This window comes from Pan paniscus, chromosome 6 (assembly GCF_029289425.2).
Source record: "Pan paniscus chromosome 6, NHGRI_mPanPan1-v2.0_pri, whole genome shotgun sequence".
NCBI lineage: Eukaryota > Metazoa > Chordata > Mammalia > Primates > Hominidae > Pan > Pan paniscus.
This window is the reverse complement of record NC_073255.2, coordinates 11,575,701-11,861,613: the sequence shown is the minus strand read 5'-3', so window position 1 is coordinate 11,861,613 and position 285,913 is coordinate 11,575,701. Positions and strand designations below refer to the sequence as shown.

The 285,913-nt window shown below is 46.8% G+C and overlaps 6 protein-coding genes, 2 non-coding genes and 3 pseudogenes across 41 annotated transcripts; 8 read left to right on the top strand and 3 right to left on the bottom strand.

Moving 5' to 3' along the window:
* Positions 1-38,801: 38,801 nt before the first annotated feature.
* LOC117981188 (olfactory receptor 7E24-like) lies at positions 38,802-39,819 on the top strand (annotated as a pseudogene).
* Positions 39,820-47,559: 7,740 nt separating this feature from the next.
* Positions 47,560-62,013, top strand: LOC117981176 (uncharacterized; annotated as a pseudogene).
* Positions 62,014-81,242: 19,229 nt separating this feature from the next.
* On the top strand, positions 81,243-90,723 carry LOC134730753 (olfactory receptor 7E24-like; annotated as a pseudogene).
* On the top strand, positions 89,601-117,734 carry LOC117980870 (vacuolar fusion protein CCZ1 homolog B). Of its 2 annotated transcripts, XM_055114972.2 has the most exons (15): positions 89,601-90,906; positions 92,243-92,340; positions 92,432-92,525; positions 92,814-92,891; positions 93,615-93,662; positions 94,614-94,697; positions 97,038-97,213; positions 101,858-101,939; positions 103,658-103,719; positions 104,628-104,739; positions 110,637-110,670; positions 111,619-111,736; positions 115,125-115,283; positions 115,574-115,701; positions 117,392-117,734. In XM_055114972.2, exons 1-15 carry the CDS (start codon positions 90,787-90,789, stop codon positions 117,445-117,447), a joined length of 1,449 nt encoding a protein of 482 aa, XP_054970947.1. In that variant the 5' UTR covers positions 89,601-90,786; the 3' UTR covers positions 117,448-117,734. The 2 variants fall into 2 exon arrangements, with proteins under 2 accessions (XP_054970947.1, XP_054970948.1); XM_055114973.2 differs by lacking the exons at positions 103,658-103,719; positions 104,628-104,739.
* Positions 117,735-117,907: 173 nt separating this feature from the next.
* On the bottom strand, positions 117,908-160,966 carry LOC129393039 (radial spoke head 10 homolog B). Of its 19 annotated transcripts, XM_055114952.2 has the most exons (23): positions 160,774-160,951; positions 160,439-160,491; positions 157,492-157,611; positions 157,037-157,375; positions 155,815-155,890; positions 154,684-154,752; positions 150,875-151,048; positions 149,317-149,402; positions 148,225-148,345; positions 146,654-146,705; positions 146,443-146,492; positions 143,404-143,563; positions 141,628-141,749; positions 138,566-138,755; positions 135,357-135,471; positions 134,196-134,275; positions 133,607-133,755; positions 130,582-130,689; positions 129,603-129,746; positions 126,869-126,997; positions 124,621-124,714; positions 119,929-120,127; positions 117,908-118,306 (listed from the first exon to the last, which is right to left on the bottom strand). In XM_055114952.2, the coding sequence occupies exons 4-23, from the start codon at positions 157,288-157,290 to the stop codon at positions 118,126-118,128; spliced, it is 2,553 nt and encodes an 850-aa protein (XP_054970927.1). In that variant the 5' UTR covers positions 157,291-157,375; positions 157,492-157,611; positions 160,439-160,491; positions 160,774-160,951; the 3' UTR covers positions 117,908-118,125. The 19 variants fall into 19 exon arrangements, with proteins under 19 accessions (XP_054970927.1, XP_054970919.1, XP_054970923.1 ...); XM_055114944.2 differs by lacking the exon at positions 146,654-146,705 and having other exon boundaries at positions 143,404-143,548; positions 146,316-146,492; positions 160,671-160,951; XM_055114948.2 differs by lacking the exon at positions 146,654-146,705 and having other exon boundaries at positions 143,404-143,548; positions 146,316-146,492.
* Positions 160,967-161,089: 123 nt separating this feature from the next.
* Positions 161,090-199,553, bottom strand: PMS2 (PMS1 homolog 2, mismatch repair system component). 8 transcript variants are annotated; one of them, XM_055114965.2, is made up of 15 exons: positions 199,337-199,553; positions 196,240-196,379; positions 194,324-194,410; positions 194,042-194,144; positions 192,806-192,989; positions 189,458-189,625; positions 187,674-187,771; positions 185,895-185,994; positions 182,290-182,374; positions 180,116-180,271; positions 177,069-177,930; positions 173,142-173,309; positions 168,759-168,859; positions 167,739-167,908; positions 161,090-163,682 (listed from the first exon to the last, which is right to left on the bottom strand). In XM_055114965.2, exons 1-15 carry the CDS (start codon positions 199,357-199,359, stop codon positions 163,539-163,541), a joined length of 2,589 nt encoding a protein of 862 aa, XP_054970940.1. In that variant the 5' UTR covers positions 199,360-199,553; the 3' UTR covers positions 161,090-163,538. The 8 variants fall into 8 exon arrangements, 7 of the variants coding, with proteins under 7 accessions (XP_054970940.1, XP_054970945.1, XP_063461693.1 ...); XM_055114970.2 differs by having other exon boundaries at positions 196,240-196,374; positions 199,337-199,459; XR_010112566.1 differs by having other exon boundaries at positions 163,543-163,682; positions 167,739-167,865; positions 199,337-199,506.
* Positions 199,554-199,590: 37 nt separating this feature from the next.
* Positions 199,591-214,242, top strand: AIMP2 (aminoacyl tRNA synthetase complex interacting multifunctional protein 2). Of its 4 annotated transcripts, XM_055114975.1 has the most exons (5): positions 199,704-199,838; positions 205,481-205,687; positions 208,145-208,376; positions 213,612-213,971; positions 214,005-214,242. In XM_055114975.1, exons 1-5 carry the CDS (start codon positions 199,704-199,706, stop codon positions 214,097-214,099), a joined length of 1,029 nt encoding a protein of 342 aa, XP_054970950.1. In that variant the 3' UTR covers positions 214,100-214,242. The 4 variants fall into 4 exon arrangements, with proteins under 4 accessions (XP_008956651.2, XP_008956652.2, XP_054970950.1 ...); XM_008958403.5 differs by having other exon boundaries at positions 199,591-199,838; positions 213,612-214,242; XM_008958404.4 differs by having other exon boundaries at positions 199,598-199,718; positions 213,612-214,242.
* On the top strand, positions 207,209-207,343 carry LOC112440580 (small nucleolar RNA SNORA42/SNORA80 family). The gene has a single exon (XR_003028610.1). It is a non-coding gene; the product is annotated as a small nucleolar RNA SNORA42/SNORA80 family (small nucleolar RNA).
* On the bottom strand, positions 214,236-250,011 carry EIF2AK1 (eukaryotic translation initiation factor 2 alpha kinase 1). Of its 4 annotated transcripts, none has more exons than XM_034963677.3 (15): positions 249,735-250,011; positions 245,267-245,425; positions 240,634-240,767; positions 239,527-239,564; positions 237,424-237,523; positions 236,503-236,583; positions 234,993-235,092; positions 233,361-233,418; positions 231,322-231,649; positions 228,964-229,075; positions 227,828-227,928; positions 219,331-219,445; positions 219,028-219,110; positions 217,142-217,375; positions 214,236-215,212 (listed from the first exon to the last, which is right to left on the bottom strand). In XM_034963677.3, the coding sequence occupies exons 1-15, from the start codon at positions 249,850-249,852 to the stop codon at positions 215,084-215,086; spliced, it is 1,890 nt and encodes a 629-aa protein (XP_034819568.1). In that variant the 5' UTR covers positions 249,853-250,011; the 3' UTR covers positions 214,236-215,083. The 4 variants fall into 4 exon arrangements, with proteins under 4 accessions (XP_034819568.1, XP_008956654.1, XP_034819570.1 ...); XM_008958406.5 differs by having other exon boundaries at positions 233,361-233,421; positions 249,735-250,007; XM_034963679.3 differs by lacking the exon at positions 249,735-250,011 and adding an exon at positions 249,557-249,691 and having other exon boundaries at positions 233,361-233,421.
* On the top strand, positions 221,363-226,961 carry ANKRD61 (ankyrin repeat domain 61). 2 transcript variants are annotated; one of them, XM_055114974.2, is made up of 3 exons: positions 221,363-221,924; positions 223,249-223,346; positions 225,853-226,961. In XM_055114974.2, exons 1-3 carry the CDS (start codon positions 221,790-221,792, stop codon positions 226,793-226,795), a joined length of 1,176 nt encoding a protein of 391 aa, XP_054970949.1. In that variant the 5' UTR covers positions 221,363-221,789; the 3' UTR covers positions 226,796-226,961. The 2 variants fall into 2 exon arrangements, with proteins under 2 accessions (XP_054970949.1, XP_008956653.1); XM_008958405.4 differs by having other exon boundaries at positions 221,363-222,005.
* Positions 248,263-248,367, top strand: LOC112440547 (U6 spliceosomal RNA). Its single transcript, XR_003028582.1, has one exon. It is a non-coding gene; the product is annotated as a U6 spliceosomal RNA (small nuclear RNA).
* Positions 250,012-285,913: the final 35,902 nt, after the last annotated feature.

Genomic DNA, 285,913 nt, shown 5'->3' with positions numbered 1-285,913 from the left:
AAGTGCCCAGTAGCCACGTGTGGCCTGAGGCCATGACTCTGGGCAGTACAGCTTTAGGTGAGTCTAGGGCAGGGCAGAGGAGGGCACATGGGATCAGGTGTGGAGCCTGGGGCCTTGTTTAGCACCCTTTGGTGAGGGCACTTTCTTTCCATAAAACCCAGGTCAAGCGTGCCTCACAAAGGGGCCAATGGAGGTGCCTCAGTTTACTTGGGAGCTTGGCCTCTCCAGCTTGCCTTCCTACTGCCTGGAAGAAGATTGGTGTCCTCTTGCTTTCTCTAGCCCCTTTCCCAAGAACCCTCCCAGATTTCAGTCCTATGAAGGGGCAGGGGTGCAAGGAGTCACCCACACAATGACAGGACCCACCAGCAATACCAGAAGTTGGCCAGCCCTACTCATCCAAATTCCTTTCTGCCAGCTGGACATCACAAGGATTTCAGACTGCCATCCTGTGGCAACTCCATTTTGGGGCCTGGGGGTGTAAGGATTATTGTATTAGTCCATTCTCACTCTGCTAATAAAGACATACCTGAGACTGGGTAATTTATAGAGAAAGAGAGGTTTAATGGACTCACAGATCCACATGACTGGGGAGGCCTCATGATTATGGCAGAAGGTGGAGGAGGAGCAAAGTCACATCTTACATGGCAGCAGACAAGAGAGTTGTGCAGGCGAGCTCCCCTTTATAAAACCATTAGATCAGGCAGGGCACAGTGACTCACATCTCTGATCACAGCACTTTGGGAAGCCAAGGTGGGTGGATCACCCGAGATCAGGAGTTTCAGACCAGCCTGGCCAACATGTTGAAACACCATCTCTCATAAAAATACAAAAATTAGCCAGGCGTGATGGCTCATGCCTGTTGTCCCAGATTCTCGGGAGGCTGAGGCAAGAAAATTGCTTAAATCCAGGAGGCGGAGGTTGCAGTGAGCTGAGATGACGCCACTGCACTCCAGCCTGGGCAACAGAGTGAGACTCAGTCTCAAAAAAAGAAAAAAAGAATTAGATCTTGTGAGACTTATTCAATGTCATGAGAACAGCAGGGGAAAGACCCACCCCATGATTTAGTTACCTCCAACTAGGTCCCTCGCACAACATGTGGTGATTATGGGAACTATAATTAGAGATTTGGGTGGGGACACAGCCACACCATATCAGTTACTGAGCTGGGCATCTTCTTCCTTGAATGCACATTGGCCTCTGAGGCACTTCCTGGTTAACCTCATTCCACAGCTGAGAAAACCCAGGCTTGGCACAGGCAAGGGATCTGACCCAACGTCTCCCATCTTATTAGTGGAAGGACCAAGACTGGACCCACAACTGTGCTCCTGTTTTGAGTCACCATGCTGCCCCCAAGATCAGATCTCAAAACAAGCAGACATGGGGGGCTCAGAAAGTCCCCAGCCTAGAACTTTCCTGTCACCCAATGACACTAAAGGCTAAGCTGGCTGCTTATTATTCTGGATTCACACTAGAATGACCTTGGGGTGTGTTTCACACATGCCGATGTCTGGAGTTTCACCCCCAGCTAACTGACTATGAATCTCTGGGTTGGAGCCTGGGCACTGATATTCATGCAGAGCTTCTGAGATGATCCTATTGCATTGCCAAGGTTGACATCTGCGAAAACATTGCACACTTTTTCATTCATTTAGTTATTAAATATGTAATATTTATTATTATTTTTCCAGACACAGAAGCGCTGCAAGAATAGTACAAAGACATCCTTTATACCCTTCGCTGAGATTCCCCAGTGCTACCATTTTACCCCATTTGTTTATTGTTTTCTAAGTGGCCGAGGTGGGTGGATCACCTGAGGTTGGGAGTTTGAGACCAGCCTGACCAACATGGAGAAACCCCATCTCTACTAAAAATACAAAATTACCGGGGCGTGGTGGTGCTTGCCTATAATCCCAGCTGAAGCAGAAGACTTGCTTGTACCCAGGAGGCGGATGTTGCGGTGAGCCGAGATGATGCCACTGGACTCTGGCCTGGGCAACAAGAGTGGAACAACCTCTCAAAAAAAGAAGAACTGTTGTGTCTGCCAGCAAGAGAAACAGAGACTGCCCACAACTGCCAGGCACATTCCCTGGTGGGAAAGCTCTTAACATCACTGGCAAGTGAGATGGATGCTGGCAGCCCTGGGGGGCTGCATCTAGGTCTTTACAGGAATAGACGCTGTCTCTGGACTGGGACTTGTTTGTGTGGTAGAAGATGCAAACTCTCGGAGTGCCATTAAAAACAAGAAAAAAGGCCAGACACGGTGGCTCATGCCTGTAATCCCAGCACTTTGGGAGGCTGAGGTGGGCAGATCACTTGAGGTCAGGAGTTCAAGACTAGCCTGGCCAATATGGTGAAACCCACTCTCTACTAAAAATACAAAAATTAGCCAGGCGTGGTGGCAGGTGGCTGTAGTCCCAGCTACTTGGGAGGCTGAGGCAGGACAATCAATTGAGCCTGGGAGGTGGAGGTCGCAGTGAGCTGAGATGACGCCAGTGCACTCCAGCCTGGATGTCAGAGCGAGACTCTTTCTCAAAACAAAACAAAACATAGATTCAAACATAAAATGAGGAGGAATTTTAAGACAGTAAGAGCAGAGCATTAAGCCACGCTCGGGGTCCCTCTCAGCATGGGGCACTGTGTGACTGCACAGGCCAAACACCCATGAATTCATCTCAATTTCCATCCCTCTCACACTCTTCCCCACTGCTGTGGTCTCAGCTGGCACCTTCCTCATTTCTACTCCGGAGGACTGCCTGTACCCTGATTTCTTCAAGGGTCTCTCCAGTCCATCAGACGCAGGCCAACCCAGGGTTTCTCTGCATTGCAATCCAACCAGCATCACCCCCCTGCTTACCAGCCTGCAGTAGCTCCCATGTCCCTTCAGGTTAAAATTCAGACTTCTTAGCAAGGCACTGCTTATTTCTCCAGCCTCTGTGACAGCCTCACACCCTACAATCGAGCTCTGCTGTTCCTGGAGAAGCTCCCTCTGAGCTTTTGCACACCTGTCCCTGCTACTTGATGGTGATTTCCACCTGGTTACCTCCTGGCGTCACCTCCCACCTGGAAGCCTTCCTCATCTCCGGGGTGGGTCAGATGTAGCCGTTTTTGCTCTCTTCCTACACACCCTGCGTTTCCTCTCTCCCAGCGTTCATCTCGTGATATACAATAAGCAATTGACTAACTTGTCCTTAACACCAGGGCCATACCATGTCTTCTTGGTGACAAACGAGGGAGCAGCGAGCGCTTTTGCCCTCTAATGCCATCTCTGGATCACTAGCTGGAGGCCTTGGGACTCTAAGAGCCAAGCTATTCAAGTGCTACAAATAACACTGCATGGCCCCTGGTCTTTCCTGTTTCCTCTCTGCATCTATCAAGAAGGAGGAGCTGTTTTTTGAAGCCCTTCTTTCCTTCTCATGGCTTTGCTCACCCCCACCCTGCTTGGCCTCCAAACTCAGAGCCTTAACTTTCCTATAAATACAGTTTCTCTCCAACTCAACTTGATTCATTCATGCAGGGTCCTAGTTCTCTCTCTGCCATTCCAATTCTCCTCTTTCCATTACATTTAAGAGAACCCTGGCTGGGCATGGTGGCTCACACCTGCAATCCCAACACTTTGGGAGGCCAAGGCAGGTGGATCATCTGAGGTCAGGAGTTTAAGACCAACCTGGCCAATATGGCGAAACCCCATCTCTACTAAAAAACAAAAATTGGCTGGGTGTGGTGGCACATGCCTGTAGTCCCAGCTACTCGGGATGCTGAGGCAGGAGAATCGCTTGAACCTAAGAGGCAGAGGTTGCAATCACACCACTGCACTCCAGCTTGGGTGGCAGAGTGAGACTCTGTCTCAAAAAAACCCCCCAAAACAACCAAGAAAAGGGCATTCATTTATGGTATAAGAGCGGAAACCAAAAGGCAGAGGTTCCTTGATGGAGCTCTGCTGGGACCGTGCATATCAGCCATTCAACCTCTTCAGCACTTGGCGCACATCTAGGAAAGCCCTGCTGGGATTGATTTAGGGGCTATAAATAAACATTATCAAGTACGTGAATTTACAGCTGCAGAATCTGCAGGTAATGAGGATTGATTGTAGATGCACCGATGAACTGGAGGTCAGATTTTAAACTGAACTGTCCAGGACATGGCCAGCAACCAAGAGCTAGAAAAAAGGATTCCTGGAAGGTGGTGAAGAAAATAGAAATCTTAGAGGCTCAGAGACAGACAAAGGAAATCCCTCAGCTGTCACCTGAGCTGTGGCTATAAAATGAGGCAACAGATTAAGAATTGTAAGCATAAGATTGAGGCCAGGCTCAGTAGCTCGTGCCTATAATCCCAGCACTTTGGGAGGCCAAGGCAGATGGATCATTTGAGGTTGGGAGTTAGAGAGCAGCCTGGCCAACATGGTGAAACTCCATCTGTAGTAAAAATACAAAAAAAATTAGCCAGGTGTGGTGGCGCACGCCTGTAATCCCAGCTACTTGGGAGGCCAAGGCAGGAGAATCACTTGAACTGGGGAGGCGGAGGTTGCAGTGAGCTGAGATCTCGACACAGCACTCCAGCCTGGGCAACAGAGCAAGACTACATCTCAAAAAGAAAAAAAAAAGAAAAAGAAAAAGAAAAAAAAGATTGGGGCAATCAGAAGCAAACACCGTCAGCAAAGGAAGGATGAGGGGGAGTGAATAAAGGGTCCACAGGAGAATTAAGAAAGTGTGGGCCCTTGGGGCCATTCAGTGAAGCAGAGCCAGGTCACTAGTGAGTGTGCCTGGGAATCAATTAAGGATGAATATGAAGCTTGAGACCAGGCCAGCATAACCACCATTTAGGCGCCCGTACTTCTTTACATTTGCTGACTGTGTTTCTGTGAAATACAAAGGAAGAAATGCTGTGACTTCCCCTCATTCTAAGGTGAAACCAAAGAAGGGGATACTGACAGACCTGTCCGAAGTCCTCCACCGAGCCAACAGGGAGGCTGGAATAGACACAGCCGGTCACCCAACCTGTTCTCTAGGCATGGCTTTTTGGATTTGCCACTTACATCTGCTTCAAGTTTTAGAAACTTCCAGGCTCTGGCTTTTTTGCTGCTTTGGGGAACAAAGCATGTTCAGTCAAGTGTACAGCAAACCTGTCTTGCTCCTAAATCCAGTCATCTTCAAAATAGATGTCTGAGGTTTATAGTGCTACTCTCCAAATGTCTTTATCATCCCTAAAGTTAAAAAAAAAGGTTTAATTATTATGAGCAGTGAAATTACCATATAATCTTCCAAATCACTGAATAAGGCACCAAATAAGTGCCCTCAAGCCTTAATTTCTACCTTGAAGTTAAGGTAGGTGTCATGATTACCTGGATCATCCTACACATCCTCAAAGTGGGCAGAGTTGAAAGGCTGTCTAAGCGGGTAGGTTGGAAGGCGGTGCCCTTCTCCCTCTTGTCTGTTTGTCGAGCTCTGTTGGTCCTTCTGATTGGTTAGCGACCCTGAGTGTTTCTGAGAGCCTTTTGTTGTATGTGGGGGCAGAACCACTAATCTGGCCAATTCCAAGCAGAAAAGATCAAGTACAGATTTCATATCTGAGTTTTAAGTGCTAGTAAAAAGTTGCATGAAGTTATCAAATGCACTGCAATTCTGGCTTCATCGCCAAGTGGCTCTGTAGTTTGAGGATTATGCTGCATCCCGAAGAAAAGAAAATTGTTCCGTTTAGATGTTTGGGGTAAAGGGGGATTGATCCAGTTACTTTTCAACTAATCTAAGTCAGATGGAGTTCGCTGCATAACTTTCTAAGGTTGGTACTTGGTCAAAGAACAAGGTGACCATTTTTATAGGACTGAAGGCCTTTGGTTGAAAAGGCACGAAGAAGTTTCTACCATTCCTGTTTGAAATAAAACAGTAGTATAATCTAAAGATTGTAATATAAGACCAACACAGCACATTTAGAGTAACTTTTGAAAATTGCTTGACTGATGTGCTTCTCTCTCTCTCTCTTTCCGTAGATGTGTGTGTAACATGTTACACAGAGAAATCTATAAGCCCTGGGTTATGTTGGTTGCTGATGAGGGATTAATCAGAAGCTACTACTCACTTATTCACCTTTGATCTGCTATTCTTCTGGTAGTCTTCTTCACTGTCTCATTTATTCAAGAACTGTTCATTGGGCTGGGTGCAGTGGTTCACACCTGTAATCCCAGCACTTCGGGAGGCTGAGGCGGGTAGATCATGAGGTCAGGAGTTTGAGACCAACCTGGCCAACATGGTGAAACCCCATCTCTACTAAAAATACAAAAATTAGCTGGGCCTGGTGGCATGCGCCTGTAATTCCAGCTACTCGGGAGGCTGAGACAGGAGAATTGCTTGAACCTGGGAGGCAGAGTTTGCAGTGAGCCGAGATTGCACCACTGCACTCCAGCCTGGGTGACAGAGCAAGACTCTGTCTCAGAAAAAAAAAAAAAATTGCATGGTCATGTCAGCATCCTCCCCATCCCCCCTTCCCCAGATCAACCAAAAAAATGGAGAAAAATCTGGAAGGCCACTCCTTTAGACCACTCATGCTAAGTATGAGTGCACACTCACAAAGCGTGCAAGCCAGCTATATTAGTTCATTCTTGCCTTGCTATAAAGAAATACCTGAGACTGGGTAATTTATACTTGATCTTAGCCAAAAGGCTGAGAAGCAATGGGATTGGGTAATTTACAAGGAAAGGGGTTGAATTGGCTCACTGTTCTGAAGACTGTACGGGAAGCATAGCAGCTTCTGCTTCTGGTGAGGCCTCAGGAAGCTTCCAATCATGGCAGAAGATGAAGGAGGAGCAGTTCTCTTACATGGCAGAAGCAGGAGCCAAAGAGAATGACTGGGGGAGGTGCCGCGCACTTTTTTTGGTTTTTTTTTTGAGATAGAGTCTTGCTCTGTCATCCAAGCTGGAGTGCAATGGTGTGACCTTGGCTCACTGCAACCTCTGCCTCCTGAACTCAAGTGATTCTCCAGCCTCAGCCTCCCAAGTAGCTGGGATTACAGGCGCCCACAACCACGCTGGCTACTTTTTGTATTTTTACTAGAGACGGGGTTTTGCCATGTTGGCCAGGCTGGTCTTGAACTCCTGACCTCAGGTGATCCATCCACCTCAGCCTTTCAAAATGCTGGGATTACAGGGGTGAGCCACCACGCCCGGCCCCACACACTTTTAAATGACCAGATCTCACGAGAACTCACTCACTATCGTGAGTACAATACCAAAGAGAATAGTGCTAAACCATCCAAGGGAAACCTGCCCCCATGATCCAGTTGCCTCCCACCAGGCCCCAGCTCCAACAATGGGGATTACAATTCAACATACAATTTGGTGGAGATACAGATCCACATTCTATCACCAGCCCTTCTGCTTTCACCTCCCCCGTTTTAGACAACCAGCGTTTGATTTGCCTTTTCCATTTCTGTGCCAAATTATGACTCTGAAGAGGATGCCTCTCTGCCTATTGTTGGACATTATGGGCTGTACAGAGTGCTCCTTTTTCTGAAGCAATGACATTGGCTATCAAGATTCATGCAGTATCTCCTTTTCTGTTTTTTTCTTTTCTTTTTTTTTTTTTTTTTTTTTTTTGAGACAGAGTCTCCCTCTGTCTCCCAGGCTGGAGTGCAATGGCACGATCTCAGCTCACTGCAACCTACACCTCCTGGGTTCAGGTGATTCTTCCACCTCAGCCTCCTGAGTAGCTGGGATTGCTTAATTTTTTTTATATTTTTCTAGTGACAGGGTGTCACCATGTTTGCCAGGCTGGTCTTGAACTCCTGACCTCAGGTGATCTGCCCACCTCAGCCTCCCAAAGTGCTTGGATTACAGGCATGAGCCACCGTGTCTGGCCTTTTTTCTTGTTTTTAATGGCACTCCGAGAGTTTGCATCTTCTACCACACAAACAAGTCCCAGTCCAGAGACAGCGTCTATTCCTGTAAAGACCTAGATGCAGCCCCCCAGGGCTGCCAGCATCCATCTCACTTGCCAGTGATGTTAAGAGCTTTCCCACCAGGGAATGTGCCTGGCAGTTGTGGGCAGTCTCTGTTTCTCTTGCTGGCAGACACAACAGTTCTTCTTTTTTTGAGAGGTTGTTCCACTCTTGTTGCCCAGGCCGGAGTCCAGTGGCATCATCTCGGCTCACCGCAACATCCGCCTCCTGGGTACAAGCAAGTCTTCTGCTTCAGCTGGGATTATAGGCAAGCACCACCACGCCCCGGTAATTTTGTATTTTTAGTAGAGATGGGGTTTCTCCATGTTGGTCAGGCTGGTCTCAAACTCCCAACCTCAGGTGATCCACCCGCCTCGGCCTCCCAAAGTGCTGGAACTACAGGCTTGAGCCACCGCACCCAGTGACAGAACAGTTCTTATTGGCATTTTGAGCCCAAGGGGCATGGCTAGATTCAGCCCATCTCTGCACTGCTGCAGAACGGCCTTGTTCACTCATTTCATGGGCCCAGGTGACCACCTCACAGGAGCACACAAAAAAAATCCACTTGGTGACTCCAGCCACCTCCTGAGCCTGGAAGGGAGTTTTTCTGATGGGCGTGAACCTGTTCTACTTCAAGGCATCTTTCACCTCTCCACAGGGCTGTGCCCCATATGGACATCCGTTAATAAGCCAGGTGGCGATTGCCCTCTTGCCTGAGTGTACAGCCAAGACACTGGTCACTGCCCAGGATTCAGTAAAAACCCAAACAGGGGGCTTCTACCACTGTTCAACTGATCAAATATATATTTCACAATATCACACTCCTGTGGAACACTTTGGGACACATACCATGATTCTTTGAAAATCAGTTACTGGCATCATTCTAGTATAAATCAGTGGCTAGGAAAACAGCATGCAATTCAGCTCACTGAGCTGACTGATTTTTACCGTCTTTAGCCAGAGTAGCAACCCTCCAAACAGGATGTTGTTTGTTCACCTCGAAATTGTCATCCATAGACCAAACAGCTGGGGGTGAGTGAGTTGAGAGCTGGTTATATAGGGCACTCTTGAACTGTTGATAGAATCCAGCAGCTTCTCACTGTTAGGATAGACGACGTTTCACCATGTTGGCCAGGCTGGTCTCGAACTCCTGACCTCAGGTGATCCACCCACCTCCGCCTCCCAAAGTGTTGGGATGACAGATGTGAGCCACCACACCTGGCCGGGCCTAGGTTTTTGAAGAAGGAATTGAACTGAGTGTAGGCCAGGTTGTACTGCTGAAGTGTCTTCTTTGTACTTGGAATGTGCTAGGACAGATAGACTTCAAAGTGCAAAGCGCCTGAAGGATCTGGCATTAGTCAATTGTATGCACTGAGCGTCTGCCCCCAGAATACCACTCTCAGAGTAAGAATATGGCAAGGCCGGTTGGATAGGTGGGGCATGGATTGGAGGCTCAGGCCACTGCACTACACATACAGGTCTTGATGTAAACGGTCTGCTGGAGGTCAAGTTCTGTTTAGCAGAGATAGACTATGTGACAGAGTGAAGAAAGGTAATCGTCTAAACGCAGCAACAGTTTCATTCCCACTCATGTGACAGTCTGTGGAGCAAGAAGCTCCTCTCCTCATGAACCTGGGACCCAGGTATCTTCCATCTTGTGGCTCTGCTTCTCCAGAGCCTTGTCATTTTTTTCATCTAGCTATGGTGATAAGATCTTTTGGATAAGCCATGACTATTAAACCAAAGGCAAACTCTGAAAATTGATTTGACGTGTGGTCAGCTGCTCATTTAGCACAGTCCGGGGAATGCTGGGGTGATGGACAAGAAGGTTTTCATGAAGAGGCTGAAGAGATCTAAGTATGGGGTGCCAGCCTGGGGCACTGCAGAAGGGGCACTGGCCTAGGGGTAGCATCAGGTTGACCCTGATTTCCCTGGGGCAGGGTGTGGCTCACAATGGGGTGCAGAAAACCCACCAAGAAGGCTGGAATTTTCAGTACTCATTGATTTATGAGGGCCTGCCTGTGTGCCAGGCGGGAAGACACTGACCAGAGGCCCAGAGCCACTGAAGGATCTCAGCCTGGTCTCTTGGTGCCTGGGGGGTACACCGTACAAGCGATGATGTAGTTCCAAGGGGCAGGACTCTGAACCACACTCTTGGTGCCAATGTCCGTTTTGCCACTCATGTTAGATTTTGCTTCTTTAAGTGAACTTACTCAGGATAGCTGGGTTCTTGGCCATTCTTCCAGTGGTTTTCAAGGGTGAAAAAAGGAGTTTCAGCAAGACAGCTAACGTCTGGATGAGCGAGCCAGGAAGTATCTGTAGCCTTCCTCTAGAGAGTACTCTGGGCTGGTGGGCGTGAGGACCCCAGTTTCATGCGCATCCATGTGAAGAGACCACCGAACAGGTTTTGTGTGAGCAACATGGCTGTTTATTTCACCTGGGTGCAGGCGGGCTGAGTCTGAAAAGAGAGTCAGGAAAGGGAGATAGGGGTGGGGCCATTTTATAGGATTTGGGTAGGTAAAGGAAAATTACAGTCAAAGGGGGGTTGTTCTCTGGCGGGCAGAGTGGGGGCCACAAGGTACTCAGTGGGGAAGTTTTGAGCCAGGATGAGCCAGGAGAAGGAATTTCACAAGATAATGTCATCAGTTAAGGCAGGAACATGTCATTCTCACTTCTTTTGTGGTGGAATGTCATCAGTTAAGGCAGGAACAGGCCATCTGGATGTGTACATGCAGGTCACAGGGGATATGATGGCTTAGCTTGGGCTCAGAGGCCTGACATTCCTGTCTTCTTATATTAATCAGAAAAATAAAATGAAATAGTGGTAAAGTATTGGGATGGTGAAAATTTTTGGGGGGTGGTATGGAGAGATAATGGGCGATGTTTCTCAGGGCTGCTTCGAGCGGGATTAGGGGCGGCGTGGGAACCTAGAGTGGGAGAGATTAAGCTGAAGGAAGATTTTGTGGTAAGGGGTGATATTGTGGGGTTGTTAGAAGGAACATTTGTCATTTAGAATTATTGGTGATGGCCTGGATACAGTTTTATGTGAATTGAAAAACTAAATGGAATAAGAGAAGGAGAAAAACAGGTATTAAAGGTCTAAGAATTGGGAGGACCCAGGACATCTAATTAGAGAGTGCCTAAGGAGGTTCAGCATAGCCTTGTCAGCAAAGATTATTTATTTACCTCAAGAGTTAATAGTGGAGGCTTGGGGATAGCACCAGGAGATATCAGCTGTGATGGCTTGGAGAAACAGTGTAAACTGGCAGTGTAAACAAGAGCAGGGCATGTATGAGTAGTTGAGAACGGTGAATAGGAGTATGACTAGACAGAAGACAGTAGGGATGACAAGTTTTTTGGGGGCATAGTCTAACTTGGTCTGGTGTCTGGAATGAGACTGGGGCCTAATAAAAAGGAGCGTCTGTACAGGAGCTCAAATGGGCTGTATTTTGTAGCATTCTGAGGACAGGTCTGACTTCTGAGAAGGGAAAGTGGTAAAAGTATTGTCCAGTCCTTTTTAAGTTGGCTGAGCTGGGTGAGGTGTGTTTAACATAGCCTGCATTTGCTGGTGTGTGGTGATTAGACCTGGTGGAACTGCCATCAATAAATCAAGCGTGATCAGGGTGAGGAACAGGAAAGAAGGAAATGTGGGGAAATGGGGTGAACATCAGGTGGATCAGAGAGATGCAGTTGTGGGGGTCAGGTGTGGTATCAGGAATAATGTGGGAGGCTGGACTGAAGTCCGGGCCAGGAACAATGGTAATTGTGGGACTTAACAAAGAGTGAGTAGAGCTGAAGGAGCCGGGGCGCCAGAAAGTATATGCATCAGGTATGAGGAAGAAAATAGATTTTGGAAGTTATGAGAAATGTGGAGAGTGAGTTGAGCATAGTTTGTGATTTTTAGGGCCTCTAAAAGTATTAGAGCGGCAGCAGCTGCTGCACAGAGACATGATGGCCAGCCTAAAACAGTAAGGTCAAGTTGTTTGGACAGAAAGGCTACAGGGTGCGGTCCTGGCTCCTGTGTAAGAATTCTGACCTCACTGACCATGCCTAGGAAGGAAAGGAGTTGTTGTTTTGTAAGGGATTGAGGTTTGGGTGATTAATCAGACACGATCAGCAGGGAGAGCACGTGTGTTTTTATGAGAATTATGCCGAGATAGGTAACAGATGAGGATGAAATTTGGGCTTGATTGAAGTAATGGGGGCTGTCTGTGAAGCCTTGAGGCAGTACAGCCCAGGTAATTTGCTGAGCCTGATGGGTGTCAGGGTCAGTCCAAGTGAAAGTGAAGAGAGGCTGGGATGACGGGTGCAAAGGAATAGTAAAGAAAGCATGTTTGAGATCCAGAACAGAATAATGGATTGTGGAGGGAGGTATTGAGGATAGGAGAGTATATGGGTTTGGCACCACAGGGTGGATAGGGAAAACAATTTGGTTGATAAGGCGCAGATCCTGAACTAACTTGTAAGGCTTGTCTGGTTTTAGGACAGGTAAAATGGGGGAATTGTAAGGAGAGTTTATAGGCTTTAAAAGGCTATGCTGTAGCAGGCAAGTGATAATAGGCTTTAAACATTTTAAAGCGTGCTGTGGGATGGGATATTGGCGTTGAGTGGGGTAAGGGTGATTAGGTTTTAATGAGATGGTAAGAGGTGCATGATCGGTCACCAAGGAGGGAGTAGAGGTATCATATACTTGTGGGTTAAGGTGGGGTAATACAAGAGGAGGATGTGAAGGAGGCTTTGACCTGGGGTAAAATGTGGCAATGAGGTGTGGCTGTACCCAGGAATAGTCAGGGAAGCAGATAATTTAGTTAAAGTGTCTCAGCCAAATAAGGGAGCTGGGCAGGTGGGGATAACTAAAAAGGAGTGTTTAAAAGAGTATTGTCTAAGTTGGCACCAGAGTTGGGGAGTTTTAAGAGGTTTAGAAGCCTGGCCGTCAATACCCACAACAGTTATGGAGGCAAGGGAAACAGGCCCTTGAAAAGAAGGTAATGTGGAGTGGGTAGCCTCCGTATTGATTAAGAAGGGGATGGACTTATCCTCCACTGTCAGAGTTACCTAAAGCTCGGCATCCATGATGGTCTACGGGGCTTCCGAGGCAATCAGGCAGCGTCAGTCTTCAGCCGCTAAGCTGAGAAGGGGTCAGTCAGAGAAGCTTGGGCCAGAGTTCCAGGGGCTCTGGGAGCGGCTGCCAGTGAGTTGAACAGTCCGATTTCCAGTGGGGTCCCGCACAGATGGGACGTGGCTTAGGAGGAACCCCGGGCTGCGGGCATTCCTTGGCCTGGTGGCCAGATTTCTGACACTTGTAGCAAGCTCCTGGGGGAGGAGGTTCTGGAGGAACGCCTGGCCGCTGCGGTTCAGGCATTTGGAAGTTCTTGTGTGCTGGAGATGTGGCTGGGATTTGTCTCACAATGGAGGTAAGGAATTACAACTTTTTTCTATTATTGTACACCTTGAAGGTGAGGTTAATTAAATCCTGCTGTGGGGTTTGAGGGCCAGAATTTAATTTTTGGAGTTTTATTTAATGTCGGGAGCAGATTGGGTAATAAAATGTATATTTAGAATAAGACGGCGTTTTGACTTTTTAGGGTCTAGGGCTGCAAAGCGTCTCAGGGTTGCTGCCGAACAAGCCGTGAACTGGGCTGGATTTTTATATTTGATGAAAAAGAGGCTAAATGCTATCTGATTTGGGATAAAGAAAAAGGAGCATTAACCTTGACTATGTCTTTAGCTCCAGGCACCTGTTTAAGAGTAAATTGCTGGGCAGGTTGGGGAGGGCTAGTCATGGAATGAAACTGTAAGCCGGACCCGGTGTGAGGAGGGGAGGTGAAAAAAGGATTATAGGGTGGAGGAGTGGAGGCTGAGGAAGAATTGGGACCTAGCTCGGCCTGGCGAGGAGCAGCCTGGGGAGGAGGGGAGAGGTCAGATGGGTCTGTAGAAAAGGAAGATTAGAAAGACTCAGCAATGCTTGGGTTTGGGACTGAGGGGACAGGCGGGAGGGAAAGGAGGAAGATTTGGGACGAGTTGCTTTGGGCACAGAGACTAGGAAGGGACTGATGTGTGAAAGAATGCCTGGAAGTCAGGCACCTCAGACCGTTTGCCTATTTTATGGCAAGAATTATTTAGATGTTGCAGGATGGAAAAATTGAAAGTGCCATTTTCTGGCTATTTGGAACTACTGTTGAGTTTGTATTGGGGTCAAGCAGCATTGCAGAAGAAATAAGATGCTTAGATTTTAGGTCAGGTGAGAGTTGAAGAGGTTTTAGGTTCTTAAAAATACAGGCTAAGGGAGAAGAAGGAGGAATGGAGGGTGGAAAGTTGCCCATAGTGAAGGAAGCAAGCCCAGAGAAGAGAGTAGAGACACGGAGGGAAGGGGTTCGGGGGTTCTTACTCTCCAGAAAAGTGGGAAAGGGGTGGGGGCGCAGAGATACGAGGTCCAGGCATGGAAATAAGGGATTGGGGTGCAGAGATATAAGAGGTCAGGGTGTGGAAATAAGGGATTGGGGCACAGAGAAAAGGGGTCGGGATGCAGAAATAAGGGATTGGAGTGCAGAGATAAGAGGTTGGGGTACTTGTACCTCCCCCAGAAAAGTGGGACTTGCCACTAAGGGTGAAGGAGAAGGGGTTGAGCGGTACTTGCCCCTCCCCCAGAAAAGCAGAGAAGGGGTAGAGACATGGAGAGAAGAGGTTGGGGTACTTGCCCTTTCCCCAGAAAAGCAGAGAAGGGGAAGAGACATGGAGAGAAGGGGTTGGGGTACTTGTCCCTCCCCCAGAAAAGCGGGACTTGCCGCTAAGGGTGAAGGACCAAGGCAGGTGTCCCTGGGTGGTCTGACACCTTTGAAACATGGTTGAATAATCAGGCATCCCTGCAATGATTAAACACCAAGGGAAATGTGCCTTCTCAGTCCATGACCGGTGCCAGAGTTTTGGGTCCGTGGATAAAACGTGTCTTCTTTGTCTCTACTAGAAAATGAAAGGAACTGAAATTAAGAGAAGGGAGAGATTGAAGACTGGAAAGGAGAAAGTGGTTGATGGACAGAGAGAGGTTGGAGAAGAGAGTAAGAAGAGGCCACTTACTCGATTTAAAATTGGTGAGATGTTCCTTGGGCTGGTGGGTCTGAGGACCTGAGGTTGTAGGTGGATCTTTTTCATGGAGCAAAGAACAGGAGGACATGGGATTGATCTCCCAAGGCAAGTCCCCCGATCCGAGTTACGGCACCAAATTTCATGTGCGTCCATGTGAAGAGACCACCAAAGAGGCTTCGTGTGAGCAACATGGCTGTTTATTTCACCTGGGTGCAGGTGGGCTGAGTCTCAAAGAGAGTCAGCAAAGGGAGATAGGGGTGGGGCCGTTTTATAGGATTTGGGTAGGCAAAGGAAAATTACAGTCAAAGGGGGGTTGTTCTCTGGCAGGCAGAGTGGGGGTCACAAGGTACTCATTGGGGGAGGTTTTGAGCCAGGATGAGCCAGGAGAAGGAATTTCACAAGACAACGTCATCAGTTAAGGCAGGAACAGGCCATTTTCATTTCTTTTGTGGTGGAATGTCATCAGTTAAGGCAGGAACCGGCCATCTGGATGTGTACATGCAGGTCACAGGGGATATGATGGCTTAGCTTGGGCTCAGAGGCCTGACACCCAGGGCAGGCTGGCTCAGCCCCTTTGACTTCGGATTTCAGGGAAGGCCAGGGAGCTGGATTGGGTGCCTGGATTTTCTGAGAATTATGTTTCTGAGAGGATTTTGAAACCTAAACAGGAATACTTTACACACAGGTGGTCAAGCAGGAACTGGGAAGTTCTGAAGCTGCCCTCCTTCACACCACCTCCTCCCTTCAGAGGCCAAGGGCTGCCAAGCTGTCTCCCACACACCTCAGTGAAAAGTCCCTGGCTCTCCTCCCAGCCACCTCGCTGTGACCTCGTGAGGTGTGAGAAGGAGGAAGGGGATCTATGTTCTGGATGAACCTTCCTTCCTCCTTGCCGAGAAATAGTTTAGGCCACTGTGCCTGCTAGGCCTCAGACCTTCTCAGAGCCCAGGGCCCACTGTGGCTCCTGCAAGCTGCCTGGGAATTCCACGGAGGCTGAGTGGCTGCCTGTCTTATTCCCAGTCTGCTGCAACCCATTTCCTAAGCTTGGGTGGCTGAAAACAACAGAAATTCATCCTCTCACAGTTCTGGAGGCCAGAGTCTGAATCCAGGTGTTGGCAGGGCTGTGCTGCCTTTGAAGGTTCTAGGGAAGAATCCTTCCTGACTTTTTCCAGTTTTGGGTGGTGGCCGGCAATGCGTGGCATTCCTTGGCTTCAGATGCATCATTCCAGCTGCACACGGCTGTCTTCCCTCTGAGTCTCTTCTTTTCTTCTTATAAGGATACCAGTCATATGGTGTGAAGGGCCCACCTTACTCCAGTATGTCACCAGGTTAATTCATTACATCTGCAACCACCCAGTTTCCAAATGTCACATTCTGAGGTTCCTGATTGAAGGGGTGGGTTGCCCCTCCACACCTGTGGGTGTTTCTCGTTAGGTGGAATGAGAGACCTGGAAAAGAAAGAGACACAGAGACAAAATATAGAGAAAGAAAATAGGGCCCAGGGGACCGGCGTTCAGCATACGGAGGACCCATGCCGGCACCGGCCTCTGAGTTCCCTTAGTATTTATTGATAATTATCAGGCGTTTCCCAGAGAGGGGGATTTGGCAGGACAATAGGGTAATAGCGGAGAGAAGGTCAGTAGGAAAACACGTGAACAAAGCTCTCTGCATCTTAAACCAGATAAAGAATTAAGTGCTGTGCTTTTGATGTGCATACACATAAACATCTTAATCCATTAAAGAGCAGTATTGCTGCCAGCATGTCCGACCTCCAGCCCTAAGGTGGTTTTCCCTTATCTCAGTAGAAGGAATATACAATAGGGCTTGACTCCAAGACGTTCCATTGCCCAGGGACAAGCAGGAGACAGATGCCTTCCTCTTATCTCAACTGCAAAGAGGCCTTCCTCTTTCACTAATCCTCCTCAGCACAGACGCTTTACGGGTGTTGGGCTGGGGGATGGTCAGGTCTTTCCCTTCCCAGGAGGACATATCTCAGGCTATCACATGGGGAGAAACCTTGGACAATACCTGGCTTTCCCAGGCAGAGGTCCCTGTGGGCTTCAGCAGTGTTTTGTGTCTCTGGGTACTTGAGATTAGGGAGTGGTGATGACTCTTAACAAGCATGCTTCCTTCAAGCATTTGTTTAACAAAGCACACCCTGCGGAGCCCTTAATCCATTTAACCCTGAGTTGACACAGCACATGTCTCAGGGAGCACAGGGTTGGGGGTAGGGTTACAGATTAACTGCATCTCAAGGCAGAAGAATTTTTCTTAGTACAGAACAAAATGGAGTCTCTTATTTCTACTTTCTACACAGACACAGTAACAATCTGATCTCTCTTTCTTTTCCCCACATTGATGAACGTGAATTTGAGAGGACACCATTCAACCCACAGCAGAGCCCCACCGTCACCTCTCTGCACAGGGCACCCTGCCTGTCTTTCCTCTCCAGCACCAAGACAGAGCCAAGAGTGATTTCTTGAAATCAAACTGCATCCTCTCATCCCAATAAGGCATGGCCTCACTAGTGGGAGATGAGAAAATGAAAGCCTCCCTCAGGATGGGCATCCACACGTCCAGGGGATACTCATCCCAATTGTTTTTTCCTGGTTTATAGAGGTGCTTCAGGACTTCTTGGCTCCTGGCCAATACCTTAGTGCTTCCTGAAGGGGAAAGAGCCCTCCAAACCATTCAGTGGGCCATCCTAGACCAAGGTTTCTGACCCAGACATTGAAACAGGAGGAGTACCCTTATCCCCCTTGCAGGGCATGCTACAGGGGCATGGCTCGCTTCTCAGTACCCTGCTGCTCAAACCCCTAGAGGGAGCGTGTAGACGGGCAGGTCGTGGGGAGCGTTTCTGGGATCTGGCCCCACAGCAGCGTGTGGAATTGGGTGTTTACAGCTCCCGAAGCCCCAGTGGGCATGTGTTACAGTGGTCTCCTTCAGTTTTGCCATCTGCAGGTGGCTTGTGTTAATCAGCTCAGTTAGGCCCTCTGCCTTATCACAAAGACAGAGGGCTTTCTGTATCCCGGGTTCTTGCCCTAGTGTACTTGAAAAATCAGATTGCACGTGGACTTGGAGAATGAATGCAAGATTTTATTGAGTGGAGGAGGTGGCTCTCAGATGGATGGGAGCCAGAAGGGGGATGGAGTGGGAAGGTGATCTTCCCCTAGAGTCGGGCTGCCTAGCAGCCACACTCTCCTCCGACCACCCCCTACTGAATTCCACATCTCCCCACTGTCAGCATCTGCTGATGTCTGTCGGTGTGCTCTTCTGCTTCTCTGCTCCTCTCGATGTCCAGCCACTTGTGTCTGTGCCCACTAGGATCTTGGGTTTTTTATGGGCATAGGATGGGGGTCATAGCAGGCCAGAGTAGTCTTGGAAAATGCAACATTTGGACATGAAAACAGGAGTGCCTGTTCTCACTAAGGTCCAAGGGCACAAGCCCGAGGGCAGAGCCCTCGACAGGGACCCCACCCTTCTCTACCCAGCACTCCCCTGCCCCCCTTCCATATCAACATGGAAGCTGACATTGGCTCCTGTGCCCCACTTCTGGGTCTGGTTTGGTGACCTCTGCACCAGAGCTGCTAGGGAGGCCCCACCCCACATGTTGTTAACTCAACAGCCCTTCCCCAGGGGAACCAATGTCCTCCTGTCCCCAAACCCAAGGAGGAGTGGTGGGTTTCTGGAACTCTTGTAACCTGACTGAATATTTTCCAGGTTACCTAACCAAACTCCTGCAAAACCACACCACCTATGCCTGTGATGGGGACTATTTCAATCTACAGTGCCCTCGGCATTCTACGATAAGTGTCCAATCGGCATTTTATGGGCAAGATTACCAAATGTGTAGTTCCCAGAAGCCTGCCTCCCAGAGGGAAGACAGCTTAAACTGTGTGGCACCCACCACCTTCCAGGTATTGCCTTTTATAGACACGTTAAGATGATACGGTTTCAACAGACACTCCTTCTCTCTCTCTGGGTATAAATATATTTGTGATTATGTAGTTCAATCCAAGCAAAACTGATCCATGAAAAATCCCAACTTATACAGATCACCAGTTTTGTAGGTGAGCTATTATTTGCTTCTCAAAGAAATTGTTACCCAACAAAACTAAATAGAATTCCTATCTATTGTAGAGCCCCCTTTGTACACTTCAGTATGAATTTAGTTGTAGGTTTACTCCTTGCTTCAGTATAGCAAAGTACAACCAGGATAGATTCCAACCTCCAGGCCCATATCTCCCATAAATACTCCTATAGAAAGGGAAGGTGGGTTCTTTAATGGAAACCACAAGTATCTCTGAGGCAGACATCTGAACTCATGACCAACTTCTTAGAAAATGTACTCAAAGGGCCAGGCACGGTGGCTCATGACTGTAATCCCAGCACTTTGGGAGGCCAAGGCAGGTGGATCACAAGGTCAGGAGATTGAGACCATCCTGGCTAACACGGTGAAACCCTGTCTCTACTAAAAATACAAAAAATTAGCCAGGTGTGTGGTGGGTGCCTGTAGTCCCAGCTACTCCAGAGGCTGAGGCAGGAGAATGGCATGAACCCGGGAGGCGGAGCTTGCAGTGAGCAGAGATCGCGCCACTGCACTCCAGCCTGGGCGACAGAGTGAGACTCCGTCTCAAAAAAAAAAAAAAAAAGAAAAAAAATCAAATCATTATTAAACATTTTTACTAATTAAATGGTTTTGGAGTACAGTCTTTTAAAAAAACAATTAACTATGTTTTATTCAACAGTGCACACACAATGCCAATTTTGTATGACATTGCAAAGAAAGATTTTACCATGATAAGCAGATTAAACAAACTAACTTTTCCCTGAATTCTTTGGGAACAAAATACAACCTGGTCCAAATCATCCTAACCTAGAATGCACCATCAGTTTGACCGTCAGTTGTTCCTGGATTTACCAGATTTGGGGCAGACTTTTCATGCTTCTCTAAAGAGGGATTCTTAACTGACACCATGCCTTGTTTTTGCCCTTTTCCTAGGAAAGGAAATGGTTTGATTTGGTATCATGTCATCTTTCTTGCTTTTTTTTTTTTTAACTTAGAGATGAGGCCTTGCTATGTTTCCCAGGCTGGTCTCCAACTTCTGGGCTCAAGTGATCCTCCTGCCTCAGCCTCCCTCCCAAAATGCTGGGATTACACGTGTGAGCCACTGTGCCTGGCCTCTTTCTTGTCTTTTAAACAAATAAATGTAAGCTGGGCATGGTGTGCATTCATATATTACCAGGTACTTGAGAAGCTGAGGCGAGAGGATCCCTTGAGCCTAGGTTTGAGCCCAAGAGTTCAAGGCTGCAGTGAGCTGTGATTGGACCACTGTACTCTAGCCTGGGTAACAGAGTGAAACCCTGTCTCTAAAAAACTAAACTAATGCAGGGCGTGGTGGCTCACACCTGTAATCCCAGCACTTTGGGAGGCCGAGACGGGCGGATCACGAGATCAGGAGATCAAGACCATCCTGGCTAACATGGTGAAACCCCGTCTCTACTAAAAATACAAAATTATCTGGGCATGGTGGCGCATGCCTGTAATCCCAGCTACTTGGGAGGCTGTGACAAGGAGAATCACTTGAACCTGGTAGGTGGAGTTGGCAGTGAGCTGAGATCTCACCACTGCACTCAGCTTGGGTGAGAAGGGTGAAACTCTGTCTCAAAAAAAAAAAAAAAACAAAAAACAGACACGGTCCTGTTTTCATGGGGTGAACAGTTGAGGGAGAAAGGCAAGCATTAACCAAATAGACAGACACATCATCATGCCCTATTGTGACAAATGCTATTTTAGAAAAGGGAAGAAGACTATAGCAGTGGAGGGGGCCTAATTTAGCTTGGGGGTGGTGGTTTAAGTGTTCCAAAGAGAACCATCCTGTAGGGTGAACACTAGGGTATGCGCACTAGCTGCACACTAGGGGCTGAGACGCTGAGGCTGCTGAGTGGGAGAGGAAAGGTGTTGATAAGGAGGAAGATGGCCCTCGTTTAAACTGTTGAGAACAGGGTCCTGCACACAGTAGGAGCTCCATGAAGAGTGGTCCCTAGTGTTTTCACCAACATATCTGAAGTGGAGCAGGACGGTGATCAATCACACCCCAGTCCTCGACCTCATTCTGAACCAGTTTGAAACAAGGAGATGCAAAAATCTGACAAGTGTGTTGACAACGGTGATTTTAAAGGTCCTAAGAGATTCTCTGGATTTCAGAACCAATTTCACATGGTAGAGGGGCACATTCCCTGCAGTGGCCTGTGTCATCCACAGCCAATTTCACCTTTTCACTGCCTGGTGATTCTGCAAAGTGCATCCTAGAATGATCTTCCTCTCTGAGCTCCTCTTCAAAATTCTGATTCTTTCTCAAACTGTAACGCCTCTGGCATTTGCCAAGAGCCAAGGCCCTCCTGAAGCCACAGTTTGAGAACAAGCCAAGAGGCAGACATGAGAAAGAAGTCCCACCCCTGGCAGGGAGAGCTGACACTTCCCAGGCCACTGCATCCTTCTCAGGGCCCAGAAATGAATGAGAGGTAATTAAAGCAGAAAGTATTTTGCAGCAGCTCCGCTCAGCTCTCCAAAGCTGCCATGGTCCCAGGATCAGTGGTGGGCCCTGAGGACAGCCAAGGGACATTCCTCGAGGCCCTGGAAATCATCAGCCACCTCCAGCAACTTCACCAGGCCTCCCTGGGAAGTCTCCCTTGCTGCTGATGGGCACCAAGGTACCAGGGCCTCTTGTACATGGAAAACTCACAATCTAGGAATGTCCTGTGGTTGTTGATCCTGGGACATCCCCAGAAGAATTTAGTTAAGCCCTCCAAGAAAGGAAACAAGGTTTTCTTGCTGCTGAAGATGTCTCACTTGTTCTTTTTTTAAAAAGCAGTGCAATTGAATTTGCAGTTTGTTTTCGCTTTCTTTCCATTTCCTGTTGCTACTTCTCCAAGATCTCAGCTGGGCTGAGGAACAAATAAAAATAAGCAATTTTATGAGGAGGAATATTCGGTTTCCACTCCCTTCTCCCAGCCTGCGGCAGTGTGCTTGGCCTGCAGAATTCTTGCTCTGCCCTCTGTTTCAGCGGGTGCTGTCATCTGCCAACAGCTTTGCCTGGGGATTCTGACATCCCAGGGCTTATTCTTAGGTTCAGTTCAGCAGAGTCTTCAACTACCTTCAAAGGAGTCGGTCACGCTGCCATCCTCTCTGCATCTTTCTGTAGTCCTTTCTGATAATATTTAGCAAATCACTTTAGCACAGAGTCTTCAAATTCTTTCCAGATTTACGATGGAAACACAGAGGCAAAGAGCTTGGGGTAGAAAGCAGAAGAGCAGGTGCTGGGAGAGTTTGATGGTGGATTTTGAGTTGGTCACAGTCATTTTGCTTTACTGAGTCCAGGGAAGCTCATCTTCTGAGTTAACCTCTCTCTCTCTCTCTCTCTCTCTCTCTCTCTCTCTCTCTCTCTCTCTCTCTCTCTCTATATATATATATATATATATATATATATATTTGTTTTTTTTTTTAGATGGAGTCTTGCTCTGTCACCCAGGCTGAAGTGCAGTGGCACACTCTCAGCTCACTGCAACCTCCACTTCCTGCGTTCAAGTGAGCACGTCTGGCTAATTTTTGTATTTTTTAGTAGAGACGGGGTTTCACCAAGTTGGCCAGGCTGGTCTTGAACTCCTGACTCAAGTGATCCACCTGCCTCAGCCTCCCAAAGTGCTAGGATTACAGGCATGAGCCACCTTGCCCGGCACAGAGTTAACCACTCTATTGAGGTGTTGTTTATTTTTCTTAAAATTCTATTACAGGTGAATAAAATTCAATGATTTGTAGTAAATTTAGAGTTGTGCAACCATCACTACCCTCCAGTTTTAAAACATTTTCACAATGCCCCGAAGCTCCCTTGTGCCCATTTGCCGTCACTGCCCCATTCCCAACCCCCCGGTCCCAGGTCACCACGCATCTACTTTCTCTCTAGATTTGCTTTTTCTGAAGATTTCATACAAATGGAATTATGCAATGGATGGTTTTGTGTGTGTGTGCACGGCTGACGTCTTTAACTGAATGTAATGTTTCAGAGGTTCATCCATGTTGTAGCATGTATCGTATCAGTACTCCACTTTTTTTTTTGGAGTTGAAGTCTCACGCTGTCACCCACGCTGGGATGCAGTGGTGCGATCTTCGCTCACTGCAACCTCTGCCTCCCGGGTTCAAGCAATTCTCCCTGCCTCAGCCTCCCAAGTAGCTGGGATTACAGCCTTGTGCCACCAAGCCCAGCTAACTTTGTATTTTTAGTACAGACGGGGTTTCAAATATGTTGGCCAGGCTGGTCTCGAACTCCTGACCTCAAGTAATCTGTCCACCTCGACCTCCCAAAGTGCTGGGATTACAGGTGTAAGCCACCATGCCGAGCTTTTCATTCCTTTTTATTACTGAGGTGTATTCTGCTGGATGGATATATCATATCCTGCTTTTATTCTCCATTTTTTAAATATTGCACAATGGGCCTAAAATCCCCTCTCTGGAGCATTTGATGATCACGTGGATACCATTGGGTTGTGTGTATGTGTGTGTATGTAACAGGGAGAGGGAGTGACTCTTGCACCGACTTGGAAAGTGATTTTAAAATCTTATCTACATTGCATTTAAAAATATATTAAGAGTCCACATTTTAAAAATGTACCACGTATTTAAAATATTTCTTTTTGGCTTTTAGTTCCCAAGAACATACTCACAGTGATTGATCCAGCCATTGCTAATCTAAAACCTTCTTTGAAGCAGAAAGATGGTGAATATGGTAATTTTTATGGCTTACTACCAGCATTTCTCTTTAAGTAAAGGTAAACAGCCCCTGGGTGACCACTGTTGGGCACACCTTGATTAGAATGGAAGGGGCTGTCAGGAGGTGTGTTTGAGGTACCGGTCCTGGTGATGATAGTGCTTTGGCCAATAGTTGCAGTGAACACCAATTTATTTTGTTTTGACTTTTTTAACATCAGAAGTAGATAAACCTCCCCTTCATTCTCCTCTCACTTCCTAAAAGGAAAATCACTTTGAAAAGACATCTGCTCAGAAATAAATCTGGGCTTCCTGGGTTACACAATGAGCTTTTTGCAAAGCTCAGCCCATTGGAACCTGCGTAGGCGCCAGTGCCGGCTAGGACCTGAGGGCCTCTGTACCTCTGTACACGCCACCTTCCTCCTTAGCTTGCTTCCTCCCTTCCTCCCTCCCTCCCTCCCTCTCTCTCTCCCTCTCTTTCCTTCCTTCCTTCCTTCTTTTCCTTCTTCCTCTTCTTTCTTTCTTTCTTTCTTTCTTTCTCTCTCTCTCTCTTTCTTTCTTTTTCTCTTTCTCTCTTTCTTTCCCTCCCTCCCTCCCTCTCTCCCTCTCTCTCTCTCTTTCTTTCTTTCTTTCTTCCTTCCTTCCTTCCTTTCTTTCTTCTTTTTCTTTGGAGTTTCGCTTTTTCTCACTCAGGCTGGAGTGCAGTGGTGCAATCTCCACTCACTGCAACCTCTGCCTCCGGGTTCAAGTGATTCTTCTGCCTCAGCCTCCCAAGTAGCTGGGATTATAGGTGTCCACCACCACACCTTGCTAATTTTTGTGTTTTTAGTAGAGATGGGGTTTTACCAGGTTAGTCAGGCTGGTCTCGAACTCCTGATCTCAGGTGTTCCCCTCACCTAAGCCTCCCAAAGTGCTAGGATAACAGGTGTGAACCACTGCACCCGGTCCCTCCTTAGTTTTCACTTGGCTTTTGTAAATGGGGTGGACGGGTGGGGGGTGGTTGACGGGGTTGAGCATTTGGATTTTCTTATCAAATCTAGAATGGAATTCAAACCCATGTGGTCCCTAATAGAAATTGCGGAGACCCAGTAGAGCATCTAAGATGTTAGGCTTAGGTGAGAGTTTTGTCTCGTGTTACCTTTATTGTATGTATTAGGTCTTTCCCCGCTAACTATAAAAGTAAAGTATGTTTGATATGAAAACCACATGAAAGCATCCCTAGTCCAAAAGCTCAGAGAGAACTATGGTAATGTTCTTCTGTGTCCTTCTAGCTGGTCACCTTGGCTTTCTGGCAGGCTCTGTGCTCCTTAGCTCCACTTCTCTTTCTTAAAAAAAAAAATCAACTAATTAATTAACTAATATTATTATTTTTCTAAAGACAGGGCTTTACCAAGTTGCCCTGGCTGGTCTCAAACTCCCAGGCTCAAGCAATCCACCCACTTCATCCTCCAAAGGTGCTGGGATTACAGGTGTAGGCCACCACACCCAGCCTCCTCTTATTTTCCTAACAGGGTTCCCACCTGATCCATAAACAGCCTGGTCCCCCTGCAATGGGGGCCTGAGAGCCAGCGCTATGCCATCTCTCCTCAAAGGCATCTGTCCTGTCTCACATGGCTAGGAGTCCCCCAAGCCACCACCAGGCTACCCTATCACAGGCTTGCTAAGCTCCATCCAGCAGTGTAACCAGGATCTAAAAGCGGATTTGCCTCACATTTTGCTGTTGTTTCCAAAAAAAAGTAGCCCAATACCACCTCCCTCTGTAATGGCGGCTTGTTTTCTCTCTGGCCACACAGCGGACAGCAACTCCTTGCTTAACGTGAGATATTATTGGCCGGGGGCGGTGGCTCATGCCTGTTATCCCAGCACTTTGGGAGGCCGAGGCAGGCAGATCGCCTGAGGTCAGGAGTTCGAGACCAACCTGGCCAACGTGGGGAAGCCCCATCTCTAATAAAAATAAAAAATTTGCTGGTCATGGTGGCATGTGCCTGTAATCCCAGCTACTCAGGAGGCTGAGGCAGGAGAATCGCTTGAACCCAGGAGATAGAGGTTGAAGTGAGCCGAGATCGCGCCGTTGCACTCCAGCCTGGGCAACAAGAGTGAAACTCCATCTCAAAAATAAATAAATAAATAAACAATTAAAATAAAGCGAGATGTTATTAAGCCTCCAAGGGGCATGATGAATGTCACTGTCTTTAGGACGGGAAAATCCATTTGTTCCCTTCCGCAGTGGAGTGGAAGAACAGCACCTGAAGTTGGAATCAACACTTAAAACAATTTCTAATCCTTTTTGTACTTTAATATTTTCGGGGACTGCTTACTATTTAATAAGTGCTCTTCCTGGGTTAATCTTCTATAATTTAGCCAGAGGCCCATTTGTTTGATTTCTGTGACTTTTAATTATTCTGGCAGTCCCTGGGGTAGGAACAGCAGAGGTCTCTTAGAATAGGCATACTATGAACAGCTGTGATTAATTGGTTTTGCATTTTTTATGAAACAGGTATGAACTCCGACCCCAGGGAATCAAAGGTTCTGAGGAAAGATGGAATTCTTGTTAGCGACTCTCTGGCAGCCTTTGCTTACATTAGAGATAGGTCAATGAATCAAAGCTCCCTAGAATGCTGATGGATTTACTAAAGTCTTGTTAATAAATGTGCTGTTCAATTATAACACTCAGATAACTAAAGGACAATGACTTCAAGTTTGACATGCCAACCACCGCTTCTAAGATTCAGAAACACAGAGGCCTGAGTTCAGGCACAGTCACAACCAGGCAGTCAGCAAGAGAACCACATAAACAGACAAAGTCACACTATTTACGAGTTGAGCTCCACAGATATTGTTCGCTTTTGAAAAGTAGAAACCCGAGGAATGCATTTCCCAGCTCTAAAATTTGGGAAGGAACTAGAATTATTGAATTCCAACCCTGGTTGGAAGAAAAATGAGCCAGAAGGTCACTCAGTAAACAAGACAGATGATGCCCCATGAAGACAGAACCACTTTCTGGGTCATGAGTGTTATTCCTAATGGTTGCCAAGGATTCCGTTGTTAGTCTTCCCCATGAGGATCAATCAGACTCAGCCCTCATGAATTAACAGAGCCAAAAGGCTTATACCAAGGCCAGCCACACCACGGGGACCTCTTCATTGAGGGGAAGGTATGTACAATTTTTCCTCACCACCCTCTCTTCTCATGTTAAGATAGAATGCATTTTGGAATGTCATCTGCAAGTTTCAGCAATGCCTGCCTATGTTCAGAGAGACAAAAACCAGAGACTTTCAGTAAAATACATGCTAATATAACACATAACAGTATTACTATTCAAGGCCTGCAAAGATGGGGCTATTCGGTTTAAGCCTGTCTCAGAGGAAAATAGAGGCTTAGGGAATGTATTTGTCTGTTCTCATGCTACTAATAAAGACATGCCTGAGGCTGGGTAATTTATAAAGGAAAGAGGTTGAATGGACTCACAGTTCCACATGGTTAAGGAGGCCTCACAATCTCGGTGGAAGGTGAATGAGGAGCAAAGTCACATCTTACTTGGTAGCAGGCAAGAGAGCTTGTGCAGGGGAACTCCCCTTTATAAAACCATCAGATTTCATGAGACGTATTCACTATCATGAGAACAGCATGGGAAAGACCCACCCAATGATTCAATTACCTCCCACCACGTCCCTCCCATGACACATGCGGATTAGGGGAGCTACAATTCAAGATGAGATTTGGGTGGGGACACAGCCAAACCATATCAGGGAATGATCTCAATACATGAGATGCAGAGTTCAGTCTCGGGCTCCCCTGATGTTCTATTCTCCTCCTGCATTAGGATTCCTCCTGTGTGTGTGTGTTATGTGGTTGTTGGTTTCTTCTGTGGGTCCTCTCTTTTCTAGCCACCTTCTCATTTTCATGTCTTTCTGTTCCTGATCATTGTCAATGTTAAGAACCGTAAGGATTTTTCTTGTCAGAAATATCCCCATATTTACAAAGACCCCAGGGAGCTTCTTGGAGAAAAGCCATCATGAAAATCCTCCAGACAGAGAATAACAATGGAAGGGGAATGAGACTGACATTGTGCTCAGTGAGCTGTGGCCGTGCTGTGTGCTTTACCCCAACCACCTTGTCGGTTCCTCTCAACAACTGCCTCAGCCAGCCCAGCTGCCATAACAAAGTACCCGAGACCGGATGGCCTAAATAACCGACATTGATTTTCTCACTGTTCTGGAGGCCAGAAGTTCATGATCAAAGTATCCACCAATCCCTTTCTGGTAAGGGCTGTCTTCCTGGCTGGCAGACAGCAGCCTTCTTGCTTGTCCTCACATGGCAGAGAGGGGGAGAGACAGAGACAGAGACATCTCTTCTTGTTATAAATCCACCAATCCTATCAGATTAGGATTCCACTCTTATGACCCCCTTTAACGTTAATTAGCTCCTCATGAGTGAATTGGAGGGAACACAATTCAGTCCACAGCAACAACCCTGAGAGATGGGACTCTGGTCCCCTGTTCTGCACTTGAAGCCGGTGGCCAGAGGAGTTCAGCCATTTGCCTGAGGACACCATGGACAACGGCAGGGCCCGGATTCAGGCTCAGCTAATACAAGGCTTGCACTCCAGCTACTCTGAATTTTGAGGGATGCAACCACCTCCCCATTCTGATCCTGAGTTGTCTAAATTAGCTTTCCTCCATCCCTTTCTATACTTTTATGTGACTGTCATTCCCAGAAACCACAGGATAGAGATATTCGTTTAGTGACTGTCTCTCCTGCTAGTGGCTCAGCTCAACAGGGGTAGGTGCTTTGTCATCTTATTTCGTGTGGTGTCCCTGCATCTAGGTTGCGGTGCTGGTACAGAACAGGTGCACAGTCAGTAGTTAAGGAACAATTGAATGATGACTGCTGATCTGGGCTTATAAGCTTTTTCCTGTGCCTTATTGTCATCCAATATTTGCTATTTATAAGATGTCAATTTTTTTTAAAATGTAAGGAGTTGATGAGCTGTTATTTAGTTTTATTGAGGGGTGTTTTGGGACATTTCTCTCAGCAAACCATGGCCACTCCTCCATATAATGTACAAGAGAAAGAGTCTCTAAATGCACTGTGTTGGATGTTAGCCAAATGAAATCACCACAAGAAGCTCGTGACTTAAATCACAGAGGCTCACAAGGCCCTAGTAGAACGGGCTCCTCTGGGCTTGCCTGTGGATTTTCTTGGTGTGTCTGTATCGCTGTCTGGGTGGCCACTCTAGAGGTGAGAAGCATGCAGCGCATGCTCGGGGGTCTGCAGGCCAGTGTGCCGCAGAGGTGCTTGTGGACATCAGGCTGGGCCATTTCGACCTAAACAGGCAGTGGCCACCAGCCAACATCACACAGTGCTAAGCTCCATCCTCAGTGCTGCTGGAGAGAGGTGCCCAGACAACTCTCAGTCGCACCCCCGGCCCCACTGTGGGGATATGACCCACGGGATGAGCTGGGGTCTCTAGGCGCCCCCAAAGCAGGAGCAGCTGGGAGCCAAGAGTGTGAGCAGGGCAGATTCCAGCCCAAACCACCCAAATAGGTGGCAAATCGAGTGAATCCAAAAGTGCATTTCCCAGGTCAGGCTACAAGTAGCTTTGACACAGTAGTGCAGTCCAGTGTACATGGGGACAAAGAGATGAGAAACCAAAATCGAGAGGTTTGTCCCCTGATATTACAGCACAGAGGTTGGCAGAAGGGACAGGGACATGTCCAAGGGTCCCTGGTGAAGTGTCTCCTCGGGTCATTTGAATGATCTGTGAGATGGTTTCCCCAACATTCAAAAAGCTTCTTAGGCATGTTTGAATTTTCTGTTATTTCAATAATACACACTTACTCCCTGAATTCATTCTAGAATCAAGATCATGAGTCTGAGGAAGCTCATAGAAAAAAATTGGAAATTAGAGAAATGGAAAAGGAGTGGTTTGTGTGTATGTGTGCATGTGTGTGCGTGTGTGTGTGTGTGCATGTGTGCAAGTGTGCATGTGCATGTGTGTGCACGTGTGTGCATGTGGATGTGTGCATGTGTGTGCGTCTGTGTGTGCATGTGTGTCTATCTGTGTGCATGTGTCTGTGTGTGCATCTGTATGTGTGTATGTGTGTGCATGTGTGTGCACGTGTTTTTGTGTGCATGTGTGTGTACGTGTGTGTACAGGGGTGTACATGCATTTCTGCGTGTGCATGTGTTTGCATGTGTGTGCATGCATGTGTATTTCTGTGTGTGCATGTGTGTGCATATGTGTGTCTGTGTGCATGTGTGTGCATGCGTCTCCGTGTGCACATGTACATCTGTGTGTGCCTGTGTGTGCATGTGTCTGTATGCATGTGCATGTGTGTGTGCCTTCGTGTGTTTGTGTGCATGTGTGTGTATCTGTGTGTGTGCATGTGTGTGCCTATATGTATGTGTATCTGTATGTGTTTGTGCGTGTGTGTGTATCTGTATGTGTGCTTGCATGTGTGTGTGTGGGTGCATGTGTGTATGCATGCGTGTGTGTGCATGCATATGTGCGTGTGTATGTGTGTGTGTAAGTGTGTGTTGGAAGTTCTTAGCAAGACAGTGTAATAGCTGTCTCGGCATGAACCATTGTCCCCTGGCATATTGTGCCCAAGGAGTCTTATGTATTTAGACAGTCTTGCATGAGAATATGACCTCTCCTATTCCACCGAATTACTGTTTCATTGACATCTGGCTTTGGGTGTTTCCCTCATATGTGCCTGCAGGCATGCCTTTTGTGGCCTAATATTTCCGTCGCTGCCCCTGCCCCCTTGGGACAGTGACAGATATGTCATCAGCCTCTGGCAGGCCCTGCTGTGGGCTTTTGGGGCACAGGGGTAAGGAAGCTGGGCAGAAGGGACAGGCTTGCAGCCTGGGTTGTCCTGTGTTGGGAGGCATCATTATTTCATAAGGGAGGAACCCTAGGGCCACATACAAGCTCATACTGAAAGAGAAACACAACAACACGCTCCACCGTCAGAGCTACGTGATTCCCCCACCAGGGAGGACCACTGGAAATCAGCACCACCTTGTCACGGAGATGTGGATTCGGATGTGTTCCCACAGTCTCCAATCTCTGGTTTCATGACAGAAGGTTTCTGTCACACCCCTAAGTGCTGTCAGACCAGCGCTCGGTACGCTTTGTGCTTTCTTCTGGACAACACTCAGGCCCTGACTGCTGCCTTGATCCTCTCAACAGCAATAGTGCCCTGACAGGGGGAACCCTCGCCATGGCCTCTGGGTGTCTTATCTGGACATGAACGAGCTGGAGTGTGTGTTTGCCCCAGGTCAGGATCTAAGTATGGAAAGGAGCCTTAAAGGCCATAGGACCCCTTCGGAGGCTCCCAAGCGCAGACAGCAGCTGATCGAATTAAAATCATTCACTCCAGCTGGAGATGAACCAAGGCTAAATTTAGAACAATGCCAGCAATAACACAGTGTGAAGATTCTGTTCAATCACAAGGAAAACTTTGTTTTTCCAGAATACAGAATAGGAAAAGGAGACACAAAAGTATAAAGTAGTCCAAGTGATTCTAGAGAACAGTTGACATTCCCTTAGTGTAAAGCGTGGGACCATGGAGAGAGCACGGGCCTGAGCTTGGGGTCCCAGCCAAGTGGTGGCTTTGCACAAGTGACTTGACTACAACAAGGGGGGTTGGACCAGCTCATCACTAAGATTCCAGCTGACCAACATCTGGTGAGTTTGTAACTTCAAACTAGTTGATCCAGATGACTCGGAAGCCTCGTTCCCAGGGACCTGCCAAGGGTTGCCCACGTTACCCATCTCTGGTGGCTGCATCTCAGCAGAGTCGATGCAGACTAGCCCTAAAGAGTCTCACTTAGCAGGAGGCAGGCCTAGGCCAAGAGGCACCTGGAGTCTTATGAGAGAGAAGCTCTCCTGGCAGGAGAACCCAGACACCCACCTCCCAGGAGAAGAGGAGAGAGAAAAAATGGGAACTGATTTTATGGAGTCACATCCCCAGGGCACCAAGCCGAGGGCTCAAATCCATGATTCCCTCCTTTTATGCACTCAGCAAATATTTTCATAATGCCCACTGTGTGCCAGAGATGGCACTGGGGATTTGGCAAAGAACAAGACGGTTCCAGCCCCTGCCCTCAGGGAGCTTGCATTCTAGGTGGAGAGAAAGGATGGCACCCACTCAGCGAGTGAGTGAGGATTGTAAGTTGGGCTGTGAAGAAGACATTCAAGATACTCTGAGACTAAATGACAGGGGACCTGGCTAGGCTAAGGCAGGGGGAGGTATCTAGTAGTGCTGGATGAAGAGGGAGTAAAGAACTTTCCAGGCTAACAGAAGAGCACATGCGGAAACACCAGGGTGCGCAGGCATCTGATGCAACACGAGTGAGGAATGGGAGGCCGGAGCGGGGAGCAGAGAGGAAACGGAAAGTCTCGGGAGTTGAACTTGGAGAGGGTGACAAGGGCCACGTCATAGCCGGCTTCCTAGGCTGTGGTCAGGACTTGACTTGTATTAGGTTGGTGCAAAAGTAATTGTGATTTCCGCCATTACTTTTTTTTTTTTTTTAATCAGAGTCTGTCTCGGTCACCCGGGTTGGAGTGCAGTGGTGTGATCTTGCATCACTGCAACCTCCAAGTCCCAGTTTCAAGCCAATTTCCTGCCTCATCCTCCCAAGTAGCTGGGACTACAGGCACACGCCACCACCCCCAGCTAATTTTAATTTTTGTATTTTTACTAGAGATGGGGTTTCACCATGTTGCCCAGGCTGATCTCAAACTGCTGACCTCAAGTGATCCATGTGCCTCGGTCTCCCAAACTGCTGGAATTACAGGTGTGAGCCACCATGCCCAGCCAATTTCTGCCATTACTTTGAATGGAAACAGCAATTACTTTTGCACCAACCTAATAGCTTAGGAGACGGAAGAGGTCATCTATATGTTTTAAGTCAGGCAGTGGTGTGACCCAACGGGTATTTTTAAAAGATTACAGAGGCCATGCAGGAAAGATGGTTTCCATATGGTCTGTGGTTGCTTTTGCACTACAACAGCAGAGCTGTTATATTTGCAACAGAGACCACATGGCCCATAAACCTGCAATAGTTCCTGTCTGGCCATTCACTAGAAGAGGGGGGCAGGAGAGCAGGATGGGGCCCAAGTGCCTGTGGGGAAGATGGAGCAGAACAGTGTTTCATCCGTTTTTCAGATAATTTCATGAGGACAAAAGACATCTTAATGAAAGTGAAAGTACAAGGTATTTACCAGGAGATATTCACACCAGATGCCATGTCTCACACCTGCAATCCCAGCTTCACACCAGATGCAATGGCTCACACCTGTAATTCCAGCACTTGGGGAGGCCAAGGCAGGAGGATCACTTTCAGCCAGGAGTTTAAGACCAGCCCGGGCAAAAAAGTCAGACCTCATCTCTACAAAAAAAATAATAAAAAGTTAGCAGGGCATGGTAGTACATGCCTGTAGTCCCAGCTACTCAGGAGGCTGAGGTGACAGGATTGTTTGAGCCCAGAAATTTAAGGCCGCAGCACGCTATGATTGTGCCACTGCACTCCAGTCTGGGTGAAAAAGGGAGACTCTCTCTCTTTCTCGCTCTCTCGCTCTCTCTCTCTCTCTATATATATATGTATATATAGATAGACACAACATATTTGCTGTCAAATTATTATCATCAAAACTCTGTAGAAAATATACACATCCTTGGGCTGGGCACAGTGGCTCACGTCTGTAATCCTAACACTTTGGGAAGTTGAGGCGGGTGGATCACCTGAGCTCAGGAGTTCAAGACCAGCTTGGCCAACATGGCAAACCCCATCTCTACTAAAAATACAGAAATTAGCTGGTGTGGTGGCACGCCCCTGTAATCTCAGCTACTAAGGAGGCTGAGGCGCAAGAATCGCTCGAACCCGGGAGGCGGAGGTTGCAGTGAGCCCAGATTGTGCCACTGCACTCCAGCCCATGCGACAGAGTGAGACTCCATGAAAACACAAAACAAAACAAAATAAAACCAAATCAAAAAAAACAACAACAAAAACAAACAGGCACTTCTGACGCAGGCCGCAACATGGATGAACCTTGAAGACATTATCGTCAGTGAAATAAATAAATCCCAAAAGGATAAACATGCCCAGGCTCAGTGGCTCGCACCTGTAACCCCAGCATTTGGGGAGGCTGAGGCAGGCGGATCCCTTAAGCTCAGGAGTTTGAGACCAGCCTGGCCAATATGGTGAAAGCTCATCTCTATTAAAAATACAAAAATTAGCTGGGCATGATAGCGCACGCCTGTAATCCCAGCTACTCAGGAGACTGAGACATAAGAATTACTTGAACCCCCGATGTGGAGGTTGCAGTGAGCCGAAATCATGCCACTGCACTCCAGCCTGGGCAACAGAGAAAGACTCTGTATCTAAAAAAAAAATTAAACACGGTATGATTCCACTTATCTATCAAGTGTCTAGAGTAGTTAGACTCCTAGAGTTGCAAACTAGAAAGGTGGCCCCCAGGGATGGGCGAGAGAGAGGAGTGGAGAGCTTGGTGAATGGGTGCAATTTCCATTTTGAAAAATAAAACTGTTCCGGAGATGATGGCGGTGATGGTTGCTAAACAATGTGAACGTACTTAATGTCATGAAACTGTAAACTGAAAAAGCGTGGAAACTGTAAATGTTTATACTGCCCATTCTATATGAACTAATATATATTTATAATTTTTCATATTTATACGTGGTATGTTTTCCCATAATAAAAGATGAAAATTAAATCAGTTGGATTTTTAAAAAGAAAAGAAAGAAGCGAAGAATACACACCAGCTTTCTCCTGATTAGAGGAAGAGCCCCAAAGCTTCTATGGACACTCACTTTTCTCTTCTTCTTCTTGCATTATTATGAGGAATCCTTAGAGCTTGGGGAACTTGGATGACTTTGGCTAATAAGGAGCTCTGTGCCTTGAGCCCCCCAGGCCACAGAATAGTAAATAGTCTGTGCCTCCAGCCCTGCAGTGTGAGGTTCCAGTCCTGTGGGCTCCACTCCCGTCACCTGTATCAGGAGGCTCATGTCTCACCCTGTCTTCTTGCCAGCCTTGAGGATGGAGTCTGAGCCTCCATGGTGCACCACACAGGGAGGACAGTGGACCTGTTCTCCGTGGTCATGGCCCAGCAGAGGGGAAGGGCAGTTCAGTGAGTGCAGGGAAAAGAAAGAGAGATCAGACTCTTACTGTGTCTATGTAGAAAGGAAAGACATAAGAGACTCCATTTTGAGAAAGACCTGTACTTTCAACAATTGCTTTGCTGAAATGTTGTTAATGTGTAGCTTTGCCCCAGCCACTTTGACCCAACCTGAAGCTCACAAAAACATGTGTTGTATGAAATCAAGGTTTAAGGGATCTAGGGCTGTGCAGGACGTGCCTTGTTAACAAGATGTTTCCAAGCAGTATACTTGGTAAAAGTCGTCGCCATTCTCTAGTCTCAATAAACCAGGGGCACAATACACTGTGGAAAGCCGCAGGGAGCTCTGCCCTTGAAAGCGGCGTATTGTCCAAGGTTTTTCCCCATGGAATAGTCTGAATTGTGGCCTCGTGGGAGGAGAAAGACCTGACTGTCCATGAGCCCGACACCCGTAAAGGTTCTGTGCTGAGGTGGATTAGTCAAAGAGGAAAGCCTCTTGCAGTTGAGGGAGAGGAAGGCCGCTGTCTCCTGCCTGACCCTGGGAAATGAGTGTCTCGGTATAAAACCCGATTGTACATTTGTTCAATTCTGAGATGGGGGAAAACCGCCCTATGGTGGGAGGTGAGACATGTTTGCAGCAATGCTGCCTTGTTATTCTTTACTCCACTGAGATGTTTGGGTGGAGAGAAACATCAATCTGGCTTATGTACACGTCCAGTCTTAGTACCTTCCCATGAACTTCATTATGACATACATTCTATTGCTCACGTCTTCGTTGCTGACCTTCTCCTTATTATCACCCTGCCCTCCTACTACATTCCTTTTTGCTAAAATAATAAAAATAATAATCAATAAAAACTGAGGGAACTCAGAGGCCGGTGCCGGTGCAAATCCTTGGTATGCTGAGTGCCGGTCCCCTGGGCTCACTGTCATTTCTCTATACTTTGTCTCTGGGTCTTATTTCTTTCCTCAGTCTCTCATCCCACCCGACTAGAAATACCCACAGGTGTGGAAGGACGGGCCACCCCTTCAAGTGAGTGCTGAGGGACGGTCGGGAGCCTTGTTTTGTTTCCTCCTCCTCAGGACAAAGAGGAGAGTGCGCTGGGCAGATGGGAGGAGACCAATGTGCAAACTGTCCGCTCAGCAGAGTGTGCAGTTTCTGTTCTTGGATGTGCTGGGGGTCTCAGAAATCTTATTCAAAATTTTGCTACCCTCCCCCACTGGTTGTCCTTTTCATAGACATCTCACCCATGATAGCAGGGAATCAGTCCCTCTAAACTATTCCCTGAGAACAACAAAAAGATGATGAAGGTGATGATAAGGATAAAGAGGATGACGACAGACACCATGGCATCATGAACCCTTACTGAGGGTTTCCTAAAGGCCAGGCTCTGAGCTCTGTGCTCTATGCAGCTTGTTTCATTTCATCTGCGTAGTCTCCACGTTATTAGTGCACAATTTCAGAATGATTTTACAGACTAGAAAAGGAGCAACGCCTTTTCAAATAACTCGTACTCGATCATGAAGCCAAAAAGGGTGAAGTCCAATTTCATCCAGGCAGTCTAAGTCCAGACACATGGCATTTGGCCAGTCCTCTCCCTGCAACCAACCTGCCCTCTCAAATTCTCATCACTCAGGCGGATGCCCCTGCTCACTGTGCCCTTCCCTTTGGGGGTTCCTTGTAGACCACAGCTAGACCAGTGAGTGCCACAATCACTGTGTCAAGTATGGAAACAGCAGCTGAGATCACATCGAGGATTCCAGAAAGAATTGGCACAGGATCATTTGGGACACATCTCTCCCTTGCCCCTGTTCCTGGCTTTCCTTACAGCTCTCGACTTCCTCCGAGGAGTCATCAATTCGGAGTTTGGCTTCCATTCCTATTGAGGAAGCTGGAAAGTGTTTCAAAAATGCTCCTCCGATGTGCCTGTGGTTAAGACCTCTGAGCTCTGCTTAAAACTTTTGGAAGCTGGGAGCGGTGGCTCACGCCTGTAATCCCAGCCCTTTGGGAGGCTGAGGCAGGTGAATCACAAGGTCAGGAATTCGAGACCAGCCTGGCCAACATGGTAAAACCACATCTCTACTCAAAATAGAAAAAAATGAGCCAGGCGTAGTGGCGGGCACCTGTCATCTCAGCTAATTGGCAGGCTGAGGCAGGAGAATAGCTTGAACCTGGGATGCAGAGGTTGCGGTGAGCCGAGATCACTCCATTGCACTCCAGCCTGGGCAACGGAACGAGACTCCGTCTCAAAACAACAAAAACAAAAACCAAAAAACCCCACAACTTTTTGAGAGTTGGAAGACCAAGAAGTATAGTACCCGGGACTTCGAGTCTGGCCATGAATTTTGAATACCACCCTTTCTACTTCTCTGTATGGCAAAGGGTGAGATGTCCATCCTCTGAGACTCAGCACTCTCATCTGACTTGATTTCCAGTTGATCCGATGGAAGTGAGTGACGATTAAGCTGATCGTGGGCGCCCGCTGTGTGATCTCTAGGTGACGGATACATAAAGTAAAGGCAAAGTGAATTTTAGATACATTCCTTAAGATTTTCAGCTTCAACTCCACACAATTCAACGGAAATATCCCCTGACCTGAAGTTCTGCTTTCCCTGCATTCCACACAGGATGTTTTGTTTTGTCCTTCTCTCAGTAAGTACTGAGTATTGTGAGAGGAACAAGGGAGTCTCTTTTGTTTCTGATTCCCCAGATCCTATATCTTTCTTGGCACATAGGAGACAGCAAAAGTCAAAATCTATGTTAATGGTTGAATTGACCCTTCCTTGCTTCACCAAAATTGGCTGTCATCAGGGTGACTTTCACTTACTTGATTCTTTTTGTTTTTTGTTTTTTGAGACGGAGTTTTGCTCTCGTTGCCCAGGCTGGCGTGCAGTGGTGTGACCTCAGCTCACTGTAGTCTCTGCCTCCCAGGTTCAAGCCATTCTCCTGCCTCAGCCTCCCGAGTAGCTGGGACTACAGGCACGCGCCCCCATACCGGGTGAAGTTGTTGTATTTTTAGTAGAGGCGGGGTTTCACCATGTTGGCCAGGATGGTCTTGATCTCCTGACCCCGTGATCCGCCCTCCTCGGCCTCCCAAAATGCTGGGATCACAGGCGTGAGCCACCGCGTCCAGCCAAACTTTCTGATGAAAACTCTAAGTCCACCTAAGCTAAGGACAGGAGTTAGAGCTTACGTGAATTTTAAAACAAGACCCACTGATTTGAGTAAGCAATTACTCTCTCGAAGGAGAAAAGTCCAAAAACAGAATGATGAAATCACTAGGACCTAACTGGCATGTGGAACTATTTTCTGCTTATGAACTATCAACTTTCATTTCATTTCCAGATGGCATGGTCTCAGCTGTTATACAGTGTTTATGAATGTTCTAAATCAAGGGAATTTGTATCAATTTAGTAGAATAAATAAAATATTTGAGTTCTTAATTTCCTTCAATTAGGATAACCTTTTTCTTAAAGTGAAGACAATGGTTTTATTACATCTTGTTCTTCGGAAAAGATAGGCTGTATTTTCTAGCAATTACGAATTTGTTATATATGATGATCTGGTTCTTGGAACGTTCTTGAAGCTAGTGTCTCTAAGGCAGGTGTGTACAGCAAGACGTGAATAACACAGCAATCGATGTTGAAAGCATTATAAGGCAATTGAGCTTGTCAGAACTACAAAATATTGCTGAGTGTGGATTGCTCTGATATCTGAAAACATTACTTGTGAATTGCTTATATCCAAAATGCAGACACAAGGCTGGGTATTGGTTTACTTGTTTCTGATTTTTCAACCATCTTTTCCAGGCAAAAGGTGTCCAAACTATACAGACCCACAGAGTCTAACAGATGTCTCTCTATTCCTCCTCCTCCAACTCTCAGAGGATCCAGAACTGCAGCCGGTCGTCGCTGGGCTGTTCCTGTCCGTGTGCCTGGTCACGGTGCTGGGGAACCTGCTCATCATCCTGGCCATCAGCCCTGACTCCCACCTCCACAACCCCATGTACTTCTTCCTCTCCAACCTGTCCTTGCCTGACATCGGTTTCACCTCCACCACGGTCCCCAAGATGATTGTGGACGTCCAGTCTCACAGCAGAGTCCTCTCCTATGCAAGCTGCCTGACTCAGATGTCTCTCTTTGCCATTTTTGGAGGCATGGAAGAGAGACATGCTCCTGAGTGTGATGGCCTATGACCGGTTTGTAGCCATCTGTCACCCTCTATATCGTTCAGCCATCTTGAACCCGTGATTCTGTGGCTTCCTAGATTTGTTGTCTTTGTTTTGTTTTGTTTTGTTTGTTTTTTTCTCAGTCTTTTAGACTCCCAGCTGCACAACTTGATTGCCTTACAAATGACCTGCTTCAAGGATGTGGAAATTCCTAATTTCTTCTGGGAACCTTCTCAACTCCCTCATCTTGCATGTTGTGACACCTTCACCAGGAACATCAACATGTATTTCCCTGCTGCCGTATTTGGTTTTCTTCCCATCTCTAGGACCTTTTCTCTTACTGTAAAATTGTTTCCTCCATTCTGAGGGTTTCATCATCAGGTGGGAAGTATAAACCTTCTCCACCTGTGGGTCTCACCTGTCAGTTGTTTGCTGATTTTATGGAACAGGCATTGGAGGGTACCTCGGTTCAGATGTGTCATCTTCCCCGAGAAAGAGTGTAGTGGCCTCAGTGATGTACACGGTGGTCACCCCCATGCTGAACCCCTTCATGTACAGCCTGAGAAACGGGGATATGAAAAGTGTCCTGCGGCGGCCGCACGGCAGCACAGTCTAATCTCAATATCTTCTTATCTGTTCCATTCCTTTTGTAGGGTGGGTTAAAAAAGGCAGCAAGATCAAATAAGAATGATATCACAGGGTGAACACCCACTGTGACATTACGAGTAATACCTCCCTAGGATATAGAATATACTGTCACAGAGTACACACACATGGGGTACACCCACTGTGATATTAGAAGCAATATCTCCCTAAAGTATGATGAAAAATATCACAGAGTGTGCAGTCTGTGTGATATGAGGAGGCATATTTACCCTGGATATCACGACTCATATCAAGGGTGTACACACACCGGGTATACGCACTGTGATATCAGGAGTTGCATCTCCCTAGGATATTACGAATAATATCACAGGATATACACTATGTGTGAACATCCACTGTGATATTTGAAGTCATACCTCTCTATGTGATTACAAATAATATCAAAGTGTGTACACCCCTGTGACATATTAGGAGTAACATCCTTCTAGGGTATTACAGATAACGTCACAAGGTGTACACCTTCTGTGACCTTTTGCGCACACTTTGTGCCATTCAAGGAAACATCCCCCTAGGATATTACGACAGGCGTAATATCCTGTCGAATAATGACACAGGCGGTTGACACACATGGTGTACATCTCCTGTGCCATCAGCAGTAACATTCCTCTAGGATATTACGAATAATATCACAGCAGGTGTACACATATGGTGTTCACCCCATGTGAACATTAGGAGGAACATGCCCCTAGGGTATTAGGAATAGTATCACAGGCGTTGAATACGCATGATATATGCCCCCGGTGACATTGAAAGTAACATCACCCTAGGATATTATGAATAACATCACAGGGAGTACACCCCGTGTGACATTAGGAGTAACATCCCCCGAGGATATAATGAATAATATCAGGGGGCGCACATACATTGTGACCTTAGTGGTAACATCTCTTTAGGATATTACCAATAATATCACAGGGTGTCCACTGACCGTGATATTAGGAGTCCCATTTTCCTAGGATATTATGGATAATATCACAGGAGGTGTTCACACACAATATGTACACCATGTGTGTACACCCAATGTGATATTTGAAGTCATAAGTCCATAGGATCTTACGAATATTATCAAAGGGTGTACACCCCATGTGACATTAAAAGTAACATCCCTTTTGGATATTCCGAATGCTATCACAGGCTGTGATATTAGGAGTAAGCTCTTCCTAGGATAACCCATGTGATATTAGGAGTAACCCCTTCCTAGGATATTACGAATAACATCACAGGGTGTACACCCCTTTAACTTTAAAAGTAACACCACCCTAGAATATTACAATAATATAACAGGGTGTACAACCCCTGTGACATTACGAGTAACATCTCCCTAGGATATTTCGAATGATGTCACTGGGGGCACACCCTCTGTGATATTAGCAGCAACATCTTTCTAGGAGATTACGAATGATATCACAAGGTGTACACTCACTCTGATATTGGAAGGAATATCTCCCTAGCATATAAGCTATCACATCACAGAGTGTACACACATGGTGTACACCCACTGTGTTATTAGAAGCAATATCTCCCAATGATATTATGAAAAATATCACAGGGTGTACCCTCTGTGGGATACTAGAAGTAATGTTTACCATGGATATTACAAATAATATCACAGGATGTACACACATGGGGTACACCCACTGTGATATTAGGAGTTATATCTCCCTAAGATATTACAAATAATATCCCAGTGGGTGTAGCCCATGTGTGTACACCCACTGTGATCATTAAAGTAATATCTCTCTATAAGATTACAAATAATATCGAAGGCTGTACAGCCCCTGTGACATTAGGAGTAACATCCCCCTACAATATTGGGAGCAATATCACACGGTGTACACCCCTGTAACGTTAGGGGTAACATCCCCCCAGAATATTACTAATAATATCACAAGGCGTACACGCATTCTGACATTAGTGGTAATATCCAGCTAGCATATTTTCAATAATATCACAGAAGGAAGACACCTGTGATATTACGAGTGACATCCCCCTGGAATAGTAGGAATACTATCACAGGGTATACACCTCCTGTGATATTAGGAGAATCATCTCACCAGAATATTACAAATAATGTCACAGTGTGTTATCTTCTGTGACATTAGGAGTATAGACCCCTGGGAAATTTTGAATACTATCACAGGGTGTACACCACTGTGATGTTAGGAGTAACATCCTTCTACGATATCATGAATAATATCACAATGTGTACACCCGCTGTGTCATTAACAGTACAATTGCCCTAGGATATTATGTAATAGAACACAGGGACTACACGCCATGTGACATTAGAAGTCACATCCCCCGAGGATATAAGGAATAATATCAGGGAATGTACTTGCATTGGAACATCAGTAGTCACATCTCTTTAGGATAATACGAACAATATCAAAGGGTGTACACGCATTGTGAAATTAGTAGTGAACTCCTGCTGGGATATTACGAATTTTATGACAGGGTCTACACGCCCTGGGACATTAGTAATCACGTTTTCCTAGAATAAGATGAAGAATATTAAAAGGCGTACAGGACCTGTGATTTACGAGTTACATTTCTATAGAAGATTACACGTAATATCACTGGGTGTACACCCCGTGTGATGTTAGCAGTCATATCAAACAAAACTATAACGAATAATTTCACAAGGTGTGCAACATCTGTGACATTAAAAGTAACATTTCCCTAGAATATGACGATAATATCACAGAGTGTACACCCTCGTTGATATGAGGAGTGACATCTTATAAGGGTAATACGAGTAATTCGAAAAGGTATTCAAACCCTGTGACATAAAGAGTGACATGCTTCCAGGATATTCCGAATCATACCAAAGGGAAAATACTCTGTGTGACAATAAAATCAACCTCCCCTTAGGAGATTAAGAATAATAGCATAAGCTGTACACACATTGTGGCATTATTATTAACGTACCGCTAGGGTATTGCGAATAATATCAGAGTGTATAGAGACTTGTGAAATAAGGATTCACGTTTCGCGACAATACCACGAATAATATCACAGGGTGTATAACCCCTGGGACTTAAACACTGACACCATCCTAGAATATGGAAAATAATGTCCCAGGGTGTTCACTAAGTGTGGCAGTAGAGAAAACATAATAGGAGAAAGGGAGTAATATCAACCGCTCTCCCCGCTGGATATTACGAGCCACATCGCAGGGGGGTGAGGGCGCCCCCCGAGATGCGGGGAGTAATAGCACCCGCCTCTCCTCCCCGGATGTTACGATCCAAATCGAAGCGGGGCAAGGCACCCCCCGCGATGCGGGGAGTAAGAGCCAGCCTCTCTTGCCCCCCTGGCTCTTAGGATCCGCGGTGGACTCACAGACTGTTTACCGTATTGTGAGTAATATCATCTCCCCCTCTGGAGATTATAAACTGTTTCACAGACGGGTGTACACCCGTCTGTATTGAATGTAGTATCATCCTCTTCCTCCCTGAGTATTAAGAACTGTATCACAGGGGTGTTTCTACTCCCTGGGATATCGCGTGTCATATCCTCCTCTCCCAGGCTGCAATTGGAAGCAATATCAGTCGGGGCTGTCCACCTTCGGTCATTTTGAAAGTAATATCCTCTTCCCTCCAGGATCATGGGAACAATATCCCTGGGGGGTGTCCGCTTTCTGCCATATATGTAGTCATATGATGCCCTCTGCCTTGGAATATTAGGAAGGACCATCTCACACGGGGATGTACACTTCCTGCGATATTAGGAGTAATATCAGACGCTTCTTCCGTGAATATTAGGAGCAATTTCACCGAGTAGATGCACATCCAGCGCTATATTGGGTGTAATGTCATACTCCACCCCCTGGAGATTATGTTTGGATCAATATCACTGGCTGGGTGTACACCTGCTGCAATGTTGAACGTAATATCATGCTCTCTCCCTCCCTGGACATTAGGAGCAATAGCACAGGTGGGTGTAGCCCCACTGAGGTATTAGGTGTAATATTAGTATGAATTATTCCTCATTTATTATTATCATGAATATGAATGACCGTTATTAATATTAATATTAGGAAATAATTGCTAATAAAATGTTTTCAGATTATTAATATTAATATTTATTATTTGGAGCTAATATGACTGTTTTCTAATGAATAAGATCAATATCAGTTATTAATATCAAGCATCATTAACCATTAATATTAATCATTTACTGTTATCGTTAGTATAACTAATATTAATTATCCTTATTATCGGTATTGATTTTAAAAATTATATTATCAGTTATTAATATTGATAATTAGTGTCAATTAATAATTGAGATTATTAATTGTGGTAAGTCGCATTGCGCCATTTCACCCCTCCCTCGGCAGGTCGTTTACGACCCAAAACGGGGACACAAATGCCCCTAAGAGAGCAGCGGTATACTGGGATGGATGAAGATGGTCACGTGGTGGAGAGGCGTGCTTTTGGCTACCAGCCCTTCACCTGCGTCGACCTTCACTGGAAAAACAATACACCGCCCTATAGCGAAAAGCCACAAGCCCTAATTGATTTGCTCCAAGCTGTTATCCAGACCCACAACCCCACCTGGGCTGATTGGCACCAGTTGCTCATGTTCCTCTTTAACAGCGAAGAAAGGCAGAGAGTCCTCCAAGCAGCAACTAAGTGGCTAGAGGAACATGCACCAGCTGATAATCAAAACCCCCAAGAGTATGGAAGGACCCAGTTGCCAGGAACTCACCCCCAGTTGGACCCACATGAAAGAGAGGAGATGCAAAGGCTAAACCGAGACAGGGAAGCTCTATTGGAAGGATTAATGAGGGGAGCTCAGAAGGCCACAAACGTTAACAAGGTCTCTGAGGTCATTCAGGGAAAAGAAGAAAGTCCAGCGCAATTCTACCAGAGACTGTGTGAGGCCTATGGTATGTATACTCCCCTTGATCCCGATAGCCCTGAAAATCAGCGCATGATTCACATGGCTTTACTCCGTCAAAGCGCAGAAGACATGAGAAGAAAACTGCAGAAACAGCCTGGGCTTGCAGGGATGAATCCATCACAATTACTAGAAATAGCTAGCCAGGTGTTTGTAAACAGGGATGCAGTAAGCCGTAAGGAAAACGGCAAAGAGAATGGAAGTCAGGCCCAGTGACACGAAGGCCTGTTGTTAGCTGCAGCAATCAGAGGGGCCCTCCCAAAGAGGCAAGGGAAGGGGGGCCCTGGGAAAGAAACTCAGCTTGTCTGTCACAGTTTGCAGCGTAACCAGTGTGCTTATTGTAAAGAAATAGGACAGTGGAAGAACAAATGTCCTCAGCTCAAAAGAAAACAAGGTGACTCAGAGCAGGAGGCCCCGGACAAGGAGGAAGGGGCCCAGCTCAACCTGGCAGAAGGGTTCTTGGACTGAGGGAGACCGGGCTTAAGCGTCCCCAAAGAGCTTCTAGTCAGAACGACAGTCGGGAATACAGACATTGACTTTCTTGTAGATAGCCGTGTTGAACATTCGCTAGTAACCGCTCCGGTCGCCCCCTTATCCAAAAAGACTATTGACGTCATCGGAGCCATGGGGGTTTCAGCAAAGCAAGCTTTCTGCTTGCCTCGGACTTGTACTGTAGGAGGACATAAAGTCATTCATCAGTTTTAGTACATGCCTGACTGTCCCTTGACCTTTTTGGGAAGGGACCTGCTCAGCAAGCTGAGAGCCACTATCTCTTTGACAGAGCACAGCTCTTTGCTGCTCAAGTTACCCAGAACGGGAGTCATTATGACCCTTATGGTCCCCCGAGAGGAGGAATGGAGACTTTTCTGAACTGAGCCGGGCCAAGAGAGAAGACCAGCTCTGGCTGAGCGGTGGCCAAGAGTAGGGGCAGAAGACAACCCTCCGGGATTGGCCAGTTAGGGTCCCAGCCGGTTAGGCAAAAACAGGACCCAGTCCCCAGAGGAGCTCTTCAAGGTATCGAGGTCCGTCTCAAGCACCTAAGAACTTTTGGAATTATTGTTCCTTGTCAGTCTCCATGCAACACTCCCCTCTTGCCTGTTCCCAAGCCATGGACCAAGGACTACCGGCCGGTACAGGATTTGTGCTTGTTTCATCCAGCTACACTGACTTTACATCCAACAGTACCTAACCTGTCCACATTGTTGGGGTTGCTGCCAGCTGAGGACAGCTGGTTCACCTGCTTGGACCTGAAAGACTCTTTCTTTCCTATGAAATTAGCCCCTGAGAGGCAGAAGCTGTTTGCCTTTCAGTGGGAAGATCCGGAGTCAGGTGTCACTACTCAGTACACTTGGACCGGGCTTCCCCAAGGGTTCGAGAACTCCCCCACCATCTTCGGGGTGGCGTTGGCTAGAGACCTCCAGAAGTTTCCCACCAGAGACCTAGGCTGCGTGTTGCTCCAGTAGGTTGATGACCTTCTGCTGGGACATCCCACGGCAGTCGGGTGTGCCAAGGGAACAGATGCCCTACACCGGCACCTGGAGGACTGTGGGTATCAGGTGTCCAAGAAGAAAGCTCAGATCTGCCGACAGCAGGTACGTTCCTTGGGATTGACTATCTGACAGGGGTCGGAACACAGCCCGGGATCAGAAAGAAAGCAGGTCATTTGCAATCTAGCGGAGCCTAAGAGCAGAAGGCAGGTGAGAGAATTCTTAGGAGCTGTGGGGTTTTGTAGACTGTGGATCCCAAACTTTGCAGTATTAGCCAAGCCTTTGTATGAGGTCACCAAGGGGGCAGGGACCGGGAACCTTTGGAATGCAGATTCCAACAACAGCAAGGCTTTCATGAGTTAAAGGAAAAACTTCTGGCAGCTCCAGCCCTGGGGCTACCCGATCTGACAAAGCCTTCTCCATTGTATGCATCAGAGAGAGAAAAGATGGCAGCTGGACTTTGAACCCAAACTGTGGGGCCCAGGCTGAGGCCGGTGGCCTACGTCTCTCAAAAACTAGACGGGGATTCTAAAGGATGGCCCCCCTGTTTGAGGGTTTTGGCAGCAACTGCCCTGCTAGTACAAGAAGCAAATAAGCTGACTCTTGGGCAAAACCTGAACATAAAGGCCTCCCATGCTGTGGTGACTTTAATGAATACTAAAGGACATCATTGGCTAACAAATGCCACACTCACCAAGTACCAGACTTTGCTCTGTGAAAATCCCCGTATAACCATTGAAGTTTGTAACACCCTGCACCCTGCCACCTTGCTCCTGGTATCAGAGAGCCCTGTCGAGCCTGATTGTGTAGAAGTGTTGGACTCAATTGACTCTAGCAGACCTGATCTCCGGGGTCAGCCTTGGGCATCAGTAGACTGGGAACTATACAAGGATGGGAGCAGCTTCTTCAACCCCCAAGGAGAGAGACATGCAGGGTATGCAGTGATAACCCTGGACACTGTTGTTGAAGCCAGATCGTTGCCCCAGGCCACTTCAGCCCAGAAAGCTGAACTCATTGCTTTCATTCGGGCCTTAGAACTCAGTGACGATGAGACTGTCAACATTTACACTGATTCTCGGTATATCTTTTGAACCCTTCAAATGCATGGAGCGTGATAGAAAGACAAGGGCCTATTGAACTCTGGGGGAAAAGACAGAAAATATCAACAGGAAATCTTGCAATGATTAGAAGCAGTATGGAAACCTCACAAGGTGGAAGTTATGCATTGCAGGGGGCACCAGCGAGCTTCCACCTTGCTGGGTTTGGGGAATTCCCGCGCTGACTCAGAGGCTCAAAAAGCAGCATCTGCCCCCTTCTGGGCATCAGTCACAGCTCCTCTGCTCCCTCAAGCACCTGATCTTGGACCTACTTCTTCTAAAGAAGAAAAGGACTTTGTCCAGGTAGAGGGAAGGACAAGCGATGGAGAAAGGATGGATTCGGTTACCAGATGGGAGAGTAGCTGCGCCACAGCTGCCAGGAGCTGCAGTTGTACTGGCTGTGCAAGAAACCACCCATCGAGGTCAGGAGTCACTGGAAAAGTTGTTAGGCCGGTATTTCTACATCTCGCCTTTGTCAGCCCTTGCCAAAACGGTGAGGCAGCGGTGTGTTACCTGCCGACAGCATGATGCGAGGCAACGTCCAGCCGTTCTGCCCAGCATACAAGCTTATGGAGCAGCCCCCTTTGAAGGTCTCCAGGTGGACTTCACAGAGATGCCTAAGTGTGGAGGTAACAAGTATGTACTAGTTCTTGGGCGTACCTACTCTGGGTGGGTGGAGGTCTGGGTCGTCCTCCCCAAACCTGGATGTTAGCAGTGAGATCACAGAGGGGCTGTACACACCCTGCGACATGGGAAGTAATATGATCCTCTCCCCACCTGGATACTGGGAAAGATACCACAGCGCGGGTACACGTTTCCTAAGCTGTTGGGAGTAATATCATTCTTTTCCTTTCTGGATGTTAGGGAGAATATCACAGGGGTGCTGTACAATTACTTCGACATTGGGAGAAACATCATCCTCTATTTTCCTGGATATTGGGCACAAAAACACAAAAGGGTGTACAACCCCTGCGATATTGGGAGTAATAGCATACTCTCCTTCCCTGGATGTTAGAAAACAATATCATAAGGGCTGAACACCCCCCGCGATAATGGGAGTCATGTTTACTCTTTCACAGGCCATTTGGAACAATATCACAGGGGGTGTTTACAAACAGGGGTGGTGTACACCCCCTGTGATATTGGGAGTAACATCATTCTCTCCACCTCCGGATATTAAGAACAATATCCCGGCGGGAGGTGGTACACCCCCAGTGATATTGTGAATAATGTCATCCTCTCCTTCCCTGGATATTAGGAACAATATCACATGGGGGTGTACACCTTCTGTGATATTGGAAGCAATATCATCCTCTCCCCCGCTGGATATTAGAAAAAAATATCACTCACGGTGTACACCCACTGTGATATGAGGAGTAATATCTTCCTAGGGTATTACGAATAATTTCACAGTCTGTACACACATGATGTACACTCACTGTGATATTAGGAGTAATATCTACCTAGTGGATAACAAATAACATCGCAGGGTGTACACCCACTTTGATATTAGCTGTAATATTTTTCTAAGTTGTTACAAATAAGATCACAGAGTGTACAAACATGGTGTACACTCACTGTGATATCAGGAGTCGTATCTCTGTAGTATATTATGAATAATATCACAAGGTGTACACCCACTGTATTATTAGGAGTAATATCTCTGTAGGATATTACAATTAAGATCACAGGGTGTAGACCCACCATGATATTAGGAGCAATATCTTTCTAGGATATTACAAATAATATCACAGGTTGTACGCCCACTCTGCTGTCAGGAGCAATATCTCCCTAAGATATCAAAAATCCTATCACAGGGTGTCCAATCTCTGCCTTCCAGGTTCTAAGGGATTCTCCTGCTTCAGCCTGCCGAGTAACTAGGGTTACCTGCCACCACGCCCGGCTAATTTTTTTTATTTTCACTGGAGACGGGGTTTCACCACGTTGGCCAGGCTGGTCTGGAACTCCTGACCTCAGGTGATCCATCAGCCTCGCCCGCCCAAAGTGCTGGGATTACAGGTGTGAGCCATGGTGCTGGGCCAAGAGTTATAGATTCAATTCATTTGGAAACACAGCTCCCATCTTTGAGTGTGTATGTACTTTTATGAAGAAATGATGTCAGAAAACCGAAGGATGATAATAAATACGAAAAGTAACAGGCATGTGAAAAGGTCTTCCGATTGAGAACTATAAGGTTTGATTTCGTTTTCAGATAATGGGGTCCTAGCTCTTGTGTCATCCTTTTACATATTCTACATCAATGGAAGTTGTAGCACGGTGTCAGAATAAAATAGAGTGTATTTCGCAGCTTCTTAATTCCTTTCAATTAGACTGAGATCTTTTTCTTAAAGAGAGAAGGACATTGTCATTGCAATGTATTTTTTCTGAAAAGAGTAGGCCGTATTTTACTGAGATCACAGATTTGTTATATATGACGTTTTGGTCTTCTAATATTCTTCAGTGGATTTTCTCTAAAGTAGTATGTACAGAAAGCCTTGTATAGCAAAAAAGTAAATCATGTAATAATTCTGAGATTTTTTGGAATTGTCATAACTGAGAAACATTGCTGGTGGTGTATGGTCCGCAAGTGTGAAAATGTTCCTTGTGAATTGCTTGCATCCAGCATTAAGGGCTGGATTTTATATTTTATTTTTCCAATCCTCTTTCCTTCTCAAGGTGTCCAAGACACACAGAGCCACAGAATCTCACAGATGTCTGAGAATTCCTCCTCCTGGGACTCTCAGAAGATCTAGAACTGCAGCTGGTCCTCGCTTTGCTCTCCCTGTCCCTGTCCTTGTATCTGGTCACGGTGCTGAGGAACCTGCTCAGCATCCTGGCTGTCAGCTCTCTCTCTCCCCTCCACACCCCCATGTACTTCTTCCTCTCCAACCTGTGCTGGGCTGACATCAGTTTCGCCTTGGCCACGGTTCCCAAGATGATTGTGGACATGCAGTCGCATAGCAGAGTCATCTCTCATGCGGGCTGTCTGACGCAGATGTCTTTCTTCATCCTTTTTGCATGTATAGAAGGCATGCTCCTGACCGTGATGGCCTATGACTGCTTTGTAGCCATCTGTTGCCCTCTGCACTACTCAGTCATCGTGAATCCTCACCTCTGTGTCTTCTTCATTTTGGTGTCCTTTTTCCTTAGCCTGTTGGATTCCCAGCTGCACAGTTGAATTGTGTTACAATTCACCATCATCAAGAATGTGGAAATCTCTAATTTTGTCTGTGACCCCTCTCAACTTCTCAAACTTGCCTGTTCTGACAGCGTCATCAATAGCATATTCATATATTTCCATAGTACTATGTTTGGTTTTCTTCCCATTGCAGGGATCCTATGGTCTTACTATAAAATCGTCCCCTCCATTCCAAGGATGTCATCATCAGATGGGAAGTATAAAGCCTTCGCCACCTGTGGCTCTCACCTAGCAGTTGTTTGCTGATTTGATGGAACAGGCATTGGCATATACCTGACTTCAGCTGTGCCACCCCGCCCCCCCCCCCCCAGGAATGGTGTGGTGGCGTCAGTGATGTACGCTGTGGTCACCCCATGCTGAACCTTTTCATCTACAGCTTGAGAAACAGGGACATACAAAGTGCCCTGCGGAGGCTGCGCAGCAGAACAGTCGAATCTCATGATCTGTTCCATCCTTTTTCTTGTGTGGGTGAGAAAGGGCAACCACATTAAATCTCTACATCTGCAAATCCTGCCCCTTAGTCACATTCTTTTTGTGGCTTGATGGCTTTTATTCCTTTCCGCATTTCCTTTGTGAATATTGCTTTCTTCATTATGCCTTTCACTGGAATGGATGAGGATTCTGGGATCCTTTGTTTAGCAGAAACCTCATGACTGAATCCTCTATACCTAGGTGGCCTCTTTTAGTTTCTGAGCAATAACCCTGTCATCCAGCTGGAATCACAACCATCTTTTTATATACACGAAGTCCTCACTTCGTTTTGGAATTCCCTGAAAACTGACTTTATGGAAACAATGTACAGGAGGTCCTCCAACACCATTGGTTGTTCAAAGTTGTGTAGTTATACTGTTGATGAAAAATAAGTGGTTTCACTATACATAATTTTGCTTCAAAGTGAAGTTTCCAAGAGACTTTCAAAGATGTTAAGTGAGGACATACCATACATCAAATTCATATCCTCTTCCACAGTTCATGTAGAATTTCTTTATAAACTGCTTCTAGAGAATCTCTTTAGGCAGATTCTGTGTAGAGATCCGTGTCACCGTTCCTCAATCTTGGTTTTGAGTCAACTCACCTGGGGAGCTTACAAATGATGAGGCCTGGGTATCAATACCTGAGATTCTGATTTCCTTGCACCTGTGTGAGTATGTGGATTTTTTTTTTCTTTTAAAGCACCAGAGGTGGTTCCAATAACGAAGTTTTTAGAGGCATCAAGCTCCAATGAGTAAGAACAGAAATTAATTGTAATATGATTTCTCAAATATTATCTTCAAATGCATTGTCGATCAACACCATACAAATGTTTATTATGCTGTTTTTTCTGACTATTTCGCATTTTCTATTTCTTTCTTTTCCTTTTTTTTTGAATCAGAGTTTCGCTCTTGTTGCTCAGGCTGGAGTTCAATGGCACGGTCTCGGCTCACTGCAACCTCTGCCTCCCGTATTCAGCAATTCTCCTGTCTCAGCCTTCCAAGTAGCTGGGATTACAGGCATGCGCTACCATGCCTGGCTAATTTTTTATTATTATTATTGTTAATAGAGACAGTGTTTCTCCATTTTGGTCAGGCTGGTCTTGAACTCCCGACCTCAGGTGATCCGCCCACTTCCGCCTCCCAAAGTGCTGGGATTACAGGCATGAGTGACCGCGCCCAGCCACCACTTAGCATTTGCATTTTACATTTGTTGAAGTTATAGATTTATACACACATTGATTGCTGCTTTGTTATACACTTGCATATACATAAGATGGGAAATAGAAAAGAATAAAATGGACACAGTATCCCTGAAGTTTCACATTCCGAGACATTTTAAAAATATTTGCTCTTCAGAAATTTGTTTCAATGAAGAAACTGTGGTATACACACCCAGTGAAGTATTATTCAGCCTAAAAAGGAAGAAACTCCTCTCCGCTGCAGACAAAATGGATGAGATTGCAGGTCTGTATATTAAATGAAATAAGCCAGGCACAGAATGACAAATATTTCATGTCCTCACTTCTATGTAGGAAGAAAAAAGGACACCTTGGCCAGGTGTGGTGGCTCAGGCCTGTAATCCCAGCACTTTGGGAGGCCGAGTCGCATGGATCACTTGAGTCCAGGAGTTCGAGACCTGCCTGGCCAACATGGTGAAACTCCATCTCTACGGAAAACACAAACAATGAGTCGGGCGTGGTGACGCGTGCCTGTAGTCTCAGCTACTCCGAGGGCTGAGGCCCAAGAAGCGCTTGAACTCGGGAGTCGGAGCTTGCACTGAGCCCGGATTGTGCCTGCGTACTCCAACCTGGGCAACAGAAAGAGACTCCATCACACACCTACACACAAAAGGAATCTCAGGAAGGTGGAAAGTATAAAGGTGGTTAGCAGACACTAGGAAGAAAAGGGGTGGCATAGGGAATGAAGACAAGTGGATAATTGGGTCCCAAAATACAGAAAGATGGAATAAGTGAGTTCTAGTGTTTGATAGTACAGTATGAAAATTTTAGCTCAGAAGAATTGCTTGCATATTTCCAGATGCTTTGATAAGAAGCTTCCTAACTTTCTCATTATGCTGGTTTTCAAGCTCTTCTCTTTCTGCTCTTGAAATCATGCTGGTTTTTTGTTTGTTTGTTTGTTTTGAGATGGAGTTTCGCTCTTGTTGCCCAGGCTGGAGTGTCATGGTGCAATCTTGGCTCACCGGAACCTCTGCCTCCTGGGTTCAAGCGATTCTCCTGCCTCCACCTCCCGAGCAGCTGGGATTACAGGCATGCGCCAGCACGCCCAGCTAATGTTGTATTTCTAGTAGAGACGGGGGTTTCTCCCTGTTGGTCAGGCTGGTCTTCAACTCCTGACCTCAGGTGATCTGCCCGCCTCGGCCTCCCAAAGTGCTGGGATTACAAGCGTGAGCAACCACACCCGGCCCATGCTGTATCCTTATCTGTTGTCTGTTGTTGTTTGTTTGTTTTAGAGCCCAGAAATAATTTCTCACCTATATGTTCAAATGATTTTTCACATGAGTGCTAAGAAAGCTCATTGGTGGAAAAGCAGCCTTTTCAAGAAATGGTGTTGGAGAAACTTGATTTCCACATGCAGAAGAATGAAGGTGGACCCTATGTCACACCAGGTGCAAAAATGAACACAACCTGGATCAAAGACCTCACCCCAAGCGCTAAAAGTATCATACGCCTAAAAGAAAACATTGGCCACGCTTTCATGACATCAGATTGGGCAGTGTTCTCTGGGATATGACACCAAAAGCATAGGCAACAAAAGAAAATTAGATTCCTTGGATTACATCTAAATGACAGACACTTTTGTGCAGAAAAAACACTGCGAACTGAGTGAAAAGATAACCCATGAGTTAGGAAAAATATTTGCAAAGCATATATCTGAAAAGAGGCTGATATCCATCATATATAAAGAACAGCTAGAACTAAACAACAAGAAACCCAAAGCATCCCATCAACAGTGGTCAGAAGACTCGAGTAGACGTGTTCCTAAAGAAGATATAGCAATGGCCAATAAGCATCTAAAATGATGTTCAAAATCACTCATCATAGGGAAGCACAAATCAAACCAAGAATGTGATACCACACATTAGGATGGATATGATAAACAAACAGGCATTGGTGAGACTAGAGGGAAGTAGGAATGCTCGAATATGATCGGAGGGAATGTAAAACCGTGAAGGAACGGGGAAAATAGTATGGCGTCTACTGGAAAAATTAGAAACAGAATGATCAGATGTTCCCGCAGTTGCATTTGTGGGTACCTACCAGAAAGAATTAGAAGCCAGGAGTGGAAGAGATATTTGTACACCCATATTCATAGCAGCATTATTCACAAGAGCCAAAATGTGGAAGCAACCCAAGGGTTCATGAACAGATGAATGAAAAAGCACACTGCAGTTCCTTCATACAATGGAAGACTATTCAGCCTTAAAAAGGCAGGCACTTCTGGCCGGTGCGGTGGCTCACGCCTGTAATCGCAGTGTCTTGGAAGACCGAGGTGGGCGGATCACCTGAGGTCAGGAATTCAAGACCAGCCTGGCCATCTTGGTGAAATCCTGTCTCCACTGAAAATGCAAAAAATGAGACGAGCGTGGTGGCGTGTGCCTATAGTCCCAACTACTCGGGAGGCTGAGGCACAAGAATGGCTGGAACCCGGGAGGCAGAGGTTGCAGTGAGCCCAGATTGTGCCACTGCACTCCAGCCTGTGTGACAGAGTGAGACTCCATGGAAACACAAAACAAAACAAAGTCAAACGAACAAACAAAAAAAAAACCAGAGAGGCTCTTCTGACGCAGGCAGCAACATGGATGAACCTTGAAAACATTATCGTCAGTGAAATAAATAAATCCCAAAAGGATAAACACGCCCAGGCTCAGTGGCTCACACCTGTAACCCCAGCACTTTGGGAGGCTGAGCCAGGCGGATCACTTCAGGTCAGGAGTTCGAGACCAGCCTGGCCAATATGGTCTTTATTAAAAATACAAAAATTAGCTGGGTGTGGTGGCGCATGCCTGTAATCCCAGCTACTCGGGAGACTGAGACACAAGAATTGCTTGAACCCACGATGTGGAGGTTGCAGTGAGGTGACATCATGCCACTGCACTCCAGCCGGGGTGCCAGAGAAAGACGCTGTTTCCAAAACAAAAAAATTAAACACAGTATGATTCCACTTATCTATCAAGTGTCTAGAGTAGTTAAACTCATAGAGTTGCAAACTAGAAAGGTGGCCCCCTGGGGCGGGCGAGAGAGAGGAGTGGAGAGCTTGATGAATGGGTGCAATTTCCATTTTGAAAGATAAAACTGTTCCGGAGATGATGGCGGTGATGGTTGCTAAACAATGTGAACATACTTAATGTCATAAAACTGTAAACTGAAAAAGCGTGGAAACTGTAAATGTTTATACTGGCCATTCTATATGAACTAATATATATTTATAATTTTTCATATTTATACGTGGTATATTTTCCCATAACAAAAGATGAAAATTAAAGCAGTTGGATGTTTAAAAAGAAAAGAAAGAAGCGAAGAATACACACCAGCTTTCTCCTGATTAGAGGAAGAGCCCCAAAGCTTCTACGGACACTCACTTTTCTCTTCTTCTTCTTGCATTATTATGAGGAATCCTTAGAGCTTGGGGAACTTGGATGACTTTGGCTAATAAGGAGCTCTGTGCCTTGAGCCCCCCAGGCCACAGAATAGTAAATAGTCTGTGCCTCCAGCCCTGCAGTGTGAGGTTCCAGTCCTGTGGGCTCCACTCCCGTCACCTGTATCAGGAGGCTCATGTCTCACCCTGTCTTCTTGCCAGCCTTGAGGATGGAGTCTGAGCCTCCATGGTGCACCACACAGGGAGGACAGTGGACCTGTTCTCCGTGGTCATGGCCCAGCAGAGGGGAAGGGCAGTTCAGTGAGTGCAGGGAAAAGAAAGAGAGATCAGACTCTTACTGTGTCTATGTAGAAAGGAAAGACATAAGAGACTCCATTTTGAGAAAGACCTGTACTTTCAACAATTGCTTTGCTGAAATGTTGTTAATGTGTAGCTTTGCCCCAGCCACTTTGACCCAACCTGAAGCTCACAAAAACATGTGTTGTATGAAATCAAGGTTTAAGGGATCTAGGGCTGTGCAGGACGTGTCTTGTTAACAAGATGTTTCCAAGCAGTATACTTGGTAAAAGTCGTCGCCATTTTCTAGTCTCAATAAACCAGGGGCACAATACGCTGTGGAAAGCCGCAGGGAGCTCTGCCCTTGAAAGCGGCGTATTGTCCAAGGTTTCTTCCCATGTGATAGTCTGAAAAGTGGCCTCGTGGGAGGAGAAAGACCTGACCGTCCCCGAGCCCGACCCCCGTAAAGGGTCTGTGCTGAGGTGGATTAGTCAAAGAGGAAAGCCTCTTGCAGTTGAGAGACAGGAAGGCCACTGTCTCCTGCCTGCCCCTGGGAACTAAATGTCTCGGTTTAAAACCCGATTGTACATTTGTTCAATTCTGAGATGGGGGAAAAACCACCCTATGGTGGGAGGCAAGACATGTTTGCAGCAATGCTGCCTTGTTATTCTTTACTCCACTGAGATGTTTGGGTGGAGAGAAACATCAATCTGGCTTATGTACACGTCCAGTCTTAGTACCTTCCCGTGAACTTCATTATGACATACATTCTATTGCTCACATCTTCGTTGCTGACCTTCTCCTTATTATCACCCTGCCCTCCTACTACATTCCTTTTTGCTAAAATAATAAAAATAATAATCAATAAAAACATAGGGAACTCAGAGGCCTGTGCCAGTGCAGGTCCTTGGTATGCTGAGCGCCGGTCCGCTAGGCCCACTGTTGTTTCTCCATACTTAGTCTCTGTGTCTTATTTCTTTTCTCAGTCTCTCATCCCACCCGACTAGAAATACCCACAGGTGTGGAGGGATGGGCCACCCTTTCAAGTGAGTGCTGAGGGACGGTCGGGAGCCTTGTTTTGTTTCCTCCTCCTCAGGACAAAGAGGAGAGTGCGCTGGGCAGATGGGAGGAGACCAATGTGCAAACTGTCCGCTCAGCAGAGTGTGGAGTTTCTGTTCTGGTTGTGCTGTGGGTCTCAGAAATCTTATTCAAAATTTTGCTACCCTCCCCCACTGGTTGTCCTTTTCATAGACATCTCACCCATGATAGCAGGGAATGAGTCCCTCTAAACTATTCCCTCAGGAATAGTAAGAGCCAGCCCCTCTTCCCCCCTGACTCTTAGGACCCCCATCGCAGTGGGGTGAGGCACACCCTGCGATGCGGGGAGGGCTGAGACTGGGGTCTGGGCTGTTCCAGACTTCAACACTCACCCCTTGTCCCCCCGCAGGGTTATGGTGTGTGCTCGGTGGGGCTGGAGCGGCTGGCTTACCTCCTCGTGGCTTACAGCCTGGGTGCCTCAGCCGCCTCACTCCTGGTCCTGCTGGGCCTGTGGCTGCCACACCCGGTGCCCCTCGTGGCTGGAGCAGGGGTGCACCTGCTGCTCACCTTCATCCTCTTTTTCTGGGCCCCTGTGCCTCGGGTCCTGCAACACAGCTGGATCCTCTGTGTGGCAGCCGCCCTTTGGGGTGTGGGCAGTGCCCTGAACAAGACTGGACTCAGCAGTGAGTATAGCTGTGGGCACTGGGGGGGGGGGGGGGCGGGGCAGGTGGCTTTATGGCTATCTGTGGGTGGTTGGCTAGACATAGACATCGCAGGGACAGATATGGGGTCCCATGGTCACATAGGGTCCTGTGGACATGGCAGAGGCAGGTGGGGCTTCCTGTGGACACTCCGGGGGTGGAAGGGAAGTCTCATGGACACACTGGGGACAGATGGGTAGGGTGTGGACACTCTGGAGAGAGGTGTGGGGGTTCCACGCCATGGACATTCCGTTAATACCCCAGGGTGGGCACAGGGCCCCATCAACACTGGAGGGTCAGTGTGAAATCTCGTGGCTACACGGGGCAGGTGTGGGGCTCTGTGAACACCCCTTAGGGACAGTGTGAAAAACACATCAGGGATTCTCCCTTTTCATACCAGGGGACAGGGTTTTCGTGACACTTGGAGCAGATGTTTTGGTCTCTGCCTCACGGAGCATGTGGTAGGAGCAAGTGGCCTGTTGTACATCCACGGCATAGATACAGACATGGGCCTTTGTATAGAGAGGAGCAGGTCTGCAGCCGCAACCCAGTCTGCTCAGTACCAGTGTCCAGGCCCCAGGTCTGGGCTGCTGGGGAACAGGGCTCTGTTTGCAGAAGGCAGCGGGTTGGCCCATGTTCAGCTCCAGGATGCTCCCTGCCCACAGATGGGCACACGCAGTGACACACAGCTAGCACACATGGGCACAGTCCTGCGGGGCATCCATGTCAGTGTCTGTTCTGATGGGCCGAAGCTGTGAACAGTTTTGAACGTCATCCTTGGGGGTGTGGAGTGGCAGAGGTCATGCCTGCTGCTGGCAGGGCAGAGGCTGGCTCGGTGTCTCTGTCTGTAGCAGGGGCTGGAGCCTCATACTGCACCACAGTCTCTTGGCCGTTTTGCCCAAGGATAGCCAATTCTGGGCCGAGTCCAACCTGGGTATCTTGGACCCATGTTGTGCCCTGTCTGATCATGGCATCCCCTCTGCCCAGCTCCATATCCCATCTCCATAGGTGAACCCTGGGGAATCCTTGTCTCTTCATAGCAGCACTGTGGGGGTAAAGTCACCCTGCAGGGCCCCAAGACAGGAGTGTTCATGTCCTGAGTGCCTGGTGAAGGTGTTAATAGTGGCCCCTATGATTTGGCAGGTGCCATGCCCACTTTCTCACTTTAGAACTTCAGAACACAGCACACAATAGGCATAAGCTCATCTCACCATTGGGAAAAGCAGCTCTGGGGAGTTAAGTACCCAAATCACCCACGGAGCCAACGTTACAGTCCTGAGAACAAGTGTGCATCTTCTGACTCCCAATCCATTACTCTTGTTGCCCACCCTGGGAGGACTCACTGGAAAGGAAGCCCCCCTCTCCATGCTTAGCTTCAGGTTTGATTTGCAGAGTTGGCAGCTGCAAACAGTTCGATCTCTCTAGTCCCGGCTGAGGAGGAGAAACAGCGCCTGCAAGCTTGGCACTGCACACCTGGGGTTGGGGACAGAACATGACTAAGCACAGAGCTTTCTTCTTTTGAGGACACGCATGTGGTGCGGAGTGGGACCACCTGCATCCACACAGCCTGGCGAACCTGCTTCTACTTCTGCTTAGCGTGTGAGCAGTGTGGTGACCAGGGTCTCCACCAGGGGGCAGGCCAGGACCGGCTCACAGCACTTTCTAGGCGCTCTCTGGTCCCGGGCTGGGACACATACAGCGCTTAGTAAAGTTCATAGATGGTAGCTCGGCAGCCCCAGGCCCCAGGTGACACCTCTCCCCTGCCTGCCCTGTACTGCCTGCTTGCAGCACTCCTGGGAATCTTGTACGAAGACAAGGAGAGACAGGACTTCATCTTCACCATCTACCACTGGTGGCAGGCTGTGGCCATCTTCACCGTGTACCTGGGCTCCAGCCTGCACATGAAGGTGAGACTGGGCAGGGTTGGGGGCCCCATGCCCAATGACAGGTACTTCCTTAGCCCCTGCCCTGGCTTCACAGCTTCCTAAATGCCACCCCTTCCCTAGCCAGTCTCTGGGCCAAGGCCCCATTCCTGCAGCCCACTGGGTGGCCCCCAACTCAGCACCCCACTTACTGGCCCACCTCCAGCCAGTCTCAGTTTGCCCATCTCTGAGGGGATTTGTGGATGCATCACAGCCATCCTGTGGGCTGTTTGGTACCCTGTTCTCCAGATGTTGGGTCTGTCTCCCTTCATGGCCTGAAGGGGAGCAGGCTCCTCATGCTCTGCTCCCAAAAGATGGTGGCTCGGTCTAGGAAGTCCCAGTTGCTAAACATTTTTTAAAAATAGAACTAAAGGCCGGGTGCGGTGGCTCACGCCTGTAATCCCAGCACTTTGGGAGGCCGAGGCAAGTGGATTGCCTGAGGTAGGGAGTTTGAGACCAGCCTGACCGACATGGTGAAACCTCGTCTCTACTAAAAATACAAAAATTAGCCGGGCATGATGGCAGGTGCCTCTAACCACAGCTACTCGGGGGGCTGAGGCAGGAGAATCGCTTGAACTGGGAGGCGGATGTTGCAGTTAGCCGAGACGGGGCCTTGGCACTCCATCCAGCCTAAGCAACAAGAGCGAAACTCCGTCTCAAAAAAAAATAATAATAAAAATAGAACTAAAAATACTAGGGAGTGGGCTGGGAGCAGTGGCTCATGCCTGTAATCCCAGCATTTTGAGACGCTGAGGTGGGGGTATCACCTGAGGTCTGGAGTTCGAGACCAGCCTGGGTAACAGGCTGTAAAACCTTGTCTCTACTAAAAACACAAAAATTAGCTGGGCATGGTGGCGCATCCCTGTGATCCCAGCTACTCTGGAGGCTGAGGCACAAGAATGGCTTGAACCTGGAAGATGGAGATTGCAGTGAGCCAAGATCGCGCCACCGCACTTCAGCCTGGAGGACAGAGCGAGACTCTGTCTCCCAAAAAAGAAAGAAAAAAGAAAAGCAGTGAGTGGGCTGGGCATGGTGGCTCACGCCTGTAATCCCAACACTTTGGGAGGCTGAGGCAGGAGGATTGCTTGAGGCCAGGAGTTCAAGACCAGCCTGGGCAACATAGGAGACCCTGTCTCTACAAGAAATTTAAAAATTAGCTGGGCGTGGTGGCGCGTGCCTGTAGTTCCAGCTGCTTGGGAGACTGAGGTGGGGGGATGGCTTGAGCCTGGAAGATTGAGGCTGAAGTGAGCGTGCCACTGCGCTCCAGCAGTGGGTGGGGGAAGGGAGGGAGGGGGCGCGGTGGGGAAACGGAGCGACCGTGTCTGGAAAAAAGGAAAGAGCAGGGAGTATGCATACAGATATGTGTGTGTGTACTGAGCTATGGTGTGAAATCATTCCTGACTGCGGGTTATAGTCAAAACCCCATGAAAAGCATCACTACAGCCCACGGGTGTGTCAGGGACACAGTGTTGTGAGCCCTGGGAAGGCAGGGCCTGTGGCCAGCACTTTATCAACACTGGCGCATGCACCCTACGAGGCAAAGGGATTTGCATTGTCCCCTTACAGCGTGGGACACTGAGGTCGCCACGGGCATGGCGACTGTAAGGGACAGTGCTGCATGTGAGCCTCGCCTGCAGGAGGCGGTCCAGGAGGCGTGGGTGGAGGGGCTGGAGAAGTTGAGGGCCGCGTGGCCCGGGAGGCTCCCGGAGGAGGGAAGGGCCTATCTCAGCGAGGGGCATAGGCGGGGAAGGTGCGGGGCGAGGCGGCCGCGGGTCCCTGGCATCCCTCTCCTTACGCCCAGGCTAAGCTGGCGGTGCTGCTGGTGACGCTGGTGGCGGCCGCGGTCTCCTACCTGCGGGTGGAGCAGAAGCTGCGGCGGGGCGTGGCCCCGCGCCAGCCCCGCATCCCGCGGCCCCAGCACAAGGTGCGCGGTGACCGCTACTTGGAGGAGGACAACTCCGACGAGAGCGACGCGGAGGGCGAGTATGGGGACGGCGCGAAGGAGGAGGCGCCGCCCTCGGGGCCCAGGCGTGGCCCCGAGCCCGCTGGACTCGGCCGCCGGCCCTGCCCGTACGAACAGGCGCGGGGGGGCGACGGGCCGGAGGAGCAGTGAGGGGCCGCCTGGTCCCCGGACTCAGCCTCCCTCCTCGCCGGCCTCAGTTTACCACCTCTTAGGTCGGAGGGACCCCCTCCGAGTCCCGCGCTGTCTTCAAAGGCTCCTGTCTCCCCTCCCCCACGTTGGGGACGCCCCTCCCAAAGCCCGGGTCACCTCCGGGCTTCCGCAGCCCCCTGCAAGGCGGAATGGAGCCTTGGGAACCCCTCGCCCAAGCACAGGGGTTCGAAAATACAGGTGAAACCCCGCGGGCCCTTAGCACGCGCCCCAGCGCCGGAGCAGGGTCAGGGTCTTCTTGCGACCCGGCCCCGCTCCAGATCCCCCCAGCTCTCCGCCGCGGACCCGGGCGGCGTGTGAGCGCTCTTTGCACCTCCTATCTCCAGGGTCCGCCGAGAGCCACGATTTTTTACAGAAAATGAGCAATAAAGAGATTTTGTACTGTCCTGACTGGAGAGTCCCAGGCCGCAAGGGACGGAGCGCCCCTGGGGTGCACGCCCGGCTGGCCCGGCCTCTGGGCGCGGTGGTGGGACGCCCTGACCTAGGGGGACCGCGGGGTGTGGGGAGTGCGGAGCCCTACTGGGGCGGGGCGAGGTGTCCGTAGGCCCCGCCCACCAGCCCTTCCTCCCTCCTGAGGCCCCGCCCCCCATACCTCCCTGCCTTTGCCAGCCCCAGCCAGGAGAAGGGAGCGGGGGAGCGGCTGACAGATACAGAGGAGGGTGTGACGGCGTTGCTGGTCCCCCATGGGTCCAGAGGGCGAGACAGACACCGGAGGCACACCCTCCAGGGGCCTGTGTAGGCATCCTCGGCCCTCCAGCGACCACCCCCGCGTCGGACAGGGTCCACTTCCGAGCCACGGTGGGGTCACCCTGTGCCCAGCAGGGGCCTTGGAAGTGGTGGTTGGAGGCCAGGTACGCTCGTTTACTACCCTTTCCCAGCTACAGCCTCAGCTGCGATGCCCACGAGAAACAGGCTGGTGGAGGGGCAGACCCCCTACAAGGCCTGAAGGTGCCGTTCCTCCACCCCCTCCTCTTGTGGCCAGAGGAGAGGGACACCCCCGCCATGAAAAGCTCTGAACGGTTGGGTGAGGACAAGTGGGGGCCGTGGGAGGGCCATGGAGCCCCCAGCTGCACCCCAGCAGGCCCGGGGCTGGCCCACACCATTCCTCACTCCCCACAGCCTCTCTACCGCTGACTTTGGCGAGACCCTCGTCCGTACCTCCAGGCTCCATGCCTGCCTCAGCATCGATCTATGGATTCTCCCAGCCCAAACTGGCCCCATCTCTCCTCTCTGCCCTCGTGTGAGTTTGGTTCTTGAAGCCTCTACTGGTCCCTGGGGCCAGACTCTGTGGCCTTGGGCAGGGAGTCTCCCATCTGAGCCACAGGTTCCTTCTCTGTTGAGTGTGTGAGGGAACATGTTGGAGCCCTTAGTGTGGCGGCTGCAAGCGCCCCAGGCCCTGTAAGAAACACAAAAGGGTGAGGCGGGAGACTTGACATTTTCTAAATCTGGGAGGGAACGCTGCCTTCCTCACGCCGACCTTCAGCGACAAGCAGACTCAGAAGCGGTCCCGAGGTGCCACCGTAAGCTGGGTGAAGGCCAGCACTGTGTGCTTCCAGTTCCCCCTCGGCATCTGTGGACTGAGTGTTCTCTGGAGGTGGCTGGCGACATCCTACAGGCAGCCTCCAGCAAACCAGTCGGAGTTGGGCAACCTGACGCTCGGATGATTCACCTCTGAATGGAGGGCAAGGTGATATTTGGAAGGTTGTGGGCCCCTGGGATGCTGGGCAAACGGGGAGCGGGTGCCTGGATAGTGGGCCTACAGCTCTTCCCAGTTCCAAGTCAATTCCAATGTCCATGGTGCCAAGGAACAGAGGCTCTGATGTTGAGCAGACTTGAAGGTGATCCAGGCACATGGAGTGGCCACTCAGGGTCTTGGCTCCTGGCTGTGCTCTTTCTATCTGGGCATTTCCCATGAGAAGGCTTCACAGGCCACCTGGCTGCTCCTGGCACACGGAGAATGCCCAGATGCTGACATGTGCCAGACAACACATATGTACACCTGATAGGCCACGCACATGCAACATGCAAACACACGTGACGGTTAACACCTGTGACAGACACTACATGACAACGCACGTGCACACATGATAGGAAACACATATCACAGGCCGTGCGACGGGAAACACACATCACAGGCTGTGCGACGGGAAACACAGCACAGGCAGTGCGATGGGCCCTGGCAGCAAGCTCAGCAGGCTGGCTCTTTTCGAGCAGGAGAAGAGCTCATTGTAAGAGATGACACTGGCGTAGGTGGCACCTCCCCTGTCTCCATCACCCCCGGATAAGGTGACTGGGTGGAGGTTCTGGACCCCTGAGTGGACAAGCAGGTTGTGTCATGGCCTCCGTGTCTGATTGCCACCCTTGCTCCCAAAGCAACTCTGTGATTTTGTCGATCTGCACTATGGGGATTTTTCTTTTTCTTTTCTTTCTTTTTTTTTTGCAACGGAGTTTCACTCTTGTTGCCCAAGCTGGAGTGCAATGGCGTGATCTCAGCTCACTGCAGCCTCCGTCTCCTGGGTTCAAGCAATTCTCCTACCTCAGCCTCCCGAGTAGCGGGGATTACAGGCGCCCACCACCAAGCCAGGCTAATTTTTTTGTATTTTTAGTAGAGATGAAGTTTCACCATGTTGGCCAAGCTGGTCTCAAACTCCTGACCTCAGGTGATCCACCTGCCTCGGCATCCCAAAATGCTGGGATTACAGACATGAGCCATCACGCCCGGCTGGGATTTTTCAATTATGTGATTCCAAGAATCTCCAGTCCAAGATTTTCCTATCTTTAAGTTCTCAGTAGCAGGTTAGATAACCTGAGAAGTCTCCCTCTTCAAAACACCTAGAAATGCTGGGTAAGAAACAAATGTCCTTTTAACTATAGAGCTGAGGCCGGGCATGGTGGCTCACGCCTGTAATTCCAGCACATTGGGAGGCTGAGGTGGGTGGATCACCTGAGGCCAGGAGTTCGAGACCAGCCTGGCCAATGGTGAAACCCCATCTCTACTAAAAATACAAAACTCAGCCAGGAGTGGTGGCAGGCGCTTGTAATCTCAGCTACTTAGGAGGCTGAAGCAGGAGAATCACTTGAACCCAGAAGGCAGAAGTTGCAGTGAGCCAAGATCACACCATTACACTCCAGCCTGGGCAAAAGAGTGAAACTCCATCTCAAAAAATATATAAATAAAATAAAATAAATATATAGCTGAGTTCTTCAGAAAATAAGTTAAGTCCCCTAAGGCCAGAAGTGAAGAGGGGAGTGAGAACCAAGGTGGGGACAGAGGAGCTGGTGCTGCAACTGCCTGAGGGCAGGGCTGGGTTGAGCGTTGGAAGCCCTTACAAGGCAGGGGGTCAGGGTTACAGTCAAGCATGATGAAGTTGGGGCCACAGAAATGCAACACCTTTAGAGAAAGGGACAGAAACATTTCCACCCAGGGGAACAGAGACAGGTGAGAAAATTTGAGCTTTAGGTGGTGAACAAGTTTCCCATGAGATCGTTGCGTTTTCAGGCCTCTCTTATATAAATGTGGAACTCCTACAATGAAGTCATGCTACCTGTGTGGCCTAGGAATGCCAGAGTTGAGAAATTAACACTAAAAAGTTGCTTTGGGCCTGGCGTGGTGGCTCACGCCTGTAATCCCAGCACTTCGGGAGGCTGAGGCAGGTGAATCACCTGAGGTCAGGAGTTCGAGACCAGCCTGGCCAACATGGTGAAACCCCATCTCCACTAAAAATACAAAAAATTAGCCACGCCTTGTGTGCCTGTAATCCCAGCTACTCGGGAGGCTGAGGCAGGAGAATAGCTTGAACCTGGGAGGCAGAAGTTGCAGTGAGCTGAGATTGCGCCACTGCATTCCAGCCTGGGCAACAAGAGTGAAACTCTGTCTCAAAAAAAAAAAAGGTGCCTTGGCTTACTGGTACCCTGGGACCCCTAGAAAAGCCAAATAGAAAACCTCTCTAGGTGGCTCCCTCAAACCTGGCCACCCAGGATTCCCCACATAAAGCCCCTCTGAAGCTCAGCTCACGATCCAAAATTACAGAACACAAAGGAAACACATCACCACGAGAAAAGGCAACAGACATACAAAAGAGCAGGATTCGACACCCGCTCCAAATACCCCCAGCTAGGAGAGAGAAGCTGTCCAACAGATATGTGAGATAGGCAGCTTCTATAAGGGCTGCCAGCGATCTGCCACCCTTGACTCTTCACAACTTTGTGTAATTTCCATCCCTTGATTGTGGGCTGGACCTAGTGAGTTTCTTTTAACCACCTGAATTCTTATTTTACTTATTTTATTTTATTTTATTTTATTTTATTTTATTTTATTTTATTTTATTTTATTTTATTTTATTTTACTTAGAGATAGAGTTGCACTGTGTTGTCCATGCTAGGCTGAAACTCCTGGCCTTAAGCAGTCTTCCTGCCTCGGCCTCCCAAAGTGCCAGGACTATAAGCATGAGCCACTGCGCTCAGCAGCCTTCGCATTTATTTATTTTTGAGACTCGCTGTATCGCCCAGGCTGGAGTGCAATGGCACGATCTCGGCTCACTGCAACCTCCACCTCCCAGGTTCAAGCAATTCTCCTGCCTCAGGCTTCCAAGTAGCTGAGATTACAGGCGCCCACCACCAAGCCTGGCTAATTTTTGTATTTTTAGTAGAGACTGGGTTTCACCATGTTGGCCAGGCTGGTCTCGAACTCCTGGCCTCAGGTGATCTGCCCGCCTCGGCCTCCCAAAGTGCTGGGATTACAGGCGTGAGCCACTGAACCTGGCTAACCAACTGAATGCTAAACTGGCCTGAGAGATTCTCACTCCCTGGTGTCCACACCCCACTAATGCCCTCCTGTGAGTGAATGTGATGGGCTACAGTACTTTTGAGCTAATCAAATGGGATGCTACCTAATGGACCTGAACCAGTCAGGCAAGTCTTTTAAAAGAAAGGGACATGGCAGAGAGGCGCTCTTCTGCAGGCTTGGAGTAGGGCAAGTGGCCATGGTGCCACCTACAAGGAGGCCCCTGGAAGCCGAGAGTGGTCCCCGATGGCAGCTTGCAAAAAAACAGGGACCTCAGTGCCCCAATGTAGGGAACAGCCCCTCTCCCCCTCGGCTCTTAGGACCCCCATCGCAGGGGGGTGAGGCACCCACCGCGATGCGGGGAGTAAGGGCCAGCCCCTCTTCCCCCCCTGGTTTTTAGGATCCGCGGTGGACTCACAGCCTGTTTATCACATTGTGAGCAATATCATCTCCCCCTCTGGAGATTATGAACTGTTTCAGAGACGGGTGTACACCCTCGGTGTACAGAGGGTGTACACCCGTCTGTATTGGGAGTAATATCATCCTCTTCCTCCCTGAATATTAAGAAGAGTATCACAGGGGTGTTTCCACTCCCTCGGATATCGTGTGTCATATCCTCCCCTCCCACGTTGCAATTAGAAACAATATCAGTGGGGGCGTGTCCACCTTCTGTGATATTGAAAGTAATATCATCCTCTTCCCTCCAGGATCATGGGAACAATATCCCTGGGTGGTGTCCACTTTCTGCCATATATGTAGTCATATCACCCCCTCCGCCTTAGAATATTATGAAGGACCATCTCACATGGGGGTGTATACTTCCTGCGATATTGGGAGTAATATCAACCTCTCGGCCTCTGAATATTAGGAAGAATATCACAGGGTGGGTGTACACCTCCTGCTCTATTATGGGGAGTCATATCTATCTATTATAGGGAGTAATATCATCCTCTCCCTTTCAGGATATTAATAACAATTTCACAGGCTGGGTGAACACAGCCTGTGATGCTGGAATTATTATCACCCTCTCCCCCTCGGGATAGTAGGAAGAACATCACAGAAGAGGTGTACACTCCCTGCGATATTGGGAGTAATATCATACGCTTCTTCCGTGAATATTAGAAGAGATATCACCGGGTGGCTGTACATTGATTGCTATGTTGGCAGTCATGTCATACTCTACCCTCTGGGTATTAGGATCGGTGTCACAGGGTGAGTATACACCTACTGCGATATGAAAACTAATATCATGCTCTCCATCCCTGGATATTAGGAACAATATCACAGGTAGGTGTACACCCCCTGTGGTATTAGCAGTAATAATATTCTGAATTATTAAACATCAGTCTTATTAATAATTATCAATGGTAATATTAATTAACAGTATAACGTTATTAATCATTAATGATTATTTTCAAGATATGATTATGCATGATTAAAATTAATTATTAAGATTAATGACACTTTTAATATTAGTTATTAATCTTAATATTAATTATTGTTTTATTACCATCACTTATGATTGAAGTAACATTAATTAGTGATATCATTTTATTATTAATAGTGATATTGCTATTAATTATTAATAGTAACCGTTAATATTTTTCATCTGTACTGTTTTACTGTCTCTACTGTAATTATTAATATTGATGATTACTATTAATTGTTATTATATTTATTAATATTAATAATTAATGGAACTGTTCCCGATATCCGTGGGGGAGAGGATATGACTCCCTATATCGCAGAAAGTGTACACCCCTCTATGATGTTACTCCTAATAGCCGGGGGGTAGAGGATGACATTATTGAAAATAGCGCAGTGGGTGTACATCCCTTCGGTCATCTTGTTCCTAATATCCTGGGTGGGAGCAGATGATATGACTCCCAATATCGCAGGGGGCGGAGACCTCCCCCGAGATACTGTCCCTAACATCCAAAGGTGGAGATGATGATATTTCTTCCAATTTCGCCGGGGGTGCACACCACCCTTGTGATATTGATCCTAATATCCAGGCGGCGAGAGGATGATATTAGTCTGAATATAGCAGGATGTGTACACTCCCTAGGGATATTGTTCCTAATATAAAGGGACGGAGAGGATGATATCACTCCCAATATAGCCGGGGGTGTACACCCCTTGTGTGACATTGCTCCTAAAGGGCAGCGGGGGAGAGGAAGATATTACAGCCAATATCGCAGGGGGTGTACACCCCCTTGTGACATTGTTCCTTCTATCCTGGGAGGGAGAGGAAGATACTAGCGGCAATGCCGCAGGGGCTGTACACACCCACTGTGATATTGTTCCGAATATCCGGAGGGGGAGAAAATGATGTTACTTCCAATATTGCAGGGGGTGTACATCCTCCTGTGATATTGTTTCTTATATTCAGGCGGAGAGGATGATATTACTCCCAATATTGCAGGGGTTGTACCCACCTCCTGCGATGCGGGGAGTAAGAGCCAGCCCCTCTCTCCCCCTGGCTCTTAGGAGCCCCATCGCAAGGGGGTGAGGCCCCCGCGATGCGGGCAGTCATATCACCCCCCTCTAGATATGATGATTCACGTCGCAGGGGGGCGGGCACCCCCCGCGATGCGGGGAGTCATATCAGCACCCCCTCTCCCCCCCTGGATATGACGATCCACGGTGGTCACACAGCGTGTTCACGTTATTGTCAGTAATATCTTCTCCGCCTCTGGAAATTACCAACTATGTCACAGACGGGTGCACATCCTCTGCGCTCTTTGGAGTAATAGCATCCTCTTTCCCCTTGATATTAAGAACAATATCACAGGAGTGTTTTTACCCCTGGGGGCATTCCGTGTAGTATCATCCTCTCCCACGTTGAAATTAGGAACAATATCACTGGGGGCGTGTCCACCCCGTGCGATATTGCAAGTAACATCATCCTCTTCTCTCCTGGATCATGGGAACCATATCACTGGGGTTGTGTACACTTTCTGCGGTACTGGGAGTAAGATCATCCTCTCTGCCTTGGAATATTAAGGACCATGTCACGGTGGGGCTGTACACACCCTGTGCTATGAAGAAGAGTATTATCCTCCCCTGCCCTGCACATTGGAAAAAATATCACAGAGTGGGTGTACACCTCCTGCGATGGGGGGGTGATATCATCTTCTCTTCTTCTGTATAATAGCAACAATAGTACACGGGCTTGTACACTTTCTGTGATATTGGGAGTAATATCAACCTCTCCACCTTTGAATATTAAGAACAATATCACAGACTGGATGTACACCCCCTGCAATATTGGGAGTCATATCAGCCTCTCCTTTCCGTGGATATTAGGAATAATATCCCAGGATGGGTGTACACCTCCTGCTGTATGGGGAGTCATATCGTCCTCTCACTTCCTGGCTGCTGGGAACAATATCAGAGGGTGGGTGTACACAGCCTGCGATATTGTGAGTAATATCACCCTCTCCCCCTCCGGATATTAGGAACAATGTCACAGAAGGCGTGTACGCTTCTGGAGATACTGGGAGTAATAGCATTCTCTTCTTCCGGGAATATTAGGAGGAATATCACCGGGTGGATGCACGCCCACTGCTATCTTGGGAGTAACGTCATACGCCACCCCCTGGAGATGATATTCGGATCAATATCCCTGGGTGGGTGTACACCTACTGCGATATTGAACGTCATATCATGCTCTCTCCCTCCCTGGACATTAGGAACAATATCACAGGTGGGTGTACACCCACTGAGGTATTAGGGATAATATTCATATTAATTCTTCCTCATTTATTAACATGAATATGTATTACCAATATTAATATTAATATTAAGAATTCATTGCTAAAAATAGTGTTCAGATTATTGATATTAATGTTAATTATTAGGAGCTAATATGACAGTTTTCTAATGAATAAGATCAATATCACTCTTTAAGACCAGGCATCATTAATCATTAATATTCATCATTTATTGTTATCGTGAGTATAAATCTTTAATACGAATTATCATTATTATCGGTATTGATTTTAAGAATTATATGATCAGTTATTAATATTGATAATTATCAGTATCAATTAATAATTGAGATTATTAATTGCGGTAAGTAACATTGCGCCATTCCACCCCTCCCTCGGCAGCTCTTTTACAACCCAAAACGGGGATCCAAATGCCCCTGAGAGAGCAGCGGCATACTGGGAGAGAGGAGGATGGTCACGTGGTGGAGAGGCGTGTTTTTGTGTACCAGCCCTTCACCTCTGCAGACCTTCTCAACTGGGGAAACAATACCCCGTCCTAGAGCGAAAAGCCGCAAGCCCTAATTGATTTCCTCCAAACTGTTATCCAGACCCACAACCCCACCTGGGCTGAACGCCACCGGTTGCTCATGTTCCTCTTTAACAGAGATGAAAGGTGAAAGGCAGAGAGGGCTCCACGCAGCAACTAAGTGGCTAGAGGAACATGCACCAGCTGATTATCAAAACCCTCAAGAGTATGGAAGGACCCAGTTACCAGGAACCCACCCCCAGTTGGACCCACATGAAAGAGAGGAGATGCAAAGGCTAAACCGAGACAGGGAAGCTCTCTTGGAAGGATTCAAGAGGGGAGTTCAGAAGGCCACAAACGTTAACAAGGTCTCTGAGGTCATTCAGGGAAAAGAAGAAAGTCCAGCGCAATTCTACCAGAGACTGTGTGAGGCCTATGGTATGTATACTCCCCTTGATCCCGATAGCCCTGAAAATCAGCGCATGATTCACATGGCTTTAGTCCATCAAAGCGCAGAAGACGTTAGAAGAAAACTGCAGAAGCAGGCTGGGCGTGCAGGGATGAATACATCACATTGATGAGAAATAGCTAAGCAGGTGTTTGTAAACAGGGATGCAGTAAGCCGCGAGGGAAAGCGCAAAGAGAAAGAAGGTCAGGCCCAGCGAAATGCCGATCTGTTTGTTAGCTTCAGCAATCAGAGCTGTCCCCCCAAAGAAGCAAGGGAAGGGGGGCCTTGGGAAAGAAACTCAGCTTGGCTGTCAGAGTTTGCAGCGTAACCAGTGTGCTTATTGTAAAGAAATAGGATAATCGAAGAACAAATGCCCTCAGCTCAAAAGAAAAGAAGGTGATTCAGAGCAGGAGGCCCTGGACAAGGAGGAAGGGGCCCAGCTCAACCTGGCAGAAGGGTTATTGGACTGAGGGAGACCGGGCTCAAGTGTCCCCAAAGAGCCTCTGGTCAGAATGACAGTCGAGGGTAGAGACATTGATTTTCTTGTAGATAGTGGTGCTGAACATTCGCTAGTAACCACCCCGGTCGCCCCCTTATCCAGAAAGACTCTTGACGTCACCGAAGCCACGGGGGTTTCAGCAAAGCAAGCTTTCTGCTTGCCTGGGACGTGCACTGTAGGAGGACATCAAGTGATTCATCAGTTTTTGTACATGCCTGACTGTCCCTTGCCCTTGTTGGGAAGGGACTAGCTTAGCAAGCTGAGAGCTGCTCTCTCTTTGACAGAACACAGCTCTTTGCTGCTAAAGTGACCCGCCACGGGAGTCATTATGACCCTTATGGTCCCCCGAGAGGAGGAATGGAGACTTTTCTGAACTGAGCCGGGCCAAGAGAGAAGACCAGCTCTGGCTAAGCGGTGGCCAAGAGTACGGGCAGAAGACAACCCTCCAGGGTTGGCCAGTTAAGACTGGGGCCCAGCCGCTTAGGCAAAAACAGGACCCGGTCCCCAGAGAAGCTCTTCAAGGTATCCAGGTCCATCTTAAGCACCTAAGAACTTTTGGAATGATAGTTCCCTGTCAGTCTCCACGGAATACTCCCCTCCTGCCTGTTCCCAAGCCATGGACCAAGGACTACAGGCCGGGATAGGATTTGCGCTTGCTTAGTCAAGCTACCCTGACTTTCCATTCAACAGTACCTAGCCCGTCCACATTGTTGGGGTTGCTGCCAGCTGAGGACAGCTGGTTCACCTGCTTGGACCTGAGAGACGCTTTCTTTCCTATCAGATTAGCCCCTGAGAGCCAGAAGCTGTTTGCCTTTCAGTGGGAAGATCCGGAGTCAGGTGTCACTACTCAGTACACTTGGACCGGGCTTCCCCAAGGGTTCAAGAACTCCCCCACCATATTCGGGGAGGTGTGGGCTCGAGACCTCCAGAAGTTTCCCACCAGAGACCTAGGCTGCGTGTTGCTCCGCTAGGTTGATGAGCTTTTGCTGGGACACCCCACGGCAGTCGGGTGCGCCAAGGGAATGGATTGCCCTATGCCGACACCTGGAGGACTGTGGGTGTAAGGTGTCCAAGAAGAAAGCTCAGATCTGCCGACAGCAGGTACGTTCCTTGGGATTTACTATCCGACAGGGGGAATGCAGCCCGGGATCAGAAAGAAAGCAGGTCATTTGCAATCTAGCCCAGCCTAAGAGCAGAAGGCAGGTGAGAGAATTCTTAGGAGCTGTGGGGTTTTGTAGACTGCGGATCCCAAACTTTGCAGTATTAGCCAAGCCTTTGTATGAGGTCACCAAGGGGGGGGAACTGGGAACATTTTGAATGGGGATCCCAACAACAGCAAGTCTTTCATGAGTTAAAGGAGAAACTTATGTCAGCCCCGGCCCTGGGGCTACCCGATCTGACAAAGCCTTTTACATCCTATGTGTCAGAGAGAGAGAAAAGATGGCAGCTGGACTTTGAACCCAAACTGTGGGGCCCTGGCTGAGGCCGGTGGCCTACCTCTCCAAACAACTAGACGTGGATTCTAAAGGATGGCCCCTGTGTTTGAGGGCCTTGGCAGCAACTGCCCTGCTAGTACAAGAAGCAAAGAAGCTGACTCTTGGGCAGAACCTGAACAGAAAGGCCCCCCATGCTGTGGTGACTTTAATGAATACTAAAGGACATCATTGGCTAATGAATGCCAGACTCACCAAGTACCAAAGTTTGCTCTGTGAAAATCCCCATATAACCATTGAAGTTTGTAACACCCTGCACCCCGCCACCTCGCTCCCGCTATCAGAGAGCCCTGTCGAGCATGATTGTGTAGAAGTGTTGGACTCAGTTGACTCTAGCAGACCTGACATCCGGGACCAGCCTTGGGCATCAGTAGACTGGGAACTATACGTGCATGGGAGCAGCTTGGTCAACACCCAAGGAAAGAGAGGTGCAGGGTATGCAGTGGTAACCCTGGACACTGTTGTTGAAGCCAGATCATTGCCCCAGGCCACTTCAGCCCAGAAAGCTGAACTCATTGTTTTCATTCGGGCCTTAGAGCTCAGTGAGGGTGAGACTGTCAACATTTACACTGATTCTCGGTATGCCTTTTTAACCCTTCAAGTGCATGGAGCATGCTAGAAAGAAAAGGGCCTATTGAACTCTGGGGGAAAAGGCAGAAAATATCAACCAGAAATCTTCCATGTATTAGAAGCAGTATGGAAACCCCACAAGGTGGCAGTTATGCATTGCAGGGGGCACCAGCGAGCTTCCACCTTGGTGGGCTTGGGGAATTCCCGTGCTGACTCAGAGGCTTGAAAAGCAGCATCTGCCCCTTTCCAGGCATCAGTCACAGCTCCTCTGCTCCCTCAAGCACCTGATCTTGGACCTGCTTATTCTAAAGGAGAAAAGGACTTTGTCCAGGTAGAGGGAAGGACAAGTGATGGAGGAAGGATGGATTCGGTTACCGGATGGGAGAGTAGCTGTGCCACAGCTGCCAGGAGCTGCAGTTGTACTGGCTGTGCAAGAAACCACCCATCTAGGTCAGGAGTCACTGCAAAAAGTTGTTAGGCCGGTATTTCTACATCTCGCCTTTGTCAGCCCTTGCCAAAACGGTGAGGCAGCGATGTGTCAGCTGCTGACAGCATGATGCGAGGCCAGGTCCAGCCGTTCCACCCAGCATACAAGCTTATGGAGCAGCCCCCTTTGAAGATCTCCAGGTGGACTTCACAGAGATGCCAAAGTGTGGAGGTAACAAGTATTCACTAGTTCTTGGGTGCACCTACTCTGGGTGGGTGGAGGCTTATCTAACATGAACTGAGAAAGCTCGTGAAGTAACCCGTGTGCTTCTTCGAGATCTGATTCGTAGATTGGGACAGCCCTTCCGGATCGGCTCAGATAACGGGCCTGCCGTTGTGGCTGACTTGCTACAGAAGATGGCAAAGGTATTGGGGATCACACGGAAACTGCATGCCGCCTCCCGGCCTCAGAGTTCCGGAAAGGTGGAGAGGATGAATCGGACTATCAAAAATAATATTATTGTCTTCCCCACTGGATATGTAAAACAACACCACGAGGGGCATCAAACCACCTGCTACATTTGAGGGAATGTTATCCTCTCCCCCCATCCCCCGGTCCCGGATATTAGAGGCAATAACACAGGGGTAATGTACACCCACTGCTTTATTGGGAGTAATGTCATCCTCTGCCTTCTTGGGTATTAGGAACAATATCACACTGTGCGTGTATGCCTGTCACGAAATTCAATGGAATGTCATCCTGTGCCTCCCTGGATATGATGAACAATATCACGGGGGATGTACAACTTCTGAGATATTGGGAGTGACCTCATCCTCTCCCCTCTGGAAGTTAGGGACAATATCACAGGGGTAGTGTACTCCTTCTGTGACGTTGGGACTAATATCATCCTCCCGCCCCCTGGATATTAAAAACCATGTCACAAGGGGCATGTACACACACTTCGATATTGGTATGAATACCATCCTCTCCCTCTTTGGATATTTAATGCAATATTTCAGTTGGGGTATGCACCACCTGCAATATTGGAAGTCATGTTATTTTCTCCCCCGCTGGATATTAGAAAGGATATCACGGGGGGGGTGTGAACAACCTTTGCGATATTTGGAGTCATATCATCGTCTCCCCTCAAGAATATTAAGAATGATATCTTAGGGGTGGGGGTTGTATACACCCTTTCATATTTGATATCATCCTCTTCCCCCCTGGATATTAGGAACAATATCAGGAAGGGATGTACAGACCCTGCGACATTTGCTGTCATGTAATTGTCTCTCCCCTAGATATTAGGAAAAATGTCACTGAGGATGTGAACACCCCTGCGATATTGGGAGTAGTATCATCCTCTCCCCCCTTATATATTGGGAACAATATCACAGGTGGGGTGTACTGCCTCTGCGATATTGGGAGTACAATTATCCTCTCTTCCCCTGGATACTAGGAAGGGTATCAGAGGGGGAGGGTGTACATTCCCTGCGATATTCAATGTCACCTTATCCTCTCCCTCCCAGGGTATTCAGAACAATAGCACGGGAGGGGTGTACACACCCTGCGAAATTGAGAGTCATATTATCCTCTTTCACTCTGGATATGAGGAACAATATCACAGGGTTGTGTACACCCCCTGCGATATTGGGAGTCATGTCATCCTCTCTCCCTGTGGATATTAGGAAGAGGATCACAGGGCTGTGGAAACCCCCTGCAGTACTGGGAGTAATATCATCCTCTCTCCCTCTGGATATGAGGAAGATATTCACAGGGGTGTGTACACCCCCTGCGATATTGGGAGTAATATCATCCTCTTCACCCAGGAAATGACTAACAAGGTCATGGGGGAGGTGGACTCCCCCTGCGATATTGGGAGTCATGTCATCCTCCCCAAACCTGGATGTTAGCAACGAGATCACAGAGGGGGTGTACACACCCTGCGATATTGGAAGTAATATGATCCTCTCCGCACCTGGATTTGGGGAAAGATATCACAGCGCGTGTGTACATTTCCTACACTGTTGGTAATAATATCATTCTTTTCCTTTCTGGATATTAGGAAGAATATCACAGGGGTGCTGTACAATTATTTCCATATTGGGAGTACTATCATCCTCTATTTTCCAGGATATTGGGCCCAATAACACAAAAAGGTGTATAAGCCCTGCGATATTGGGAGTAATATCATACTCTCCTTCCCTGGATGTTAGAAAACAATATCATCAGGGCTGAACACCCCCTGCGATAATGGGAGTAATATTGACTCTTTCACAGGCCATTTGGAACAATATCAAAGGGGGTGTCTACAAACAGGTGTGGTGTACACCCCCTGGGATATTGGGAGTAACATCATTCTCTCCACCTCCGGATATTAAGAACAATATCCCGGCAGGAGGTGGTACACCCCCAGTGCTATTGGGAATAATGTCATCCTCTCCTTCCCTGGATACTAGGAACAATATCACAAGGGGGTGTATACCTTCCATGATATTAGAAGCAATATCATCCTCTCCCCCACCGGATATTAGAAAAAAAATCACTCACGGTGTACACCCACTGTGATATCAGGAAGAATATTACAGGGTGTACACCCACTCTGACTTTAGGAGAAATAGCTCCCTCAAATGTCACAAAGAATACCACAGGGTATACAGTGATATGTCGCTAGGATATTACAAATACTATCACAGGGTGTACACCCACTGTGATAACAGGAGTAATACATCCCAAGGATACTACCAGGAATATCACAAGGCTGTACACCCACTATGACATAAGAAGTGATATCTCCCTAGGATATTACGAATAACATCACAGAATGTACACCTATGGTGTGTGCCCATGGTGATATTAGGTGTCATATCAACCCAGGACATAACCAATAAGACCACAGGGAGTACATACATGATGTACACCCACAGTGATGTTATGAGAACTATCTCCCTAGGATAATACGATTAACATCACAGAGTGGACACACATGGTATACACCCACTGTGGCACTAGGACTAATAACTTTCTCAGATATTACCAATAGCATCACAGAATAGAAACACATGGTGTACACCCACTGTAACACTAGGTGTAATTTCTCCCTAGGATGTTACGAGTAACATCTCAGTGCGTACACACATGCTGTACACCCACTGTGACATTAAGGGTAATATCCCCCTTGGATATTACCAATAACATCACAGGGTGTCCACCCATGCTGTACACGCACTGTGATGTTAGGGATAATATCTCCCTGGGATATGATGAATAATACCACAGGGTGTACAGAAACTGTGATATTAGAGGTAATATCTCTCTAGGATATTATGAATCATATCACAGGGTGTACACCCACTGTGATACTGGGAGCAATATCTCTCTAGGATAGTACAAATAATATCACAGAGTGTACACCCACTGTGATATCAGGAGAAATCTCTCTCTGGGATAATATGAATTAGATCACAGAGTGTACACACATGGTGTACATCCACTTTGATATTAGGAGTCATATCTTCCTAGGACATTACAAATAACCTCACAGAGTGTACACCCACTGTAATATTAGGAATCGTATCACCCTAGGGGATCACCAATAATATCACAGCATGTACACCCATTGTGATATTAGGAGTAATATCTTCCTAGGGTATTACGAATAATTTCACTCTATACACACATGGTGTACACACACTGTGATATTAGGAGTAATATCTTCCTAGGGTATTACGAATAATTTCACTGTCTGTACACACATGGTGTACACACACTGTGATATTAGGAGTAATATCTACCTAGTAGATAACAAATAACATCACAGGGTGTTCACCCACTTCGATATTAGCGGTAACATTTTTCTAAGTTGTTACAAATAAGATCACAGGGTGTACAAACATGGTGTACACTCACTGTGATATCAGGAGTCGTATCTCCATAATATATTATGAATAATATCACAGGGTGTACACCCACTGTATTATTAGGAGTAATATCTCTGTAGGATATTACAATTAATATCACAGGGTGTACAGCCACTGTGATATTAGGGGAAATATCTTTCTAGGATATTACAAATAATATCACAGGGTGTACGCCCACTCTGCTGTCAGGAGAAATATCTCCCTAGGATATCAAAAATCCTATCACAGGGTGTCCAATGTCTGCCTTCCAGGTTCTAAGGGATTCTCCTGCTTCAGCCTCCCGAGTAGCTAGGGTTACCCGCCACCACGCCCGGCTAATATTTTTATATTTTCATTGGAGACGGGGTTTCACCATGTTGGCCAGGCTGGTCTGGAACTCCTGACCTCAGGTGATCCATCAGCCTCGGCCGCCCAAAGTGCTGGGATTACAGGGGTGCGCCATGGCGCTGGGCCAAGAGTTATATATTCAATTCATTTGGAAACACAGCTCCCATATTTGAGTGTGCATGTACTTTTATGAAGAAATGATGTCAGAAAACCTAAGGATGATAATAAATACGAAAAGTAAGTGGCATGTGAAAAGGTCTTCCGATGAAGAACTCTAAGTTTCGATTTCATTTTTAGATAATGCGGTCCTAGCTCTTGTATCGTCCTTTTACATATTCTACATCAAAGGAATTTGTAGCACGGTGTCAGAATAAAATAGAGTGTATTTCACGGCTTCTTAATTTCTTTCAATTAGACTGAGATCTTTCTCTTCAAGAGAGAAGAACATTTTCATTGCATTCTATTTTTTCTGAAAAGAGCAGGCCGTATTTTACTGAGATCACGGATTTGTTATATATGACGTTTTGGTCTTCTAATATTCTTCAGTGGATTTTCTCTAAAGTAGTATGTACAGAAAGCCTTGTATAGCAAAAAAGTAAATCACGTAATAATTCTGAGATTTTTGGAATTGACATAACTGAGAAACATTGCTGGCGGTGTATGGTCCGCAAGTGTGAAGATGTTCCCTGTGAATTGCTTGTGAATGCTCCTCAGATGTGCCTGTGGTTAAGACCTCTGAGCTCTGTTGAAAACTTTTGGAAGCTGGGCGCTGTGGCTCACGCCTGTAATCCCAGCACTCTGGGAGGCTGAGGCAGGCGAATCACAAGGTCAGGTGTTGGAGACCAGCCTGGACAACATGGTGAAACCCTGTCTCTACTAAAAATAGAAAACAATGAGCCTAGTGTAGTGGTGGGCACCTGTCATCTCAGCTACTCGGCAGGCTGAGGCAGGAGAATAGCTTGAACCTGGGATGCGGAGGTTGCAGTGAGCCCAGATCACTCCACTGCACTCCAGCCTGGGCAACGGAATGAGACTCCGTCTCAAAAAAGCAAAAACAAAACCAAAACCAAAACCACAACTTTTTGAAAGTTGGAAGACCATGAAGTATAGTACCCGGGACTTAGAGTGTGGCCATGAATTTGGAATACCACCCTTTCTACTCCTCTGTATGGCAAGGGGTGAGAGGTCCATCCTCTGAGACTCAGCACTCTTATCTGAGCTGATTTCTAGTTGATCCAATGGAAGTGAGCGATGATGAAACCGATCGTGGGTGCCCGCTGCGTGATCTCTATGTGATGGATGCGTAAAGTCAAGGCAAAGTGAATTTTAGGTACATCCGTGAATATTTTCAGCTTCAACTCCATACAATTCAACGGAAATATCCCCTGACCTGAAGTTCTGGTTTCTCTGCATTCCAGACAGGACATTTACTTTTGTCCTTATCTCAGTAAGTACTGAGTATTGTGAGAGGAACAAGTGAGTCTCTTTTGTTTCTGATGCCCCAGAGCCGATATCTTGGTTGGCACATAGGAGACAGCAAAAGTCAACATCTATGTGAATTATTGAATTGATACTTCCTTGGTTCACAAAAATTGGCTGTCATCAGTGTGACTTCGACTTACTTGATTCTTTTGGTTTTTTGTTTTTTGAGACGGAGTTTTGCTCCTGTTGCCCAGGCTGGAGGCAGTGGTGTGACCTCGGCTCACCGTAGCCTCTGCCTCCCAGGTTCAAGCCATTCTCCCGCCTCAGCCTCCCGAGTAGCTGGGACTACAGGCGCGCACCGCCATACCGGGCGAAGTTTTTGTATTTTTAGTAGAGGCGGGGTTTCACCATGTTGGCCAAGATGGTCTTGATCTCCTTACCCCGTGATCCGCCCTCCTCAGCCTCCCGAAGTGCTGGGATTACAGGAGTGAGCCACAGCGTCCGGCCAAACTTTCTGATGAAAATTCTAAGTCCACCTAAGCTAAGGACAGGAGTTAGAGCTTCCGTGAATTTTCAAAGAAGACCCACTGATTTGAGGAAGCAATTACTCTCTTGAAGGAGAAAAGTCAGAACACATAATGATGAAATCACTAGGACCTAACCGGCATGTGGAACTATTTTCTGCTTATGAACTATCAACTTTCATTTCATTTCCAGATGACGTGGTCTCAGCTGTTTTTTTTATTTTTTATTTTTATTTTTTGAGACGGAGTTTCGCTCTTGTAGCCCAGGCTGGAGTGCAATGGCTCGATCTCGGCTCACCGCAACCTCTGCCTCCCAGGTTCAAGCAATTCTCCTGCCTCAGCCTCCCGAGTAGCTGAGATTATAGGCATGCACCACTACGCCTGGCTAATTTTGTATTTTTAGTAGAGACGGGGTTTCCCCATGTTGAGGCTGGTCTCGAACTCCTGACCTCAGGTGAGCCACCCGCCTCAGCCTCCCAGAGTGCTGGGATTACAGGCATGAGCCACTGCGCCCGGCCCGGTCTCAGCTGTTCTACAGTGTTTATAAATGTTCTAAATCAAGGGAATTTGTATCCATCTAGTAGAATGAAATAAAATATTTGAGTTCTTAGTTTCCTTTAATTAGGATAACCTTTTTCTTAAAGTGAAGAGAATGGTTTTATTACATATTTTCCTTCAGACAAGATAGGCTGTATTTTCTAGCAATTATGAATTTGTTATATATGATGATCTGGTTCTTGGAACATTCTTGAATCTATTGTCTCTAAGGCAGGTGTGTACAGCAAGAAGTGAATAACACAGAAATCAATGATGAAAGCACTAGAAGACAATTGAGTTTATCAGAACTGCAAAATATTGCTGAGTGTGGATTGCTCTGAAATCTGAAAACATGACTTGTGAATTGCTTCTATTCAAAATGCAGACACAATCAATGCCGGGTGTTGGTTTACTTGTTTCCCATTTTTCAACCCTCTTTTCTAGGCAAAAGGTGTCCAAACTATGCAGAGCCACAGAATCTAACAGATGTCTCTCTATTCCTTCTCCTAGAACTCTCAGGGGATCCAGAACTGCAGCCGGTCCTCGCTGGGCTGTTCCTGTCCATGTGCCTGGTCATGGTGCTGGGGAACCTGCTCATCATCCTGGCCATCAGCCCTGACTCCCAACTCCACACCCCCATGTACTTCTTCTTCTCCAACCTGTCCTTGGCTGACATCGGTTTCACCTCCACCACGGTCACCAAGATGATTGTGGACATCCAGTCTCACAGCAGAGTCACCTCCTATGCAGGCTGCCTGATTCAGATGTCTCTCTTTGCCATTTTTGGAGGCATGGAAGAGAGACATGCTCCTGAGTGTGATGGCCTATGACCGGTTTGTAGCCATCTGTCACCCTCTATATCATTCAGCCATCATGAACCCGTGTTTCTGTGGCTTCCTAGTTTTGTTGTCTTTTTTTTTTCTGTCTTTTAGACGCCCAGCTGCACAACTTGATTGCCTTACAAGTGACCTGCTTCAAGGATGTGGAAATTCCTAATTTCTTCTGTGACCCTTCTCAACTCCCCCATCTTGCATGTTGTGACACCTTCACCATTAACATAATCATGTATTTCCCTGCCGCCATATTTGGTTTTCTTCCCATCTCGGGGACCCTTTTCTCTTACTCTAAAATTGTTTCCTCCTTTCTGAGGGTTTCATCATCAGGTGGGAGGTATAAAGCCCTCTCCACCTGTGGGTCTCACCTGTCAGTTATTTGCTGAGTTTATGGAATAGGCGTTGGAGGGTACCTCAGTTCGGATGTGTCATCTTCCCCCAGAAAGGGTGCAGTGGCCTCAGTGATGTACACGGTTGTCACCCCCATGCTGAACCCCTTCTTCTACAGCCTGAGAAACAGGGATGTTAAAGGTGTCCTGAGGCGGCCGCACGGCAGCACAGTCTACTCTCAATATCTTTTTATCTGTTCCATTCCTTTTGTAGTGTGGGTTCAAAAAGGCAGCAAGGTCAAATAAGAATGATAACAGTGGATGAACACCCACTGTGATATTAGGAGTAATACCTCCCTAGGATATAAAAAATACCGTCACAGAGTATACACACAAGGGGTACACCCGCTGTGATACTAGAAGCAATATCTCCCTACAATATGATGAAAAATATCACAGGGTGTGCACACTGTGTGATCTTAGGAGTAATCTTTACCCTGGATATTACGACTAATATCAAGGGTGTACACACACGGGGTACATGCATTGTGATATCAGGAGTCGTATCTCCCTAGGATATTGCGAGTCATATCACAGGGTATGCACTATGTGTGTACATCCATGGTGATAGTTGAAGTAATATCTCTCTATGTGATTACAAGTAATATCAAAGGGTGTACACCCCTGTGACATATTGGGAGTAACATCCTTCTAGGGTATTACAGATAACGTCACAAGGTGAACGCTTTCTGTGACATTTTGTGCACCCTTTGTGACATTAAAAGAAACATCCCCCTAGGATATTACGAATAATGAGACAGGCGGTATACACACATGGTGTATACCACCTGTGCCATCAGGAATAAAAATCCCCTAAGATATTATGAATAGTATCACAGCAGGTGTACACACATGTTGTACACCCCATGTGACATTAGGAGGAACATGCCCCTAGGATATTAGGAATAGTATCACAGGTATTGAATAGGCACGACACACACCCCCGGTGACATTAAAAGTAACATCCCCCTAGGATATGATGAATAATACCACAGGGAGTACACCCCGTGTGACATTAGGAGTGACATTCCCCGAGGATATAGCGAATAATATCAGAGGGTGTAGAAGCATTGTGACCTTAGTAGTAACATCTCTTTAGGATATTACAAATCATATCACAGGGTGTACACGCATTGTGACATTGGTAGTAACATCCCGCTAGCATATGACGAGTAATATCACAGGCTGTACACCCCCTGTGACAATAGTAGTAACATTCCCCTAGAATATGACAAATAATATCGCAGGAGGTACAGCCCCTGTGATTTATGAGTAACATTTCTATAGAATATTACAGGTCATAGCACTGTGTGACTCTGTGTACACCCCATGTGACATTAGGAGTAACATCCCACAAAACTATTACAAGTAATATCACAGGGCGAACACCCCCTGTGAAGTGAGGAATAACGTAGTTTTAGGATATTATGAGTGATACGACAAGGTGTACACACCCTGTGATGTTAGGAGCAATATCCGTCTAGGATATTAGGAATAATATCACAGGGAACACACCCCCTGTGACATTAGGATATTATGAATAATATCACAAGGTGTACATTCATTGTGACATTAGTACTAATATCCCTCTGGCATACTATGAATAATATCACAGGGGGTACATCCCTGTGACATTAGGAGTAATGTCCCCCTAGAATAGGACGAATAATATCATGGGGTACACACCCTGTGACTTTAGGAGTATCACTGCCCTGGAATATGAGGAATACTGTCCCAGGGTATTAACCCCCTGTGACCTGAGGAGTAACATCCCGCTGGACTACTACGAATAATGTCACAGTGTGTACACCAACTGTGAGAAATAAAGTGCAGCATGGTAACTACAGAAAATGAAGGAAAAAAATTAAAATTTTCAAAAGACCAGTCTGGACAACCTAGGGAGACCGTGTCTCTACCAAAAAAACTTAAAAATTAGCTGGGTGTGGTAGGATGCACCTGTGGTCCCAGCTACTCAGGCGGCTGAGGTGGGAGGATCCCTTGAGCCTGGAAGTTGAGGCCACAGTGAGCCATGACCATGCCACTACACTCCAATCTGAAAATACTTTTTTGTAAATGCTACTAATTAGTAAATACTTTAGTAATTTGTAAATACTTTAGTATTTTAAAAATACTAAGTATTTTAATATTTAGCACTACTACATAATTGCACAAAATCTGTAATTCATTAGTATTTTGTAATAGTTATTTGCTAAGTACTGCTACACAGTAAATACTTTCATTTTATGTAAGTAGCTGTTTGCTAAGTATGGCTATTAAGTAAATGTTTTAGTATTCTGTAGGTAGTCATTTGCTAAGTACTGATACTCAGTAAATGCTTTAGTATTTTGTAAGTAGTTATCTACTAAGTAGTAGTACTTAGTAAAGACTTAGTAGCAGTATTTACAAAGTAGTTCTTTCTAGCTCATAAGCAAAGCATAGCAAAACAGTGATGATAGGAAATACTTGCCTATTTGTACAGGTTTACAAGCTACGTAGTTAATTCTCTGTCATGACTGCAGTTTAAGTTTATGGAATGGGTACTCAGGAATCCAATTGCAAGCAAAAACCTATCTTCTATCTCTTCTGCTCATGTTAAGGTATGAGGTTACTTTGCAAACACTTAAGAAGAGAGATGAAATTGGAATCACCAGGATGGTTTCCACATGGCCTGTTAATTTATTCACTGGAAAGACTTCATTTGCATACGTTTTCACGGGTTTGAAAAAGTCAACTTTTTTTGGCGGGGGGGATAGATTTTGACATTGCTTTCCTAGGGGCTCTACAATGAATGTAAATCTATTCACTTTAAATTGTTATGTTTTTGAGACAGGGTTTCGGTGTGTTGCACAGGCTGGCATACAGGGGAGCAATCATGGCTCACTGCAGCATTGACCTCCCCAGGCTCAGGTGATCCTCCCACCTCAGCCTCCTGAGTAGCTTGGACTACAGGTGCGTGCCACCATGCCCAGCTAAGTTTTTTTCATTTCTTTCTTCTTTTTTCTTTTTTTTGTAGAGATGGGGTCTCACTATGTCGCCCAGGCTGGTTTCCAACTCCCGGGCTCAAGCGATTTCCTGCCTTAGCCTCCCAAAGTGCTAAGATTATGGGTGTAAGTCACTGCACCTGTCCCTTAAATTATTTTTAAATCATAAAGTGTTTCAAACATTTGGAGAATACTGAGCAAAATAATACCTGTGCACCTGCCACCTCACTTTATCAAATCATGGTATTACTTGCATGGTGGCTTTTTCATACGAGTTTGAGACCAGCCTGGCCAACATGGAGAAACCCTATCTCTACCAAAAATGCAAAGAATGAGCTGGGCATGGTGATGCACACCTGTGATCTTAGCCACTCAGGAGGCTGAGGCAGGAGGATCACTTGAGCTTGGGAGGCAGAGGTTGCAGTGAGCCAAGATTGCACCACTCACTGCACCCCAGCCTGGGCGATAGAGTAAGAACCTGTCTCAAAAAAACAAACAAACAAACAAACCAAAAAACCAGATTTTTTGAAGCTCCTTCACAAGTGATCTCAGGAGGAGATGGAAGTCAAGGACAATTTTAACTGCAGGAGAAAGATGTACCCTCACAGTAAAGGTGACCTCTGACTGACACAGTGTCTCTGGGCTCTAAATCCACAGAGAAAAGATTGGTTACTCCATTCACTGGTCTGATATTTCTGCCAACAGAATAGGATGAAGAGGCCCTTTGTCTTAGAGGTGTACATTGCACCCAAACCTTTACCCTGCAGCTGCTTCTTAGAGCTCAGTGCTGAGCGGAGCAGAGAACTCACCTGAATGTCAGATCAGCCTGTGGACTGAGCTCCATTCATAGGATAAGCAGTAGCTGAGCTCTGAAGGATGAAAGCCCATCTCTGATGTCTGTTGCCCACTCCTCCCCATCCCCTGCCTCCTCCATTCATTCATTCAACACAGATTTACTGTGTCCTGTGACACAGGCACTGTGTTAGACAACAGGAACCAGAAGATGACCCCAACAGAGTCCTGGCCTCAAGAAGGTCACTTTCCTTGATAGGAAGGAGGGCATGGTGGCCCGTGCCTGTAGGCCCAGCTATATAGGAGGCAGAGGCAGGAGGATGGCTTGAGCCCAGGAGTTAGAGGCTGCAGTGAGCTATGACCATACCACTGCACTATAAACTGGGCAACAGAGCAAGACTGTCTCAAACCTATATATATATATATGTGTGTGTGTGTGTATATATATATGTGTATATATATATGTGTGTGTGTGTATGTGTGTGTATATATGTACACATATATATATATATAACCTTGATAGGGAGGAGACAGACATATGTGACAACCTATGTCCAGAACCACCTAGCCTGGAACTGGGACTTTTTTTTCTTTTTTTTTTTTTGGAGACAGAGTCTCACTTTGTAGCCCAGGCTGGAGTGCAGTGGCACAATCTCAGCTCACTGCAAATTCCATCTCCCAGGTTCAAGTGATTCTCATGCCTCTGCCTCCCAAGAAGCTGCGATTACAGGTGCTTGCCACCACACTAGGCTAATTTTTGTATTTTTTTTTTAGTAGAGACGCAGTTTCACCATGTTGGCCAGGCTGATCTCAATCTCCTGACCTTAAGTGATCTGCCCACCTTGGCCTCCTAAATTGCTGGGATTACCGACGTGAGTCACTGCGCCCGGTTGGAACTGTCACTTTCTACTTGGAACTGAGCTCCCTTTCCAACACCAAAATGTGTCTTTCCCACAGCTCATTCCTTTGGAATCTGAGTTCGCAAATTCTTTGTGCAAAACATCTAACTTCTATTTCTGTAACTGAACTTGATTTGAATTCCCATTGTGCTGGGTGTCAGAATCTTAATCATGTCAGGTAATTAAGCAACCTCTTCTCCCTTCTTACCATAGGCTGGGGGAGAGAGTCGAGGCCCCAGATGGGACTGGAGTATTCTCAGTCCGAATAGTGAACACAGAGTCATCCTCAATCCTCTCTACTCTCGTGGTCTTGAGGGGCCACTGCTACCTCCTCCTGGTCCTGACCTTGAGGCTTCTCAGCACTGGCTTTCTCTGAATTCCTTCTGTGCACAAGTAAGTCATTCAGCTTCTTCCTGAACCATAAGGATTTCTCATCCAGATACCCCTGTTCCATGGTTACTCTACTGTTACCAAACCATGCTTGACCCAGAGGGGAACTCTGCAAAGCTCACCACCTCCCCCAGCTTCCCCAGGGAGAAAGACACACACACCCTCTCCTCTGAGACTTCCAAACCTATGTGGGTATCTGTCATCACTACCACTCCTGCCTGGTACCCGTGCACACCCAAGGACTGTGTTTGGAGAGGCAGATGCATTGAGGTCTAAGCGTTCTTGCATCCTTAACTTTGAAACCATAAAAGCATGTTCTTTTCTTTGATCTCTGGATGTTTCATTTTGTTTTTTGTCATCTCCCTCTTTCGATGCCTCCTGCAATGAATTGCATGTGGGAGGAAGGGAGAGGCAAACATGTACAAGGACACAGAGGTATCCTGGGAGAAACTGTGACTCATACTCTAAAATATTAATCTCACTCTCTTATATAGCACCTTGTACTTTATTTTTATTTATTTATTTATTTATTTATTTATTTACTGAGGCAGAGTCTCACTCTGTCACCCAGGCTGGAGTGCAGTGGCACAATCTCAGCTCACTGCAACCTCCGCCTCCCGGGTTCAAGCAATTCTCCTGCCTCGGTCTCCCGAGTAGCTGGGACTACAGGCACCTGCCACCACGCATGGCTATTTATTTTTATTTTTTAGTAGAGACAGTGTTTCACCATGTTGGGCCTCAAACTCCTGACCTCAAGTGATCTGCCAGCCTCGGCCTCCCAAAGTGCTGGGATTACAGGCATGAGCCACCACACCCAGCCAAAACATGTATTTCTCATGGAATAACTTCATGCACTAGAGCAAGCTAATTGGGAAAGTCAACAGTTTATGAAATAATGATGAGGTGCTGGCACCTGATGCACATTCATAGTCCCATTTAATTCTTCAAGTGAAACTCTCACCTGGCAGGAATTTACTATTAGCCATTTTCCAAATAAGAGATACAGACGAGAGAGTCTCTATCTCTTCTTTGGTGCAAGGAGATTGGTGCAGTCGGTGAATGGCAAAAGTGGATATGTACCCAGATCTGTCTCCAGTCCAAATTCCAACTCATCACTTCCCTTATCTGCCAGGCTGGATAAGGGAAGTTGTTCTACTTCCAAACTTAATATGTGACAGATAAGGCAATCTAAACCAAAGTCTTCTTGAGTTTGGTCAAACCATATGCTGCCAAGGCTTGAATCCACATAACTGTAACAAGCCATCCCAACTATGCCACAACCCACACAACTCAAAGGCAAGGGAATCCCAGGCGACAAGGTCCAGGAACAGCCACTCTGGGGAGTCTGCCACCTCTGATATTGCTCCCGTGGCACACACGGTGCCCCATCTGCGTCCAGACCTGCACTGAAGGAATGGGGGGAAGGGGCAAGCTTTGTAGGTGTGGGTGATCCAGTGGTCACTTGAGGTCTCTCAAACAAGGACTCTGTAGATGATGTTAATGGGCCAAATGGAATGCACATCTCTCCCTAAGTGTGTTTCTTTTCTTTCTTTTCTTCTTTCTTTTTTTTTTCTTTTTTTTTTGTTGAGGCAGGGTCTTGCTCTGTTGCCCAGGCTGGAGTGTAGTGGTGCAATCTTGGCTCACTGCAACCTCCACCTACTGGGTTCAAGTAATTCTTCTGCCTCAAGCCTCCCAAGTAGCTGGAACCACAGGCATGTGCCACCACTCCTGGCTAGTTTTTTTATTTTAGTAGAGACGGGGCTGGTCTGGAACTCTGGGCCTCAAGTGATCCACCCACCTTGGCCTCCCAAAGTGCTGGGATTACAGCTATGAGCCACCGTGGCCAGCCTTGTTTATTTCTAAATGAGGCTTCCTTTGTGTCTCTACATTTCCTTCTACAAAAAAAAACTGCCATGGCACAGGGGCTTATGCCTACAATCCCAGCACTTGGAGAGCCCAAGGCCAGTGGATCACTTGAGTCCAGGAGTTCGAGACCATCCTGGGTTAACATAGTGAGACCCCAGCTCTACGAAAAATTTAAAAATTAGCCAGCCATGGTGGCATGCACCTGTGGTCCCAGCTATTCGGGAGGCTGAGGTGGGAGGATCACTTGAGCCCAGGAGTTCCAGGCTGCAGTGAGATCTGATCTGGCCACTGCACTCCAGCCTGGGCAACAGAGCAAAGTGCTGTCTTAGAATAAAATACTTTTTAAATAAACTAAAAACAAAACAATGGGCCTGGTGTGGGTGGCTCACATCTGTAATCCCAGCACTTTCGGAGGGCAGGTGAGGCAGAATAGGGAATGAGGGTAACCAAGGGTTAAGGCATAAACAAAAGAACAGCAGGTGCAGCCAGTTCTAGGCAAGATTAGGCAGCATAGAGGCCACGTGTTCATTCCCTCAATCAGAGGCTGATTGACGGACGACGGGGGGTTGGCCGGGGGGGGGGGGGGGGGGGAGGGTGACAGCCTCTGATTGACGGGGGGCGGGTGCGCGTCTCCACTTCAGCCTCTGATTGATCACAGGCCAATCCTTCAGAGGGTGTAACCAATCGGAGACCTCTAACGGGCACCTAGGGGCGTTACCTAATTCTTCCAGCTTAATGAAAATCCTAATGGGAGCTCTTGAGCTGTTTGCTCTATCTTGCTCCTGCTCTGTGAGTTGTACTTTCGCTTCAATAAATCTGTCTCTTCCTTACTCCGGTTTTTTCTTTTGTTTCTTTTCGTTGCTTTGTTCTTTTGTTACTTTGTGCATTGCATTTTGTTCAGTTCTGTGTTCAACAAGCCAAGAACCTGGGCAATCCACGGTCAAGACCTTCCATCCAGTAGCAGAGGCAGGAGGATCCCTTGATGCCAAGAGTTAGAGAGCAGCCGGGGCAACAAAGTGAGACCCTGTCTCTACTATCTATCTATCTATTTTTTAATTATCTGGGCATGGTAGTGCATGCCTGTGGTCTCAGCTACTCCTCAGGCTGAGGTGGGAAGATCCCTTGAGCCCAGGAGTTGAGGCTGCAGTGAGCTATGATGGCACCACTGCACTCCAACCTGGGTGACAAAGCGAGATCTTGTCTCTAAATTAAATTTAAAACAATACCACCAAAACAACAACAGGCTGGGCGGTGGTGTCTCACGCCTGTAATCGGAGCACTTTGGGAGGCCGAAGTGGGAGACCATTTGAGGCCAGGAGTTGGAGAGCAGCCTGGGCAACACAGACCTCACCTCTACAAAAAAATAAAACTGGCCTTGGTGGCGCGCGCCTGTAATCCTAGCTACTTGGGAGGCTGAGGCAGGGGGATTGCTTGAGTCTCGGACGTTGAGGCTGCAGTGAGCTGAGATCGCGCCACTACACTCCAGCCTGGATGACAAACTGAGACCCTATCAGAAACAACAACAACAACAAAAAAAACAGTGCCCGCTCGGTTTTTCCTGAAACGCGCAGCCCTCGCCTGTAGCCAGGAGAAAACTCCGCGAGCCAGGAAAACACAAACTCGGCCAGGAAACAGACAACACGGCCACCCGGGGGTGCCTGAAGAGGACGCTGCGAGGCGGATTCTTTTTCCGGGCCCGCGGCGAGCGCTTCCGGGGCGGTGGCGACGGAGGCGGAAGTGCGGTGTTTTAGCCGGTGGCTGCTGTTTCTGGGCGGGCCGTGGGAGGCTACTCCCGAGGTGGGGGCCGGGGCGGGATGGCTGCAGCGGCGGCCGGGGCCGGGAGCGGGCCCTGGGCGGCCCAGGAGAAGCAGTTCCCGCCGGCGCTGCTGAGTTTCTTCATCTACAACCCGCGCTTCGGGCCGCGCGAAGGAGAGGTATGCGGAGGGGGCGGCGCGCGGGCGGGCGGCGCCGGTGTTCCCCGGGAAGGTGGCCCTGTGGTTCTGCCCACCTCGAGGGGCACTGACCTAGCCTGCATTGTGCCAGGTGCGAGTCCGGGCAGGGGGCTGCGGCGGGGACCTGACAGCAGGCAGGGACCGCTTCAGGTCCTAGGTCGATGGAATAAAGCCCCGTCGGGTCTGTATCACTCCACACCCCAGGTTGAGGCTCTTTGCGCTTTGCTTTGCGTCAGTTCTGGGAAATTAAAATCGAACTTGGCTTTGTTAAGTGGGTAGTCCCCAACTAGAAGCGTGGAACCAGGGTGGCAGACGCTAGCCTTCAAATGATGCAAGCCTGGAGGACCCTGTAATAGTTTTCGCCCAAATGAGGAAATAAATTAATTTCGGGAGGGGTGTGTGTGTGTGTGTGTGTGGTTTTTCTGAGGTGGGGACGGCGACTTTCTCAAAGGATGTCCGGAGCTGTGTTTCGTTTCCAGCAAGTCAGACTTCTGTTAAAGACTGTCCAGGCTGGGCGCTGTGACTCACGCCTGTAATCCCAGCACTTTAGGAGGCCGAGATGGGAGGATTGCTTGAGGCCAGGGGTTCCAGACCAGCCTGGGCAACATAGCAAGACCCCCAACTCTACAAAAAAAAAAAAATCGAAAAGTGAGCCGGGCGTGGTGGCACGCACCTGTATTTCCAGCTACTCAGGAGGCTGAGGCCAGAGGATCGCTTGAGCCCAAGTGATTGAGGCTGCAGGTGAGCTGTAATAGCGCCACTGCACTACAGCCTGGGCAACACAGACCCCATCTCCAGAAAAAGAAAAAAAAAAACAGCTTGTCAGTTCAAATGTCTGGGAACTGACTGGATTTAATTTTCAGGGAGCTATGTGTCTGCAGATGGGCACACCTTTATTTCTTACAAGCATTGGTGTATTACAAATTAGCACTAGGAAAGAAACCTGGAGACTTGAGTTTTCATAAAAATTACCTGGTGCTACTTCAGATGTGACTTCTTGACTATCGAAATTGCCTTTCTGACTGGTGGGCAGTATTTGCACAATGATGAGATAATTCCTGTTCTTCTTATTATTTTAAATAATAGAGACGTCTCACTGTGTTGCCCATGCTGGTCTTGAACTCCTGAGCTCAAGTGATCCTCCCGCCTCAGCCTCTGAAAATACTAGGATTACAATTCCTGTTTTTCTAAAACCGGTTTTTGTTTTGTTTTGTCATTAGCATGTGTGACACAAGAGGTCGACATTGAACTTAGCGTTTTCAATAGCTAAGATGAAATGTTTCTATTCATGTTGTGCTTCTGTTTCCTCATGTTTCAGGAGGAAAATAAGATTTTATTTTATCATCCAAATGAGGTAGAAAAGAATGAGAAGATTAGAAATGTCGGATTGTGTGAAGCTATTGTACAGTTTACAAGGTAATACCTCTAAGTGTGCCTTTAGCGTTCAGTGAATTCTTAAAACTGCTGCTGGAGAATTGTCCCAAACATATTTTTTTAACCTTTGTAGGACATTTAGCCCATCAAAACCTGCAAAATCTTTACATACACAGAAGAACAGACAGTTCTTCAATGAACCAGAAGAAGATTTCTGGATGGTCATGGTATTTACATACACAGTGTATCTTTCTGAAATTGTATGGTGAAGTTATGGGTGATCTTCACTGTTCAGAATTTAGGAAAGTTCTCTGGCTGTTGCATCCAAGTAAAATTAAAATAAAATTGGTTGCAATTTTAAAATCAAGTTCTTCCTATTTGCTTTATTCATTCTTGGGGCTGTTTTAAGAAGTTGTGTTTCTGGTGCTGTAGCATGTTCAAAGTTTTTAAATTAAGGCAAAATAAACATGGTCTAATGAATTCATTGTATAATTTCAGTTTATCAAACTTTGTAGGTTGTTCGGAATCCTATAATTGAAAAACAGAGTAAAGATGGAAAACCAGTTCTTGAATATCAAGAGGAGGAGTTGTTGGTAATGTGTCATTGTTTATTTATTTATTTTTTAAAATGTATTGCTGAGTATGTTGAATGCCTTCCTTGGTCGGATTTAAACTAGGAGGCTTTTGCTGAAGTTTCTCGGGGTATATAGCAAAGGTTTATGTTTATCATTTACATGAGCACAATCTTTTTAAAATGTATATGCACCCTATCTCACTAATACCTTCTACTCTTCATCTATATTGAAAGCCCTCCTAAAGTAAGGCTTACTGATTCACAAATTAGAGTTTAAACACTTCTGGCTGGGAACAGTGGCTCACACCTGTAATCCTAGTACTTTGGGAGGTCGAGGCAGGCAGATCACTTGAGGTCAGGGGTTCGAGACCAGCCTGGCCAATATGGCGGAACCCTGTCTCTACTAAAACTACAAAAACTGGCCAGGGATGGTGGTGCACACCTGTCATCTCGGCTTCTCAGGAGGCTGAGGCAGGAGAATCGCTTGAACCGGGGACGCAAATGTTGCAGTGAGCCAAGATTGTACCACTGCGCTCCAGCCTGGACAACAGAGTGAGACTCCATCTCAAAAAAAAAAAAAAAAAAAAAAACGCAAACAGTTTTTTTCAGCACACGACTATGGTGGGACCAAGTTTGTAAACATTATCCTGTTTGGCCAAGAGTCAGTGTACCTTTGCCATCTATCCAGTAGACATTGTTTTTCCCTTGAACTGAGCTGTGTGCTGTGTTTTCGTGTCTGCAGGACAAGGTTTATAGCTCGGTGCTGCGGCAGTGCTACAGCATGTACAAGGTAAGCGTGGCGTTCTTTCTCAGAGTCCAGCCACTTACCCCTATCTCTAGGCTCCAGGGTTGTTTAAAGAGAAATCTGTAAATGATTGCAAAGTGACTCTGTATTTGTCTTAGAGAAGAAAATAATGAGGCCTTTGAAACAGGTAGTGAGGTTTATTCCTACATTTATTCAGTAAGTATTGAACTCCCTTCTCTTTTCTCAGCCTTATAGTAGGAATGTGTCCCCATTGATGAAAAAGTGTGTCTATGTGCTCAAGGAATGTACAGAATGCAGATAATTTTATGATTTAAAAGTTTCAGTGAGGCAGGGCACAGTGGATCACACCTGTAATTTCAGCATTCTGGGAGGCTAAGGTGGGAGGATTGGTTGAGCCCAGGAGTTCAGGACCAGTCTGGGCAATATAGCAAGACCCCATCTCTACAAAAAATTTTTATAAAAGTTAGCCAGGTATCATGGTGCATGCCTGTAGTCCCAGCTACCTGGGAGGCTGAGGTGGGAGGATTGCTCGTGCCTTGGAGGTCGAGGCTGCTGTGAACTGTGATTGCACCACTGCACTCTACCCTGGGCAACAGAGCGAGATTCCATCTCAAAAAAAAAAAAAAAAAGGATAAAAAGTTTGGTGATTCCATTTATTAACAGAACACTGAAAAATAAAAAAACAGAAATGTGGGTGATATTATGTATGTAAATTGAAACTTCAGGGTAAGTTGAAATTTTTGAAAGATGCCTAGAGCAATTAGGTGGTTTCATAAATAAGACAGCATCACTTAACAGTATTTTTTGTAACTTACATTTTTAACTCAAGTTTTCTCATGTAAATATTCTCTGTTGGAAAGAACTGGGAGATTTAATGAGCTGAATTAATAATCTAAAGGAAAAAAAGAACTTGTTATACTGAAAAAGTGAGCATAGGAAACTGATTTTTTTTCCTGCAATCTTTTACCTCACTAGCTTTTTAATGGTACATTTCTGAAAGCCATGGAAGACGGAGGCATCAAGCTTCTGAAAGAAAGATTAGAGAAATTCTTCCATCGGGTAAGTATTTTGAATTTCATTTATAACTTTAGTAAGCATTCAGCAGGTTTTTAGAGAAATATAGACAGACAAGTTTGTTTCTTATATACAAAAAACCCAGAACTTGAAAGTGGCAGAGAGCCTGAGACAGACCGTCGCAAAACTGGAGCAGCGAGGAGACGCATGAGGTGTGTGCTCTGGAACCTTCCCTCCAGCTGTGGTGTAAGGCAGAGCTTCCTGCGTTTGCCCGGGGCTCTTAAAGGGTCCTGGAGACATCGTTTGGCCTCCCTGTGTTTTACCTGCATCTGTCCTTCTGGGCTTACTCAGCAGCCATCTTTTGTGTGATAGATTAGTTGATAAGGAAAACTTAATTATTGGAGTTGCACATTCTCAGGGATTGGTTCTGTTCACTAAACGGGCGTAAACTGTCTTGATGTAGGTGAGAGTTATTGGCCTTGACAGACTTTGTCACATTAGCGATTGGGGAGATTTGTTCCAAGTGCTGTCCTCTTTCATTGTAATTGAATTTTGGATGTTTCACCCTACCTTGTCAAGCTCAGTTTATCTTTTTTTTAAAAGGAAACAAAGAGACAGGGTCTTGTCTTGGCTGTTTTGCCCAGGCTGGTTTCAAGCGATCTTCCCTCCTTGGCCTCCCAAAGTGCTGGGGTTAAAGGCGTGAGCCAACTCGCCCAGCCTAGTTTATCTCGAAGCAACAATTCTCAATTTATTTTCTTCTGAAAATACCTTCTGTATCTATTTTTGAATTCGACTTGCTAAAACAGCTTTCATAGCTATTTTTGAATTTTTTTGTTTCTCTGAATTACTTTTCTTTGTTGTTTTGTCATTTTAATGACCACAATTATCCACTCGCATATTATCTCCTGGTTTCTGTTCTTGTCCTCATTTCTCTCTTACCCATCATCATATGGATAGAACTGTTGTCCTGAGTACATATCATTTAGACATGATTTTAGTATAAGATGGCACTCTTGGCTGGGTGTGATGGCTTACGCCTGTAATCCCAGCACTTTGGGAGGCCGAGGCGGGCAGATCTTGAGGTCATGAGTTCGAGGCCAGCCTGGCCAACATGGTGAAACCTCGTCTCTACTAAAAAATACCAAAAAACTAGCTGGGCGTGGTGGCGCACGCCTGTAATCCCAGCTATTCTGGAGGCTGAGGCAGGAGAATCGCTTGAACCCCAGAGGCAGAGCTTGCAGTGAGCCGAGATCGCACCGCTGCACTCCAGCCTGGGTGACAGACCAAGACTCCATCTCGGGGGGGAAATAAAGATGGCACTCTCTGTAGTATTAATGGATAGATCCCTCATTAGGTTAGTCTAATTTGAAGAGCATTAAGGCAGGGAGTTAATTTTTTTTTTTTTTTTTTTGAGACAGAGTCTTACTCTTGTCACCCAGGCTAGAGTGCAGTGGTGTGATCTTGGCTCACTGCAACCTTAGTCTCCCAAGTTCAAGTGATTCTCCTGTCTCAGCCTCCTGAATAGTTGGGATTACAGGCTACCATGCCCGGCTAATGTTGTAATTTTATTAGAGATGGGGTTTTGCCATGTTGGCGAGGCTGGTCTCAAACTCCTGACCTCAAGTGATGTGCCCGCGTTGGCCTCCCAAAGGGCTGGAATTACAGGCGCGAGCCGCTGTGCCTGGCCAGGAATTAAATACTTGAAAGTGCTAGCTGGGCACAGTGGCTCATGCCTGTATTCCCAGCACTTTGGGACACCTAGACCGAGAATCACGGAGGCCAGAAGTTCAAGACCAGCCTAGGCAACATAGCAAGACTCTGTTTATACCAAAAAAAAAAAAAAAATTTTGGCCAGGCGTGGTGGCTCACACCTCTAATCCCAGCACTTTGGGAGGCCGAGGCAGGCAGATCACGAGTCAGGAGATTGAGACCATCCTGGCTAACATGGTGAAACCCCATCTCTACTAAAAATGGAAAAAAACAGCTGGGCATGGTGGCAGGCACCTGTAGTCCCAGCTGCTCAGGAGGCTGAGGCAGGAGAATGGTGTGAACCTGGAAGGCGGAGCTTGCAGTGAGCTGAGATCACACCACTGCACTCCAGCCTGGATGACAGAGCAAGACTCTGTCACAAAAAAATAAATTTAAAGCAGTAAAACACAATACTGAATAAACATTAAGTAGATATGTTTGAACTTTGTATCTTGGAATTGGTACTGAGTTGGCACTCAGTCACCCATGTCTTCACCACAGCCTCATTGTTGCGCTGTTTGCTAGTATGTAATTGTACCATAAATGTGAGTCTGACATAAGATTATTTTCAGTTATCAAGGAGCATTATATTCAGTGTACTATTAGTAAATTTTATGCCTTGTTTTTTTTCCACAGTATTTGCAAACGCTACATTTGCAGTCATGTGACCTACTTGACATTTTTGGTGGAATCAGCTTCTTCCCGTTGGATAAAATGACTTATTTGAAAATCCAGTCCTTTATTAACAGAATGGAGGAAAGCCTGAATATAGTCAAATACACTGCTTTTCTCTATAACGATCAGCTCATCTGGTAGGTACACCCCGAGGCATGGTATTAAAAGAAGAAATTAAGATAATAAAAACAGCAGTGACTGGATTGATGACAGGTTGTCAAACAGGAACTTGCAGCGGGGAGGATGGGTAGGAAGCATCTTCATAGATATTGTCAAAATAAAGCAGTGATTATTTAAAGCAGAACTAGGGTGATTTGGGTTCAAATTTCCAAGCAGAGGAGTTTAAAACTGGCTGCATGAAAGATGAAAGGCTGGGCGCGGTGGCTCACACCTGTAATCTTAGCACTTTGGGAGGCCGAGGCTGGTGAATCACGAGGTCAGGAGTTGGAGACCAGCCTGGTCAACATAGTGAAACCCTGTCTCTACTAAAAATACAAAAAGTAGCTGGGCGTGGTGGCGCATGCCTGTAATCCCAGCTACTCAGGAGGCTGAGGCAGGAGAATCACTTGAACCCGGGAGGCGGAGGTTGCAGTGAGCCGAGATGGCACCACTGTACCCCAGCCTGGCAACAGAGAGAATTTTTATACCTTTTTTTTTTCTTTCTTTCTTATAGAGATGGGGTTTACTGTGTTGCCCAGGCTGGTCTCAAACTCCTGGCCTCAAGCGATCCACCCGCCTCAGCCTCCCAAAGTGCTGGGATTACGGGCGTGAGCCGCTGCACCTACTTTCTTTTAAAGAAACTCGATTTCTTTTTTTTAAATCCAAGAAATCCAAAGTGTTATATAAACCAGGAAATGACCTGCCATCGTGAAACTAGGTTTGTGTCCTGCAGTAGGAACAACGTGGGCACAAGACTGCCCAGCCTATGTGACCCCTGAGAGCTGGGTGGCAACCGAGGTTGTGCACATTTGGCCTAGAGTAGGTGGACAGAAGTCATCAAGGCTTGCAGCTGTTCCGGGACCCTCAAGTTTTATGTTCCCATTGACTAGAGCCCACTTTCTTTCTTTCTTTCTTTTTTTTTTTGAGATGGAGTCTCACTCTGTTGCCAGGCTGGAGTACAGTGGCGCGATCTTGGCTCACTGCAACTTCCCCTTTCTGGGTTCAAGCGATTCTCCTGCCTCAGCCTCCCAAGTAGCTGGGATTACAAGCATATGCCACCATGCCCAGCTAATTTTTGTATTTTCAGTACAGACAGGGTTTTACCATGTTGGCCAGGCTGGTCCTAAACCCCTGACCTCAGGTGATTCGCCTGCATAGGCCTCCCAAGGTGCTGTGATTACAGGTGTGAGCCACCGCACCTGGCCTAGCCCAGTTTCTTAATTAGGGGTGTGGCCATATGGTACTACTATAAGGTAAATTCAGCTAATAGAAAAGGCAAAACTAGTTCCCCTAAAATTTACCTTCCCTGCCAAAATCTTGTAGCTCCATTTTAAGAAGAGAAACAAGTTACTGTAAAGAAATTTGAATCCAGTTAATAGACAACTTGGTGGGTTTCCACATGAACTTTATCTCCTAGGAAGACAACACAAATTTCAGGTGAAACCCATCTACTTTTTTGTTTGTTTTTGAGATGGAGTCGCTTTCTGTTGCCCAGGCTGGAGTGCAGTGGCATGATCTTGGCTTGCTGCAACCCCTGCCTCCTGGGTTCAAGCAATTCTCCTGCCTCAGCCTCCCGAGTAGCTGGGATTACAGGTGCGTACCACAACACCCAGCTAATTTTTTTGTAGAGATGGGGTTTTACCATGTTGGCCAGGCTGGTCTCGAACTCCTGACCTCAAAGGATCCGCCCACCTCGGCCTCCCAGTGCTGGGATTACAGGTGTGAGCCACTGTGCCCCGCCTCCACCTACTTTCTAATTTGACAAATAGTTTATCAGGAAACCTTACACTGTACTGACTCAGCTATAGTTGCTTTCTGTGATATGTACACAGTGTTACTAAAGTGAAATTCTGCTGTGAAATGTAGGAGATGGGAGGCTAGTTGTGCTTCTGTAGCATCAGGTCTGCAGAGGGATGGCTCCTCCACAGATGGAAATGACAGGAAGTGCTTGCAAGTCACACGCAGCCACGGCGATAGGGAGATGTAGTGTGACAAGCCAGAATCCAGCAGTAGTGGCCCATGGCCTTGTTTCCACCAAAAAGAGAAGGGTAGCTGAGATTCTGATCTCTGGGACAGAACACAAGCCCCGCCATGGGTGCAGACTCCTGAGAGTGAGGAAGAGGGAAGGCTTAGAGCAGAGGGTCTTCCAGGAGCTCATTCTGGGAGACCCTGGAGCCAGAGTGACCAGCAGGGTTGGCCCTTTGAAGCCTGGAGTCACAGGACAATCTGGCGCCCAGCTCTGGGGATCCTGTTGGCATCGTCATCTTGGAATAGCATCTGAGGGGTTGAGCAGGGCACAGCTCTGGTGGCTGCACAGAACTGCTCGGTTGTCACCTCCAGTGTGCTCGTGGGGAAAGGTCAGTCCGAGGAAGTAGCAACAAAAATAACCTTCAAGAAAAACAGCCTCTTACTCCAGGCGCCAACGCTTATACCTGTCATCCCAGCACTTTGGGAGGCTGAGGCAGGAGGATCACTTGAGACCAGGAGTTCAAGACCAGCCTGGGCAGCATAGTGAGACTGTATCTCTACAAAAAATGCAAAAAAAAATTAGCTGGGCATTGTGATGTGCACTTAAGAGTCCCAACTACAGAGACTACAGAGGTTGAGGCTGGAGAATCACTTGAGCCTGGAAGTTTGAGGTTGCAGTGAGCTATGATAGCACCACTGTACTCCAGCCTGGGTGACAGAGCAAGACCCTGTCTAAGAAAAAGAAAAACAGCACGTTTTGACGGAATTGCTTATTCCAAAGCTGTTATATTAAATATCAAAAAGACTTTTCAGCCAGGCGTGGTGCACATACCTATAGTCCCGGCTGCTGGGGAGGAGGAGGCAGAAGGATCACTTGAGCCAGGAGTTACTTGGAGACCAGCCTGGACAATATAATGAGGCTCTGTCTCTACCAAAAAGTGGAAAAAAAAAATTTGTCACAAGCAGAGTATATATTACCCTTATGTATTTACTTAGTATATTGCTTTGATTTTTTTTTTGAGACTGAGTCTCCTTGGCTTGGTTGCCCAGGCTAGAGTGCAGTGGTGTGATCTCAGCTCACTTCAACCTGCGCCTCCCAGGTTCAAGCGATTCTCATGCCTCAGTCTCCCAAGTAGCTGGGATTAGAGGTGTGTGCTATCAGGCCTAGCAAATTTTTATATTTTTTAGTAGAGATGGTGTTTCGCCATGTTGGCCAGGCTGGTGTTGAACCCCTGACCTTAGGTGATCTGCTCACCTTGGCTTCCCCAAGTGCTGGGATTACAAGTGTGAGCTGCCACGCCCGACCACCTTCATGGTATTTCAGTGATCTTGAATAGAAAACCCCCCGATCCAGCCTCATTGTCTGTCTCCTTTTAAAAAACTGGTTCCAGAGTCTGATACCTGCTAGTTTCTCTGTGCTTTTTCCATGTGCTGCTCCTTCCTGCCTCATTTCAGATCAGATGGTTTGCCTGAAAGCTTGTTTTTCTCCTCCTCCTCTTTCTTCACCGAAGATCCGGAGAATTAAAATCCATGTACATTTCTGAGACCTAGGATCACGTTCCCTGTCTACAGCACACCCATATTTTCCCAGGGGACTAGGGGAGAGAATGTGGCATTACCATATAACCCAGGAAGCTAAGAGACATCTGCTCCTAAAATGAAACAGTGTGGCTTTGGAGGTTTCCTGCATAATCCTACACGGAATTCAACCAGAGAGTCCAATCCCTTGTGACTTTTTTTTTCATCTCAAATGGCATGTAAAATACAGGACTGTAGGAGTAGCCTTTTGCAGGTCAGGATAAAGTTGCAGTGCCTGGACTCAAGTTTAACTCTTTACCTTCCTTAACTTCGCGGTCAGGTGGTGAGCCTCTTGATATAATGTTAAAGAAAAAAGCACCAGTAGTCCCAGCTACTCAGGAGGCTGAGGTGGGAGGTTCGCTTGAGCCTGGGAATTGGTGGCTGCAGCAAGCTGTGGTCACACCACTGTAATACAGCCTGGGCGACAGACGAGACTCATCTCTTGAAAAATGAAAAAAGATGAGGCCAGGCACAGTGGCTCACATATGTAATCCCAGCACTTTAGGAGGCTGAGGCGGGAGCACTGCTTGAGTCCAGGAGTTCGAAACCAGCCTGGCAACATAGCAAGACCCCCATCTCTACATAAAATACAAAAATTAGCTGATGGTGGCGCACGCCTGTAGTCCCAGCTAGTCCGGAGGCTGAGATGGGAGGACCGCTTGAGCCCTGGAGGCCAAGGCTGCAGTGAGCCATGATTGCACCACTGCTTCCAGCCTGGGTGACAGAGCAAGACCTTGTCTCAAAAAAAAAGAAAAAAAATTTTTTTAATAAAAAATGAGCTTTATCCAGGGCTTCAAATTCTTTGGAAAAGTTTGACAAAGTATACCACGTAAATTCAGATTTACCTCAATGCTAAGAATTTTATGTTTAGGAAAAAGGAAACTCATTTTGATCTCAGGTAGAAAAATAGATTGCTTTGAGTTTTAAGTAGCTTTAGACTTTAAAAAGTTAGAATTTATTCTGTGTTACTAAAAATGACTTGAAAAAAAAATTTTTGTTTAATGAGCTTTATCAAAGCAGTGGAAAGACAGAAGACAGTTCCAAACGTTTAACCCAGTGCTTTTCTGTTGTTGCAGGAGTGGATTAGAACAAGATGACATGAGAATTTTATACAAATACCTTACCACCTCCCTTTTTCCAAGGCACATCGAACCTGAGGTATGATGGGTACCATAGCTGCGCACAATTACATCCAGGGGCACAGAGAGGGCAGGTGGAGTGAGATGGTGGTGCATGGGGGCGTTTCTGATCGTTTCTGATGTATGTTTTGTCTTAGTGTGATATTTATGTCACTGTATATCAATTAGCACAGAAAACCACATGCAGCTCTCCTCCAGTATGTGACATTCAGATGTGATACAGAAAGCATCGTTTTGTGTGTCTGTGTGTTGGTTTTTTTGTGTGTGTTTTTGTTTGTTTGGTTTTTGAGACAGAGTCTCGAACTTTCACCTGGGATGGAGAGGTTCAAGCAATTCTCCTTGCCTCGGCCTCCCAAGTACCTGGGATTACAGGCGCCCGCCACCACGCCCAGCTAATTTTTTTGTATTTTTAGTAGAGACAGGTTTCACTATGTTGGCCAGGCTGGTCTCGACCTCCTGACCTTGTGATCTGCCCACCTTGGCCTCCCAAAGTGCTGGGATTACAGGCGTGAGCCACCGCCCCCAGTCCACAAAGCATGTTTTTAAGAGGAGTGAGTCACTGAGTAGAGGAAAATTGGATTTTATTTTACTTTTAATTTATGTATTTTATTTTATTTATTTATTTATTGGGACAGAGTTTTGTTCTTTTCGCCCAGGCTGGAGTGCAATGGTGCAATCTCAGCTCACCGCAACTTCCGCTTCCTGAATTCAAACAATTCTCCGGCCTCAGGCTCCCGAGTAGCTGAGATTATAGGCACCTGCCACCATGCCCGGCTAATTTTTATGTTTTTAGTAGAGACGGAGTTTCACCATGTTGGCCAGGCTGGTCTCGAACTCCTGACCTCAGGTGATTGACCCGCCGCAGCCTCCCAAAGTGCTGGGATTACAGGCATGAGCTACTGCTCCTGGCCAAAAAATTGGATTTTAGATCGGGTTCTAGGAACCTTTAAAATGCCAGTGATCTTTAAAACAATCGACCTGTGTAGTCTTTTCCTCTATCGACAGGAGACCTAATTTTCAGTAGATGTTCTAGTGCCTACCTGGCTTTCCACTCTAGTACTTAATTTCCCGGTTTCCTGCAGAGAACTTTTAAATGATATCACTGTGTTCTCCCCAAAGTATTTTCAGAGCTTAACACACAAAAATCATTTTGGCTCAGTTGAACTCACTCTCTTCGCTTGTTCATTCCCTCCCTCTTGTCCTCCCGCTTTCCAAGTTTTTTTTTTAAGAGATGAGGTCTCACTTTGTTGACTCAGATGGTCTCAAACTCCTGGGCTCAAGCGGTCCTGTCACCTCAGCCTCCCAAGTAGCTGAGACTACAGGTGTGTGCCACCACACCTGGTTAATTTTTTGTAGAGATGGGATCTCGTCATGTTGCCCAGGCTGTTCTCAAACTCCTGGGCTCAAGTAATCTGCCTGCCTTGGCCTCCCAAAGTGCTGGGATTATAGGCGTGAGCCACCTCACCTGGCCAAAAATTTAAAAACTAGCCAGGTTTGGTCACACATGCCTCTATCAGGAGGCTGAGGTGGGAGGATTGCTTGAGCCTAGGAGTTCAAGGCTATAGTGAGCCATGATCATGCTGCATGCATTCCAGCCTGGGCAACAGAACAAGATCCTGTCTCTAAAAGAAAAAGACAAATGGCATGGAACCAAGTAGTAGATAATGCTGTTTTTCAAAGCTTGGAAAATAAATAAAAAGTCTGATAAGTCATTCTCAACATTAAATGTATTTGCAGTTAGCAGGAAGGGATTCTCCAATAAGAGCAGAAATGCCAGGAAATCTTCAACACTATGGAAGGTAGGACTTCTGTTCTTTGATTTATGATACTGGGTTTTCTTTCTCTTTTTTACTCACAGTCTGGCTCTGTTACCCAGGCTGGAGAGCAGTGGCAAGATCTCCGCTCACTGCAACCTCTGCCTCCCCAGGCTCAAGTGATTCTCATGCCTCAGCCTCCCAAGTAGCTGGAACTACAGGCATGAGCCACTATGCCTGGCTAATTCATTTTGTATTTTTAGTAGAAACAGGGTTTCATCATGTTGGCCAGGCTGGTCTTGAACTCCTGACTTCAAGTGATCCACCTGCCTTGGCCTCCCAAAGTGCTGGGATTACAGGTGTGATCCACCATGCCTGGCCTATTATCTTTTTGGTAAAGATAATATGGACATTGAAATATCTTTGTGCCATCTGATTGACAGTAATCAACAAAGGAAAGTTTGTTGTTTCCAATGAGTTAAAACTTACTTTAGCATACCCTTTTTTTTTTTTTTTTTCCTGAGATGGAGTGTCTCTCTGTCGCTTAGGCTGGAGTGTGGAGTACAGTGGCACGATCTCAGCTCACTGCAGCCTCCATCTCCTGGGTTCAAGCAATTCCCCTGCCTCAGCCTCTCTAGTAGCTGGGATTGCAGGTGCCCACCACCAGAACCAGCTAATTTTTGTAGTTTTAGTAGAGATGAGGTTTTGCCATGTTGGCCAGGCTGCCCTTGAACTCCTGACTTCAGGTGATCCACCCAGCTCAGCCTCCCAAAATGCTGGGATTACAGGCATGAGCCACCACGCCCAGCTGGCATATTCTGATATGGTCTTTGCCAAATAGCAGCTGGCATCAAAAGCAACCGGTGTGTATGAAGTGGGAGTGTGTTCTGTTTCTAGATTCCTGATTCTCATTCACCTCGTTGAATCAAGTCATGTCTGTTCTTGCTTTTAAGATTTCTTACCGGACCCTTGAACCTCAATGATCCAGATGCAAAATGCAGATTCCCCAAAATTTTTGTAAATACAGATGACACTTATGAAGAGCTCCATTTAATTGTTTATAAGGTAACAACTTTTTTCCTTCCAGCGTTAATGATTATGCTGAAGTGGATCTTTCTTGCATGTGTACACGAGTGCATGTGCAAACCTCTTAAATGTTTCTTGGAAAAGATATTGGAAGTTCTGATTATGGTAAAACTCAAAATGGGTGTTCTTCCAGCGTAATAAGTTTATTTTCAGTTCCTTTTAAACAGTTTTGTTATTGGTGAAAGAGGAACTGTTTAAGATTGTGATTTATAAACGTGTGAAGTCTCACGTGCTCTCAAACCAAAGGCTGTCAGAGGTTGGTGCTGCCTGTTCTCGAAATGGCTCTGGATGGGGGCCGTAGCCATGTGTCTGTGCATATGCTGCTTTTGCTCTGATTTTAAAGCTGTGGGCTTGCTAATTCCGTAAGGATCGTATTTTGTTTCTGTCAGGACATGGTCTTGTAAGGATATGTACTCAGGTTGTGTTTCTAATTAAAGGCAGTTTTTGATTCAAGAAAGAAGACGGAGCATGTGCACGTGTTTCTCCTCTTCCTGCCTGAGGCTGTGGAGAAGTTTTCATTTACAAAGGCTCAGAAATGATGCTGTGGGGGAACAGGAAGGAGCGGGATGTGTCAGGATGAGGGAGTCCCGTCCCTCTCTGGAAGGTAGACGGGACTTGTAAACCATGCCTGATAGAGGGCGGTGCCGGAGCAGACCTGGAATACGAGTGGCAACCCTGTGCTAAGGCAAGGACCCACAGCCCTGTGGAAGCCCAGAGAGGCTCCTGACTTGGAGGAGGTCACCTGAGGAGTCAGCGTGGGGCCTGGGCCTGGAAAGGTGGGGAAGGGAAGTGAAGTGTGGCAGAGAGGCCAGTCAGCCTCCCCTTCCCCCATCCTTGCACAGACAGGCCCACGGCTGAGCATCCATCCCTGGGTGACAATTGAGGGTCTGTTTAAAGAAAGGAAACAGTCTGAAGAGACCCAGAGTGGCTAACGTGGATGTCTGCCCCTGAGAATGAGGCCCTGCTCATTCTGGCATTTCTTTCTCCCAGACAGAACTGAGACCTTCATCCTACACTCAGAGTGAAGCCTCCATCTCTGGTCAGCCTTCTGGTTCCCTCATTGTTAAATATGGCTGCAAAAACAAAACTAGAGGTCTCGAAAGAAACATGATTCCGAGGACAGACAAGAACTTTAAAAATTAGTATCCACTAATTAGAAGAGTTGTATCTATTAATATAAAATTGAAATGGGCCAGGTGCAGTCCCAGCACTTTGGGAGGCCAAGGTGGGAGGATCACTTGAGGCCAGGAGTTGGAGGCCAGCCTGGGCAACATAGTAAGACCCTGTGTCGACAGGAAAATGTTTAAAAATTAGCCAGGCATGGCAGTGCTCATGTGTAGTCCCAGCTACTCAGGAGGCTGAGGCAGGAGAACTGCTTGAGCCCAAGAGTTGAAGGCTGCAATGAGCTATGATCACACCACTGCATTCTAGCCTGGGTGACAGAGTGAAACCCTCTCAAAAATAATGAAACTGGTATCAACAGTTTCATATCCAGCACCAGACATTATGTGACAGTGGAAGAGAGACTTTGAAAGTTCTGAGAGAAAATGAATTTGAGCATAGAGTTCTTTGCCATGCCAAGCTGTCAACCACAGATAAGACAAAAGAAAGACATTAGCCGGGGCATGGTGGCTCATGCCTATAATCCCAACACTTTGGGAGGCCAAGGTGGGCGGATCACCTGAGGTCTGGAGTTCGAGACCAGCCTGGCCAACATGGGGAAACCCTGTCTACTAAAAATACAAAAAATCAGCCAGGTGACGTGGCGCACGCCTCTAATCCCAGCTACTCCAGAGGCTGAGGCAGGAGAATCACTTGTACCCGTGAGGCGGAGGTTGCAGTGAGCTGAGCTTACGCCACTGTGCTCCAGTCTGGGCAACAGAGCAAGACTCTGTCTCAAAAAGAAAAAAAAAAAAACACGTTAAACATGAAAAGCCTCAAAAAGTTTACCGTCATGCACCCTTCCTGAGGGTGTTACACAGGGTCATCCGTCAGCAGAATAAGTGAGCACACCAAGAAGGAACACTTGGGAATCCAGAACAGTAGTTCTCATGTGTGAGACGGTACAAGGAAATCTTGGGGTGATAAGGCTCTTCAGGTCTGCTGGCGGCACCCCACCTCCAGCACCTCCGTGACAGCAGGAGGAGGGAGGGCTCTAGGGTTCAAGCCGCCAAGATAAAAAGATGTTTCATTCATCACATGGTGTGCTTGAGAGTCACTTAAAGTTGGGCTGTGACAGACTGGCAGGGAAGGGGAGATTGCAGGAAGAGCATACAGAAAGATGTGGTCTGAAAAAGCAAACCAAAATGTTGGAGGTGTAATTCAGAGCAGGAATTGGAGTAGGAAGAATGTCCGTTTGTGTATCGAGTGAAAGTTTGAGACCCCATCTCAAGAAAAAAATCATTCTCCTTTGAATGACCCAGGTAATGACTGAAATCTCCATAACCCTGGTGTGTAATATGCTGTCGGCTGCATTTCTATTTTTAGAGTCAATCTACAGACATATTGTGGGGTGTGATAATGGGATTGTGGCTATGTTAAAGGGTCCTTACCTTTTTCTTAATGACTTTGAGATACAATGCATGTACCATACAACTCACCCTCGTACACTTAAAATGTACAGTTCAGTGATTTCTAGTTGCAAAGTTCATGAGTCTCCAAGACCATCCTCACTTCTGACACCCACTGTGAGTTTGGGAGTCCCGGTGACCACCTTTAGGGTAAGAGTTCGCTAGAAGTACTACAGGACTCAGAAAAGGCTTTCTACAGCAGAACCCCCGAGCCAAAGGCCATGTGTTCCAAAACCCCCGGGAGGTGCCTGAAACCGGGGACAGTACCAAACCCTTCACTTGCTGTGTTTTTTCCTGTACATACATGCCTGTGATAATGTTTATAAATTCAGGACAGTAAGCAATTAATAAGGCTGGGCACAGTGGCTCACACCTGTAATCCCAGCACTTTGGGAGGCCAAGGCAGGCAGATCACTTGAGGCCAGGAACTTGAGACCAGTCTGGCCAGTGTGGTGAAACCCTGCCTCTACTACAGATACAAAAATTAGCCAGGCATGGTGGCATGCACATGTAATCCAAGTTACTCAGGAGGCTGAGTCAGGAGAATCTCTTGAACCTGGGAGGCGGAGGTTGCAGTGAGCCAAGATCGTGCCACTGCACTCCAGCCTGGACAAGAGTGAGACCCCATCTCAAAAAAAGTAATAGTAATCATAATTGGACGATGACACTCTACTGCAATAAAAGTCATGTGAATGCGGTTTGCTTCCCCCTTACCTCAATATTTTATTATACTGTCCCTCTCACGTAACAGAAACCATGGGAAGCAAAACCAGGGAGAAGGAAGAATGGCTGCACTCACAGCTGCGATTTATTAAAGTGGAAGAATACAGGTTAAACTCAGCCCGGGGAAGAGGTGTGTGGGGCAGGGCCCAGGAGCCACCAATGGAAGGACCAGGAGTCCTTCTCTTTGCTTTAGGTTGGTTTGGGTTGGTTTGGTTTTTTGGGTTTTTGTTTTGTTTTGTTTTGTTTTTTTGGTTTTTTGGTTTTTGAGATGGAGTCCCACTCTGGTGTGAGCTTCCGGCTGTCCTCTCCCGTTGGGGTCATGTGGACAGCCCAGTGAGTGTTTCCCCATCGAGGATGTGTGGCTGTCTCTATGGAGTGTTGACATCCAGGGAAGCTCACCTGAGCCTCGAGATCCAGAGATTTGATTGGGGATTGGCCACAGAGACACAGCTGGCCCCACATGGCCAGCCTTAGTCTCCAGCCCTCCAGAGGTGGAGCGAGTGCTGTACGGGCTTGGGCTGTAAGGGATATTGGCCTGTAATTTTGTTTTCTTGTGATATCTTTGGGCAATGCTGGCTTGATAAAATGTGTTGGGAAATGTTCCCTCCTATTTTTTTTGGAAGACAGTGAAGAATTGGTGTTAATTCCTCTTTACATGTTTCATAGAATTCACAGTCAAGCTCTCTGCACCTGGGCTTTTCTTTGTGGCAAATTTTAAAGTTAACCATTTATGCCCAGTGTTCCATTATTGGAACACTAAGCTTGTGGGAGTTATTTATATCCTGCTGAAGGTCATTGCCAAGGTCTCATTTTTCACAAAAAAGATTTACAACCTCCAGCATAAATGGGTTAATCTCTATACTTGTTACAGGTTTATTTTGATTTTGTTTCTTCTTGAGTCAGCTTTGGTAGTTTGTGTCTTTCTAGGAATTTGTCAGCTTCAATTAATTTATTTGATTTGTCGGCACGCGGTTTTTCATGGTATTGTAGGTAAAGCCGGATACTCCTTCGTTTTTCCTGTAAAGTCAGTAGTGATGTCTCCTCTTTCATTCCTGGTTTTAGTAATTTGAGTCTTCTCTGTTTCTTGTTGTACAGTCTAGCTAAAGGTTCTTCATACTTCTGGAATCTTCACAAGAAAAAGGAAAAGTTTTTCAATGTTGGTCTTTTCAGAGAACAACTTTTGGTTTCATTTATTTTCTCTATGATTTTTCTCTGTTGAGTTTGTTTCTGCTCTCATGCTTTATTATTTCCTTCCATTTGCTTTAGGTTTGTTTGGGTTTTTTTGTTTTTGTTTTTTTTGAGACGGAGTCCTGCTCTGTCACCCAGGCTGGAGTGCAGTGGCACAGTCTCAGCTCACTGCAACCTCTGCCTCCCAGGTTCACATGATTCTCTTGCCGCAGCCTCCTGAGTAGCTGGGATTATAGGCACACCACCACGCCTGGCTAATTTTTTTGTACTTTTAGTAGAGATGGGGTTTTGCCATGTTAGCCAGGCTGGTCTCAAACTCCTGACCTCAGGTGATCCGCCCACCTCGGCCTCCCAAAGTGCTGGGCTTACAGGTGTGAGCCACCACACCCGGCCCCACTTGCTTTAGGTTTAGTTGATTCCTGTTGTCCAGGATCTTAAGACGAAAGGTCAGGTCACTGATTTGAGATCTTTCTTCTCTTGAGACAGGATCTCGCTCTCGGAAGTGGGAAGAGGTACTGGGGCAGGTGGGAATGTGAGTTCAGGAGCGTAGGCTGTGGCTGGTGGAAGGCGGCCAGCAGAGGAAATAGAATGCTATAAACCATAGAGGAGGAGGGGGGAAGGCAGACGAGGGGTCACACCTGTCATGACATGAGCAGGAAGTCAGTACGATGCCCAAAGAGGATACGTTAAAGAGTTAGGATAACGCTGTTGTCTAATGACAGTGTGAAGGGGTTGCCAGGGAGGAGGGTCAGAGAAGGAAGTCTGTGGCTTTCATCATCAGGCCTGGTGTTCTGCTCAGCCTTTTTTAACCATGCATTGCTTTGATAACTTTTATTTGGTTATCTGTGGTCCTGGTTGTTGTAGGTTGCTAGGTCTAATGTCATAACTGTAATTATTTGCTATAATAAAGTGAGACAGGATGATATCCATTTGCTGTCTTTGTAAACTTGTGTCAATGGAAATCGTCACAGAATAATGGACAGTTTCTGCCAATTGTCTATTCTCTCTGGACTATACACAGAGAGACTAGAACAGTGAACCCCTAAGTCCCCATCACACAAGTGAATAAGATTCTGGTCTTCGTTGCTTCTCCATGTTGTGTTGTTGGGTTTGCAAGAGCATTTTAAGTCATCACGTCAGTCACGACCACTTCCCTGTGCCTCTCTGATGAGGACATCAGTGGTAACCTCCCCACTGGCGCTGTCACACCTGACAAGATCAACAGCACTCCCCTCGCATCATGGAATGGGCAGTCTGTGTCCAGATGGCTCTAGTTGACCAAAAAGTAGCTTCTTAAAGTTGACTTCCCCCCATTGACTTTGAACAGATTGTTATTATACGAAAGTCTCCTTTTTTCCACCATTTCATAACCTCTGGTATGTTCTGTCTTCCCAGGCCATGAGTGCGGCTGTGTGCTTTATGATCGACGGTGGGTACGCGCCTTTGTCTGATTTCAGCCTAAGCTTTTTGTACTTTGCTGCATCCTATTCTTAAGTGATAAATATGTTTTGGGGGTTTCCGTTGTTTGGGGTGTTTTTGTTGGAGACAGGGTTTCACTCCTGGAGTGCAGTGGCATGATCATAGCTCACTGTAGCCTCGACCTCCTGGGTTCAAGTGATCTTCCCACCTTGGCCTCCTAAGTCGCTGGGACTGCCAGCACACACCGCCGGACCCAGCTAATGTTTTTGTTGTTGTTTGTTTAGACAGGGTCTCACTATGTTGCCCGGGCTGGTGTCAAACTCCTGGGCTCAAGCGATCCCCCCATCTTAGCCTCCCAAAGTGCTGGGATTTTGGGCGTGAGCCCCCACACCCAGCCCATTAAATGATAAATGTGTTGTCATAAGCAATATAGAGGCATAGAGAGGAGCCCTGTTCCCCATCTGGGACCCCCCTGTCTCCTTAACTAGCCATTGCTCATATTTTTTAAGTCCTAGGTTTCCCGCTAGTCAGCAGTAGAGTGTGGGCATCTTTCTGTGCCCCGCCGACTGCAAGCTGGAGACAGCAGTGGTACCTCTCTCGGGGGGGTTCTGAGGATCGAATGAGGTCGTGTCTGTGAAGCACCTGGCCCGTGAGTGCTACGTAATGTTTGTTAAATAAACATACGACCTTCTGAGGTCTTTCTGGGGTAGGCAACCGTTTACCACCCCACAGGGTGTGCCTCAGTCAACTTTTCACGGTGAGATAGGTCTTCGCCTTTTTTTCATCTGAAATGTAACCGGTTTTGTATCTTCTGTTTCTCTTCTATTTGAGGAGCAGAAGGGGGCCTGAGCATTCATTATTTGTTTTCCCAGACCAGTGAAGTTTTCGTTGGAATACTGTTGTTCAGCGTCGCACAGTAAAATGAATCTTACTGGTATTTTTTGTCATGACTTGCCAGCCTCTATCCACCCAACGTTGGATTTTTGCCGAAGACTGGACAGCATCGTTGGGCCCCAGCTCACAGTGCTGGCCTCTGACATCTGCGAGCAGTTTAACATCAACAAGAGGATGTCTGGGTTTGTACTTTGCTTTCGGTTCACTTTCAGGCATCGAACGGCTTTGGAAATACACGTAGTTTTTACTTACAAATACGGGTGGTATTAACAGTCCTGTGTTCTCGTGGACTGTAGAGGATGGTGCCACGTGCCATTCAGGCCTCTGTGTGAGAGGGTCCCGGGACAGTCACCCTGAGCGTTTCTGCCCCACGATGGCAGCTGGGGCGGGACCTTCTGTTAAACCCCCTCCCTCAGCTCCCCCCGGATGGAACGTCCCATTTCCCCAGCCCAGAGTGTTACGTTCACCTGGACAGTGGTCATCGGCGTGGGCTTGGTGTGCACAGACTCAAAGCAGTTTGCCTCTCGTTGTGTGAAAATGTGTGGGGGAAACTGGCTGGGATGTGGGGCACTGGGCCTGGGTACTCAGTCTGGCAGCCTGAAGTGTCTACACTGAGTGCGAGAGGCGGGATTCACTCCTCCGGCTCTCTACACACTGAAATGTCCTTGAATTCTTTCTCCCTGGCTTTTTTTTTTTTTTTTTTTTTTGAGACAAAGTCTCACTCTGTCGCCCAGGCTGGAGTGTGCAGTGGCCTGATCTTGGCTCACTGCACCCTCCACCTCCCAGGCTCAAGCGATTCTCATGCCTCATCCTCTTGAGTAGCTGGGATTACAGGCGTGCACCACCATGCCCGGCTCCTTTTTGTATTTTTAGTAGAGACAGGGTTTCACCATGTTGGCCAGATTGGTCTTGAACTCCTGACCTCAAGTGATCCACCTGCCTCAGCCTCCCAAAGTGCTGGGATTACAGGTGTGAGCCACCGCACCCGGCCATGCCTATCTTTTCTCAATATAAAATAGTTATTATAAAGAGAAAGTGAGGCGATGGAAAGCACTTTGCGAAGTTGAAGTCCTGCTTTTAAATGGGCTCTCTACACATTTGAGAAGTTACTAAAAGGCTGTGAATTTCTGCATACGCTCATGGTCTTAATGTTCATACGTTGTTTTTTGGGGTTTTTTTTTTTTTTTTAAGACAGAGTCTCAGTTGCCCAGGCTGGAGTGTGCAATGGTCTGTTCTCAGCTCACTGCAACCTCCGCCTCCCAGGTTCAAGCAATTCTCCTGCCTCAGCCTCCTGAGTAGCTGGGTGCCATCATGCCTGGCTAATTTTTGTATTTTTGTAGAGACTGGGTTTTACCATGTTGGTCAGGCTGGTCTCGAACTCCTGACCTCGTGATCCACCTGCTTCGGCCTCCCAAAGTGCTGGGATTACAGGCGTGAGCCACCGCGCCCGGCCCATATGTTATTTCTGCATGGTCTTGTGTAACCGTGGGCCTCTAAGAGCGCAGAAGCGAGCAAAGGTGAAAGCACCTCTAGGTTTTGTACAACAGTGTGTGGATTACTGCTGTCAACAGCTTACATCTTTGTTGGTTTTTTGTTTTTATTTTTTGAGACAGAGTTTCACTCTTTCACCCAGGCTGGAGTGCAGTGGCATGGTCTCAGCTCACTGCAACCTCCATCCCCTGAGTTCAAGCAATTCTCCTGCCTCAGCCTCCTGCGTAGCTGGGACTACAGGCGCGTGCCACCACACCCAGCTAATTTTTGTATTTTTAGTAGAGACGGGGTTTTGCCATGTTGGCCAGGCTGGTCTTGAACTCCTGACCTCAGGTGATCCACCCACCTCGGCCTTCCAAAGTGCTAGGATTACAGGCATGAGCCACCAGGCCCAGCCAACAGCTTACATCTTGACAGTGCTGCTGAATCATTGAATCCTTTGGCCGTGAAAATATCAGGTTTTCCTTTGTGAAGGAGGCAAAAGTGAGTTAAATCGGTTTGGATCATGCAGGTTATCAACTAACAGATGGAAAGTGACAAAGTGTAGTGACCATAGAGAACGTGTCACCTGTTTTTTTGTGGGTTTGTTTTTGGAGACAGGGTCTCCTGCTGTTGCCCAGGCCGGAGTGCAGTGGCGCAATCATGGCTCACTGCAGCCTTGACCTCCCAGGCTGTAAGTGATCCTCCTACCTCAGCCTCCCCAGGAGCTAGGACTACAGGTGTGTGCCACCACGCCTGGCTAATTTTTGAATTTTTGGTAGAGGCGGGGTTTCTCCATGTTGCCTGGGCTGATCTCAAACTCCTGACCTCAAGTGATTTGCCTGCCTCAGCCTCCCAAAGTGCTGGCTCCACAGAGTGTTGTGAGGATAAAAGCTTACACCCGATTTAAGTTCCTTGTCTACCCAGACCACTAAATTTACAACTCTTTCCAAACAGTTTTTCTTGTCATTATACTTTCCTTAACCTTAGGACACTATGAAAACAAATTCTGGTTTTATAAGAAGTTTCTTTACATGTTCCTGGAAACTGAATCCTCCACGTTCTTTCTTTGCCTGGATGTAGAGTATTTCATGAGTACCCCATTTGTCCGGAGGTCGGATTTCTGGTACCCCCAGCCCTCCAGAACGTGGCTGCTAACCCTGAAGCAAGCAGAGGAGGCCTCTGAGCCCAGGGGCGGGGCTGTGTTCAGGCTCCATCCAGGCCCCAGGGTGGACACTGAGGGTGCAGGGAGGGGAGGGGAGGGGCCCCAGGAGCCGTGAGGCCCAGCTTTTCCCACTCGGTCCCCGAGGAGGTCACAGACTCTGACCTGGGAGTCAGTGTCGTAGCATTGCCTAGTCAGTTTAAGAAATAAAAAGGTATATCCCATTTAAAATGTTCATCAGACTGCAGTGGAAAAGGCGACTGCGTTTTACAGTGATGTCCACTGGGGATGATATGAGGGAAAGCTTCGTTACATAGTGTCATAGGCTTCCCTCATGAGGCAGGTTAATTTCCACAGGACACTCATTCCCCGCACTGCGGGAGGAACGAGATGTTACTCTCCTCAAGCAGGGGTCAGCAGACTTACGGTAAAGGACCCAATAATAAGTATTTCAGATGTCACGGGCTGTGTGTAGATACGTGTTAAAACTACTCAACTATCATTTTGGTGGGAAAGCAGACAGACAACACATGAACATGTGGCAATGGCGAGGTTCCCGTGAAACTTTGTTTAGAAAAAGAGGGCCAGGGCCGGGCGCGGGGGCTCACGCCTGTAATCCCTGCACTTTGGGAGGCCAAGGCGGGCGGATCACAAGGTCAGGAGATCGAGACCATCCTGGCCAACATGGTGAAACCCCGTCTCTACTAAAAATACAAAAATTAGCTGGGCTTGGTGGCAGGCGCCTGTAATCCCAGCTACTCAGGAGGCTGAGGCAGGAGAATCGCTTGAACCAGGGAGGCGGAGGTTGCAGTGAGCCGAGATCGTGTCACTGCACTCCAGCCTGGGTGACAGTAAGACTCCATCTCAAAAAAATTTTAAAAGAAGAATCCAGTTGTATCCGGCCGGAGTGCTACTGTCTTGGTGACATGTTTTCACAGGTCTGAGAAAGAACCCCAGTTTAAGTTTATCTACTTCAACCACATGAATCTCGCCGAGAAGAGCACAGTTCACATGAGGAAAACGCCCAGCGTGTCGCTCACTTCCGTGCACCCGGATTTAATGAAGATTCTCGGGGACATCAACAGTGACTTTACCAGGTGATTCCAGCCACTTCTCCAATCAGGCGTCCCCTTTCTAAGAAGAGAAAAGACACAGAAAGTCCCTTCAAAGCCCTTTCCATGGGGTTCAAGCGTGAACCACCTTCATGGGCGCCGCTTCCAAACAGACCCGGGAGCCCTGAAGTCACCGGTTCCCTCGCGCGGCACTCCCTGAGCCTTTTAAATGCCACGTGCGCCCGTTCCATTTCCTGTTCTTGGTTTGGAACGCTTATTCTCACAGTCTGGCCGTATGAGTAACGAACGATTGCATTTTGACACTCGTCTTGCAGAGTGGATGAAGATGAGGAGATCATTGTGAAGGCCATGAGTGATTACTGGGTTGTTGGAAAGAAGTCTGATCGGCGGGAGCTCTATGTTATTTTGAATCAAAAAAATGCAAACCTGATTGAAGTAAATGGTAAGTAGGATTTGGTATTTCAGGAGAATTTGAAAAGTTGTCTTTTCATTGCATTAAGAAACATGGTTAAAAAATAGATAAATAGAACAAATCATGACTGTTGAGATTCTAAGCAGGTGCCTCTGATCCACATTTGATCCATTTTCTGTTCCTTGGAAAACTATGACAAGACCTTCCTGTAGCACAGGAAACTTGGCAATGGCCAAAAGAAAATTATTTTCTACAACTCTTAAAAAAAAAAAAAAGTGACTATATATTAAGAAATGTCCCCCTTTTTTTGGAGACAGGGTCTCACTTTGTCACACAGGCTGGAGTGCAGTGGTGCAATCGTAGCTCACCACAGCCCCCAACTCCTAGGCTCAAGCAGTCCTCCCACCTCAGCCTCTAGAGTAGCTGAGACCACAGGCATGTATCACCAAGGCATGTGTCACCAGACCCAGCTAATTTTTTTTGTTTTTTTTTTTTTGTTTTTTTTTTTTTTGAAACAGAGTCTTGCTCTGTCGCACAGGCTGGGCTCAAACTCCAGGCCTCAAGTGATCCTCTGGCCTCCCAAAGAGCTGGGATTACAGGCGTGAGCCACCTTGCCCAGCCCCAAATGTCCTTTTTTAATATCCTGTGATAAAAACATATCTTTTGTAGGGAGAAGCTGCCAGGTTCACGTAGCCGTTTACAAGTATCCCTCTGTACACAGGCAGGAGGAGGCAGACATTTTTTCCTGCCTTCCCACCAAAGCGGCCAGCCTTGCCCACTGCACGGGGCGACCCGGCAGCTGCTGTGCTGATAGCTCGGCTGCCCTGGAGACAGGGGACCTCACCTCGGCAGAGCTGCCCCCTTGGGAGATGCCCCACGTGTACACTGTGTGGAAATTAAGTGTAAGCGTTTTTTTCCCCTTGTATCTTCTCGGGCATACTAAATTTTTCTCTTTATTAGTAATACTTGTGTTAGTCATTGTGTGCATTAGAAACATCAGTTAATGCAAGCCTGATCTAAACTGTGAATGTGGTAAGATCAAAATCCTGACCCCTCTGCGGAGCACTTGGTCTGCAGCTCAAGGTTGCTGTCCGTTTCTTTGTTGTTCCATTAGTTGTCCCAGGATGACAACCTTGTGCTTGGTGTGTGTCACCAGCCTTGTGCTTCTAACCCCCTCCCCTGGGTGTCCCGGGCACTTTGCAGTTTCTCAGGCCCCGGGCAGCAGTGTTGATAGGCTCAAAACTCCTGAGGCCTGGTAGGTTTTGTAGGTGGTTTTTTCCCCTCTTCTACTTGTTAACATTTCTTGGCTGGGCACAGTGGTTCATGCCTGTAATCCCAGCACTTTGGGAGACCAAGGTGGGCGGATCACTTGAGGTTAGGAGTTCGAGACCAGCCTGGCCAACATGGCAAAACCCTGTCTCTACCAAAAAATGCAAACATTAGCAGGGCGTGGTGGTGTGCACCTGTAGTCCCAGCTACTTGGGAGGCAGAGGCTGCAGTGAGCTAAGATCACACCACTACACTCCAGCCTGGGTGACAGAGTGAGACCCTGTCTCAAAAAAAAAAAAAAAAAAAAATTCTTGCCTAGTCTTCTGGGATTTAAGGTCAAAATCAATGCAAATCTCTCTTCCTAATTTTACCCAAGAAGAATTTAATTATATATCATGTAACCTTTTAAGTGACTGCCTCCTCCTTCCTCACTGTTGTGTCCTTGTTGCAGAAGAGGTCAAGAAACTTTGTGCAACGCAGTTCAACAACATCTTCTTCTTGGATTGACGGATGACGGCTCACCGAGAGCTTATCTAAAAACCACTCTGCAAACATGTGGTCACATGCAAGTTAGTGGTCATATGACGGACTGCATTCAGGACAAGGGTAAAGCAATACTTGCTTTGAAGAATCACATTTCGACTCGGTCTGCTGATCTGAGGTTTTTAGATTTTAAATATTTATGTGGAATTAATTAAAGGTAGTTGGCTATATCGCTATCATTTCATTCTTTTGACATTATGTGAATATTTTACTGGAAAATAAGACTAATAAATTGTTAAAAGTTTTTAAAATTCTGGTTTTATGTTGAGTCTCTCTCCTGCTGCCTATTTATAGATTACACCGGCCACCAGGTCCGTGACCCAGGCTGGAATGCAATGGCTCACTGCAGCCTCAACCTCCTGAGCTCAAGCAATCCTCCCACCTCAGCCTCCCAAGAAGCTAGAACCACATGTACACACCACCACGGCCGGCTGATGTTTTAATTTTGCAGAGATGGGGGTCTCACTATGTTGCCCAGGCTGGTCTCGAACTCCCGTAATCCAGCCACGTAGGAAACCTGAGATGCAGTGGGCCAGGGGGTATGTTAAAACACTGCAACGAGTTCAGTGCTAAGAACTGTAATGCTCAGGAAATCTTACAGCACGTGCCGTCCTAAGCCTGTGTGTGTGTCCTCGTGTCTCTCTACTTTTTCTTCTTCTTGCTGGTGATGGTCTTGCTGGATGGGGACACGGTCACATCCTCCTTGGGAGGGTCCAGTATGAGGTGAGAGGATGACACGTCTGCTGGCTCCTTGATCACTGTGATGTCCACCTCATAGTCATGTCTCTTGGCCTCTTCCTCTCTCAAGATAAAGATATTCAGCCTAAAAGCAAACATGAGAAGGTGGTAGCTTTTTTTTATCCCCCTCCAAACTGCAAAACCAGTTTTATGCTATTTATAGTATACAGCCCTTCATACCTGCATTTCAACAGCATGTGTAAACAAAACTGTAAGTTGCTACACTTTGCCTGAAATAACTGATGCCATGTCGACACAGTCCAAAATAAACTTTTTATCTATCTATGAAAAGAAAATTTTTTCTCGAGACAGAGTTTCGCTCTTGTTGCCCAGGCTGGAGTGCAATGGTGCAATCTCGGCTCACTGTAACTTCCGCCTCCCGCGAGTTCAAGCGATTCTCCTGCCTCAGCCTCCTGAGTAGCTGGGATTATAGGCTTCCGCTACCACGCCCGGCTAATATTTTGTATTTTTAGTAGAGATGGGTTTCACCAGGTTGGCCAGGCTGGTCTCAAACTCCTGACCTCAGGTGATCCACCCACCTCGGCCTCCCAAAGTTACGTGTATATATATATGTATGTGTGTGTATGTGTGTGTGTGTGTGTGTGTGTGTGTGTGTTTGAGATAGGGTCTTACTGTGTTGCCCAGGCTGGAGTGCAGTGGCACAAACAGATCACTGCAGCCTCAACCTCCCAGGCTCAAGCAATCCTCCTGCCTCAGTCTCCAAAGTAGCTGGGACTACAGGCGCCTGCCACCACATCTGGCTAATTTTTGTATTTTTTGTAGAGATGAGGTCTTGCTGTATTACCTAGGCTGGTCTCAAACTCAAGTGATTCTCCTGCCTTGGCCCCCCAAAGTGCTGGGGTTACCGGCATGTGCCATGATGCCCAGCCCATTTGGGGATTTTATGGAGGGTCCAATATGTAGACCTGATTAAGTCACTGGCTATTAGTTATTGAACTCAATCTCCAGCCCCTCTCCCTTCCTGGGAGGTTGGGCTGGAGCTGAAAGTCCCAACCCTCTAATCTCGTGGTTGGTTTCCTGGCAACCAGCTCCAACGAGAAGCTATCGAGGGCCCCTCCCCTGGCTACCAGTCATCTCAACATAGACAGTCATTACCCCCAAAGAGTCCACAGGTTTTGAACTCTTGGGTCAAGAACTAGAAAACAGCTGCATGCAGTAACTCACCCCTGTGACCTCAGCACTTTGGGAGGCCGAGGCTGGCAGATCACTTGAGGTCAGGAGTTCGAGACCAGCCTGGACAATCTGGTGAAACCCTGTCTCTACTAAAAATACAAAAATTAGCCAGGCGTGGTGGTGCATGCTTGTAATCCCAGCTACTCGGGAGGCTGAGGCAAGAGAATCGCTTGAACCCGGGAGGCGGAGGTTGCAGTGAGCTGAGATCATACCACTCCACTCTAGCCTGGGTGACAGTGAGACCCTGTCTAAAAAATAAAAATAAAACTAGAAACTAAGACCAAATATTAGAACAAAAGATGCTCCCATTATCCCATTACTCAGGAAGTTACAAAGGCTTCAGGTGCTCTGCCAGGAACAGAGACCAAATATTCATTCCTTTTTATGTCAATGATGCCCATAGGAAATTACGGCTTGTCCAGAAAGCACTTGGTCCTGATGCGTTCTGGCAGCTGCGGAAGACAGGAAGAGAGAGAGCAGCTGGGGAAGGAGAGGAGGGACCTCATAAGTTACCTTGCTTCCAGTTCGTCATCTTCCATCTTCCGCTGCTGGGCCTGTGCTGTGCTACGTAACCTGTCTGCCCTTATTTTCTCCTTGATAGCTTCTTCACGTTTATACGCGTGAAAGAGCGTGTTCACAAAGAAGACGTACATATTATTGACCCACGTGTTGAACTCTTCCTTTCGATCATCCTTGGGTCTCTCATATTTCTCTGGAATAGAGTTTCATGAAGCTGAACATGAATACAATCCTGCTGTCAATTGGGGGTCTGTGTGCTTTTTCTCGTTCTAGCCTTCCTGGGGTGGGCCCCCTTCTCCTCGGCCAGGAGACGGGAGAGGAGTAAGGACGCTGCTTCCATGACCACCTGGAACAAGGCAGGGGCTCAGCAGACCCTGGCTGGGATTGTCAGCCTTCCCTTTGAGTTTCCTGCTACCTCGTTTTTTCTTTTTTGTTTTTTGTTTTTTTTTTTTTGGAGACAGAATCTCACTCTGTCACCCAGGCTGGAGTGCAGTGGCGTGATCTCTGCTCACTGCAACCTCCACCTCCTGGGTTCAAGCGATTCTCATGCCTCAGCCTCCTGAGTAGCTACAGGCACGTGCCATCACACTCGGCTAATTTTTGTATTTTTAGTAGAGATGGGGTTTCACCATGTTGGCCAGGCTGGTCTCGAACTCTTAACCTCACGTGATCCACCCACCTCGGCCTCCCAAAGTGCTGGGATTACAGGCATGAGCCACTGCGCCTGGCCACCTCTTTTTTTTTTCTATCTTAAGAATTTGGGTTTTCTGATATTTTAATTTTCCATGTTTCAAGAATAGAAAAACTCGTTTCTCTTGCTTTTTTCTTTATTTTTTAAAGACAAGCTCTCACTCTATGGCCCAGGCTGGAGTGCAGTGGCATGACCATGGCTCACTGAAGCCTGGAGGAACTCCTGGGCTCAAGTGATCCTCCCATCTCAGCCTCCCTAATAGCTGAGAATACAGGCATGCACCACCACACGAGGCTAATTGTTTTAAGTATTACTGTGAGACAAGATCTTGCTCTGTCATCCAGGCTGGAGTGCAGTGGTACCATCATGGCTCACTGCAGCCTCCAACTCCTGGGCTCAAATGATCCTCCCACCTCAGCCTCCCAAGTAGCTGGGACCACAGGCGGGTGCCACCACACCCAGCTAATTATTATAGAGACAAGGTTTCGCTCTGTTGCCCATGGTCTCAAACTCCTGAGCTCTAGTAATCCTCCCATCTCGGCCTCCCAAAGTGCTGGGATTACAGGCATGAGCCTCTGCACCCGGCCTAGGTCTTGGGGACAAAATATTCGAAACCTTTTATTTATTCAGAGTTTGAAACCCCTTTAGAGACAAAGATAGCTGTGTACCCAAGTGAATCCTCTCTCCTAGAGAACTAGACAACTGGTTACTCTCACAAAAGTAATTTCCTAGTAGTTATAGTTATCCCTCTCTATCTTTCTTGTCCAGGCTAAAGAATCTCTAAATCTTAAACTACCACAATTTTTTCCATATTTTCAAGCAATTCTGGTTATCTATTCACTTGGAAGATTTTAAAATTCAGAGAATCAAATTATACGCAATCCAGGACTCTAAGGTCGGAACAAGACTGAATGTGAAGGAAGATTCCTTTTTGTTGGTTGGAGACAGGGTCTCGCTCTGGCACCCAGGCTGGAGTGCAGTGGTGCAATCACAGCTCACTGCAGCCTCGAGCTCCTGGGCTTAAGCAGTCATCCTGCCTCAGCCTCCCAAGCTGCTGGGACTACAGGAGTGTGCCACCATACCCGGTGAATTTTGATATATTTTTTGTAGAGACGGGCTCGCTATGTTGCCGAGACTGGTCTCAGACTCCTGGGCACAAGTGATCCTCCTGCCTTGGCCTCCCACAGTTCTGGGGTTACAGCTGTGAGCCACTGCACCTGGCTGCAAGATTGTCTTATGTTCATTCATGAACTCTCAACTAGACACCCACAAGCTGGAGGACAGTAAGTCACGGCTGCCACATGCAATAATCAGACGAAATGGTACTGGAAGGGATGCCACGTGGGTCAAGGGGGTCCTTGACAAGAGACAGGGCAGGAGCCACAGGACTGGTGACTAGCACACGGGACTTAAAGGAACAACCAGAGAAATCCAGGACAAAATCCAGTTGGAGCTGGGACTAGAGATCACGTCCCTGCTCATCAGATCAGCAGGAAAACACATTAGCTGGGGTTCCATTTTCAGTTCTATTTCTGTTACAGGAACTGTGCGTCTTGATTACGGCACCGCAGGAATGCCCTGTCTCTGCTGGGATGCTGAGCTCTGCGGGAGAAAATGACACAACCCACAGATTTGCACCAGAGGGAGAAGAAACCTAGGGTGACGAGGGGTCACAGAGGCCGAATCTCTGTGAAGAGTATTTCAAGAAGCTGACGCTTTTCCTGACTGTGGAGAGATCGGTTCAAGTGACAGCAGGATTCCTGGCGGTGGCAACACGGAGTCACTGCTGATGAAAAGGGGCCTTCAGTGGCCTGGGGAGGGCAGTGCCACGTGGAGCAAAAGCTAAGGGACACACAGGAGAGGTCCTGGAGAAGGTGAGCACGTACACAGCCCCCCAAGAAGCCTAGCAGCAAAGGTGAGCATGTACACAGCCCCCCAAGATACCTAGCAGCAAAGGTGAGCATGTACACAGCCCCCCAAGATGCCTAGCAGCAAAGGTGAGCATGTACACAGCCCCCCAAGATGCCTAGCAGCAAAGGTGAGCATGTACACAGCCCCCCAAGATGCCTAGCAGCAAAGGAGCAGGGAAAGAAAGTGGGATCTAGAGGGGAAAGTGGGAGAAGAGATTTTCCTTTTTTCCTTTTTTTTTTTTTTTTCATATGGAGTCTCACTGTCACCCAGGCTGGAATGCAATGGCATGGTCTCAGCTCACTGCAACCTCTGCCTCCTGGGTTCAAGCGGTTCTCCCACCTCAGCCTCCCAAGTAGCTGGGACTACAGGCGTGTGCCACCACACCTGGCTAATTTTTGTATTTTTAGTAGAGACGGGGTTTCACTATATTGGTCGCGCTGGTCTCGAACTCCTGACCTTGTGATCTGCCTGCCTCGGCTTCGCAAAGTGCTGGGATTACAAGTGTGAGCCACCATGCCCGGCCAGGAGAAGAGATTTTCCTAACTGGGCATATGCAGCACATGTGTGCCGATGGGAATGATCCATTGGAGGAGGAGTAACGGGAAACGACAGGCACTGTAGAGGGGGATACACAGGGGAGGCCTTTGAGAGGACAAGGGCCCAGGATGGAGCCTGTAAAAGTCCACCATTGAGTGGGTGGCCGGCCATAGAGAGACGCCGTCAGAAAAGGGGGAGGGCCAGGCGCGGTGGCTCACACCTGTAATCCCAGTGCTTTGGGACGCCAAGGCGGGAAGATCACTTGGGCCCAGGAGTTCAAGACCAGCCTGGGCGACATAGCAAGACCCCATCTCTTTAACAAACAAACAAAAAAAGACCAGGCGCGTTTGGGCTCATACCTGTAACCTCAGCACTTTGGGAGTCAAGGCGTTCAGATCCAGGAGTTCTTGGATCCAGGAGTTCAAGACCAGCCTGGGCAACAGAGCAAGAACCCACCTCTTTAAAAAAAAAAAAAAAAAAAAAAAGCCCAGGGGCGGGTGGGCTCACACCTGTAATCTCAGTACTTCAGGAGGCTGAGGCAGGCAGATCACCTGAGGTCAGGAGTTTGAGACCACCCTGGCCAACATCATGAAACCCCGTCTACTAAAAATACAAGGTGCAGTGATGGGTGCCTGTAATCCCAGCTACTAGGGAGGCTGAGGCAGGAGAATCACTTGAACCCAGGAGGTAGAGGTTGCAGTGAGCTATGATGGCACCACTGCACTCCAGCCTGGGCAAGAAAGTAAAACCCTGTCTCAAAAAAAGAAAAAGAAAAGAAAAAAGGGGAAACACCAGGGCTTGTTTAATCATGAAAACAAGGCCACGTGCAACTGGCAAGGCCAGCAGAGTAACAGCAGAAAATTCCCATGACATTGATCATCATTGGATGACCCTGAGAAAACGAGAGGCGTGAGGTTGAAAGTTCACACAGACACAGCTGAGGAATCAGACCAGAGGGACAAAGTGCAGTCAGCAGACAGAGAGGCCTCAAGAGCGATCTTCCCAGGATAAAGGAAAACGTAATAAAACAGGAGGATGAGGAAGTGAATAAGGGTTGTATGTTGTTTTTAATTTGAGCACCTTTAAAAATCCGAGAGAATGAGACCCTTGAGAGAGAAAAGTTGCCTGTAAGAAAACAATATAGTCAACAGCATCAGACTCTGAGATGGGCGTGCAGGGCCCAGGGGAGGCCCAGCTGTCCCATACTGGCATCTGCCCTAACAGACTGAGTCAGCACAGCAAGGTCACGCCTTGAACTTGAACTCCAAACCAGGGAGGAGAAACAGAAGCAGCTGTACCAGCCTCATTATTTAAAAAGATGGTTGTGCTGGATGTGGTGACGCCTACTTGTAATCCCAGTTACTCGGGAGGCCGAGGTGGGAGGATCACTTGAGCCCAGGAGTTCAAGACCAGCCTGGACAACATAGCGAGACTCTGCCTCTAAGAAACTAAAAATTAAAAAAAGATGGTTGTAAAACAGTATAGACATTATATAATTCATAAGCAACAGTTTGTAAATATTAAGGTTCTACAATTAAAATACTCACCGCTCTCAGATGAGAAAAAGGTGATCCCTTTTCCAGTCGATTTAAAATTCATTTTGGAGACTCTTTCATCACTTACAGACTTCTTGATCTTGGGCTTTTGCATTTAAAAAAAATCATAAAGCAAAATATTACGTTTACATCATTATGGGGTTAAAACCACTTTTTTATACTTTAATTAATTAGAATATTATTAATGAGGCTGTTCTCCTTGAGCTAATTTGACTTTAATTTGACTTTTTTTTTTTTTTTTTGAGACAGAGTCTTGCTCTGTTGCCCAGGCTGGAGTGCAGTGGCGCGATCTCGGCTCACCGCAGCCTCCGCCTCTCGGGTTCCAGCAATTCTCCTGCCTCAGCTTCCCTGGGTAGCTGGACTACAGGCATGTGCCACTACACCAGGCTAATTTTTGTATTTTTAGTAGAGACGGGGTTTCACCATATTGGCCAGGCTGGTCTCGAACTCCTGACCTCAGGTGACCTGCCTGCCTCGGCCTCCCAAAGTGCTGCGATTACAGGTGTGAGCCACCACACCCAGCCAATTTGACTATTTTAACCTGAATAAAATATTAATATTTATATTATTGATGAAATGAATAACAGAATTATGGCATTTACTGAAAGTCTCTCAAAGAAAACCCCAAAAACTTGAAAATGTCACCTGGGTCTGTTGGTACAGTATTTATTGTATAAAATTAACGATACCGGCTAGGCGTGGTGGCTCATGCCTGTAATCCCAGCACTTTGGGAGGCCAAGACAGGTGGATCACGAGGTCAGGAGATCGAGACCATCCTGGCTAACATGGGTGAAACCCCATCTCTACTAACAACACATTAGCCGGGCGTGGTGGTGGGTGCCTGTAGTCCTAGCTACTCAGGAGGCTGAGGCAGGAGAATGGCGTGAACCCGGGAGGCAGAGCTTGCAATGAGCCGAGATCCAAGATCGCACCACTGCCCTCCAGCCTGGGCGACAGAGCGAGACTCTGTCTCAAAAAAAAAAAACAACAAAACAAAATTTAACCATACTTAGACTCATATATTAATGGCTTTAATTATTATTACATTTTTTGAGACGGAATCTCACTCTGTTGCCCAGGCTGGAGTGCAGTGGTGTGATCTTGGATCCCGGCTCACTGCCACCTCTGCCTCCCAGGTTCAAGCAATTCTCCTGCCTCAGCCTCCTGAATAGCTGGGATTACAAGCACCTGCCACCAGGCCTGGCTAATTTTTATATTTTTTTTAGCAGAGATGGGGTTTCACCATGTTGGCCAGGCTGGTCTCGAACTCCTGACCTCAAGTGACCCACCCACCTCGGTCTCCCAAGGTGCTGGGATGACAGGCGTGAGCCACCGCGCCCGACCTAACGGCTTTAATCACCACGTGTATGCCCTAACCCCCATATTTCTACCTCCAGCTGGAGTTTGCCCTTGAACTCCAGTCTTGCCTCCAGCCATGCTACTTGGGCATCAGTTCAGGCACCTTAAGCTTAACTTCTCCAAAATCAACCACTTAATTTTGCTCCCAAAACTCAGCCCCCTGCCTCCATCTTCCACATCATCATAAATGGCAACTCCATTCTGCCAATGCTCAGCCAAAAAATCTTGGACTCATCTTTGCCTTCTCTTTCCCTGTCAACCCCTGCACCCTTCAAAACACCTCAGACCTCAGCCCACCTTAGTCCCAGTCACCATCACCTCCCAGCGGGATGGTTCCAAGAGCTTCCTCACTGGTTTGTCAACAGTGAAGCCACAGAGCCTCCTGACACCTCTGCTCAGATGGTGTCCCATCCCATCCCACTCACCCAGAATAAACGCCAGGACCCCACCCCGGCCACATGCCCTTCCTGTCACTTAGACCTCGTAAGTGGGAAGAAGCATAGCTTGCAGTAACCGGTGCTAATTCTGGAGTTAAAGTGCCTGGGCACAAACCCCCAGCTCCATGCCTTACTGGTTATGCAGCTGTGGCCAAGCTATTTAACCTTCCTGGGCCTGGGTTCCCTCCTAGAGAGAATCACAGTACCTGAAGGTCATGGGGATGCTGAGCTGGTCCCTGGGGACAGCTCGGCGCCTGGTAAACACCCATAAACGCTATTACTGCTGTTCACTTGCTGCCGTGTCCCCTCCTCACTGGAAAGTAAAGCCCATGAGGGCGTGGGTTTCTGTTCACTGCTAGGTCCCCAACGCATGGAAAAGAGCTCTTCGCAGAGCAGGCACTCGGTAGCGGGTGTCTCTACACGGTTAGTTGCCAAGACAAACCTCTGATTTCCTTATTTTGTTAACATCACGCGAGAGTTCTAACTTGCTGGAAGATGACCTGGCACTGTCAGAGTGAGCAGCATCCGATTCGTGGCTCATGACCGCGCTGAGACTCTTGTTCGGGGCATCCTAAGCAAGAACAAACACACGCATCAGAGGGCTTCTGGTTTCCATAGAGATCCACACAGGCATACATACACGCACACACGCAATTTTAATGGGCTGTAACTGATTTACAATGAACTACACATAAACTGTACCCTTTGATGTGTTTTCACACATCTATACCTGTGAAACCATCGCCTCAGTCAAGACAGTGAACCGAATCAGGCACAGTGGCTCCCGCCTGTAATCTCAGCACTTTGGGAGGCCAAGGTGGGCGGATCACCTGAGCCCAGGGGTTTGAGACCAGCCTGGGCAAGACAGCAAGACCCTATCTCTAAAAAAAAAAAATAACAGGGCAGGCGCTTCGCTCATGCCTGTAATCCCAGAAGTTTCAGAGAATGAGGCGGGCGGATCACTTGAGGCCGGGAGTGCAAGACCAGGCTGGCCAACACGGTGAAACCCTGTCTTTACTAAAAATACAAAAATTGGCCAGGTGTGGTGGTGCGCACCTGTAATCCCAGCTGCTCGGGAGGCCAAGGCAGGAGAGTCACCCTGAACCTGGGAGGCAGAGGCTGCAGTGAGCCAAGATTGTGCCACTGCACTCGAGCCTGGGCAACAGAGCAAGATTTTGTCAAAAAAAAGAAACACACACACAGTGAACTTTTAAGTACCCAGCCTGATGCCCCTCATGGATGCGAAGGCTTCTCTACGCTGGCGACTGGAAATGCAAACTACTCCCAGCCCTGCGTGAGTCCTTGAGGCCCCTCCCCTTCTTCCTGGCTGCTCTTAGGTTCCAGCTGTTCCCTCACATGCGTGCACACTCAGCTGACGGCTCAAGGGGAGCCTTCTGCACATCTCTGGAGCTTGCTGTCCCTCTTCATAGCACGCTTACCTCTGTGGAACAGAATTCTACCTTTGCCTCCGCAAATTACTAGAGCGTGTGAAACCACCGTGAGCTGAGCAAGAAGGACCGGCTTTGATAAGTTTGAAGCTGAGCCTCTCTCTGATCTCTAAATCACATTCCCAAATCGTTGGTCAAAAGGGAGCAGTGATTCCCTTGGAGCATGACATGAACGTTCAGTTTCCAGTGTCTTTTTAGTAGAGACGGGGTTTTACCATGGTGGGCCAGGCTGGTCTCGAATTCCTGACCTCAAGTGATCCGCCCACCTTGGCCTCCCAAAGTGCTGAGATTACAGGCGTGAGCCGCCGTGCCTGGCCTGGGTGTCCATGCTTGTGAGCAAGCCCTGGGGACCTGGTTAGCATCCCACACACACTCAGGAACTATTCGACACATCTGCTCCTGAGCAGGCTTTCCACTCTTAGAAACACTGGATCCGTATAACGAAACATCTCCTAGTAAAACACCTCTGATTTTCTAAAGTGTGGTCTAGCGGCCCACCCAGCATGTCGGTATGCACTCTCCCCTTCATCAGCAACTCTCTGCTGTGGCTAGGAGTCCACTTCCTGGATCATGGCCAGGAAACACATTTTCCCTAACTTAAAAAAATCTATATACACTTCCAAAATGTGAAAAAGACATCTTGGCCGGGCATGGTGGCTCACACGTGTAATCGCAGCACTTTGGGAGGCTGAGGCAGGAGGATCACTTGAGCTCAGGAGTTTGAGACCAGCCTGGACAACATGGCAAAACCCCATCTCTACAAAAAAATACAAAAAGGCCAGGCACAGTGGCTCAGGCCTGTAATCCCAGCACTTTGGGAGGCCGAGGCAGGCGGATCAACTGAGGTCAGGAGTTCGAGACCAGCCTGGTCAACATGGTGAAACCCCATCTCTACTAAAAATATAAAAAATTAGCTAGGTATGGTGGCACATGCCTGTAATCCCAGCTACTCGGGAGGCTGAGGCATGAATCACTTGAATCCAGGAGGTGGAGGTTGCAGTGAGCCGAGATCGTGCCACCGCACTCCAGCCTGGGCAACACAGTGAAGCTCTGTCTCAAAAAAAAAAAAAAAAAAAAAAAATTAGCTGGGTGTGGTGGCACATGCCTGTAGTCCTAGCTACTCAGGAGACTAAGGTGGGAGGAGCGTGTGAGCTCAGGAGCTCAAGGCTACAGTGAGCCATGATTGCACCACTGCACTCAAGCCTGGATAACAGTGAATCCCTGTCCCAAAACACATAAAATAAAATTTTAAAAGGAAAAAGGAAAGACTTCTTAAATTACTTTCTAGAAGGGTTAGTAAAGCCAAGATAGTTTTGATGATGGTTTAACCATTCCAGAATAAAGCCATTCCTTGCTTTGCAATTCTTTTTGTTTGGTTGGTTTTTTTGTTTTGTTTTGAGAAGTCTTGCTCTGACGCCCAGGATGGAGTGCATTGGCACAATCTCAGCTCACTGCAACCTCCACCTCCTGGGTTCACACCATTCTCCTGCCTCAGCCTCCCCAGTAGCTGGGACTACAGGTGCCTGCCACCACGCCCGGCTAATTTTTTTGTAGTTTTAATAGAGACGGGGTTTCACCATGTTAGCCAGGATGGTCTCGATCTTCTGACCTTGTGATCCGCCCGCCTCAGCTTCCCAAAGTGCTGGGATTACAAGCGTGAGCCACCGTGCCCAGCCCTCCTTACTCTATAATTCTAAGATTACCTAATTCTAAGATATTACGTGTTACCTGATTTAGTATTGTATAAATAGTTTCATGTTTATTTCCAGACACATCATCAGCTGGAACATTTGTACAGGATTTAGTCATTTGGTCAGTAACACAGATGAATGCAAAGCTTAAGAGAGCTTCAAAGAATTCCAGGAAAACCAGCTGAAATAAAATAAAACACAGAGAGTTTCCATCATTCTGACACACCTGGAGACAGAGCATTGATTGACTGGTGTTCATTATTTCCTGACATCTGAATATGCATGTTTGCGCACACACACACACAGACATGCAGACACATGCACAAAAACACACACACATGCACACACACGCACAGACACGCACACAGACACACACACACATATATTAGGTACTTGTGTTCAGACTGCTTTCAATCAAATCTTGGTTCTTAGGCTGGTCACAGTGGCTCACATCTGCAATCTCAGCACTTCAGGAAGCTGAGGCAGGAGGATCATTTGAGCCCAGGAGTTTGAGACCAGCCTGGGCAACACAGTGAGACCCGTTCTGTACAAAAAATTGTTTTTAAAAAATCAGCTGAAGGCCAGGCGCGGTGGCTCATGCCTGTAATCCCAGCACTTTGCGAGGCCGAGGCAGGTGGATCACGAGGTCAGGAGATCAAGACCATCCTGGCTAACACGGTGAAACTCCGTCTCTACTAAAAAAAATACAAAAAAAAAAAAAAAATTAGCCGGGCATGGTGGCGGGCGCCTGTAGTCCCAGCTACTCGGGAGGCTGAGGCAGGAGAATGGCGTGAACCCGGGAGGCAGAGCTTGCAGTGAGCAGAGATCGTGTCACTGCACACTCCAGCCTGGGCAACAGACTGAGACTCCGTCTCCAAAAAAAAAAAAAAAAGAAGCATCAGTGAAAAGGCTAATGAAAAAAAGAAAAAAAAATCTTGGTTCTTTGTCCTTGGTATCCATGGCAAAACCAACAGCCTGAATTGGATCTGTACCATTTGTGATGGCTCTTTACAAACCTCAGGTTCAAAGTTGCTGTCAATTCCATCATATATGAACGGATTATCCTCTGCTATGACCTCCATAAATGTAGCTGCTGTTAATTCTTTATTTATCATTTTAAAGTCCTGTAAAAAAGAAAAACCATAACTGCCTATAATTGTAAACAGCTATATGTTTTAATGTCAATTTATATCAATACAATAACTAAGAAAGTGTACCAGAAATTAATATCTTTTTTCTTTTTTTCTGAGAGACGGAGTCTCACTCTGTCACCCAGGCTGCTAGGCAGTGGCGCAATCTCAGCTCACTGCAACCTCCACCTCCTGGGTTCAAGTGATTCTCCTGCCTCAGCCTCCCAAGTAGCTGGGACTACAGGAACACACCACCACGTCCAGCTAATTTTTGTATTTTTAGTAGAGATGGGGTTTCACTATATGTTGGCCAGGCTGGTCTCAAACTCCTGACCTCAAGTGAGCCGCCTGCCTCGGCCTCCCAAAGTGCTGGGATTACAGTCGTGAGACATTGCGCCCAGCCGTAAATTAATATCTTAAAGACTGATAATTCTGAAAAGCATTCTGGATTAACATGGGCATTTGCGGCCAGACATGGTGGCTCACACCTGTAATCCCAGAACCTTGTGAGGCCGAGGTGGGAGGATCACTTGAGCCCAGGTGTTGGGGATCAGCCTGGGCAACATAGCAAGACCCTGTCTTTACACAAAATTAAAAATGTAGGCTGAGCATGGTGGTGCATGCCTGCAGTCCCAGCTACTCAGGAGGCTGAGGTGGGAGGATCACTTAAGTCCAGGAGTTTGAGGCTACTGTGAGCTGTGATCGTAACACTGCACTCCAGCCTAGGTAACAAAGCAAGAACCTGTCTCAAACACACACACACACACACACACACACACGTATTTACCTCTCTATCCCTTCTCTAGTGCCTCCAAAATAACAGCAGAGTATTTTTTGCCATCAGAACAGGACATAGAACGTGGGAGAACAGAACACGGTCCAGGTGTGAAATATTAACACGATGCTGTAGGCCGAAAAGCACGTCGGGAAACAACGTGCTGCACAACAAAACCGATTTGACCGCAGAATAATTGACATGAAGAAGAGTTAAGCTCCTGACCACAAAGCACTGGTTGAAGTCACGGTTTCCAAGAACCTATCAATAATGTTACGTGGGGCCGGGCGCGGTGGCTCACACCTGTAATCCCAGCACTTTGGGAGGCCGAGGCAGGCGGCTCACGAGGTCAAGAGATCCAGACCATCCTGGCCAACATGGAGAAACCCTAACTCTACTAAAAATACAAAAAAATTAGCTGGGCATGGTGGCGTGTGCCTGTAGTCCCAGCTACTCGGGAGGCTGAGGCAGGAGAATTGCTTGAACCCGGGAGGCGGAGGTTGCAGTGAGCCAAGACCGCGCTACTGCACTCCACCCTGGCAAAAGAGCGAGACTTTGTCTAAAAAAAAAAAAGTATCATGGAACAAAAACAACCAATAGTTAGTATGAGAACATTGTATAAATGTTGTCACTATTTTCCCAAGTAATAACTTTTAAAAATTCCTTTTTCGATAAACTGTAATTGTTTTAAATGATATTCATCCTCCCCACTTCCTTAGTTTTTTTTTTTGAGACAGAGTTCTGCTCTTGTTGCCTAGACTGGAGTGCAGTGGCACAATTTCAGCTCATTGCAACCTCGGCCTCCCAGGTTCAAGCAATTCTCCTGCCTCAGCCTCCGAAGTGGCTGGGATTACAGGCTCCCGCCACCATGCCTGGCTAATTTTTTTGTATTTTCAGTCGAAAGGAGGTTTCACAGCATTGGCCAGGCTGGTCTCAAACTCCTGACCTCAGGTAATCCACCCCTCCGCCTTCCAAAGTCCTTCCTTTTTAAAAAGATTTCAGTTGACTTTATTGCTATTCTAGGATCAGGCAACACTTCAGTCCATCAAAAAGACTAAGGTGTTCCTCCATTTTCCTTTTTTGTTTTTTGGGGGATTTTTTTGGGACAGGGCCTCACTCTGTCAACCAGCCTGGAATGCAGTGGCACGATCACAGCTTACTACAGCCTCCCGAGTAGCTGGGACTACAGGCGTGCACTACCACGCCCGGCTATGATTTTTTTATTTTTTGTAGAGAGGGGGATCTCACTATGTTGCCCAGGCTGGTCTTGAATTCCTAAGCTCAAGTGATCCTCCTGCCTCGGCCTCCCAAAGTGCTGGAATTACAGGGGTGCCCCGCTGTACTCGGCCCTATCTTCCTTTAAATGGCTGGATCTGCATGAATAAAGATATTGTAGGCCAGTCAGGCACAGTGTCTCACGCCTGTAATTCCGGCACTTAGGGAGGCTGAGGCGGATGGATCACCTGGGGTCGGGAGGTCAAGACCAGCCTGGGCAACATGGTGAACACCTGTCTCTACTAAAAATACAAAAATTAGCCAGGTGTGGTGGCGGGCACCTGTAATCCCAGCTACTTAGGAGGCTGAGGCAGGAGAATTGCTTGAACCCAGGAGGTGGAGGTTGCAGTGAGCCAAGATCACTTCGTTGCACTCCAGCCTGAGTGACAAGAGCAAAACTCCGTCTCAAAAAAATAAAATTAAAAAATATATATATTTATTATATATGTATTTATTTATATATATATATTTTTAAGACAATGGCCCATGGCATATATAAATATATATGTCCATGCTGGTCTTGAACTCCTTGACCTCAGGTGATCCGCCCGCCTCGGCCTCTCAACGTCCTGGGATTGCAATATATATATATACGCATGCCATGGGCCATTGTTATAGGCCATGGACCATTGTCTTGCCCTAATCTGTTAGCATATTGGGCAGGTGACGGCTGTTTCTGTTCCTTCCACGACCACAGACCACTGTTCTGCCAAGAGACTTAGTAAAGATTTAATGGTCCTGAAAATCCAGCCCAGATCTTCACCTGATTATCTGCATATCACAGCTGGAATATCCTGCCTTTCTTTAATTAAGATCAAAGTGCCTGTAAATAGAAAGCCAATATCGAACTTAGGTGGTTACTTTCAGCATCCAGAGGAAGTGTCTCATCTTCATCGTAGGCTCGTGGGGAGGCGCTGCGCTGCGTCTGCAGTAGGCGAGATAAATCTCCCAGCACTTATTCATGTAACTCATAGAGTAGAGCGTCCGCTGTTGCTCACAGAATAAATTGCCTAAAAATACAACGTTCAAAAAATGATTACAGATTTATGTTTTGAGAAAAAAATAGCAGTAAATATAATCCTATTGCTTTTGTTTTTTTCCGAGACAGAGTCTTGATGTCACCCAGGCTAGAGTGCAGTGGCACGATCTCGGCTCACTGCAACCTCCGCCCCCCAGGCTCAAGCGATTCTCCTGCCTCAGCCTCCCGAGTAGCTAGGATTACAGGCATGCACCACCATACCTGGCTAATTTTTTTGTATTTCTAGTAGAGATGGGGTTTTGCCATGTTGGCCAGGCTGGTCTTGAACTCCTTGACCTCAGGTGATCCTCCTGCCTTGGCCTCCCAAAGTGCTGGGATTGCAGGAGTGAGCCACTGCGCCCAGCCCAGATTTATATTTTGAGAAAAAAAAAAATGGGGCAGTAAATAGAATCCTATTGGTTTTGTATTTACCTTTTATCTGGCAGGCATTTGGACGAATGTTCTCGGTCATCAGTTTTGTAAAACACAAGAAGAGGGATGGGCTTCTCTTTCTGTGATAATGATCAAAAGATACCATAGTTACCTCTCCTCCAAAAGAGGGAACTTAATTCCCTTCTCCTTGAGCATGGGCTAGACTTAATAATTTGCTTCTAATGTATAGAGTATAGAAAGGGAAGGCTAAAGTCAGTGGCTCAAACCTATAATCCCAGCATTTTGGGAAGCCAAGGTGGGCGGATCACTCGAGGTCAGGAGTTTAAGACCAGCCTGGCCAACATGGTGAAACCCCATCTCTACTAAAAATACAAAAAATTAGCTGGGCTTGGTGGCAGACACTGGTAATCCCAGCTACTTGGGAGGCTGAGGCAGGAGAATCACTGGAACCTGGGAGGTGGAGGTTGCAGTGAGCCGAGATCGCGCCACTGCACTCCAGCCTGGGTGACAGAGCGAGATTCCATCTCAAAAAAATAAATATATAAATAAAAGTTTTTTCAAAAAAAGATATAAAACCACTTTTGCTGTAAGAAAGACAAGAAATTCTGACATAAGAAAGATGACTTGGTTGTGACTATTTGTTTCTGCATTAGAAACCCCGAGAGATATTTGCAGTATTGAACTCACTCAGATATGAAGGGCTTTCAAAGTTTTGATCCAGTATGTCATGGCTTTGTGATTAATATTTGTGGAAAGGTTGTGTTCTGAGTCCTTCATTTCAAGAGTATGTTAAAAAAAGACTGCTGAGGCTGGGCATGGTGGCTCACGCCTGTAATCCCAGAACTTTGAGAGGCTGAGGCAGGTGGGATCATCTGAGGTCAGGAGTTTGAAACCAGCCTGGCCAACATGGTGAAACCCCATCTCTACTAAAAATACAAAAAAAAAAAAAAAAATTAGCCAGGCATGGTGGCACACGCCTGTCATCTCAGCTACCCAGGAGCCTGAGGCAGAATTGCTTGAACCTGGGAGGCAGAGGTTGCAGTGAGCCAAGATTGTGCCACTGCACTCCAGCCTGGGCAACAGAGCAAGACTCCATCTCCAAAAAAATAAAAATGACTGCTGAAGAAAAGAGGGCATTATGACAATAATACAGCTTAGCTGTGCCCCATCCCCCAATGAGGGTCCAGAAATGGTACTTACTGGAATTCTTCATGATAAATGTGGTACGCCAAATGCAGGAGGTAATTCAAAAATGTTCTCAAAAGTATTGTTGTAAATGGAGAATGGATTTCTTCAACTGGTATGTCATTATTGGCTAAAATAAGAAAATTGGAGAGGATGCCTGACATTTGCTAGAACCTTCCGTCTTATTTGCTCCTGGTATACAATTCGAAGAACTGAATATATGCGCTTATTTCAAAATGCTCTGAACATGTGTATAAGCGTCCAACCAAAAATTTAAAACTCCGTGAAAGCCAGGCACAGTGGCTCACGCCTGTAATCCCAGCACTTTGGGAGGCTGCAGCAGCAAATTGCCTGAGGTCAGGAGTTTGAGACCAGCCTGGGCAACATGGCAAAACCCTGTCTCTACCAAAAATACAAAAAATTAGCCAGGTGTGGTGGTGGGCACCTGTAATCTCAGCTACTTGGGAGACTGAGGCAGGAGAATCGCTGGAACCCGGGAGGTGGAGGCTGCAGTGAGCCGAGATTGAGCCACTGCACTCCAGCCCGGGCAACAGAGCGAGACTTCATCTCAAAAAACAACAAAAAAAAGATGTCAATCTTGTCCCACTGTTTTCCAGAATAGTCTGAGACACAATCTGATGAATGCTGCTAATTCTAAATGGATTTTAAGTATGTTTCAAACACTAAACTTTGACGTCAATAGGCATTTGTTCTAATACTTCATTTTTCAAGCAGATAATTAGAAGCTTGCAGCTCCGCCTCCCAGGATTTGGCTGAAAGAAGTTAAACTTCCAAAGTTGTTAAATTTATCACATCAACTTCCTAATTTGAAATCAAGACCAATCCTAAGACTACTTAGGGCCTTTTCTAGACTCTTCCAAGCCATTGCTGATTCTCCCTGTTGTTTTGTTTTTTTTTTCTTTTGAGACAGAGTCTCACTCTGTTGCCCAGGCTGGAGTGCAGTGGCACGATCTCGGCTCACTGCAACCTCCGCCTCGTGAGTTCAAGCGATTCTCCTGCCTCAGCCTCCCGAGTAGCTGGGACTACAGGCATGTACCACCACATCCAGCTAATTTTTTGTATTTTTAGTAGAGACGGGGTTTCACCATGTTAGCCAGGATGGTCTTGAACTCCTGACCTCATGATCTGCCCACTTCGGCCTCCTGAAGTGCTGATTACAGGTGTGAGCCACCGCACGCGGCCTTTTTCTTTTTTTTTTTTTTTTTTTTTTTTTTTTTAAGAGACGGAGTCTCACTCTGTCACCCAGGCTGGAAATCTCGGCTCACTGCAACCTCCACCTCCTAGGCTCAAACGATTCTACTCCTGTCTCAGCCTCCCAATAAGTAGCTGGGAATACAGGCATGTACCACCATACCTGGCTAATTTTTGTATTTTTAGTAGAGACGGAGTTTCACCATATTGGCCAGGCGGGTCTCAAACTCCTGGACTCAAGTGATCCACCCGCCTCGGCCTTCCAAAGTGCTGGGATTACAGGCGTAAACCACGAGGCCTGGCCATCTCCCCATTTCTGACCTGACAATTTAGTGCTTTTTTACTATAAATCGATGGTCAGCGGGAGAGAGGGAGGCAAATTTTCTGTAAAGGGCCAGAGAGTAAATATTTTAGGCTTGGTGGACCAGACCGTCTACATCACAATCCCTCAGCTGTGGTGCTTCGGGGTAGAGCAGTCACGAACACGTAAGCAAACGGGCATGTCTGTGTTCCAGTAAAGCATGATTTAGGGGAACGGGGGTGGACTGGATTTCACCCTGAGACCGTGCATTGCTGGCCCTGCTTTTGTAGGTGACCTTGTACTGTTGCTGTTATGTCACGAGACTGTCTCTTTATCAAGTACCTCGTAATCACGGGGGAAATGACCACGCGCTGATTTCTGGAACACTCGTCTCCCAACCTGGGCCTTCCCAGCTCCCTCCACATTTCCTAACGGTTTTCCAGGTGACACTGTGATACTGTCCTTGAAACCAGAGGTCCCCAAACTTTTTGGCACCAGGGACCGATTTTGTAGAAGACAGTTTTTCCATGAATGGTGGAAAGCGGTGGGGGGCTGTTGGTTTCAGGATGATTCAAGCACATTCGAATTACTGCACGCCTTATTTCTATTATCATGACATTGTAATACATAATGAAACAATTCTACAACTCGCCATCAGGTAGAATCAGTGGGAGCCCTAAGCTTGTTTTCCTACAACTAGACGGTGCCATCTGGGGGTGATGGGAGACAGTGACAGATCATCAGGCATTCGATTCTCCTAAGGAGCGTGCAACCTACATCCCTCCCCTGCTCAGCTCACAGTAGGATTTGCGCTCCTATGAGAATCTAATGCCCTGCTGATCTGCAGGAGGCAGAGCTCAGGCGGTAATGCCAGCGATGGGGAATGGCTGTAAAAACAGATGAAGGTAGGCTGGGTGCGGTGGCTCATGCCTGTAATCCCAGCACTTTGGGAGGCCAAGGCGGGCAGATCATCTGAGGTCAGGAGTTCGAGACACGCCTAACCAACATGGAAAAACCCCGTCTCTACTAAAAAATACAAAAATTAGCTGGGCATGGCGGCACATGCCTGTAATCCCGGCTACTCGGGAGGCTGAGGCAGGAGAGTCACTTGAACCCAGGAGACAGAGGTTGCAGTGAGCCGAGATCGTGCCACTGCACTCCAGCCTGGGCAACAAGAGTGAAACTCTGTCTCAAAATAAAACAAAATAAAAAAACAGATGAAAGTTCACTTGCTTGTCCACTGCTCACCTTCCACTGTGTAGCCTGTTTCCTAACGGGCCATGGACCAGTACTGCTCCCTGGCCTGGGGGTTGGGGATCCCTGCCTTGTGTGTGTGTGTGTGTGTGTGTGTGTGTGTGTGTGTGTGTGTGTGTGTGTGTGTGTGATGGAGTCTCACCCTGTCACCCAGGCTGGAGTGCAATGGCACAATCTTGGCTCACTGCAACCTCCGCCTCCTGGGTCCAAGCGATTCTCCTGCCTCAGCCTCCCAAATGGCTGGGATTATAGGCATGCACCACCACGCCTGGCTAATTTTTTGTATCTTTTAGTAGAGACGGGGTTTCACCATGTTGGTCAGGCTGGTCTTGAACTCCTGACCTCGTGATCCGCCTGCCTCGGCCTCCCAAAGTGCTGGAAGTACAGGCATGAGCCACTGTGGCCGGCCTGGTCCTCTGCTTTAAACCAAAAGATGTGAAGGATCTGGAACACTCACCACTTAATATCCTGTCCATATCAGCAAGAGTTAGTTTGTGGTGATGAAATTTGCAATCTTTTAGAAATCTCCAGAAGTGAAGCTTTGTCATCAGAAAGGTATTATCCAGAGAGTGGCCGCATCCCAGGCTGCTGTAAAAGCTGTAGATTCTTCTTAATTCTGTAATATTTCTTAAGACGGCATATTCCACCTGAAAGGAAGAAAGTCATACGTGGATTAAGAACAAAAGACGGCCGGGCGTGGTGGCTCACGCCTGTAATCCCAGCACTTTGGGAGGCCGAGGCAGGCAGATCACCTGAGGTCAGGAGTTCCAGACCAGCCTGGCCAACATGGTGAAACCCCATCTCTACTAAAAATACAAAATTAGCCGGCCGTGGTGGCACATGCCTGTAACCCCAGCTACTCAGGAGGCTGAGGCAGAATTGCTTGAACCTGGGAGGAGGTTGCAGTGAGCCGAGATCATGTCACTGCATTCCAGCCTGGGTGTCAAGAGTGAGACCTTGCCTCAAAATAAAGAAATAAAATTTAAATATTTTAAAAAGAACAAAAGACACAACACCTGTGTCCTACATTAAATGCGATAATACAAGTAAAGTAATGGCATTTAGCTCTTTCCACTGTAAGAACTTAAGAAGTGTTTGTTTGTTTTGTTTTGAGGTGGAGTCTCGCTCTGTCACCCAGGCTGCAGTGCAGTGGCACAATCTTGGCTCAATGCAACCTCTGCCTCCTGGGTTCAGGTGATTCTCGTGCCTCAGCCTCCAGAGTAGCTGTGATAACAGGTGCCCACCACCACGCCCGGCTAATTTTTGTATTTTTGGTAGAGATGGGGTTTCACCATATTGGCCAGTCTGGTCTTGAACTCCTGACCTCAGGTGATCCGCCTGCCTCGGCCTCCCATAGTGTTACGATTACAGGCATCAGCCACGGCACCTGGCCAAGAAGCATTTTACTCTTTCCACCCACCCCCCTTGGTCAATAAAATGCCATCTCCGACCAACAGTAAAAACAAAACAAAACAAGTTATCTGGAAAGTAGACTTCCTTTCACATGGCAATGGGCTGGCTTCCTCTCTCAGTGGCGGCAACAAAATTCTATTGTCTGCAGATCCTTATCCTTCATCAACATACGTGCAAAAATCGTCAACAAAATAAGTTGAATCCAGCAATATATAAAAAGAACAGTAGCCATGCGTGGTGGCTCATGCCTGTCATCCCAGCACTTTGTGAGGCCGAGGCGGGAGGATCGCTTGAGCCTGAGAACTCGAGACCAGCCTGTGCAACATAGTAAGACTGTGTCTCAACTGAAAATTAAAAATTAAAGAAATTAACTGGCCGGGCGTGGTGGCTCAAGCCTGTAATCCCAGCACTTCGGGAGATCAAGGCAGGCGGATCACAAGATCAGGAGATCGAGACCATCCTGGCTAACACGGTGAAACCCTGTCTCTACTAAAAATACAAAAAATTAGCCGGGCATGGTGTAGACCCAGCTACTCGGGAGGCTGAGGCAGGAGAATGGCGTGAACCCAGGAGGTGGAGCTTGCAGTGAGCAGAGATCGTGCTACTGCACTCCAGCCTGGGCGACAGAGCAAGACTCCGTCTCAACAAAAAAAAAAAAGAAAAAAAAGAAATTAACCAGACACAGTAGCAAGTGCCCGTATAGTCCCAGCTACTCAGGAAGCTGAGGCAGGAGGATTGCTTAAGCCCAGAAGGTCAAGACTGCAGTGAGCTGAGATCGCACCACTTCACTCCAGCCGGGGTGACAGAGCAAGACCCTATCTCAAAAAGGAAAAAAAAAAAAAGATAATATAGCAGCACCAAGTAGGGTTTCTCCTAGAATTGCAAAGTTGGGTTAACATTTGAAAAATCAATCAATGTAATTCACAGACTGAGGAAGAACCAAATGATTCTATCAACTGAAGCGTTTCACAGAATTTCACATCCATTCATGAAAAGCACCCTCAGCAAATTAGGAATAGAAAGGAATCCCTCAACCTGATAAACAGCATGTACAAAACACATGCAACTCACACCACACATAGGGCTGAAAGTCTGAAAGAAGCAATATTCCGCCAGGTGCAGTGGCTCACGCCTGTAATCCCAGCACTCTGGGAGGCTGAGGCGAAAGGATCACCTGAGGTCAGGAGTTCGAGACCAGCCTGGGCAACACAGTGAAACTCCATCTCTACTAAAAATACAAAATACAGCTGGGGGTGGTGGGGCATGTCTGTAATCCCAGCTACTCAGGAGGCTGAGGCAGGAGAATCCCTTGAACGCAGGAGGCGGAGGTTGCAGTGAGCTGAGATCGTGCCATTGCACTCCAGCCTGGGCGACAAGAGGGACTCCGTCTCAAAAAAAAAAAAAAAAAAAGCAATATTCATGGTGGTTGCTTTACTCACCTCCCTCTGTCACACTTCACCTTTTAGGATTTTCCCCAGACCCTTGATGCCCAAATTCCCCACACATGCAGCCCTGCCCTCTACACAGCGTCCTGTTCTCCAGAACCACTCACCCCATGCCCTACCCTCATAATGAGACATTCAGAGAATGTGAAGAACAGGATGCAGGGTCCTAAGGGAGACAGAGCCCTACCTGGGCAGCTTCAGGCATTTGTTACGCTGAGCATTCATTCCTGCTTTTGAAAACGCAATTCAATTGAATAAACATGTATAATCTAAAGCATTGTTCTAGGCCGGGCGTGGTGGCTCACACCCATAATCCCAGTACTTTGGGAGGCTGAGGTGGGCCAATCACCTGAGGTCAGGAGTTCCAGACCAGCCAGGCCAATATGGTGAAACCCCGTCTCAACTAAAATACAAAAAAATAGCCGGGCGTAGTGGCCCACACCTGTAATCCCAGCTACTGGGGAGGCTGAGGTGGGGGAGGCTTGAACCCAGGAGGCAGAGGTTGCAGTGAGCCAAGACTGCGCCACAGCACTCCAGCCTGGGCGACAGAGCAAAACCCGGTCTCAAAAAACAAAACAAAAAAGAAGACACTCAACACGTGACAGCAGTCACCAGCTATATTTCCCCAGGATGCAACTCATACCAATCAAAAAGGTTTTACCTGCTTCTTTTCTTCAGGTTGGACTGTCTCAGGGTACATGTCCAGGAGCAAATTTAGATCCAACTCAATGCTCGATCCCAACACAGAATGACTTTCACTGCCATCAAGCTTTCTGATCAGTTCTAATGAATGAAGGCAAACACAGGGGATAAGTATGGTTTGTTTGGTGGGTTTTTGTTTTGTTTTGTTTTGAGACAGGGCCTCACTCTCTCGCCCAGGCTGGAGTGCAGTGGCATGATCTCAGTTCACTGCAACCTCTGCCTCCCAGGCTCAAGCCATCCTCCCACCTCACCCTCCTGAGTAGCTGCGACTACAGACATGCACCACCACGACCAGCTAATTTTTGTATTTTTTGTAGACACAGGGTTTCACCATGTTGCCCACGCTGGTCTCGAACTCCTGACCTCAACTGATCCGCCTGCCTTGGCCTCCCAAAGTGCTGGGATTAGGGTCATGGGCCACCACACCCATCCTTGGAGATAATTATGAAAAACAATGTTCAAATTTCTCAATACTATGTCACAATCATTTTCCACCAAAATGTGATGCAAGAATATTCCAAAAACCTACTAAGAACGCAGGCAGAACAGTGGCTCATGCCTTTAATCCCAGCACTTTGGGAAGCCAAAATGAGAGGTTAAGGCTGCAGTGAGCTATGATCACGCCACTGCACTCCCACCTGGGCAACAGAGTGAGATCCTGTCTCTAAAAAAAACATTTTTTAAAAGCAGTTGCCAGCTAGGCGCAATGGCTTGCAGCTGTAATCTCAGCACTTTGGGAGGCCGAGGCAGGAGGATTGTGTGAGGACAGGAGTTTGAATCAGCCTGGGCAACATAGTGAGACCCTGCCTCTACAAAAAGTTTAAAAATTAGCTAGGCCTGGCCAGGTGTGCTGGCTCACACCTGTAATCCCAGCACTTGGGGAGGCCAAGGTGGGCGGATCACGAGGTCAGGAGTTACAGACCAACCTGAACAACATGGTAAAACCCCATCTCTACAAAAAATACAAAAATTAGCTAAGCATGGTGGCACACGCCTATAATCCCAGCTACTCAGGAGGCTGAGGCAGCAGAATCTCTTGAACCCCGGAGGTGGAGATTGCAATGAGCCAAGATTACACTGCTGCACTCCAGGCTGGGCGACAGAGCGAGACTCCGTCTCAAAAAGAAAAAAAAATTAGCTAGGCACGGTGGTGTGTGCCTGTATTCCCAGCTATGGGGAAGGCTGAGGTGGGAGGATCACTGGAGCCCAGGAGTTTGAGGCCACAGTGAACAGTGATCGTATCCTGCTCCATCCTGGGTGATAGAGCGAGATTTTGTCTCAAATTTTTTTTTAAAAAAGGAGTTGCTCACAGAGGACTTCTGTTTTCTGAAGTGTTCGGTGTATTTTCATGAGTGAACACCATGGATAAAAACAGATGAATTTTATTTCTTTTTTTTTTCCATTTTATTTATTTATGAGACGGAGTCTCTCTCTGTTGCCCAGGCTGGAGTGCAATGGTGCAGTCTGGGCTCACTGCAACCTCTGCCTCCCGGGTTCAAGCCATTCTCCTGCCTCAGCCTCCCGAGTAGCTGGGATTACAGGCGCCTGCCACCACGCCTGGCTAATTTTTTTTTTATTTTTAATTGAGACGGGGGTTTCACCATGTTGGCCAGGCTGGTCTCGAACTGCTGACCTCGTGATCCGCCGGCCTCGGCCTCCCAAAGCGCTGGGATTACAAGCATGAGCCACCACGCCCGGCCGGTGAATTTTATTTCAACAGGTGAATGCTTCCTACCGGCGCTCCTGGACAATCTTGGGGCAACTCCTGAAGACAGGTCCAGGCAGCTGATGAATTCAACTTCAAGATCTGGAAACCCAGCTATGTGGTCATTGGAGAATGCGCCTTCGTACACACGCCCGTTCTTGAAAGTTAATCGGCCCTGCAGACAGAAAAACTTTTTACAGTTTAGGAAAAGTTTTCTTAGAAAAACACTGGTAAGGCTGGGTGCGGTGGCTCACGCCTGTAATCCCAGCATTCTGGAAGGCTGAGGCGGGCAGATCACAAGGTCAGGAGTTCGAGATCAGACTGGCCAACATGGTGAAACCCCATCGCTACTAAAAATACAAAAATTAGCCGGGCCTGGTGGCAGGCACATGTAATGCCAGTTACTCGGGAGGCTGAGGCAGGAGAATCGCTTGAACCTGGGAGGCAGAGGTTGCAGTGAGCCAAGATCGTGCCACTGCACTCCAGCCTAGGTGACAGAGCGAGACTCCATCTCAAAAAAAAAAAAAAGGAAAGAAAAACATGGGTAAATGTACATCAATAGTTTTTTCAAGGGTGTGGAGCTTTTCGTTTTGAAAATATGCACTTACTCTACATATAATCAGGCTCCTGGGTCTCATGCACTGTATAAGTCCTCTCTCTCTTCCTCCTTTTCCTATTCCTCCCCCTCCCCCTCTCTCCCCGACAATCTTTCTCCAACTTTAAGCACCTATGGCCACAGAATGTGTCTTATTGAACTACGCTAGTGACCAGCAGAACGCCCATCACACAATACAGACTCCCTGATTTTTTTTTTGAGACGGAGTCTCGCTCTGCGCCCAGGCTGCAGTGCAGTGGCACGATCTCGGCTCACCGCAAGTTCCGCCTCCTGGGTTCACACCATTCTCCTGCCTGAGCCTCCTGAGTAGCTGGGACTACAGGCGCCTGCCACCACACCCAGCTAATTTTTTATATTTTTAGTAGAGACGGGGTTTCACCATGTTAGCCAGGATGGTCTCGATCTCCTGACCTCGTGATCCGTCTGCCTCAGCCTCCCAAAGTGTTGGGATTACAGGCGTGAGCCATCGTGCCCCACAATTTTTTTTTTTTTTTTTTTTGAGATGGAGATTTGCTGTCACTCAGGCTGGAGTGCAGTAGCACAGTCTTAACTCACTGCAACCTCCGCCTCCTGGGTTCAAGCAATTCTCCTTCCTCAGCCTCCCGAGTGGCTGGGATTACATGCGTGCACCACCACACCCAGCTAATTTTTGTATTTTTAGTAGAGACGGGGTTTCATCATGTTGGCCAAGCTGGTCTCGAATTCCTGACCTCAAGTGTTCTGCCCACCTCGGCCTTCCAAAGTGCTGGGATTACAGGCCTGAGCCACTAAGCCTGGCCAAGACTCCCTGAGATTTGTCAAACCCAGGCCAATAGTCAGTTACTGATTCAGAAGTGGGCAAATGACCCAATTTGGCTCTGTGAAATGAAAGACCTTTTTAGAGAGCTTCTGTAAAAAGTTCCTCCTTTTCTTCTAGTTAGCATGGTATGTGGATGTGAAGGCTGGAACCACAGCAGCCGTCTTGCAATCATGAGGGAGGAAAAACACAAGGGTGAAAGTGACATGGTGGGAGATATTGTGGATAGATGGAGGAGAAATCCTGACAGCTCTGAGTTGCTGAATCAAACCATTATTCTGTATTTCACATGGCAGACGACACTAGATTCTCTGTTACTTGCAAACCAAAACCATCCTCATACACACACACACACGTACACACACACCAAAAACTGATTAAATAACCACTAAATATATAGGAAATCAATGACCATTGAAACTATTTTGCCAAGCACAGTGGCTCATGCCTGTAATCCCAGCACTTTGGGTGGGAGGATCACTTGAGACCAGGAGGCCAGCTTGGCAAACACGGCAAAACCCCTGTAACTACTAAAAAAAAAAAAATGAGCCGGGCGTGGTGGCGCACACCTGTAATCCCAGCTACTCTAGTGGCTGAGGCACAAGAATCACTTGCACCCGGAAGGCAGAGGTTGCAGCGAGCCGAGATCACGCCACTGCACTCCAGCCTGGGCAACAGAGCAAAACTCTGTCTCAAAAGAAAGAAAAAAAAAGTCATGTAATCACCTTAGCAAAACAGTAAGTCATCCTATACAAAACAGATAATGTAATTTAATCGAGAATGACATGCCTTTTGTCAAAGAGTTCTGTAGACGGATGGTGATGGTTGCACAACAATGCGCATGTGCTTAATGCCACTGGACTGTGCACTCGGAAATGGTTAAGATGGGAAATCTCATGTGTACTCTACCACAATTAAAATTAAAAAGAAATCTAGAGTGCCTATATTTACATCAGACAAAATAGACTTCAGAGAAATGAAAATTACCAGGGTTGGCCAGGCGTGGTGGCTCACGCCTGTAATCCCAGCACTCTGGGAGGCCAAGGAGGGTGGATCACCTGAGGTCAGGAGTTCGAGACCAGCCTGGCCAACATGACGAAACCCTGTCTCTACTAAAAATACAAAAATTAGTCAGGCATAGTAGCCGACGCCTGTAATTCCAGCTACTCATGAGGCTGAGACAGGAGAATCACTTGAACCCGGGAAGCAGAGGTTGTAGTGAGTTGAGATCACGCCACTGTACTCCAACCTGGACAACAGAGCAAGACTGCATCTCAAAAAAAAAAGAAAGAAAATTAGCAGGGTTAATGAGGAACATTATGTGATGATCAAAAGAGCCAATGCACGAATACAGAATAATCCTCAGTGTATATGCACCTAACAACGCTTCAAATATTTGAATCAAAACTGATAGATCTGAAAGCAGAATAGACAAATCTGCAATTATCCTTGGACATTTCAATGGCTTTACATAATTTCAATGGCTTTACATAATTGTTTGAAATGTGATCCTCCCAGGTCTATACTCACCATGCCATGTTTCTTATTGGAAACCCATTCTCCATCATACGTGGCTCCACTGGCATAATAAAACTTGCCACGTCCGTGACGATATCCATTTACAAACTCCCCTATGTATTCATTTCTCAAAGGATACTGGGAACTGCGGATTCTCTTTAGAAACCACGTGTGTGTTCCAAAGCCATTCTGAAAAGAAAGCAGACTGCCATCAGAAATGCACAAAGCAGTTTCTCTCTTTACCCGGATCCCCTTAAAATTAGGATAAATACAATGAAAACTGGAAAGGGCAAAGAACTTGGACTCTGGAGTCACACAGACTTGGGTTCAATTTCAGCTCAGCTACTTACTAAGGAGTCTTTTGCAATAAGGCAGATCACTTAAGCCCTCTAAGTTCCTCATCTGTAAGACAGAAATGACACCTACCCCTCAGGTTAGATATAAAGCAGTTTGAAACCAGCCTGGCCAACATGTTGAAACCCCGTCTCTACTAAAAAGTGAAGATAAGTGTACATAAAGTGCCTGGCTTGATCATGAAGATTTTCATTGTTATTTTAAATGTTGGGGTTTATTTGCTTTTATATATTTTTATTTTTTGAGAAAGGGTCTCTGTTACCCAGGCTAGAGTATGGCACAATCTTGGCTCACTGCAGCCTCAACCTCCAAGTCTCAAGTGATCCTCCCACCTCAGCCTCCCAAGTAGCCAGGACTACAGGCACCAGCGACCACTCCCGGCTAATTTTTATATTTTTAGTAGAGATGGGGTTTCACCATATCACCCAGGCTGGTCTCAAACTCCTGGCCTCAATCCTCAGGTGGTCTCCCAAAGTGCCGGGATTACACGTGTGAGCCACTGTGCCCAGCCTAAATTTTTATTTTTAAAGACACCAATTGGGCTGGGTGCTGTGCCTCATGCCTGTAATCCCAACGCTTTGAGAGGCAGAGGTGGAAGGATCACTTGAGCCTCAGAGTTCAAGACCAGCCTGTGTAATAAAGTGAGACTTCGTTTCTAAAAAAAATAATAATAATAATAATTGTTTTAGTTAGCCAGGCATGGTGGCAGTGGGCACCTCTGTAGTCTCAGCTACAGGGGAGGCTGAGGTGGAAGGATCGCTTGAGCCAAGGAGGTAGAGAGCCCTGATTGCACAACTGCAGTCCAGCCTGGGCAACAGAGCAAGACTCTGTCTCTAAAAACAAACGAACACGCTGGGCACTGTGGCTTACGCCTGTAATCCTAGCACTCTGGGAAGCCGAGGCGGGTGGATCACTTGAGGTCAGGAGTTCGAAACCAGTCTGGCCAACATGGTGAAACCCCGTCTCTACTGAAAATACAAAAAAAAAAAAAAAATTAGCCGGGCCATGGTGGTGGGTGCCTGTAATCTCAGCTACTCCAGAGGCTGAGGCAGGAGAATTGCTTGAACCCAGGAGGTGGAGGCTGCAGTGAGCTGAGATCCTGCCACCGCACTCCAGCCTGGGCAACAGAGCAAGACTCTGTCTCTAAAAACAAACAAACAGGCTGGGTGTGGTGGCTCATGCCTGTAATCCTAGCACTATAGGAGGCTGAGGCGCGCGGATCACTTGAGGTCTGGAGTTCGAAACCAACCTGGCCAACATGGTGAAACCACGTCTCTACTAAAAATACAAAAAAAACAATTAGCCCAGCCGTGGTGGTGGTGGGTACCTGTAATCTCAGCTACTCCAGAGGCTGAGGCAGGAGAATTGCTTGAACCCGGGAGGTGGAGGCTGCAGTGAGCCAAGATTGCGCCAGTGCACTCCAGCCTGGGAGACAGACAGAGAGAGACTCTGTCTCAAAAACAACAACAACAACAACAAAAACAAAACCCAAAAAGAAATATACATGCGTTGAGAATCGGCGGAGCGTCCGCCTCTGGGTATAAGCTGCTACCCCGCCCGGGCGTACCTGGATGCCCCTCTCCCACCGCCCGGTGTACTCTTCGTTGGTGGTCAGCCACCTCATCCTCCCCTCCCCGTGGCGCATGTTGTCTTCCCACTGGCCTTCGTATATATTTCCAGATTTATAACTAGGATGAAAGAAACCAAAGAAAAACAATCAGTTACCTCCTACACAACATTTACCTTTAAGACATTCTTTTAAACACTCCCCTTGAGCTCCTTTGAAGAAATCCACCCCTTGTACTTATACAATCTTCTCTGTATTTAAATTCAGGCCAGGCGTGGTGGCTCACGCCTGTAATCCCAGCACTTTGGGAGGCCGAGGCTGGAGGATCACCTGAGGTTGGGAGTTTGAGACCAGCCTGACCAACATGGAGAAACTCCATCTCTACTAAAAATACAAAATTAGCCCAGCTACTTGGGAGGCAAAACTCCATCTCAAAAAAAAAAAAATACAAAAATTAGCCGGACATGGTGGCGGGCACCTGTAATCCCAGCTATTCAGGAGGCTGAGGCAGGAGAATCACTTGAACTCAGAAGGTGGAGGTTGCAATGAGCCGAGATCATGCCACTGCACTCTAGCCTGGGCAACAGAGCGAGACTGTCTAAAAAATAAATAAATAAAAATAAATAAAATTTTAAAAAATCAATGGATAGGCTCATGGTTCTAAGGGAGCAGAATGAGTCACTTTATTAAATCTTCTGACTCTTTAATAAGGGGACAAAGTGGGTAAGAGCCGGGTTTTTAAAATCTTTTAATAATTCCCTATTGTATCATGATTAGTTAATATTTGGCCAGTTTTTGAGATGAGATCTCACTGTGTCACCCAGGCTGGAGAGCAGTGGTGTGATCATGGCAGGAGAATTGCTTGAACCCAGAAGGCAGAGGTTGAAGTGAGCTGAGATGGCACCACTGCACTCCAGCCTGGGTGACAGAACAAGACTCCGTCTCAAAAAAAAGAGAAAAAATCCACTCTGCTTAGAGAGAAAATGTTCTGTGCAACTTTTGCATCTTACTTTTAAATATCCGAGGTGAACACTATTGGGCCCACAAACACTTCTTCATCTACACCCCAAGCGCGGCGGTGGTCATACCTACCATCTTACTCCCCAGCCCTTTTTGATGTTTTGCACCCAGTCTCCCTCGTACCAACACGTACCCTCTTGATTGTAATAAATGGAGCCCTGAAACAAATAATGTTATCTTTAAAACTATCAAGCCTCATGACACAAATGCTTTGTCAAATGTAAGGATATTAACTTAAAAAGTAGAACCTACACAGAGGTCAATGTCATACATAGGCAAGACATGTAAACTGCTATTTTTCTGTTTTGCTATCAAGAAAATGGTAAAACTGCTGCACAAAGGGAAATGAGATAATGTCACGAATCAATTGCTCCTTAATGAAGTGCCATATTGGCCAGGCACGGTGGCTCACGTCTGTAATCCCAGCACTTTGGGAGGCCGAGGTGAGCGGATCACAAGGTCATGAGTTCAAGACCAGCCTGGCCAACATGGTGAAACCCCGTCTCTACTAAAAACACAAAAATTAGCTAGGAGTGGTGGAGCGTGCCTGTAATCCCAGCTACTAGGGAGGCTGAGGCAGGATAATCGCTTGAACCTGGGAGGCAGAGGTTGCAGTGAGCCCAGATCGTGCCACTGCACTCCAGCCTGGGCAACAGAGCAAGACTCCATCTCAAAATAAAATAAAATAAAAAGTATCATATTAAGGCACAGAATGACTGTATTCATCATATTCGAGTATATTCATTCTATCCAGTAACTATTAGTCAATTAAGTACCTAGAGAAATCCTGTCTGTTGCCACCTGGAGTGAACAGTTGCGCCTTCCGTGTAACGGAAGGTCACTCTCTCTTAGGCACCAGATCCATTGTTGTTTTACCCATTTGGACATGCTACTCATTTTACCGCCTCCGAGTATAAGTGAGCATAGAGTACCCTTTGTTTGATCTACATAGAAAAGCCTCAAAAGGCTTTTTCACAGGTTTATCTGTGTATGAGAGAGAGAGAGAATTTTTCTATCTTCTTTCTCATGATCAGGCAAACTCATTCCTTCTTGCAGCCATGCAGATGCTGCTGTCTAGAAGTCACCACCCCCAATCCCTCCAATATGTCTCAAGCAATCTGCTGTAAAACACACACACACACACACACACACACACACACACACACAACAACACAACTCAATAAATAGCCATTAAAGCCTGCATACGGCCAGGCACAGTGGCTCATGCCTGTAATCCCAGCAACCTGGGAGGCTGAGGCAGGAGATTTGCTTGAACCCGGGAGGCAGAGGTTGCAGTGAGCCGAGATGGCACCATTGCACTCCAGCCTGGGCGACAGAGCAAGACTCCATCTCAAAAAAAAAAAAAAAATGAATAAAATGGTTAATTTATGTGATGTGAATTTCACCTCAATAAACAAAAAGTGAATATGCCCTGGACAGCGCCGCTAGCCCCTACCCCCTTCTCTCCCTCCATGTGGCCACCCAGCCCCTCCCCTGCCCTCCACATGGCCACCCCACTCCTTTCTGCCCCCCAGACCCCCCCGACCTTGCCCCCTCATGGCTGCCCCCCATGTCCGCCCACCCCCTTCACTCCTGCCCCACCTGCCCTCCACGTGGCCACCTCGCCCACCTTCCCGTGCCGCTTGCCATTGCACCAGTGGCCGATGTAGGACACAGGCTGGGTGCTGCACTTGAACATCCCGAATCCGTTCCTCATGCCGTTGACCACTTCGCCTTCATACATGCTGCCGTCCGGCCACGTGTACACGCCGTGGTTCATCGGGACATTCTTCACAAAGTTGCCCTGAAGCAGAACGGCCATGGGGTGACAGAAGGAAGCGTTGGGGGGTGTGGGCGGGAATCCCTAGTCCTGCGGGCGGTTCCAGGAGCTGCTTGACCTCTGATCCTGTTCCTGCCTCTCCTGTGGACACACTGAACATCCCCCTCACATTCTCTCTCTTCCTTCCTTGTCTGCTCTCATCGCATCCTCTCTCATCTGACCCGACCAGTGGGCGGAAGCTCAGGCAGAAGGAAATATCTGGGAGGTTGCAGGTCGACCAAGTTCGAAGAAGCAAGCAGGTGACGTTGGAAAGTGCTGGCTTCCAATCCTGACCTGGGGAACTTCAGATTCTTAGAACCCACCTTGGCAGGGCGCAGTGGCTCACACCTGTAATCACAGCACTTTGGAAGACTGAGGCGGGAGGACTGCTTGAGGCCGGGAATTTGAGGCCAGTCTGGGCACCCTAGGAAGACCCTGTCTCTAGAAAAAGATTTTATTTGTTTTTGTTTTTATTTTTGAGACAGAGTCTCACTCTGTCGCCCAGGCTGGAGTGCAATGGCGCCATCTTGGCTCACTGCAACCTCTGCCTCCCGGGTTCAAGCAATTCTCCTGCCTCAGCCTCCCGAGTAGCTGGGATTACAGGCACCCACCATCACACCCTGCTAATTTTTTTTGTATTTTTAGGAGAGACGGGGTTTTGCCATGTTGGCCAGGCTGGTCTCGAACTCCTGACCTGAGGTGATCCACCTGCCTCGGCTTCCCAAAGTGCTGAGATTAACAGGCATTTAACAGGCATGAGCCATCATGCCTAGTTTTTGTTTTTTGTTTGTTTGTTTTTGTTTTTTTGAGACAGGGTCTCACCCTGTCACCTAGGTTGGAGTGCAGCGGCACAATCATAGCTCACTGCAGCCTCGAGCTCCCAGGCTCAAGAGATCCTCCCACCACAGCCCCCCAAGTAGCTGAGAACACAAGTGTGTGTGCCACCAAGCCTCACTAATTTTTAAATTTTTTGTGGAGATGGAGTTTCTCTATGTTGCCCAGGCTGGTCTGGTCTCAAACTCCCAGCCTCAAGTGATCTTCCCACCTTGGCCTCCCAAGTAGCTGGGACTACAGGTGCTGGCCACCAAGGTGCAGTGGTGCACGCCTATAATGCCAGCACTTTGGGGGTGCTGAGGTGAGAGGATCTGTTGAGCCCAGGAGGTTGAGGCTGCAGTGAACTATGACCACTGCATTCCAGCCTGGGCGACACAGCAAGATCCTGTCTCTAATGAAAAAATAATAATAACCCGCTCAAAGGAGGTGAATTCACTGTTCCCTCCAGGCTTAGTGATGACTGGGGACATCCCTCTTTCTTTTTCCTTTTTTTTTCAAGATGGAGTTTTGCTCTTGTTGCCCAGGCTGGAGTGCAATGGTGTAGTCTCGGCTCACTGCAACCTCCGCCTCCCAGGTTTAAGCAATTCTCCTGCCTCAGCTTTCCAAGTAGCTGGGATCACAGGTGTGCACCACCATGCCCCGCAAATTTTTGTAGTTTTAGTAGAGACAGGATTTCACCATATTGGCCAGGCTGGTCTCGAACTCCTGACCTCAGATGATCTGCCCACCTTGGCCTCCCAAAGTATTGGGATTACAGGCGTGAGCCACCATGCCCGGTCAGGAAATCCCTCTTTCTCCCACGGGTCATCAAAATATTCTGTAAACAAATAAGCCAACAGCCTGCCCCAGGGGCACCTGCCAGGGAACGCGCTCTGCCCAGGACGTCTGAGTGGGCAGCAGGCAGCACAGTGCACAGCACCCAGCAGCATCGGATTCTCTTCCAGGAACCTGAACTCCCTGGAGGCAGCCACGGCAGCAGAGAAAAGAGGACAGCACGCCGTGGCCTGATCACCAGCCAGGACCCATGAGGCCAGTCGGCCTCTGAGAATGCTTCTAGGAGCCCCCCGAGTCCTGCCCAGAAGCCCCCCTGACTGGGCTGGAGTGGGGGTCTGTGCCTGCAAAAATGACCTCCCCACCTGCCGAGAGTTTCCCGAGACAACGAGGCACAGGGCGGTTCTTGGTAAGTTGTCACTTAAGGACCAGAAACTGGCCCAGTGCGGTGGCTCACACCTGTAATCCCTGCACTTCGGGAGGCTGAGGTGGGCAGATCACCTGAAGCCAGGGGTTTGAGACCAGCCTGGCCAACATGGCGAAAGCCCATCTCTACTAAAAATACAAAAAGTAGCCCGGCGTGGTGGCGGGCGCCTGTAATTCCAGCTACTCTGGAGGCTGAGGCAGGAGAATTGCTTGAACCCAGGAGGTGGAGGTTGCAGTGAGCCGAGATCCCGCCGCTGCACTCCAGCCTGGGCGACAGAGCAAGACTCTGTCCCACAAAAATAAATAAAATAAAATAAAGACCAGAAACCTTACATGTCAGTCACCGGCTAGAAGGCGGGATGTCGCGTGGGAAGGGAGCTGGCATGAACCCAAGATGGGGGCCCAATCCTCAGGCTCCCCTGGAATTTGGAGAGCCTCCTCGCCCCGCCAGTGACGGTCAGCCCCTCCCTCTCCCCGCTCCTCTGCAGCACGCCTCTCACCGCCCAGCTGCAGGTGGCTTCCCGGCCCAAACTTGACTCCGTTTCCATCATTGCCTGCGTGTTATTTGAATAAGTGCATTATGCGCATGTGTTTTAAATGTCATCATTACCATTTATAAACATCATCTGTTAGCAACTCTGCATTTGGGGTTTTTAGAATAGCATTTCAGGCGCTCACTCACTTTGTGGGTGGGAATTGAGCCTGGTACGATCTCTTGGCAAACAATTTGGTCCTTGCAATCAGTTTAAAAATACACATTCCCCTCAACCCCACAAGACAGGTTAAATAAAAGCCACATAATGGAATACATGCAGCCACTAAAAACAGATCTGCATGAATGGATATGGTTTGATCTCAAACTTAAAGGTACAGGCCAGGTGTGGTGGCTCACGCCTGTAATCCCCAGCACTTTGGGAGGCCAAGGTGGGAGGATCGCTTAAGCCTAGGAGTTCGAGACCAGCCTGGGCAACATGGCAAACCCTGTCTCTACAAAAAAAAAAAAAAAAGTAAAAATAAATTAGCCGCGCGCTGTGGAGCATACCTGTAGTCACAGCTACTCAGAAGGCTGGGCCAACAGGATCGCTTGAGCCTAGGAGTTCGAGGCTGCAGTGAGTCATGATCTTACCACTGCACTGCAGCCTGGGTGACAGAGCAAGACCCCATCTCAGACTCACTAACTAACTAAGTAAATACGCCAAAGAGAGTGTATAATAAACTATGTGTGTTTGTAAAAAGCAAGACAGGCTACAGAAGTTCTAGGCTGCAGTGTTATGATCGCACCACTATACTCCAGCCTGGGCAACAGAGCAAGACCCTGTCTCAAAGAAAAAAGTAGGACAAGCTACATACATGTACGTGTGCTCTCTGTGCTTAGAACACATAGAATGCCTCTAGAACACACAGATGAAACCAATAACAATTACTAGCGGGTCCCACACAGTCATGAGTTACTAGATCCTCTGGTTCTGCAAATTTTTCTTAACCCATATGCTGAATGACATCTACGAAAACAGTCTGTTCAATTGTGGGAAACTGATTGTTCCATCCAATAATCACAGCTTAGAACTATAACTGGTTATATGCCTCACCTCATATTTTAATCCATCGGCCCAAATATAAGTCCCCTGTCCATGCATGAGTCCTTCTGAAAACATACCCTTCAAAACAAAACAAAGCAATGACAAACACTTAGAATACAGCTGACACATATACATATTTGAGATAGGGTCTGGTTCTGTCACCCAGGCTGGAGTGCAGTGGTGTGATCATAGCTCACTGCAGCCTCGAACTCCCAGGCTCAAGCAATCCTCCCACTTCAGCCTCCCGAGTCGCTGGGACTACAGGCATCCACCACCATGCCCAGCTAATTTTTGTATTTTTTGTAGAGACGGGATTTCACCATGTTGGCCAGGCTGGTCTGGAAATCCTGAGCTCTAGCAATGCGCCCGCCTTGGCCTCCCAAAGTGCTGGGATTATAGGCATGAGCCACCGCGCCTGGCCTGCAGCTGATGATTCTCTCCCACAGCTGCCTTATCCCGATTTCACGTGCGTGAAGATGCTTGTCTGCGCACTCAGCACCAGCTGAGTCCTACTGAGTCCTACTCTGAGCTGCCTCCATGCCGGGCTCCATCCTTCTCTAAAAAGGATCTAAGAGGTCCTCATCTTCATGACCTAAGGATGACCTCAGCTACAAAAATGTGTTCTCAACCGGGTGCGGGGGCTCACACCTGCAATCCCAGCACTTTAGGAGCCTGAGGCAGGAGGATCACTTGTGCCCAGCAGTTCAAGACCAGCCCTGGCAACGTAGCAACTCCTTGTCTCTACCAAAAAAAAAAAAAAATTAAATTAGCCAGGCGTGGTAGCTCACGCCTGTATTCCCAGCTATTCAAGAGGCTGAGGAGGGAGGATCATTTGACTCCAGGAGGTCGAGGCCACAATGAGTTATGATTGTGCCACTGCACTCCAGCTTGGGTGACACAGTGAGACCCTGTCTCAAAAAATATAAAATAATCAGGAAAAGAAACAAATCTAAAATAACTTTTGTTATATTGAGCATTATTTTTACCTTAAATAGGTAATCAGGTTTCAGAATAAAATCGGCATGAAGAGCTTCCGATTTCTTTTGAAGCATCAGTGGATTTTACTGAAGATTTACAAATCTACGACCATCACCCCACACCTTCCTCCCCTTCCTGCAGGTTCTCAAATGGGCGACTTACACGATAGGTACAACCGCCTTGAAAGGCTGCGAAGCCTTCTCCCTCATACAGCCCACGAACCTTTTCCCCTTCATAGCTACAAAGAAATAAAGGTAATTCAAGGTAATGAACAATGTGAATAAACCCAAGTGACAGTGGGTTAAACTATATAACTATGTAATGGGAAGAATGAAGTCAGAAAAAAAAAATATATATATATATATACACAGAGCTAGAAAGTAGAAGAGGTTACCAGGGGTTTGAAGGTAGGGTGAGGAATGAAGGCGTTTCGGGGTTTTTTTGTTTGTCTTTTGGGGATTTTTTTTGAGATGGAGTCTCACTCTGTCGCCCGGGCTGGATGGAGTGCAATGGCGTGATCTCGGCTCACTGCAACCTCTGCCTCCCGGGTTCAAGTGATTCTCCCGCCTCAGCCTCCTGAGTAGCTGGGATAACAGGCACATGACACCACGCCCAGCTAATTATTGTGTTTTTAGTAGAGATGGAGTTTCACCATATTGGCCAGGCGGGTCTCAAACTCCTGGCCTCAAGTGATCTGCCCGCCTCAGCCTCCCAAAGTGCTGGGCTTACAGGCTTGAACCACCGCACCTGGCCAGGAGTTACTATTTAATAGATGGTCGTACAACACTATGAACGTACTTAATGCCATTGAATTGTACACTTAAAATAATTAAGATAGTACATTTTGTTATATGTTTCACCACAATAAACTCTATATATACACGCACCACGGGGCTGTATGTTTGCTATTTGGGTGATGGGCTTACTAGAAGCCCAAACCTCAGCATCACATAACATGCCCATGTAACAAACCTGTACATGTAACCCTCTAAATCTAAAATAAAATAATTTTTTTAAATACATAAAATTACCTTCAGGCCAGGCACAGTGGCTTATACCTGTAATCCCAGCACTTTGGGAGGCTGAGGCAGGTGGCTCACCTGAGGTCAGGAGTTCGAGACCAGCCTGGCCAACATGGTGAAACCCTGTCTCTACTAAAAGTACAAAAATTAGCCACGCATGGTGGCAGGCACCTGTAATCCCAGCTACTCAGGAGGCTGAGGCAGGAGAATTGCTTGAATGTGGGAGGTGGAGGTTGCAGTGAGCCAAGATCGCACCACTGCACTCCAGCCTGAACGACAGAGTGAAACTCTGTCTCAAAATAAAATAAGATAAACCGCCTGACTGGCAGTGTTATACCCGATGGCACCCCCATTAAAATCACCTTTCCACTATGAGTTTGGTCAGAATGGACTCTTCGTATTGGGTGGCATCTTCGTTCTGCTGAACGTTTTGGGGGTCTTTTTTGGGTTTCACTTCGTTGAGCTGCATTCCCAGCAATGGGACACCAGCTGGGGACATCTCTTGCCTAGTGGTGTTGCCATCTTGTTTGGAAAAGTCTACATTATCAGAGAGAGATGAGGGAGAGCGGGCAGACTTCTCCCCTTTTTTGTCTGCTTTTTTCTTTTCTTTCACCATTGCCTTGGGAAGATCCAATGGTTACTTGAATCAAATGATTTCTTCGGTTCAGAGCTGCTTGTTTCAAAGCACTGATGAGTTTTATCTGAAAAATAAAAATTACGTCTCCAAACACTTGGGGTTTTCATTTGTAGTTAAAATTTCAGTTTTACAATACAATGTCATTATCATTCTCCTGACAAAGTCTGAAAAATGAGTTACCAGGGCCGGGTGCGGTGGCTCACACCTGCGATCTCAGCACGTTGGAGGACCAAGGTGGGAGGATCATGTGAGTCCAGGAGGTGGAGACCAGCCTAGGCCACGTAGTGAGATGCCACCTCTCTACACAAAATAAAAATAAATTAGCCAGGCGTGGTGGCACATGCCTGTAGTCCCAGCTACTAGGGAGGCTCAGGTGGGAGGACTGCTTGAGCCTGGGAGGTCGAGGCTGCAGTGAGTGGTGTCACACCACTGCACTCCAGTCTGGGTAACAGAGCAAGACTCTGTCTCAAAAATGATTATAATTACAAGTTTCAAGTACCATCAGTTTATAAAAATACAACCTCAACATCGCATTGGTTGTTCCTAAAATTTTTTTATTTTTAATTTTTGAGACAGAGTCTCACTCTGTCACCCAGGCTGGAGGGCAGTGGCACAATCACGGCTCACTCTAGCCTCAACCTCCTAGGCTCTGACGATCCTTCCACCTCAGACTCCCAAGTAGCTGGGACCACAGGCATGCATCACCACACCTGGCTAATTTTTTGTAGAGACAGAGTCTTGCTATGTTGCCCCGGCTGGTCTGGAACTCCTGAGCTCAAGCAATCTGCCTGTCTCAGCCTCCCAAAGTGCTGGGATTATAGGTGTGAGCCACTGTACCTTGCCCTAAAAATTATTTAAGTTGGAACCATTGTCTAGCATTGTTTCTTGAAAGGTAACCCTACACATGAAATAGGCTACTTCACCTCTCAGGTCTTGCATGCAGCCAATTCACACTTTAAAAGCCCCTCTCCGGCCGGATGCAGTGGCTCACACCTGTAGTCCCAGCACTTTGGGAGGCCAAGGCGGGTGGATCACAAGGTCAGGAGACTGAGACCACCCTGGCTAACACTGTGAAACCCCGTCTCTACTAAAAATACAAAAAATTAGCCAGGCATGGTGGCACATGCCTGTAATCCCAGCTACTCAGGAGGCTGAGGCAGGAGAATCGCTTGAACCCAGGAGGTGGAGGTTGCAGTGAGCCGAGATCACACCACTGCACTCCAGCCTCGGCAACAGAGCGAGATTCTGTCTCAAAACAAAACAAAACAAAACAAAAGCCCCTCTCCTTATAGGTTAGCATTGTAAAGTGTGCGAGAGCTGGATTCGGAGTCCTGCATTGCCCATTACCAGTTCTATGGGTTTATTTATTTATTTATTTATTTTTGAGACAGAGTCTCACTCTCTTGCCCAGGCTGGAGTGCGGTGGTGTGATCTTGGCTCACTGCAAGCTCCACCTCCCAGGTTCATGCCATTCTCCTGCCTCAGCCTCCTGAGTAGCTAGGACTACAGGCACCCACCACCACACCTGGCTAATTCTTTTTGTATTTTTAGTAGAGACGGGGTTTCAGCGTGTTAGCCAGGATGGTCTCAATCTCCTGACCTCGTGATCTGCCCGCCTCGGCCTCCAAAGTGCTGGGATTACAGGCGTGAGCCACCAGGTGTGGGTGCCCGGCCCAGTTCTGCGTTTTTTGGGGTTTTTTTTTTTTTTTTTTTTTAGAGAGAGTCTAGCCCTGTCCTGCAGGTTGGAATGCAGTGGCAGGATCTTGGCTCACTGGCTCACTGCAACCTCACTGCAGGTTCAAGTGATTCTCCTGCCTCAGCCTCTCGAGTAGCTGGGATTACAGGCACCTGCCTCCACACTCAGCTAATTTTTGTATTTTTAGTAGAGATGGGGTTTCACTGTGTTGGCCAGGCTGGTGTCGAACTCCTGACCTCGTGATTTGCCCGCCTTGGCCTCCCAAAGTGCTGGGATTACAAGTGTGAGCCACTGTGCCAGGCTGGTTTCCTTTTTTTTTTTTTTTTGAGACGGGGTGTTGTACATTTTGCCCAGGCTGGTTTCAAACTCCTGGCCTCAAGCAATCTTCCCACCTTCTCCTCCCAAACTGCTAGGGTTGCAGGCATGAGCCACTGAGCTCGGCCAAGTGCTGTGTTCTGAAGCAAGTTGCTTAATCTCCTCTGCCTCACAAATAGAAATAACAGTACCTTGTCTCATAAGAATTAAATCGATGACACACAGAAAAATCCCTAAGTACAGGATACAGAGCAAAGTCAATAAATTGAGTGATTATCTCGTCCCTTTCCTGTTTTCAAACTTGAAATCATTGGTTTCCCACTCCGTCTAGCACTGCCATCGATTGAGTGCCTCTCATATGCCGGACAAGCAAGGACCGGTGTGTTGGAGTTGCGTTTCCAGCGCATCGTTGCTTGAGCTGTATTTCCAGCGCATCGTTGCTCGAGCTCCGTTTCCAGCGCATATCTTTGCTTGTCTGGCATATGAGCTGCGGTGCAGGGTTTCAAAGCCATAGTTTTCATGGCTTTCCTAATCTGGCCCCGCTGAAAGCACCCTGGTCCATCAGGCAGGATGCATAGGTGAGCCCTGTGGTGAAGGCCAGGTCTGGTCCCTTTTCGTAGGCCCCGACGGGTGCAGTGGGCACTTCTTGCCCTCTTCTTCCTGGATGCCATCCTCTGGACACCCCACCCTCCAGCTGAACCCATCTCCAGCCTTCTCTCTTCCTCCATTATTTATTTATTGAGACAGGGTCTCGCTCTGTCACCCAGGCTGGAGTGCAGTGGCACAGTCTTGGCTCACTGCAACCTTCCAGGTTCAAGTGATTCTTCTGCCCTAGCCTCCCAAGTAGTTGGGATTACAGGTGCCCGCCACCACTCCCGGCTAATTTTTGTATTTTTAGTAGAGCCAGGGTTTCACCATGTTGCCCAGGCTGGTCTCAAACTCCTAACCTCAGGTGATCCGCCCACCTCGGCCTCCCAGAAGTGCTGGGGTTACAGGCGTGAGCCACCGCGCCCGGCCAAGCCTTCTCTCTTCCTTCCAACACCCTTGCTCCTTCCCGCCCCCGACTACTGTCTCAGTGAAGCCGCCCCTGGGTCCCCTAGCCCAAGGTGCTCTCACCTCTAAATTTAGAGGGGCCTTTACTACGAGCTTTTCGGTCTTCTGTCAGTGACCTACAAATAAGTGAACTACAAATCAAGCCAATTTCGTTTCTCAGTGCGTTTCCTAATGTTTCCTCTGTTCTCCTGGGCTTAAGGAGAGGCCGTCTCTCTCCTGTGTCTACGGTGAGCCGGGAAGAATCGGCTCCCTGCACTGGTCTGCCCGGCCTAGGCCCTCCTCGCCCATCACGCACGTGCTCGGGTCCTGGGAGGCCGCGTCAGTCCGGCCGGGAAGGAGCAGGACCCAGTCGCCATGGCTGTCCCGGCGTACGCAGGACCGCGGCCTGGGGCGCTCACCTCGCTCCAGGAGCCCAGAGACCTCGCCGGGCTCGGGCTGAGGTGTTGCCGGGCTCTCTGCGTCCCAGACCTGGCTCCGGTCTCCAGGCAACCGCGGACGCCGCCAGGCCCACCCTGTGCTCTTAAAGGGGCCGCGCGCCAGCGCCAAGCAGGTGTCCCGCCCTTGCTGGTCCTGAAGGCCGGGGGAAAGGCTGGACGCTGGAGGCAGCAGGCCAGGGTTTTCTCAGCTCTGCTAACTGCTTCATCATAAAATAGGAATAACGCAGGCATTAGTTTTCCATTGCTGCCGCAAACAAATTACCATAAATTTAGTGGCTCGAAGCAACACAAATTTATTACCCTACAGTATGTAAATTAGTCCCACAGTGCTGGTTCCTTCCAGAGGCTCCGGGGGAGAATGCGTTTTCTTGCCTTTTCCAGCTTTTCCAGAAGCGGTCCCCAACCTTTTTGGCACCAGAGACCGGTTTCGCGGAACACAATTTTTCCATGGATGGGGGTCGGGGAGGGATGGTTTCAGGATGATTCAAGTGCATTGCATTTATTGTGCACTTTATTTCTACTATTATTACATTGTAACATATAATTAAATAATTCTACAACTCACCATCACAGAGACTCAGTGGGAGCCCTGAGCTTGTTTTCCTGCAACTAGACAGCCCCATCTGGGGGTGACGGGAGACAGTGACAGATCATCAGGCATCAGATTCTCATAAGGAGCATGCAACTTACATCCCTCGTGTGTGCAGTTCACAATAGGGCTCGTGCTCCTATGAGAATCTAATGCCCACCGCTGGTGTGACAGGAGGCGGAGCTCAGGTGGTAACGCCAGCGACGGGGAGTGGCTGTAAATACAGATGAAGCTTCGCTGGCTTGCCGGCCCCTAACCTGCTGTGCACCCCACTTCCTAATAGGCCATGGACCACTACTGGTCTGTGTCCGGAGTGTTGGAATCCCTGTTCTAGAGACTGCTTGCAATCCTTGACTAGTGGTACCTCCTTCCATCTCCAAAACCAGCAAGGCAGCCTCTCTCTGGCCAGCAGGGAAAGGTCTCCACCTTTGAAGGACTCACCCAATGGACTGGGCCCACCCAGACAATCCAGGATAATCTCTCTGTTGCAAGATCCTTAACTCAGCCAGGCATGATGGCTCACACCTGTAATCCCAGCACTTTGGGAGGCCGAGGCGGTCAGATCACCTGAGGTCAGGAGTTCGAGACCAGCCTGGTCAACATGGTGAACCCCTGTCTCTACTAAAAATACAAAAATTAGCCAGTATGGTTCTGGACACCTGTAATCCCAGCTCTCGGGAGGCTGAGGTGGGAGAATCACTTGAACCTGGGAGGCAGAGGCTGCAGTGAGCTGAGATCATGCTATTGAACTCCAGCCTGGGCAACAAGAGCGAAACTTCATCTCAAAGAAAAAAAAAAAAGATTCTTCACTCAATCACACCTGCCGAGTCCCTTCTGCCACGTGAGGCAGCGTGGTCACAGGTTCTGGGGATTAGGACACAGCTGTCTTGGGGGCTGTTATCCTGCCACAGCTCGCAATCTGGAGAGTTCATAAGTGGGATCCTGCAGACCACGCCAGCACAGTGCCAGACACGATGGCACAGTGACTACTGTACCGCCTCCTCCATCTGAGGGATTCTAAAGCAGGAAGGGGAGCCGCCCACAGTCTGGAGAAAGGGTGGGGGCAGCAGGGGGAGCCACATCTGTCATCTCTGGGCCCCCAAGAGGGCATCTTTACTTCCATTTTCAGCCAAGTTCAAACAGGACAAGGTTCCATGAAAACTATTTGAAAAGACAGACAGGGATTCTTATATTCCCAGAACCATTCAAGGCCAGTAACTGGAATGTTCTACAGTTCACACCCTGAGGAAACCAAATCACAGCATCAAATTACGGGAAATCAAACTCTTTTTGTTCCCCTGCGAAGGCAGCACTTTGCGACCTTGGCCGCACAGAGGAATGTTTCAAATAGTGACCCCTGTCCCATCCAGTCATTTTCTTCCAGCCGGGCAGAGAATCCCCCTTGTTTAAAAATTTAATGTGAATCAGGGCTGAGAATCACTAACCGAAAAGGACCCTACTTTTAAATTTACGAAATTAAACAAAGATGAATTTAATTATTGTTAAGGGTTGAAAGTTATAGACTAAACTATGTCCAGCCAGAGCAGAGGCCTGAGTAACTTCCAAAGTGGTTTGGTTTTTTTTTTTTTTTTTTTTTTTTGAGACAGAGTCTTGCTCTATCACCCAGGCTGGAGCGCAGTGGCACAATCTCAGTTCACTGCAACCTCCATCTCCTGGGTTCAAGCGATTCTCCTGCCTCAGCCTCCTGGGTAGCTGGGATTACAGGCATGCGCCAGCACACCTGGCTAATTTTGTATTTTTAGTAGAGGCAGGGTTTCTCCATGTTGGTCAGGCTGGTCTCGAACTTCTGATCTCAGGTGATCCGCCGGCCTCGGCCTCCCAAAGTGCTGCGATCACAGGCATGAGCCACCATGCCCAGCCCAAGTGTTCTTATTTTTATAAAACGTGTTCTTGCCTGGACACACACACACGAGCGCATGCAAACATAGAGAAAAAAAATTTGCAAGCAATGCTCCATCTGGTTTGAAAAGGTTCTCAAGATCACTTTTAAATGGGTGTGATGTGTATTTTTTTTAAGTAGCAGGTTCATTTTAAAACAAAAAAGGTTAGTGAAGACTCTGTCTTTCAAAACATAAAAATCTGCGATAAAACCAATGATTCCATACAGTGACTACGGTCAGTTCTGAGAAATGACACCCAGGTTGGCGATGTGTCTCATGGTTGGCCTTCCATGGGGACAGTTCCAGGGGTGGTCCATCTCCCCCATGTGGGTGATCAGTTTCTTCATCTCGCTTGTGTTAAGAGCAGTCCCAATCATCACCTGAGTGTGAGACACAACGGTTCAACATTTTAGTAGTTTTTTGACGTCAGAATGGCAGCTCTTCAGAAGCATTCTTCTCTAAAATAAGGCTGGACAAGATTACAGCTCAAAAACTACCTTCCCTGAAAAACCCCTGAAAAACCTTCCCCCAGAGAAGCCTAGGTTCTAGGTCTCAGCCCTCCACCCTTCTGTGAAATCAGGCTCCTTGTGGCTCCTTCAAGGTGGCACCGCCTCCACTCCAGACGCCGACCACACCTGTCTCAGCAGCCACCCTGCCCTCTCACCCTGGCAGGTGCAGCAGCCTCCCAGCAGGCCTCCCTGCCCCACTGCGACCCCTCCGAGCCGCTCTCCACTCAGCAGCCAGTGATTACTTTTAAAGGGCTGTCAGGTTATTCATTCCACTTCACAGCTCTCCCCCTCACCTGAATAAAAGCCCCCGTCTGTCCCCTGACTTGGCCCTCGCTGGGCTGTGCCTGCACCCCCACCTCCAAGCACGAATGCCTCCCTTCCTCACCCCAGCTGCACTGCTACTCCCTTCCTCTTGCACAGGCCCATCACGCAAACACCTGCCTTGGGACTGTGGCACTCCCGGGACCCTCTCCCCCAATGGGTGCAGGCGTCACTCCCCCTCTGTCGAGCTCTGACCTGCTGCCCATAGCACTCCAGCCCTGGCCCTGCTGCCTCCCTGCAATGGGTCCTCTGACAGGAAGGAGAGGACACAAGCATGAAGCCCAATGTCTGTCACCTTCCTTCTTCCTGCAGCACCCTGAGGGCTCGCCATGTGCCGAGCACAGTCAGAAGGCTGGGGTGACAGCAGGTTGGAGAAGGACAGACAATTAACAAGTCAACAGAGAACCAAGACAGGTGGCGCCCAGGCAAGGCGGCCTGCTCAGGTGTGGGGATGGGGTGAAGGGTGACGGTGGCAAACCCAGGTAGAGAGGAGAGTAGGGAGAAAGGGTGTAAGGCAGGGAGGAGACTGAGGCGAGCGTGGAACTGGAAGGCAGCTACATGGCTGGAAGCGTGGTGGGGAGATGGGGCTGGAAGGGTGGGCAGGGCTCAAAGCAGGAGCCTCCTGGGCAGGCAGTGACAACACCGGAGATGGACGGGCAGGCCAGGGCGGGAGGGAAGGAGCAGCCTGTGGTTCCGCGGGCCACTGAGTCACACTAAACTCAGGACATCAAAACTGCCCGGCTATGAGGTCAGCTCCACACTCTCACTCACAGACTCCAAGACTGGAAGATCCATATTATGTCTTTTATTTTGGCGAGGTCGGGGGTGGTGGGGAGACTCTGTCTCCCAGGCTGGAATGCAATGGTGCGATCTCAGCTCACTGCAACTCCGCCTCCCAGATTCAAGCAATTCCCCCGCTTCAGCCTCCCGAGTAGCTGGGATTACAGGCACCCACCACCATGCCCAGCTAATTTTTGTACTTTTAGTAGTGATGGGGTTTCACCATGTTGGCCAAGCTGGTCTCAAATTCCTGACCTCAGGTGATCAACCCACCTCCGCCTTCCAAAGTGCTGGGATTACAGGTGTGAGCCACCACGCCCAGCCCATATTAGGTCTTTATCCAAGAAACACTGTGGCTAGAAGTCAGACACTGGGCCCTCTTCTAATTAAACTCTGCCCTTGAGTCATTTCATCTAATCTCATGGCTGTAAATTACACCTGAAGCTCACACAGCAGGCTCCATCCCACCCACTTCCCACGTGGCCCCCAGCTGCTGCTCTCCCCAGCGGCCGCAGCCACTGCACCCCTTCCAGTCTATTCTCTCCAGCAGCTGCAATCATGGGACTCCTTCCCGTCTGTTCTCTCCAGTGGCTCGCGCCACACACAGCACAGACCCCCAGAGTCTAGGTATGACCGGCAACACTCTACGTGACTGTCCTCTGGATGCCGCTCTGCTCACTCCCTTCCCCTCTCCAGGGACACAATCAGCCTCTGGCTTCAGTCTTGCTACTTCCTTCGCTTGGAAAGTTCTTACCCAAGAGGGCTCCATTCTACCTTTTTTTTTTTTTTTTTGAGACAAGGTCTTACTTTGTCACCCAGGCTGGAGTGCAGTTGCGTGATCTTGGCTCACTGCAACCTCGACCTCCCTGGCTCAAGTGATCCTCCCACCTCAGCCTCCTGAGTAGCTGTGACTACAGGCACATGCCACCACACCTGGCTAATCTTTTAATTTTTTGTAGACATGGGGTCTGCCTGTGTTGCCCAGGCTGGTCTCTTAACTCCTGGCCTCAAGCAATCCTCCCGCCTTGGCCTCCCAAAATGCTGGGATTACACGTGTGAGCCACCATGCCTGGCTTCCAACCCACCTTTTAGATGGCAGCTGAGATGCCACCTGCCCAGATGCCATTCCCTGACCACCATCTCACCTGGTCACCATGTTTTTCTCTTGTCATTTCCTGTCCCAAAATGCTGTTTTAGGCCAGGCGCGGTGGCTCACGCCTGTAATCCCAGCACTTTGGGAGGCCAAGGTGGGCGGATCATGAGGTCAGGAGATCGACACCAGCCTGACCAACATGGTGAAACCCCGTCTCTATTAAAAATATAAAAATTAGCCAGGTGTGGTGGGTGCCTGTAGTCCCAGCTACTTGGGAGGCTGAGGCAGGAGAATCGCTTGAACCCGGGAGGCAGAGGTTGCAGTGAGCTGAGATCACGCCACCGCACTCCAGCCTAGTAACACAGCGAGACTCCGTCTCAAAAACAGACAAAGAAAAATGCTGTTTGAATCTCTTGACTGTGCTTACTGGCATCTAATGGGTGTCATTTATTTGTGGTGATGCCTATTTCTCCCCACTGTCTGCTCCATAGGGGCAGGGGCTGCAGCCGCCTTGTTACCTCTGTGTCCCGAGCACCTGGAGCAGGGCGGGCCCCACAGCAGGGGCTCAAGGAGCATCTGCTGAATAAATAAAGGAATGGCGTCCTGGCCTTTCCCAGTGGCCAGCTGATACACAGTCGCTTTTCTTGGACATCAGGCTAATCCCCACTGCAGGCGTAACCACTGCTGCCACCTTCCCATACCAACCGGAGCAGCGGCAGTGATGCCACGTGCAATGACAACCACGGCACCCCGTGAAGCACCTGCTGCCTCGATGACTCTGCAGAATCTTGTCCAATGTCGCTGAGTCCTGGCAGCAGCAAATCTTTATCTCCCAATGTTGTTATGACCCATAAGGTCCATAGACGAACAAGGTACCTCAAACGCTAACTGCGTTGGAGTCAACCAAAGCTCGGAGATAGAATATTGGCCGGGCCAGGCACAGTGGCTCCTGCCTGTAATTCCAGCACTTTGGGAGGCTGAGGCAAGGGGCAAAAGGAGACCATGTTTCTACAAAAAATTTAAAAATTAGCTGGGCATGGTGGTGCATGCCTGTGGTCACAATTACTTGGGAGACAGAGAGAGGAGGATCGCTTCAGCCTGGGACGTCAAGGCTGCAGTGAGCTGTGATTGCGCCACTGCACTCCAGCCTGGGCGACAGAGGGAGACCCTGTCTAAAAAAAAAAAAAAAAAGAATAATTCTGGGTTTTTTTTTTTTTTTGAGACGGAGTCTCGCTCTGTCGCCCAGGCTGGAGTGCAGTGGTATGAACTTGGCTCACTGCAAGCTCCGCCTTCTGGGTTCACGCCATTCTCCTGCCTCAGCCTCTCGAGTAGCTGGGACTATAGGCGCCCGCCACCACGCCCGGCTAATTTTTTTGTATTTTTAGTAGAGACGGGCTTTCACCATGTCAGCCAGGATGGTCTCGATCTCCTGAACTCGTGATCCGCCTGCCTCAGCCTCCCAAAGTGCTGGGATTAGAGGCTTGAGCCACCGCGCCCGGCCAAGAATACGCTTAACAGAGGTAACAAAAGAGCAATAACTATGAGTTCAAGGTCACAGAGAATGCAGACTACACGGATGCTCAGCTACGACACTGCACGTAGCTCTCTGTGTAAAATGACCCCTGGCAATCACAAAGGCGTTTACAACCTTGACCAAATCAGGAGCTGGGCTGAGACCTTCCTCGACTGCAAGCTTGAGCAGCTGAGCTGACAGCCAGGCTTTCTTCACTTACCGACTTCCGGCAGGCTCTGGAGGCAAACATCTGCTTGACTCGGGAAGGCCGGCACATGACCCCAGGGCTGTCGCTCAGCATGAAGATCAGTTCATCGACGTCCTGGGGTCCGAAGGTCCAGTTTTTACTAGTTGGCAAGGAAATCAGTTTAGCCCTTTCAGTGACTGGAGCTAAAAGAATACAATTTTGAGAAAAATCCATGACTTGACAAACACGTTTCACTTGAAAGCTACTTAGGATGAACATCTGAGGCCGGGCGTGGTGGCTCATGCCTGTAATCCCTGCACTTTGGGAGGCCGAGGCGGGCAGATCATGAGGTCAGGAGATAGAGACCATCCTGGCTAACATGGTGAAACCCCGTCTCTACTAAAAAGTAGAAAAAATTAGCTGGGTGTGGTGGCAGGCGCCTGTAGTCCCAGCTACTCGGGAGGCTGAGGCAGGAGAATGGTGTGAACCTGGGAGGCGGAGCTTGCAGTGAGCCGAGATCACACCACTGCGCTCCAGCCTGGGCGACAGAGCAAGACTCCATCACAAAAAGAAAAAAAAAGAAAAAATAGTGAACATCTGAAAGAGAGGACAGTCACAAAATGCTTTTGGGGGGAACCTTTTTAATCTTTTATAAAATAAAAAAAAACAGTCTATATGACCTGAAAGATTATTCCCAGCTCTAAAAAGACAAGAATCTATAGTTCTAATTTTTTTTTTTTTTTTTGAGACAGAGTTTCACTCTTGTTGCCCAGGCTGGAGTGCAGTGACGTGATCTCGGCTCACTGCAACCTCCACCTCCCAGGTTTAAGCGATTCTCCCACCTCAGCCTCCTGAGTAGCTGGGATTACAGGCACCCGCCACCAGGCCCGGCTACTTTTTGTATTTTCAGTAGAGATCGGGTTTCACCATGTTAGCGAGGCTGGTCTCAAACTCCTGACCTCAGGCGATCTGCCCGCCTTGGTCTCCCAGAGTGCTGGGATTACAGACGTGAGCCACCACACCCAGCCGCTATAGTTCTAATTAATAACTTACCATTTTCATCGATAACAAAATCGAAGCCATTCTTTCTAAATATTTCCAGATTTTCTATCAGAACAGCTTCATTAACAGCAGTTAAGTTGAGAGTCTGAGGTCTGAAAAACACAGAAATGATTCAAACCATATCCTGAAGTCAAACATTTAGCTTTACAGCAGAAATGAAATGAAAACAACAATACTGTATTTTGAATTCATGTCAAAATAACAACACGAATAACAACATTATTCAGCTAAGTGTCACAAAACTTCCTGAGAAGTTCCTTTTAATTTTCTCTTTCTTAAAGTTCTTTTTAGAAGTTAAAATAGCTACAGGCCAGGTGCGGTGGCTCACGCCTGTAATCTCAGCACTTTAGGAGGCTGAGGCAGGCAGATCTCTTGAGGCCAGGAGTTTGAGATCAGCCTGGTCAACACGGCGAAACCCTCTCTCTACTAAAAATATAAAAATTAGGCCAGGCATGGTGGCGCACGCCTGTAGTCCCAGCTCCTTGGGAGGCTTAGGCAGGAGATTCGTTTGAACCCAGGAGGCAGAGGTTGCAGTGAGCCAAGATCACGCCACTATACTCTAGCCTGGATGACATGACAAGACTCTGTCTCAAAAAAAAAAAAAAAAACCCACAAAAACAAAAATTAGCTGGAAGTGGTGGCTCATGCCTGTAATCCCAGCTACTCGGGAGGCTGAGGCACTAGAATTGCTTGAACCCAGGAGGTGGAGGTTGCAGTGAGCTGAGATCACACCACTGCACTCCAGGCTGGGCAACAGGGCAAGACTCTGACTCAAAAAAAAAAAAAAAAGTTAAAGTAGCTAGAAAAGTAGTTTGCTTTTTCCTCAGCCTGCCACCCCAATGACTCCCACTTTTTCTGAATCCTTTCCTTAAGGATAACAATATCACAAAAATGCTATTTTTTCTCCTTCTAATAGAGAATTTGAAACACTGGGTTAGGTCATTGCCAGCATTTGTAAACAGAATGAACAGACAGCATTTATTTTGCTATCCTGTTCCTTCCTCTCCCTGTATTATATCTCCATCCTTCTCTCCTCCTGGATTTACTGTTTTTTTTTTTTTAACCTTTTGTTATTTTTTTCAAAGATAGAGACAGGGTCTCACTATGTTGCCCAGGCTGCTCTCAAACCCCTGGGCTCAAGCGATCCTTCCACTTCGGCCTCCCAAAGTGCTGGGATTACAAGTGTGAGCCACTGCATCTGGTCCTGAGTGCTGGATAAGACAAACACTGCTCAAGGCAGGAGACAGCTGGTGAGCAAACACAGGCTTGGTCCTGGAGCCAACAGATTACCGGGGAAGAAAGACGTTCAGCAAATACTCAGGCAAGTCAATTATGATGAGAAACGACAGGAAGGTCAGGAAGAAAAAGCAGCCAGTGTCATAGAGAGACTTCACCCTGGGGTCAGGAAGTGACCTTTGAGCTGAGTCCGGGGATAAGAGAGTTAATCAGGTAATGGGGGAGAAGTGGGTGCAGGGTGCAGGACAAGTATTCTAGACAGGGACAACAATCTGTGCCAAGCCCCAGGATGGACCGCTGATGTTTGCAGAGCCACACATAAAGATATCCTTCATTCTGCTTAGTGGCCACATAGGGATTCATCAGGCCTGCCAAGGGAAAAAGAAAGACAGCCAGAGAGGCTTGAGTACAGGGAACAAGGGGAAGACGAACAGGAAAAGCTACAGAGGCCAACAGGGCCACCCTACACAGGGGCTGGCAGGGCAGGGTGGAACTGGGTCTTTATCCTTTCATCTTGAAGTGTGGTCCGTCTGGGACCCTAAGTGGTCTGTGATTACCTGGGCCAACTTGAAATGTCACAGACGAGAGGTTATCTTTGCCGAATGGCTAAAAAATACAAGACCTCAGCCGGGCATGGTGGCTCACGCCTGTAATCCCAGCACTTTGGGAGGCTGAGGTTGGTGGATCACCTGAGGTCAGGAGTTCAAGACCAGCCTGACAAACATGGCAAAACTCCCTATCTATTAAAAATCCAAAAATTAGCCAGGTGTGGCGGCGGGCGCCTGTAATCCCAGCTACTCGGGAGGCTGAGGCAGGAGAATCACTTGAACCGGAGAGGCAGAGGTTGCAGTGAGCCGAGATCACATCACTGCACTCCAGTATGGGCGAAAGAGTGAAACTCTGTCTCAAAAACACAAAAACAAAAAGCCTCTATTAAGAGGAACAGGGAAGGGATATAAAGTAGCTTACTAAATGTCTATTATTACCATTGCCTCCTACTGAGAATAAAAACAATTCACGCATTCCACAGGAGAGTACTCAGCAAACTACACAGTAGAGTACTCAGCAAACTACACAGGAGAGTACTCAGCAAACTACACAGGAGAGTACTCAGCAAACTACACAGGAGAGTACTCAGCAAACTACACAGGAGAGTACTCAGTAAACTACACAGGAGAGTACTCAGTAAACTACACAGGAGAGTACTCAGTAAACTACACAGGAGAGTACTCAGCAAACTACACGGGAGAGTACTCAGTAAACTACACAGGAGAGTACTCAGTAAACTACACAGGTTCAGTGGTACATTTCTCCATGTGGGATCTACTTGTTGGGATCTGAGTTTACTTCACTACGTGGTTTAATTTCCCACACGAAAATCCATGACCTCTTCTTATAACTTTGCTGAAGACAAGACTTTGGTTTTACACGATACTATCACACCTGACCTTTGTGAAGTAGTCAGGGTAAAACATTCCAGTTTGGCAGAGGAGAGAGAAATACCAAATTCTGCAGTGACTATCTTAAAATAATTTTTAAATTTTATTTTATTTTATTTATTAATTTATTTGTGAGACAGAGTCTCACTGTCTCACTCTGTCACCCAGGCTGGAGAGCTGTGCAGTGGCACGATCATGGCAGCTTCAATCTCCTGGGCTCAAACGATCCTCCCACCTCAGCCTCCCGAATAGCTGGGACCACAGGCACACACCATCAAGTCTGACTAATTTTTTACATTTGTTGTAGAGACAAGGTTTCACCATGATGCCCAGGCTGGTCTCAAACTCCTAAGCTGGAGGGATCTGCCTGCCTCAGCCTCCCAAAGCTCTGGGATTACAGGCGTGTGCCCCTGCATCCAACCTGCAGTGACTATCTGACTTCTGATTACTCTACTGTCAATCAACACTGGCGCACAGGCTGTCTTTCTGAACACACACATTCCATACACTATGCATACTAATACTCCATACTATCAATTGCCCTCATCAGAAGGATCTTCTGGCTAACCAGTGATCAACATTTTTAATAGCGAAAAACGTCTGATACTTAGAGAACATGTTAACCACGTGAACTGGAGCAGGTTACTCAACCTCTCTGCATGTGCCTCAGTTTCATCGCTTGTGGAATGGTGATGGTGACAGTAACAACCTCATAGGTTTTTGAGGATTAAAGGAACTAATACACATACATTATTTCAACAGTGCCTAGCAGATTCTAGGCATTGAATAAATGGTAACTATCACTATTATTATGTAAAAAGTATAAAAATCTGCTATGTGAATACTTATGGAAAAATACATATATACATATAGACACACATATAAACTATTAGGTCTCTTTTTTTTTTTGAGATAGAATCTCGCTCTGTCACCCAGGCTGGAGTGCAGTGGTGCGATCTCGGCTCACTGCAACCTCTGTCTCCCAGGTTCAAGCGATTCTCCTACCTCAGTCTCCTGAGTAGCTGGAATTACAGGCGTGCACTGCCATGCCTGGCTAATTTTTTGTATTTTTATTTTTTATCATTATTATTATTTTTTGAGATGGAGTTTCACTCTTGTTGCCCAGGCTGGAGTGCGATGGCACGAACTCGGCTCGCTGCAAACTCCGCCTCCCGGGTTCAAGCGATTCTCCTGCCTCAGCCTCCCAAGTAGCTGGGACTACAGGCGCCCGCCACCACACCTGGCTAATTTTGTATTTTTAGTAGAGACAGGTCTCACCATGTTGGTCAGGCTGGTCTCAAACTCCCGACCTGAAGTGATCTGCCCACCTCGGCCTCCCAAAGTGCTGGGATTACAGGCGTGAGCCACCGTGCCTGGCCTTTTTGTATTTTTAGTAGAGGCAGGGTTTCACCACGTTGGCCAGGCTGGTCTCCAACTTCTGACCTCAGGTGATCCGCCTGCCTCGGCCTCCCAAAGTGCTGGGATTACAGGTGTGAGGCACCGCGCCTGGCCAACTAGATCTTTTTTATTTTTTACACCCCTCCTTCCTAGATCTCTTCTTTTTTAAAGTAGATACGAGGTCTTGCTGTGTTGCCCAGGCTGGTCTCAAACTCCTGGCCTCTTGTGATCCTCCTGCCTCGGCCTCTATTAGATCTTCAATTTGAGGGGGAATCTGGGAATGAACACTAAACACACTCACGCTATGAGCCTCTGCCCCTGGAGCACGGTGTGCTGCTGCAGCATCTCGAAGTTATACTTCTCGTCCGTGGCATGCTGGTCCACTATGAAGATATCCTCATTCAGTTTGGTTATTATAAATCCCAGGTTAAACTGACCAATGATTTCCATTTCTGCAAACATCGTTTTACTGCAGGTAGAAAATGTTAATTATCAGACATTTTACAAGATTATTTTTCTGATTATGTTATAGAACACTGTAATAAAAAAAAGTCAAACAATACAAAAACAAAATGAAGTCCCTAGCCATCCCGCTTTCTTTCTTTTTTTTTGAAACAGAGTCTGGTTCTGTCACCCAGGCTACAGTGCAATGGCACAATCTTGGCTCACTGCAACCTCCACCTCCCGGGTTCGAGTGATTCTTCTGCCTCAGCCTCCTGAGTAGCTGGGATTACAGGTGCACCACCATGCCCAGCTAATTTTTGTATTTTTAGTAGAGACAGAGTTCCACCATGTTGGTCAGGCTGGTCTCGAACTCCTGACCTCATGATCTGCCCGCCTTGGCCTCCCAAAGTGCTGGGATTACAGGCGTGAGCCACTGCGCTCGGCTTAACCATCCCACTTTCTAAAGATAACATTAATTATTCATTCATCCAACTCTCCAGAGAAGACATCAGTTGCTACTATTAACGATTTAAATGGAATATATCCTTCTGGACCCTTGTCTCTATATATAATTTTTTTTTTAATTTTAAAAAACAAAAATGGAATCTTAATTCTCCATTCTGTCATCACTTAATGCATCTGAAACACATTTTCAGACCTGTACACATAGATCTACTTCATTATTTTTTCTTTTTTTTTTCTTTTAAGACGGAGTCTCACTCTCTGTTGCCCAGGCTGGACTGCAGTGGCGCGACCTTGGCTCACTGCAACCTGCACCTCCCAGGTTCGAGTGCTTCTCCTGCCTCAGTCTCCCGAGTAGCTGGGACTACAGGCATGCACCGCCAAGCCCGGCTAATTTTTTTATTTTTAGTAGAGACAAGGTTTCACCATGTTGGCTAGGCTGGTCTTGAACTCCCGACCTCAAGTGATCCACCTGCCTCGGCCTCCCAAAGTGCTGGGATTACAGGCGTGAGCCACCGCACCCGGCCTACTTCATTCTTTTTAATGGCCACATAGGAATTCATTGCATGGATGTACCATAACTTGTCTGACAAATCCCCTGCTAAAGGACATTTCGGTTGTTTCCAATTTCAATAGTGCACTCAAAGCTGCAACAAATACTTCTGTGCATAAACCTACTCATCTGCGGGTGCATTTCCGTGAGACAGACGCTACAGGTAGAACTACATATGTACTTCTTGATGGGAAATCTGTGAAAAGTCACACTCCCACCAATGGTGTGTAAGAGCACCTTTCTGCCAATGCTGGATATCAATCCTTCTCATCTTTGCCAGGCCCACCACTGGGTCCTTTGCTGGGTGGCTTCAACATCTAATGTCATTAAATACTAAATTAGTCAATCTGGACAAAAGACAGACACCACCGCTAACCTTCACACGAGAAATTGACACTGTCATTCTCAGTCCCACACAATTAAATCCGGTGAAAATGGGTTTTCCGCAGTATCAGTGCGGTGACGACAAGAAATGGCTCTGTTAAAGCAGCCATGGACGTTTTCTGGTTCTCACCTGGTGGCCTGAGCTGAGGATGAAAGCAGCTGTAATGTAATCCCAACACTTTGGGAAGACAAGGTGGGCAGATCATTTGAGGTTGGGAGTTCAAGACCAGCCTGGCCAACATGGTGAAACCCCATCTCTACTAAAAATAAAAAAATTAGCCAGGCATGGTGGTGGACACCTGTACTCCCAGCTACTTGGGAAACGAAGGCAGAAGAATCGTTTGAACCCGGGAGGCAGAGCTTGCAGTGAGCTGAGATCGTGCCAGTGCACTCCAGCCTGGGTGAAAGAGTGAGACTCCTGTCTCAAAAAAAAAACAAAGGAGCTGATATTGTTGTTTCTTTCTATAAGTGCTCCAGGAAGACCCGGTCCCATGCCACCATGCTCGTCACCATCACAATCAACCACAGGGGACAGTTTGGTGAACTGTGAGACCTCCACATGACATGGATTGCTGAGCCCACATTTCCTATGGTGAGGGGCTCCACACAGAGCTCAAATCCAAGTCATAACCAAACCAGTCCCCAAATCCTATCTTTGAGGGTCTGTTTCCTGGTACCAATTCCATATCAGGCAGAGTGCAATCAATCAAGAGACAAAAACCACACCAGTGATTTTAACAGGGATTTTTTTTTTTTAAGACAGGGTCTTGCTCTGTCACCCAGGCTGGAGTGCAATGGCATGATCATAGCTCACTGCAGCCTCAAACTCCTGGGCTCAAGTGAGCCTCCTGCCTCAGCCTCCTGAGTACCTGGGACTACAGGCGTACAGCAATGTACTTAGCTAATTTTTTTTTAGAGATGGGGCCTCATTATATTGCCCAGGCTGGTCTCAAACTCCTAGCCTCAAGTGATTCTCCTGCCTCAGCCTCCCAAAGTGCTGGAATTACAAGGTGTGCACCACCATGCTAGGCCTGAGGAGGAAAAATGTATAATAAGGCATTACACAAACTAGTAAAAGGTGGTTAACTACTACACTAAGAAATACAGGAATGGAAAATGCTACTACCCTAGGGAAGAGGGAGAGTCCTCAGAAAAGGAACTCTTTTTTTCTTTTTTCTTTTTCTTTTTTTTTTTTTTTTGAGATGGAGTTCGCTCTTGTTGCCCAGGCTGGAGTGCAATGGTGCAATCTCAGCTCACCACAACCTCCACCTCCCAGGTTCAAGCGATTCTCCTGCCTCAGCCTCCCAAGTAGCTGGGATTACAGGCATGCACCACCATATCCCACTAATTTTGCATTTTTAGTAGAGAAAAGGTTTCTCCATGTTGGTCAGCCTGGTCTCGAACTCCCAACCTCAGGTGATCCACCCACCTCAGCCTCCCAAAGTGCTGGGATTACAGGCATGAGCCACCATGCCCAGCAGAAAAGGAACTCTTGTAAGAGGCTCCTACCCACTCAGGCTGAGTTTCAGACCTCCTTGGAGCAGGAGTGGCCGCAGCCTGCTGGATGGAGAGAAGCTGCCAGAGTGAGTGATGACGCAGGAACTCCTGCCCCGCAGGAGGGAAGGAAAAGAACATCCCAGAAGCATCCCAGATACCAGCACAAATACCACCTCCCCGGCACCGATCCCAGGCTCTCCCGGCAATTGTCTGAATATGCCCTGGTTCCCAGTACATACATAATCTGCTCAAAAGCTGGTGCTGGCCTAAAAGACCCAAGTCTTCCATGTGTTTGGAGTCTGGGTCCTGCCACAGAGAACAGGATCTGGCCAGGCGCAGATGCCGGAATTACAACTGCGCACTACCGTGCCCGGCCAATTTTATTGTAGAGACGAGGTCTCCCTATGTTGTCCAGGCTGGTCTTGAACTCCTGGGCTCAAGTAATCCTCCCTCCTTGGCTTGGCCTTCCAAACTACTGGGATTACAGGTGTGAGCCACCACACCCAGCCTCAAAATACTCTTAAGAAAAAACTTTACCTGGCCGGGTGTGGTGGCTCACACCTGTAATCCCAGCACTTTGGGAGGCCAAGGTGGCTGGATCACCTGAAGTCAGGAGTTCGAGACCAGCCCAGCCAACATGGTGAAACCCTGTTTCCACCAAAAATATAAAAATTAGCCAGGCATGGTGGCGTGCACCTGTAATCCCAGCTACTCAGGAGGCTGAGGCAGGAGAAACGCTTGAACCCGGGAGGTGGAGGCTGCAGTGAGCCAAGATCATGCCACTGCATTCCAGCCTGCACAACAGAGCGAGACTCTGTCTCAAAAAAATAAAAAATAAAAATAAAAATTTTAGATAAAAAGTGAAAAAGTAAAAAATTAAAACTTTACCTTATCTCTTTTCTTAGTTCGTCTTCGGCTGCTTGATTTTCTCCAGGACAAATCTTTGCCCTAAACTTCCTGTAATTCTGTTCCCCTTCACTTTGCTGTGCTTCATGATGTAACTGCTTTATTCGTTTAGCTAAAGAACTCATAGAAAAGTCCAGGGGCACAACTTTCTTATTAATTTTCACAGCTACATCAACCTGAGAGGCTGACACGTCCTGAGTATTTACTAACTTTTGACAAATGTCAGAACTGGAAAGAATTTCTTCTTTTTTAAAACGCTTTGTGTTTGGGGTTGCGAGATTAGTTGGCTGAGGCAAAACTCGAAATTTACATCCGGTATCTTCCTGGTTTGAATGGCAGTCCACATCTGAAAAACAGTCGTCAGTTTCAGGCGCTTTCTCCTGAGAGTCCACATGTTCCTGCGAGCCCCTGTCCCCTGGGGTGCTGGCCACATACTCGCTGCTGCAGTGACTGCCCGTGTCTGGGATGCTGAACCCCTCAGAATCCACGGAAGTGCTGCCGTGCCCCGAGTCCTTCTCCACCTCCGCTCTGTCCGTAGGGTCACTGGGTCCCTGACTGGAACTCGCTGCCTCTTTCTGAGGTCTCAGGACGCCTCTGTCAGAGATGGCATCTGAAGTGCTAGAAGACAGCATACCCCTTTTCTGTCCTAGAGGGCTCCTTCTTGGTTCTGGAGTCTTTGGGCTGTGAGGCTTGTTCTCTGTTGTGTGACGAAGAGAAAAGGCCTCTCGCAGTCTGGAAATGGACACGTCCTTTTTTTCTTCTCCAGTCCTTAATGAAGGGGATTGATCCTGCTTTTCTACCATGGGCTTTTCCAAATCCGCTGCATGCATTTTTATTAAGTTACCTAAGCAAACGTGGACGGAGAAGAGGGTCAGGGACTATCCTGAAATGGTAAGAGGACGTGCTTATGTGAACAGATACTTCACAAAAGAGGAGATCCACATGCTAATTACACAGATGAACACGGTTCAATGTTCAAAATAAAACTATAATATGGGCCAGGTGTGGTGGCTCACGCCTGTTATCCCAGCACTTTAGGAGGCCAAGGCAGGGGGATCGCATGAGGCTAGGAGTTCAGGACCGGTCTGGACAACATGGCAAAACCCTGTTTCTACTAAAAATACAAAAATTAGCCGGGTGTGGTGGCACATCTGTCATCCCAGCTACTTGGGAGGCTGAGGCACGAGAATCCCTTTAGCCCGGGAGGCAGAGGTTGCAGTGAGCCAAGATGCCACCACTGCTCTCCAGCCTGGGTGACAGAGCAACACTCTGTCTCAAAAAAAAAAAAAAAAAAAAAAACCACAACACAATGCAATATGGCCATATACTCACCAGAATGGGTAAAATTAAAAAAACAACAAATGCTCACAAAGATCAGGATCAAGAGGAATGCTTGAATACCTCTGGTAGGAATGAACCTGGTACAGCTGCTTTGAAAAGTTCTCTGGGAATACCTCCTAAATCTGAATGTATGCACACCTGCAACCCAGCATAGCTACTCCTATCAGAAGTGCCTATCGGCCGGCACAGTGGCTCACGCCTGTAATCCTAGCCCTTTGAGGTCAGGAGTTCAAGACCAGCCTGACCAACATGGTGAAACCTCATCTCTACTAAAAATACAAAAAAAAAAATTAGCAGGGCATAGTGGAATGCACTTATAATCCCAGCTACTAGGGAGAATGAGAATGAGGCAGGAGAATCACTTGAACCTGGAAGGCAGGGTTGCAGCGAGCCAAGATCACTCCACTGCACTCCAGCCTGAGCGACAGAGTGAGACTCCCTCTCAAAAAAAAGAAAGAAGAAGAAGTGTCTATCTCTATGCTCGTCAAAAGACGTGGATGAGGATGTTCATGACGGCATTCTTCATTATAGCTCCAAATTGGAAACAATTCAAATATTCACAAATGATGATATCTGACTATAATGGAACACTGTATAGCGAACGAATAAATGAATTTTGCCACATGACTTGGGTGAATCTCACAAACAAAATAATGAGAGAAAGAAACAAATCACAGAAAAGGACAGACTGAATAACTTCAAATTAAAAACAGATTAAACTATACCGTTTGGGGTTTTTTTTGTTTGTTTGTTTGTCTGTTTTTTTGAGACGGAGTCTCGCTTTGTCACCCAGGCTGGAGTGCAGTGGCACAATCTTGGCTCACTGCAAGCCCCTCCTCCCGGGTTCACGCCATTCTCCTGAGTCAGCCTCCGAGTAGCTGGGACTACAGGCGCCCGCCACCACGCCCGGCTAATTTTTTGTATTTTTAGTAGAGACAGAGTTTCACCGTGTTAGATAGTCTCGATCTCCTGACCTCGTAAGCCGCCCGCCTTGGCCTCCCAAAGTACTGGGATTACAGGCATGAGCCACTGCGCCTGGCCTAAATTCTACTGTTAGAAGTCAGGAAATCCCAGCATTTTCAGAGGCCAAGGCTAGAGGACTGCTTGAGCTCAAGAGTTTGAGACCAGCCTGGGCAACATGGAGAAACCCCATCTCTAATGACAATACAAACATTAGCCAGGTGTGGTGGTGGGCGCCTGTAATCCCAGCTACTCAGGAGGCTGAGGCAGGAGAATCTCTTGAACGTGGGAGGCTTCAAGGTTGCAGTGAGCCGAGATCGCATCATTGCACTCCAGCCTGGGTGACAAGAGCGAAACTCCATCTCAAAAAAACAGACATGACAAGGGAGTTAAAAATGCAGTCACTGCAGACTTCTAATCATATATCTTATATGACTTCATCCGTTTACAATTTACAACAAACTAGAGGTACTTGGAGGCAGCTACGTGGGAGGCTGAGGCAGGAAGATGGCCTGGGCCCAGGAGTGTGATGCTGCAGTGAGCCACAGTGGCACCACTGCAGTCCAGCCTGGGTGACAGAGCAGGTCCCTGTCTCAAAAAAGAATTAAAAATGATAAAATAATATAAGAGACTTTGTTTTCATGTCAAAAAAAAGTTTACTTGGAAAAAATAAGGAAACACATTAGCTAAAAGCTTTAGAAGCTGTTTTTACACAGTATTTTTCTTACCTTCAACATCCAGCAGTGGCTGCTGACTGACATTTAGCTTGTTGACATCACTATCAAACATTCCTATCAAAGAGGTCTTTAAAACTGCCAACAAAAGCTTTTCCTCTTGTAGCAAAATTTGCCTTTTATCTGGAGTAACATTGATATCAACACATTCTAAAGCAAAAAAGAAAACATATTTATTATGTTTAAATTCACTTTTATTTTATTTATTAATTATTATTTTCAGACAGCGTCTCACTCTGTCGCCTAGGCTGGAGTGCAGTGGCGCGATCTCAGCTCACTGCAACCTCCGCCTCCTGGGTTCAAGTGATTCTCCCTGCCTCAGCCTCCGAAGTAGCTAGGATTACAGGCAAGTGCCACCACACCGGCTAATTTTTGTATTTTTAGTAGAGATGGGGTTTCACTGTGTTGGCCAGGCTGGTCTCGAACTCACAACCTCAAGTGATCCACCCGCCTTGGCCTCCCAAAGTTCTGGGATTACAGGCGTGAGCCACCGCGCCCAGCCAAATTCACTTTTAACAATAGAAATTTCCCCATCTATTATTTCATTCACTTGTATTTATCACAAGTGCTATTAAAAACATTACAGTGTCCAGGTTAAGATTCATAAGTTATGAAATCAGCTTTTTCAAATAAATGAGCAAAAGACAATTTTTGAATAGACAAAATACGGAAGGGCTTGATTAGGTAAATTGTTAAAGGAAAAGCAAATAAACACATAAAAATAATTTTAAATATGCAAACTAAAATAAGATATTTTAATCCCCTACTGAATTTAGCTTAACAATTATAATACCTAGTACATTATAGGTAGGTGTGTAAATTGGTACATCTAGAACACAATACAGAAAAAGCCTTAAAATGATCATATTCACTGACCCAGTAATTCTACTCCCGGCAATTTATATTCAGAATAATTAAAGATGTAGGCTGAGTGCAGTGGCTCACACCCTGTAATCCCAGCACTTTGGGAGGCTGAGACGAACAGATAAGTTAAGGTCAGGAGTTCAAGACCAGCCTGGCCAACATGGCGAAACCCCGTCTCTACTAAAAACACAAAAAATTAGTCAGGCATGGTGGCAGGTGCCTGTAATCCCTGCTACTCAGGAGGCTGAGGCGGGAGAATTGCTTGAACTCAGGAATCGGAGGTTACAGTGAGCTGAGATTACACCACTGCACTCCAGCTTGGGAGACAGAGCAAGACGCTGTCTCAAAAAATATATAATAATAAAGATGCAGATAATGATTTAATTATAAGGAAAGTATTTATAATTTCCAAAAACTAAAAACAACTTAAATTTTGAAAAATTTAAAAATTAAAATACCAAACTATAACCATGCATTGGAATATAATTCACCTATTAAAACCACATTTCTGATCAATTTCTAATAACATGGAAAAGAAAACATTCACATCTAAGGATAAAGAGCAGTATACAAAATTATTTTCTCATCCCAAAGAATATGGGAGTAGGGGAGAGAGAGAGAAAGAGAGAGAGGACAGAAGATATTTTTTAAGGTATGTACATATGTGTTTCTAAGTATCTAGAAAAAATACTCAATTACAATAAACCAAAATTTTAACAATCAGAAAAAAAAATCTATATGAAATGAATTATTTATGAAATTAGGAAGAACATTTCGTCTACTTTCTCCCTTGGTTGACATTAAAAAAAATTACATTTTCCTAACAATATAATTAACATAGTCTCAAGTAGAAAGCAGGAACTCTGTTTAAAAAAAAACAAAATTATAGGGCCGGGCACGGTGGCTCATGCCTGTAATCCCAGCACTTTGGGAGGCCAAGACGGGCAGATCACGAGGTCAGGAGATCGAGACCATCCTGGCTAACACGGTGAAACCCTGTCTCTACTAAAAATACAAAAAATTAGCCAGGTGTGGTGGCACGCACCTGTAGTCCCAGCTACTTGGGAGGCTGAGTCAGGAGAATCGCTTAAACCCGGGAGGCAGAGGTTGCAGTGAGCTGAGATCACGCCACCACATTCTAGCCTGGGTGACAGAGCAAGACCCCGTCTCAAAAAAAAACAAAAACAAAAAACTTACATGACCATAAATTGTTATCTCATTCCAGTCATAGCAGAGCTGTAGAATTTCATTTTATTTTTTGAAGCATTAGTCACTAGTTGTACTGAAATGCCAATGGAACTTACCTGAATCAACAGAAATGTTAAGAACAACAAATGGATACTGGTGTCGATTATACATGTGATAGACCTCATTCACGAGTCTGCAGACCTGCACAAAATACAAGGAGTAGAAAAGAATAAATGACAAATGTTCCCAGCCCCCCGCATTCTAACAACATACTATTCTAACCAACCAGCATGTTCTTAGAAGGGGATACTTTTTTTTTTTTTTTTTTTTTTTTTTGAGTCAAGGTCTCGCCTTGTCACAGCCTGGAGTGCAGTGGAACAATCATGGCTCACTGCAGCCTCAACCTCCCAGGCTCAAGTGATCCTCCTGTGTCAGCCTGACATGTAACTTGGATTACAGGCAGGATTTTTTTTCTTTTTTTTTTTTCAACGGAGTCTCGCTCTTGTTACCCAGACTGGAGTGTAATGGCACGATCTTGGCTCACTGCAACCTCTGCCTCCGGGGCTCAAGTGATTATCCTGACTCAGCCTCCAGAGTAGCTGGGATTACAGGCACACGCCACCATGACCAGATAATTTTTGTGTTTTTATTAGAGATGGGGTTTCACCACGTTGGCCAGGCTGGTCTCGAACTCCTGACCTCAGTTGATCCGCCCGCCTCAACCTCCCAAAGTGCTGGGATTATAGGCGTGAGCCACTACACCTGGCCTAAGGATACATTTTTTTAACAGCTTTACTGAGATATGACTAACATGGAATAAACTACACATATTTAAAGTGTGCAATTTCATAAGTTTTGACATATACACAAACACCTGTGAAACTATCCCCACAATCAAGATAATGAATATATCCATCACCAAAAGTTTCCTCACAATCTCAAAGTGATATTTCTCTAATCATAGATTCCTAAAACTGAATATTTTTCCAACTTAAAGTTGCTCTATGAGAAATTCTAGTGAAATGCAAGTGCAGCTTAAATGTTCGTAAAACACATTCAATGTACATAGAAAAGTATCTATGACATTAAAATGTCATTAGAAATAAACCAAAATATCACATTATTAATAGCTATAATTAATAATTATTAACCCATCACACTATAGGTTAAAAAATTTAGAAGTGCAACCACATCTGGCAGATTACAAGCAAACTCTAAAGCATCATTGAAAAACAGGGGCTGGGAGCGGTGGCTCACGCCTGTAATCCCAGCACTTTGGGAGGTCAAGGCAGGTGGATTGCCTGAGCTCAGGAGTTCTCGACCAGCCCGGGCAACACAGTGAAACCCCATCTCTACTCAAATACAAAAAATTAGCCGGGCATGGCAGCATGTGCCTGTAATCCCAGCTACTTGGGAGGCTGAGGCAGGAGAATTGCTTGAACCTGGGAGGGGGAGCTTGCAGTGAGCCAAGATCACGTCACTGCACTCTAGCCTGGTCGACAGAGCTAGACTCCGTCTCAAAAAAAAAAAAAAAAAAAAAAAGAAAGAAAGAAAGAAAGAAAAAAAACCAGAAAATATTACTGAGGTACAATGTTGTGTTGCTAAGATACAAACTCAAAAAACCCACGTCATCATATCAAGATGATCAGTTTAAATCTGAGGCAGAAGTAATCTGAGCCCTTATTTTCCTAGGAAAATAGAAAGAAGAGAAAATATAGAAATCTATAGAAAATATAGAAACCATGGGCCGGGCGCGGTGGTTCATGCCTGTAATCCCAGCACTTTGGGAGACAGAGGCGGGTGGATCAGGAGGTCAGGAGTTCGAGACCAGCCTGGCCAATGTGGTGAAACCCCGTATCTACTAAAAATACAAAAATTAGCCGGGTGTGGTGATGCGTGCCTGTAGTCCTAGCTACTAGAGAGGCTGGGGCAGGAGAATGGCGTGAACCTGGGAGGCAGTGCTTGCAGTGAGCAGAGATCATGCCACTGCACTCCAGCCTGGGGGTGACAGAGCGAGACTCTGTCTCAAAAAAAAAAAAAAAAAAAAAAAGGAAATATAGAAACCATGTAATCAGTCTATACTGAAAGGTGACACAGAATGTTATAAAATGTTTAGTTTCTTCAAATAGTTTTAGTTTTTACAATAATAAATATACTGGTAATATGTGTTTATATATTTATGTATCTATACACACAACACATATAACGTATATATACAGATACAAACACACTCACGTATATGCAATTTAAAAAACTATACAGAGGCTAGGCGTGGTGGTTCACGCCTGTAATCCCAGCACTTCGGGAGGCCAAGGCAGGCAGATCACGAGGTCAGGATTTCAAGACCATCCTGGCCACATGGTGAAATTCCGTCTCTACTAAAGACACAAAAACTTAGCCGGGCGTGGTGGCGCACGCCTGTAATCCCAGCTACTTGGGAGGCTGAGGCAGGAGAATCACTTGAACTCGGGAGGTGGAGGTTGCAGTGAGCCAAAATCGCACCACTGCACTCCAGACTGGCCAACAGGGCGAGACTCCGTCTCAAAAAAAAACCCAAAAAACAACAACAAAAAAAACTGTACACAGATAGATGCGCTCCTTAACTTATGATAGGGTTATGTCCTGATAAACCCATAAGTTAAAAATATTGTATCTGCCGGGCGCGGTGGCTCACACCTGTAATTCCAGCACTTTGGGAGGCCGAAGTGGGCGGATCACGAGGTCAGGAGATCGAAACCATCCTGGCTAACACGGTGAAACCCCGTCTCTACTAAAAATACAAAAAAAAATTAACCAGGTGTGGTGGCAGGCACCTGTAGTCCCAGCTACTCGGGAGGCTGAGGCAGGAGAATGGCGTGAACCTGGGAGGCGGAGCTTGCAGTGACCCGAGACCGCGCCACTGCACTCCAGCCTGGGTGACAAACAAGACTCCGTCTCAGAAAAAAAAAAAAAGAAAGAAAAGAAAATATTGTATGTCAAAAATGCCTTTGTGATAACCTAACCTACTGAATGTCCCATCTCAGCCTTGCCTCAGAATACTTACATAGTCTATAGGCAAAATAACCTATTTTATAATAAAATGTTGAATATCTTCTGTAATTTATTGAATACTATACCGAAAAACAATGGTTCAATAGGTACTTGAAGTATGGTATCTACTGCAAAAAATAACTTCTGCAACAAGGTAAAGTAGTAGAAAAAATATATATATATTTTTTTGAAACACAGTCTCACTCTGTCACCCAGGCTGGAGTGCAGTGGCATAATCTCGGCTTACTGCAAGCTCCGTCTCCCAGGTTCAAGCGATCCTCCTGCCTCAGCCTCCCATGTAGCTGGGATTACAGGCGTGGGCCACCATGCCTGGTTATTTTTTGTATTTTAGTAGAGACGGGGTTTTGTCATGTTGGCCAGGCTGGTCTCGAACTGTTGGCCAGGCTGGTCTCGAACTCCTGGCCTCAGGCAATCCACCTGCCTCGGCCTCCCAAAGTGCTGGGATTACAGGCATGAGCCACTGCGCCCGGACAGAAAAGTCTTCAGTTGAAACATCTGAAGCTGGGGGCCATCTGCGGTAGACTTCTGTAAATGCACAAAATAAGATAATGTTAAAGCCATGTTTCTCAAAGTCCCGAGTTCCATGTAAACTGCCTATTATCAGAAAAAAAGTTATCAATTAAAAGTCAAAGGCATAAAGAACAAACTAACACAAAAAAATTTTAAATACCTTTGCTGGGTCACAAGGCCGCCGGTTGATAAAGAAAAACTGTCTGTCTGTTGAACTCCTTCCAACTCCATGCGTGCATTGTGAAATGAAACCTGAGATGCTATTCAACATTAATATGGTAAGGGCAGGATTCCAGAGTGAAAGGGATTAGAAATACGATCACATGGCACATTCTTAAAGTGAAATGAAAACAAAACCAGGTGACATGCGGATAAGGATCACTATTGCAGTTCACGGGTATCTGTGCTCCAAATCTTGATGAGTCATCAAAGAACCAGGGACCTTCTGGAATATTCTAAAGCTCCTACAGTCAACCAATGCACCACAGGTGATGCAGTGCGTCCAAAACTGATGTGTTGCAGCTCTCCTTACCCTTCCTGATAAATCCTCAGCCTCTGTAAGTGGGTCTCGCTTCAAATGCATTCTCAGAACCTCCGTGCTGCCACCCCTGGTTTGTCAACGAAGTCTAACCACTTGTGCTCAGAATTTTGCCCACATTCCCTCCCCTTTCAAAATCTCCCGGGTAGGACGCTTATATCTCATGTCTTGGTAAAGCGCTTGCTTCACATGAGACCCACCCCAGGGATACCGGCATTTCCAGAAGAACACCACCTTCACATAAAGACATAAAGCTCCATGTTTACCATTTCAGGCATAAGCCAAAAGCAAGTGGAGGAAGAGTAAGAAATACAGATCTCAAGGCAACAAACAAACAAACAAAAAGAAATACAGATCTTAGGCTGGGTGCGGTGGCTCACGCCTGTAATCCCAGAGCCTTGGGAGGCCAAGGTGGGTGGATCACCTGAGGTCAGGAGTTCAAGACCAGCCTGGGCAACATGGTGAAACCCCGTCTCCACTAAAAATACAAAAAATCAGCCGGGCATGGTGGTGAACACCTGTAGTCCCAGCTTCTCGGAAGGCTGAGGCAGGAGTATCGCTTGAACCTGGGAGGCAGAGGTTGCAGTGAGCCAAGATCACGGCACTGCACTGCAGCCTAGGCAACAAAGCAAGACTCCATCTCAAAAGTAAAAAAAAAAAAAAAAAATATATATATATATATATATATACACACAGATAGATAGATATCTTTACAGTACCAATCCTATTTATGGAAGTGTCTATTTTCTTATACGAAAAGTAATGACACTGAACTGCCTTCATCAGATGCCAGGAAAGTCAAAATCATTTAAAATGATAAAATAATTTACAAGTTAGTCTAACTAAACAGAGCCTTAAAGAAGACCTGCTCAACAGAAAACCACCTGAAATATACCACTTACTCAAAACATGGTTTGAATTAAGCAACTGACTCCTTTGTATAAATCATCTTTCTTAGCAACAGCATTGCTCACAGTTTTATAAAGGACATAAAAAACTATTATCCCTAGCCAGGCGTGGTGGCTTATGCCTGTAATCCCAGCACTTTGGGACACCAAGGTGGGCGGATCATCTGAGGTCAGGAGTTCGAGACCAGCCTGGCCAACATGGTGAAACCCCGTCTCTACTAAAAATACAAAATTAGCCGGGTGTGGTGGCACGTGCCTGTAATCCCAGCTACTCAGGAGGCTGAGGCAGGAGAATTGCTTGAACTCAGGAGGTAGAGGTTGCAGTGAGCCAAGATAGCGCCATTGCACTCCAGCCTGGGCAACAAAGCAAGACTCTGTCTCAAGAAAAAAAAAAAAAGACACGAAACTATTAGCCTTAGAATCACTATCTTTAAAAAAAAAGCTCTCAGGATAAAATGTTCAATTGTAGTTCTCTTGCCAGCAATCTACTTACTAAAAAAGATTATGCAGAGCATCCGAACAGCTCAAACCGTACTCTTCACACACGGAGTCACTAGGGGGCAGCTGAACAAAAGGAATGAGGCTTTGCAACTGAAAAAAAAAAAAAAAAAATTCACAGTTACTTCCTAATAAAGACAGAGTGGACTTAATCTGTTTTCTTTCTTAGTCAAGCTATTGACATTACAAGCTCAAAAAAATTAAAAGAATCTTTTGTTTTGTTTTGTTTTTTGAGACAGGGTCTCCCTCTATTGCCCAGGCTGGAGTACAATGGCTCAATCATACCTCACTGCAATGTCAAACTCGTGGGTTCAAGCAATCCTCCTGCGTCAGCCTGTCGAGTGAGTAGCTGGGACTACAGGTGCACACCACCACACCTGGCTAATTTTTTTATTTTTTTGTAGAGATGGGATCTTGCCGTGTTATCCAAGCTGGTCTTAAATTCCTGGGCTCAAGCGATTCTCCCACCTCAAAATTGTTGGCCAGGTGGTTCAAACACATAATCCCAACAGTTTCCTCTCCCAGAGTGCTGGGATTACATGTGTGAGCCGTGGGAACAACAATTTTGATTTTATGATATAAGAAAGATGAAACAAGTACCTACTTATTCAGAACCCACACATTGCCCACAATAACTTATATTTTTTTCAGAGAGAGAGTGAAAAGACGCAGTATACGAGTGTCTCTGGAAGAATAAAATGAAACACATTCAGCTCTCAAACATCAATTTTTGTGATAGGTACTTTGGTTTTTTTTTGGTTTTTTTTTTTCTGGGATGGTGTCTTGCTCTCTCGCCCAGGCTGCAGTGCAGTGGTGCAATCTCAGCTCACTGCAACCTCCATCTCCCGGGTTCCAGCGACTCTCCTGCCTCAGCCTCCCGAGTAGCTGGGATTACAGGTGCCTGCCACCACGAACAGATAATTTTTGTATTTTTAGTAGAGATGGGGTTTCACCATATTGATCAGGCTGGTCTCAAACTCCTGACCTCGTGATCCGCCCACCTCAGCCTCCCAAAGTGCTGGGATTACAGACGTGAGCCACTGCGCCAGGCCTTGTGATAGGCACTTTAAAAATCAATTCTTAATTGGGGCGCAGTGGCTCACGTCTGTAATCCCAGCACTTTGGGAGGCCGAGGCAGGCGGATCACTAGAGGTCAGGAGTTCGAGGCCAGTCTGGCCAACAAGATGAAACCCCATCTCTATTAAAAATACAAAAAATTAGCTGGGCCTGGTGGCACGTGCCTATAATCCCAGCTACTCAGGAGGCTAAGGTAGGAGAATTGCTTCAATGCGGGAGGCAGAGGTTGCAGTGAGCCAAGATGGTGCCACTGCACCCCAACCTGGGCAACAGAGCAAGACTCCAGCTCAAAAAAAAAAAAAACCGGCCGGGCTTGGTGGCTCACACCTGTAATCCCAGCACTTTGGGAGGCCGAGGCGGGTGGATCACGAGGTCAGGAATTCGAGACCAGCCTGGCCAACACGGTGAAACCCCGTCTCTACTAAAGATACAAAAAATTAGCCTGGCGTGGTGGCGCATGCTTGTAATCCCACTACTCGGGAGGCTGAGGAAGGAGAATTGCTTGAATCTGGGAGGCGGAGGTTGCAGTGAGCCAAGACAACACCACTGCACTCCAGCCTGGGCAGAAGTGCAAGACTCCCTCTCAAAAAAAAAAAAAAATCAATTCTTAGATTTTATTCTCCATTCTACTGGAAGGGACAATGGAAACCCGCTATAATCACTAGAGCAATAAGAGGCGCTGAAGTAACCGGCCATCACTACCTGCTTCTGCCCAAACACAGAGCCGATATTTTCCTTTATGTTGGGGCTTCCACCTGTGCATACCACAGGCTGTCGTTTTCCTTGTCCAAGCTGATTGGTGCAACTTACACGGATGCCTGCTGAAATGACACAGTATGCATGTAAGACCTGGACCATTTTGGCATACTCCTGTTTAAAAAACACAAACACAATATTCTACATTACTTTAATATTATAGGAATTACACAGCTCAAGTTACAACATCCAACGCAAGGTTCTCACATCATCGCACAAATCAAGGGAAGCACTGTTGACAGAATGATCTGTAAAGAGGTGTCTTCCTATATTCTACAGAAAGGAACGCAGAGCTTTTGGCTCCTGGTCACAGTCCTCTCACTTCCCAATGTGCCATGCATCCTGGTAAAACAACTAAAAAGAACAGCCTGTAATCCCAGCTACTCAGGAGGCTGAGGGCAGGAGGATCACTTGAGACCAGGAGTTCAAGACCAGCCTGGGCAACACAGCAAGACCCTGTCTCTACAAAAAATTTAAAAAAAAAATTAGCCGGGCGTCGTGGCATGTGCCTGTAGTCACAGCTACTGAGGAGGCTGAGGTGGGAGGATCACTTGAGCCTAGGAGTTCAAGGCTGCAGTGAGCCATGATTGCACCACTGCACTCCAGCCTCGGTGACAGAGTGAGGCCCTATCTCTAAAAATGAAAATTAAAAAACTGAAACGTACATTGTGTTTGATTTTATAATCTCTCCTTTTGAAATGTATCTTCGTATAATAGAAACACTGGCACAAGCATTTTGGTAAGCAAAGAGATATACAAAAATGTTCACTGAAACAATCTCTATGAACAAACAGAAACAACCTAAGCAAGCATCATCGAGGAGTTGATTAATTATGGTATAGCCATAGCACAGCAGAATGACAACAAATAAGGCAGTGTGCACTGACTAAAAAAGACAATCACAATATGCTAAGTAAAAAGTCAGTTATAGGGCCAGGCATGATGGTTCACACCTGTAATCCCAGCACTTTGGGAGGCTGAGGCGGGCGGATCACTTGAGCCCACGAGTTCGAGACCTGCCTGGGCAACACAGAAGGACCCATCTCTACAAAAAAAACAAAAATTAGCCGGGCATGGTAGCACGGGCATGGTAGCATGGGCCTGGAGTCCCAGCTACTTGGGAGGCTGAAGTGGGAAGATCCATTGAGCCTGGGAGATCATGGCTGCGGTAAGCTGAGATTGTGCCACTACATCCCAGCCTGGGTGAGAGAGCAAGACCCTGCCTCAATTAAAAAAAAAAAAAAACTTTCAACCACATACAATTCTGTATTACTTGCATGCTGTACATTCTATATTACTTGCTTTCATTATATTAACTTATGAATTTATCTTGAAAATTATTCCAACAGTTATAAACACACGAAATTAAAAGCAGCCTGAAAAGATATACAAACTGTAAATAACAGTTATCTCTGACAAATAGAAGTTCTACATTCCTGTATTCTGCTAAGGCACTAATTTTTTTACCATAAGATACAAAAAAAGAGTAAGTTTTCTCTACTTTAGAAAATTTAAATTTTTGAAAAAATCTAATAAAGTTAAAATTAGCAGCCGAGTGCAGTGGCTCATGCCTGTAATCCCAGCACTTTGGGAGGCTGAGGCAGGTGGATCACTTGAGGTCAGGGGTGCAAGACCAGCCTAGCCAACATGGTGAAACTCCATCTCTACTAAAAATACAAAAATTAGCTGGGCGTGGTGGCGCACACCTATAATCCCAGCTACTCGAGAGGCCGAGGCAGGAGAATCACTTGAACCCAGGAGGTGGAGGTTGCAGTGAGCCGAGATCGCACCACTGCACTCCAGCCTGGGCGACAGAGTGAGAAGACTCCATCTAAAAAAAAAAAAAGTTAAAATTAGCACCAAATGCTTTACAAGTAAAAAAAGTTTTTAGCTGCATATGTTTAAGTAACTTTTTAGATTATGAAAAACACACATACAAAATGGAAAGGCACAAACAAGACAGCAAAAACTGCATGAGATCTCACATCCAAGGATAACTGCTGACAACATGAGAGTGCCGAGTCTTCCAGCCTTTATACTATACACATTTAGGCTTGTTGTTTTGTTTTCATAAAACTGTAATCATATAATACAGACAGTTCTATAATCTGCTTTTTAAACACAACGATTATATAACATTTAGCTATTTTCATTTGCATTCAAATTCATAAGGGTTCTAATAGCTCATTTCTCAGAAAACCAAGAGAAATATTCTTTTTTTTTTTTTTTTTTGAGATGGGGTCTGGCTCTGTGCCCAGGCTGGAGTGCAATAGCTCTATCTCGGCTCACCGCAACCTCTGCCTCCCGGGTTCCAGCGGTTCTCCTGCCTCAGCCTCCCAAGGAGCTGGGACTACAGGCACATGCCACCATGCCCAGCTAATTTTTGTATTTTTAGTAGAGATGGGCTTTCACCAGTTTGGCCAGGATGGCTTCGATCTCTTGACCTCATGATCCGCCCGCCTCAGCCTCCCAAAGTGCTGGGATTACAGGTGTGAGCCACTGTGCCTGGCCGAGAAATATTCTCATTAAAATATAAGTACATAAGGCCAGGCATGGTGGCTCAGGCCTGTAATCCCAGCACTTTGAGAGGCCAAGGTGGGCAGATCACCTGAGGTCAGGAATTCGAGACCAGCCTGGCCAGCCTGGACAACATGGTGAAACCCCATCTCTACTAAAAATAGAAAAATTAGCCAGCTGTGGTGGTGCACACCTGTAATCGCAGCTACTCAGAAGGCTGAGGCAGGAGAATCGCTTGAACTCAGGAGGTGGAGGTTGCAGTGAACTGAGATCGCGCCACCGCACTCCAGCCAGGGCGCCAAAGTGAAACTCCATCTCAAAAAAAGATAAAAATAAAAAATAAAAAAAAATATATATGTATATATATTTTTCCAGACAGGATCTTACTCTGTCTCCCAGTCTTAAGTGCAGTGGCGCAATCATAGCTCACTGCAGCCTCAAGTTCCTGGGCTCAAGTGATCCTCCCACTTCAGCCTCCCAAGTAGCTGGAACTACAGGTACATGTCACCATGCCCAGTAAATTTTTTTTTTTAATTTTTCATAGAGACAGGGTCTCACTGTGTTGCCCAGTCCTAATAAACACTATGTGATGAAAAGAAAAAAGTAAATCATCCTAAAGTTAAGTCTTTAATGTTAAATCTTTAATGAGAAATGCAAATAAAGCATTTCTCAATAATTTATGGGAAGAGAATCAACTGAAGAATAAACATCTTTAGTAAATCTTTTGCTCATGCGCATTAACCAATACTCTTGAAAACCAGGATTAATTTACTGTACCTTCTTAATATTCCTTTGAAATTCCTTATGGCGCACAGGTAGTGTGGAAAATAACTGCTGCACGCTGACTGTGGTCCCTCTGGGGCGGGGGTAGGGGGTTTTCTGGATAATTTTCCCATTGTGATCAAACATCAGTCGAGTTCCAACCTTCGCCGATGCGTGGCAGGTAGAAATGGTGACATCGCTGTGAGAGAATACCAGGCATGGTGTGTTCAGTGAGAGACCCATGATGTTGGGCACTGACTACTCTTTTCTTCACTTGCTTTTCTCTCAAAATTTTCTTAAAAAGCTGACGATCCCTCTGAGATAATCAAGATCTAAATGGCTGAGGAGTCATCATAAAATCTAAGGTCTGGCATCTAAAAGACAGTGAGACAGCGGGCACTAAACATGCTTTGCTTTGATAAAAGCTTTGATTTCGTTTTTCAGGTTGAACCGCAAAACCATAAATGATCTTAAGATTTATTTATTCACAAACACAGATTTGTTTTGTTATTACTCTTCGAACAAATTTTTTTTAAAGAATCTAACAAATATTATAATTAAAATGTATATGTAGGGCAGAGCGTGGTGGCTCATGCCTGTTATCCCAGCACTTTGGGAGGCCAAGGCAGGCAGATCACTTGAGGCCAGGAGTTTGAGACCAGCCTGGGCAACATGGTGAAATCCCATCTCTACTAAAAATACAAAAATTAGCCAGGAGTGATGGTGCATGCCTATAGTACCAGCTCCTCAGGAGGCTCAGGCACGAGAATCACTTCAACCTGGAAGGCAGAGATTGCAGTGAGCCGAGACTGTGCCATTGCACTCCAGCCTGGGTGACAAAGAGAGACTCTGTCTAAAAAAAAAAAAAAAGATATATATATATATAATTATTTATAAAAATTTCATATCTGTGCTATAATTAAATAGTGCTTTGGTGAAATGTTTCCCTAAAAATTGATAATGAAAACCAACGGTAACTATCATTTATTATCTACATGTTAGGTTAAAATTGAGAATTACTGTTCTAATAAGGGTAACCATTTTTTTAACAATACTATTTGCTTCATTTCATTCATTTATTGCTCACATTTCAGAAGTACTATGACTTAGATTGGCAGTGAGACAAAACAGAAATTCAGAAGCTAGAAGTTGAGATGTTGAGATAGAAAACTGAAAATAATAACGATTCCAATTAATTTTCAGAGAGGTTTCTCTAAGGGGTCAAGTGAATGGATAAAAATATTGTATCACCTCAGTGCACAAAGTGAGCTCAGAGCTTCCCCCCGAAAGCCAAAAGTTTCAACCTGAGTTAGGTCGGCAAACTCTTGAATCTTAGATGTGTGATGTTTCAGAGCTGAAAGAGAGTGTAAAGTAAGGACTAAGATATCTCAAGTGCTATAACAACAAAATATACATGATATCTAGTAACTGGTTTTAAAAAACTGTTTTTGCATTTCCCAAGACAGTGTTACTCAAAATTCTGAGACATGTGGCCCAATTATTTTATAATAGGATTAGAAAAAGTCAACTTACTTAAGCCTTCAAAGTTTTCTTCTTCTACCCCACATCCATTGTCTGAAACTTCAATAAGATCGACTCCATAGTCCTTAAGCTTTAGATCTAGAAAGTTTAAAATATTTACATATTTATTAAAAATGGACCCATGCTATCAGTTTTTATATTGACATTATTTATAACATATGCAAATTTAAGAGTCATAACTATACCTTTAGTTAAACATACTAGTGTCATTTTGTATATTTCATTGTTATAAAGTCCTTTCTGGCTATTTACTAGCCCAGACTAAATAGTTTAGCTTTTTCTTTCTTTCCTCTTTTTTTTTCCCTAGGCTAGTGAAGCAGTTGGAGTGGAGAAGGAACAAAAAAAATCTGTAACTGGTGGTGATCAATTAGCTGTAAACCGCGTTGCACTTTGACCAGCCTTTTCTTTTGAAAGAAATAATTTTAACATACCCAATAAAGAGAACGGAGACCGGGTGCGGTGGTTCATGCCTGTAATTCCAGCACTTTGGGAGGCCAAAGCGAGCAGATCACCTGAGGTCAGGAGTTCGAGACCAGCCTGACCAACATGGAGAAACCCTGTCTCTACTAAAAATACAAAATTAGCCAGGCTTGGTGGCGCATGCCTGTAATCCCAGCTACTCAGGAAGCTGAGGCAGGAGAATCACTTGAACCCAGGAGGTGGAGGTTGCAGTGAGCCGAGATCGTGCCATTGCACTATAGCCTGGGCAACAAGAGCAAAACTCTATCTCAAAAAAAAAAAAAAAAAAGAGAATGGGTTCTGGAATCAGACTTCCTGGATCCTATTTTATCAGCTTTATAATCTCAAAAAAAGGAAATTTCCTATCCCCTAATTTCCTCATTTGTAAAATAGAGAATAATAAGTTCTATCTCATAAAGTTATTCTGCAGATTAATAAATTTTTGGGTTTTTTTATTTTATTATTCTTTTCTTTTCTTTTGAGATGGAGTTTTGCTCGTCACCCAGGCTGGAGTGCAGTGGTACGATCTCGGCTCACTGCAGCCTCCACCTCCCAGGTTCAAGCAATTCTCCTCCCTCAGCGTCCTGAGGAGCTGAGATTACAGCCATGCACCACCACATCTGGCAAATTTTTGTATTTTTAGTAGAGACAGGGTTTCATCATGTTGGTTAGGCTTGTCTAGAACTCCTGACCTCAAATGATCAGCCCCCCTCAGCCTCCCAAAGTGCTGGGATTACAGATGTGAGCCACTACTCCAGGCCTATTTTGTTTTATGTTTTTGAGATGGAATCTTGCTCTGACCCCAGGCTGGCATGCAGTGGCACGATCTCGGTTTACTGCAACCTCCGTCTCTCGGCTTCAAGCAATTCTCGTGCCTCAGTGTCCCAAGTAGCTGGGATTACAGGCTTCTGCCACCAGGTCCAGCTAATTTTTGTATTTTTAGTAGAGACAGAGTTTCACCACTTTGGACAGGCTGGTCTCGAACTCCTGACCTCAGATATCCACCCGCCTTGGCCTCCCAAAGTGCTGGGATTACAGGCGTGAGCCGCTATGCCCGACCTACTTTATTTTTTAATAGAGACGAGGTATCACCATGTTGGCCAGGTTGGTCTTGAACTCTTGGCCTCAAGCAGTTCCCCCACCTCGGGCTCTCAAAGGGCTAGGATTATAGGCGTGAGACACCACGCCCAGCTGTTCTGCAAATTAAATATTTCTGTGTAATTCTTAGCATAACACCTGCCTGGCACACCGTAAGAACACAATAAAAGCTGTTATTATTATTACTACCTAGCTAAGTACTAGGCACATAATAGGTGCTAACTTCAACTTAAAAATAATAATTTATTACTACATCAACACTTGATAGTCTTATTTCAATAACAAATGTTTCCTAACTACAACAACATTCACTGATCATTTCTTGTGGCTTAAAACTCTCCTAAACTTACCAATATTAGTGGCACCAGCATCCAGACTGTTTTCTACTAACTCCTTCACCGCAGTGCTTAGACTCAGTACAACCTGCCCAGAGCAAATCTGATGGACTGACTTCCGATCGATAGGTTTGATGGCCTTAGCAGGTTCTGTACTAGAGAAATCAGTTACAAGAAACAAATCAAGTATTCAGCTATATATTTTCACCCTGATTTTAACTGTGGGAAATGACTCAACACTGTAAATAATTTATGGGTCTAATCTATTCATTTATTATATTAGCAAATACATTTATTATATCCAGAAATAGAAACACTGTTTTACAATCCTTAAACATGTACCCAAAATACTTCTGGATAGATACTTCAAATTCAACAGATCCTTACTATCTAATTATACCAAGATCCACATGGAGAAAACATACATTGTTATCTCTCAAATTACCAAAATCTTTGGCAACAATGGTGTCTTCTTTCTTGAAAAGTGAAAGCATGGCTGGCTGTGGTGGCTCATGCCTGTAATCCCAGCACTTTGGGAAGCAGAGATGGGTGGATAACTTGAGGTCAGGAGTTCGACACCAGCCTGGCCAACACGGTGAAACCCCGTCTTTACTAAAAATACAAAAAATTAGCCAGGCGTGGTGGTGGGCACCTGTAATCCTAGCTACTCAGGAGGCTGAGGCAGGAGAATCACTTAAATCCAGGAGGCGGAGGTTGCAGTGAGCTGAGATTGCGGCATTGCACTCCAGCCTGGGCAACGAGCAAAAAAAAAAGTGAAAGTAACATAATTTCCCAACATAATTAGAAAAACCAACAGCATGCTGGGAAATACACAATGTTTAAGTCAAAATCATCTCAGAAATTGGGTACCAGTTATATAACTATTCGTTATACACAGTTGCCTTTGATACCCCACTCCAAACTGAAGCTGCCAGCTGCTGTCTTAGCAAAGACCCTCAAAGCTCTTGCTGTACTAGCTTTAAGAGTTTTATAAAGGTTTTATCTCCCCTTATTCCCTGCTCCAATACATCCTCCACTCTATCACCAGAGCTATTTTTGAAATCACAAATCTGGTCAAATAATTTTTCTGCTTAAAAATTTACTAGTGCCCCACTTCCTACTATATGAAAGTTAAAATTTAGTCATCATTGGGCCCAAAACTACCTTCTTTTCAGAATCTCTCTAATCCTTTCCCTTCATCAAGTCCCCTACATTATTATTTTTATTGTTGTTGTTATTATTGTTATTATTTGAGACAGAGTGTCACCCTGTTGCCCAGGCTAGAGTGCAATGGCATGAGCTCAGCTCACTGCAACCTCCACCTCCCAGGTTCAAGCGATTCTCCTATCTCAGCCTCCCAAGTAGCTGGGATTACAGGCGCCCACCATCACACCCAGCTAATTTTTGTGTTTTTAGAAGAGATAGGGTTTCACCATGTTGGCCAGGCTGGTCTCGAACTCCTGACCTCAGGTGATCCGCCTGCCTTGGCCTCCCAAAGTGCTAGGATTACAGGGGACCGCAACCAGCCGTCCCCTATATTGTAGCACAGTGAACAACTGTCCTGAACATCACAAGCTCTTTGAGACACTACAGTGTATAAGCAGGTCTCTGTCTAAACCGCTCTCCTCTTCCTCCTCTGCCCAAACAATGTCTGTTCATTCAAAGAATGTATCCCGTGTGTTCATTAACTTAGCAATTTCCAGCAAACAGTTTAATTGATAACTTGTTAAGAGAAGGCAGGAAACCTCCATGAAAGAGAAATCATTGGGTATTTCCTACAGCATTTAACACATCGTAGGCCTTTAATAAACCCTTCTGAAATAAACCTCTTTACTCTTCATTCCACCTTGCTAAGAATCTCACCTAAGTCTGTCTACCAGGTGAAACTGCAGATGACCTCACAGAAAATGGAAAGAAGTATCTCTAAAAATAAGTTTATTTGGCAGCACACTATAGGCTACAGGTCCACTTCTGATTTTTTTTTTTTTTTTTGAGACCGAGTCTTGCTGCGTTGCCCAGGCCGGACTGCAGTGGCACGATCTCAGCACTCTGCAACCTCCGCCTCCTGGGTTCCAGCGATTCTCCTGCCTCAGCCTCCAAAGTAGCTAGGATTACAGGCTCCTGCCATCATGCCCAGTTAATTTTTGTATTTTTAGTAGAAACGGGATTTCACCATGTTGGCCAGGCTGGTCATGAACTCCTGACTTCATGATCCACCCGCCTTGGCCTCCCAAAGTGCTGGGATTATAGGCGTGAGTCACCGCTCTCGGCCCACTTCAGATATTTATTTTGAGGAGGGAGCGCATTTAGACACAGACCCCAAATTTATTTAAATGTCTCAATACATTTAAATGTAGTTACCTAAAAATATCTAATATATTTAAATGCAGAGAGCAAATTTGCGTTTACAAATCTGACATGGAATGCAACTGTGCGAGCCAAGATTCGGTGTAGCTTACCAGCCAGAAATCACACATCCTAACAGGTAGAAACGTATTGCATTTTTAAAAACTGCGCAGCTATGCAAATAAGGATGTGTCTGGACGCTCTACCGTCCCCAAAATAACCTTAATTTTTTAAAAAGGCCAGGCACGGTGCATCATGCCTTTAATTCCAGCACTTTGAGGGGCCGAGGCGGGCGGATTGCTTGAGCTCAGGCGTTCGAGACCAGCCTGGGCAACGTAGCGAAATCCCCGTCTCTACAAAAAAAAATTAAAAATAAAATACTATAAAAATAAAAATAAAAGGGGAGAGAGAACAGGTAGAAAGGAAATGCATTCAGTCTATGGGGATTTCACGCTCCCGCTTCAAGTCCACGGCCCTGTGATGGGAGGTGGGCAAGGCCTGTCTGGGACAGGCCGAACCCAACTCCTCACAGGGCCGAATCCTTTGCCCGCAGCCCAGGACCCCGAAGGAGCTTGCCTCGGCCTCAAGGCGCACCCAAGGGGCACGAGATCGCTGCAGCACTGAGGTCGCCGCTCCGGGGCCTCCAGGCGGCTACCTCGCCACGCGCTTCGGCCATGTTCCCCCCATTTTCAGGGAGGCTGGAATGCCGTGGGTCTCAAAGAGGGCGCGCGAGAGGGGAGACCGGAAGACTGCGAGCCCCGCTCACCTCGAGCTCTCAGCTCGCTCCATGGATGCAACACCCGATCCGCCTCGGGGACTGGGAAAGTTCCCTCCAGGGCTCCCACAGGCGCTCCGCCTCCTGAACTCCCATTGGCTGCTTTCGACGTTGTGCTCCACCCTTTCCGGGCGGGGCGGCAAAAATACTTCCCGTCTCTCCTTTTCGCCTATTGGCTCTGTCAAAGGTCGACTTCGTGACGTCAAAGAGCCTGGGCCAATCAGAGCACACCGGACTGCGTTTTCCCGAACGCCCGCAGCAGGGTCAGAAGGGAGGTGGCCGGTCTCCGTCGTGGCCTCTGACGGTTTCTGAGCGTTGGCGTTTGGCACGCGTTACCCCCTTTTGCTTTGGTTCTGCCATGCCGATGTACCAGGTAAAGCCCTATCACGGGGGCGGCGCGCCTCTCCGTGTGGAGCTTCCCACCTGCATGTACCGGCTCCCCAACGTGCACGGCAGGAGCTGCGGCCCAGCGCCGGGCGCTGGCCACGTGCAGGTAGGAGCGCGGGGCCCCCCCGCCCAGTGCGCACGCGCGGCGACTGGCTGCTGGCCCGGGTACCCCCAGGCCGGAGCGAGTGCGTCCCAACCGGTTGACGGCCCCACCCCGGCATCTGTGCCGGCCGGCTAGGGACTCACTCAGACTTTTATCTTTTAAAAGATTTATCCAGGCCGGGCGCCGTGGCTCACGCCTGTAATCCCAGCACTTTGGGAGGCCGAGGCGGGCGGATCACCTGAGGTCAGGAGTTCGAGACTAGCTTGGCCAACATGGTAAAACCTCGTCTCTACTAAAAATACAAAAATTGGCTGGGTGTGGTGAGGCGCCTGTAATCCCAGCTACTCGGGAGGCTGAGGCAGGAGAATCGTTTGAACCCTGGAGGCGGAGTTTGCAGTGAGCTGAGATCGAGCCATTGCACTCCAGCCTGGGCAACAAGAGCTAAACTCTGTCTCAAAAAAAAAAAAAATATATATATATATATACACACACATATATATATATGTATCTTTCCAGGTCGGGCGCGGTGGTTCACGCCTGGAGTCTCAGCGCTTTGGGAGACCGAGGTGGGAGGATCAATTGAACCCCAAGAGTTTGAGACCACCCTCAGCAACATAGCGAGACCCTTGTCTCTATTTTTTAAATGTTTTAATTAAAATACAAATCTGTCCATATTTTTTCTTTTTTTAATATATGGTTGCTTAAACATTTTGGTTCAGAGATTCTACCCTCTGAAAAGTGAACAGCACATAAATGCTCATTTTGAGGAATTACAAAGCGAACCCCAGGGTCACCGTGGCCCAGGTTGACACACATTGTCACCACTCCATTCTTTCCACTTAAACCTTCCCTCTCCACCCCCAACCCCAGGTCCTGATTTTTATGGTAATTATGTCTTGCTTGTCTCTATTATTTTGTCAACTAAGTATTTATCCCTAAACAATATAGTCTGGTTTTTTGTTTGTTTTTTTGTTTTTTTCAGATGGAGTCTCACTCTATCACCCAGGCTGGAGTGCAGTGGTGTGATTTTAGCTCACTGCAACCTCTGCCTCCCAGGTTGAAGCAATTCTCCGCCTCAGCCTCCTGAGTAGCTGAGATTACAGGCGCTGTCCACTGGACCCGGCTAATTTTTGTATTTTTGGTAGAGACGGGGTTTCACCATGTTGGCCAGGCTGGTCTCGAACTCCTGACCTCAAGAGATCCACCCGCCTCGACCTCCCAAAGTGTTGGGATTACAGGTGTGAGCCACCGTGCCCGGCCCCTAAACAATAGTCTTCATATAGGTAAGCATACAGCGTATAGTCTGATGTGTCTGGGTGTTTTTTTTTTTTTTAATGTAGAGATGAGGTCTTACCACATCTCTACATAAAAGGTGGTTATGGAGACCCAAGGTGGTCTCAATCTCCTGGCCACAGGCGATCCTCTAACCCCAGCCTCCCAAAGTGCTGGGATTACAAACATGAGCCACTGGGTCCCAGCCCTGGCTTCTTTTTCGTAGATATTATTTTAGGAGTCATTTTATTGTAATATCAGAAGTATTCATCATCTCTGTACTGTACCGTTCTATTGCATGACTCTCCACCATATACTTATCCATCCTGCTTGCTCAGGGACACTGGATTGTTTTCCATTTTAACTTGCTATGAACAGTTCTGCAGTGAATACTCTTATACAGAGGAGCAGGCATGGGGTATGTACTAATGAATGGGACTGCTGGCTCAGTGGCCCGCCTGGCTTTCCACTCTATTAAATTGTTTTCCAAAGTTATACTGGTTTATGCGCTCGCTCACCGCTCACCAGCAGGGTAGAAGAATTCCTGATGTTTGCACCCTGCCCAAAGCTGGTGGGTGTAGCGTGGTATCCTAAGGTAGTTTTAGTTTGGATTTCTCCAGACTTCTCTAACTTGACCTTTTCATATTCACTGGCCGCTGTGATTGTGCTTTTTTAATGTACCTGCTCAAGTCTTTCACTCTTTTCTCATTGCAAACGTACATCCTAGGTTTCCAGCAGGAGAAACAGGCCTGTCCATTTTTGACACAAGATGGGTGAATCGGTAACTTTTCTGGTCTGTTTTCCCACTGCTTGTTATCCTTCTGTTTTCTTTAATGGCTTTCTGCCTAGATCAGGAGGGACAGACTTTCTTTTGAAACCCAGTAACACAACTGTTATTTCAGTACAGAGCTAAGACAGAAATAGCAGACATGGCTCAATGGTCCCTGCACCTAGAGAGTGCCGTGGAAACAGGGCCCAGTCACCCTCCAACTGCACAGTCCCATGAAGCCAAAAAGACAATCCAGGTTGGAGAATGTCACCTTTCATTTAAGGCCAAGTTTTGCAGAGTCTGTTTTATTTGTTTTTAAGTCTGCTGCCTAACTTCTTTTGGGCTTTTATTTGTGAACTTGGAGGACACATAATCTCACTCTTCTAGCAGTTTCTCTAGGAGGTGATAACAATGCGGACAAATAATTAGCCATAAAACATCTTGGGCAGGCGCAGTGGCCCACGTCTGTAATCCCAGCACTTTTGGGAGACCAAGGCAGGAGGATCACTTGAACCTAGGAGTTCAAAACCAATCTGGGCAACATGGTGAAACCCCATTTTTACAAAAAGTACAAAACTTAGCCAGGTGTGGTAGCATGTGCCTGTAGTTCCAGCTACTCAGGAGGCTGAGGTGGGAGGATCACTTGAGCCCAGGAGGTCAGGGCTGCATTGAGCTGTGATCCTGCCACTGGACTCCAGCATGGGCAACAGAGTAAAACCCTGTCTCAAAAAAAAAAAAGAAAAAAAGCAATCAAGTATCTCCAGGGTAAATGAAAGCAACATGAAGAATAAGCTGTTTATAAATACATATAAATTAAAACAAATGCAGAAAAACAGTATACCACATCACAATCTAGTCTCAGCAAGGAAAACAACAGGCCAACATTAGAAGACACGAATGACATAAAACAGATCTTGAACATTTTGGTATTACTCATATCACGAAGGACTAGATCACGCTGCACTCAGGGCTTAAAAATCACAAGCCACGTTACACATACAGTACTTCAGACATTCTTCATTCCTGACCGAGGTTTTTTTTGTTTTTGAGACAGAGTCTCACTCTGTCACCCAGTCTGGAGTGCAGTGTCGCAATCTTGGCTCACTGCAGCCACTGTCTCCCGGGTTCAAGCAATTTTCTCCTGCCTTAGCCTCTCCAGTAGCTGGGATTACAGGTGCCCCCCACCAAGCCCAGCTAATTTTTGTGTTTCAGTAGAAATGGAGTTTCATCATGTTGTCCTCTCGAACTCCTGACCTCAAGTGATCCACCCGCCTCGCCCTTCCAAAGTGCTGAGATTACAGGTATCAGCCACTGTGCCTAGCCAGCACTCAATAATTTAATTGGCATACTGAACTCTGTTCCACCCGGAAGTCAGTGGACTTCACATTTCTCTGACGTTTGATCTTAAATAAGAGCAGCAGACTAGGAGAGGTGAGAAAGTGCTGATTAAGCCCGAAGGTAAATAGGAGTTAAGCAAACAAGAGAAGAAGGAAGAGTGATGCAGATGGAGGGAACAGCACATGTGAAGATCTGTGGTCGGAGCCAGGGTGGTGGTTTAGGAACTCCTCGGACAGTGTGGCTAGAGCACAGAGCAAAGGACGAAATTGGGTGAGGTAAGGTAGCCAGAGGCCAAATGATACAAGATGTCTGTGAAGCCATGTTAAATGTTTGACATTTTATCCTAAGCACCTAGCAGGTTAGCAAGGGGGAGACATTGACAATATCTGATTTTATTTTATTTTTTTCTTTTGAAACAGAGTCTCACTCTGCCGCCTAGGCCGGAGTGCAGTGGTGTGATCTCTGCTCACTGCAACCTCCGCCTCCCGGGTTCAAGCGATTCTCCTGCCTCAGCCTCCTGAATAGCTGGTATTACAGGCACCCACACCACACCTGGCTAATTTTTGTACTTTTAGTAGAGACGGGGTTTCACCATGTTGGCCAGGCTGGTCTCGAACTCCTGACCTCAGGTGATCTGCCCCTCTCGGCCTCCCAAAGTGCTAGGATTATAGGCATGAGTCAGTGCGCCCAGCCTTGAGTTTCTTTTTAAGTCTTTCCAGCTGCCATCTTAAAGGATGGTTTGCAGGGGTGGACTAGAATGGGTGCAAGGTGGAATAGGCTAGGTGAAAAATGGTGGCCTGGCCGCGTGTGGTGGCTCACGGCTGTCTTCCCAGCACTTTGGGACCTGAGGTGGGAGGATGGCTTGAGGACAGGAGTTTGAGACCAGCCTGAGCAACATAGCACAGCTCTTTGTCTCTACAAAAAAATTTAAACATTAGCCAGGCTTGGTGGCGCACACTTGTAGTCCCAGGCACTCAGGAGACTAAGGCAGGAGGATCACTTGAGCCCAGGAAGTCAAGGCTGCAGTGGGCCATGATCACACCACTGCACTCCAGCCTGGGCAATAGAGTGAGACCCTGTCTCCAGGACAAAAAAAAAAGACAAGAAAATGATTTGTGGAATTGATTACTTGTCCCCATGGACGTGCTTCCAAGCTAAAATAAAGTGTTTCAACCTGTGTTCCCTTTTCCCTGTTTGTATAAATTACTCAGTTACATTCTCATTGCTACTTATTTAAGCAAAGTATTCTTAGTTTGTTAAGAACAAAGAACTACAAATTGTGTTCATTTTCTATCCTTCCCTGTTGTTAGACTAAATTACCTGAAATAGGAACCATACAATTTCAGAGTGGGTTTTAGCCACAACTTTTATTTGTTTAAGCTTTTTTTTTTTTTTTTTGAGACGGAGTCTTGCTCTGTCGCCCAGGCTGGAGTTCAGTGGTGCGATCTCGGCTCACTGCAACCCCCGCCTCCCGGGTTCAAGCGATTCTCCTGCCTCAGCCTCCTGAGTAGCTGGGACTACAGGCGTGCACTACCACGCCTGGCTAATTTTTGTATTTTTAGTAGAAACAGGGTTTCACCATGTTGGCCAGGCTGGTCTCAAACTCTTGAAATCAGGTGGTCCACCTGCCTCAGCCTCCCAAAGTGCTGGGATTACAGGTGTGAGCCACCGCGCCTGGCCTTGTTTTAAGCGTTTGGGGATCAATTTGCAGGGACCTGTTGGACTGTGGGGAAAATGAGATGGTTCTGCTCCTGTATTCTAATGTCTTTTTCCTTTTTGTTTCTTTACTTTGTAATTAAGGCTTTGCAGACTTGCATCCCATAATGTCTTCTTTTATTTTTTTTTATTTTTATTTTTTGAGATGGAGTCTCGCTCTGTCACCCAGGCTGGAGTGCAGTGGTGCCATCTCGGCTCACTGCAACCTCCACCTCCTGGGTTCAAGTGGTTCTCCTGCCTCACTCTCCCGAGTAGCTGGGATTACTGTTGCGTGCCACCATGCCAGGCTAATTTTTGTATTTCTAGTAGAGACGGGGTTTCACCATGTTGGCCAGGCGGGTCTTGAACTCCTGACGTCAGATGATCTGCCTACCTGGACCTCCCGAAGTGCTGGGATTACAGGCGTGAGCCACCACACCCAGCCCATAATGTCTTCTTTTAAAGGGTGGGAGGTTTGGTGAGTGCATGGCAAAGTAAGACAAGTGATCAAATTTAAACAACACTGGTCTGATGGGAGAGGAAATGAACATTTGGCTGTTGGTTTGTTTAGGAAGAGTCTAACCTGTCTCTGCAAGCTCTTGAGTCCCGCCAAGATGATATTTTAAAACGTCTGTATGAGTTGAAAGCTGCAGTTGATGGCCTCTCCAAGATGATTCAAACACCAGATGCAGACTTGGATGTAACCAACATAATCCAAGCGGATGAGCCCACGACTTTAACCACCAATGCGCTGGACTTGAATTCAGTGCTTGGGAAGGTAAGTTCGTTTTGAAAGCTGAAACGTTAGTAGGTACTGAGTGGTTAGTGCAGGGAAATTGTGCTGCTGTGATTAAAGCCTTAGCTTTCAGGCCGGGCGCGGTGGCTCACGCCTGTAATTCCAGCACTTTGGGAAGCCAAGGCGGGCAGATCACGAGGTCAGGAGATCGAGACCATCCTGGCCAACGTGGTGAAACCCCATTTCTACTAAAAATACAAAAAATTCGCCGGGCGTGGTAGCGGGCGCCTGTAGTCCCAGCTACTCGGGAGGCTGAGGCAGGAGAATGGCATGAACCCGGGCAGCGGAGCTTGTGGTGAGCGGAGATCGTGCCACTACACTCCAGCCTGGGCGACAGAGCGAGACTCCGTCTCAAAACAAAAACAAAACTAGCTTTCTAGTTTTCAAAGGCAGAGCCAAGAGCATGTTCATGTTTTTTTCTTCTCTAAATGAGTGTGCCTTTGCACAGAACAGAGTCCCAGGGCAGGAGTGAAGTCAAAACAAGCTCTAAAGCCTCCTCTTGACTTCTCAGAGCACGTAGAGGACAGGGAGGATCTGTAGGTAGAGAAGGAGTGGAAGAGAGTTACAGCCTCTGCCAGTCCGGGCATGGGTCCAGCAGCTTCTGAGCCCTGGAAGAACAGATCTCATTGCTTGCTCAGTGTTCCCCAGAGGTTCAGCAGAGGCAGCCCAGACTCTCTCTGATCACAGGCCAACTTTCAGAACCGTGACTGCCCAAGTACAAAAATCCTACCCATCCTTTTGAAATGTACTGCTCAGGCCAGTCAGTCTCATATTTCAAATGCGTTTTGCTTGAACTCAGTTTGCTGTATTACAAGTAAGTTGCATCAGCCAGCTCTCATGATTGAAGTTTACAGGCTTCAGCTAATTTAGGGGAGAATCTGATATGCAAAGAAAGACCACCTCGTTTGTTACCACAATGTGGTATTTATTTGAGGATGCAAAAGGGTTTGTCCCAAGAATCCCTATCAGTAGCCTCCTCTAGAATGGGTGATAGAATTGCACTACTTAAAGCCCTAAAAAATGCAAGCATTGTGGTGTCTCACCCAGGGCTGGGATATTTGGTAACCTCAGTACCTCTGCATTCATGTATTCCTTCCTCTGCTCCCTCATTCATTCAGTACTTGTTGGCATGCACTGAGGACTCAGATGAGGCGCAACCAGGCCCTCAGGGAGCCGGAGCCTAGCAGATGAGTTTTCGAGCATGCGCGGCTGAAATGACTGAGAAAAGACCCTGAGTCATTTCTCAGGGTGCTGGGGAGGTATCTCAGAGCATGTGGTGCTCAAGATGAATTTTGATACCTCAGAAGACCCAGCGTCAAGTAATACAATATGTTCAGGGAACTGCAAGGCATTCTGCCTAGGCCGACGTGTGGGATATTGGTCAGGAGTGGCAGGCAGGGTACAGAAAGCCAAGGAGTTTGGCTGTGAGTGTTCACATCAGTGCATTCATTATTACGAGTGAAAGCGTAGAATAAGAAAGTCTTTATCTAAAAAGGCTGTCATGCATGGGTTTGGATTATGACAGGCCCATCCCCCTGGACCTCTCATAGTGCCCCATGCCAGAGCAAACTGTGGCCCCGAACCATTGCCTGGCTTCTGTACCCGTGGGCCACTGGCACTGAAGAGGGTTACACAGTGGGAAAAAACAAGGCTGTCAGTCTGAGCACTTCAGTTAACGCCTAGTATTTTAGAATCTCCCCATCCCTCATCATCAATGATATCTTGAGCCAACACCCCTTCTTAAGGGGTTCTTCATGGAAACATCTTAATGAACACAAATTGGCCGTGGTCAGCTGTTGGAAAGATTGGGTAGCTGGAATAACTGCAGGTTAAAAGGGACAAATAAAAGTGTCATTCCTAGGCCAGGCACCATGGCTCCCATCTGTAATCCCGGCACTTTGGGAGGCCAAGACGGACAGGTCATTTGAGGTCAGGAGTTCGAGAACAGCCTGGGCAACATGGCAAAACCCCATCTCTACTAAAAATTAAAAAAAAAAAAAATTAGCTGGGCATGGTGGCAGGCACCTGTAGTCCCAGCCACTCAGGAAGCTGAGGCAGGAGAATCGCTTGAACCTGTGGAGGCAGAGGTTGCAGTGAGCAGAGATCATCCACTGTACTCCAGCCTGTGTGACAGAGTGAGACTCTGTCTCAAAAAAAAAAAAAAAGTGTCATTCCTCATATGTTGTTTTATTTGACAGTAGAGTCAACTTTTTATTTGTTGGGGGTAGGGGGGTGGAGTCCGCTCATATCCCAGCTCCACTCCGTCCTGAGCCAGTGACCTTGGATAAGTTACCGGCTGCAACGTGGAGATGACGCTAGTGCCGTCTTCATGGAAGTGGCGGAGTCGGTTAGATAACCCTGGTTAGGTTCTTAGACTCGCGCCCGGCACAGTGGCACTCTCCGATGACTTATTCGTACATTGTCTTGGTCTTTCCCCAGGATTACGGGGCGCTGAAAGACATCGTGATCAACGCAAACCCGGCCTCCCCTCCCCTCTCCCTGCTTGTGCTGCACAGGCTGCTCTGTGAGCACTTCAGGGTCCTGTCCACGGTGCACACGCACTCCTCGGTCAAGAGCGTGCCTGAAAACCTTCTCAAGTGCTTTGGAGAACAGAATAAAAAACAGCCCCGCCAAGACTATCAGCTGGGATTCACTTTAATTTGGAAGAATGGTAAGTAGACGGGACTGAGTTCAACTTACACACAGCTGCCCCTTGAACACCGTGAGTTTCACCTGCATGAGTCCATTTACATGTGGATGTTTTTTCTTTTTTTTTTTTTTTGAGACAGAGTCTTGCTCTGTCACCCAGGCTGGAGTGCAGTGGCACAATCTTGGCCCACTGCAACCTCCACCTCCTGGGTTCAAGCGATTCTCCTGCCTCATTCTTCTGAGTAGCTGGGATTACAGGCGCGCACCACCAGGCCCAGCTAATTTTTTTTATATTTTTAGTAGAGACGGGGTTTCACTATATTGGTCAGGCTGGTCTCAAACTCCTGACCTCATGATCCACCTGCCTCAGCCTCCCAAAGTGCTGGGATTACAGGCGTGAGCCACCAGGCCCGGGCCTCATGTGGATTTTTTTCAATAACTATCTTGGAAAATTTTTTGGAGATTTGCAGCAATTTGAAAAAACTGGCAGACAAACCGCATAGCCTAGAAATATCAAAACAAGGCCACGCGCAGGGGCTCATGCCTGTAATCCCAGCACTTTGTGAGGCCAAGGCAGGCAGATCACAAAGTCAGGAGTTCAAGACCAGCCTGACCAACATGGTGAAACCCCATCTCTACTAAAAATACAAAACTTAGCCGGGTGTGGTAGCAGGCGCCTGTAATCCCAGCTACTCGGGAGGCGGAGGCAGGAGAATCACTTGAACCCAGGAGGTGGAGGTTGCAGTGAGCCAAGATCACGCCATTGTATTCCAGCCTGGGCGACAGAACGAGACTCCATCTCAAAAAAGAAAGAAAAAAGAAAAATATCAAAACAAGTAAGAGAAAGATATGAGGCATAAAATATTTACATACTAGTCTATTATTTACATACACAAAATATACACAAATCTATTTTTAAAAGTTAAAATGTATCAAACCTTACACACACACACACACACACTAACTATACATGGCACCACTTGCAGTTGAGAGAAATGTAAACAAACGTGAAGATGAGCATGAAATCCCAACTGCGTAACATTAATTGTGGAACAAACTGGAATAATTTCACAGCCGCCTCCAGCGTGGGGAGTGTCTGCTTCAATCTGCTTCAGACACCCTGTGACGCTAATCATCTCGGTGTGAGCAGCTAATTCATCTCTCCAGGAAATTGCATGTTGCAGTCAAAAGTGATCTCTTGGGAGGCCGAGGCGGGCGGATCACAAGGTCAGGAGATCGAGACCATCCTGGCTAACACGGTGAAACCCCATCTCTACTAAAAAATACAAAAAAAAAAATGAGCCGGGCATGGTGGCAGGCGCCTGTAGTCCCAGCTACTTGGGAGGCTGAGGCAGGAGAATGATGTGAACCCGGGAGGCAGAGGATGCAGTGAGCCGAGATCACACCAGCGCACTCCAGCCTGGGCGACACAGCAAGACTCCGTCTCCAAAAAAAAAAAAAAAAAAAAAGTGATCTCTTGAGGTTCTTGGCTGTTTTTCCATTGTGCATTGCCATAAACCTTGACTAACACTGTGGGACACTTACAAAGTGTCTCTTGTGATACTGAAAATGTTCCCAAGAAGCAGAGAAAAGTCATGAGATTACATGAGAAAGGTGAATTGCTTGATATGTACCAGAGGTCTGCAGCTGCCACTTCAAGATAAATGAATTCAGTGTAAGAACCATTGTTTAAAAAAAGGGAAATTTGGTCGGGCACAGTGGCTCACGCCTGTAATCCCAGCAGTTTGGGAGAACGAGGAGGGCAGATCACGAGGTCAAGAGATCAAGATTATCCTGGCCAACATGGTGAAACCCCATCCCTACTAAAAATACAAAAATTAGCTGGGCGTGGTGGTGCGTGCCTGTAGTCCCAGCTACTTGGAAGCCTGAGGCAGGAAAATCGCTTCAACCTGGGAGGTGGAGGTTGCAGTGAGCTGAAGTCGCACCACTGCACTCCAGCCTGGCGACAGAGCGAGACTCCATCTCAAAAAAAAAAAAAAAAAAAAAAATTCATGAAGGCGTCACTATAGCTGCACCAGGAGGTGCAAAAACCTTGCACTTTTTGCAGAATACCTATTCATCTCACATTGAAAATGTAGATTTTGGCCGGTTGTGGTGGTTCATGCCTGTAATCCCAGCACTTTGGGAGGCTGAGGTGGGTGGATCACCTGAGATCAGGAGTTCAAGACCAGCCTGACCAATATGGCGAAACCCCATCTCTATTAAAGGCACAAAAATGAGCTCGGCATGGTGACCTTCACCTGTAATCCCAGCTACTCAGGAGACTGAGACAGGAGAATCGCTTGAACCCAGGAAGTGGAGGTTGCTGTGAGCCGAGATCACACCACTATACTCCAGCCTGGGCTACAGAGCGAGACTCCATCTCAAAAAAAAAGAAAAGAAAATGCAGCTTTTATGTGGGGTGCAGGATTACTGTTAGGCATACCTATAGACTCTCATAAGATTTGAGAAAAAGCAAAGTCATTATATGACAACTTGAAGCCAAAGGATGGTGAAAGATCTAAAGCTGGAGAGTTTAATGCCAGCAAATGATGGTTTGATAATTTTAGGAAGAGGTTTGGCTTTTAAAAATGTCAAGATAACAGGAGAAGCAGCTTCCGCCAACCAAGAGGCAGCAGACAAGTTCCCAGATGCCATAAAGAAAATCATGGAGGAGATGGGATACCTGTGTCAACAGGTTTTTAATGCAGACAAAACTGCCCTAATCTGGGGGCATGGGAGGGAACCACAAAGGACATTTATTAAGTAAAGAAGGGAAGTGAGCCCCAGGATTGAAGGCAGGCAGGGCTAGGCTAACCGTCCTGTTTTGTGCAGGTGCAGCTGTGTTTATGATCAGGCGAGCTCTTACCTATAAAACTGCTAACACCCGAGACTTAACGGGAAAAGATAAACACAGCTGCTGATCTTTTGGTTGTACAACGTCTGGACAAGAATGCTTTTTCTGGATTAATTCCATTGATGCCTTGTCCCTGAAGTCAGGATGTACCTTGCCAGTAAGGTACACCTTTTTAAAGTTCTTCAATGCTCCAGGCACTCAGAGCCCCACCACTTAACACCAAGGGCGTCAAAGTCGTCTACTTGCCCCCAGGCTCATTACACACAGTACTCTATGAAATTGTCAGTGCTATGAAAGAGAACCCTGGCTGGGCATGGTGGCGCATGCCTGTAATTCCAGCTACTTTGGAGGCTGAGGCAGGAGAATTGCTTGAACCCAGCAGGTGGAGGTTGTAGTGAGATCGCGCCACTGCACTCCAGCCTGGGTGACAGCGCAAGACTCCATCTCAAAAAAAAAAAAAAGAGAGAGAACCCTGATTAGAACATCTTGAAGAGTCTGGAAGGATTACATCATTGAAGAGGCCATCATCGTATAAAAAGCTGTGAAAGCCATCACGGTGAAACAGTACATTCCTCCTGGAGAAACCTGTGTCCAGATGTGCGTGACTTCATAGGATTTACGACAATCAAGGAAACCATGAAATAGATCATAGATGGGGCAAAAGTGGGTGGTAAAGAGTTTCAGGGTATAGATCTTGGAGAAATTCAAGGGCTGACAGACACTGCACAGAAGAATTAACATAAGACAGCTTAATGGAGAGAAGTGCTTCCAAACCAGTGCCAGATGTTGAGGAAGAAGACCTAGGAGAAGCCGGGCTGGAAAACAGATTTCCATTAGACAGTCTGGGAGAAGGCTTCTGATTATTCAAGGCTGCTTTTGACTTCTTTTACGACCTGGAGTCTTCTATGATACAAGCACTGAAACTAAAGCAAGCAGTGGAAGGGTTGATGCTGCACAGAACTATTTTTAGAGAAATCACAAGGCAAAAAGTCAGACAAATGATGATGTATTTCCCTAAAGTTACACCGTGCTTGCCTCTCCTCCTTTCCTGCCTCCCTTTCTACCTCCTCCACCTCTTCCAACCAAGACAACAAGACCAACCCCTCTTCCTCAGCGACATGAGGACAGTGGGATGAAGACCTTTATGATGATCCACTTCAACTTAATGAATAGTAAATTCATTATCATTTTCTTTTAAAGAGGCAGGGTCTTGCTGTGTCACCCAGGCTGGAGTGCAGTGGTGCGATCATAGCTCACCACAGCCTCAACCTTCTGGGCTCAAGTGATCCTCCCACCTCAGCCTCCCAAGCAGCAGGGACTACAGGTGTGAGCCACCATGCCCAGCATCCTTATTATTTTCTTAACATTTTCTCAAGTTTATTGTAAGAATATAGCATATAATATACAGACCATACAAAACGTGTTAATCAACTGTGATGGGTAAGGCTTCCCATGAATAGTAGGCTATTAGTGCTTAAGTTTTGAAGGAGTCAGAAGTTTTATGTGGATTTTCGACTGCACAGCAGTCGGGGGTCAGTGTCCCTAACCCCCCACTGTTCAAGGGTTAGCTGTACTATATGATGAGATGTGCAACATGGTTTTGATAAGAGGCAGCAAGGGTTTAGGACATTCTGTGGCATACTGGCCACACAGCGATTTGCATCAGGTCAGATATTCTAAGTCCAGAAAGCCTGTGGAATAGTTCTAGAGGAGGAGCAGAGATGAAGCAACGCAAAGATGCCCTTGTTCGTCTGCAAAATTTAGGGTCTCTGAGTGAGACACAGCTCAAGGGGGGACTGTGAGCATTCGGGGAAGGGGGTTCTGTCCAACCAGGCAAAGCAGGGGAGTCATGGCTATCACAGCCATCTTGCCCTCACATTCAAGAACTTACCATCATAGGGACACTGAAGTTATCTTCTCATATGGCCATATAAAGATAGGATGTCATGTATTGACTATCCCACAGATGTATGCCTCTTCTGGTTTATGTTGATATGGAGAGAAGCGAGTTCATGTCATTCATATCTTAATTGCCCTCAGTCTCACAGAAGGCGATTATGAGGCCAAGAGCCTGGGAGATGCAGCTCCTGGGTTTCCAGCCCTCAGCCCCCAAAACCTTAGGCAGCAGGGATTGGATTCTGAGGTCCCTTCTAGCTTCAGAAGTGTCATAATCAAATACCAGGAATGACTCTTTGGTTACTTTTTTAACATAGTTTGCACTTAAACCCTTTTCAGTAGTAAGCATCTTAGAGACAAACTGAAAATGTGATGTTCTTCTTGAAAACACCCTTTCCCATGTCATCAGTCTGTGGTGTTTGGTGACTGTCCCCTTCCCCACTGTGCGAGTACTTCCCTCAGGGCTGCTCTGGTGATGCTACCTGGCATGTTTTTTCTTTTCAGTGCCGAAGACACAGATGAAATTCAGCGTCCAGACGATGTGCCCCATCGAAGGCGAAGGAAACATTGCACGTTTCTTGTTCTCTCTGTTTGGCCAGAAGCATAATGCTGTCAACGCAACCCTTATAGATAGCTGGGTAGATATTGCGATTTTTCAGTTAAAAGAGGGAAGCAGTAAAGAAAAAGCCGCTGTTTTCCGCTCCATGAACTCTGCTCTTGGGAAGAGCGCTTGGCTCGCTGGGAATGAACTCACTGTAGCAGACGTGGTGCTGTGGTCTGTACTCCAGCAGGTCGGAGGCTGCAGTGTGGCAGTGCCAGCCAATGTGGGAGGCTGCAGTGTGGCAGTGCCAGCCAATGTGGGAGGCTGCAGTGTGGCAGTGCCAGCCAATGTGGGAGGCTGCAGTGTGGCAGTGCCAGCCAATGTGCAGCGGTGGATGAGGTCTTGTGGAAACCTGGCTCCTTTTCACACGGCCCTCAAGCTCCTTCAGTGAATTGCCATAACTGATTTTAAAGGGTTTAGATTTTAAGAATGGTGCTCTTTCATGCCTATTATCAGTAAGGGGACTTGTATTAGAGTCAGGGTCTTTTTATTTAGGCCAGTTGTCAAGTGTCAATAAAAGCATCATGTAATTTATGGTTTTCATTTTATTTAAAATTCAGCAAAATCATACGCCATCTACCGTGATGACTGCCAACTCCATGGCAGACCCTTTCTGGGATTCAAAAACCAATTCATCAGATCGCTGCCTCTGAGGGATGTACAGATTGGCTGGGGAGCTGAGTGCTACAATAAAGGAGGAAGTACCGGGGAACAGTGCAGGGCAAAGGCAGGAAAGAGATCTGAGCTGCCTGGAGATCATCTGGGGTGCGGAGTACAAAGCTTTGCAAGGGTGTGGTTTTGGAATGACGCTAAACTGAAGGTGGAGAGAACAGATAAAAAGGTTGGAAGTTGCACACTGTACACTGTTAAGAAGTTGAGCTTTTATCTTAGAGGCAGCAGAAGGTTTGGAGCCAAGGAATGAAATGATCAGGCGTCCTTCAGGTAATGAACTTCAGCTGCAGTGTGAAAGGGGCAGGAAGACTGGCAGCTGTCAAAACTGGAACAGTCCAGTGAGTATGTGCAGGCCCGGGCTTGGGCAGTGACGAGGGCAGGGAGCACACATCAATTTCTGCGGTAGAACCTTCTAGAGGAAGACCAGACAGAGGGTCAACAGAGTTGAAAGGAGAAAATAATTGAGGATGAGGTCCAAGTTTTTAGTTTCAGAGACTAGGCATATGGTTAATATTTAGGTAGGAAATTCAGGAAAAGGAGCTTGTGGGGCAGGAAGGGAAGGAACGGCAGCTTGGGGCACTCTGACATCTTTAACAAGTCTTGTAAAGGCTTACTAAATACAACGAAGAATTGTACCAACTATACCCTAATAAAGATTAAAAATTTACATTCCAGTTAACTACCTTAAAAGTTAAGTCCACTTTCATCCCACGCCCCCATCCTTTCCGTCATCCCTCACCCCTTTGTCTTGAGAAAGGAGGTTTAGCTGCTTCTTTAGTTCTGCAATTTCTTTTTCTTGCTCTATTATCTTCATCTGTAGGGTGAGGTTAACCTGTAAGGAGAAAATATTTTAAACTCCATTAAAATAACTTTTTTTTTTTTTTTTTGAGACAGAGTCTCGCTCTGTCGCCCAGGCTGGAGTACAGTGGCATGATCTTGGCTCACTGCAACCTGTGCCTCCCCAGTTCAAGCTATTCTTGTGCCTCAGCCACCCAAGTAGCTGGGATTACAGGCGCTCTCGTACAAGCCCAGCTAGTTTCTGTATTTTTAGTAGAGATGAGGTTTCGCCATGTTGGCCAGGCCGGTCTCAAACCCCTTACCTCAAGTGACCCACCCGCCTCGACTTCCCAAAGTGCTGGAATTACAGGTGTGAGCCACCACACCCAGCCAAGGTTTCATTTTATACAAAAAACTTTTGCAAGATAGTAGAAATCCTTACCATAAATACTAAATAACTATGGTCTCTAATAGCTATCTTAACTGAGCATTAGAAAATCCCCTTCATATGTGAAGATAAATGTTTATACTTGGTTTCAAGAACCACATCTGTGGCTGGGCATGGTGGCTCACACCGGCTAATTTTTGTATTTTTAGTAGAGATGGGGTTTTACCATGTTGGTCAGGCTGGTCTTGAACTCCTGACCTCGTGATCCGCCTGCCTCAGCCTCCCAAAGTGCTGGGATTACAGGTGTGAGCCACCGCACCCAGTGCTTGTAACTCATAGAGTAGACAGGTGGTGGGGAGTCAACCTGCTTACGTGGACAATGAATACAAGCATGCTACTGGTATTCAACCTAGTGCTTGATACAGTCAGGGAACTCTGAGAATGGGTTTAAATATTTTGTTTGCACAAATATGAGTCTAAGCTCAACTATTCACTGAAACAGGGTTCACTATTTATACTGAGACGGAGTCTCGCTCTTTCGCCGAGGCTGGAGTACAGTGGGGTGATCTCAGCTCACTGCAACCTCCGCCTCCCGAGTTCAAGTGACTGTCCTGCCTCAGCCTCCCAAGGAGGTGGGATTACAGGTGTGCACCACCACGCCCGGCTAATTTTTGTACTTTTAGTAGATGGGGTTTCACCATGTTGGCCAGGCTGGTCTTGAACTCCTAACATCAGGCAATCCTCCCACCTCTGCCTCCCAAAATCCCATGCCTGGGATTACAGGCATGAGCCACCCCGCCTGGCCAGGATTCACAATTTAAACAAATTCTATTTTAAGCTTCATATTTTCCTCAGCATTTAAAAAAAAAAACATGTACAGAGACCATGTCCAGGGCAGCAGCTGCAGCCAGACCCCCACGCCAGGCCACCCCTGCCTCTCCGCGGTGGTCCAATGACTGTGTACTGCACAGGGAATGCAGCACCCCTATCGGGCACACTCTTCAGCACTACCCGGGGAGGTACCAGGATCATGTACAACTCGAAATTCCCGATAGAGTGCTGAACTCACCAGTGACCAAAACACCCTCAAGGGACCCGCCCACCACTTCCGGGGTCACCAGCCCTGCCAGTGATGAGCCCCCGACAGACACTCAGACAGCCCAGAACAGCAGGCAGGTGGTGAAGGGTCAGAGTTTGACCTGGACATTTAAAGGCCTAGCCATGAGAAGGGGCAAACCCTGCAGGCCCCTCTGGCCTTTCCGGGAAGGAGTCTCACCCACCAGGCCCCAGGAAGCTTTCCTACCAGCCTTCGCTGTGGGGTTGGCCCCCAGCCCTCCGCACCTCTTTGTGAACACCAGCAGATACCTCCTGTGCCTGCTGAGGCCACAGCTGCTACCCCAAGGGGAGTGAGTCCTGCCAGCACACCCTGCAGCTGAGTGCCAGGAAGTGGACGAGAACAAACAGGCCCCACCTCCAGAACCATCATCTGGCTCTTCCAGCCCCAGCCTCCGGGGGCACCACCCAACCGCTTCCTTCCCCAAGAGAGGCAATAAAAACCACCTTCACTCCAGGACCAAGAGAAAGAAAAGCACATACATTTCCAGAATTTTGGAAAAGTTCACTCTGCAGCAGCTGAATGGCAGATGGTCTCTGCGATGAGTTCCTTCTCGTTAAGTGCTGGATATACTTGGCTTGCACTGGACACCTTTTACGGAGGGATTCCGGCAACTGACCAGTTCTTAAACCTGTTAGAACTTCTGCTCGCTCCATTTCTGTTCCAAACGGCTGAAAGAGCTCTAGCAGGATCACACCCAAGCTGTACATATCTGACTGGAAAAAGAAAAAAAGGGGGAACTCAGTAGTGAAATACAAAGTTAGAAGAACGTTTCCATTTCCTTGTTCCACCCTCCAAACAGGAGAGGGTTTCTAAGAATGAGGATATACGGTCACCCACAAGGAAGGGAACAGAGCAGGATAGCTCATCAGCGACGGACTTTCACAACCTCAAAAAGGGGCATCCGTGGGCACGCAGAATGGATGGTCAGGTGGAGGGCAGGGATAATCCCCACCCACAGCAGTCACGACCATACAACTGTCTTCAGCACCCCTTAACAATCCAGGCCTGACCCAGGCAGTGACGTGAGCTCACGCCTGCTAGTGTCAGCTGCGGGGGAGCCAGAGGGTCGCGGGTTCTCCTCCGGTCTCACCTCTGCCTCCACTCATTCTTACCAAGTGTCCTTGGTGACATTTAACAAACTGCATAAAATCTGTGATACTACTCCTAAAAGCAGATTTTTTAGGAAGGTCTTCACTAAACAAGATTTTAGGGGCAGCCATCATTTTTTCTGACAGCTCTTTCCTAATCACTAAAAAGCTCAATGCGCCATCAAAAGGAAGAAAATTTTACTAGCCTGTTGTTTTGAAAAATGGATTTTAGCATTTCTTCCAGGAACAAGGGAGATTCAAACTTTACAGCATGTTCGTTCTATTTCAAGGGGAGTCAAGGGGCAGGCTTCCCCGTGGTGTTTATTTACCAAAGCTTGAAAAAAACCAATTAGAAGAAAGGCTGAAAACAGGCTTCCATGAATTCTAGCTTCCTGAGGTGAACAGTGATGTTTTAAAGGGAAAGCTCATTTCAAAATCGATTTAGGCCGGGCGCAGAGGTTCGTGCCTTAATCCCAGCACTTTGGGAGGCCAAGGGAGGAGAATCATTTGAGGCCAGGAGCTTGAGACCAACCTGGACAAAGCAAGACCCATCTCTACAAATAATTTTTTTTATTAGCTGGGTGTGGTAGCACAACTCTTGAAGTCACAGTTACATGGGAGGCTGAGGTGGGAGGATCACTTGAGCCCAGGAGTTGGAGGCTGCCATGAGCTATGATGACACCACTGCAATCCAACCTGGGCAACAGAGCAAGACCCTGTCTCAAAAACAACAAATGAACAAACAAAAAAATTGTGACATCTGTGGATTTTGAAATGGTAAAGTAGGCAACACAGAGTCTACTGAAAAGTGAGGTTTCTTCTTAGGACAGTTTGATCCAGTTAATTATCTACAGTACTCAGTTATCTCCAAAAATATCTCTATGACAGAGCTTCTGCATTTCATTGTACTGTTTGGTTTTTTTTTTTTTTTGACATGGAGTTTTGCTCTTGTCATCCAGGATGGAGTGCAATGGTGCAACCTCGGCTCACTGCAACCTCTGCCTCCCAGATTCAAATGATTCTCATGCCTCAGCCTCCAGAGTAGCTGGGACTACAGGCATGTGCCATCACACCCAGATAATTTTTGTATTTTTAGTAGAGACCAGGTTTCACCATGTTGACCAGGCTGGTCTTGAACTCCTGACCTCCGGTGATCCACCCACCTCGGCCTCCCAAAGTGCTGGGATTACAGGCGTGAGCCACTGCACCCAACCCTGTATTGTTACTTAAGACTGCAGAATAAGTTGAATGAAAGGGCAGAAAGCAACAAATACTACCTTGGCATCATACTCAGATCCTTCCAACTGTTCAGGTGAAGCGTACAGACAAGTACCCACTCTGGACGTATGTGTTGGTGTTCCTATCATTTCAAAAGCCACATATTAAACATTGCAGTTAGCACTGTCAACATTAAAGAACATTTACTATGAGCAAGCAGTGTAGCTCCTAAGAGAACAACAGTTGCTTTGTATCTTTATCTTACCTTTGCTATTAAATCTTTATGATTCTCTTTAAATACTAACATGTGCAACCATGTCTTTCGCTTATGCAAAGAAAACAAAACAAAACCAAAAACTTACTCTTCCCGTTTCTGTTGGTCCAGTCTGTGTTCTTCTGTAGGATGTCTGTGCAGGCCAGACCAAAGTCTCCTATTTTTACTTGCTGATCAGGGCCATGAAGAAAAATATTTCTTGGCTATCAACAAACAAAACAAGTCAACTCCTTGGCTTTCTTAAAACAAATAGTAAAATCTTGTAAATGTTTTTAAGTGTTTGGAACTCAGGAGCAAGCAGCCCCTCAAAAGTTAAATATTTGAGGAATAGTTCCCAAATTTGCCTACACATCAGAATCATCCAGGAGTTTTAAAAATCTCAACATCTGGCCGGGTGCAGTGGCTCATGCCTGTAATCCCAGCACTTTGGGAGACTGAGGCAGGCGGATCACCTGAGGTCAGTAGTTCAAGACAAGCATGGCCAACATGGTGAAAAACCGTCTCTAAAAAATACAAAATTAGGTGTGGTGGCACGTGCCTGCAATCCCTGCTACTAGGGAGACTGAGGCAGAAGAATGGCTTGAACCCAGGAGTCAGAGGCTGCAGTGAACCAAGATTGTGGCATTGCACTCCAGCCTGGGCAACAAGAGCAAAACCCTGTCTCAAAAAAAAAAAAAACCTCAACATTCAACCATTCCCCAGGCCAACTGCATCAGAACTCCTGCGGGTGAACGCAAGCATCAGTATTATTAAAAGTCCCAAGGCTATTCTAAATTTGGAGAATATTAATGTAGAGCATGCTTTGTACACAAGTGCTTCCCAACCCTTACTGCACATCATTACCCAAGAAGCTCTTAGAAATGACTGTCCTCGGCCGGGCACAGTGGCTCACACCTGTAATCTCAGCACTTTAGGAGGCTGAGGCGGGCAAATCGCCTGAGGTCAGGAGTTCAAGACCAGCCTGGCCAACATGGTGAAACCCCATCTCTACTAAAAATACAAAAATTAGCCAGGTGTGGTGGTGCATGCCTGTAATCCCAGCTACTCGGGAGGCTGAGGCAGAATTGCTTGAACCTGGGAGGCAGAGGTTGCAGTGAGACGAGATCACATCACTGCACTCCAGCCTGGGAAACAGAGTGAGACTCTGTCTCAAAAAAAAGAAAAGAAAAGAAACTACTGTCCTGTCGAGTCCAGAGACGTGATTTTCTATGTGTGAGAAAACATTTTAAATGGCTTTTTCAAGGCATGATAAATCTAAGCACCGGCAGCCAGCCTGCAAATGTAACAAACCGCATGGCTCATCCACCTGGAAGATCACAATAAGTGAACAGGATGTAGAGGAGTCAGCCCATAAAAGGGAAGAAAGTTTCATTATTGGGAAATCCAGACTTAAGGGGGGAAGGGACCAGGGTATAACCTTCTAAGGGGATAATGCAACTTAGGCGACGTCTGGGAAGATCATAACCCTGTAGTCCTTGACCAGTGAGGAACTGAGGTAGGGTCTTGCATGCTAGGAGATAAATTACCTGTTGTAACTGCCCTGGGTGTACCTGCCTACCAGACACGTGACCTTGCAAGAGGGCTATTAAAAGTCTCACTTTCACTGTTCTTTGTGCCTCTAAGTTCACTCTTTGGGTTTGGACGGGTAAGCATGTTTCTCGCACTACAAAAAAACTGATTTTTTTTTTTTAAGACAGAGTCTTGCTGTGTCGCCAGGCTGGAGTGCAGTGGTGCCATCTCGGCTCACTGTAACCTCCACCTCTCAGGTTCAAACAATTCTCCTGCCTCAACCTCCTGAGTAGCTGGGACTACAGGCGCACGCCACCACAGCCAGCTACTTTTTGTATTTTTAGTAGCGACAGGGTTTCACCATGTTGGCCAGTATGGTCTTGATCTCTTGACCTCATGTTCTGCCCGCCCTGGCCTCTCAAAGTGCTGGGATTACAGGCATGAGCGACCGCACCCAGCCAACTTTGATATTTTTTAAAAGCTCCCAGATAACTCATATGTATTAGCCAGGGTTGGGAACTAATAGATCACACTAAATGGCTTTATTTAAGCAAAGAGTACAGACCCAAAACATCTCCCAAACTATTCCTATGCCGGAGAAAAACTGAACCCATAATGGGGAGAGGGAAGATTCTATTATAATAAAAACTAAAAAATAACTTAGGTTAAAAGTTTTCTTACTTTAAAAGTAATAATTTTAACTTTGTATTTTAATGTATAAATTCCTCTGTTTTAGCTTTGATCATTGTTTCAGCTACACTTGAACTGGAGAGAAATCAGAAATAAAGGTGTAAGATGATAGCTTGAATATGTTTTTATGATAGAGTAGAAAACCCTAAAAACTGCTGACATTTGACATTCTATGATCAAGGAACGAAGTCTGGACGCTTGGTTCCAAACTGATGGATTGCCTTCACAGATCCAATTCTCGACAAATTCTAGAACAGTTCTAGAACTGAACTGAAAGAATCATCACAAAGAGACTGAAACTGACCAATTCCATAACAACATTTTCCCCTGAAGTCTTAAGTTTTTCTCATGGGGAATATAACCAGGAAAGGAAGCAGAGACCTGGTGGTTGACAGTGCCAAGTCCCTGGAAGATGGCCCATCTGCAGCACTTCACTCAAAACTCTATGAAGCCATCATGAGAGAAGACTGCACTACGATCGAGGTACTCCTGAGAAATCACCCTGTCAACCAGCCCATCACCATTCTGCCCAACTCCACCAGCAACAGATTACTTCTGACCCAGGTACCCTCTTTTCTGCTCAGTCACTTCTGGAAAAAAGTCAGGCTGCTTAGAAAGAAGCATGATCTAAAGCTGGTGAACCCACTAAGCTCACGGCCCTTATGAGAATGAGACACGACTCCAGCTCACTCCACACACACTGCAGTGCTCCCCAAAGCCTGCAAAGCCTCCCCTACACATGTCACACACAAACCAACATGAGAAAACACCAGACCCTGTGTGACTGGAAGACCATTCATGTCATCTCTCAAACATACCCACAGTGATGATCTCCATGTGGTCAAATTAGTTTTTCCCTTTTTTGGCCAGACGCAGTAGCTCATGCCTGTAATCCCAGCACTTTGGAAGGCCGAGGTGGGTGGATCACCTGAGGTCAGCAGTTCAAGACCAGCCTGGCCAGCAGGGCAAAACCCTGTCTCTACTAAAAATACAAAAATTAGCCGGGCATGGTGGCAGGAGCCTGTAATCTCAGCTACTCGGACTGCTGAGGCAGGAGAATTGCTTGAACCCAGAAGGCAGAGGTTGCAGTGAGCCAAGATCGTACCACTGCACTCTCTAGCCTGGATGACAGAGCGAGACTCCATCTCAAACAAACAAAAAATAGTTTTTCCCTTTTTAATATATACATTTTCATTTTCTAAATTTTTATACAATGATTATTACTTTTACAATTAAATTCAAAAAGGAAGTCACCCTCCCTTGTACCCTACTGTCTTATCTTGCAGCCACGGTGTGAAACCACTACTTACATGTGTGTATTTTAAGAGCTGGCACAAACAGCTCTGCTAATCATAGACAGAACATATGCTGCGTTATATTTGAAAACCCTGAAGATTCAGGTTTTACTGCTGATAATACGACTTTGGCAACGACACAGCACCTACTTGTCCATCACCCTGTGGGTTAATTTAAGGACTAAGTGACTTCATAGCAAGTACCCTTAATATCACACCACAGGCTCTTCTGAAGAATCAACTTTCCAAAATTTCCAAAGCTTTTGAGTGTTATTTCTGTTGCCTCAGTAAATGTGCATTTCTGTGAAACACAGATTTTATAGGATGGAATTCACTGAATTTTGATCATTTAAAACAGGTAGTAGAAAGGAAACTTTCAATGCACATACCAGAAAAAGAGTGAGCCAATGAGACACTAAATAAATGTATTGCCTTTGAAATGGCAAGCTAACACAAACAGTATTTTTAACTACACAGGGCCACTTGTAATGTGTTTTGTTTTCCCTCCAAAGCCGACAGAGTCTATCATCCCCATCCATCTGGCTGCCAAGTACCACAAGGCCCAGAGTCTGCTCTGCCTGTTACGGCACGGCGCTGACCCAGAAGTCAGGTAAGTTAACTCCACCGAAAATCATTTCTTTTTTTTTTCTTTTTTGTTTTGAGGCAGGGGTCTCACTCTGTTGCCCAGGCTGGAGTGCAATGGCACAATCTCGCCTCACTGCAACCTCTACTTCCTGGGTTCAAGAGCTTCTCCCACCTCAGCCTCCCGAGTAGCTGGGATTACAGGTGTGCATCACCATGCCCAGCTAACATTTGTATTTTTAGTAGAGACAGGGTTTCACCATGTTGGCCAGGCTGGTCTTGAACTCCTGGCCTCAAGTGATCCACCTGCCTCGGCCTCCCAAAGTGCTGGAATTAACAGCCCTCAGCCACAGCACCCAGCTTCACTGACAATCATTTCTAAGTGAGGATATACCTGATATAGATTTTTTTTTCAGTTCATACATTTTTTCCACTTATGTTTGGACTTGTTCGTTCTTATGAATGAACCAATGTCTTTACTGAGTAGATGAGATACTCTGAAAAACTGAGAAAAATGCAACATCATAAATATTCTGCCAAATTAATGCACATTCTGAGGATTAAGAGCTCAATGGTGGTGTTGTGAGGAATGCAGTAAAGTCCTTGCCATGGCCTTCAATAAGTTTAACCACCAAAGTTAGGTGTGAAAAATAAAATATAGGTAGACAATGGATTTTCTTTATTTTTGGTTTTTGTTTTTTGAGACAGAGTCTCGCTCTGTCGCCCAGGCTGGAGTGCAGTGGCACCATTCTCCTGGGTTCAGGCCATTCTCCTGCCTCAGCCTCCCAAGTAGCTGGGACTACAGGCGCCTGCCACCACGCCTGGCTAATTTTTTGTATTTTTAGTAGAGATGGGGTTTCACCATGTTAGCCAGGATAGTCTCGATCTCCTGACCTCGTGATCCGTCCACCTCAGCCTCCCAAAGTGCTGGGATTACAGGTGTGAGGCGCCACGCCTGGCCGACAATGGATTTTCTTGTTTATGACTCTCCACTAGAAGGTAAGCCGCATGAAAGAGAAGTCGACCTTGTGCACCACTGTATCTCCAGCACCTCAACCAAATCAATGCCTGACACTTAGCAAGTGCCCAGTAATACTATCTGAGTGAATGAAAGAATTAAGTAGTATAGGCCGGGCGCGGTGGCTCACGCCTGTAATCCCAGCACCATGGGAGGCTGAGGTGGGTGGATCATGAGGTCAGGAGTTCGAGACCAGCCTGATGAAACCTCATCTCTACTAAAAATACAAAAACTAGCCAGGCGTGGTGGCAGGCGCCTGTAGTCCCAGCTACTCGGGAGGCTGAGGCAGGAGAATCGCTTGAACCCGTGAGGCGGCAGTTGCAGTGAGCCAAAATCACGCCACCACACTCCAGCCTGGGTGACAGAGCAAGACTCCATCTCAAAAGAATAATAATAATAGAACTTCTTGCCCCAAATCCTTACCATGCTCCAGAAGAACCCACCTGACCTGTCTTGCTCCCAGCCTCTCCCTGAGCACCCCACCCCAGCTCTGCAAGTCCTCTGGAAGTCCCTTCCACATCTCAACCATCACAGACTCGCCCCATTCTCCTTAGGGGACCCTTTCCTACCCTGCACACTGCATGCACTATGTGAGGCTTCTGCATCTCTCTAGAACTCTGCCGGCTTCCACTATTTACTGAGCTGTTTCACTGTTTCACGTCTATCTGCCCTGCTAGACTATAAGCCCTACAAAGGTAGGGGCCACCTGCTGTTTCACCATATCCATAGCCTAGGGCCTCACGCTAAACAAATCTATGTGAACTAAAATCATTTTCTAATTTCAGCAGAGCAGTTAGATTTACATAATAAACCTTCCTTTTGCTCTGCCAAAACAAAGGAATTTTTGAAAGCGCTTCTGAGATGAGGGCCAAGTTGTAAAATGCCCGTTCCACCTGGCCTGGAGCAGGGAATGAACTTCAGAATGACCACAGGTCTTCAGATTCAACCCCTGTCACTTCTGCTCCCTACACACTCACGCAGAAAAATGTCGGGTAGGAGAGCAGAGACAGAGCCTCTAAGAAAGGTGTCAACGGGAGTTCGGGCCTTCACGGCTCACTTCTGTGGCAATAACAGATCACACTCAAGTCCACACAATTTCACAGAAAGCCAGTAACCCAGCCCAGCACTGTGTGAGGTGCCAGGCTGCAGAAATCACTAAGATACAGCCTTGAAGGGACACAGCCCTAGCGGGGACGGCACAGGTAAAACAGGCTACTCCAAGAAGCTGGGCCTTCTTCACAACATTGTATAAAAGTGAAAATAATTTTTCAAAAAAAAAAATTATATATATATAAAATGAAGCTAGGCCCCATCACGTAGTGATGCATCCCACCACATCCCACGAAAAACCCTGGGATAGCCTGAGAAACTACCCAGCGATACAGATTTTGAAACATGTCCTTAAGGTAATTGAAGGGTCTTACTTTAAATACTGGCTTAAGCATTAACTGTTCACGTAGAGCCGTTCCCACTGTGAATTCAGTGTAACGTGTAATCAAATCAATACCCATTCTAGGGACACGACAGGCCTCACCACACTCAACTTAATGCTACTGCACTGGCCAGTCACTTCCACCACGTGGGCAAAACCAGGCAATAGAACGCACAGGATCCTGACAGACATTCAGAATAGCAGCATCACATGTCTCCGCATCTTGTGTGCGCACGGAGCTCAAGTTAACGCTCAAGGGGAAATCAGCAACAAACGTTCACCACTCCACCTGGCCATAGCATATGGTTGCTATCCAGTTCTCTCCATTTTGACCCAAAATGGTGCCGATGTCAATGCTATTAATGAAGCCAGCATGACACCCCTTCACATGGCCGCAAACATGCTGAATAAGGAGATGATGGAAACGCTCATTGCCTATGGAGCAAACGTCAACTGTGCTGTCTCTTCCACGGGGAACACGCCCCTGAAGCTTGCAGTGTGCACTGCATCAAGCAAAGCAGGCCGACTCCTCGGGGCGGGGGTCAGCTGCATCCGTCTGCTGCTCACTCACGGAGCCAAAGTCAACGCCCAGGACTACAAGGGCCAAACAGCCATCCATGAGGCATGCTTTGGAGGCAGAGAGGCAATCATCAATCTCCTGCTTGAATTTGAAGCAAATGTTAACATTTTAACAAGAAACGGGGAATCTCCAATTTATATGTACCTTCAGCGCAGTTTCAATGTAAGAGATACGGCACTTCTGGCCAGGCTACTTTATCACACTTATCCTCTGAGAATGACCAATAACCGAGGAATTCTACCTGCAGGAATCATGCTACCAGAATTCCGCCTCTTAAGGGACACCCTAATAAAGCAATCGCAAAAACCTTTATCCCTACAGGGTATCTGCAAAAGAAACATCAGGAATATTTATGGTGAGAAATACAAACAGCACTTGAAGCAATTCCTCCCAGTGACAATATGGAATTCTGTCTACTGCTGTTATGACTTGGCATATACCTCTTGAAAGAAGACCTCCCAGTTTCACAGCAGAGGGACTTTCAGCCACTCAAACTGCATTTTCTGGCTAGACATGTCCCAGAAAATGCTTCACCTATCACCTGTGACATCCCAAATGTACAAACTACTGATTCTTGAACATGTTCCAAAATACAAAGTGATTTGCCTATTAACATTTTTGTTCCTAGGTTTTTTTTTTCATGCCCTTTCCATGATTTAACTTTGGGCTGAAAAGTAAGCAAATTAATTTAAATCTCTTCAGCCAAAGACACAAATATATTTTCTCTCTTTCTTGATAGCCTTTTGTGGATAAAAATCAAATAGTCTTTATATAGACTTTTCTAAAACAGCAAAAAAACTTCCGATTTTGTTAAACTTTAAGATGAATAATTATAGAAATAGAGTTTACCTCTAAGTCTGCAATAATAAATGAGCATTTCTGTCAGCACTAAATACATTTAGCACCCCTGATTATAGCAGTACTCAGAGCACCTGAAAAAAAGTACTTATACTCCACGGAGGATTCAAAAGCCCCAAAATTACTACTTTAAAATTCAACTTATAACCAAGTGCAGTGGCTCACACCTGTAACCCCAGCACTTTGGGAGGTCAAGATGGGAGGATCACTTGAGCCCAGGAGTTCAAGATCAACCTGGGCAACATAGCAAAACTCCATCTCTACAAAAAAAAATTTAAAAATTAGCTGGGCATGGTAGCACATGCCTGTAGTCTCAGCTACTAGGGAGGCTGAGGTGGGAGGATCGCTTGAGCCTGGGAGTTGGAGGCTGCAGTGAGCTGTAATCGTGCCACTGCGCTCCAACGTGGGTGACAGAGCGAAATGCTGTCTCAAAAAAAAAAAAAAAAAATTCAACCTAATGTTTCCATACTCTGGATCTATCGAACAATGACTTCTCTGACAGTAATTATAACCTCCTAAGCAAATGAACTAGGACATGTAATCTTATTTAATCAACCAACATCAAGTCGCCCCTGATACAAAGCTCCCACTGCTTTCAATGATTTCATCGCCCCCACTTACCTTCAGATCTCGGTGCACAATTCCCATGTTATGTATGTAAAACACGCCTTCTACCAATTCTTGAAAAATTTTTGTTGCAACATTGGCCATAACATAAGGACCTTGAAGTAAAAAAAAATAGTTTTATTTCTCTAATTTTTTTACTCATTACATGGGCATCTAAATATTAATGTCATTCTAAATACATTAACATCTGACACTTAAGAACAATCTAGATTTTCAACAAAGTCAATGCTGCAGAATGGTCTAAAACCTAGAAATAAGCAGGAAGGGTTCCTCAGCTGGCAAAGAAACCATCACAAACCAGCACCCAACAGTTGATGGACTTTGTCAACCAGAAACAAAGTACCTCTAACTTCAATCACAGCCCTCCCCTGTATTAATGACTTTTTAAATAATTCTCGGGTATCAGGCAACTAGATTCGATAAAGTTTAAGTTCCCTTGAACCCTTGACATTCTGGGATTTAATGCTAATAAATCTGGTATCCTAGCCCACAGTGGATTAAAGATATTATTACAAATAATGGAATAAGAAAAAAGATAAAATATGTTAGCTCCAGGAGTATGATTCAATCATCTGGAATGCCTCACTTTCCAAAAATGACACAGCATATGGCCCAAAAAATGTAAGTAAATTAATTCATCTATTAATATGATGACATACATTTAGAGGATGGAGAGGTTTTACAGGACTAACACAAAAATTGATAAAGAAAAAATTCTGGCCAGGTACAGACGCTCACGCCTATAATCTCAGCACTTTGGGAGGAGAGGACAGGAGGATTGCTTGAGATCAGGAGTTGGAGACCAGCCTGGGCAGGATAATGAGACCCTGTCTCTACAAAATTTTGTTTTTCAAAATCAGCCAGACATAGTGGCATGCACCTGTAGTCCCAGCTACTCAGGAGGCTGAGGTGGGAGGATCGCTTAGCCAGGGAGGCCAAGGCTATAGTGAGCAGTGGGTGTACAACTGCACTCCTGCCTGAGCAACAAACAGAGCAAAGCTCTGTCTCAAAAAAATACAATAAATAAAAAATAAAAATGAAAACAAAGCACCTGGAGGCAACTCCTACATGAAATGGGGAAGGTGTGACTGTGTCTATTTCCCGGCCCGGCAGACCCAGACGGTACTCACAGGCAGACTCGTCCACATACTCCCGGCCCCGCTTGTTTCTCTCGACTATCCAATCCCATAGCGAGAGCTCACACAGCTGCATCTGGATGTGCAGCATCAGGTGGTACTGTGCCTAGGAGAGGACACAGTGATGGCTCCCATCTTTGCACGATTCACTCGCATTATTCATTTAGCCAACAAATATTCATCTGCCTATTCTGGGCCAAGAGAGTAGGCCTCTAGGGAAGTCATTAAACCTGTGTGGACTTCTCTTTGCAAGACAGAAGTGTCCTCAGGACACAGGCCCACCCAAGAAGCCCAAAGTCTAATGAAAGTGACAGATAAGAAGACTGATAATTAAAACAGGGTGTTGTAATACCAGCAGAAGGGGGGCCAGGCTGAAGTCAGGCAGGGGTCCAATGGCAGAAGCTCTCAACTGTGACCCGGAGAAACTGGTCCTGAAACTGGTCTGCTCGCTACATAAACAGTTTTTAAAGCTAAGAGAAAGCATCAAAGAATGGCTGTATGATATTCTACTACTCTATATATTTCTACAAAGTATATATACTTTGTCTGGCTTCACGTTGTACATAACTAATAACTTATTCAATAAAAAGTTAAGCAAACACTAAGCTTACTGTAGCCCACTGTATATACCATCTGATTTAGGCATCTAAGAAAATTTTCCAAAAAAAATACAGAGAAATGAAATGATTCTGATTAAAAGTCCCCCAAACTCAAGTCATCCAGATTCAGGTGAAAGTGTTCAAAGTTCTAAGTTTCATAAAAAAGCACAGGCTTAGCCAGGCGTGGTGGCTCACACCTGTAATCCCAGCATCTTGGAAGGCCAAGGCAGGTGGATCACGAGGTCAGGAGTTCAAGACCAGCCTGAACAACATGATGAAACCTCGTCTCTACTAAAAATACAAAAAAATCAGCCAGGCGTAGTGGCGCGTGCCTGTAATCCCACTACTCAGGAGGCTGAGGCAGGAGAATTGCTTGAACCTGGGAGGCGGAGGTTGCAGTGAGCTGAGATTGCACCATTGCACTCCAGCCTGGGTGACAGAGCAAGACTCCATCTCCAAAAAAAAAAAAAAAAAAGCACAGGCTTGGTAGGATGCAGTGGCTTATGCCTGTAATCCCAGCACTTTGGGAGGCCGAGGCAGGTGGATCACCTGAGGTCAGGACTTTGATACCAGCCTGGCCAACATGGTGAAGCCCTGTCTCTACTAAAAATACAAAAAAATTAGCTGGGCGTGGTGGTGGGCGCCTGTAATTCCAGCTACTCGGGAGGCTGAGGCAGGAGAATCGCTTGAATCCAGGAGGCAGAGGTTTCAGTGAGCCGAGATCATGCCACCGTACTCCAGCCTGGGTGACAAGAGCAAAACTTTGTCTCAAGAAAAAAAACACAGGCTCAGAAACACATATTCCGTGACAAGAATTAATTCTGCGCTGTGTCTTTGTAGATGGTATATACAGTTTTATAATCTTAACAAGACAGATTATGTGTAGACCCTGACAATTTTCATGTTTTTAGTTTTTTTTTTTATTTTTTTTGAAACAGAGTCTTGCTCTCGTTGCCCAGGCTGGAGTACGGTGGCACAATCTTGGCTCACTGCAACCTCTGCCTCCCGGGTTCAAGCGATTCTCCTGCCTCAGCCTCCTGAGTAGCTGGGATTACAGGCGCACAGCATCACGCCTGGCTAATTTTTGTATTTTTAGTAGAGACGAGCTTTCACCATGTTGGCCAGGCTGGTCTTGAACTCCTGATCTCAGGTGATCTGCCCTCCTCGGCCTCCCAAACTGCCGGGATTACAGGCGTGAGCCACCACACCCGGCCTAATGTTCATGTTTTTAATATTACTACTTAAAATACTGGGGAAAGCATGGTGGCAGCGTGGCCATGGAAAGAGGGTTGTATCAGTATGACCCTCAACAAGAGCCTCCTGAAAACTACAACTAACATAAAACCAATTTTAAAATTAAAAAGAATATCCCGAATACTGAGCTGCTAATCCTACTGGGACTCACCTAAAGTCATGCTGCAAAATCGTTTTGCATAAATATATCTTTATAGCATGATGCTAACATACAACAGAAACAGAGTGTGAGTGAGGCCGCCAACTCTAGGGTACACACTCGAGATGATCTGGAGCTGTAAATGGTCAGGTCGGGGAGGCCAGAAAAGGACGTGGAGGAGTTAACTAAGTGAAGAAGGGAGAACCGAACGCAAAGGCCACATGGCAAGGGGAACATGGCCAGTACAAGAGACTGAACGCAGGGCAGAAGCGCCAGAGCTGAGAGAGGGCGAGAGAAGGCCACACACCTGCACAGTCCCCAATACTGGCCAAATTAGGAGGGTCTGGGAAAGTAATCTACCTCTGTCTGACCCAAAAAGTTGACATTTTCTTCGGAAGATTCTTCGGTGGATGTGAAACTCTCCTCTAGGTGGGAATTACGCCTGAGTGGCAGCTGCTGTTCCACAATTGAACTGGCAGACAAACCAGCCAAGCCATTTTCCTGGAGCTCCAGGGTCGACTCAAGTTCACCAGAGTCTCTTATGACTAAATTGGTGGTGTACTTCACCGACTTGTTATTCTGATTTTCAGTGTCAGATTCTCCAAAGCGTTTTTCTTTTTCTGGGGTGGGCTCAGCAAAGATAATGGATGAGCTGCTACTTTCATCATTTTTAACACCACAATGCTCTCTGAAAAAAAAAAATAGTAAACATAAAAGTCAATGGGCCGAGCACAGTGGCTCATGCCTGTAATCTCAGCACTTTGGGAGGCTGAGGCGGGCAGATCACTTAAGGTCAGGAGTTGGAGACCAGCTTACCCAACATGGTAAAACCCCATCTCAATTAAAAACACAAAAATTAGACGGGTATGGTGGCATACGCCTGTAATCGCAGCTACTGGGGAGGATGAGGCAGGAAAATGACTCGAACCCAGGAGATGGAGGTTATAGTGAGCTGAGATCATGCCACTGTACTCCAGCCTGGGCGACAAAGTGAGTGAGATTCCGTCTCCAAGAAAAAAAAAAGTCGGCCGGGTGCAGTGGCTCATGCCTGTAATCCCAGCACTTTGGGAGGCCAAGACAGACAGATCACAAGGTCAGAAGTTCGAGACCAGCCTGGCCAATATGGTGAAACGCCATCTCTACTAAAAAATACAAAAATTGGCCGGGTGTGGTGGCATGCGCCTATAGTCCCAGCTACTTAGGAGGCTGAGGCAGGAGAATCGCTTGAACCCGGGAGGCAGAGGTTACAGTAAGCCAAGATTGCGCCACTGCACTCCACCCTGGCCAACAGAGTGAGACTCCATCTAAAAAAAAAAAAAAAAAAGCCAATGTACAGGTCTGGCACAGTGGCTCATGCCTATAATCCCAACACTTTGGTAAACCAAGGCGGGAGGATTGCTTGAGCCCAGGAGTTCGACACTAGCCTGAACAACATGGCAAAACCCCATCTCTACAAAAAATACAAAAATTAGCCAGACATGGTGGCGCAAGCTTGTAGTCCCAGCTACTCAGGCAGCTAAGGTGGGAGGATTGCCTGAGTCCAGGAGTTGGAGGCTGCAATGAGCTGTGATCATACCACTGCACTCCAGCCTGGACAAAAGAGCGAGATCCTGTCTCAACAAAAATAATAAAAAATAGGCCAGGTGCAGTGGCTCACACCTGTAATCCCAGCACTTTGGGAGGCCAAGGCAGGCAGATCACCTGAGTTCAGGAGTTTGAGACCAGCCTGGCCAACATGGCAAAACCCCGTCTCTACTAAAAATACAAAAATTAGGCAGGCATGGTGGTGCAGGCCTATAATCCCAGCTTCTAGGGAGGCTAAGTCAGGAGGATCGCTTAAACCTGGGAGGCAGAGGTTGCAGTGAGCTGAGATCACATCACTGCACTCCAACCTGGGCGACAGAGCGAGACTCCATCTCAAAAAAAAAAAAAATACCAACAGGAAATATCTGAAAGGAAGAAATAATTTAACATTTTGTAATGAAAATAAGCAAAGTCTAAAATACTCCTCCTGAGCTCCTTGTAGCAAAAGACAAAGATAGCCCAATGCAGGCCAGGTGCAGTGGCTCACGCCTGTAATCCCAGCACTTCGGGAGGCCGAGGTGGGCACATCACGAGGTCAGGAGATCGAGACCACCCTGGCTAACACGGTGAAACCCCGTCTCTACTAAAAATACAAAAAACTAGCTGGGTGTGGTGGCGGGCACCTATAGTCCCAGCTATTCGGGAAGCTGAGGCAGGAGAATCGCTGCAACACAGGAGACGGAGGTTGCAGTGAGCCAAGATTGTGCCACTGCACTCTAGTCTGGGTGACAGAGCGAGACTCTGTCGCCAAAAAAAAGAACAAAAGCCCAATGCAGGTGACAAGAGGTAATGTCCTAATATGTAAAAGGACATACCTGTCCTCTTCCTGGTCGGAGAGCACTTCCAGAGATGGCAACTCAATGGCAGCTCTGTCTGCTGAATGAAAACAAACAACAATCATCTTCAAACAGCCCAGTTTTTCAAATTGTAGTCAAAGACAGAGTTAAAATATACAAATAGTGTCAAATGAGACTACAAGTCTAAAAATGTCATGACCTTCTGGCAAAATACAAAAAGTTTATTCAAATGGCACGTGTTAGGAACCGTAAAAACAAAGCCATGCAACTATACGAGGGGTCAGCAAACAGCACAGAGGACTTGACAGTAAATATTTTAGGTTTTAGGGCCCTCTGGGACTCTGCTGTAACTGAACAATTCTGTTATGGTATAAAAGCAGCCATAGGCCCAGTGGCTCATGCCTGTAATCCCAACTCTTTGGGAGGCCGAGGCTCGAGGATCACTTGAGCTCAGGTGTTTAAGAACAGCATGCACAATATAGTGAGATTCCCCATCTCTATTTTTAAAACAAAATTTAATGTAATTTTTTTTTTTTTTTGAGGCAATCTCGCTCTGTTGCCCAGGGTGGAATGCATTGGCATGATCTTGGCTCACTGCAACCTCCACCTCCCGGGTTCAAGTGATTCTGCTGCCTCAGCCTCCCGAGTAGCCGGGACTACAGGTGCTCACCACCATGCCCACCTCATTTTTGTATTTTTATTAGAGATGGGGTTTCACCATATTGGCCAGGCTGGTCTCGAACTCCTGACCTTGTGATCCTCCTGCCTCGGCCTCCCAAAGTGTTGGGATTACAGCCATGAGCCACACTGCCCCCAGCTAACTTTAAATTTAAAAAGCAGCCATAGACAATATATAAATGAAGAGCCTGTGTTCTAATAAATTTTATTTATTGATATTTAAATTTTGGGCCAGGCACAGAGGCTCATGCCTATAGTCCCAGCACTCTGGGAGGCCGAGGCAGGTGGATCACTTGAGGTCAGGAGTTCAAGACCAGCTTGGGCAACATGGTGAAACCCCATCTGTACTAAAAATACAAAAATTAGCCAGGCGTGGTGGCGCACACCTGTAATCCCAGCTACTCGGGAGGCTGAGGCAGAAGAATCACTTAAGCCCAGGAGGCAGAGGTTGCAGTGAGCAAAGATCGCGCCACTACACTCCAGCCTGGGTGACAGAGCGAGACTCTGTCTCAAAAAAATGAAAAGAAAAAAATAATTTCACATAATTTTCACAAAATCTTCTGATTTTGTTTAACTATTTAAAAATGTAAAAACCAACCAGGCGCGGTGGCTCACACCTGTAATCTCAGCACTTTGGGAGGCCGAGGCGGGTGAATCACGAGGTCAGGAGATCGAGACCATCCTGGCTAACACGGTGAAACCCTGTCTCTACTAAAAAATACCAAAAAAAAAGTTAGCTGGCCGTGGTGGCGGGCACCTGTAGCCCCAGCTACTCGGGAGGCTGAGGCAGAAGAATGGTGTGAACCCAGGAGGCGGAGCAGCCTGGGCGACAGAGTGAGACTCCGTCTCAAAAAAAATATGTAAAAACCATTCTCAGCTTGTGGTATGTACAAAAACAAAGGCAGGCCAGATTTGGTGCACGGGCTAAAGTTTGCCAACGCTTCAACTACCATATCATCAAAAACGGCTTACCTCGTGGCTGAATCACGTGAACATGTTCTATCCACGCAGTGTGATAGCCAACAATATTGGGGTGCTGAAGACCTGCCAGCACCTTCACTTCCCGTAGGACCTAGAAAAGAAATGGAATTAGATCTGCCTTTTGCTGATAACTTGTTAAATGCTTATGCAATACTTCTTGTTCCAGAGCAAAATACAGATGGCCCCTGACTTACAATGGTATGAAGACATCACAATTTTTGACGTACTTTGAATTTTGATCTTTTCTCCAGCTTGCAGTATGCGGTGCATGAGATATATGGTATTTTATTATAAAATATGCTTTGTGCTAGATGATTCTGTCCAACTATTGAGTAATGTAAGTGTTTGAAGCACATTTAAGGTAGGCAGGGTAAGCTATAATGTTCGGTAGGTTATGCATATTAAAATGCATCTCCAATTTACAATATTTTCAATTTATGATGGGTTTATCAGGACATAATCCCATCATAAGATGGAGGACCATCTGTAATGAAAACTCCTCTGTACAAGGCATCTACACTATGTTAAAATAATAGAAATTTTTTTTTTTTTTTTTTTGAGACAGAGTCTCACTCTGTTGCCCAGGCTGGAGTGAAGTGGTGCCATCTTGGCTCACTGCAACCTCTTTGCTGGGTTCAAGTCATTCCTGTGCTTCAGCCTCCCGAGCAGCTGGGATTACAAGCATGCACTACCACACCCAGCTAATTTTTGTGTTTTTAGTAGAGACAGGGTTGTGCCATGTTGGCCAGGCTGGTCTCACACTCCTGGCCTCAAGTGATCTGCCTGCCTTCGCCTCCCAAAGTGCTGGGATTACAGGCGTGAGCCACTGCACCTGGCCAATATAATGGAAATATTTTTGAGAAACAAATGGCAATTGTTATAGCAACTAAATAACATATTTATAGGGCACTTTATACTTTTTATGGCACACTTATCACCATTCTCTCTTTTGATTCCTACCCCAGTCCTCCAAGGTAAGTAAAATCACTACCGTCACTACTATTTCAGGGCAGGTGACAGAAGTGGCTCAGAGGACTGGACAACTCGTCCAGAACCACACAGCATGTCAGGGAGAAGACTGACCTGGAACTGGGCTCCTGTTTTTTCATAACTAGCTATATTATATATCGATCATTTATTTAAAGAAATTAACATATTTTAAAAATTATACATATATATATATAAATTAGCCAGGCATGGTGGCAGATGCCTGTAATCCCAGCTACTTGGGAGGAAGGAGAATCCTTGAACCCTGGGGGGCGGAGGCTGCAGTGAGCCGAGATCATGCCACTTTACTCCAACCTGGCCAAAAGAGTGAAACTCCATCTCAAAACAAAAAATAATAATAATTTAATTTTGGTACTTTACTATAACCCCATTCCTAGTAAACTGGAAATCCACACCGCCTACTTTTGCCAAATATACACATATACATGTATAACTCTTTCAAAAAGAACTAAATACACAATTATTCAAAATAAGTAATTTTTAAAAATCATACCTTCATGCAAACTGTTTTAGTTGCACCCTTAATCAGGATTTTTTTTATGGCATAATACTGACCATCTAATTTATTCCTGACCTGAAAAGTAGAAGAAAAGACAAAGTATATTGTGTCATTAAACTTTAACTGAATAAAGAGGTTCTTTTAATCTGAGCTTAGACAATCCAAACTAGCCAAAGAGGTAAAATATAGCTAAAGACATGTCTCCTTACTATGTTCAGGGAAGTCAGCCGGACTAAGAGCTTTTCAGATAGTGTTGGAAGTCTAGCTCCTAAGAAGCTCTAGGCTGAAGAACGGGAATGTTAGCAAAAGGTGTGTGTTAGCTCAAAACACAGTAGTACAACTTTTTTTGGTAACACATTTTTTAATTAAAATTAACTATAGGTCAAAAATTCAAAGTTTCCAAAATCCATGTAAACAATCAACACTGTTAGAAAAACATTACAACCTGCCCACTTCCCTGTACATGACAAATGTTAAAGAAGAGTAAATATACAAGATTTCTTGGAATTTTCCTTTGAGTACATTATATAATAATAATGAAAACAGGCCGAGCACGGTGGCTTATGCCTGTAATGCCAGCACTTTGGAAGGCCGAGGTGGGTGGATCACGAGGTCAGGAGATCAAGACCATCCTGGCCAACACGGTGAAACCCCGTCTCTATTAAAAATACAAAAATTAGCTGGGTGTAGTGGCACATGCCTGTAATCCCAGCTACTCGGGAGGCTGAGGCAGAAGAATCGCTTGAACCAGGGAGTCGGAGGTTGCAGTGAGCTGAGATTGCGCCGCGCACTCCAGCCTGGCGACAGAGCGAGACTCCATCTCAAAAAAATAAATAAATAAAAGAATAATGAAAACAATATCTGAAAACACAATTATTTAGGGTAGTAGGTCAAAACAAGTACGTGGAAGACAACCTTGTATACTCTTCCGTATCCACCTTTTCCTAAGATGGCAAGTTCTTCAAATTCATTTAAGTAACGTGAAGTTTGTGCTTCCAAGGCTACTTCCCTTGATCTGAAAGTTAAATACAAACAATCAATATTAAAACATGAGAGAATCAAAATGTTCTAGGATACCTCATGCTCACAGGATTACTAACCTCACAAACCTCATGTATCACTAAGCTGTGCTGATTTGGAAAGGATGGGCTAAAATGAAATTTTTCATCCCTATGAAGAAAACAAAATCAGGTGTTTTACCAGTAACGGGTATTCCAAGTAGAAATTATTACCAATGTTGTACAGCAGAAATCCTAAGAATCACTAAGCTGTGCTGATTTGGAAAGGATGGGCTAAAATGAAATTTTTCATCCCTATGAAGAAAACAAAATCAGGTGTTTTACCAGTAACGGGTATTCCAAGTAGAAATTATTACCAATGTTGTACAGCAGAAATCCTAAGAATCACTAAGCTGTGCTGATTTGGAAAGGATGGGCTAAAATGAAATTTTTCATCCCTATGAAGAAAACAAAATCAGGTGTTTTACCAGTAACGGGTATTCCAAGTAGAAATTATTACCAATGTTGTACAGCAGAAATCCTAAGAATCACTAACAGCCAGCAGTTGGTTAGCTAAACTCAGAAATAAATTTACTGAAATTTCAGCTGGGCGTGGTGGCTCACGCCTGTAATCCCAGCACTTTGGGAGGCCGAGGAGGGCAGATCATGAGGTCAGGAGTTCAAGACCAGCCTGGCCAACATGGTAAAACCCCGTCTCTAGTAATAATTCAAAAATTAGCCGGGTGTGGTGGCGGGTGCCTGTAATCCCAGCTACTCCGGAGGCTGATGCAGGAAAATTGCTTGAACCCAGGAGGCAGAGGTTGCAGTGAGCCGAGATTATGCCACTGCACTCCAGCCTGGGTGACAGAGCAAGACTCCGTCTCAAAAAAAAAAAAAAAAAATTACTGAAATTTCTTTTTTATTTATTTTTCTTCTAAGACAGGGTCTTGCTATGTTGCCCAGGCTAGATTGCAGTGGCTATTCACAGGTGTGATCCTGCTACTGAGCAGCACCAGAGTACTGACCTGCTCTGTTTCCAACCTGGGCTAGTTCACTCCTCCTTAGGCAACCTGGTGGTCCCTTGCTCCTGGGAGATCAAGGTCACCATACTGATGCCAGACTTAATGTGGACACCAGACTGGCATAGTGCACTACAGCCCAGGACTCCTGGGCTCAAGCAGTCGTCTTGCCTCAGCCTCCCAAGTAGCTGGGACTGGGTATGCACCACCATAAGCAGCTACTTAAATTTCTTAATGATGTAGACCAATTAGATTTTTTTTTAATGTAGAGTGCTTTATCAAGATATAATTCACATACTGTCAAATTCACCTCTCTCAAATGTACAATTCAGTGGTTTTTAGTACCTAAAGTTGTGCAACCATCACCGCTACCTAATTTCAGAATATTTTCATCACCCCCAAAATAAACCCTATATCCATTAGCTTTCACTCCCCATCCTTCCCTTACCCCACTCCCTGAAAACCACTATTTACGTCTCCATGGATTCACCTACTCTGGATATTTCATAGAAATGAAAACACACAATATGTGGCCTTTTATGACTGGCTGTTTTTACTTAGGATGTTTTCAAGATTCATCCATATTGTAGCATGAATCCGTACTTCATTCCTTTTAATAGCTGAATAACACTTTATTGCAGGGATAGACCACATGCTTATCTATTCATGGGCTGATGAATATTTAGGTCAGACCAGTTAGATTTTAAACTAGTATTTAAACTAGCCAGAATTCAATGGTCCCCCTAACAGAGCCTGGGTATCAGGAATCTGAATTAACAGTGTGACCATGGAATCCACACTCAGTGGTGAGAGGCAGGGGATCAAAGAGGAGGGAATAAGAAGCAAAGCAAGTCTCAGAGCAGTATTTAATTGCTGAGAACAAAGTTTTTAATGTTCATAAACAATACTAACGATATTATGTTTTAACCTCAAATCAGTATTTTCTTAATTTTGATTTCTTTTCAATAGTCCACATAATCAAGAAAGTTTTTCACACATACCTGATTTTCTGGATATGAGAAATATCCTCACAAGGATCCTACAATTAAAAAATTGTTTTTAAAAAGCATTTTGAAAACTTGCATGGAATAAAGAATCTATCAAAATTCAATATCACATTAACAACCCCAAATGCATAAACAATATTTTAAAAACCACTGGCTTTTTCAGTATTACTTAAGAGTTTACAACTGAAAATATTTCAAAGCTGAGAACAGACCAGCAAGCAGACAAGACTGACGTCACCTTCAAAATCCATGCAGGAGCTCCCCACCCCTCCTGCCTGCCCACCTCTCTCGCGTGTATGGTGGCACCTGGCACCCTGCTTCTGCCCGTGCCCCCTCAGTCCATTCGCAACACAGCAGCCAGTGTGACCCCACTAAAATGTAAGTCAGATTGTGTCACTCCTCTAATCAAAATCCTGTACCACCTCCCATCTTACTAAGTAAAAACCATAAATTAGGTAGGGCGCGGTGGCTCACGCCTGTAATCCCAGCACTTGGGAGGCCAAGGCAGGCACATCACGAGGTCAGGAGTTCGAGACCAGCCTAGCCAACATGAAGAAACTCTGTCTCTACTAAACATACAAAAAATTAGTTGGGCGTGGTGGCAGGTGCCTGTGGTCCCAGCTACTTGGGAGGCTAAGGCAGGAGAATCCCTTGAATCTGGGAGGCAGAGGTTGCAATGAGCCAAGATTGCGCCACTGCACTCCAGCCCAGATGACAGTGCGAGACTCTGTCTCAAAACGAAACAAAACAAAAATAAATTGAAATTGTCTCAAGATCCCAGTCCATCTGTGCCCTCTCCTTTGCCTCTCCTCTCTTTTTTTTTTTTTTTTTTTTCAGGCAGGTTCTCACTCTGCTGCTCAGGCTGGAGTGCAGTGGCACAACCATGGCTCACTGCAGCCTTGAACTCCTGGCCTCAAATGATCCATCTCAGCCTCCCAAAGTGCTGGGATTAAGGCATGAGCCACACCACCACGCCTGGCCTAGAGTTTATACTTTTAAAAACTTGTTTTATAATCAGAATTTCACAGTGCTTTAAAATATAATTATCATAAAATTAAAGTATATTTTTGTCATACCCAAAGTATATTTTTTAGGGCTTACCTGACGAACTCTCTCTTTAGCAGACCTCATTAAGTGAGTAATAGCTCTGTTGTGATGTAGTCTCAATGAGCTAAACTCGTCACTACAAGTGAAAGAAGACAGCAGCCCCATTTTGATAAACGTCTGGCAAAGTACTATAAAAAGAATATGAAAAACTATTATTAGAAACATCTTTAATAAAATGGCAATTTTAAAGTGTACACAGAGAATAATGTGTAATAATAGCAATATATACAAAAACCTCAATAGGAAAAATACTATATTTATAAACACGTTAAACTTGGAGAATGTTCTCTAGAATAACGTAAAAGAAATTTTTTTTTTGAGACAGAGAGTGCAGTGACAACTATCTTGGCTCACTGTAACCTCCACCTCCCGGGTTCAAGTGATTTTTCTGCCTCAACCTCCCAAGTACCTGGGATTACAGGCGTGTGCCACCATGCCCAGCTAATTTTTCTATTTTTAGTAAAGACGGGGTTTCGCCACATTGGCCAGGCTGGTCTCGAACTCCTGGCCTCAAGTGATCTGCCCAACTCCACCTCCCAAAGTGCTGGGATTACAGGCGTGAGCCACCAGGCCCAGCCCTTAGATAAATTTTTTTTAAAAGCGAAGAAACTTGGGGAATGATTCTCTAAAAGAGAAGGAGCAACTAGTACACTCATTCATGAAAAGCACAACTATAATTACTTCTCTTTTTTTTTTTTTTTTTGAGATGGAGTCTCACTCTGTCACGCAGGCTAGAGTGCACTGGCGCGATCTCGGCTCACTGCAAGCTATGCCTCCCGGGTTCATGCCATTCTCCTGCCTCAGCCTCCTGAGTAGCTGGGACTATAGGCGCCTGCCACCACGCCCAGCTAATTTTTTTGTATATTTAGTAGAGAAGGGGTTTCACCATGTTAGCCAGGATGGTCTCGATCTCCTGACCTCGTGATCCACCCACCTCGGCCCCCCAAAGTGCTGGGATTACAGGCGTGAGCCACCGCACCCGGCCTATAATTACTTCTCTTACCCTGTACAGTCACTTGTTTACCAAGACTAGTCAGTAAAGTACTAAGCTGTTTCTAAAAAAAGGGCAAACAAAAAAGAGAGTAAACAAACTCTTCTGACATTCCACACATTACCCTTTGCTGTTAGGCAGTAAGAGAAGAATAAGAGCAGGAGGGCAAACATATGATGAGAACTTACAACAAAAGTGACCATTCATCGTCACGAAATACCTTTAACCAACATACAAAGAGCCCATGGTACACGTGTGTAAACCAAATATCAAGCTCCTTAGAAAAAGTAAGTTTCCACAAAGGTGCCTTGGCTCCTACTCATTCAACAAATACAGATACCAATGAGGACATTTTTTTTCTTTTTTTTTTTTTTTGAGACAGAGTCTCGCTCTGTCGCCCGGGCTGGAGTGCAATGGCACGATCTCGGCTCACTGCAACCTCCGCCTCCAGGGTTCATGCGATTTTCCTGCCTCAGTCGCCTGAGTAGCTGGGATTACAGGTGCACACCACCACGCCTGGCTAATTTTTTTTTTTTTTTTTTTTTTGAGACAGAGTCTCACCCTGTTGCCCAAATTGGAGGGCAGTGGAGCGATCTCAGATCACTGCAACCTCCACCTCCTGGATTCTAGGGATTCTCATGCCTCACCCTCCCAAGTAGCTGGGATTACAGGCACCCGCCAACATACCTGGCTAATTTTTGTATTTTTAGTAGAGATGGGGTTTCACCATGTTGGCCAGGCTGGTCTCGAACACCTGACCTCGTGACCCGCCCACCTCAGCCTCCCAAAGTGCTAGGATTACAGGCGTGAGCCACCGTGCCCCACCAAGGATATTCTTTCTGCATCAAAAACTCTACAGTTATGAAAGCCACATTTGTTGCTAAAAAAAAGAAAAAAGAAATAGAAAACTCTCCATTTAGATTATCAACTCACTGATTACATCAAAAACATTTATTTAAATAACCTTGTTTTAAACTTCAGTCATCTAGACTGGGCACGGTGGCTCACACCTGTAATCCCAGCACTTTGGGAGGCCGAGGCCAGTGGATCATGAGGTCACGAGATCGAGACCATCCTGGCTAACACAGTGAAACTCCGTCTCTACTAAAAATACAAAAAATTAGCCGGGTGTGGTGGTGGGTGCCTGTAGTCCCAGCTACTTGGGAGGTTGAGGCAAGAGAATCGCTTGAACCCAGAAGGTGGAGGTTGCAGTGAGCCGAGATCGCACTACCACACTCCAGCCTGGGCGACAGAGCAAGACTCCTTATCAAAAAAAAAAAAAAAAAAAGTCATCTAAAGAGGCTGTATATAAGGAATTCAAAATTATCTTAAAATCAGTAAAATTCACAGGATTGCTTTAATCATGTACAAGATTACTGTATTTTTCTAATCTGCTTCTCTATTTGATGAGACTAATACAATAATTCCCAGGCACCAATGCTTCAGAACCTAAGGAATACACTTCCTTCGGTTCACCCCACCTCCCACCACATATGCCACTGCTTGGAATGCAGTGTATTATTTGCTTTATTCAAGAAGCAGTAGGTGTACAATGTACAGATATTTGTACCATTTTTCATGTCCCGTCAAGTTTATCAAAATTATAATGTATCTTTAACTTAAAACGCATTCAGTTTTAAGACCACATAAAAGTATCTATAAGTTTGAGACTGTTTTGGTTAAAAAAAAAAAAAAAAGAACCTCAGAATCTCTGGCTGGAACTATTCTTTTTTTTTTTCTCTAGAGGCCGAGTCTTACTATGTCACCCAGACTGGAGCACACTGGTTACTCACAGGAGTGATCAAAGCACACTGAAGGCCGAGGCGGGTGGATCACCAGGTCAGGAGTTCGAGACCAGCCTGAACAACATGGTGAAACCCCGTCTCTATTAAAAATACAAAAATTACCCGGGCATGGTGGCACGTGCCTACCCCAGCTACTCGGGAGGGTGAGGCAGGAGAATCACTTGAACCCGGGGGTTGGAGATTGCAGTGAGCGGAAATCGCGCCAATGCACTCCAGCCTGGGCAACAGAGTGAGACTCCATCTCGAGGAAAAAAAAAATTGTGAGCATTATCATAGTATAGATGCAAAAGAACTATATTTCATTTATTCAATTTTATGCAATTACAGGATCCACAGTTATATTTGTAAGGAATTACTCAAAGAAAAATGTAAGCTGAATTGAAGTAGGGAAATTATTAATATTTATTTCACTCCAATTTTTGTATACCAGATGCTTTCGAGACTCACAGCATTAAACAACATATTTTTATTTTGTATTTTTAATTTTTGTGAGTACATGGTAGATGTATATATTTATGGGGGTACATGAGATATTTTGATACAGACATGTGATGTGTAATAATCACATCAGGATAAATGGGGTATCCATCATCTAAAGCATTTATCCCTTCTTTGTGTTACAAACAATCCAATTATATTCTTTTCGTTATTTTTATTTTGTTGAGACTGAGTCTTGCTCTGTCGCCAGGCTGGTGTGCAATGGCGCGATCTCAGCTCACTGCAACCTCCGCCTCCCAGGTTCAAATGATTTTCCAGCCTCAGCCTCCCAAATTACAGCTGGGATTACAGGTGCCCGCCACCATGCCCAGCTAATTTTTGTATTTTTAGTAGAGACAGGGTTTCACCATGTTAGCCAGGATGGTCTCGATCTCTTGACCTCATGATCCACCCGCCTCAGTCTCCCAAAGTGCTGGGATTACAGGTGTGAGCCACCGCGCCCAGCCCATTCTTTCTTTTTTTTTTTTTGAGATGGAGTTTCGCTCTTGTTGCCCAGGCTGGAGTGCAGTGGCGTGATCTCGGCTCACTGCAACCTCTGCCACCCGGGTTCAAGCAATTCTCCTACCTCAGCCTCCCAAGTAGCTGAGATTACAGCCATGTGCCATCACGCCTGGGTAGTTTTGCATTTTTTTTTTTAATAGAGATGGGATTTCACCATGTTGGTCAGGCTGGTCTCAAACTCCTGACCTCAAGTGATTCACCCACCTTGGCCTCCCAAAGTGCTGGGATTACAGGCATGAGCCACTGCGCGTGGTCATCTTTTTGTTATTTTTTAAATGTACAATAAATTATTGTTGACTGTAGTCACTCTGCTGTGCTATCAAATACTAGATCCAATGTATTCTAACTATATTTTTGTACCCATTAACCATCCTCCACTATCCTCCCAGCCTCTGGGAACCATCATTCTACTATATCTCCATTAGTTCAATTGTTTTAATTTTTACCTCCCATGAATAAGTGAGAACAGCAACACAGTATTTTTACAAGCTTTATTTATTTATTTATTTTTGAGACAGTCTCACTCTTTCACCCAGGCTGGAGTGCAGTGGCGCTATCTCGGCTCACTGCAACCTCCACCTCCCCAGTTCAACTGATTCTCCGCCTCAGCCTCCCGAGTAGCTGGGGTTACAGGCGCCTGCCACAACACCCGGCTAATTTCCATATTTTGAGTAAAGAGGGGGTTTCGTCATGTTAGCCAAACCGATCTCGATCTCCGGACCTCGGGTGATCCGCCCACCTCAGCCTCCCAAAGTGCTGGAATTACAGGCATGAACCACGGAGCCCAGCCTTTACAAGCTTTATTTAGCAAGATTCATTTATTCTTACTTACACTTAAACACCTGTCTTGAACGAAGTGGGTTTGGTTCATGCACATGGCTCAAGTGCTCCAGCAAAGAAACCAGCAAGAGTTGGTTTGCAACTGCAAAAGGGAAGGTTGGCTGTTGTAGGGGTTCTTTTAACACCTGGAGTTCTGCTGGAACATCAGATTCTAAAAATTAAAAAGGAAAATATTTTTAAATTAATGGTAAACCTGTCTCATAATGACAAAACCATATATTCTAATTAATGAAACATGAAATATTTAAATGTAAGCAGATAAAAACCAAAAGAATAGTTATGCTGAGTTGGGTTAATCAAGAAAGGCTTTCTGGAAGTGAATTTGGAGCTGAATCCTGGAAGCTGGAGGATCAGCAGAAAGATGCCGTGAGACAGAGGAGAAACAGTTTTCTGATGTGTCCAATAGTACAAATAAATCAATACGCAAGGAAGTGGGACTAGGATGGCTTCCTTCCTTTGAGAAGACAGCCAAGACCCAGGCATAAAGAAAGAAGTTAGGCAGAGGATGGCCGGGCGCGGTTGTTCATGCCTGTAATCCCAGCACTTTGGGAGGCTGAGGCCAGTGGATCACCTGAGGTCGGGAGTTTGAGACCAGCCTGACCAACATGGAGCAACACCATCTCTACTAAAAATACAAAATTAGCCGGGCGGTGGTGGCGGGCGCCTGTAATCCCAGCTACTCAGGAGGCTGAGGCAGGAAAATAGTTTGAACCTGGGAGGCAGAAGTTGCGGTGAGCCGAGATCAACCATTGCATTCCAGCCTTGGCAACAAGAGCGAAACTCCGTCTCAAAAAAAAAAAAAAAAAAAAAAAAAGAAGTTGGGCAGATGACAGAGGGAAAGATAGGAAAAATAGAAACTTTTCTCGATGAGCATGTGCTACTTATCTACATGTACAGTCCTTCAATGCTCAAAAAATAATATAAGGTAAGTGTTGATCCTCATTTTACAGATGAAAACACTGATCTCAGAGAGGCTGAGGAACCAGTGAACAAGGCAGATCAGACTGACTCCCGAACCCCATCCTCTTTGCACTGTATGAGACCATGCAGACAGACGAGTTGGCACTAAGGCTGAAGGTCGTTAAGTTCTCACTTACTGTTTATTTAAGACATTACTAAACAGGTAAAAAAAAAAAAAAAAACAAAAAACAAAAACAAAAAAAACCTAGCTGGGCACAGTGGCTCATGCCTGTAATCCCAGCACTTTGAGAGGCCGAGGCAGGCAGATCACCTAAGGTCAGGAGTTCGAGACCAGCCTGGCCAACATGGAGAAACCCTGTCTCTACGAAAAAACAAAATTAGCCAGGCGTGGTGGCGCATGCCTGTAATCAATCCTAGCCACTCAGGAGGCTGAGGCAGGAGAATCCCTTAAACCCAGGAGGCAGAGGTTGCGATGAGCTGAGATCGTGCCATTGCACTCCAGCCTGGGCAACAAAGTGAAACTCTGTCTCAAAAAAAAAAAAAAAAAAAAACTAGCTGGGTGTGGTGGCTCACATCTGTAATTCCAGCACTTAGAGAGGCTGAGGCAAGCAGATCACCTGAGGTCAGGAGCTCAGGACCAGCCTGGCCAACACGGTGAAACACCGTCTCTACTAAAAATACAAAAATTAGGTGAGCGTGGTGGTGTGCACCTGTGATCCCAGCTACTCAGGAGGCTGAGGCAGGAGAATTGCTTGAACCCAGGAGGTGGAGGTTGCAGTGAGCCGAGATCCAGCCATTGCACTCCAGCCCGGGCAACGGTGTGAGACTCAGTCTCAAAAAAAAAAAAAAAGACCGGGTACGGTGGCTCACGCCTATAATCCCAGCACTTTGGGAGGCCGAGGCAGGTGTATCACAAGGTCAGGAGTTCAAGACCGGCCTGGCCAAGATGGTGAAACCCCCTCTCTACCAAAAATACAAGAAATTAGCTGGGTGTGGTGGCAGACGCCTGTAATCCCAGCTACTCCGGAGGCTGAGGCAGAGAACTGCTTAAACCTGGAGGGGCGGAGGTTGCAGTGAGCCGAGATCGCGCGACTGCACTCCAGCCTGGGCAACAGAGGGAGACTCCATCTCAAGGAAAAAAAAAAAAAAAAAAAAAAAAAAAATATATATATATATATATATATATATATATATATATAAACTCTGTCTGGACATTCTGGGCCTCTTTGGAAGAAAAGGCCATATGTCAGCACAACAGTATTCTCGGTAACCCAGGAAAAGAAAAATTTTAAAAGCTTATCTAAGATCACTCCCTTCAAAAATTATCTTTAGTTTGCAGAAACCCTTATCACAATGTTACAGAAAAGACACACTTGCATGTTTACAGCAGGGACTTTTCCTATGACATAATACTTTCTATATTACTGAGCTATAATATACCACCTTATATGTGGGGAAAAAGTTATTTGTCCATTAAAAAATAGTTTTTTAAAATTTTCTTCTGTTAATAGCCTACTGGAATTACTACCACACTCTGCTTTTGTTTCTCTTTCTGGTCAAAAATCATAGGCTTGGCTGGGCACAGTGGCTCACGCCTACAATCCTAGCACTTTGGGAAGCTGAGGCAGGAGGATCCGTTGAACCCAGGAGTTTGAGACCAGACTGGGCAACAAAAGGAGACCCCATCTCTTTTTTTTTTTTTTTTTTTTTTTTTTTTTTGAGACAGAGTCTCACTCTGTTGCCCAGGCTGGAGTGCAGTGGCACGATCTCAGCTCACTGCAACCTCTGCCTCCCGGACGACCCCATCTCTTTAAGAAAAAAAAAATTATAGGTAGTATTAAGGATAAAAATGCAACAACATTTCCATGTATTAATTCCATTTGAATCAATCAAAACCATTTCAACTCGGTTTGCACCTTTATTTTTTCTCATATGCTTTCTCTTACAGGAATAATTTGTAGCTTTAAATCAATTGCAACACATTTTTTTGTTTCATGCTTCAAATCAAAGTGTATTCTCTGCAGTCATTCTATTGGAATTACCATATAGTTAAAACCTCCCTGAATCGTGCTCACTTCAGCAGCACATATACTAAAAACTGGAACGACACAGAGATTAGCACAGCTCCCGCACAAGAATGAAACACAAATTCCTGAAGCATTCCATTAAAAGAAAAAAAAAGAAAAAAAAAAACCTGAATCAATGTTGTTGTTGTTGTTGTTGTTGTTGTTGTTTTTCCTCTGTCTCCCAGGCTGGAGTACAGTGGTGCGATCTCGGCTCACTACAACCTCTGCCTCCTGGGTTCAAGCAAGCGATTCTCCTGCCTCAGCCTCGAAAGTAGCTGGGATTACAGGCGACCGCCACCACGCCCAGCTAATTTGTATTTTTAGTAGAGAGGGGGTTTCACCATGTTGACCAGGCTGGTGTTGAACTCCTGACCTCAGGTGATCCGCCCACCTCAGCCTTCCAAAGTGCTGGATTACAGGCGTGACCCCACTGGGCCAATGTATTCATTCTTAATAGCACAATTTAATTTTTAATATTGCTAAAACACCTGGCAGCAACTAAAGACTCTATTTCACTTTCATCAAAATTGTGGACTCTTTCACCTAGTTAGAGTCAATGTTTTAAGCATCTCTTACTCTATGCTAAGTAACTTAGCTACCCCGTATCTCCTAGTAAACAAAAGCCTCAAAAAAACTTGGGGGCTGAGAGTGGTGGCTCACATCTATAATCCCAGCATTTTGGAAGGCCGAGGCGGGAGAATCGCTTGAGGCCAGGCGTTCGAGACCAGCCTGGGAAACACAGCAAGACCCATCTCTGCAAAAAAAAAATTAAAAAATTAGCTGGGCATAGTGGTGTGCACCTGTGGTCCCAGCTACTCGGGAGGCTAAGGCTGGAGGATCACTTGAGCCCAGGAGTTGGAGGCTGCAATGAGCTATGATTGTGCCACTGCACTCCAGCCTGGGTGACACAGCAAGCCTGTCTTCAAAAAAAACTTGGGCCTTTTTATTAAACCAAAGACGTTTATTTATTTCCACGCTGCCTCACTATAAGAAATCTTTAGTTCTCCTTCCAATGAAGCAAAAGACAAGAAAAGCTCCAATGAAGCAAAAGACAAGAAGAGCTACAAATTACAACTCTTAACCCAAACTATTCAGCGTATAGTTTGCAAAGTCTCCTTGCAGTAATGAAAGAAGATCGTTCTCAACCAATGACAAAAGCCAGGGCATGGGGGCAAGACGGTGGCCTCGGGGATGTCCCCAGCCATCCGAAGGCCTCAGTCCCCAGAGAGGAAACCAAGAAACAGAAATGTAAACAAAGGAGGGAGAAGCAGACGTTCTTTTCAATAAATATTTACCTTACCCGACGGCCCGCCCGCCGCCCCCCCTCGCACTGCGCGGCTGGGCCGCCGGTTCAACCCTGGAGGCAGCCAAAGTCGCCCAGGTCTTCAGGCAAACCTCAGGGCTGCCTATGCCGCCCAGAAACGCAGGTGGACAGAGAGAGCAGAGCGGCGACGCCGCGATCCGATCCCTCACCGTCATATTTGGGGTCCGGGCCCTCGGCGGGAAAGTCGATGGCCGGCGGCGCAGCCACAGCCCCAGCCCCGTCGCCCTCCTCTTCGCGCTTGCGGACCCCGGAGTTGCCCCCCTGCATCGCCGGCCGCGCGCGGGCCGCAGCCCAGCCCGCCGGCCAGCCCAGCACTGCCACACTCCGATGCTGCAGCTAGCGCCGTCCGACCCGGAAGTAACCCCTCACCAGACGGAAAACCAGCCTCGGCCACGCGCGCACCTTCACTGGGGGGCGGGGCTGTAGCAGACTCCGCCCTTTATCAGACAAGAAGAGTTGGGCGTGTCCGGCCCCGGCGTACCCCCGGCGCATGCGCTCTGGTGGGCTCGTCTACCGGCGGCTGGGTTTCAGGGGCGCCCAGGTGAACCCTGGCCTAGTTCCCAGCTACCCCAGAAGGGTCTTAGCGCTCACGTCTCACGCCCAGACTCGAGTGTCAGTGTAAGAATCAGGTGTCTGCAAAGACTAATCGAAACATATTTACCTTTTGTGGGTACAGCAATGACTTTGGTCATTTGTTTTCCAGGAAAAAAATTTTAAAAAGCATTTTCAAAACCTGTCTCAAGGAGACCTGAACCTATTTTGGTCAACTGTTATGCCACAAAGAAACGGGAGATGCCGCCGGGCGCGGTGGCTCACGCCTGTAATCCCAGCACCTTTGGGAGGCTGAGGCGGTGGATCATGAGGTCAGGAGATCGAGACCATCCTGGCTAACATGGTGAAACCCCGTCTCTACTAAAAATACAAAAAATCAGCCAGGCGTGGTGGCGGGCGCCTGTTAGTTCCAGCTACTCGGGAGGCTGAGGCAGGAGAATGGCGTGAACCCGGGAGGCGGAGCTTGCAGTGAGCCGAGATTGCGCCACTGTACTCCAGCCTGGGCGACAGAGCAAGACTCACTCTCAAAAAAAAAAAAAAAAAAAAACGGGAGATGCCAACTACATTCCAAAACGCGCAGTGAATCCAACCTAACAGAAATTTCTCTTAGAATTTACAACTGAAATGTTTTCCTTAAAAAAAAAAAAAAAAAAAAAAACTTTTAGGTTGAGGGATACAGGTGCAGGTTCGTTTTCCAAACTAAAACCCCCCGCCCTGGGCACACTCCATCCACTATGGGTTGAAACCCTCAGATTCAAAAATTCACCCTAAGCCGGGCGCTGTGGCTCACACCTGTAATCCCAGCACTTCCGGAGACCAAGGTTGGGGGATCACCTGAGGTCAGGAGTTTGAGATCAGCCTGGCCAATATGGTGAAACCCCCGTCTCTATTAAAAATACAAAAATTAGTTGGGTGTGGTGGCGCGCTCCTGTAATCCCAGCTACTCGGGAGGCTGAGGCAGGAGAATCGCTTGAACCCGGGAGACAGAGGTTGCAGTGAGCAGAGATCGGGCCTCTGCACACTGCACTCCAGCCTGGGTGACAGAGCAAGACTCCATCTCAAAAAAAAAAGAAAAAATTATCCTTAATTTTCATGGATCAGCTACAGCTGGAATAAAAATCTTTCACCTTTTGGACCTCACCTACAGCACGATGTGTAAAAGTGGTATTGTTTAAGAATTCTATTTGAACTTGTTTTCCATAGACAGTCATACTTGGATGCATTCAGCTTGGTAGAGGCAATTAAAGGTGTAGTTCTCTTAAACAGCAACTCAAAGTACTGTAAAGATAGATAAAGAAAATAAAGAAAAATAAAAAATAAAGGTATAGTTCTCCAGATAGATTAGATTCCAAACATTAGAGATGGGCCAGGCGCGATGGCTCACCTCTGTAATACTAGCACCTTGGGAGGCCGCGGCAGGTGGATCATCTGAGGTCAGGAATTCAAAACCAGCCTGGCCAACATGGTGAAACCCCCGTCTCTACTAAAAACGCAAAAAATTAGCAGAAGAATCGCTTAAACCCAGGAGGCGGAGCTTGCGGTGAGCTGAGATTGAGCGACTGCACTCCAGCCTGGGCAACAAAGCAAGACTCCGTCTCAAAAAAAAAAAAAGAGAGATTAGGGATGTTCCTTCCTGTGCCTTGCTGATGTTCTAGAAGAGCACGCCCCTTCTGAGGAGTGTTTTGTCTGTATGTATTCGCAGCTTTAAAAATACAAATACTGTAAAAATATATATATATACAAATACAAATACTGGCCGGGCGCGGTGGCTCACGCCTGTATTCCCAGCACTTTGGGAGGCTGAGGCAGGCAGATCACAAGGTCAGGAGATCGAGACCATCCTGGTTGACGCGGTGAAACCCCCATCTCTCCTAAAAATACAAAAAATGAGCCGGGCGTGGTGGCGGGCGCCTATAGTCCCAGCTACTCCGGAGGCTGAGGCAGGAGAATGGCGTGAACCCGGGAAGTGGAGCTGGCAGTGAGCTGAGATCGCACCACTGCACTCTAGCCTGGGTGACAGAGCGAGACTCTGTCTCGAAAAAATAAATAAATAAAATAAAATACAAATACTAATACTTTTTTTCTTCAACAATTCCACTGTCAGAAATTTATCCTAAGAAAAAGGTTAAAAACAAGCAAAAATACTTGGTTTAAAAGCTAATGATTGAAACAATGCTTATAATGCCAAAACTGTAAGACAAGATAATCGGCTAAATTAACGACGAACATTCATACAATGGCGCACTTTACTTGCATTAAAAATGTTAGCATGGGCCAGGCACGGTGGCTCACACCTATAATTCCAGCACTTTGAGAGGCTGATGCAGGAAGATTGCTTGAGGCCAGGAGTTCGAGACCAGCATGGGCAATTTAGTGAGCCCTCCTCTCTATAATTTAAAACAAATAATAATAACGTTGATATGCTAATCTGGTTCTCACCATGTTCGACCATCACTGGAAATGCCCATTGTTACTGAAGGCATAGAGAAAAAAAGCAACACACTCTATACAGCTGCTCTCGAACCCCTGACCTCGTGATCTGCCCACCTCAGCGTCCCAGAGTGCTGGGATTACAGGCATGAGCCACTGCACCTGGCCGAAATTAATTTTTTTAAGAAATACAATATCGTACATCAGCTTGCAATATTAAACATAGTTAACCAAAGAGGAACCCCAAATAACCAATAAGATAGAAAAGCTGCACAAGTTTCATTAGCTACAAGTAAATGCAAGTTAAATGATGAAATATCGTTTCAAAATATATTTGCAAATTTAAACTTTCTCATACCAAGTGTTGGTGAGGATACGAAAAAAGAGAAACAATCGTACGTTGCTAACGAGCAATTTAGCAATGTTCAATAAAGTCAGATGGTCAATTAAGATTCTCTCCTTGACTTATCTCTAGTCAGGCCCCTCTGATTTCCCAACTAGGCCCTGATTTTAGAGCTCACATATTCATCTCTATATTGTCCAATTCTCGCAAGAATCCTAGTAAGTCGCTTTAGCCTGAATCCCTCATTCTCAATATCTGATCATCCTCTATAACTGGTTGGGTTCCTCCTCGCCTAACATCCCCCAGGTGATGTCTTGTCACCCTGGCCTGCTTTGAGCAAGAATCCTATTAGGTGGATTTAGCCAGAAATCCCCCCTTAACCCCTGATATTTCCTCGTGGTAATTTTCCATGCACTGACCACCCCCGACAACACACACACTCATCTTTGGCTATAGATTCTCACATTTCCTTGTTGTATTTGGAGTTGAATCTGACATCTCCCCAACTACAAAATGCCATTGTAGTACCCCTCTGATATAGTTCGCCTGTGTGTCCCCTTCAAGTCTCATGTTGAAATGTGAACCCATAGATACCTTTGTTTCCAGTTGAGCAGACCATTGGGAGGTGGGCATTGTAAACAAGTGAATATCTAACACCTGTATGCTACAATGAAAAAAAAAACAGAGGCCGGGCACAGTGGCTCACGCCTGTAATCCCAGCATTTTGGGAGGCCGAGGCAGGAGGATCACAAGGTCAAGAGATCAAGACCATCCTGACTAACACGGTGAAACCTCATTTCTACCAAAAATACAAAAATTAGCTGGGCATGGTAGTGGGCGCCTGTAATCCCAGCTACTTGGGAGGCTGAGGCAGGACAATTGCTTGAACCCGGGTGGCGGAGGTTGCAGTGAGCCGAGATTGTGTCACCGCACTCCAGCCTGGGCAACAAGAGCGAAACTCCATCTCAAAAAAAAAAAAAAAAAAGAACTGTGAACCCCAATATTGGAGGTGGGGCCTAGTGGGAGGTGTTGGACATGGGGGTGGATCCCTCATGAATGACTTAGCAGCATCCTCTTGGTGTTGAGTGAGTTCTCACTCTGTGAGTTCATGTCAGATCTGGTTGTTTAAAAAGAAGTCTGAGGCCAGACATGGCAGCTCATGCCTGTAATCCCAGCACTTTGGGAGGCCGAGGCAGGCAGATCATTTGAGGTAAGGAGTTTGAGACCAGCTTGGCCAACATGGAGAAACCCAGTCTCTACTAAAAATGCAAAAGTTAGCCAAAAGTGCACCTGTAGACCCAGCTAATCAGGAGCCTGAGTCAGGATAATGCTTGAACACAGGAGGTGGAGGTTCTAGAGAGCAGAGATCGCGCCACTGCACTTCAGCCTGGGTGACAGAGGGAGACCCCATCTCAAAAAAAAAAAAAAAAAATAGGCTGGGTGCCATGGCTTACACCTATAATCCCAGCACTTTGGGAGGCCAAGGCTGGTGAATCACCTGAGGTCAGGAGTCTCAAGACCAGCCTGGCCAACATGGTGAAACCCCGTCCCAACTAAAAATACAAAAATTAGCTGGGTGTGGTGGCACCTGCCTGTAATCCCAGCTACTTGGGAGGCCAAAGCAGGAGAATCGCTTGAAACTGGGAGGCAGAGGTTGCAGTGAGCTGAGATCGCACCACTGCACTCCAGCCTGGGCCACAGAAGGAGATCTGTCTCAAAATAAATAAATAAATAAATACAATTTAAAAATAAATAAAATAAAAGGGGTGCCTCCCTTCTCTCTCCGTTTCTTCTTCTCTGGCCATGTGACATACCTGCTCCAACTTTGCCTTCAGCCATGAGTGGGAGCTTCCTGAGGTCTCACCAGAAGCAGATGCTGGCACTATGTTTTTGTACAGCCTGCAGAACTATGAGCCAAATAAATCTCTTCTCTTTATAAGATACCCAGTATCAGGTTTTGGGTTTTTCGTTTGTTTGTTTAAGATGGAGTCTCGCTCTGTCACCCACGCTGGAATGCAATGGCACAATATCGGCTCACTGCAACGTCTGCCTACTGGGTTCAAGCGATTCTCCTGCCTCAGCCTCCCAAGTAGCTGGGACTACAGGCACACACCACCATGCCCAGCTAGGTTTTGTAGTTTTAGTAGAGACGGGGTTTCACCATGTTGGCCAGTCTGGTCTCGAACTCCTGACCTCAGGTGATCCACCCACCTTGGCCTGCCAAAGTGCTGGGATTACAGGCATGAGCCACCATGCCCGGCCGCCTCAGGTATCTTTATAGCCACATGAACAGACTAACACACCCTGCCTTAAATAAGTTCAGTCCTACCATGTTTAACAAGTGTTACAAGTGTTATGAATAATTTTTTTTTTTTTAAACAGAGTCTCACTGTTGTCGCCCAGGCTGGAGTGCAATGACACGATCTCAGCTCACTGAAACCTCCACCTCCCGGGTTCAAGCAATTCTCCTGCCTCCGCCTCCCCAGTAGCTGAGATCACAGGCGCCCGCCACCACGCCCAGCTAATTTCTGTAATTTTAGTAGAGATGGGGTTTCACCATGTTGGCCAAGCCAGTCTCAAACTCCTGACCTCAGTTGATCCACCCACCTCGGCCTCCCAAACTGCTGAGGTTACAGGTGTGAACCACCACACCTGGCGAAATTTTTTTTTTTTTTTTTGAGATGGGGGTCTCATTTTGTCACCCAGGTGGAGTGCAGTAGCGACATCTTGGCTCACTGCAGCCTCAACTTCCCAAGCTCAGGTGATCCTCCCAGTTCGGCTTCCCAGGTAGCTGGGACCACTAGCATGTGCCACTATGCCCAGCCAGTTTTTTGTATTTTTGGTAGAGACAGGTTTTGCCATCTTGCCCAGGCTGGTCTCAAACTCCAGAACTCAAGGGATCTGCCCTCCTTGGCCTCCCAAAGTTCTTGGATTAAGGCATGAGCCACTGCACCTGCCCAATTCATAATTTTTTATGTTAACATGTTGCATACCCATGATCCAGTAAGTCCCCTCTAGGTTCCCTTTGGACACTCTTATGTATGTCCATGGATATTATATAAGCCTGTTTATTGCAACGTTGTTTTTAACAGCAAATTGGTAAAAAACCTGCCAGGCGCAGTGGCTCACGCCTATAATCCCAGCACTTTGGGAGGCCGAGGCGGGTGGATCACAAGGTCAGGATATCGAGACCATCCTGGCTAACACGGTGAAACCCCTTCTCTACTAAAAATACAAAAAATTAGCTAGGCGTGGTGGCGGGCGCCTGTAGTCCCAGCTACTCGGGAGGCTGAGGCAGGAGAATGCCATGAACCTGGGAGGCGGAGGTTGCAGGGAGGCGGAGGTTGCAGTGAGCCAAGATCACGCCACTGCACTCCAGCCTGGGCGACAGAGTGAGACTCTGACTCAAAAAAATAAAAAAATAAATAAAAAATAAAAAAACCTAATACCCATTAATAGAGAAATAGAGACATGTATTATATATAAAAACAAATATTAAGTCAGCAAGGTGGCTCACACCTGTAATCCCAGCACTTTAGGAGACTGAGGTTGGGAAGATTGCTTGAGGCCAAGATTTCAAGACCAGCCTGGGCAACACAGTGAGACACAATCTCTACAAATAAAAATACAAAAATTCGCTTGCCATGGTGGCAGGAGCCTATAATCCCAGGTACTCGAGCTACTCGGGAGGCTGAGGCACAAGAATCGCGTGAACCTGAAAGGAAGAGGTTGCAGTGAGCGGAGATCGTGCCACTGCACTCCAGCCTCCTTGAGAGAACAAGACCCTGTCTCAAGAAAAAAAAAAAAAGTATAAAAATTATGGACAGAATCAACTAGCTCACATATATAATCGAGAACATTGAAATCAACACAACAAAACCCCCAAATAACACAAGGCAATAATAATAGTCATAATCACTAATTTTTTGTGTGTGTTTGTTAGTTTGTTTGAGATGGAGTCTTGCTCTGTCGCCCAGGCTGGAGTGCAGTGGCGCGATCTTGGGTCACTGCAAGCTCTGCCTCCCGGGCTCAAGCCATTCTCCTGCCTCAGCCTCCCAGATAGCTGCTACACGCACCCGCCACCACGCCCGGATAATTTTTGTATTTTGTTTAGTAGAGACGGGGTTTCACCGTGTCAGCCAGGATGGTCTCCATCTCCTGACCTCATGATCCACCCACCTTGGCCTCCCAAAGTACTGGGATTACAGGCGTGAGCTACTGCACCTGGCCCGGCCCATAATTGCTAATGTTTACTGAGCACTGTGTCACCCTCATTCCCCCACCCTGTTCTAAGTGTTTCTTTTTTTTTTTTTTTTAGACAGAATCTCGCTGTGTCGCCAGCATGGAGTGCAATGGCACAATCTCGGCTCACTGCAATCTTCGACTCTTGGATTCAAGCGATTCTCCTGCCTCAGCCTCTCGAGTAGCTGGGACTACAGGCGCGCAGCACCATGCTCTGCTAATTTTTGTATTTTTAGTAGAGACGGGGTTTTACTGTGTTAGCCAGGATGGTCTCGATCTCTTGACCTCGTGATCCACCCAGCTCGGCCTCCCAAAGTGCTGGGATTACAGACAGGAGCCACCACGCCCAGCCTCTAAGTATTTCTAAAAGTGTTAACTCGGTCAGGCACAGTGGCTCACACCTATAATCCTGGCACTATAGGAGGCTGAGGTGGATGGATCACCTAAGGTCAGGAGTTCAAGACCAGCCTGGCCAACGTGGTAAAACTCCATCTCTACTAAAAATACAAAAATTAGCCTGGCGTGGTGGTGCCCACCTGTAATCCAGCTACTTGGGAGGCTGAGGCAGGAGAATCCCTTGAACCCAGGAGGCGGAGGTTGCAATGAGCCAAGATCGTGCCATTGCACTCTATCCTGGGCAACAAGAGTGCAACTCCGTCTCAAAAAAAAAAAAAAGAAAAAGTGTTAACTCACTCAATTCTCATAACAAACTTACTAGCTAGATGCTATAATTATCTCATTTTATAGATAAGAACAGGAAGGCAAAGAAAGCTTTTTTTTTTTCCTTTTTGACATGGAGTCTGGCTCTGTCACCCAGGCTGAAGTACAGTGGCACCATCTTGGCTCACAGCAACCTCCGCTTCCTGGATTCAAGCGATTCTCCTGCCTCAGCCTCCCGAGTAGCTGGGACTACAGGCGCACGTCACCACACCTGTTTAATTTTTGTATTTTTAGTAGAGACGTGGTTTCACCATGTTGGCTGTGGCCTCCCAGAGTGCTGGGATTACAGGCATAAGCCACTGTGCCCAGCCTAAAAAAAGCTTGTGTTTTTTTGTTTTGTTTTTGTTTTTGTTTTGAGACAGGGCCTCACTCTGTCGCCCAGGCTGGAGTGCAGTGACATGATCTTGGCTCACTGCAACCTCTGCCTCCTGGGTTCAAGCTATTCTCCTGCCTCAGCCTCCCAAGTAGCTGGGATTACAGGCTCCTGCCACCACGCTCAGCTATTTTTTGTATTTTTAGTAGAGATGGGGTTTCACCATGTTAGCCAGGCTGGTCTCAAACTCCGGACCTCGTGATCTGCCTGCCTCGGCTTCCCAAAGTGCTGGGATTACGGGCATGAGCCACCGTGCTGGGCCCAAGAAAGTTTTTTAAATAACTTGTCCAAGGCCAGGCCACTCATAGTGCATCCAGGATTTTTTTTCACATCTCAGCTTTCATTGTTATCTGTCTTTTTATAATAGCTTTATTGAGAGATAATTTACATACCATAGAAGTCACTCTGTTAAAGTGTAGAATTCAGCAGCTTTTAGCATACTCAGAGAATTTTTTTTTTTTTTTTTTTTTTGAGACGGAGTCTCGCTCTGTCACCCAGGCTGGAGTGCAGTGGCGCGATCTTGGCTCACTGCAAGCTCGACCTCCCAGGTTCATGCCATTCTCCTGCCTCAGCCTCCTGAGTAGCTGGGACTACAGGCGCCTGCCACCACGCCCGGCTAATTTTTTGTATTTTTTAGTAGAGACAGGATTTCACCATGTTAGCCAGGATGGTCTCGATCTCCTGACCTCGTGATCCACCCGCCTCGGCCTCCCAAAGTGCTGGGATGACAGGCGTGAGCCACCCCGCCTGGCCATACTCAGAGAATTGCACAACCATCACCACTATCTAATTTTAGCCACTCTCATTGCCCCAAAAAGAGATCTCTGGCAGGCAGAATTTAAACCCATGTACTTTGGCTCTAAATTCAGCCTCAAAAAGTGCAGAATGATATCATGTATGTAAGAAATTTTGTATAAACAAAAAAATGTATGTTGGCCGGGCATGGTGGCTCATGCCTGTAATTCTAGCACCTTGGGAGACCAAGGTGGGCAGATTGCCTGAGCTCAGGAGTTCAAGACCAGCCTGGACAAAACGGTGAAACCCTGTCTCTACTAAAATACAAAAAGTTAGCCAGGCATGGCGGTGTGCGCCTGTAGTCCCAGCTACTCAGAAGGCTGAGGCAGGAGAATCGCCTGAACCCGAGAAATGGAGGTTGCAGTGAGCTGAGATCGCGCCACTGTACTCCAGCCTGGGCGACAGAGCAAGACTCCATCTCCAAAAAAAGTATGTTATTTAGGGACACATACATTACTAGTAAAAATAAGATGAGAATGACAACTGACTTGAAAAATGTGATTACATTTGGAGAGGGAGAGAAGACAGTGGGATCAGGAAGGGTTACCACTGGAATATATCTGTATCTGTAAACTTTATTTATTTATTTATTTATTTATTTATTTATTTTTGAGATGGAGTTTCAATCTTGTTGTGGCTGGAGTGCAATGGTGCGATCTCGGCTCACTGCAACCTCCGCCTCCCGGTTCAAGTGATTCTCCTGCCTCAGCCACTCGAGTAGCTGGAATTACAGGCACCTGTCATTGTGCCCTGCTAATTTTTGTATTTTTAGTAGAGACAGAGTTTCACCATTTTGGCTAGGTTGGTCTCGAACTCCTGATCTCAGGTGATCCACCTGCCTTGGCCTCTCAAAGTGCTGGGATTACAGGCATTCACTGCACCTGGCCCATTATTTCTTTAAGAAAAGCAATTTTCTTCCAGGTAAATTGCCTGTAAATTCTCCTTGACTCATGCCTGTAATGCCAGCAGTTTGAGAGGCTTAAAGGGGAGGATTGCTTGAGCCAAGGAGTTCAAGACCAGCCTGGGCAAAATAGTAACACCCCCATCTCTACAAAACAAAATTTAAAAAAAATTTTTTTTAATTAGCTGGTTGTTGTGGCATGTACCTGTACTCCTAGCTACTCAGGAGGCTGAGGTTAGAGGATCAGGTGAGTGTAGGAGATGCAGGCTGAAGTGAGGTATGATTAGAGCCACTGCACTCCAGCCTGGGTGACAGAGAGAGCAATTCTCAAACAAATATAGCTTAACATCAGTGGTTGTTAAATTTGATTGTGGAAACATTGGTGTTTATTCACATTATTCTCGGTAACTTTTTATATGTTTGAAATGTTTCAATTTTTTTTCAAGACAGCAAATATATTAGTCAGGATTCTCTGCAGAAAGAGAACTAGGAGAATAGAATGTGTATATATTTAGAGAAATTTATTTGGCTGGGAGTGGTGGCTCACACCTGTAATCCCAGCACTATAGGAGGCGAAGGCAGGCAGGTCACTGGAGGCCAGGAGTTCAAGACCAGCCTGGCCAACATAGCAAAACTCCATCTCTACTAAAAATACAAAAAATTAGCTGGGCATGGTGGTGCACACCTGTAATCCCAGCTACTCAGGCTACTCGGGAGGCTAAGGCAAGAGAATTGCTTGAATCCAGAAGCTGAAGTTTGCAGTAAGCAGAGATTGTGCCACTGCACTCTAGCCTGGGTGACAGAGCAAGACCCTGTCTCAAAAAAAAAAAAAAAAAAAAAAAAAAAAAAAAAACAGAAAAGGAGAGAGAGATTTATTTTAAGAAATTAGCTCGGCCAGGCACGGTGGGTCACGCCTGTAATCCCAGCACTTTGGGAGGCCAAGGTAGGCAGATCACCCAAGGCTGGGAGTTCAAGACCAGCCTGACCAACATGGAGAAACCCCGTCTCTACTAAAAATACAAAATTAGCCGGGCATGGTGGTGCATGTCTGTAATCCCAGCTACCTGGGAGAATCACTTGAACCCGGGAGGAGGAGGTTGAGGTGAGCCGAGATGGTGCCATTGCACTCTAGCCTGGGCAACATGAGTGAAACTCCATGTCAAAAAAAAAAAAAAAAGAAAGAAAAGAAACTGGCTTATAGGATCATGGAGGCTAAATCCAAAATCTGCAGGGTGGACTGGCAGACTAGAGACCCAGAGAAGGAAGAGTCAGTGTTACAGTTTAAGTCAGAAACGTGTCTGCCGGCAACATTCTTTCTTGCTCAGGGCAGGTCAGTCTTTTTGCCATATCTGAGTTTTCAACTGATTGAATGAAGCCTCCAATACTCCACATTATAAAGACAATCTGCTTTACTCAAAGTCTTAGGTCAGGCGCAGTGTCTCATGCCTGTAATCCCAGCACTTTGGGAGGCCAAGGCGGGCAGATCACCTGAGGTCAGGGGTTCTAGACCAGGCTGGCCAACATGGTGAAACCTTGTCACTACTAAAAATACAAAAATTAGCCAGGCATGGTGTAATCCCAGCTACTTGGGAGGCTGAGGCCGGAGAATCACTTGAACCCTTGCAGTGAGCCAAGATCACGCCACTGCACTCCAGCCTGGGCAACAGGAGGGAGACTCCATCTCAAAAAACAAACAACAAACAAACAAAAAAAGGCCGAGTGCGGTGGCTCATGCCTGTAATCCCAGCACTTCGAGAGTCTAAGGCGGGTGGATCACAAGGTCAGGAGACCGAGATCATCCTGGCCAACATAGCGAAACTCTGTCTCTACTGAAAATACAAAAATTAGCCGGGCTAGGCCAGGCATGGTGGCTCACGCCTGTAATCCCAGCACTTTGGGAGGCCGAGGCGGGTGGATCACAAGGTCAGGAGATGGAGACCATCCTGGCTAACACAGTGAAACCCCGTCTCTACTAAAAACACAAAAAAATTAGCCAGGCATGGTGGCGGGTGCCTGTAGTCCCAGCTACTCGGGAGGCTGAGGCAGGAGAATGGTGTGAACCCAGGAGGCGGAGCTTGCAGTAAGCAGAGATCTCGCCACTGCATTCTAGCCTGGGCGACAGAGGGAGACTCCGTCTCAAAAAATAAATAAATAAATAAAATTAGCCAGGCATGGTGGCACTTGCCTGTAATCCCAGCTACTCAGGAGGCTGAGGCAGGAGAATCGCTTGAATCAAGGAGTCAGAGGTTGCAGTGAGCCAAGATCACGCCACAGCACTCTAGCCTGGCAACAGAGCAAGACTCCGTCTAAAAAAAGAAAAACAAAAAGAAAGAAAAACAAAAAGAAAGAAAAAGAAAAAGAAAAAAGAAATCAAGTCCACCAATTTAATGTTAATGTGGCCACTGCGCCTGGCCCACATCTGGTTAACTTTTTTAGTTTTCATAGAGACAGGGTGTCACTATGTGGCCCAGGCCCGTCTTGAACTCCTGGGCTTAAGCCATCCATCCACCTTGGCCTCCCAAAGTGTTGGGATTACAAGCATGAGCCACCATGCCCCTCCCAGAATAATCTTTGACCAAATATGTGGGCATTGTGGGCCACCCAAGTTGACACATAAAACTAACCATCACAGGCTGGGTGTGGTGGCTCACGCCTGTAATCCCAGCACTTTGGGAGGCCAAGGCAGGCGGATCACCTGAGGTCAGGAGTTTGAGATCAGCCTGACCAACATGGAGAAACCCTGTCTCTACTGAAAATACAAAATTAGCTGGGCATGGTGGCACATGCCTGTAATCCCAGCAACTTGGGAGGTGAGGCAGGAGAATCGCTTGAACCCAGGAGGCGGAGGTTGCGGTGAGCCGAGATCATGCCTTTGCACTCCAGCCTGGGCAACAAGAGTGAAACTCTGTCTCAAAAGAAAAAAAAAAAATAACTTTGGCAAGTTCACCCCTTGTCAACAGCATCCATGCGCATCTTTTAATTTTTATTTATTTATTTTGTTTGTTTGTTTTTTGAGACAGAGTCTTGCCCTGTTGGCCAGGCCGGAGTGCAGTGGTGCAATCTCGGCTCACTGCAACCTGCGCCTACCTCCCAGGCTCAAATGATTCTCCTGCTTCAGCCTCCCAAGTAGCTGGGACTACAGTTGTGCACCACCAAGCCCAGATAATTTTTGTATTTTTGGTAGAAACGGGGTTTCACCATTTTGGCCAGGCTGCTCTGGAACTCCTGACCTCAGGTGATCCGCCTGTCTTGGCCTCCCAAAGTGCTGGGATTATAGGTGTGAGCCACTGCACCCAGACTATATGCATCTTTTTCAACCATGATACAACTATCCACTTGATGTGATACAACTATCTCGTATACAATGAAAACCGCACTAATCTCTTTCCCAGAAGAGGATGTAAGTTTCTTGGGTGATGTTTATGCTTCTCCTTGGTATCTCATAACTTAAATAGTATGCTATAAGGTTAACGATATTGAAATACTATGATATAAAGTCAATATATCTTTTGTTACATAAGAGGATAAGTGGGGAATGAAAACAAAGACATTTGTGATACACACACACACACAGATCCATCACAAAACAAAAAGAAACATCAACGGCAATTGCAGCTCTCGGTTCTGCAACTGGTGATGGGTCGTAGCTGGTGTTTATAACCATCTTCTTCCACCACACATTCCGTATTCCCGTTCTCCTCAACAAACACCTCAGCTGGCCATGGGTCACCTGGTGTGGCGAACCAAACCTTCTTTCCTGGGCCATTCATAATCCTGCCAAGATTGGGTTGTTGCAGTTTTCCATTGACTCTAATCACAGGGCATTCCGATACTAAGAGATACCCTAAGCGCTCTCCTGTATTTCAGACATACCCTTTCCTAGCTCCATTGTGGAGTAGCAGTCCAATTTCTCTTTGGTAGTCAGGATTAATCACCCAAGTCAGCCCAGTAACGCCTTTCTTTGCCTGTTGATTCAGAGGCAAGAGGAACTGAAAGTGGCCAGGTGGCACTGAAAAGTCAGTTCAATGAAATCACTGTTGTCAGTCCATTTTCTGTTGCTTATGACAGAATACCTGAAACTGGGTAATTTATAAAGAAAGAAATTATTTCTTGCAGTTATGAGGGCTGAAAAGTCCAAGGTCAAAGGGCTGCATCTGGTGAGGCCCTTCTTGCTGATAGGACTCTGCCAAGTCCCGAGGTGGTGTAGGACATCACATGGCCAGGGGGCTCAGCATGCTAGCTCACATCTCTCCTCCTTTTATTTATACAGCTTTATAGCCACCAATCCCATTCCCATGATAACTCATTAATCCATTAACCCATTAATTAATTATTATTATTATTATTATTTTAAGATGGAGTTTCACTCTTGTTGCCCAGACTGGAGTGCAATGGCGCGATCTCGGCTCACGGCAATCTCTGCCTCCCCAGTTCAAGTGATTCTCCTGCCTCAGCCTCCCAAGTAGCTGGGATTACAGGCATGTGCCACGAAGCCTGGCTAATTTTCTATTTTTAGTAGAGATGGGGTTTCTCTATGTTGATCAGGCTCCTCCTGAACTCCCAACCTCGGGAGATCTGCCCACCTTGGCCTCCCAAAGTGCTGGGATTACAGACATAAGTCACTGCACCCGGCCCTAACCCATTAATTTATTAATCCAAGGACAGATTAATTCATTCATAAGGGCAGAGCCCTCATGACTGAATCACCTTCTTTTTTTTTTTTTTTTTGAGATGGAGTCTCGCTCTGTTGCCCAGGCTGGAGTACAGTGGCGCGGTCTCAGCTCACTGCAAGCTCCGCCTCCAGGGTTCACGCCATTCTCCTGCCTCAGCCTCCCAAGTAGCTGGGACTACAGGCGCCTATCACTACGCCCAGCTAATTTTTTGTATTTTTAGTACAGATGGGGTTTCACCGTGTTAGCCAGGATGGTCTTGATCTCCTGACCTCGTGATCCACCTGCCTCAGCCTCCCAAAGTGCTGGGATTACAGGCGTGAGCCACCGCACCTGGCCATGACTCTATCAACTCTTAAAGGCCCCACCTCTAAATACTGCCACATTGGGGATTAAATTTCAACTTGTGTTTTGGAGGGGATAAATAGTCAAACCACAGCATGTCTCCTGGTGGAGGCATTGCTCTCTTTGGAACTAAGACCTCTAGGCTAGCAGAGCATAAGTTTATGGGAACAGGAAGGAAAGATTTAACTAGTGAGCCGTGCGCAGTGGTTCACGCTCAAAGTGTAATCCCAGCACTTTGAGAGGCTAAGGCGGACAGATCACCTGAGGTCAGGAGTTTGAGACCAGCCTGGCCAGCATGGTGAAACCCCATCTCTACTAAAAATACAAAAATTAGCTGGGCGTGGTGGCACACGCCTGTAGTCCCAGCTGCTAGGGAGGCTGAGGCAGGAGAATTGCTTGAACCCGGAAGGCGGAGGTTGCAGTGAGCTGAAACCGTGCCACTATACTCCAGCCTGGGCAACAGAGTGAGACTCCGTCTCAAAAAAAAAAAAAAAAAAGATTTGGCCAGTGGGTCACTAGGAGTAATACTAAGCGGTGCCATTCTCATTTCTAACACTTGATTCCTGGACCCATGCAGAGAGAAAGTGCAAGGGCCCTGGGGTAGAAATGAGCTTAGTGTGTTTCAAAGAGAGAGGACAAGAGTGAACAAAGAAGGCAGGAGTAGGCCGGACACGGTGACTCACACCTGTAATCCCAGCACTTTGGGAGGCCGAGGCAGGCGGATCACCAGGTCAGGAGATCAAGACCAGCCTGGCTAACACAGTGAAACCCCGTCTCTACTAAAAAAAAAAATACAAAAAATTAGCCTGGTGTGGTGGTGGACGCCTGTAGTCCCTGCTATTCAGGAGGATGAGGCAGGAGAATGGCAGGAATGCAGGAGGCAGAGCTTGCAGTGAGCTGAGATCGTGCCACTGCACTCCAGCCTGAGAAATAGGGCAAGACTCCATCTCAAAAAAAAAAAGAAGGCACGAGTAGAAGCAGGAGATCAGCCTTGCAGTGAGTCAGTCTTTCAAACACACTAACAGCAAAGTACAGACTCCTTCCCTATGGCCTATAATTTCCATAAATACCTGTTTGTGGTTGGGCGCGGTGGCTCATGCCTGTAATTCCACCACTTTGGGAGGCCGAGGCAGGCGGATCACCTGAGGTCGGGAGTTCCAGATCAGCTGACCAACGTGGAGAAACCCCTTCTCTACTAAAAATACAAAAAATTAGCCAAGCGTGGTGGCACATGCCTGTAATCCCAGCTACTCAGGAGGCTGAGGCAGAAGAATTGCTTGAAACAGGGAGGCGGAGGTTGCAGTGAGCTGAGATAGCGCCATTGCACTCTAACCGGGGCAACAAGAGCAAAACTCCGTCTCAAAACAAAACAAAACAAAACAAAACAAAACAAAACCAAAAACAACAACAAAAAGAACCTGCTTGTTGATTCATCCAATTAAAATAGTATCTTTTAACTCCTTGTTACATAGATAAGAAATGTTATGGCCAGGTGTGGTGGCTCATGCCTGTAATCCCAGCACTTTGGGAGGCCGAGGCGGGTGGATCACCTGAGGTCATGAGTTCGAGACCATCCTGGCTAACACAGTGAAACCCCTTCTCTACTAAAAATACAAAAAATTAGCCGGGCGTGGTGGTGGGCGCCTGTAGTCCCAGCTGCTCAGGAGGCTGAGGCAGGAGAATGGCATGAACCTGGGAGGCGGAGGTTGCAGTGAGCCGAGATCGCGCCACTGCACTCCAGCCTGGGCGACAGAGCGAGACTCCGTCTCAAAAAAAAAAAATTCACAAGTAAAGAGACAGCTTTCAAGAGCTGTCACAGTGGTCTATGGGATCACACTGATGAATGGACAGAAAAGTAAGATGTAAGATTCATTACTTAAGCATTCATGACGGAGTGCTAGGGAGGGGGGCTTGTTCTTGAGGTCACAGCCTCTGGAGCAGGGACAGAGAGTCACCCAGAAGGACAGAAATCTAAGTGACTGATTGAATCATTGTTGGCCTGGCTGCATGGATGGCCCTTACCCATCTTCTTCACCTATGTCATATCTACCATGTATCTTTTCCCTCATGATGAAGCAAAGACAAACTCTCTAAAGCAGTGTAGGTGTGTGTCTGTGTATATCTACGTCTATATATGTATCTTACCTGTGTGTATATCTACGTTTATTTATGTATCTTGCCTGTGTGTATGTCTGTGTGTGTCTGTGTCTGTGTGTTTATGCACAAATTGCTTGCCCACTCTGTTCCCTACCACCCTCATCACCAAACCCCCTAATTCGAGATCTTCCCCACAATATCCACATGGACTTGCAAGTCAGTTCTGTCAATTAGGAGATAGGTCACTAATGTCAAAGGAAACCCCCAATTAGCTACCTTTCTTAATCATCAGGATTTCAAGAATACTTAATTATGGTTACTCAATAGAAGGTAAGTGCTGTAAACCATAATAGTATAAAATTAATGGTCTATCTATTCATGTTTGGAAGTAATAAAAAGAAATAAACATTTATTTTCTTTTTTTTTTTTGACAGAGTCTTGCTCTGTCACCCAGACTGGAGTGCAATGGCGCAATCTTGGCTCACTGCTGCAACCTCCGCCTCCTGGGTTTATGCAATTCTCCTGCCTCAGCCTCTCAAGTAGCTGGGATTACAGACGTGCTCCACCATGCCGAGATAATTTTTGTATTTTTAGTAGAGACGGGGTTTCACCACGTTGGTCAGGCTGGTCTCGAACTCCTGACCTCAAGTGATCCACCCACTCTGGCCTCCCAAAGTGCTGCTGGGATTGCAGGTGTGAGCCACCGCTCCCGGCCAACATTACTTTTTCTTCTTTTTTCTTTCTTTTTTATTTTTTTTTAGACATAGTCTTGCTCTGTCTTGCCCAGGCTGGAGTGCAATAGTGCGACCTCGGCTCACTGCAGCCTCTGCCTCCCAGGTTCAAGCGATTCTCCTGTCTCAGCCACACAAGTACCTGGGATTACAGGCGTGTGCCACCATGCCCGGCTAATTTTAAATTTTTAGTAGAGATGGGGTTTCACCATGTTGGCCAAGCTGGTCTTGAACTCCTGACCTCAGATGATCCACCTGCCTCGGCTTCCCAAAGTGCTGGGATTGCAGGTGTGAGCCACTGCGCCCAGCCAACATTTCTTATCTATATAGCAGAGAGTTAAAAGATACTGCTTCAGTTGGATGGATCAATAAACAGATAGCTACAGAAATCATATAAGGTAACTAATAACGTGTTTGGATATAGCTGTAGTTGTATATATTTTATCATCTTCAACTGATGTTAAGGAAATTGTAGGCCGGGCGCGGTGGCTCACGCCTGTAATCCCAGCACTTTGGGAGGCCGAGGCGGGCAGATCACGAGGTCAGGAGATTGAGACCATCCTGGTTAACAAGGTGAAACCCTGTCTCTACTAAAAAATACAAAAATTAGCCGGGCGTGGTGGCAGGCGCCTGTAGTCCCAGCTACTCGGGAGGGTGAGGCCAGAGAATGGCGTGAACCCCGGAGGCGGAGCTTGCAGTGAGCCGAGATCACGCCACTGCACTCCAGTCTGGGCAACAGAGCGAGATTCTGTCTCAAAAAAAAAAAAAAAAAGAAAAAGAAAAAAAGAAAGAAGGAAATTGTACATGTATACATGTATAGCACCAGGGCCTAATGTTTTCTTTTCTTTTTTTTTTTTTTTTTTTTGTTTTGAGACACAGTCCTGCATTGTTGCCTGGGCTGGAGTGCAATGGCACGATCCACGATCTCGGCTCACTGCAACCTCTGCCTCCCGGGTTCAAGCGATTCTCCTGCCTCAGCCTCCTGAGTAGCTGGGATTACAGGCGCCTGCCACCATGCCTGGCTAATTTTTTGTATTTTTAGTAGAGATAGGGTTTCACTATATTGGCCAGGCTGGTCTCGAACTCCTGACCTCATGATCCGCCTGCCCCAGCCTCCTAAAGTGCTGGGATTACAGGCGTCAGCAACCGCACACGGCCTTTTTTTTTTTTTTTTTTTTTTGAGACGGAGTCTCACTCTGTCGCCCAGGCTAGAGTGCAGTGGCGCGATCTCGGCTCACTGCAAGCTCCACCTCCCGGGTTCAAGCCATTCTCCTGCTTCAGCCTCCCGAGTAGCTGGGACTACAGGCGCCCGCCACCACGCCCGGCTAATTTTTTGTATTTTTAGTAGAGACGGGGTTTCACCGTGTTAGCCAGGATAGTCTCCATCTCCTGACCTCATGATCCGCCCGCCTTGGCCTCTCAAAGTGCTGGGATTACAGGCATGGGCCACTGTGCCCAGCAATTTTTTTTTTTTTTTTTTGATACAGAGTCTTGCTCTGTTGCCCAGGCTGGAGTGCAGTGGAGCGATCTCAGCTCACTGCAACCTCTGGCTCCCAGGTTCAAACAATTCTCCTGCCTCAGCCTCCTGAGTAGCTAAGATTACAGGCACATGCCACCACGCCCAGCTAATTTTTGTATTTTTAGTAGAGACGGAGTTTCACCATATTGGTCCGGCTGGTCTTGAACTCCTGATCTTGTGATCTGCCTACCTCAGCCTCCCAAAGTGCTGGGATTACAGGCGTGATGAGCCACCGTGCCGGGCCACCAGGGCCTAATCTTGTTTGTGTAGTGTCTCTAATTCCTTCATTTTGACCACAGCTCTTAGGCACCCTGTATATAGTAATTATCCACGAGAGGGAGAGTTTGGGAAATGATACCCTTGTCAAGTTCCCTCTTACATTGTACTAAGGTTGGTCTGTGTGATGATTCATGTACAGAGAATTGATGGTATGTAACTTCTCAGAGAAGTTCAAAAGACACTGTGGCTTTCATCTTACTCTCTCCCTCTTTCATCAGTTGCCCTGGGGTGAGGAAGCCATGCTGTGAGTAGCCCTAGCCAGCCCTCACTGTGGGAAAGTGAGCCTGCCAAGAAGAAAGTGAGTTTGGAACAGATTCTTCATCCCCAGTAGGCCCTTGAAATGTCCTGTAAACTCAAGAGTCCAAACTGGCCAGGAGCAGTGGCGCACGCCTGTAGTCCCAGCACTTCGGGAGGCCAAGGCAGGCAGATCACCGTAGGCCTGGAGTTCCAGACCAGCCTGGCCAATAGGGTGAAACTCCGTCTGTACTAAAAATGCAATTTTTTTTGCTCTTACTGCCCAGGCTAGAGTGCAGTGGTGCAACCTCATCTCACTGCAACCTCCACCTTCCGGTTTCAAGCGATTCTCCTGCCTCAGCCAACCAAGTTGCTGGGATTACAGGTGCCCGCCACCACACCTAGCTAATTTTTTTGTACTTTTAGTAGAGACAGGGTTTTACCATGTTGGTCAGGCTGGTCTCGAACTGCTGACCTCATGATCCACCCACCTCAGCCTCCCAAAGTGGGCGTGAGCCACCGCGCCTGGCCCTTAAAAATACAAAAATTAGCCAGGCATGGTGGCACACGCCTGTAATCCCAGCTACTTGGGAGGCTGAGGCAGGAGAATTGCTTGAACCTGGGAGGCAGAGGTTGCAGTGAGCCGAGATCGTGCCATTGCACTCCAGCCTGGGCAACAAAAGCAAAACTCTGTTTCAAAAAAAATAAAAAATAAAAAAAAATAAGCCAGAACCATTAAGCCACCCTGTTCTGACCCGTGACCTTCAGAAACTGTGGGAGAAATGTTTCTGGGTAGTTAATTTGTTACATTGCAATAATTAATACATGTTAAACTATATTTGAAGCATCTTATTGTGGTAAGAAATAGCCTAAGCCATCCGGGCACGATGGCTTACGCCTGTAATCCCAGCACTTTGGGAGGCTGAGGCGGGCAGATCATGAGGTCAGGAGATCGAGACCATCCTGGCTAACACGGTGAAACCCTGTCTCTACTTAAAATACAAAAAATTAGCCGGGCATGGTGGCGGGTGCCTGTAGTCCCAGCTACTCCGGAGGCTGAGGCAGGAGAATGGCATGAACCCAGGAGGCAGAGCTTGCAGTGAGCCAAGATCGTGCCACTGCACTCCAGCCTGGGAGACAGAGCAAGACTCCATCTCAAAAAAAAAAAAAAAATAGCTTAAGCCAAGGCCTTGTGAAAATTGTTGATCTGGCTGGCCACCAAGCAACAGTTGTGATGTCATCAGGATTAGAACCCTCACTTCACAGGGTCTTGCCAACTGTCTGATGGTAAGTCCCAGATATGAAGGCACTTGTCAGGTGAGCACAACTACTTCTGCTTTCTTCTTTACTTCTCCAAATAGGGTGAGTAACTAAGAGATTCCCAAGCCAAATTTGGCTCTTGGTATTCCTTAGGTCAACTAAATACAAAATACAAAAAATTAGCCCGGCGGGGTGGCACGTGCCTGTAATCCCAGCTACGTTGGAGGCTGAGGCAGGAGAATCGCTTGAACCCCGGAGGCGGAGCTTGCAGTGAGCCGAGATTGGGCCACTGCACTCTAGCCTGGGCGACAGAGCCAGACTCTGTCTCAAAAATAAATAAATAAATAAATAGTATTATTGAGTGCCTCTAATTCTTCATTAAATATGAGCTATGTAACATAGATATAGAGCAGTTTTAGCTAACATTGTTTGTTTTTAAGCTGCCTTGGACTAAATTATGAAATACTGCACTGTTTTAAAGTACTGTAAAAATTCTTTTGGAATTCCCTGAATGTGCTTTATGTTTATGCTCTTATTCTCATAACCCTCAAATCCTCACCCCCTAATGGTAGATTTTATTTCTACAATTATTCAAAAGCCATTTATATCAGAGTAGGTGCTCAAATTATACAAAACGTCATTCTTTTTTTTTTTTTTTTTTGAGACACCATGCTTGGCGAAATTTGTCATTCTTACTCAAGTTTTAAAAATAATTTTTATTATGTAGAGAAGATACAGTATGTATATATACATTTTTCTGACCACATTTCACCCCCCTACCCCCCCCAAAAAAAACTTCATAGGCCAGGCGCGGTGGCTCATGCCTGTAATCCCAGCACTTTGGCAGGCCAAGGCGGGTGGATCACGAGGTCAAGAGATCGAGACCATCCTGGCCAACATGGTGAAACCCCGTCTCTACTAAATGTACAAAAAATTAGCCAGGCGTGGTGGCGGACGCCTGTAGTCCCAGCTACTCGGGAGGCTGAGCCAAGAGAATGGCATGAATCCGGGAGGCAGAGCTTGCAGTGAGCCGAGATCGCGCCACTGCACTCCAGCCTGGGCGAGAGAGCAAGACTCCGTCTCAAAAAAAAAAAAAAAAAAAAACAAAAAACTTCATGAATAGGATAAAGTTTCCCTCCCCTATTGACTGTTGCCAGTTTAGCGTATGTTATTAATACTTCAGGTCTTTTTATAGTAATGTGTATACATCTTTTTCTATTCATTTACATAAGCATATACCACAAAAAAACAGTATTGTTTTAAGGGGTTTTTGTGTAAAAGAATTACTTTAAAAAAAAAAAATTACTGGCTGGGCGCGGTGGCTCACGCCTGTAATCCCAGCACTTTGGGAGTGAGGCCAAGGTGGGTGGATCATTTGAGGTCAGCAGTTGGAGACCAGTCTGGCCAACATAGTGAAACCGCGTCTCTACTAAAAATACAAAAATTTGCCAGGAGCCTGAGGCAGGACAATCGCTTGAACCCGGGAGGTGCAGATTGCAGAGAGCCGAGATCGCGCCACTGCACTCCAGCCTGGGCGACAGAGTGAGACTCTGTCTCAAAAAAAAAAAAAAAAAAAAAAAGGACTCATATCTCTTTTTCTGTAACTTTTAAAATCCACTCCCAAATATGTCTTGGGGGAACTTCCTATGTCAGTATAGCATGGTAGTCCATAACTGGATTCTTCAATAACAGTAAATCTAGCTATTTCCCCCAGCGGAATGGGAATTGTGTCCAACATTTCAAACATCTGGAAAAGTATCATCTGTACGCAGTGTAATGTTTACAGCGAATTCTGCCACTGCTCGCTGATTTTAAACAAATTACCCTGTGTCTCAGTTTTTTATTTGTAAATGATATTTTACCACCTAATTTACAAGGCTGTAGTGAGGATTACATCGATTGACATATTTATGGCAAGCTCTCAGAGAGTGTTGTACCTAATACCATTATTTGTTCTGATCCTTTAGTTTAGGCTCCTAGGAGACTTGATTCTGGCTGACGTGCTGCGACTGTCATCTTTCAGATCAGAGTAACTCTGAGTCTGGTGGGAGTGTCTTCCCCCGACACCCCTTATACCCCCGCTTTAAGGTGAGAGAATCTTCTGTCGGTGCTAGCGTTCAGCGGCTAACGGAGGTGAGCTGGACACACGTTCCCCAACACCCTCCTCCTGGCCCGCGACCTAGATCCCCACCGGTCCCCACCATCACACCGGGGGCCGGGCCCGCCGCGGGGAGGTAGATGGCGGGCGGCACAGCCACAGCCCCGGCCCCGCCGCCTTCCACTTTGCGCTCGCGGGCCCCAGAACTCGTCCGCCGGACAGCCAATCGCGCCTCGCTCCTTGCCCACAGCCATTGCCGTCCACCCCGGAAGTAGCACTTCTGCAGACGTAAGACCCGCCCCACCCACGCGCGCGCCGCAGTTTGGGGGCGGAGCCCGCCGCAGACCCCGCCCCTTCTCCTTTCCGACGGGGCAGGCGGGGCAGGAGGGGCGGGTACCACGCGGGAGCACCCATGGCGCATGCGCTCTGGTGGGCTAGTCTTCGGACGGCGGCCTGCGGAGGTCAGGTGAGAGGGTGATCGCGCTGCTGAAAGCCGACTGCGCCTACGTGGACTGCGGCTTCGCTCCGGGCCGCTCCTCCCTGCTGTTCACGAGGAAACCTAAAGTCTGTGTTGACCCATGAAACCTGATCTCGGTTTTTCTCCCCTCCTGAGAGTTTACCAGCTGAGTTTCCTGACTTTTATATTCGTTAACACTAACATATATAGAAATATAAATAAAATACAGTATACCTGTATATGCAAGTTGCAGAACAACACATAAAATAACATATTCTGTGAGACAATAAAAATATAAGTTCCAAATAATAGGTATTTTCTGCGGGGACTTGTCTGTATTACATATATATGTATGTATACATATTTGTATGTGTAAATATACTATATATACATATACGTGTATGTATGCAGAAAATATATATTTATGGGTGCGAATTTATCCTTTTTTTTTTTTTTTTTTTTTTTTTTTTGAGATAGAGTCTCGCTCTGTCGCCCAGGCTGGAGTGTAGTGGCGCGATCTCGGTTCACTGCAAGCTCTGCCTCCTGGGTTCACGCCATTCTCCTGCCTCAGCCTCCAGAGTAGCTGGGACTACAGGTGCCTGCCACCATGCCTGGCTAATTTTTTGTATTTTTAGTAGAGATAGGATTTCACCATGTTAGCCAGGATGGTCTCGATCTCCTGACATCATGATCCGCCCACCTCGGCCTCCCAAAGTGCTGAGATTGCAGGCGTGAGCCACCGCGCCCAGCCTAGCCAGGCTAATTTTTGTATTTTTAGTAGAGACTGGTTTTCACCATGTTGGTCATGCTGGTTTCAAACTCCTGACCTCAGGTGATCCACCCCCCTCAGCCTCCCAAAGTTCTGGGATTACAAGCATGAGCTACATCAGCCTTTTCCTTTCCTCCTTCCCTTCCCCCTTCCCTTCCCCCTTCCCTTTCCCCTTTCCTTTCCTTTTCCTTTTCCTTTTTCCTTTCCTTTCTTTTTGAGATGGAGTTTCGCTCTTGTCGCCCAGGCTGGAATGCAATGGCGCGGTCTCAGCTCCCTGTGACCTCTGTCTCCCAGTTCAAGCAATTCTCCTACCTCAGCCTCCCGAGTAGCTGGAATTACAGGCGTCTGCCACCATACCTCGCTAAATTTTTTGTATTTTTAGTAGAGACGGGGTTTCACCATGTTGGCCAGGCTTGTCTCGAACTCCTGACTTCGGGTGATTTGCCTGCTTCAGCCTCCCAAAGAGCTGGGATTACAGATGTGAGCCACTGCCTCCAGCCACCACACTTTTTTTTTTTGAGACAGAGCGTCACTCTGTCACCCAGGCTGGAGTGCACTGGTGCGATCTCAGCTCACTGCAACCTCTGCTTCAGCCTCCCGAGTAGCTGGGATAACAGGGGTGTGCCATCACGCCCAGCTAATTTTCGTAATTTTAGTAGAGAAGGCGTTTACCATGTTGGCCAGGCTGGTCTGGAACTCCTGACCTCAGGTGATCTGCCCGCCTTGGCCTACCAAAGTGCTGGAATTACAGACGTGAGCCACCGCACCTGGCCTAAGCACTTCTTTTTTTTTTTTTTTTTTTTTGAGACTAAGTCTCACTCTGTTGTCCAGACTGGAGTGTGATCATAGCTCACTGTAGCCTCAAACTGCTGGGCACAAGTGATCCTTCCACCTCGGCCTCCTGAGTAGCTGGGACTACATGTGGATGCCACTGCGCCTGTCTCATTTTAAAATTTTTTGTAGAGATGGGGTCTTACCATGTTGCCCAGGCTGATCTTGAACTCCTGGACTGAAGCAATCCACCCGCTTCGGCCTCCCAAAGTGCTGGGATTACAGGAATTAGCTCCCTGCCCCGCCTCACACTTCTTTAACTCTCTTTCATTATACTAAGTTGAGATATTTTTCAGAGAGAGTGTGAATCTTCTCCAACAACTATTTGAGATAAGCTATACCCTCGTCTTGCCTCCTTTATTCCCTTTTATTCTCGTTTTTGCATATGTTGTCCCATCTGCCTAGAAAGTCCCTCTGTCCCCAGTCCCCAGAGGAACATATGTTTGATACTAATTATAAGACAGTGAATAACATACTTAACCTCTAACCTGTAAAATGGAAGTACTAATTTTATCTGCTTTGTAGTCGTGTTGCAAATAGTAAATCAGTTAACATATCTAAATCATTTAGGAGAGGGACCTGGGACATAGTACCTCTCAACGGTTACCTGCTATTAATATCAACTCTACGACAGGCATGGTGGCTCACACCTGTAATGCCAGCACTTTGGGAGGCCAAGGCAGGAGGATTGCTTGAGGCCAGGAGTTCGAGACCCACCTGGGCAATATAGCAAGACTTTGTCTCTACGAAGTATTTAAAAACTAGCCGGGTACTGAGCTATGATTGCTCCAGTGCACTCCAGCCTGGGCAACAGAGTGAGATCCTGTCTCTAAAACATAAAAATTTTAAAAACCCTACTCACATTACTTTTTTTTTTTCTTTTTGCGACGGAGTCTTGATCTGTCACCCTAGGCTGGACTGCAGTGGTGCAATCTCGGCTCACTGCAACCTCTGCCTCCCAGGTTCAAGAGATTCTCCTGCCTCAGCCTCCCAAGTAGCTGGGATTAAAGGCACCCGCCACCATGCCCAGCTAATTTTTATACATTTTTAGTAGAGACGGGGTTTCGCCACATTGGCCAGGCTGGTCTGGAACTCCTGAGTTCAGGTGATCACCCGCCTTGGTCTCCCAAAGTGCTGAGATTACAGGCATGAGCCACTGTGCATGGCCTCCTACTCTTATTACTCTTATTGACAATCCTTCTTTGCTCCTAGGAGGCTAACTCATCCTGCCAACCCCGATTGACGTCACTACACCAGTGATAGCGTCTCATCATCGATCTTTCACCATTACAATCTCCCTAAACAGAAAGATTTCTTCTGAGAATTTATAATTTTCTCTTTCCACCAACTCATCAAGGTGAGTTCGACATTTTGCTCTCCTTCTCTCCTGTTCTTCCTCAAACCTCCTGCTTGAAGCCTGAAGTGTTCCAAGCATGGAGATGATGGACGTGGTATGGGACAATCAGTGCACCCACAGGAGGGGACGGCGGGAACCAAGATTGGAAGGAACATGTAGGTATACTCACAGGTCCAGGGAGGGGTCTCACCAAATGCCATGAAGGGCCATAGAGGAGTGCCAGGTTTGGTCAGGTGGCAGAAGCCTGAGCCAGAGCCTGCACTGCTGTTTCTTTTCTATATTTATTTATTTATTTATATTTATCTTTTTGAAATGGAGTTTCACTTTGTTGCCCAGGCTGGAGTGAAGTGGTGCGATCTCTGTTCACTGCAACCTCCACCTCCCAGGTTCACGCCATTCTCCTGCCTCAGCCTCCCGAGTAGCTGGGACTACAGGCGCCCGACACCACGCCTGGCTAATTTTTTTTTTTTTGTATTTTTAGTAGAGACAGGGTTTCACCATGTTGGCCAGGTTCCTCGTGAACTCCTGACCTTAGGTGATACACCCACCTTGGCCTCCCAAAGTGCTGGGACTAAAGACATCCTCCTGGTTGAGCTCTTTGGTGTCCTGAGGATTGGCTACCCCTGGGAGGGGGAGTTTCTTTCAGGCCAGCAAGCTTTGTAAGATGTCAAAGCATCATAAATACAGAAAATTTTAAAAACGTAATACATACAGCTTCTGTTCCTTCCACCCAGAACACTCTTCTGACCCTGGACCCTGTCCCTGCTTCACCTGACTTTCTCTTTTTTTTTTTTTTGAGATGGAGTCTCACCCTGTCTCCCAGGCTGGAGTGCAAGGGTGCGATCTCGGCTCACTGCAACCTTCGCTTCCCGGGTTCAAACGATTCTCCTTCCTCAGCCTTCTGAGTAGCTGGGATTACAGGCATGCACCACCACGCCTGGCTAATTTTTTTGTATTTAGTAGAGATGGGATTTCACCATGTTGGTCAGGCTGTTCTCAAACTCCTGACCTCGTGATCTGCCCACCTTGGCCTCCCAAAGTGCTGGGATTACAGGTGTGAGCTACCGCGCCCAGCCTCTTCACCTGACTTTCTGATACTCATCCCTCAAGTGTCTGATGAAATATGGCTTGCTGTGGCTGGGTGCGGGAGGCGCCAATGTGGCTTGAACCTGGGAGGTGGAGGCTGCAGCGAGCCAAGATCACCTCACTGCACTCCAGCCTGGGCGACAGAGCAAGACTCTGTCTCAAAAGATATATATATAGGGCCAGGCGCAGTGGCTCACGCCTGTAATCCCAGCACTTTGGGAGGTCAAGGTGGGCAGATCACCTGAGATCGGGAGTTCGAGACCAGTCTGACCAACACGGAGAAACCCCCGCCTCTACTAAAAACACAAAATTAGACAGGCATGGTGGCGCATGCCTGTAATCCCAGCTACTCAGGAGGCTGAGGAAGGAGAATTGCTTGAACCCAGGAGGCTGAGGTTGCAGTGAACCGAGATCACGCCATTGCACACCAGCCTGGGCAACAATATTGAAACTCTGTCTCAAAAAAAAAAAAGAAATATATATATATTTCTTTATATATATTTATATATATATTTCTTTATATATATATTTCTTTATATATATTTATATATATATTTCTTTATATATATTTCTTTATATATATTATATAGGTTTATATTTATATATATTATATAGGTTTATATTTATATATATGCCAGGCACAGTGGCTCACACCTCTAATCCCGGCACTTTGGGAGGCCGAGGCAGGTGGATCAACTGAGGTCAGGAGTTTGAGACCAACCTGGCTAACGTGGTGAAACCCCATCTCTCCTAAAAATACAAAAATTAGTTGGGCACGGTTGTGCGTGCCTGTAATCCCAGCTACTCAGGAGACTGAGGCAGGAGAATTGCTTGAGCCTAGGAGGCGGAGGTTGCAGTGAGCTGGGATCATGCCACTGCACTCTAGCCTGGGCGACAGAGTGAGACTCTGTCTCAAATAAACAAACAAAAAAACAAAACTAACTATATATATATTATATACTATATATAATATATATAACATTATATAACATATAGTTATATATATAGTATATAACATATATAGTGTATAATATATATAACTAATTTCTATTAGTAATCTTCTTGAGAGGACCTTACGCTTATAACTTAACTAAAAAGTATTATGTATTTATCCTGTCAGCAATTTATGTTCCAGGAAGAATTTGTTAGGGATCAATTTCATCACAGTTACAATCTAAGTTGAAGACATATGACGCCTATTCAGTGGTGAGTTATAAACCCCCTTGCAGCAAGCCTTCCTTGGCCTCCTTTGATTGTGTTCTTCATTAAGTCCTCCAACTTACTTCGGTTTATTGCATATGATTTGCTATTTTGTTTCAGCTTCTGTGGTAAGAGTCACTGTTTATATTTAGTTGATATTGTCAGTACATAGAGATTAACAAACTTTACACACTTTTCTTTTCTCTTCTCTTCTCTTTTCTTTTCTTTTTTGAGGCAGGGTCTTGCTCTGTTGCCCAGGCTGGAGTGAAATGGCAAGATCAGAGCTCACTGCAGCCTCAAACTCCTGGTCTCGAGCGATCCTCCCACCTCAGCCTCCCTCAGGTAGCTGAGACTACAGGCATGCATCATCATGCCCAGCTAATTTTTTTAAGTTTTTGTAGAGACAGGGTCTCCCTATGTTGCCCAGGCTGGTCTTGAACTCCTAGACTCAGGCGATTCTCCTACTTTGGCCTCCCCAAATGCTCAGATAACAGGCATGAGCCGCCATGCCCAGTGCCATACATAGCGTCTAGTCAGCTACCGTATTATACTATAATTGGGTTTCTATTGATTATATTGATTCTCATTCTCACCCCCATATTAATTTTATTCTTGTTTTTTTATATTAGCCAAAAAAACAGGAACCATATTTAATCATTATGTTAGCATACACACACACACACACACACACACACACACACACACACACACACATATATATGTTGCTGATTTAATAGTCTGGTAAAAAAAATTTTTTGGAGACAGTGGGGGATGGGGGTGCAAAGTGGGGTGGTGTCTAGCTATTTTGCCCAAACTGGGCTTGATCCCTCCCACCTCAGCCTCCCAAATAGCTGGGACTACAGGGGTGCACCACAGCACTCTCAATCGGCATTTGTTCCTGAAATGCTGGCTGGCATCCTTTTTCTATTCGATATCTGCCTGGAAAAAATCCTACTTAGTCCTCAAGGACGTATTTCTTCCTCTTCTTCTTCTTCTTCTTCTTCTTCTTCCTCTTCTTCCTCTTCTTCCTCTTCCTCTTCTTCTTCTTCTTCTTCCTCTTCCTCTTCTTCTTCTTCTTTCTTCTTCTTCTCTTTTTTTTTTTTTTTTTTTGAGACAGATTCTCGCTTTGTCACCCAGGCTGGAGTGCAGTGGTGTGATCTCAGCTCACTGCAACCTCCGCCTCCTGGGTTCAAGTGATTCACCTGCCTCAGACCTCCTGAGTAGCTGGGATTATAGGCACCTCCCACCACACCCAGCTAGTTTTTGTATTTTTAGTAGAGATGGGGTTTCACCATGTTGGCCAGGCTGGTCTTGAACTCCTGACCTCAGCAATCTGCCCACCTTGGGCTCTCAAAGTTCTGGGATTACAGGCATGCGCCACCACGCCCGGCCTCAAGGACCTATTTCAAGTGCCATTTCTGTTGTAAAACTTTTCCTGAACAGCATCCACTTCAGGGGTAAACCCATCCACTAAGTATTACCTTCCTCATTTGAGGCATCATGACAATGTGTAATAACTAATTAACACCCACAGCTCTGGGTTCCAAACAAAATAGTCTCTGGAAAGTAGGCACAGCATCTCCAATGACCCCCTCTTAATTCTAAATTAATATTTTGTCAATCCATAAAGGAGAGATTTGGGATCTGTCTCCTAAAAACAAGCTGGGTCGTAGACCTGGCCAGCCACAGTCTCAGATTTCCTTCCTAGGAGACACCGGTCCTCAGAAGATTAAATATATCCCTCCTTGAACACTTTCACACTTTAATGTCTTATGTTGGTGTGCAGGGAAGTGCTGTTAATCATCCATTAGGATAAACTTGGCTTAAGATAAATTAAAACAGCCTTTCATTTCATGAGAGTCTGAAGTAAGGTTCAGAGAACTTAATAGATAAATATAAGCTGGAGCTGGAATTTACATCTAGTGTGTCTGTTTCCAAACAGTGCTCTCTGTGACTGAGTCTCCGTGTGGGCTGCTGGGACAAGTCTATTGATTGGTGTCATCTGAGCACTCTGAGTAAACGGAAGGTACTCTTTCTTCCTTCCTTTCCTTTCCCTCCCTCTCTCCCTCCCTCCCTTCCCTTCCTTCCTTCCCTTTCTCCCTTCCTTCCTTCCCTTTCCTTCCTTTCTTCCTTCCTCCCTCCCTCCCTCTCTTCCTCCTTCCTTTCTTCCTTTCTTCCCTCCTTCCTTCTTTTCTTCTCTCTCTTTTTTTTTGCCTTGGGACCAAGTCTCACTCTGTTGCCCAGGCTGGAGTGCAGTGGCAGGATTTCAGCTCACTGCAAACCCCACCTCCCGAGTTCAAGTGATTCTCATGCCTCAGATTCCCGAGTAACTGGGACTACAGGCATGCACCACCATGCTCGGGTAACTTTTGTATTTTTTGATAGAAACCAAAACCATGTTGGCCAGGCTGGTCTCGAACTCCTGATCTCAAGCGATTCTCCCGCCTCAGCCTCTCAAAGTGCTGGGATTACAGGCATGTGCCTCTCTCTTTTCTCTTTTTTCTTTCTTTCACCTTGCTTCCCTCCTTCCCCCACCCCTCCCCTCTCCTTTCCTTACCTCTTTCTTCCTTTCTCTCTCTTTTTCTCTTCCTCTCCCTCTTTCTCTCCCCCTCCCTTCTTTACTTTTTTGTGGTAAAATATGGTAGGTACTTCTTTTGAATGTATTATTTTGTGACCAATCTATTTTTCACTGTTTATATATTTTCTTCTTTGTTTTTTTCATAGTGGTTGTAAAATCTATAAGAGTTAAAAGACCTTGTTCATGTTTGCTCTCAGGGTTTCAGAAAAAGGAGGATCAACTACAAGGTTATTTTGTTTTTTTAAGATGGAGTCTCACTCTGTCACCCAGGCTGGAGTGCATGGCGCGATGTGGGCTCACTGCAACCTCCACCTCCCGGGTTGAAGTGATTCTCCTTCCTCAGCCTCCTGAGTAGCTGGTGCGTGCCACCACACCCGGCTAATTTTTTTTGTATTTTTAGTAGAGACGGGGTTTCACCATGTTGGTCAGTCTGATCTTGAACTCCTGACCTCGTGATCCACCTGCCTCAGCCTCCTGAAGTGCTGGGATTACAGGCATGAGCCACCATGCCCGGCCTGTTGTTTTTAAGACAGGGTCTTGCTTTGTCACCCAGGCTGGAGTGCCATCATGCCATAATAGCTCACTGGACCCTTGACCTCCTGGGCTCAAGCGATCCTCCCACCTCAGCCTCCTGAGTAGCTGGGACTACAGGCATGCACCAGCACACCTGGCTAATTTTTTATTTTTTGTAGAGTCAGGGTCTCCCTATATTGCCCAGGCTGGTCTTGAACTCTTAGCCTCAAGCGATCTTCCTTCCTCAGCCTCCTAAAGTGCTGGGATTACAGGCATGAGCCACTAAGCCCAGCCTGAGAGATTCTAAACACAACTCCATTCTGTTGTGGATGTAGAAGAACTCCAAAGGATGGAGTGGGTAGCGGTGGAATTAAGCTGGTGCTAGATGAGTCCTTGAGGATTATGTTTGCAGTAGTTCATTGTCATCTATGATGGTTCATCCAGTTTTTGCAGGGGTCAGACTGGTAAATTAAATGAGCAGATGATGGAGACACCAGCCTTGCATCCTTTACCCCTCTGAGCATGGCACTATTCTCTGCCATTTTCTCCCATCAACCTCCACCCTCAGCCCCACCAACTTACTCTTTTGGCCAGAGAGGGCAGTTTCAGGGCTTCCACTTGTTCCACTTGGCTTTTTTTTTTTTTTGTCACCCAGGCTGGAGTACAGTGACGCAATCTCGGCTCATTGCAACCTCCGCCTCCCAGGTTCAAGCGATTCTCCTGCCTCAGCCTCCTGAGTAGCTGGGATTACAGGCGGTTGCCACCACATCTGGCTAATTTTTGTATTTTTAGTAGAGATGGAGTTTCGCCATGTTGGCCAGGCTGGTCTTGAACTCCTAACCTCAAGGGATCTGCCCGTCTGGGCCTCCCAAAGTGCTGGCATTATAGGTGTGAGCCACCGTGCCCAGCCCCACTTGGCTTTCTGTGCTACAATAGCTCTTAATGCTGTAAGTCAAGGAACCAGTTGCTAAGTATGACTATTTGAGTATCACATTTGGGAACCAGGGAATTGACCACTGTGGGCTCAGTGAACCCAGTGAGGGATGTGGGTCAGGACCAAAGGTATTAACTTGATCCCTTAGCAATAAGGGAACCCTGAGGGTGCTTTAGATCTGCATTAACTTGGACTCTGTAAGCAAAAGCCTGGAAATATCTGAGCAGACCCCTATTCCCCAGCATATAATTACGGAGTAAATTAAATGGCCAGAGGGGCCGGGTGTGGTGGCTCACGCCTGTAATCCCAGCACTTTGGCAGGTCGAGGCAGGCAGATCACGAAGTCAGGAGTTTGAGACCAGCCTCGCCAACATAGTGAAACCCCGTGTCTACTAAAAATACAAAAAAATTAGCTGGGCGTGGTGGCAGGCACCTGTAATCCCAGCTACTTGGGAAGCTGAGGCAGGAGAATCACTTGAACCTGGGAGGTGGAGGTTGCAATGAGCTGAGATTGCGCCACTGCACTCCAGCCTGGGCAACAGTGCAAGACTCCGTTTAAAAAACAAACAAAAAAAATAGCCAGAGGTCTCTTTGGGGCAGGACTTGGAAAATCCCTACTGTGTACACTTGCATGGGATCTGGCTTCTCCTTTACTGGATGGGTATTTCGATTTTTGTTTTTGAGACAGGGTCTCACTGTTACCCAGGCTGCAGTGGTGCGGTCACAGCTCACTGCAGTCTACACCTCCCAGGCTCAAGCAATCCTCCTGCCTCAGCCTCCTGAGTAACTGGGACCACAGGTGCCACCACACTTGGCTTTTTTTTTTAATTTATTTTTTTGTAGAGACAGAGTCTTACTGTGCTCAGGTTGGTCTCGAATTCCTAGACTCAAATCATCCATCTGCCCCAGCTTCCCAAGCATTGGGATTCCAGGTCTGAGCCACCTCACCCAGCCTGGATGCATGTTTTGGAATTGAGAACTGGCTCAGGTGGGGGAATCTGGGCAGATGTTCGTGTTTTTCCACTGAGACAGCTAACCTCAGTCTTCTACACAACCAGGTTATTATAGACATATAGGTATACCTGGCCAGGCGTGGTGGCTCACGCCTGTAATCCCAGCACTTTGGGAGGCTGTGGTGGGCAGATCACTTGAGGCCAGCAGTTCGAGACCAACTTATTACTTGGTGCCAGTAAGAACACTGGGAGTATTCTCCAAAGCACTGTCTCCCCAAGGGAAAGTGACAGTAGGGTTTTATGGGGTGATGGAGAGGGGAGATGGGTGCATCATTGCATGGAGAGGAGGGATCCCAATGGTGCAGATGCAGTGAGTCATCCTGCCAGCCCATAGGTTGCATGTGATGGGAATGAAGCTATAACTTCTCATGGGATGGATACTTTAGCATGGTCATGCAGAGAGTTCACTCAGATTCATCTGTATGTTGTTGGAGTCTGTCAGGAGCTGGTTTAAACTAACAAGGTGACTGCATTCCATCCAAGGTTTGGGGAAGAACAGGTGCAGAGCAGGAGGCTGTGAAACAGGCTGATTGCACAAGTTGATTAATCCCTGGAGATTAATCCCAAGTTCCTATAATCCCTGGAGATCCTCCTTGTCTGCTTACAATGATATATACTGTGCTTTTGTTGACAGCCTGTCTTGCCCTGTGTTTTATTAGCCATTGCCTTGGATCCCTGCAAGTCAGTGCCTCCCATCTGCTACTCTGGCTTGCTGCTCACTGTACCAATCATGCCCACCTTCTGCTGTGTAAGCACTGCTACCCAGTCTCTGACACTCCAGGATGCCATCATTTTCTTTCTTTCTTTCTTTTCTTTTTTTTTTTTTTTTTGAGACAGAGTCTTCCTCTGTCATCCATGCTGGAGTGCCGTGGCATGATCTTGGCTCCTGGGTTCAAGTGATTCTCTTGCCTCAGCCTCCCAAGTAGCTGTGACTACAGGCACATGCCACCATGCCTGGCTAATTTTGTATGTTTAGTAGAGACGGGCTCCTATCATCCTCTTTGCTACCAGACAGCCCAGTTCTGTAACAGCATCTCCTGTTATTAGCCCTGGCTTATACATGACAGCCACCTCGGGGTACCACTTTTCCAACACAGCTGATGCTGTCTCTGCCCCCCGTGGTCCTGGTAAAACGGTGTTTTCCAGGCCTTGTGATGGAATGTCACCAGCTGGTAGCATGCATTTTAGCATGTCCTCTTCCCTGAGAGTAGCACTCGCTTCCTCCAGTATCTGCCATGGAATTCATGGCATCTAAAATTAGGTCCCTGTGGGTCCTTTTTTTTTTTTTTTTTTTTGGAGACAGGCTCATGCACTGTTGCCCTGAAGACAGAGCACAGGCTGAAGTGTGCCGTTGCATGATCATAGCTCACTGCAGCCTCCAATTCCTGGCCTCAAATGATCCTCCCAGTTCAGTCTCCCAAAGTGTTGTGATTACAAGCATAAGCCACTGCGCCCAGCCATGTGGGTTATTTCTTTTTCTTTTCTTTTTTTTTTTCGAGACGGAGTCTTGCTCTGTCACCCAGGCTGGAGTGCAGTGGCACAATCTCAGCTCACTGCAAACTCCGCCTTCCGGGATCATGCCATTCTCCTGCCTCAGCCTCCCGAGTTGCTGGGACTACAGGCGGCCGCCACCATGCCCGGCTAATTTTTTGCATTTTTAGTAGAGGCGGGGTTTTACCATGTTAGCAAGGATGGTCTCGATCTCCTGACCTCGTGATCCGCCCGCCTCAGCCTCCCAAAGTGCTGGGATTACAGGCGTGAGCCACCGCGCCCGGCCTTCTTTTTCTTTCTTTTCTTTTTTGTTTTTTTTTTTTTTGTTTTTTTTTTGAGATGGAGTCTCACTCTGTTGCCAGGCTGGGGTGCTGTGACACAATCTTGCCTCACTGCAAACTTCAACTCCCTGGTTTAAGCGATTCTCCTGCCTCAGCCTCCCGAGTAGCTGGGATTACAGGCACACACCACTACCCCACAGCTAAGTTTTGTATTTTTAGTAGAGACGGG

Bases quoted from the DNA above. Each gene is read 5' to 3' on its own strand.
- LOC117980870 (XM_055114972.2), top strand. From the start codon at position 90,787: ATGGCTGCAGCGGCGGCCGGGGCCGGGAGCGGGCCCTGGGCGGCCCAG. The intron at 97,214-101,857 runs GTAGGTACACCC...CTGTTGTTGCAG, and splicing joins TATAACGATCAGCTCATCTG to GAGTGGATTAGAACAAGATG. The intron at 115,284-115,573 runs GTGATTCCAGCC...CTCGTCTTGCAG, and splicing joins ATCAACAGTGACTTTACCAG to AGTGGATGAAGATGAGGAGA.
- LOC129393039 (XM_055114946.2), bottom strand. From the start codon at position 157,290: ATGGTGAAAGAAAAGAAAAAAGCAGACAAAAAAGGGGAGAAGTCTGCC. The intron at 148,346-149,316 runs GTAGGTATGACC...CTTTCATCCTAG, and splicing joins AAGGGCTGGGGAGTAAGATG to TTATAAATCTGGAAATATAT. The intron at 120,128-124,620 runs GTGAGTATTTTA...ACTCTATTCCAG, and splicing joins CTTTTTCTCATCTGAGAGCG to AGAAATATGAGAGACCCAAG.
- PMS2 (XM_055114965.2), bottom strand. From the start codon at position 199,359: ATGGAGCGAGCTGAGAGCTCGAG. The intron at 192,990-194,041 runs GTGATACAATAT...ATTCTCTCACAG, and splicing joins AGCTCACTTTGTGCACTGAG to CGATGTCACCATTTCTACCT. The intron at 187,772-189,457 runs GTAGTGATGGCC...TTTTTTTTTCAG, and splicing joins CTGTGTTTGGGCAGAAGCAG to TTGCAAAGCCTCATTCCTTT.
- AIMP2 (XM_008958403.5), top strand. From the start codon at position 199,704: ATGCCGATGTACCAGGTAAAGCCCTATCACGGGGGCGGCGCGCCTCTC. The intron at 205,688-208,144 runs GTAAGTTCGTTT...GTCTTTCCCCAG, and splicing joins TGAATTCAGTGCTTGGGAAG to GATTACGGGGCGCTGAAAGA. The intron at 208,377-213,611 runs GTAAGTAGACGG...TTTTCTTTTCAG, and splicing joins CACTTTAATTTGGAAGAATG to TGCCGAAGACACAGATGAAA.
- ANKRD61 (XM_008958405.4), top strand. From the start codon at position 221,790: ATGGGGAATATAACCAGGAAAGGAAGCAGAGACCTGGTGGTTGACAGT. The intron at 222,006-223,248 runs GTACCCTCTTTT...TTCCCTCCAAAG, and splicing joins ACAGATTACTTCTGACCCAG to CCGACAGAGTCTATCATCCC. The intron at 223,347-225,852 runs GTAAGTTAACTC...TACCCATTCTAG, and splicing joins GGCGCTGACCCAGAAGTCAG to GGACACGACAGGCCTCACCA.
- EIF2AK1 (XM_008958406.5), bottom strand. From the start codon at position 249,852: ATGCAGGGGGGCAACTCCGGGGTCCGCAAGCGCGAAGAGGAGGGCGAC. The intron at 239,565-240,633 runs GTAAGCCCTAAA...TTTTAATTGTAG, and splicing joins CTAAAGAGAGAGTTCGTCAG to GATCCTTGTGAGGATATTTC. The intron at 229,076-231,321 runs GTAGATTACTTT...GTCCTCTCCTAG, and splicing joins ACTTTTTGGGTCAGACAGAG to GCACAGTACCACCTGATGCT.